Source organism: Rhinoraja longicauda, chromosome 17 (assembly GCF_053455715.1).
Source record: "Rhinoraja longicauda isolate Sanriku21f chromosome 17, sRhiLon1.1, whole genome shotgun sequence".
NCBI classification, from domain to species: domain Eukaryota; kingdom Metazoa; phylum Chordata; class Chondrichthyes; order Rajiformes; family Arhynchobatidae; genus Rhinoraja; species Rhinoraja longicauda.
The window spans coordinates 13,753,261-14,041,618 of NC_135969.1; the positions used below are offsets into that span (position 1 = coordinate 13,753,261).

General features: G+C 46.0%; 1 protein-coding gene across 4 annotated transcripts; it reads right to left on the bottom strand.

Moving 5' to 3' along the window:
- Window positions 1-18,363: 18,363 nt before the first annotated feature.
- sema3fb (sema domain, immunoglobulin domain (Ig), short basic domain, secreted, (semaphorin) 3Fb) lies at window positions 18,364-242,502 on the bottom strand. 4 transcript variants are annotated; one of them, XM_078414170.1, is made up of 18 exons: window positions 241,934-242,502; window positions 236,907-237,053; window positions 94,608-94,768; window positions 87,660-87,722; window positions 81,211-81,330; window positions 73,431-73,524; window positions 68,952-69,071; window positions 57,889-58,025; window positions 55,995-56,109; window positions 41,066-41,135; window positions 38,825-38,969; window positions 36,269-36,491; window positions 35,033-35,121; window positions 33,336-33,377; window positions 30,224-30,381; window positions 26,626-26,693; window positions 24,964-25,097; window positions 18,364-21,623 (listed from the first exon to the last, which is right to left on the bottom strand). In XM_078414170.1, the coding sequence occupies exons 2-18, from the start codon at window positions 237,007-237,009 to the stop codon at window positions 21,180-21,182; spliced, it is 2,286 nt and encodes a 761-aa protein (XP_078270296.1). In that variant the 5' UTR covers window positions 237,010-237,053; window positions 241,934-242,502; the 3' UTR covers window positions 18,364-21,179. The 4 variants fall into 4 exon arrangements, with proteins under 4 accessions (XP_078270296.1, XP_078270293.1, XP_078270294.1 ...); XM_078414167.1 differs by having other exon boundaries at window positions 38,825-38,972; XM_078414168.1 differs by lacking the exon at window positions 241,934-242,502 and adding an exon at window positions 241,175-241,193 and having other exon boundaries at window positions 38,825-38,972.
- Window positions 242,503-288,358: the final 45,856 nt, after the last annotated feature.

Here is a 288,358-nt window from a genome sequence, read left to right on the forward strand (position 1 = left end):
CCGCACCGGGCGATGTTAAGTCCAGCGGCCGAGCCGCACCAGCGATGTAGAGCCCCGCGGCCGAGCTGCACGGGCGATGTTAGCCCCCACGGCCGAGCCGCACCGGGCACTGTTAAGTCCAGCGGCCGAGCCGCACCAGCGATGTAAAGTCCCGCGGCCGAGCCGCACCGGGCGATGAAAAATCCCGCGGCCGAGCTGCACCGGGCACTGTTAAGTCCAGCGGCCAAGCCGCACCCGGCGATGTTAAGTCCAGCGGCCGAGCCGCACCGGGCGATGAAAAATCCCGCGGCCGAGCTGCACCGGGCACTGTTAAGTCCAGCGGCCAAGCCGCACCCGGCGATGTTAAGTCCAGCGGCCGAGCCGCACCGGGCGATGTTAGGCCCCGCGGCCGAGCCGCACCCCGCGCCGTGAGGAAGAGACCTAAAAGAGAAAGGTTTCCCCCACCCCCCCACCACCCCCCCACCCACACCACCCACACCACCACCCCCCACACATACACAACCAAAAAAAAAAAAAAAACATCCCAACACCGACACACAACAAAAAAAAAGGAAAAAAGACGAACAGACTGCTAGCGAGCCGCAGCCGTTAGGCGCTGCCACTTCCACTGTCAAGAGAGAGTTAGATAGAGCTCTTAATGATAGTGGAGTCAAGGGATATGGGGAGAAGGCAGGAACGGGGTACTGATTGTGAATGATCAGCCATGATCACGGTGAATGGCGGTGCTGGCTCGAAGGGCTGAATGGCCTACTCCTGCACCTATTGTCTATTGTCTAGGTCTGCATCTGTCATTGTGCTGTTCTCCCTCAGGGTTGCGCAAGAGAATGAACGTAGATTTTTGTGCTATTGTTAATAGAATGTAGCTCAAATCCACACTTGACTGATTCAGGAGCAAGAACTGAACCACAAATAAAGCACTCGGCAAGTGTTCTTTGTACTCTGCCCAAACCTACCCTGCATCATTTAATAGGAAGATCTAGGAGTACAGGTGCACTGCTTTCTGAAGCGGCAAGTCAAGTGAATAGTGTAGTGAAGAAGGCGTTTGGTTCCTGTGCCTTCATTGGGTAGGATATTGAGTACAACAGTTGGGACATCATGTACAGGTGTACAAGTCGTTGGTAAGACCACACTTGAAGTACTGTGTGCAGTTCTGGTCGCCTAGCTACAGGAACGATGTCATTAAGTTGGAAAGGGTGCAGAAGCCCTTCATGGGATGTTACCTGGGCTTGCGGGCATGAATTATAGGGAGAGGATGGATATTTTGAGATGTTTTTCTTTGGAGCATAGGAGGCTGTGGGGTGACCTAATTGAGGTTTACAAGATCATGAGGGGCATGGATAAAGTGAACGGGCATAATCATTTTCCAAGAGTCGATGATTCTAAAACTAGATGGCACTAGATGGCACCAGGGGAGACATTAATGGGGGATCTCAGGGCAACTTTTCCACTTGGAGACTAGTCCACATCTGGAATGAGCTGCTATAGAAGTTGTACAATTACGGCTTTTAAATGACATTTAAACAGATATATGGAGAGGAAGGTTCAGGGATATTGCCCAAATGCAGGCCACAGTAACTAGCCTGTTTCTGTGCTCTATCTCTAAATAAAACCAACGACACTCGTGGTTGCAAATTGCTTGAACATCCTTTGTCTAACCATCTGACTATCAAAAACTTCCCTTGCCTCTATCCTCCTATTGCTCATTAGGCTTTGTCATTCCCCTTCTCTCTTCCAGCCTTCTTTCTCACCTAAAACAAGGAAAAGACTTTTCCTTTTCATACCTTTCATGCATTAGTTCTTTGTACCTTTTCATATCTTTGGCTTCCCTTTCCCCTGACTCTTAGTCTGAAGAGGGGTCTTGACCCGAAACGTCACCTATTCCTTTTTTCCAGAGATGCTGCCTGACCTGCTGAGTTACTCCAGCATTTTGTGTCTGTCTTCCACCTAAACCATCACCTGTCCATGTTCCCCAGAGATGCTGCCTGACCTGTGGAGTTACTCCAGCACCTTGTGTCTTTTATTGTCGAACATCCTTCTGGTCCTGTTAAAGAGGCCCATTGTGGCTCAGTTTGGTACTGAGGGAGAATTCATTCTGATAGGTACCAACTGCATTGTTGGCTGCCAATAATATTGACAACTGATCATTTAGTGGAACCTAAAAATGATCTCTTCACGCATGCCACCACAGACACACAACTACGTCTTGTACCCTGAGGCAGCACTCAGGATGAAATCTCACCATAGATAGACACAAAATGCTGTGGTAATTCCATGGGTCAGGCAGCATCTCAGGAGAAAAAGTGATGGGTCGGGACCCCATTCTTCAGAGATGCTCCCTGACTGAGTTACTCCTGCACTTTGCGTCTATCTTTGGTATAAACCAGCATCTGCAGTGCTTTGTTTCTACATGAAATCACACCATGTTGTAAATATTTAAATCTGCTGCAAGCTGGTTTAGAAAGGTCCAGAAGTTTCAAAGGACACTTTATCTGGTTTACACTGAATGCATGATTCATCAGCATGGAATCATACAGCAGAGAGAAGATCCCTTTGGCCCATTACCCAATGCCAGCCATGGATTATCTTGTGGAGACACTTGGAACTCCAGATGCTGGAACAAAGTACTGGAGTAACTAAACAGGTCAGGCAGCATCTCCGGAGGACATGGATAGGCGATGTTTTCAGTCGGGACCCATCTACAGCCTGAAGAAAGATCCTGAGCCAAACCGTCCTCCAGAGATTCTGCCTGACCTGCTGAGTTACTCCAGCACTGTGTTTTAATGAAGCGCATAATACTATTTACCAGGATTGATGTGTAGCCTTCATAATGCCATTTATGAATCAAGTATTTGCCTGGATATAATGTTGTGAGAGTATCAGCTTTGACCATCCCCTGACAGATTCTTCTACCAATGCCCTCTAGTTTTAGACTCCCTTACCCTGGGACAAAGACTGTGAGTATTCATAGCTATTCCCATCATAATTTTATAAACCTCTGTAAGAGCACCCCTTAGCACTTCTTCACTTCAGGAAAATCAGTCCCAGCCTATCCAATCTCTCCAGTCCAGGTGACATCCTTGTCAACCCTCTCCAGTTTAATCACACAAATTCCATGGCAACCAGAATTGCATGTAATATTCCAAATGCAGTCTGACAATATTTTGTACAACTGTAATATGCAGTGCCAGATTAACATAGTAGCAAAAATAGCATTTGCTACGGGCCCGGCACTTTCAAGGGCCCCGCACAAAATGCTTGAAATTGTCATCCCACTGAGGGGCGCTGTGTTGCGAGCGCCGCTCCCCAACCGCTGCGGTTAGAATGTGTTGGCGGCGGGCTGCGCGGACCAATGGGCAGCCGGCGGGTCACCACCCAACCGACCAGTCTCCGGCCCTCTTACTCCACACACCTCCGGCCTCACCCAAACACCTCCCTCCTCCGAACCTCTCTGCTCGAACATTGGCCTTGCCTTGTCTCAACGCACATCCCGGCCCTCTCACTCCTCCAGGGCCAGATTAAGCTAGTGCGGGGCCCAAGGCATACGTTATAAAGGGGCCTTAAATACGGGACAAGGTGACGTCGCCCCACGTGACCTCACCCAGCAGCGGCCATGTGCTCCCGCTCCACCAATGACGGCTGCACCTCCATTCGGCGAACACACTCAGCCCCGCTCCCCGAAAACACTCAGCCCCACTCCCCGAACACACTCAGCCACGCTCCCCGAACATACTTGGCCCCGCCCCCCGAACACACTCAGCCCCGCTCCCCGAACACACTCAGCCCTGCTCCCCAAACACACTCAGCCCTGCTCCCCGAACACACTCGGCCCCACTCCCCAAACTCCATTAACATTAACGAGCTCCGTTAGCCTACACTGTCCGGGCCTACAGTGGCCCGCGGGCCTAATACAGGACTCACAGAGAGCGTGTGATGGAGGAGTTCAGTTTCGAGATACAGCGCAAAAACAGGCCCTTTGGCCCACCATCCGTATCAACCAGCGATCCCCGCACACACTAGGGACAATTTTACATAAACACCAAGCCAATTAACTTACAAACCTGTACATCTTTGGAGTGTGGGAGGAAACCGAAGATCTCAGAGAAAACCCACATGGTCACAGGGAGAACGTACAAACTCCGTACAGTCAGCAGCCATGGTTGGGATGGAACCCGAGTCTCCGGTGCTGCAAGCGCTGTAAGGCAGCAACTCTACCGCTGCGCCACCGTGGGGAGAATGATGGAGGATTGCGAGAAGAGGGCCGGGGGAGTGGGAGCCGAGGGTGCCAGAGAAGTAGAGACAGGGAGGGCCGGAGGAATGTGGAAAAGGTAGGGCCGGAGGAGTAAATAGAGGTGGGACTGGAGGTATCAGGGTGAGAGGGACGGAGTAGGGGTAGGGAGTGTTGGAGCAGTGGATGCTGAGAGGCATGCAAGGTGTGGGTAGAGGAGGTGGTAGAAGAGTGGAGGAGGAGACAGGGCCCGGGAAATGAGGAGAGAAGGCCGGGGGATTGATGAGAGAGGGCCCGAGCTTTTGGGATGGGTGAGAGGGAGTGGCAGGATTTTAGGAGAATGAGCCAGAAGAGTAGAGAGAGAGAGGGAGGTACGGACAGGGAGGGGCTGAGAAAAGGCCAAAAGTGTGAGGGAAAGTGCCTACAGAAATGGAAAGTAAAGGCCGGGGGTGGGGGGGGGGGCATGGAGGGAGGTGCTCCCCCGAATCCTCAGCTGCTCATTCTTCCGCATACCACCCGCCCTGTTCTTTCCCTACCCCTCCATACAGACAGCACCCGTAGTCAGGATCAAACCCGGGTCTCTGGCGTGATGAGGCAGCAACTCTACTGTTAAGCCACAATGCCACTCTTTAGACACATGTCACCATTTAGTGTCTCTGGTATTTTGACATGTTATTTTTAATTTCATGGATTGTGTTTTGTGTTATACACTATCCCACAAAGGTAATAATCATGTATTGTCTTTCCACTGACTGATTAGCACACAACAAAAGCTTTACTCTGTACCTCGTTTCATGAGGCATCAAACTAAGCTAAACTCATACTTTTTATCCACAAAATGCTGGAGTAACCCAGCCGGTCAGGCAGCATCTCAGGAGAGAAGGAATGGGTGACGTTTCAGGTCGAGACCCTTCTTCAGACTGATGTCAGTGGGGGCTGGACAAAGGAAAGGTATAGGTGGAGGAAATCCTTCCTTTGTTCTGCCCCCCTGACATCAGTCTGAAGAAGGGTCTCGACCCGAAACGTTACCCATTCCTTCTCTCCTGAGATGCTGCCTGACCTGCTGAGTTACTCCAGCATTTTGTGAATAAATACCTTCGATTTGTACCAGCATCTGCAGTTATTTTCTTACTTTATCATACTTTTTATCATTCTCAGTAGATGCTTGAATTGTTTTAAACATATCGTTTAGATAATTCCTTTGTCTTTTACATCCAAGGAAATAACATTTATATATTTATGCTCTCTTCACAACCGCAGCGATGTAAATAAATGTGAAAAAAAAGACACAATGTGCTGGAATAACTCAGCGGGTGATTAGTGACGTGTTGGGTCGGGACCTTTCTTCAGAAGAAGTCTGGATAGGTGACGTTTCGGGTCAGGGCCCTCCTTCTGAGTCTTGACCCGAAACATCACCTCTTCCTTTTCTCCAGAGATGCTGCCTGACCCGCCGAGTTACTCCGGCAATCCAGCACTCCAGTTTCTGTAAACCAGCATCTGCAGTTCCTTGTGAGTTGTGAAGTAGAATGAAAGTTGTTTCAGAGTTCAGTTTTTCCCATTCGTTGGAGTTGGGGGAAGGGAATTAATTTTGGTGGCTGTACAATTGTGTTGGATGAATGTTGAGAACGATTCTTGTGCACTGTCTTTGATGCAAGTGATAGCCACTCTTGGTGGTGATACTCTAAAGATTTGTATATACTTTTAAAGTTGTTTAAGGTGTCATTATATCATGAATCATAAGTTTGCAGTTTCAACAGTTAGTGATTTACCATATGTTACCCGTGGAGTGTTGGGAGTTATTTTAAATATGTTTTCAATTGTGTCCTCTTCTCCTTGTTGAGTTTGGCACAAGGTCCTTACTGCCTTCTCCGAGGTTGATTTGCATGGTGCAGCCTGCAATCGTTTCTGATCCATTATTTACACAGCTCCAAGCAGTTGCCTGACTGTATTGTAGTGATGGAGACACAAGGAACTGCAGATGCTGGTTAACACAGAAAAAGGCACAAACTGCTGGAGTAACTCAGTGAGTCAGGCATCATCTCTGGAGATGCTGAGTCTGAAGAAGGGTTCCAACCCAAAATGCCACCCATCTTTTTTTCTCCAGAGATGCTGCCAGACCCGCTGAGTTACTCCAGCACTTTGTGCCTATCTCTGGAAAACATGGATAGGGAACATTTTGGATCAGGATTATTCTTCAGTCTGAAACGTCACCTATCCATGTTCACCGGAGATGTTGCCTGATCTGTTGTGTTTTAATTTGTAAACCAGCAACTGCAGTTCCTTGTTTTTGGTTTGAAGGAGGGTCCCAACCCGAAACGGCACCTATCCATTTTGTTCAGAGATGTTGCCTGACCCGCTGAGTTACTCCAGCATTTTGTATATTAGGTATTACAGAAATGCACCATGAAACCACTTTAGTGTTCATCTGTGTGTCACACGTTGACCAGATTTGGATGGGTTTATTTAAGATATGACCAAGACATTTGCCTCCTGCCGTAATGTGTGAAGGTTGGCAGGCACTGCCAAGAATTTGGTTGACTTGAAATTATTTTCTGAGGTGAGATGGCTGAAAGATGTGGAGCAGAGGCAGGTAAAAAATATTGTAATTGGATCAAATATAATTTGATAAATTAAAAGATCAGGACATTGTGATTCCTCTTTCTCCTGCTCATCTACCAACATCACTGATCTTTTCACTGGGAGCATATTTGTATTGTTTTAGTTTAGTTTCGTTCAGAGGCATGGCGTGGAAACAGGCCCTTTGGCCCACTGAGTCCGCTCCTACTATTGATCACCCGTTCACACTAGTTCTGTGTTATTCAACTGTTACATCCACTCCCTGCACAGCAGGGACAATTTGCAGAGGCCAATTAACCCACGAACCCATGTGTCCTTGGGGATGTAGAAGGAAACCGGAGCACTTGGATAAAACCCATGGGGTGACAGGGAGAACGTGCAAGCTCCACACAGACAGCTCTGCCACCCACCCTACTAGAACAAAATATTATAAAACATATTTTATTAAAAGGTGATCTCTGTTCAGAGTTTGTACATTCTCCCTATGACCACGCGGCGCTCCGGTTTCCTCCCACACTCCAAAGATGTGCAGGTTTGTAGGTTATTAGGCTTCAATTAAATTGCCTCTAGCGTGCAGGATAGCACTAGTGTAATCATTGGTTGGTGGGGACTCGGTGGGCTGAATGGACTGTTTCCCTGCTGTAACTCTAAACTACACTGAACTAAAGTAAACTAAACTAAACTAAACTAAACTAAAGGGGTAGGTTTTTGGCCAAAGCAAATTTAAAAGAAGGTAATGATGGTACATAAGGTATCTAGGAAAGAAAAGCCAGGAAATATATGGACTGAGAAAGACACAACTGACAACAATAAATTTGTGGAATTCATAGCCGCAGAAGGCTGTGGAGGCCAAGTCGGTGGATATTTTTAAGGCAGAGATAGGTAGATTCTTGATTAGCACAGGTGTCAGGGGTTATGGGGAGAAGGCAGGAGAATGGGGTTAGGAGGGAGAGATAGATCAGCCATGATTGAATGGCGGAACAGATTTGATGGGCCGATAGATCAAATTCTACTCCTACTCCTTACGATCTTATGACCTTATAAGACGAGAAATGCAGAAGGAACCAGTGAAGTGGGAGTTTAGGAGAATTTGCAATGTCAGTGGAAGTTGCAGAGATAGCAAGTGAAAGGAGTTATAAGGAAGTATCGATGGGAATCAGAAGCAAGTATGGGCGGGGGGTGATAGTGGTCAGGGCCGTTTTTACAGCATTATGGGCCCCCGGGCAAAGCAGTGTACTGGGGCCCCTACCGTTACTCTCCCCCACCCCCCTTTCCCTACCAGCCCCCCCCTGTCGTGCCGGCGAAAAGCACTTACCGAAAAGCACTTAACGATGGACTTAGGGTGCTACATTGTTGCGAAAAGCACTTACAGATCGCTGTGAGAAGCACTTAGTGACCGAAAATGTTGCGAAAAAAGCACTTATTGAACCTACATTTTTAAAGTAGTATTTATTTATTGCAAGTCACTTAACATACACAGATCAGCATGGGGCCCCTATGCTCGTGGGCCCCCGGGCAAGTGCCCATCAGGCCCATGCGTTAAGACGGCCCTGATAGTGGTGCCTTGTGCTACCTTCTTCACAACCTCCACACATCTCTAAGCTTTTCCCACTCTCATCAAATATTAGTGTCCAGGAGAACTTTGCTGAATTTTACATGCTAATTTTTGATCCTGCCCTATTCTGAATTCAGGGTCTGACCTAAGAGTTGGCTAATATGTTTTTGTAAACAGGTATTGAATATTAATCCTTGAGACCAGGGACAAAGTTGCCCTTTGATATGTTTGATATGCTCTGTCATATTTTTGGCAATGAATGGTTGAGTCCCTTTGTAAACTAGTTTACTTTTTACCTCCTGCTGTCAAAACATGTCGTTGTTTTTCGTAAGTTCCTTATCCAATAATATTTCACAGGCAAGGCCATGGTCTCAAGTTGCTTTGAGCGCAGTGCTCTGAAAGCACATATTTAGAAGGATTAGCCTTGAAATGCGCAAGGTGTATGTAGCATAATCCAAATTGAGTAATTGAAGACGAGGATTCCACAAATATATTGAATTCTCCAGCTGTTAAATTGTAAATTGTTTCACCGACATGGCGCATATTTGTTTAGTGAAGGTAATAGACCCGTCAGAGAGTCATACAGTGTGGAAGGAGGCCGTTCAGCCCAATTTGCCCACAACGACCAACATGCCCCATCTACACTAGTCCCACCTACCTTCGTTTGGCCCATATCCCACTAAACCTATCCTATCCATGCACCTATTTAAATGTTTCTTAAATGCTGAGATAGCACCTGCCTCAATTACCTCCTCCAGCAGCTCGTTCCATACACCTACAACCCTTTGTGTAAAAGAGTTACCCCTCAAGTACCTATTAAATCTTTCCCCCCTCACCTTAAACCGATGGCCTCTCGTTTTCGATTCCTGGGTAAAGGTTTCTATACATTTACCCGATCTATTCCCCTCATGATCTTGTACACCTCTATAAGATCACCCCTTATCCACCTGTGCTCCAAAGAATAAAGTCCTAGCCTGCTCAACCTCTCCCTATAACTCAGGCCCTCAAGTCCTGACAACATCCTCGTAAATATTTTCTGCACACTTTCCAGCTTACAACATCTTTCCTTTAACAGGGTGACCAAAATGTATCTTCATCAGATTTCACTTCTTTTGCTCCCCGTGTTATTCCAAACAATGGACAATAAGGTGGAAAACGTATTAATATCTAACGCTTCACGAGGGGAATCTCAGAAATCCACCCCCCGATAGGCGGAGACTGCTCAGGATGGCTTTGTATCACTCCTTCAATGTGAGAAACCGCTTGGCCTCCACGACACGGCTGGTTGGGAGCCCCTGGCCTGGGGGAACCAGGAGCATGATATGGTCTCACAGTGCTCAGGCGACTGGGCTTTCAGTGAATGGGGTTGCACAGCGCCAGAGACCCAGGTTCAATCCTCACTACGGGTGCTGTTGGGGCCGGCACAGTGTCGCAAAGGTAGAGTTGCTGCCTTGCAGCGTCAGAGATCCGGGTTCAATCCAGACTGCGGGTGCTGTCTGTATGGAGTTTGCACGTTCTCCCCGTGACCTCGTGGGTTTTTTTTGCCGTTGCTCCGGTTTCCTCCCACATTCCAAAGATGAGCAAGTTTGTAGGTTAATTGGCTCTGTATAAAAATGGCCAGAACGTGTAGGATAGATCTAGTTTACTTTAGTTTAGTTGCTTTAGAGATACAGCGCAGAAACAGACCCTTCGGCCCACGGAGTCCACGCCAACCATCAATCATCCGTTCACCCTAGTTTTATGTTATCACACTTTCTCAGCACTCCCTACACACTAGGGGCCATTTATAGAGGCCAATTAACTTATAAACTCATCTTCCGGCCGTCGAAGGAAACCGGAGCATATGGAGGAAACCCATGGTCACAGGGCGAACATGCAAACTCCACCCAGACAGCACTCGCTGTCAGTATTGAAGTCTAGTCTCTGCTGTGACCTGTACCACTGTGTTCTACCAGCTGTACCACTGTACTCTACAGTAATCAGCAGAACTGATATGCTAGTTTTGAGTGTCCTGTAGATTTTGGCTTGTGGGCTGTGTGGCACCCTGATCAAATGACCTTCCCAAACGTGAAAGTCTCTGGGTTAATTGTCGGAGAGCACGCATTTCTATGAACCATAGACATATTTCGTGTTTTCTGAAATAAACTTGAATGACTCTGAGGGTGGTACGGTGGCACAGCGGTGGAGTTACTGCCTTACAGCGCCAGAGATCCGGGTTCGATCCTGACTACGGGTGCTGTCCGTACATTGTGCATTCTCCATGACTGAGCAGACAAATGTCACATATCTATGTAGACACGGTGGCACAGCGGTAGAGTTGCTGCCTTACAGCGAACGCAGCGCCTGAGACTCAGGTTCGATCCTGACTACGGGCGCCGTCTGTACGGAGTTTGTACGTTCTCCCCGTGGCCTGCGTAGGTTTTCTCCAAGATCTTCGGTTTCCTCCCACACTCCAAAGACGTACATGTATGTAGGTTAATTGACTAGATAAAATGTAAAAAATTGTCCCTAGTGTGTGTAGGATAGTGTTAATGTGCGGGGATCGCTGGGCGGCGCGGACTCGGTGGGCTGAAGGGCCTGTTTCCGCGCTGTATCTCTAAATCTAAAATCTAAAAATCTATGTCTTCTAGAGTTGCTGCCTGACCCGCTGAGTTACTCCAGCAAAAAAAAGACACAAATTGCTGGAGTAATTCAGTGGTCAGGCAGCATCTCTGGAGAACATGGATAGATGGCATTTCGAGTCAGGATCCTTCTTCAGTCTGAAACGTCCCTATCCATGTTCTCCAGAGATGCTGCCGGATCCGCTGACTTACTCCAGCACTTTGTGTCTTTTTTTGTAAACCAACATCTGTAGTTCCTTGTTTATCTGAGGTTCTCTAGCACTTTCATATCATATCATATCATATCATATATATACAGCCGGAAACAGGCCTTTTCGGCCCACCAAGTCCGTGCCGCCCAGCGATCCCCGCACATTAACACTATCCTACACCCACTAAGGACAATTTTTTTAACATTTACCCAGCCAATTAACCTACATACCTGCTGCAATTACTCAACCACCTACATTGGACTTAATTGTAGATAATTATGTCTTGAGTTTTGGGCAGAATGAAAAAACATTGAAAGCTGCCGTCTAGAAAGCAACCTGAACACCTGAACTGGGAAGACAGGACACATTTTTGCAAATCCTTGACAATGCCTTTAACAGTTCACTAGATCCATGATTGCTCTCTTGAGAAGGACGATCAAAACAAGGGAAACAAGTCAAATTCAGAAAGTTGAAAAGGTCCTATAGGTTGGACATTTGGCATTAGCCAAGTTTGGCAGGACCAAAAAATATTTTATCAATTGATCATAAAGATGAAGAGGCAGATGCACAGAAATGCCATGAAGCCTAATGAATTTGCCAGAATCTACCTACCTAATGAGCAACTAAACAACAGGTGTTTAGTTGCTCATTAGGTAGGTAGATTCTGGCAAATTCAGCCGAGCAATAATCCCAAAATGCTCTTGCAACACAATTTTAAGTGGAAACCTTTTAACGTCATCAAATGTTTTGCCAAGGAAGAAAACACAGAATTACACATCTTTTGACATTTTCTACGGTTTGCTTCATAAACTTCACATACTACTCAACCAGGAGTCTGACAGTTTTATATTGTAGTTAGAACTGCAACTTTTAGCTACATTCACTTTTCAACTCTTGATAATGGGACTTTTGATCCTGTCAGCAACAGGAAGCCACAACATTATGACCTGATGAGCCAAAACATTATGACCACCTGCCTAACATGCTGTTGGTCCTCAGTGTGCAGCCCCATACGCAGCAGGATGCGATGCACTGTGTATTGTGACACATTCCTCCCGTGACCACCATTAAATCACTTTGCTCAAGATTCTGCCATCTGCCGTTCCTTGTTTCTCCATTTTGCTTCTATAACTGACCTTAGTGAAATTAATTTCGGAGATGGAGTTCAATGCACTGACCTGCTTGAGATAATGTGTTTAGCGTCACCATCCAGGCATTTTTGCTTTTAAAATTTGCTTAGAGTTCCTCAAGTGGCTCAGCTGGTAACAGCAGGTAAAGGTTGTGATATGTAGCAGAGAGTGTGACTGACAGATGTACTGAACAATCTGATTTTGAAGTTTTTGGAGTGAGGCCTTACAAAGATACATAGATACATAGACACATAGACAATAGGTGCAGGAGTAGGCCATTCAGCCCTTCGAGCCAGCACCGCCATTCAATGTGATCATGGCTGATCATCCACAATCAGTACCCCGTTCCTGCCTTCTCCCATACCCCTTGATTCCGTTAGCCCTGTCTAACTCTCTTTTGAATGCATCCAGTGAATCGGTCTCCACTGTCTTCTGAAGCAGATAACTCCACAAATTCATAACTCTCTGTGTAAAAAATGTTTTCCTCGTCTCAGTTCTAAATGGCCTACCCCTTATTCTTAAACTGTGGCCCCTGGTTCTGGACTCCCCCAACATCGGGAACATATTTCCTGCATTTAGCGTGTCCAATCCCTTAATAATTTAAAAAGTTTCTTTAAGATCCCTTCTCATCTAAATCCCAGTGAATACAAGCCCAGTCGCTCCATTCTTTCATCATATGATAGTCCCGCCATCCCAGGAATTAACCTGGTAAACCTACGCTGCAATCCCTCTATAGCAAGAATGTCCTTCCACAAATTAGGAGACCAAAACTGCACACAATACTCCAGGTGTGGTCTCACCAGGGCCCTGCACAACAGCAGAAGGACCTCTTTGCTCCTATACTCAACTCCTCTTGTTATGGAGGCTAACATGCTATTAGCTTTTTTCACTTCAATTTGAGCCTTAATGGCTCCTGTAAATATATTGTCAGAACAAGTGTAGTGGGAACTGCTCAATTTTGTTCCACCTTGTTAACATCTGGAAGGTGCAATGAGCATTAGGTCCCTTCACTAAGGAAAGGAAGGAAGCACACATCAGTCTGCTTGGGGTGGCGCAGTGTTTAATAGCCGCTGGCTTGCACCTCCAGCCATCTGGGTTCGATCCTCACCCCAGGTGTTGATTGTGTGAAGTTTATCCTTGTGCACTTTCTCTCTGTGTCTGTGTGGGCTTTCACCGGGGTGCCCCAGCTTCTGCCCCAACATCTCAATGGTGCGCAGGTGGGTTAACAGGCTGCTGTCAATGGGCCCTGGTGTATGTGGGTGGCAGTGGAATCTGGAATTGTTGATGGTCATGTCAAAGCGAAAGGTTAAAGGGAAATAAGTGGAGGAACGGGACTGATTCGAGGGTCAGGATAGCCTTGATGGGCCAAAGAGTCTCTTTCTCTGAGCAGTAGATGGTGCAGTGGTAGAATTGCTGCCTTACAGCGCCAAAGACCCGAGTTTGATTGTCTGCACAGTTTTTGTATGTTTTCCCCATGACCGCGTGGGTTTTTCCAGGTGCTCTAGTTTCCTCCCACATTCCAAAGACGTGCAGGTTTGCAGGTTAATTGCCTTTGGTAAAGATTGTAAATTGTTCCTAGTGTGTAGGATTGTGCCTGTGTAGGGGGATTGTTGGACGGAGCGGACTTGGTGGGCTGAAGGGCCTGTTTCCGTGCTGTATCTCTCTAAAAAAACTAGGCGCGTCCCAATATTGCCCACTAAGGTCAAAGCACTTGGCTGTATTTCTCCCTCTCACAGCCCAGCGGCAGACCTGCATTCATGGAGACTCAAGAGAGTGCAGATATTATAATCTTCAACAAAAATAAATAAATGCCTGAGAAATTCAGCAGGCCCGGTGGCATCCATGGCAGAAAATGGCAGGGGACATTTTGGGACCACGACCCTTCTTCAAACTGCTCTCATGGTTGTGCAAGGCCTTTCAAAGTGGAGACCAGAAATTCAAGCAGCAATTATTGCTGGGTTAATCGCTGGAGGTGGATGCATTCTCCAGAAGATATTGTCTTTTCTGCCCATTTTCCCAGAGAATATGGGAGCTGGATCCCTCCAGTCCTGTCCCCATCTTCAGCACAATTAATGCAGATCCACAGCTGAAGCCCTGTCCCTCAATCCTTCAAAAGGACACAACAGGTGCTGGAGTAACTCGGCAGGTAAGGCATCTCTGGAGAACATGGTCAGGTGATGTTTCGGGTCGAGAACCTCCTTCAGAAAGATTGTTGCGTGGAGGTGAGGAGGGGGGGGGGGGGGGGGGGGGGGGGGGTGGGGGGGGAAAGAACTGGAAGAGGGGAGAGGCAGGACCAAGCAGGGCAGGTAATAAGTTGACACGGGCGAGGGTTTTTTTTGGTAGGTAGATGGTTGGAACAAAGGCCAGAGATAATAAAGGAAGGGTTTAGTTTAGTTTAGTTTAGTTTAGAGATAAAGTGTGGAAGTAGGTCCTTTGTCCCACCGAGTTCGCGCCGACCAGTGATCACAAGCACTATCCTACACACTAGGGATAATTTACAATCTTTGCCAAAGCCAATGAACCTACAAACCTGTACGTCTTTGGAATGTGGGAGGAAACCGGAGCATCCGAGGAAAACCCACGTGGTCACATGGAGAACGTACAAACTCCGTACAGACAGCACCCGTAGTTAAGACCGAGCCCGGGTCTCTGGTGCTGTCAGGCAGCAACTCTACCGCTACGCTCTCATGAGGAGGAGCCAGCGCTGCCGTCGCAGCTGCGGCTTGCCTGCAGTCCGTCTGTCTTTTGTGTTTTTTGTTGTTTTTGTCTGAATTGTAGTTTTAATATGGTGTAGGGTTTGTATGTTATGTTTTGGGGGGGGGGGGGGAACTGTAAAATTCTCTCTCCCGAACGGAGACGCGACCTTTGTTTCTGTGTCGTGTCTCTGTTCCCGTTGCGGCCTACCACCGGCCATGCACCTGGGACCACCTGGGGCTCTGGTTTGCAGAGCCCGCGGCCCGGACTCACCACCTGCGGCGCTGGCTGCCTGCGGATGCTGCGGGAGCGGCTGCGACTCGTCTCCGGAGGCTCCGGCGCGGGCCGCGTGGACGTCGGAAGCCCGCAGGCCCCTGGGTGGGGGCCGACATCGGGAGCACCGGCAGCGGCAGAGGCAGCGTGTTCGCCCGTCCCAAATCGCGGGGCTTGGGTCGGCACCCTTTCACCGTCCGGCACGGCCTGGAATAGGTCGCGGGTTTTTCACCGCCCAGCGGGGGCTTCAATGTCGGGAGCCCCGACCGCCCCGACGTGGCAACTCCAACAGCCTGACCGCGGGAGAAGACGGCAGGGGAAGAGAAAAGACATTCTGGCCTTCCATCACAGTGAGGAGGGGACTGGAGGAGACTCACTGTGATGGATGTTTCTTTTTGTTTGGTGTTAGTTTGTGATTGTATGTGTTATTGCATTTTTATTGATTATTCTTATTGGTCTTATTGTTCAACTGCGGGTAATGTTTCATTTCACTACACATTTATGTGTATGTGACAAATAAACGACTATTGACTATTGACTATTGACGCCACCATGCCACACTTTGTCCTTTGATTAATCCTTCGGTTAATGAAGATCTCAGATTTAAAATGTTACATCTTATTCAACACCAGAGAATTCCAAATGTCGACTGCCCTCTGAGTTCACTCATGAAAATGGTGGCTCTAATTTTAAACCATGCCCCCTTGCTGTAGATTCCTGAAGCACCTTCTGGAGTTATCCACCTGGGCAATAAATAAACTGTTGGAGGAACTCAGTGGATCAAGCAGCATCCTTGCAGGGAAATGGACAGACGTTTCAGTTCAGGACCCTTCTTTAGTCTGAAGCCTATTCTCGATCCTTAAATGAAGATTTACTCATCTCAGTTTCAAAATTTACATCTCATCCGGCATCAGCGAATTCTATTTTGGAATAGAAAACTGCCTGACCAGCTATGTTCCTCCAGCGGTTTGCTTTTTGCTCAAGTCAAGAGTGTTTTATTGTCGTACTTGACCAAGTGTACCCGTTGGGCCCAAACCTCTCCTGCATTGATGCAGCACCCTCTCGTCCCCCTGCCCCTTCCCCCCCTTTTCCCCTACACCCCCTCCCTCCTCCCCTCCCTCTACCCCCTCCCCCTCCCCCTCCTTATCCTCCCTCCCTTCACTCCCTCCCTCGACCCCCCCCTCCCCCCCACTCCCTCTTCAACCCCCTTATCCTCCATCCTCCCCCCCCCCCACCTCTACCTTCCTCCCTCCCTAGGAGATTAATTTAAACTTTAAAACGTGAATAACTTTAAAAATATTGCACCGATTTCAATAAAACTACTTGCATTACCATTAAAGAGATGACGGTGAGTAAAGTGGGCCTAAAATTGTCACGCTATCGTGTACCGTTTTGGCTGTAGTTTGATCAGAAACAATCGAGAATTTTAGTATATAGATGTCCCGAAAGAGAACAATGAAATTCTTACTTGCAGCAGCACAACAGATATGTGAACATAGTAGTCTGTAAACACCATTGTAAACAACAAAAAGATGTTCTGTATATTAAAAAAAAAACCACATCAATAATAGTGCAAAGAATAATTAAAATATCCCCCCAGTCTATGCAGTTCAGAGCTTAGTGGGAGGTTATAGTGTTTAGTAGCCTGATGATTCTTAGGAAGAAGTTGCTCCAGAACCTGGATGTTACAGTTTTCTTGTTCCTATACCTTCTTGCCGATAACAGGAGTGAAATGAGAGTGTGGCCAGGGTTCCTGATCATGCTGGCTGCCTTTTAAAAAAAATTAAATTTTAATTAAAATTTTAATTTTAATTTAGAGATACCGTGTGGAAGCAGGCCCTTTGGCCCACCGAGTTCACACAGAACATTTCACGCACACACTAGTTCAATCCTAGACGATTTACAGAAGACAATTAAGCTACAAACCTGCACGTCTTTGTAATGTGGGAGGGAACCAGACCACCCAGAGAAAACCCACACAGTCACAGGGAGAGCGTACAAACTCCATACAGACAGCACCCTTAGTCAGGATTGAACCCAGGTCTCTGGCCCTGTAAGGCCGTAACTCTATCGATGTGCCACTGATTCACCCAGGGTTTTGAGGCAGCAACTAATCAAGGTATTCCAGCATCAGTAGTGTAGGAAGGAACTGCAGATGCTGGGTTACACCAACGATTAACACCAAATGCTGGAGTAACTCAGCGGTTCAGGCAACATCTCGAGCGAAAAGGAAGAGGTGATGTCTCGGGTCGAGACCCTTCTTCAGACTGAAGACGGTCTCGACGCAGAAACATCACCTATTCCTTTTCTCCAGTGATGCTGCCTGACCCGCTGAGTTACTCCAGCATTTTGTGCCTGACCCGCTGAGTTACTCCAGCATTTGATTTTAGATTTAGAGATACAGTGAAGAAACAGGCCCTTCGGCCCACCGGGTCTGCGCCGCCCAGCGATCCCCGCACACACTAACACTATCCTACACCCACTAGGGACAATTTTAAAAAAAACATTTGCCCAGCCAATTAACCTACTTACCTGTACATCTTTGTGGTGTGGGAGGAAACCGAAGATCTCGGAGAAAACCCACGCAGGTCACGGGGGGAACGTACAAACTCCATACAGACGGCGCCCGTAGTCAGGATCAAACCTGAGTCTCCGGCGCTGCATTCGCTGTAAGGCAGCAACTCTACCGCTGCGCCACCGTGCCGCTGAGTTACTCCAGCATTTTGTGCCTGACCCGTTGAGTTACTCCAGCATTTGGTGTTTGACCCGCTGAGATACTCCAGCATTTGGTGTTTGACCCGCTGAGTTACTCCAGCATTTTGTGCCTGACCCGCTGAGTTACTCCAGCATTTGGTGTTTGACCCGCTGAGTTACTCCAGCATTTGGTGTTTGACCCGCTGAGTTACTCCAGCATTTTGTGCCTGACCCGCTGAGTTACTCCAGCATTTGGTGTCAATCTCCAGCATCTGTAGTCTCTTGTGTGTGTTTCCCTCAATATTTGTCCCTTAGTTTCTCTTGTTACCTTGAAAGCGCTTAAAATCTATATAGGTTGAAATCAGTCACAGCAATAAAAATAATAATGACTGGAATCTGCAAGTGCGATTTACATTAAAGAGATGAGCCAGTTTTTATTTGGTTTGCTGTTATCCACAGGAACTCTGTGTTATTTCACTCCACTGTCATTTGCACCAAACATGAATAACAAATACACTCAAGAATCTTTCTTTTCTTAGATTTACAAGTATTTACATGTAACAGAATATATGTTCACTGACATTTGAGCCAAGTTTAATAAAGTTATTAAAAATAAACTTGCTTCCTTTAAAAAACAAATATTAGAAGCTGGGTTAAGTGACATCACAGAATATATTATATACCATTACTGGAGAAATGCACCAAGGGCAGGAATTGTTGATGGGCATTTTGCCAGCACACAATTTAGGTTTTTCTAATATTCTTTTAATAAAAGTAACAGCACCAACAACAAAAAGTTTCATTAAAAAAAAACCATGACCAACTTTAACAAATTATACAACCTTTTCTTCCAAAGCTATTTAATTTATGACAGTAAAAGTAAAATCAATGAGAAGTCCGAGTGTAGACTATCGTTTACTATTAATGCATTCTAATATAAAATACAATGCAAGTTTAAAAAAATCTACAGATGAGACTGAATAATTGTTAAAGAAGCTTCCTATTCACCTGAATTGAGGCATGATAACTTAATGCAAGAGAGTCTGTACATTTGCCACTGATACCATACTTCTGCTTGAAAATTCTCAGTCCACTATCTTTCATGTGTTGCCTTCCATAATACTGCCGGGATGCGGGAGGAGGTTTAAATAGAGCATGAAATGCCTGCACGAACAGCGAGATACAAAGCCTTATTCTTGCGCTGTGCAATGTCTGTGATCCCCTGCAATTTAGCCGAGGAACAATGAACAGCGTTCACCTTCTCAATGTGATGTTTCCGAACAGGAACTGTGCCTGTTCTCCACTGCGTTAGCAGATAGAGGGAAATATTGTGTGATATCACAGGCACTCACCGACTTACCGAACCTGTGGTCCCTGCATCTGTGCTCCCCCGTGGTCTCCACGTCGGAGCTCCCCCGTGGTCCCTGTTTTGGCGCTCCCCCGTGGTCTCTGTGTCGGAGCCACCCTGTGGTCTCCACGTCGGAGCTACCCTATGGTCTCCACATCGGAGCTCCCATGTTGTCTCTAGGTCGAGCTCCCTTGTGGTCTTCCACTGGTACTACACCGTGAATAGTAAATGTACGTGTGCGCCTCAGCACCTCCATTTCCCACTTACCTAACATCTAACTTATGGAAGGGTCTGCTGGATATAACCCGGTGTGTATGTTGGGGAGCATCTGCGTATCCATTCTATTTTGGAGGATTTCCGTTCATGGCTCCTTGTCTCCCATTTCTTTTAAGCCTCTGAATCGAAACGTCATGTTATTGTCGAGATATTGGCCAAGGTCTAACCACTTTTGCCCCCTTCCCACACCCCACATCCCCCACCTTCCCCAGCACTGACCTCTGCTGGAACATTGGAGGGTCTCTGCAACTTCGGAGGTTGAGGGAAGACTTGACAGAACTATCTAAAATTATGCGAGGCGTAGATAGGGTAGACAGTCAGAACCTTTTCCCCCATGGTGGGAATGTCTAGCGCTAGAGGGTACAGCTACAAGGTGAGAGGGGGAAAGCTTAATGGCAATGTGAGGGGCAGGTTTGTTTTACACAGAGAGCAGTGGGTGCCTGGAACGCATTGCCAAGGGTGGAGGTGGAGGCAGATGATAGTGGTGTTTAAGAAGCTTTTCGATAGGCACATGGAAGTGCAGGGAATAGAGAGATATTGGTCATGTACAGGCAGATTAGATCATTTTAACAGCATCATGTTCGGCACAAACAATGTGGGCCGAAGGGCCCATTTCCTTGCTGGACTGTTCTATGTTCTGTGTAACTCTGATGGGATTGCTGATGGGATTGCTGCAAAGAAGTTTAAATTCTTGGAAACTCCGGAGTTCGGTCCCATGTGGCGCAGGGATGCAGGAATGATGGGTGGGCAATGGGGACAGTGGATGCTGAGGTCTTGGATTGGATTTCCCATGAATTGATGGAAAAGTCCCATCTAATGTACCAACACAGCCGTAACGGGTCAGTCTAGATGCTTGGCTGTTTAGGTCAGGAACTGTAATGACTGAATTTATTTTTGATGCCCCTTCTAGCAAAGGGAGCTGGTGAACTATTGAGAGTTTAGGCTTTTGGAAGAGAAAGTGGGTGAAATATCCATGACAATGGCCCAAGCTGAGACAAACAGATGCTCAGGAGTCAAGAGTGCATTCCTTACTAGTAGAGTATCTATCCATCCTCTCCATTTTATACAATGAACTTATTTGACCCTTAGAGCTCTGGGCCCCTGCTTTTTTTCCAGCCAATGCCGGATGAAGCAATAATCAACAGAAGAAGACACAAAGAGCTGGGGTAACTTAGTGGCTCAGGCAGCATCCTGGATCGTTGACATTTTGGGTCAGGGCCCTTCTTCAGGCTGGGTCCCACCTCGAAAAGCCACCTATCCATGTTCTCCAGAGATGCTGCCAGACCCCGCTGAGTTTCTCCAGCACCTTGTGTCTTCTTTTGTCAATCAGCATCTGTAGTCCCTTGTTCCTACAATAATCAACAGCCCTAGTTCATAGGGTACAACCAAAATACTTTACAATGCCTTAAAGTTATGGGACAATTCAGGAGAATACCGCTCCCATTGTGAGTACCTATATATCATACATAATGTCATGGGGACTGTGGTAAGTACAAGGAAGTTGAATTATCATACTATATACAGCCTACAATAAATACTGTCTGTTGTAAGAGTAGTTATACTTTATATTAAAGGAATTCTAATCTCTCAGAGCTTCATGTTTGCTGGAGAGGGGATGTGTGGTGATTTCTGCGGTTCCGGGGTTTTTTCTGTTCTCTGATGGGCTTCGCTTTGAGCTGCTTGTTGAGGTTTTCCTTCTGGATGTTGGTGGGCCGTTGCCAATAGTCCTCGCAGTACTGGTTGATGAGTCCCATTTCCGGCTGGCTCAGGAGCTGGAGCAAGTCCTTGTATCCGGGGTTGGGGCTCCTGGAGGCGGCGGGGCTGCCGACGTGTAGGTTGGCAACGCCCGGCGAGAGCCCGCCTTGCGAGAGCACGGCGTTGACCGTGTCGTTGTTCAGTACCCGGAGGTGCACGCGCGCCAGGACGTGCTTGAAGTTGTTCTCCGTGGACGTGCACTGATACGTTCCGCCATCCGCCATTTGCAGGGCTCGGAGGAGAAGACCTTGCTCCGTCCTTACGAGGCGCTCGTCTGCCTTGATCTAGACAACCGAGAGAGAGAGAGAGAGAAGGGGTGGCAGAGGAGAACAGTGTCAATGGGGCATTAATACAGCGTAGAAACAAAGAACTGCAGATGCTGGCTTACAAAATAAAAAGGCACAAAGTGCTGGAGTAACTCAGGCAGCATCTCTGGAGGATATTCTGAAGGCTCTTGACCCGAAACGTCACCTATTCCTTTTCACCAGAGATGCTGCCCGACCGGCTGAGTTACACCAGCGTTTTGTGTCTATCTCTGGAGGACATTGGGTAATGTAAATCAGTCTGACAAAGAGTCCCGACCCTTTACCTATCCATGTACTCCAGAGATGCTGCCTGACCTGTTTTGTTATTCCAGCACTTTGTGTCTTTCTCTGCTAATATCTCTTTGGGAATTTCCCAAGCTCGTGAAAGACATCATGTCGAGCAGTGATCCCAGTACACTAACACTGTCCTGCCACTAACACTAACAGTGATCCCAGTACACGAACACTGTCCTGTCACTAACACTAACAGTGATCCCAGTACACGAACACTGTCCTGTCACTAACACTAACAGTGATCCCAGTACACAAACATTGTCTACACACTAGAGCCATTTACAATTTTACCAAAGCCAATTATCCTACAAATCTGTCCGTCTTTGGAGTGTGGGAGGAAACCAGAGCACCCAGAGAAAACCCAGGGAGAACGTACAAACTCCGTGCAGACAGCACTCGTAGTCAGGACTGAACTCGGATCTCTGGCGCTGTTCTACCGTTGCGCCACCGTGCCGCACAGATGCTGCCTGATCCGCTGAGTTACTCCAGCACTTTGAGTATTAGTTATTGTTGAAATGAACCCTGGATTTACTTTAGTGTGTCATCTCTACTTTGATACGCCATGGCTCAACCCATCAAGCCTGTTCCAATTTCCCGCTTCTGGACGGATGCAGACCCACAGATCTGTTCCATGGTCCCATCCATGGGATGATGGCTATAGATCCAGCAACTACCTCACTATCATGCCCAGACAACAGCAGAAAGACAAGTGTGCTTCACTCTTCCTGAACACAGGAGGCTGATGTACAGGCTTCACAGTAACAAGCTCTGACTTCCACGTTTCAGGCCACATTTCTCACAGCAGCTGGTAACAGCCTGATCTAGTAACAGCCTGATCGCAAATCCCAGGTGTATAACGGCATGTTGGTCCTCTGAGGTGAGTCTGCGCTGAAATGGGGAGCTTACTTTTTTATTATGAGTCTAGGCAGGAGTGCAGTGCTACTTATCGAATAATAATGTACGGATTTGCTAACGTGTGAAATACTATTCATTGGGAACCCTTGGGGTCAAGAGCTGTTGGTCCATAAATTAGCCACTCCAAACCTAGTTCCCATGCAGAAAGCACCATGCTGTGCTCTCGGTCCCTTTTAGATAGCATCAGTATAATTAGAGTGCTCTTTCAAGCGGCTCACAAATGTTATTATGCTCCTTCAGAAGAGTTAACTGCCATTATCATGCCTCTTGAAACCCATCATTGTGCCTTTTGAGATAGTCTGACTTCCAATTATAGAATGTCTTTAGATAGGGCTTGCTGAAAGTGTCCGAACTTCATCTAAAGTGCTTTCTCAGCTTCAGATTGCAGGCTCGGGTTATTGCTTACTTGCATGTTTTTGCATTTTTCTGCTGCGTTCATCCTTGGATGGGAAATTGCACTTTTTAACTCATGCTTTTCCAATGGTTCCACCGACCACTATCACAGCTCACTAGCTTCCCGTGTAGATGTTACAGAGAGTGGCTGATATCCTGAATACTCTGTCAGGGGAGTTGACGGAATCATAAACAATGTCTATATTTAAGGGGCAGTTAGACAGATACTAAAATTGGTAAGGCATAGAAGGAGATGGTTCTAATGCAAGTCAATGGGATTAGTTGGCTGATTAAAACAAAATCAGCATGAACATAGTGGGCCAAAGGGCCCATTTCTGTGTGCACAACTTGATGACACCTATGCGAAAATATAGCAGAAATAAGGAACTGCAGTTGCTGGCTTACAAAAAAGAACACAAAGTCCTGGAGTAATTCAACAGGTCAGGCAGCATACCTGGAGAGCATGGATAGGTGACATTTAATCATATCATATCATATATATACAGCCGGAAACAGGCCTTTTCGGCCCTCCAAGTCCGTGCCGCCCAGTGATCCCCGTACATTAACACTATCCTACACCCACTAGGGACAATTTTTACATTTACCCAGCCAATTAACCTACATACCTGTACGTCTTTGTCGGGACCCTTCTTAGAGTCATAGAGACATAGAGTCATACAATGTGGAAACAGGACTTTCGGTCCGATATGCCCACACTGACCAACATGCCCCATCTACTGGTCCCATCTGTCTGTGTTTGGCCCATATCCCTCTAAACCTTTCCTATCCATGTACCTGTCTAAATGTTTCTTAAGTGTTGTGATTGTACCTGCCTCAACTACCTCCTCTGGTAGCTCGTTCCATATGCCTACCACACCTTTGGGTAAAAAAGTTACCCCTCAAGTTCCTATTAAATCTTTTCGGCCTCACTTTAAACCTATGTCCTCTGGTTCTCGATTCCCCAACTTCTTGAGCTATCAGGATCTGCACGCAACGGTGGAGGTTTGCTGTGAATGAGTTAAGTTTTGCACAATGAACACTGCGAATACCCTTCCCATTTAGAAAAAGATCCTTCCTGCTCGGGTCGTGCATGGCCCTGTTCCTGACTTCGGCTTTGGGTGAAAGAGAATGATAAGCACTGCCCTTTCCATGGGAAAGGAAGTGCCGCACCCCCAGTGCCGTGTGACTCACTTCCCACCAGCTGAGGATCAGCGGCTTATGGGGACACAAGTGGACCGCTGGTCTTGGGAAGTTCTCACGTCAGTGCAGGAGACCTACGTCAGCAGGGGAGGTTCCCCCCTGGTGGCATGGACAATGATTTGAGATGGTGGTTCCTGTTCTGTGGAGCGTGTCAGGCAGTATCTCTGGAGAACGTCGATAGGGTTGGGTTTCGATGTTGATAAGCATGTGGAGTGACGAATGCTTTGACAGGACAATGCAGGAAAAAAGTTGAAGCCAAGCATTGATCGGTTGGGCCGAATGGTCTATGTGAAATTGTATGCATTTTATCATCATGGTGCACACGTTAGTGATGACTTCCTTCCCCCCCCCCCCCCCCCCCCCACCTACTGAACAAACACAAGCTCAGAAGGCCTTGCAGGAATATAAATTATTTTTTATTGCCCATGAAATTGTTGAAAGGTCATAGCGTCGACCCTGGTGATTGAACTCTCCGAAAGGGTGGGTCAGATATTATCCACGCCGGCTGTAGATTTACCTCTTTCTTCCGGTCACTGCCATGTCGCTGGAGCACCCACTTGATGCTGGCCTGGGGTGATCTGGGCTGGCACTCCAGGAAGGTGCTGCTGCCTTCCACACCATACTGCTCTGTCTCCACCGTTTTCCTGTTAGCTGTCAACGTATCGACAGTGCGTTAGGACTCAACGTGATACCACCTTCCCATTAGAATACACAAGGATACTCTACATTTGTACAAACACAAACCATTTTGCAGAAAAGGACATAAAGTGCTGGAGTGACTCAGTGGGTCGGGCCGCATCTCTGGAGAAAAAGGAATGGGTGACGTTTCGTGTCAGGTCCCTTCGTCAGACCAAAAGTAGAGGGGAGGGAACTTGAGGCAAGGAAAGGGCGGAACAAAGCGGGGCCGGCAGCAGATGACCAAGGAAGGGTGGGGCCCACAATGGTCCATTGTTGGCTGGGAAAGAGGCGATAAAGAAGGGATACAAGGATGCGAACAGTGGAACTGGTAGGATGACTAGGGTGGGGGGTGGGGTTTTGTTGTAGCCTGACTCTACTTCTTACCAGAAGCTATCTCACCACAGACTCGATATCCAACATTTTGGTTTTGAATTCAGTTTTTCTTTATTTTTTACCACACTCTTTGCATGGGACTGGTGGAAGCCGTGTGGAACTTCATCTACAATGGGCTCTCAATTACAAAAGCACCCACCAATCGTTACTGTGGGATCATCTGCCGATTTAAATTCTCTCTTACCGATGGGAATTTGGGGGCAATTTGTAGATTCTTTGTAATTCCAACAATAATCAGCTAAATTTGCACAGATCAGAGCTAGGAGCTCAGAGATTAGAGAGGGCAAGCAGAATTTTTTTTTTCTCGGGATGGAAAAATGAAAAACGAGTGGGCGTAGATTTAAGATGCGAGGGGCTGAGTTTAAAGGGGCATGTTTTTTTACACAGAGGGTGGTGAGTTTCTGGAACGAGCTGCTGGGGTGGGGTGTTGAGGCAGTTACACTAGTGGCATTAAAAAAAAACCTTTGGATAGGCTCGGAGGTTGAAACATGTACGTTAGGGGCATTAAAAAAACAACTTTTGGATAGACATATGGATATGCAGTGAATGGAGGAATATGCGTCATGGTCAGGTGGATAAATGATGGTCTTGGTATCATGTTCAGCACAGATGTTGTGGGCTGAAGGGCCTGATCTTGTGCTGTGCTGTTCTATGTTTTATGTTCCAAATGCAAAATCACACATCTTAATGTAAGAAAATAACTGCAGATGCTGGTACAAATCGAAGGTATTTATTCACAAAATGTTGGAGTAACTCAGCAGGTCAGGCAGCATCTCAGGAGAGAAGGAATGGGCAATGTTTTGGGTCGAGACCCTTCTTCAGACCCGAAATGTCGCCCATTCCTTCTCTCCTGAGATGCTGCCTTACCTGCTGAGTTACTCCAGCATTTTGTGAATAAGTCACACATCTTAAAATATTTTAACGTGCTCAAATCCCACCGTACTTTACATTTAAGACATTTAAAGATATTGTGCGACCGGTAGTTGTTATTTTTATACCTCATGGTGTTCATCCCTCTAACACACCCTTGCCTATCACTATAATGCCCATCACACAGAGCTAAGGTGATGTCCACCTCCCAGGGACTAGGAAAGTTCTCATCACTCACCGTTGGAGTTGTAGCCTCGGCATTGCCGGATCGGGTTGCCGTGCCGCACGTCTTGCCTCCGGCTTCGCCTGTCAAAACAAACGAGAAGTGGAAATAGTCATCATTGTCCATGGTGTACTAAGAGTCAGCATCAAAACATCGCAGATTGGTCATCCATCCACCAGACAATAAATCAGCGTGCCCAATTTCCCTTTCCTCACATTTTATATTTCATTGATCGATTAGTTGAAAGGAACAGCATGGAAACAGGTCCTTCGGCCCACCGAGTCCACGCTGATCACCAATCACTCATTCGTACGAGTTCAGTTAACCCATTTTCCCATCCACTCCCTGTGCTCGAGGGGCAATTTACAGAGGCCAATTAAACTACAAACCCGAACGTCTTTGGGATGTGGGAGGAAACCTCAACACCTGGAGGAAACCCATGCGGTCAGAGGGAGAACGTGCAAACTCCACACAGACAGCACCCGAGGTCAGGTTTACAAACTGCACAGCCTGTCAACCAGCCTGGCTGCCGACACGCACAATGCCAGAGTTTCACATGGGGCTGTTTGTTTGAAGATTGTTATTTTCTGTTGGTAGAAATGCATTTATGTTGTTGTCCTATTGATGGGCTATCATTGATCATACAGTGCAGAAATCAGCCATTTGGCCCAACATGGCTGTTCTGGCTCTCCAATTCATTCTAGCCCTTGCACTCTTACATCAAAAGTCTATCCTCGTTATGCATTCATCCAACGTATTTTGAAGGTTACCACTCCAGTCTTCAAGGTGGCACAATAGTTCCCAAAAATCTTCAACATAAAATAATCAACTATAGCTTCCTTTGTTTCTTTTTCCGATCATCTTAAATTGTCCTCTGTTTACCTCTTACCCCAAACTCCCATCTCCACCAGTGGGAAATGTCTCCTTTTACATAATCCATCAAAAGCCCTTCATCAACGTGTTTCAGTTCGACTGACAAGTTAAATTATGCATTGCATCTCACAGCTGGCTGTGACATATCCAATTGGGAAAGAATTTTAATAAGTCACTTTGTAGTTGAATACAAAGCCTGCCAATGACGTTTGTCCCTGTAGTGTCAAACACATTTTAATCCAATTTACTTTTCCATCCAGTGCGATAAATATAAATTGATTTATTAGTTGGGATGATATTATAGAGGTGTATAAGACCATGAGGGGAATAGATAAGGTAAAACCACAGTCTTTTGCCCAGAGTAAAGGGAATCAAGAACCAGGGGACATAGGTTTAAGGTGAGAGGGGAAAGATTCAATTGGAACGCGAGGGGTAACTTTATCATGCAGAGGGTGATGGTATATAGGACAAGCTGCTAGAGGAGGTAGTTGTCACTGGCGGTGGAGGAGGCCAAGTCATTGGGGATGTTTAAAGCTGAGATTGATAGTTTTCTGATTAATAAGGGCATCAAAGGTGAATATAGGAGAATATGGTTGAGAGCAAAATATAGATCAGCCATAATCCAATGGCAGAGCAGACTCGATGGGCTGAATGGCCTAATTCTGCTCACACGTTTTATGGTCTTAGGGTTTTAGTTGAGGTAGGTAAAATAACAACATTTCATAATTAATTTGGACAGGTAGTTTAGGTTAGTTTAGAGATACAGTGCGGAAACAGGCCCATCGAGTCCACACCGACCAGTGATCCCCGCACATTAACACTATCCTACATGCACTTACACTTATACCAAGCCAATTAACCTACAAACCTGTACTTCTTTGGAGTCTGGGAGGAAACCGAAGATCATGGAGAAAACACACGTGGTCACGGGGAGAACATGCAAACTCCGTACAGACAGCACCCATAGTTGCGATCGAACCCGGGTCTCAGGCACTGCAAGCGCTGTAAGACAGCAACTCTACCACTGCGCCACCATGCCGCCCATACATGGTACATGGATAGGAAAGCTTAAAGGAATATGGGCTAAATGCAGGCAGGTGGGACTAGGGGCACTTTGGTCGGCAAGGGAAAGTTGGGACAAAGGGCCTGTTTCTGTGCTGTATGACTCTGACTAGTAGCTGTAACGTGGACTTGGGTTATTGTTGTCTTATCCATGATCTATTTGTCCGTAATAAGAAAGTGTGAGACAAAAGGGAACGGCGTGGCAGTTGGACATGGGGCCCAATGGTAGTGTTGTTGCCTCACAGCGCCAGAAACCCGGGTTCGATCCTGACTTTGGGTGCTGTCTGTGTGGAGTTTGCATTTTCTTCCTGTGACCGCGTGGATTTCCTCCCACAGTCCAAAGATGTATAGGTTTGTAGGTTAATTGGTTTTGGTAAAAATTATAAATTGTCCCTATGTTAGAAGGATCTGTTTCCACGCTGTATCTCCAAAGTCTAAAAGAGAACAACTTATTGCAGGTTTTGGGAGTCAAGATGTATTTTGCCCCATCTCTGCATTTGTCAGAATTTACTACTCTCCTGTGGGAAAACTCTGCACAAAACTGACCCTCTTTTGAGCATTGAGTTTCAAGATGAAACCACTCATGAAAAGTGACACCGATCAACTGCTTATCAATGATGTGCCTGGAGTGTGCCGAACACAAAATGCCTGCTCATTAAGAGCTGTGAAGTTCCCAAACCAAATTCACGTGAGACATTTCAATTTGACAGATGCTATTGGAAAACTTGCTCTGGACCTGACTCAAACTGAGGCAACATTTGGGGATGGACGCAGAATAAGATGAATCACATAATTATTTTCTAAAAAAAACCAAACAACTTAAAACACAAGACCACGGAAAGGGATTAAATGTGTTTAAATAACTTTGATTAATTAAAAAATCTTACAAATTACATGAAACATTCCTCTTTTTTGACAGGGCCATTCCTCACCATTACTGTCACTGAACTTGTGCCTGTCACAGGTTCAGTTGGAAGATTTTCTAGCTTAACTTGGCAGGAGTTGCAAGAGGTTGGGGGCAGCACAATGGCACAGTTCATGGAGCTGCTGCCTGACAGGGCCAGAGGCACGGGTTCGATCCCGACCTTGGGTGCTGTTTGAGTGGAATTTGCACATTCTCTCTCTCTGACCGTGTGAGTTTCCTCTGGCTGCTCTGAATTCCTCCTGCACCCCAAAGACTTGTAGGCTAATTGGTCTCTTTAAATTACTCCTAGTGTGTAGAGAGGGGATGTGAAAGTGGGATAACAGAACTAATGTGATCATCCCGGATGCCAAAATGGCGACTCTTGCATGTGGACTCACTGGCTGTTCTGTACATTCCACAAACCGGGCTTATGTATAGTTATAGTCTTCCTGATCTGTATGCAAACACTGTACGGTGCACGTGGTTGTTGATTAGTACGGTTGTCAGGGGTTATGGGGAGAAGGCAGCAGAATGGGGTTTAGAGGGGAAAATAGATCAGCCATGATCGAATGGCAGAGTAGACTTGATGGGCCGAATGGCCTTATTCTGCTCCAACAGCTTATGAACTTATGAACTAGATAATAAAGAAACCATTGACCATTTAGTGCAAAACATATAACATTGAAGTCCGATAAAGTCCGACCAAAGGTAGTTCAAAGGTCCCCAATGAGGTAGATGGGAGCACAACTGGTGACTAAGTCCATTGTCAGTTACCTCTTGGACGATGCCAAATATCTGGAACAAGCCTTGCCGTCCCAAGCACAGTACGGGTCTCTGGCAAGGCAGCAGTCAGCACAGGCCTCTCCATAAACATCACAGCGGTGAAGGGCAACCTGCGTAATGCCCAAGGCAGAGCCAACATACAACTGTTGCTGTAGAAGAATGAAAAACAAACAAATACTAAGACTATATCTGGGGCTGACCATTTCTGACCAAGAGTAGTCATGGAGTCATAGTCATAGAGTCATACAATGTGGAAACAGGCCCTTCAGCCCATCTTGGCCACATCTACCAACATGTCCCATCTGTACTAGTCCCACCTACTTGCCTGTTAGAGTGAATAAGAGCGTCACTTCATAAATCTCTTTTCCATGGTACATTAAATTATTCTCTTTAGACCATAAAGAACCCAGGCATAAATGCAACACATGGAAAACTAATCAGATGTGTAAAATGTGCTGCTTTTTCTTGCCGATGTTTGGCACCTATTTGATCGTACATCATGTTTGGACTGGGAGCTGGGATTCTGAGTCAGAAAATTGTGGGTTCAAGACCACTCTGGAGACTTAGAGTCATAGAGTCATACAACCTGGAAACAGGCCCTTCAGCCCAACTAGCCCACGCCATCTGACACATCCCATCCACACCAGTCCCACCTCTTTGTACCTGGCCCGTAGCCCTCAAAACCTGTCCTGTACATGTACCTGGCCTATTTGCTCCTAATCGTCAACTTAAATTGTCAAACTCTACACTGGTGTCCTCATGCATTCCAGGGATTAGATAAAAAAGTGGATTCTTAGTCAACCTGAGAATTCCTTAGCTTGGCACATTAGAAACACAGTCGTTCTGACAGTGCAGCTAGTCATATCTCAATATTACGTAGGAAACTAGGACTTTATATATTTTTTAACTTTACAAATTCAGCATGGCAACAGGCCCTTCAGCCCACTGAATCTGTGCCGACCAGCAATCACCCCGTAAATTAACCTATACACACTAGGGACAATTTTACAACTTACCAAAGCCAATTAACCTCAAACAATACAATACAATACAATATATCTTTATTGTCATTGTACAGGGGTACAACGAGATTGGGAATGCGACTTCCATACGATGCAATAAATTAATTAGCTAATCAGTATAGACAACCCAGTGAAGAAACAGTTTTAAAACAGAATAAAGTGCAAGTAGGTCTGTGCCAGTCCGCTGTGCGATGTGACCATCCGGCTCAGCAGGACCGGTTCATAGCAGCTATGGCCCTGGGGATGAAGCCGTTCCTGAGTCTGGAGGTGCGGGCGTAGAAGGCCTTCTGGCGTCTGCCCGATGGTAGAAGTTCGAACAAACTATTGCAGGGGTGTGAGGAGTCTTTGTGAATGCTGGTGGCTTTTCTGAGGCATCGTGTGTTGTAGATGTCCTCCAAGGCTGGTAGCTGTGTTCCGATAATCTGACTGCTATAGACTACCCGCTGAAGAGCTCTCCTCTCTGTCTCCGTGCAGCTGAGGTACCACACAGGGATGCCATGCGTTAGGATGCTCTCTATGATGCAGCGGTTGAAGGTCGTCAGCAGCTGTTGGGGCAGACCAGACTTTTTCAGTGTTCTCAGGTAGAAAAGTCTTTGCTGTGCCTTCTTGACCAGCGCAGCAGTGTTATTAGACCATGTGAGATCCTCCGAAATGTGAGTGCCCAGAAACTTGAAGCTGGACACTCTCTCCACACTGTCCCCATTGATAAAGATCGGAGCGTATTCCCCGTTGTGTGATCTACGGAAGTTGATGATCAGCTCCTTGGTCTTGGTGGTATTTAGGGACAGGTTGTTATCAGAGCACCAGTCCGCCAGGTTCTGCACCTCCGCTCTGTACTTTGTTTCATCACCGTTGGTGATCAGCCCGATCACCGTTGTGTCGTCTGCAAACTTGACAATGGTGTTGGTGTCGAATGCAGGAACACAGTCGCGTGTGAAGAGGGAGTAGAGCATGAAGCTCAAAACACAGCCCTGTGGTGTGCCGGTACTCAGGGTGTTAGTGGAGGACAGGTGCGGGCCCATTCTCACTGACTGCGGTCGCTCCATCAAGAAGTCCAGGATCCAGTCGCATAACGACGAGCTGAGGCCTAGCTGGTGGAGTTTGGTGATGAGCTTGGTGGGGATGACCGTGTTGAAGGCAGAGCTATAGTCAATGAATAGCATCCTCACGTATGTGCCCTGTCTCTCCAGGTGAGTCAGGACAGTGTGAAGAGCCAGAGAGATGGCATCCTCTGTGGATCTGTTTGCCCTGTATGCAAATTGATGCGAGTCCAGTGAGGCAAGGATGGAGAGGACCAGCCTTTCAAAGCACTTCATGGTTATAGGAGTTAGGGCAACCGGACAGTAGTCGTTCAGGTTTGTGATTTTTGTTTTTTTCGGCACCGGCACTATGGTAGCCGACTTCAGGCACTTGGGGACCGTCGCCAGAGATAACGACAGGTTAAAGATCCTGGTGAATACCTCAGCCAGCTGTTCAGCACAGTCCCTAAGTACCCTTCCTTGAACTCCATCCGGGCCTGCAGCCTTGCTTGGGTTGACCCTTCGCAGAGTGCACTGTACTTTTAGAGTGTACCTGTACATCTTTAGAGTGTGAGAGGAAACCAGGGCACCCGGAAAAAACCCACGCGGTTACAGAGAGAACGCACAAACATCATAGAGACAGCACCCATAGTCAGGATCGAACCCAGGTCTCTGGCGCTGTGAGGCAGCAACTCTATAGCTGCGCCATTGTGTTGCCCTACAGTAAGCCTGTAGTAACTTGGCATCACGTTCAGTATGCACACTGTGGGCCGAAGGGCCTGTTCCTATGCTGTACTGTTCCATGTTCCATGATTAAAGCCATTCAGATCCATCAGTTTCTAGCTGTTCAATAAAAACTGCTGCTTCAATACTTTTTCCGTTAACCCATTAATCCCTTGAATAAGATTTCAAATCGTCCAAGCTTTATTAAAGGAAGCTTTAAGCTTTTTCACCATTGAAAAAGTGGAACTAATTCTTTTAATTTGATTTTCTTCCATTAAACATAACCTGTACCACAAACTGTAGATTTAGGGATCAAACAAGTAACAGAGGGATCCTCACCCGTTTGGAAGAGATCTTCATTGTCTTCACTTGTGTCGGCATCTGTAAAATTCAATGCAGTAATTCATCAACACATATGGTAGATGCACGTCAAGTAAATTAAATCGTAACATCAATTGCAAGTTTTAACTCTTCCTGTGGCTGATACAGTTTGGAAGAGAAGCAACCTTGGTTGTTCTGGTTTTGGCTTTTTGCTCTCTCTTTCTATTAGGAGTTGTCTTAAGTGAGAATTGTTGTACGATGATTTAATTCAGTGTTACTTTATTGTCACATGCACTTAGGTACAGTGAAATGCTTTGTTTTGTAAACAACCCAGTAAAACCATACAGCACACCTCACCTAGGCAGTGAACAAGAGTCACCGACAAAGTTACAAAGAGTTCATTGACCAGTTTTATTTTCTACTCGCAAGGGCAAACCAGCGACAAAGTGTAGTTGGTGATCTTGTTCCTAAATCCCATCTCAATCGTCTCCTGCCATCTGACCATTGTAGAGATCTATGCTCCCCTAATTCTGATCTCTACACCATTACTGAATTTTATTGCTCCACCACTGATGACTATCTTTCACTTACAAAGGCCCCAAACTCCACGGCCCTTCAAACCTTCTCCAATTCTCCTTCCTCATTTAACCTGCATCTTTAATTTTACTTTTGCCCGTACCATATATGTTGCTCAGTTTCCGGCATATCATGAATAAAATGTAGAAGTATCTTTGAGAACAGAGTGCACCACATAGATTGATCTCAATACATTGCTGTAACAGGCACTACTGCCCAGTTGAAAGTTACTGCCTTCAATAAAGGATGTTCAGCCCTACCTCCAGAAACACAAACGTAACCATAGACACCAACAACAGTGAATCTTGTGAAATGCCTTGCAATATTTTGCTTCTTTAAAAATATTAATATTAGTGAAATTTGATTTGTTTTATAGTCATAGTCATACGGTGTGGAAACAGCCTAACAAGTCGACCAACATGTCCCATCTACACTAGTCCAACTTGCCTGCGTTTCGCCCATACCCCTCTAAATCTGTCCTATCCATGTACCTGTCTAATTGCTTCTTAAATGTTGCAAAAGTCCCAGCCTAAACTACCTCCTCCGGCAGCTCGTTCCATACACCATTTGTGTGAAAAATGTTTGATATTGCTGGCATTATCAACACTCTGAACATGAATACTATAGTGGCAAAGGGCTTGGGGTGAGAAGAGGACAGAGAATGTATGAGTACTTCATAACCAGAAAAAAAAATAATTAAAAAAAATTATATTAGCACTCGTGACATGAGAGTGATCCATATTGGAAAATTAATAGTTTTAAAACAAATCTTTAAAATTGGGGCGATTTGGTATTGTAAAATGACTGATGCTATTTGGAGAGGTGTGGTGTTGACGTATCTGGTTTAGAGTGAACAAGCTTTACACATTTTCATCAAATTCTTGCTAAATTCTCCCACTCACCTACACACTAAGGCAAATGACAGTGGCATTTAACCTGCCGACCTGCATGCTTTTGGGATATGGGAGGAAACCCATGCGGGAGAACATGCAAACTCCACACAGACAGCACCGGAGGTTGCGATTGAACCTGCGTTTCCACTGCCTGCACATCTGTGTCACCATAAATATACCTTGGTCGCTTGTAAAATGCAGCAACTTTACTGTTGTGTGTGTAATTCTGAAAAAATTGACAATGACCTTGAAAACCTCGACCTCTTCAAGAATAAGTTCTTCAGTTTCCATGTCATCCTTGGGCAACACGATGACTTTCTGCACCGTCCCCCGATCTGCATGGAAAAAGCAGGAAGAACATTGAGTGAATTGCAACGAAGGGTTTCACCTTCATCCTGCGAATGATTTGAGAGCATCATATCATATCATATCATATCATATCATATCATATCATATTATATCATATATATACAGCCGGAAACAGGCCTTTTCGGCCCTCCAAGTCCGTGTCGCCCAGCGATCCCCGTACACTAACACTATCCTACACCCACTAGGGACAATTTTTACATTTACTCAGCCAATTAACCTACATACCTGTACGTCTTTGGAGTGTGGGAGGAAACCGAAGATCTCGGAGAAAACCCACGCAGGTCACGGGGAGAACGTACAAACTCTTTACAGTGCAGCACCCGTAGTCAGGATCGAACCTGAGTCTCCGGCGCTGCATTCGCTATAAAGCAGCAACTCTACCGCTGCGCTACCGTACAGGTTGCAGTCAGACTACAGAACCCAGGGGCCATCATGGACATACAGTGAACTAGAAATCACAGGAGATTGTAAAATGCAGCAGAGAGTAGTTTTGATTTGATAAATCAGGTGGATCGCATTCAGCTGTCATTATGCAGAGCGTACGTGGGACTCCCAACTAAATGACACTATGGGAGCACCACTCCCCACGTAGATAGTGCTGGTTTATGAAGGAGGCTTCCCAACATCTCCGGGGAAATGAAGAGAAATTCTAATTGTTAGTCGGGTTCCTGCCCCAAGAATGAATGAAAGGAAATAGCAGTTTGTTTCTGAGTTCTGTGATTTACCTGTGTTGAAATCAGTCCACAGTCATTTGGAGGTAAATGTGGAATATATTTGTGATTGCTACTCAGGGTGATCTCCACTCGTTAAACTGATCTAATCTGTTAGCACATGATCCACATCCCTCTATTCCCTGCACTTCTATGTGCCTATTTAGAAGCCTCTTAAATGCCACAATCATATTTGCCTCCACCACCACCCCAGGCAATGCGTTCCAGCCCACCATTACTCTCTGTGTAAGAAACCTTCCCCTCTCACCTGATAGTTATGCCCTCTAAGTGCTGGACATTTCCACACAGGGAAAAATACGTTTTGAGAACTTCCTGCCACACCCACCACCCTCCCACTGTATTTGGGTAGGAAAGGGTTAATTGTCTACGCTGGATCCATTACCTGTGCCGAGGAAAAGCACCTCATATCGCCCATCTGCTGCATCCACCTGGTCCACTGTAATGGTGGTGAATTCATAGTCCACGTTGGTCCTGACCACCAGAGGTCGCTTGTGCACTGGATAGATGGCATTGTACATGATGGGGTGGTTCCTCATGAAGTTGATCACTTCGTCCGGATAATCTTTTGTAGATTTCATTGAAGGTGTAAAGGTGCCACCGGGACACTGCAAAACATTGTCAAGAAGAAAATCCCCTCAATTCAAATGTGCCAATGGTTCACGTTTGGACAGGTACATGGATAGGAAAGGTTTCGAGGGATTCGGGCCAGACACGAGCAAAAGGGACTAGCTTGGATGTTTCATGTTGTAATCAGTTTGAAGAAGGGTTCCAACCAGAAACGTCACCTATCCCTGTTCTCCAGAGATGCTAACTGAATCGTTGAGTTACTCCAGAACTTTGTGTCCTTTTGGATGGGACATCTTGGTCGGCATGGACAAGCTGGGCCGAAGGGCCTGTTTCCATGCTGTATGATTCTATGACATGTTGCCCATGCCAAGCTATGGGTATGGTGTGGCTATGGGTAAGCCGAAGAAGGGTCCTGACAAATAGAACACAGCCTATCCATGTTCTCCTGAGATGCTGCTGACCTGCTGAGTTACTCCAGCACTTTATTTCTTCCCCAGCTTTGGGTCACTGGGGAGAGCTCTCAGTGTCTGGTCAGAGAGGATTGTGAGATCAAGTCCTATTCCAGAAATCTTAGAACATGGTGTTCGTGGTGGCCATTTTGGGCCCAGGAAGATCCCAACATCAACAATAATGGCAGACGTGTAATCACCCTTGATCATGTCGGCCCTGGCATCAATGTTGGCAATGCCACTCTCTCCCACTGTCTGTTTACAAGTGGATGGGTATCATTAGTTATTGGAGAAGAATTAGGCCATTCATCCCATCAAGTCTACTCCGCCATTCAATCCATGGCTTCTCCATCTTTCCCCTCTCAACCCCATTCTCCTACCTTAACCCCTGACACCCATACTAATCACGAACCTATCAATCTCCACCTTAACAATATCCATTGACTTGGCCTTCACAACATTCTGTGGCAATGAATTCCACAGATTCATCACCCTCTGATTGAAGAAATTCCTCCTCATCTAATTTCTAAAGGTACATCCTTTTATTCTGCTGCTGTGCCCTCTGGTCTTAGACTCTCCCACTAGTGGAAACATACTCTTCACATCCACTCTATCCAGGCCGTTCACTGTTCGCTAAGTTTCAATGAGGTGTCCCGTCCCGTACCCCCCACCCCCCCATCCCCCCCTCCCCCGTCATCTGTCTTTCCCACGAATTTTCCGCGAGTATTCGGTCACATTTTTTTTTAGACGTTCTCTATTAACAAAAGAAGCAGCTCAGCTGTTCCCATGACTTCATTGGCAGGGAGGAGGCCCAGTTATTTTTGACCAGCTCCACTAACTGGCACCGACTGAAAGCCATTTGCTGCAGAGGATGACGCAAATAGCTGTCCCACCCCGTTGGTATCGGTGAAAAGTATTCTTAAAGGGGTCGCCTTTGAAGCTCGTGTTATCTGATTGCTGCTGTGATAATGGTGCAGCAGGTTATTGCAGGGTTTTCTCAGAAGGGTGTGGAGGATAAGCCCTTATCCTCTGAAAGAGGAAATGTAATGATTGCCAGTTGAAGCTGTGGTGCAGGGAGGCTGCTATTAACCTTCACAGGGTCTTCCTGTCAGAGGAATCTTTTTCCCTGTTACACCTACCAACTAATACTACCTAGAAGGAGATTAGACATCAATAAATGACCTCTGGTCACGTTCTCACAGATAAAGGAGTCAGTTTAATACAGATAAAGGACTCTTCCAAAGAACAAAGAGGGACCATTGCGAATTACATTGAACAATTGTAACTTTGTTGGTGCCCTAAGCATGGCCCACACTTTGTGTATGGTACGCAAAACAAAGAATGTCACTGTGGCATGTCACGTGATGAATCCAAGATGGCGCCCAACCCAGGCGACTATTTGCGCGCTAATCGCAGAAGCGGATCTACAATCACATATAACAATCGTTCCACACTCTTAAATACACTGTAAATGGCTCGACTGTAATCAATGTATTGTCTCTCCGCTGGCTGGATAGCACGTGACAAAAAACTTTTCAGCGTACCTCTGTACACGTGACAATAAACTAAACTGAACTGAATAAAGCATCAATCAATCGATCGATATTTCAGGGTCTGCAAACACTCTGACCATGAATCATCCAGTAGGGAGGAAGAGCAGGGCAACATGTTACGGAAACAAAAGTGGAGGAGTCTTTTCACTTCCTGAGGATCAGTGGACACGAATTGGCTGAATGAACCAAAGTCATAACTCTGTGTCTCCAGGGACTGTATTCTTCCTCCCCAGAACTAGCAGATGGAGCCACATCATGAACTCCAGTGGGTAGAAGGCCGTGAGTATTTTGCTTCAGATGCAGAAGATCAATCTACCACCCTCCCTCCCGCACCCAGCGATGAGGAGAAAGTTCAGCCACGTTACTTACGGTGCCAGGCCTTGGGTACGGTATCTTCCCCGTGTACGGCATCCACTGATAATTCGGCCCTTCCTTGTGGGCGAAGGGCCCGTTGAAGACTGTACGGATGTCGGTCATTGAGTACACACACACAGCCGACCCTTTAAATACCGATCTACTGACACAAGAATGAACAGACCACCAAAATGGCCGGTCAGACCGCACAATAATTCACGGTTTTTAATAAGAAGGATAAAGATCGTGAAATGACACTGGGAGTGTGCGGAGTTAATGCTGCTGCGAGGAATATCGCAGTGATATGGTGGTGCATTCATACCCTTGGGGGCCATTTTAGCCAAGAGTCAAGTATGGTTTAATTGTCATATGTACCGACAACGGAACAATGAAACTCTTACTTGCAGCAGCACAACAAGCCCAGAAACGCAGCACACATCAATAACATATAATGGAAAAAGCCAATAAAGTATTAACCACAATAGTACAAAACCTAAAGTCCTTTGTGCAACTAAAGACAGTCCATAGACGTTCACAGCTGAGGTTAGTATTGTGTGGTGTTCAAGAGCCTGATGGTTGTTGGGAAGAAGCTATTCCTGAACCTGATGCTCAGACTCCTGTATCTCCTTCCTGATGGTAGGAGTTAAATAAGAGTGTGGGCAGGGTGGTGTGGGTTTTTTTTAATGAAATTGGCTACCGTTTTGAGGCAACATCCCTCTGGATCCCTTTGATGGTGGGGAGGTCAGTGCATGTGATGGGCCGGGCAATGTCCACCACTCTCTGATTATGCAGAATTCTAATTCACCTAATTATCTTTCAGGGGGTGATTCACATCTCCTGGGATTTCACAGTAAGTATATCTCAGGGTTTTGCTCTCTCCTGTCTTCTGATCACTTTGGTCAATTTGTTTCACCAAATTGGTTTCCATTTCCTGTTCTGCTTTCTCGTTTGGATCATAAGGTCAGGAATTGAGGACCTGTGCCATTTTGGTATTCACTGGCGGGTATGATGCCCATTGGCATGTCTGCCCTCTGGCAACAAGATGGTAGGATTCTAAAGCAACCTGACGTTGGCACTGCGTGGGCTCGCTGAGGACCTACCTTCATGCAGAGGGTGGTGGATATATGGAACAAGCCGCCAGGGGAGGTAGTTGAGGCAGGTACCACAGCAACATTTAAAAGACGTTTGGACAGGTAAATGGATAGGAGATGTTTAGAGGGATATGGGCCAAACTTGTGGGACTAGTGTAGATGGGGCATCTTTGCGGGCATGGGCAAGTTGGACTGAAGGGCTTGTTTCTGTGCTCTATGACTCTATGACCCAACATGCAGGTGCTGTGTGGCGCTGAACTTCGATCCTTTGTTGCAAAGGGGCCGTTTGACCTCCTGCATTTGTAATGGCTTTGTGAATGGCTGCTAGTTTCCCCAGCCCTTGCACCACCCCTCAATGCTCTGCTACAAGTATTGATAGGTCATCCAGATAAACACATATAGGTATCTTCACCTTCCAGTGCAACTTTCCATATTCCAACAACCTTCTGCATGCACAGATTTCCTTAGACCTCCAGAGATACAGCGAGGAAGTAGGTCCTCCGGCCCACCGAGTCCACACTGACCATCGATCACCTTGCACACGAGCGACAATGCACAGGAGCCAATTTACCTGTCAACCTGCACGTCTTTGGAGCCTGGGAGGAAACCCGAGCACCTGGAGAAAGTCCAGGCAGTCACGGGGAGAACGTACAAACTCCATACAGACAGCACCCGTAGTCAGGATCGAACCCAGGTCTGTGGCGCTGTAAGGCAACAACTCTCCCACTACACCACCCACCCCATTTCCTCTAATTTCTTGCTTCAACCACCTAGTCTCCATTTACCATGGTCCCAGAAAAATGTATCTGAGGGTTTTACTCTCTCCACCGAGTCCACACCGACCAGTGATCCCCACACACAAGCACTATGCTACACACTAGGGACAAGTCACAATTCTTACCGAAGACAATTCACCTGCAAACTTGTACGTCTTTGGGACTGTTCTAACTCGCTGAATTCTGAAAAAGTTCCCGTCTAATCCATAAAACTAAAGTGGGGCGTTCTTCCAGTCTTACACTTTAATTCAACACATGGAAATGCAAAGTGTGACTAAATCATTTCTTCAGGGTGGCTGCAATGGTAAGGCCACGTTTGTAGAACAAATTTGTTAATTTTGTGCCTGATAAGATCAACCCATTCCTGAACAGATCCCCATTGTGCCTACCCTGAGGCTGAGAATGTAGCGTAGATGATCGGGTTCTTTGCATCTTGTGTCTGTTGAATGAAGATGTCCCCTGGAGAGAAAGGGAGAAAAAAAGGGTGTTACTTGCCTCTCGGCTTTGAGCACCGGATGTTATACTTTGGCCAAATTTCCGAGCCATCCTACTAAATAACAAAGACAATCTGTTGCTTGGCGCTGGGTGTTACCAGCCCGTCCCACCTACGGCAAGGTTAAGGCTTGTTTCTTAAGTGAAGGATGTTATGATGGATGGGAAGCAAAACTCACTGAGACTGGGAAAGTAATGCATCATCTGCAAAGGTGGTTTCCGCATTCCCGAGGTGAAACGGTAGGAAATTAACTTAGCTACAAGATCGTTGTTAATGATTGTGGTTTGTGCAGGAATTGTCCGAGACCCGCCATCTGTTTCTCCATCTTCATTTCTAATTGCCTGTCAAGCATGGAGTCCCAAGTCTGCGACCTATTACCCCAGTGTCTTTTCACTGGTGTAGTCCATCAGAGCCCTGCCAGCACCGAAAGTGCTTCAGGACAATTTACTACCTGAAAGACACGGTGTTGATGGCAGATCTCCCCCAGTGACCACGGTAATAATAGTGGGTTCCCTGAGCAGTGGCAAGCTGCTAAAGTGATGGTGCAGTGCTTTCCTGAATCCTACTGCCTTTGCACATATTCCTTTCCACGGACATGCAGCCAAGTGAACGTCTTTGACCTTCAGCTTGGCGCATTAACCACCATTATGTCAGAGAATGGAGAACAAAGTAAAAGCACTAAATAGCTCCCGTTAATAAATAATAAGGGTACATTGACCAAGTCCCTATCCTTCAGAGCCAATGTACTTTTGCGTATTTCAAACAAGCTGAACTGATAATGATTCAGAACTATGCAGCTTTCTCTTGACGTTAGACAGCATGGAGTGTTAAACTGTTAAAACCACATCTATTCAATTAAGATCACAGAGTGAGTTCACAATAAGTCCTGAAACACTCATCAACACCAGGTTCAATATATTTTGTCTTTAGCAATGGAAGCAGGGATCACGGGTTCATTTTAAAACAAATGCTCATGTTTAGTTTAGAGATACTACGTGGAAAGAGGCCCTTCGGCCCACTGAGTCCACACTGACCATCGATCACCCATGCACACAAGTTCAATGTTATCCCACTTTCTCAACCAATCCCTACACACTAGGGGCCATCTACGTCTTAGGGATGTGGGAGGAAACCGGAGCACCCGGAGGAAATCCGTGTGGTTACAGGGATAACATGTAAACCCCACACAGACAGTGCCCGAGGTCAGGTTCGAACCCGGGTCTTTGGCGCTGTGAGGCAGCTGCCCTACCAGCTGCACCACTGTGCCGCCTTAAGTTCAACGGGCACGACGAGGTTTTAAGGAGCATTTTGAAGATCGGTAAAGAAGCGGAGAAACTGAGGAAGGAAATTCCAGAGTTAAAGGTTTGTGATCACTGTTACCAATGTTGGATCGATTAATTTCAGACTGTGACCATCATCATCGCCCAGTTCGGCCTCGTCTTTAATGTCAGCCCCTCAGCCAGAGCTTGGTGAGACTTGAAGAGTTGCCAGACTGCTGCCGTTCGGTTCGAAGGTTCAACGTTATATATTGATTCAGGCTGTGGTGCTGGTGTCAGCCCATGTCCGAGACTGTTAGCAATGTGTGTGCTCAGTGACAAGGGAGTTCAAAGAAGATGTCAACACTCAAACCCGATTACTCTGACCTGAACACATTGAATTAATGGATTACTCTTCCACTATTTGTTTCCCAGGTCTGCACCCTATCATTTAGACTCCATATCTCTGGTTCTAATGAGTTTGCAATGCAGTGCAACTGTGTAATCCCCTGGAGTATACAAGGGGAAGGGAGACTTCTCCTTCAATGTTTTAACTATTCAAAGACAGCCCATTACATAAAAATAAATGTCTCCTTAATGGTTATCAGGTCTCCCGAGTCCTATAAACTAATCAAGAAATATGGGGAAAAGTTGCTGATAGGTTTATTGATTTTACATAACAATTCCTTGTTTGAACTACCCGTAACTCCCAGAACACAGAACTAATGAGTCGGGAACGTGGACTGAGCCAAAAATCTTAAAGGAGTTTAGTCACCGGACTGGTGAGACAGTGGAGCTAATGAGGAATACTTGCATTATTGATCCAGCCTGAAGCTCAATGTGTGTGTAATTGCACGGCAATTACACAGCGTTTGGAAGCAGTAACTGTCTCATGCTGGTGTTTAGCTTCCAGGCGAGTGTGAGCCCAATCCTCACCTGCCTGCCTTGCTCCGTTACAACACCAATCAGGTGACAATGATATGGCCTGCGCTTCAATCATTGGGGCAGCGTATAGCCTCACCTAGTCTACCCTGCCTTAAACCGATCACTTGCATGTATCCACAGACACCTGCGGTCCATTTGTCTTGTGTTTTTGTTGGTTTTGTTTGTCTTAATTGTAGTTGTGATGTGGTGTTTTTGTGTTTGTGTACTATGTGTGTATGTGGGGGGGAGGGGGAAACTGTAACATTGTAAATATGTGTCCCTTCCGAACGGAGACCCGACCTTTGTTTTCTGGGCCGTGTCTCCGTTCCTGCTGCGGCCTACCATCGGCCCAACTCCTGGAGCTGGCGGCCTCCAGGGCTCTGGTTCGCAGAGCCCGCGGATCGGACTGACCACCACCGGAGCCGGCCGTCTTCGGAGGCTGCGGGAGCGGCTGCGACTCGCCTTAGGCTCGGGCCGCGTGGATGCCGACATCGGGAGCTCCGGCAGCGGCAGCGGGTTCGCCCGCCCCGGATCGCGGGGCTTGGGTCGCGGACATTTCACCGTCCGGCGCGGCCTAAGATATGCCGCGGGATATTTCTCTGCTGGGCGGGGGCTTCAATGTCGGGAGCCACGACCGCCCCGACGTGCAGCAACAGCGGCAGCAGCGTGTTCGCCCGCCCCGGATCGGACTTATCATCGGCGGAGCCGGCCGTCTTCGGAGGCTGCGGGAGCGGCTGCGACGCGACGCGCCTTGGGCTTGGCCCGCTGCGGACCGTCCGGTGCGGCCTGCAACCACAACAACCTGACTGCGGGCGAGGACAGCAGGAGAAGGGAAAGACATTGTGGCCTTCCATCACAGTGAGGAGAGAGAGGACTGGAGGAGACTCACTGTGATGGATGTTTCTTTGATGGATGTTTCTTTTTTTGTGTGTTTTTGGGGTTGGGTAATTTTAATGCCTATTTAATGCTTTTATTGTTGGACTGTGTTTTGGGGGTTTTGGGGTTGTGTAATTTGAATGCATATTTAATGCTTTTATTGTTGGACTGTGGGTGACCGAATTTCGTCCAATATTGGATGACAAATAAAGCTATCTATCTATCTATCTATCTATCTATCTTCGAATCGATAAGTTCCAGACATAATGGTCATGTGTAGGAAGGAACTGCAGATGATGGTTTACATTGAAGAAAGACACAAAACTGCCGACCCGAAACGTCACCCGTTCCTTATCTCCAGAGATGCTGCCTGCCCCACTGAGTTACTCCAGCATTTTGTGTCTATCTCAACTCCTATATTCTGTCATTGAAAAACAAGCATCATGATTATTCATGGCCACATTTACTTGAGGGGATATATTTAATGTGATCACCAACTATCACACTCATTACTTTTCACCCTGCTCTGTTCCATTCAAGGAATAAGTATTAAGATTATATTTCTAACAAAATGTATCTCCTTGCACTTACTTTTAACCCCGTGATTTATTGTTTGTACTTTCTACCGGAAAAAAACATTAGCGACGTAGGAAAGGGGAATAGAAATTTCTATAATCTGTCCCAACATTCACGACTAATCCGCTGCTTTACACCCATCGAATTTTATCGATTGATAACAAAATCTAGGAAAAGCAGATTTTAAAGTAACACTTGACACAGAAGCAATTCTTATTTATTAATTTGAAACATCTTATCATTCTATTTAGTGTAGACACATTTCACAAATTGAACGAGCTGGCTCTGAACTTTGGCTTCTGGTCTGAAACTCCCCAGTTAACTGTACAGCTTCCATCACCCCTTAGAATGAGGTACAAAGCCTCTTGCTTTGGTACGTCTGCCTATTTGGACACCTGTCTCGCTGGCCCTACATCTAATGCATTGATGTTCACAGTGAACAGAAGCCCACCCTCACCAGAACCCCATGGGACACCTCTTCCCACATTCAACCAACTGGAAGTGATTTTCAAGCCTTCACAAAGGAAAATGCAAAGATTGTCCGCTGTGAATGTTTCCACTTTTCCAATTATGGCAATGAATGTATCATGTGCTGTTACGTGAAAAGCTGATTTTGGAAAGGTCTTGCTGTCTGCTTTGACTCCCATGAATGATCTTTGCAACAAGGCTCTTTTGGTCATGAACTTGTAGGACCTTGTGTCGGACATTGGATTGTACCTATGATTTCCCAACGGGTTGATATCAACCCGGCACCAGAATGGGAGGGAAATCAGTTTAGTTTTGTGTATTGTCACGTGTATCGAGGTACAGTGAAAAGCTTTTGTTGCGTGTTAACCAGTCAGCGGGAAGACTATACTTGGTTACAATCGAGCCGTCCACAGTATACCGATACAGGATAATGGGAATAATGTTTAATGCAAGATAAAGTGCAGCAAAGTCAGGATATAATATACCGTGATATACCGCAGGCTATCTTTATCAGTGGAAGCACCTTGGAGCTATTATATAATGAAAGCACAATGACATTGGGGAATATGGTAGCTAATTTGTACAGACGACAAACGTAGGGTCAGCACAGTCGCACAGCGGTAGAGCTGCTGCCTCACAGTACCAGAGACCCAGGTTCAATCCTGACCATGGGTGCTGCCTATATGGAGTTTGTACATTCTCCCTGTGACCACGTGGGTTTTCTCCGGGTGCTCTGGTTTCCTCCCACATTCCAAAGACGTGCGTGGTTGTAGATTATTTGGTGTGTGTAAATTGCCCCTCATGTGTAAGGATGAGAAAGTGAGATACCATAGAACTAGTGTACTGGTGATCTGTGGAAGGACATGGTCAGATAATGTTTCGGGTCTGGACCCTTTTGCAGACTGACTCCTAAACTAAGGACGTTTGGCATGTCTCCGAAGACTCTTACCACACTCTACAGATATGCCATATAAAGCATCCTATCAGCATGCATCACAACTTATTGGGCAACTGCTCTGCTCAATATCAAGTCCAATACTCAAATGTAAAATTCTGTAACAAAGTGTTTTCAAATGATCACACACTGGAGGGGTGGACTAGTAAATGCAATCAAACTCCTGCCTACTGTTCCTTTTCATTTGAACTCTAGTCACGGTGGTGTAAAATGGAGGGTTAGATTCATGTTTCTGTTTTTTTTTTGTTTTGACTGTAGTTGAACACGCCGTTAAATAAGCTCTCTGACTAAAATCTGCAAATTGGTTCATATTTTTTCTGCCTTTATGTACAAATCCTGATCATAGCAGAACCTTTCTTGGCGAAGCTGCATGGACTGACAAGGACCTAATAATATAAGACATACGGGCTTATTTTCCAGTAATAAATCAAGAATTCACCTTTGACACGATCAAGTAACATGTGCAGACTCAATGTCTAAAGTAAGAAATCAAATTTGTCAACTAGTCGCACTTCCGACAGGGATTAGTTCTTTATCTGACTATCTCTCTATTCCATTTTGAGCACAAACAGGGCTTATTCCAAGTGCCCAACCATGAACATAGGGGGGAACGGAAGGCAGTCGAGCTTACGGAGTGAGGTAACTTATATTTTCTCGGCGAGCTTATTTTTTTTAACGTGTCAGGATAAGGGGCCTGTTGAAAGTTGGGCGACAAGGCATCCGGGCAGTGCCAGTCATGGCAAGTTGCTGAGGTGTTGGGAATGAGCTGGCAGGATTCCCAACTCGCAGGCAGGAAGGATGAACGTTGTCCCTGAGGGAATGGTCCACTCTTTGTTCGTCTGTCTCCTCAACGAGTTGAGTTGAGTTTAGTTTAGAGATACAGAGTGGAAGTAGACCCTTTGGCCCACTGTGTCCACGCTGACCAACGATCAGCCGTACACTAGTTCCGTGTTATTCCAGTAGTATTCCATCCTACACGCCAGGGGCAATTTTCAGAAGCCAATTAACCTACAAACCTGCAAGTCTATGAAGTGTGGGAGGAAACTGGAGCACCCGGAGAAAACCCATGCCGTCACAAGATGAACGTACAAACTCCGTACAGACAGCACCCGTAGTCGGGATCGAACCTGGGTCTCCAGCGCTGCAAGCATCGTAAGGCAACAACTCTACCAGCTGTGCCACCCTATCTTTCTATCTTTAGTTTATTTGCTAGAGATATAGCACAGAAGCAGGCCCTTCGGCCCACCAAGTCTGCGTCGACCAGTGATCACCCCGCACGTTAGCACTATTCTACACACAGTGGGGATAATTTGCACATACACCAAGCCAATTAACTTGCATACCTGTACGTCTTTGGAGTGTGGGAGGAAACCGAAGATCTCGGAGAAAACCCACGCAGTCACGGGGAGAACGTACAAACTCTGTACAGACAGCACCCGTAGTTGGGATCGAACCCGGGTCTCCAACACTGCAAGCATCGTAAGGCAGCAACTCTACCGTCGCGCCACCGTGCTGCCCTGAAAAATCTCGCAAAGTCTTTCTGCTTGGTTTCGGCTTTCTCTTACTCTGACACAAAATGCTGCTGGAAGATTACACCGAGTAACTCAGCATCTCAGTGTGTATATTTTAATTGAGGTTTCACTCTGCACAAACCAGGAAGACTGAGGGGACTCGGGAGATTGCAGTGAGATTTATTCTAGACCATGAGGCCTCCTGCAGTGGACTATCTGTATGTGTTCTCCCAGAGTTGGTAATCTCCACAGTCATAGAGTCATAGTCAAAGAGTGATACAGTGTGGAAACAGGCCCTTCGGCCCAACTCGCCCACACCGGCCAACAATGTCCCAGCTACCCTAGTCCCACTTGCCTGCACTTGGTTCCTTAACCCTCCACACCTGTCCTATCCATGCACCTGTCAAACTGTTTCTTAAACAATGGGATAGTCCCAGCCTCAACTACCTCCTCTGACAGCTTGTTCCATACACCCACCAACCTCCTTGTGAAAAAGTTACCCCTCGGATTCCTATTAAATCTTTTCGCCTTCTCCTTGAACCTATGTCCTCTGGTCCTTGATTCCCCTACTCTGGGTAAAAGACTCTGTGCACCTACCCGATCTATTCCTCTCATGATTTTATATAGTCAAGACCAGAAGGTGGAATATGAGAGTGATGTGTGTTCTATGTTCCCATTAGCTGTCTGTTCTGCAGTACACTCAGAAACTAAATATTATCATTAGTTTAATGGATAATGACAGCAAACTAAAAACCGTTATCAGCTCAATTGCTGAATATTTTGCAGATACATTACTTATTCCAATCAGTGCATTGCTTCAACATAAATCTTGCAGTAGTATTATTTTCCTGCTTTTTAAAAAAAAAAGTAAATATGCCACTGGGAAATTAACTGCAGCTATTTAGAAGTGAAATGTTGTTTTACTGGCACAAAGTAACCTCCAGGCAATCACATTAAGCAGAGCGGTACCTGGTCCCTGTCAATTGCTGGAGATCCTTTAATTCCTCTGTATGTTTTCAGTGGATGATCCAGCTGGTGAGAGGGTCAAGGAAGGGGTGGAGGCAAGTCAGGGCTGGTTGGTGGGTAGGGGAGGAGGGCAGGGGAAGGGATGGAGGCAAGTCAGGGCTGGTTGGTGGGTAGGGGAGGAGGGCAGGGGAAGGGATGGAGGCAAGTCAGGGCTGGTTGGTGGGTAGGGGAGGAGGGCAGGGGAAGGGATGGAGGCAAGTCAGGGCAGGTTGGTGGGTAGGGGAGGAGGGCAGGGGAAGGGATGGAGGCAAGTCAGGGCAGGTTGGTGGGTAGGGGAGGAGGGCAGGGGAAGGGTGCTTGCAAATGAATCTGTCACAGTGGTGCAGCGGTAGAGTTGCTGCCGTACAGCGCCAGAGACCCAGGTTTGATCCTGACTACGGGTGCTGTCTGTACGGAGTTTGAACGTTCTCCCTATGACCGTGTGGGTTTTCTCTGGGAGATCCGGTTTCCCCCCCACATTCCACCACGTACCGGTTTGTAGGTTAATTGGTTTCGGTAAAATAATAGATTTTACCCTCGTGCGTAGGATAGTGCCAGTGTACGGGATGATCGCTGGTCGGCGCGGACTCAGTGGGCTGAAGGAACTGTTTCCGCGCTGTATCTGTGAAGTTACAGAAGGCTGTGGAGGCCAAATCAATGGATATTTTTAAGGGGGATTCTTGATTAGTATGGGTGTCAGGGGTTATGAGGAGAAAGTAGGAGAATGGGGTTGAGAGGGAAAGACAGATCAGCCATGATTGAATGGCAAAGGAGACTTGATGGGCTGAATGGCCTAATTCTGTTCCTATAACTTATGAACTTATTACCAACATAAACATTCAATGTAGTCACAAGGAAGTGCAGATGTTGGAATGCAGCGTGCAGCACAAAGTACTGGAGTATCTCAGTGGGTCAGGCAGCATCTCCGGATGACATGGTTAGGCAACGTACTGGAGTATCTCAGTGGGTCAGGCAGCATCTCCGGATGACATGGTTAGGCAACGTACTGGAGTATCTCAGTGGGTCAGGCAGCATCTCCGGATGACATGGTTAGGCAACGTACTGGAGTATCTCAGTGGGTCAGGCAGCATCTCCGGATAACATGGTTAGGCAACGTTTCATCTCCGGACTCTTCAGACACTTAATCTAAAGTCTAAACTACGGGACGGAGAGCAATGGAGAAACGAGGGCCAGTTGGCCCCCCTCACACCGCCGAAATAAAATCAAATACTTCCTGTCAACACGCCGGCTAATGAGATCCTTCATTAGGGACACTCTGGTTACAGAACGGAAGACGAACATGGGATGTGTGAGAGGCCTCCGAGAGCAGTCATCGCAAGCCCAGCAAAGGCATCACTCCTCGACACCCCCGAGGCTGGCAATGGGCCCAGACTCTCTAATGATTTAATCTTTAACAACCCATGGCATCCCGTCACTCAATAATCTTCACATCGTTTCTAAAGAGAAATTAAAAGAAGCATCTGATTTCATGGAGTTACGTTTTGTTGCCAATAAACGAACTGTTTTTAAATGGATTGCTATTGGATTTATTGAAATGCTTTGCTGTTTCTGGAGGGGAGGGGGGCGGGGGGGGGGGGGGGGGAGGGGAATCTTTTGATACTTTCCAGGAGGCCAAGGTGAGGCCTGATGCCCTGGTTGTAATGAGAAGTGAATTATTTCCTTCCCTCCCACTGACATTTTGATGTCGTTGATTCTGTTGCATTGCAGATGATTTAGAGCATAACCTGTACCATTCTGTGACACCTCCCGCCAGCATTTCCCAGTGGAAGGAAATCCGATGGACCTGTTCCATCTCATTGAGTCATATTTATCTCCCATTTCTAAATTGCGCGCGACTCGCAAAGAGGTGATAGAGTGGACCCCGAGTTTTAAACACATGACGGAGTATAAAGCATACAGAACCAGGAATGATTGAGGTAACACATGATGAGCGTTTGAAGGCACTGGGCCTGTAATCGCTGGAGTTTAGAAGGATGCAGGGGAGGGGGGCCTCATTGAAAGTTACCGAATAGTGAGAAGCGTGGATAGAGCGGATGTGGAGGGTATGTTTCCACTAGTGGGAGAGTCTAGGACCAGAGCCCACAGCCTCAGAATAAAATGAAATACCTTTAGGAAGGAGATGAGGAGGAATTTCTTTAGTCAGAGGGTGGTGAATCGGTGGAATTCATTGCCACAGATCGCTGTGCCATTGGATATTTTTAAGGTGCAGATTGACAGATTCTTGATTAGTACGGGTGTCAGGGGTTATGGGGAGAATGGGGTTGAGAGTGAAGGATAAATCAGCCATGATTGAATGCCGTAGTAGACCTGATGGGCCGAATGGCCTAATTCTGCTTCTATACCTTATGAACTTATAAACTGTTCACACTGCTCCTTCAATGATTTCCAGGGTTCCAAAGTACTTTGGCTTCATACAACATAGAACAGGCCCTTCGGCCTACAATGTCTGTGCTGAACTTAATGCCAAGCCCAATTCTTATCTGCCTGCACATAATCCATATCCCTCCCTTACGTCTGTATGCATATGCCTATCCAAAAGTCTCTTAAAGGCCACTATTGTATCTGGCTCAACCACCATCCCCAACTCTTGTCATTGTTGTTATGTAGGCAATAGATTAATGCCGTACGATGGTGATTAGATAAACTGTCAGCAGTAATGATGGTTTAGGGTTAAACATATAAAATGCTTAAGGGATTGGACAGACGAGATGCAGGAAAAATGTTCTTGATGATGGGGGAGTCCAGAACCAGGGGTCACGGTTTAAGAATAAGGGGTTGGCCACTTAGGACTGAGATGCGGAAAAACCTTTTCACCCAGAGTTGTGAATCTGTGGAATTCTCTGCCACAGACGGCAGTGGAGGCCAATTCACTGGATGTTTTCAAGAGGTATAGCTCTTAGGGCTAATGGAATCAAGGGATATGGGGAGAAAGAAGGAACAGGGTACTGATTTAGGATGATCTGCCATGATCATATTGAATGGTGTTACTGGTTCTAAGGGCCAAATGGCCTACTTCTGCACATATTTTCTAGGTTTCTAATATTGCGCTCCTTCCAAACAGTGCTGCGGGATCTTATTGGCCATTAGAAGGTAGATGAGGCCCATTTTTAAACAGCACAACAAGGGGAGAGTATGCTTGATGGTGTGGCATCAGTGTGATGTTTTTAAATCAGTTTCCTTGAAGGAGACTTAGTTTAGTTTAGTTTAGCGATACAGCATGGAAACAGGCCCTTCGGCCCACCGAGTCTGCGCAGACCAACAATCCCCCGTACACTAGTTCTCACTAGGGGGAAAATTTACAGAAGTCAACTAACGTACAAACCTGTACGTCTTTGGGATGTGGGAGGGAACTGGAGCAAGCCCACGTGGTCACAGGAACGGAATGTACAAACTCCCTAAAGACAGCACCCGTAGTGAGGATCGAACCTGGGTCTCTGGCGCTGTTAGGCAGCAACTCTACCACTGCGCCAAGGTGCCACTCTTGGAGCCACAATGCCAGCCCTGGGTGTTATGAATGAATGGTGGGAAGTTGACCTTCCACAACAGAGGACATTACCGGGTATTATGCAGTGGTCAGAGTGTTTTTTAGTGTCCTGGATTGAATAACATTATCTTGTTGGATCATTCTCCCCTTTACATCTAAGAGTTAAGAGTTTCCTCCAACCTCATCTATTGCATCTGCTGCTCTAGATGTCAACTTATTTACATCGGCGAAACCAAGCGCAGGCTCGGCGATCGCTTCGCTGCACACCTGCGCTCGGTCCGCTTTGACCAAACTGATCTCCCGGTGGCCGAGCACTTCAACTCCCCCTCCCATTCCCAGTCTGACCTTTCTGTCATGGGCCTCCTCCAGTGCCATAGTGAGGCCCACCGCAAATTGGAGGAACAGCACCTCATATTTCGCCTGGGCAGTTTGCAGCCCAGTGGTATGAACATCGATTTCTCCAACTTTAGATAATTCCTCTGTCCCTCCCTTCACCTCCTCCTTCCCAGATCTCCCTCTATCTTCCTGTCTCCACCTATATCCTTCCTTTGTCCCGCCCCCCTGACATCAGTCTGAAGAAGGGTCTTGACCCGAAACGTTACCCATTCCTTCTCTCCCGAGATGCTGCCTGACCTGCTGAGTTACTCCAACATTTTGTGAATAAATACCTTCGATTTGTACCAGCATCTGCAGTTATTTTCTTATACTAAGAGTTAAGAGTGTTTTATTGTCATGTGTCCCAGATAGAACAATGAAATTCGTTCTTGCAGACACCTGTGTGCACAACGTTCAGACACCACCAAGGGTCTGCAGACCCGCTGGTAATATAATTTAGCATAACAACGTAAAATCCTGACAAGTCTTATTTCTTTTAAACTATCAGTTAGCCACATTAAACGTCCTTGTCAAGGGCTCGGCATTCATTAACGCAGCCCAGCTGAGTTATTAATTTCTAGAGCAGACGAACAAATCCAAGTTTGAAATGCAAGCTCACAGGTGTGAAAAGTGTTGCAGGGCATTACTGTGGGCTTGCCTCAACGGAGCTGCAGGTCTAAAAGACACACGACAGAAGAAGAAGGCTGTGGGCTTCTTGAATACATTTACTCCCAGTTTAGTTACATATTAATAGATCCCCAAAACTGCAGAGTGGACAGCTCCATGTAACTCTCAATGCTTACCCTGCTCTATGTACTTCTATGTACTATGTACTCCAAAGACGTACAGGTATGTAGGTTAATTGACTGGGTAAATGTAAAAATTGTCCCTAGTGTGTGTAGGATAGTGTTAATGTACGGGGATCACTGGGCGGCACGGACTTGGAGGGCCGAAAAGGCCTGTTTCCGGCTGTATATATATGATATGATATGATATGAATGTATAGACGCTAATAATGCCTGAAGAGTTTTTGCACGGTTTTGGTTTTGTAAATATTTTTATTCTGAATACAGTGCAATCGGAAAGTATTCAGACCCCTTCGGTTTTTCCACATTTTGTTACGTTACAGCCTTATTTTAAAATGGATTCAATTCATTTTTTATCATCAACCTACACACAATACCCCATAATAAAAAAGCGAAAACAGGTGTTTAGGAATTTTTTGCAAAGTAATTGTTATAGGGCAGTAGAGTGGCGCAGCGGTAGAGTTGCTGCCTTAAAGCACCAGTCACCCGGGTTCAACCCTGACTATGAGTTCTGTCTGGACAGAGTTTGCATGTTCTCCATACGACTGCATGGGCTTTCTCCGGGTGCTCCGGTTTCTTCCCACACTCCAAAGACGTACAGGTTTGTAGGTTAATTAGCTTTGGTAAAAAATTGTAAATTGTCCCGATTGTGTCGGATAGAGTTAGTGTGCCGGTGTGGTCGCTGGTTGGCGTGGACTCAGTGGGCCGAAGGACCTATTTCCATGCTGTATCTCTAAATTTAAAGTCTAAAGTCTAGTCTTTGACTGGTTAGCACGCAACCAAAAGCTCTTCATTGTACCGCTGTACACCTGACAATAAACTAAACTAAACTAGACATGGCACGGACTGAACCACAGTGTTAACTGAGTCAAGGCACCTGACGGACTATGGAAATGCTAGTGGTTCTTCTGCCCGCTGACTCACTGTGTAATAGATCTGGACAGTCTGACTGAACGGACAATTCTCCTCTCAACCCACTGCAACCCCTCAGCTGAAACTCGGCACTACTACTCTACTCTCCACTTATGGATAATTACCCAATCTCTACTTAGGACTTCTCCTTGACTTTGATTGAAAGCCTAACATGTGGAAACTATCTCTGTTTAGAAGTAGCTGTGACCTTTAACAAAGAGGCTTACTGATTTTATTGTGCAGGCAATGGCCATTTGCAGTGGAGTACCCAGAATGGAGAGACAGAGAACAGGTAATGCCCAGTATATCCTCCCACTTACACCGTCAAGCAGAAATGAACTCCATAACCTTCTCCTAAAATCTTCTGTTTATCTTGAGCAGAGGGAACAAGAGCATTAGGATTTAGGGCATAAATTAAGGTTAAGAAAAAAGTTTAGAAGTGATTGGAGGAAAAATTTCTCTCGCAGAGGGCGGCACGGTGGCGCAGCGGGTAGAGTTGCTGCTTTACAGCGAATGCGGCGCCGGAGACCCGGGTTCGATCCCGACCACGGGTGCTGTCTGTACGGAGTTTGTACGTTCTCCCCATGACCTGCGTGGGTTTTCTCCGAGATCCTCGGTTTTCTCCCACACTCCAAAGACGTACAGGATTTTAGGTTAATGGGCTGGGTAAATGTAAAAAAATGTCCCTAGCGGGTATAGGATAGTGTTAATGTGCAGGGATCGCTGGTCGGCGCGGACCCGGTGGGCCAAAAGGGCCTGTTTCCGCGATGTATCACTAAACTAAAGAGGGTGATTGATATCTGGAACATGTTGCACGATTGAAGCAGTGTGAGAGCTCCAACAGACGGAGTTCTTCATTTAATTAGTAGCCAGTGGAGGCAGATAGTTTCACAGCATTTAAAAAATATCTGAACTGGTATTTGAATTGCCAAGAATCTTCAAACTGAATTCAAAAACACACAGAGTCTCTGGGCACTGAAGGAGGCCATTACAGCTGTCTCTCTTTATGATGGCACTTCAATAGAATTATCCAATCGGTTCCATCTCATTGAGTCATAGACTAATACAGCAAGGAAACAGGCTCTTTGGCCCAATTTACTCATGCCGACCAACATGCCCCAACTACACTAACCCCACCTGTCTGCATTTGGCCCATATCCCTCTGAACCTATCTTATCCATGTACCTGTCCAAATGTTTTTCGAATGTTGTGATAGTACCTGCCTCAACTGCCTCCTCCAGCAGTTCGTTCCATACACCCACCACCCTTTGTGTAAAAAAAGTTGCTCCTCGGGTTCCTATTAAATCTTTCCCCCCTTCACCATAACATCTCACCTCATGGCTATCTTTCCTTGTATCCTCCTCAGAGCCTCCATGGAGGGCTAAGGACCAAGTGGTGGTAAATGGAATTGGTATGGATAGGTACGTGATGGTCAGCAGAGGCATGGTGGGCCGAAGGGCCTGTTTCTATGCTGTGTGAGTCTATGGCGATGAATTGCCAGCCGGATCCTGCTTGCAAATCCTCATTATTGCCACTAGATGCTGCTAAAATGAGAGTGCTAACAGAAACACTCTTCCATCAGTTGCGGCAACCTTTAACACAATAAAACGAGCCATGGCCTCTGTTGACCGTTAGCTGGTAATTTGCAACACTTACGGAGTTCATCAAAGTGTGTTTCGATTCCATCAGGGCCTGGTACTGAGCAGATGAGCCGAGCTTTGAGGAATGTGCTCCATTTATTGACAAGGCAGCAGTGACCCCCGTCATCATTCTGTAAAAGAAAGGGATGTAAGTGGTAGGGACTGACAATCCCAACTGGTTCACCTTTCACTCTCCAGATGGAGAGTGGTAACAGGGTTATTGAATAATCAAGGCAATCATTCTCAGCCAATTTTCCATAATGAGACCTGGACGTTAGTTTAGTTTAGAGATACAGTGTGGAAACAGGCCCTTCAGCCCTCTGAGTCTGTGCCGACCATTGATCACCCATTCACTAGTTCTATCCTACACACGAGGGACAATTTTTCAGAAGTCAATTAGCCTACAAGACTGTATGTCTTTGGAGTGTGGGAGAAAACCGGAGCACCTGGAGAAAACCCACGCAGTCACAGGGGTAACGTACAAACTCCCCCTGTGGGGCGGCATGGTGGCGCAGCGGTAGAGTTGCTGCCTTAGAGCGAATGCAGCGCCGCAGACTCAGGTTCGATCCTGACTACGGGCGCCATCTGTACGAAGTTTGTACGTTCTCCTGCGTGGGTTTTCTCCGAGATCTTCGGTTTCCTCCCACACTCCAAAGACGTACAGGTATGTAGGTTAATTGGCTGGGCAAATGTTTAAAAAAAATTGACCCTAGTGTGTGTAGGATAGTGTTAATGTGCGGGGATCGCTGGGCGGCCCGGACCCAGTGGGCCGAAGGGCCTGTTTCCCCGCTGTATCTCTAAATCTAAAAAATCTAAATTCCGAAGAGAGAGTACCCTTAGTCAGGATCGAACCCGGGTCTCTGGCGCTGTGGTTTTATACATGTGCTGAGCCAGGTATCCTTATCCATGAAAGATCCTTTTAATTTCTTGGTCCCTTAGTCAACTTTAATCTATGAAAAAATACAAACCAAATAGAGCGTCCAATGAAGACACATGGAACTGCAGATGTTGGTTTACAAAAAAGGACACAAAGTGGTGGAGTTTTCAACAGTTCAGGGAGCATCGCTGGTGATGTTTCGGGTCGGGACACTTCACCAATCTGAAGAAGGGTCCTGACCCGAAACGTCACCTATCCATGTTTTCCAGAGATGCTGCCTGACCTCCTGAGGAGTTACTCCAGCCACTTGTGTCTCTTAGAGTGTCCAATTAATTATCTCATTGGTGTTTCTGGGACCTTGTTGGGTTCTGATTCACAGCCAATTTGCCTACAACTATGCCCACTCTTCCAAAAATGATGAATTGCTTCTGAGGTATGTTGGAATATCCAGGGACACACACACAATATACAGACATTCCCCAACTTACATAGGATTACGTTCCGTAAACACGTACGTAAAACAGATTATATGTACGTCAGAATCACCATCCCCATCCCCTGCCTGAAATAACTCATAGAGTATGAAGAAGGGTCTAAACCCTAAACGTCACCTATCCGTGTTCTCCAGAGATACTGCCTGACCTGCTGAGAGTATTAACTCTCTCAGTGGTGTCTGGCTGTGCCTAGGGCCCTTTCTGTGGCGCACACCCTTCTGGGTAAGTACGGCCGCCATTACCAGCCACTTGTACAGTGTTGTGCAAATTACAAACTGCCCTGACTGCACCAGGAACTGCGCACAGAATTGTTTACAGAAGTCGCCTATCTCGTAAGTTGAGGAAGTGTCTGTATAATTAAGTTACATATTTGCTTTCCAGTAGTTTAAATCAGTATATTTTTAAAACCTGTCCCCATAAAAGAACAAATAAAACAGGTTTATAGATGTGGCTTGTGTTTTATAAGGTGCCTGATAATCTGCCTGACAGTATTTTAGAAGGTAGAATGCTCAGAAGGTAGACCATCACATCGTACATACCAGGCATATCCTTCCTATTCTCGAGTGGATGGCTGAGCTGCCAGAGTCACTTGACTTCTCTCGGAAGAAAAAGTAGAGCTTATCGTCATTCTTTTCGCCGCTGTCTGGGATCAACTGGACCCGGACGAACGCTGGATCTGAAATGAGCAGAAGAGGGAGACACGCAATGAATGGTGCTTCACAAACACATTACACTTCATATAAACCTGCCTCCTAGTTCATAGCTGTGCCTCAGTTGGTGGCAACCTCACCGCTGAGTTAGAGTGTTGGCGCCCTTACGTTCCACTTCTGACGTAGGAACAGTGGACAAGATAAGGGTCAAAAGCTAAAATACCAAGGGAGTGCTGTACTGGGAATAATTGACATTATACAGAAGTAAAACTCAAAGTGCTGAAGGAATTCAAAGGGTCAGGCAGCATCTCTGGAGGAGGAGGATAGTTGATGTTTTGGTTTGGGATCCTTCTTTCGACTGACTGTAGTCAGGGCCAGGAAGTGGAAAAGGCAGGTGGGAGGGAGACAAGTGAAGACTTGTCTGAACATTCAAGTGGATGTTAAAGATACAGCAGCAAGTGAGCTTATCTTGGTTTCCTAGACAACATGTTTGTGGGATCTTGCTGAGCACAAGTTGGCTATCGTGTTACTGTACTTACATCACAAAGAGACCCTACTTCGATAATGCTCTGCTAATAACAGGATACAAGGAACTACAGATGCTGGTTTGCAAAAAAAGACACATAATGCTGGAGTAACTCAGCAGGTCAGGCAGCATCTCCGGAGAACATGGATAGGTGACGTAATTCAGCCTGAAGAAGGGACCTGATCTGAAACGTCACCTATCCGTGTTCTCCAGAGTTTAGTTTAGTTTTGAGATACAGTGCGGAAACAGGCCCTTCGACCAACTGAGTCCGTGCCGACCAGTGATCCTCGTACACTAGCACTGTCGTGCACACAATGGACAATTTTACCAAAGCCAATTAATTGACAAACTTCCAGGTCTTTGGATTGTGGGAGGAAACCAGTGCACCCAGAGAAAACCCACACAGTCATGGGAAGAACGTACAAAAAGCACCCTTAGTCAGGATCGAACCCAGGTCTCTGGTGCTGTAAGGCAGCAACTCTACTGCTGCTCCACCCTGCTGCACAGTTGCTGCCCTGACCCTGCTGCACAGTTGCTGCCCTGACCCTGCTGAATTACTCCAGCACTCGGTGTCTTTCCCTGCTAATATCTCTTTGGGAATTTCCCAAGCTCGTGAAAGACATTTGTGTAAGCACGTCTCCCATTCTTGTTATATTGCAATGTCACCCTCAAGCCATGCAACTCAAGTTAAAAGCACTAATCACTGGATTACATCCCACTAACAACATTTCGGAAACAGGTGGGATCCTGAGCAAAAATTAAACTGATAATGAGGTGCACGTTGGGACCTTCAAGGAACCTGGTCCATCACGGGTTTCACCCTCCCCACCATCGAAAGCATCTACATGAGGCGACGCCTCACGAAGGCGGCATCTATCAGCAAGGATTCCCACCATTCGGGTCAAGTCCTCTTCTCGCTGCCACCATCGGGCAGGAGCTACAGAAGCCTGAAGTTCCACACTACCCGCTACTTTCCTACAACAATCAAGTTCTTGAACCAACCTGCACAATCCTAATGTGTAAGAAGGAACTGCAGATGCTGGTTTAAATCGAAGATAGACACAAAAGGCTGGAGTAACTCAGCGGGACAGGCAGCATCTCTGGAGAGAAGGAACGGGTGACGTTTCGGGTCAAGACCCTTTTCAGACTGAGCATCAGTCTTCAAGTTTTAAAGAAATATGGACCAAACGCAGGCAGATTTGACTAGCTTAGATGGGCATTTAGGAGAGCGTGGACATGATGGGCAGAGGGCCTGTTTCTATGCTAAATGCCTCAACAACAGATTCAGAAGGATAAGGGAGAAAGTTGCAAAGAAAAATAAAGAATCAGAAGAATTTTCAGTTAGTTCTATGTCTCATGTTATTTGGTCTGTTTTGTTCAATCACAATACTAGTAGGAAGCAGGGAGCAACAAACAGAGGGAGGGGGAAGAGTTAGTGGAAGGTAAAAAATAAAGAAGAAAGGAAGGCCAAAAATGACATTAATTGTGTAATGCGATTTTAAAAAGGGAATACACAGAAAGAAAAGAAAATGGAAATAGACAGGGGAATGGCTAGAGAGAAAGATAGAACTGTAAGAAAGAGACAAAAGAAGATAGAGTGGGGGAGGTGACGGGGATGGGCAAAGATGGAAGAGCAAGCTAAATGATAGACCAAGGTAGATGGGTGGGTACGAACACAAAAGACAACGTTTCTTGCCTGATGCACCTGACAGCAGTACCTTCCTTTCCTCATTAATCTGTCTGCTTTGCATCATGAGGTATTATAGACAATAAGGTTGAGACGCAGTGGATAATTGGCCTCTGGTGCGTTAACAAAGGAGTGGGGTGGGGGAAGTCTACCACAGTAGACAAAGCCACAGTGATGTTTCCTTTGTGCACTTAGTGCATCAGCAAGTGGTTTAGTTTAGTTTAGAGATTAGAGTAAGGGTTAGGGAAACAGGTCCTTCGGCCCCATTGAGTTCACACCGCCCTGTTCAAAATAGTTCTATGTTTTCCTACTTAATATCCCTCCATTTCCTGCATATCAACGAGCGAATCTTAAATACCATTATAATATCTGCTTCCATCACCTCTGGAAATGTGTTCCAGGCATCGACCACTCTCTCGCTAAAAAACTTGCCCCAGGCATTTCCTTTAAATTTGACCCCTGTCCATGTTAAAACTATACTTTTTAGTCTTTGACAGTTCCATTCTGGGAAAGAAGTTTGGGCCGCCTAGCCCATCTGCGCCTCTCATAGTTTTATATACTTCTATCAGGCCTCCCCTCAGCCTCCGACGCTCCAGAAAAAAACACTCCAAGTTTGTCCAACCTCACCTTATAGTAGATACCCTCTAATCCAGGCAGCATTCTGCTAAAGCTCTTCTGCAACCTCGCCAAAGCTCCACATCCTTCCTGTAATGGGGCGACCAGAACTGCACTGCGAATACAGCCTAACCAAAGCCCCATGAAGCTGTAATGTGACCTTCCAACTCTTAGACACAAGAACTATGAAGGCAAGTATACCACATGCCTTTACCACTCTCTCGACTTGTGTTGCCACTCTCAGGGAGCCATGGACTTGGCTCCGCAAGATCCCGCTGTATATCAATATTCATAAATACTTCTGCAATTGTCACCACACACAGTCCCAAGAGCGATATTTTCAAATCACTCAGGAACTGAGGCCAGAAGAAGATTTATTAGCCATGCGCTGGAGATTTTGCTGGGTCATTTCAGAGGGCAGTTAAGAGTTATCCATGCAGATCCAGACTCACACACAGGGTCTGACCCAGGTAAGGCTGATATTTTCCATCCTTAAATTAAAGTGAACGAGACATTTTTATTTAAAAAAACCTAGACTCCATCGCCAATCCTTGCTTTCTAGCTGATGTTCTTTTAAGTCACTGCATTTAGTAGTTTAGTTTGGTTCCGTTTTAGAGATACGGCACGGAAACAGGCCCTTCGGCCCACAGAGTCCGTGCCGACCAGCGATCACACTAGGGACAATTTCCAATTTTTACCGAAGCCAATTAACCTACAAACCTGTACATCTTTGGAGTGTGGGAGGAAACTGGAGCACCCGGGGAAAACCCACACGGTCAAGGGGAGAACGTACAAACTCCATACAGACAGCACCCGTGGTCAGGATTGAACCCAAGTCTCTGGCGCTGCAAGGCAGCAACACTACTGCTGCGCCACCGTGTCGGCCTGACTGTGCGCCAAGGATTTAAACCTTACTCTCAGTAGTTTGGATGTTTGGATTACTACTCCAGTTACAACACCACTATGTTACCTCTCCTTTTAATCTCATTCAATGATGGAATGGACAGAATTTACTTTATTCAGGAAATATGCACAAGCTCTTCTATGTAACAGCAGGTTAAGATGGAAATGACTGAGATTGACTTCTTGATTGCAACAAGCAATCTTACTGGAGAAACTCAGTGGGTCAAGCAGCACCTGTGGGAGGGTGGGGGGGGGGGGGGGGGGGGGTGGGGTGGGGGGTGGTAAGGAATGGTCGATGTTTTGGTTGAGACCCTGCATGGGAACAATATGATGACCATTCCCTCCCCACAGAAGCTGCTCAACCTACTGAGTTCTTCCAGCAGTTAGTTTGTAGTTCCAGATTCCACCACCTGCAGTCTCTTAAGTCTCTCTCTTTGACCTGCTAGTTATGGCCTTCGGTGCAATGGTTTCTGATGATACCGGTCCTTCAAGGGTTAATTGGGGACTAGATGGACCTGTGAACAGCCACGGTTGATACGATGTATTTTTATTTCATTACAGGGACTGTTTAGATACTTGAAATTTTTTCACTTCTAACCACTAACAAAGCATAACTCAGTAATCTTGACATGACTTTAAACTGACACCAGCAACCCTAGAGCAGTGCCTATTTACACAGCTGCTCGAGGCTGGTATACCATGCCGTTTCGATCCAGCTGTTGGACTCCAGTCCGATCATTACAACATATCGGATGTAAAAGCTCTTGGAGGTGACGTTGGGAATAATTTTAAGCTCCCTCTTCGCCAGCCCCACTATGCCTCACCATCCTGCCTGCAAAACGAATGGGAAGAAAAGTTGGACTAGATGTTAACTACAGGCCAGTCAGCTTTCTCCTCTCGCTGTGTAAGGTTATAACTATACCTTGGGGTCCTGCAAAGGACAGGAAAATCACACAGCCAACGACGGATACATTTGACCATCTATCTCCTCTTTGTACACAAGCCTGTCCCACACACAGCATGCGATGAATGATTCCAGATTTTCTTTGGCTGCTTGACTCATTCCAGACGATTATTCCAGGAATTAATTGCTTTGAGCATGAATAAAGCGTTTCCTGACACGTTCTCATCTTGCCTTTTACGATTCGGTGCCAATGTCCCCAGCAAGCATTGTTCACGGTACAATATTATCTCAGATTAACCTTTGTCACTCTCCAATAATGGCTTGTGTGGTCCAATGTCCAGACCGACCATCGATCACCCATTCCCACTAGTTCGATGTCATCCCACTTTTGCATCCACTCCCTGCACACTCGGCTGCATTTATAGAGGGCAATTAAGCTACAACTCCGTCTTGGCCATCCTTGGGATGTGGGAAGAAACCACAATCACAAAGGAGAACGTGCAAACTCCACACAGACTTTGCTGGCCTGCACTCAAGGTCAGGATCGAACCCGGGTCTCTGGTGCTGTGAGGCAGCATCTCTACTAGCTGTGCCACTAGTTTATCATTTAAGTAACGCAAGGGAAACTCATCTCAATATGTCTCACAAAGTTCTCTCTCACGGTACAGTAGCACACTTCAAAGCTCAGTTCATTGTTCCAATAAAGGGTCCCGACCCGAAACGACACCCATCCATTTTCTTCAAAGACGCTGCCTGAGGTCAGCAATACAGCAAAGAGGTCCTTCTGCAGTTGTACAGGGCCCTAGTGAGACTGCACCTGGAGCAGTGTGTGCCGTTTTGGTCTCCAAATTTGAGGAAGGACATTCTTGCTATTGAGGGCGTGCAGCGTAGGTTCACTAGGTTAATTCCCGGAATGGCGGGACTGTCGTATGTTGAAAGACTGGAGCGACTAGGCTTGTATACGCTTGAATTTAGAAGGACGAGAGGGGATCTTATTGAAACATATAAGATTATTAAGGGATTGGACACATTAGAGGCAAGACACATGTTCCCAATGTTGGGGGAGTCCAGAACCAGGGGCCACAGTTTAAGAATAAGGGGTAGGCCATCTAGAACAGAGATGAGGAAAAACTTTTTCAGTCAGAGAGTTGTAAATCTGTGGAATTCTTTGCCTCAGAAGGCAGTGGAGGCCAATTCTCTGGATGCTTTCAAGAGAGAGCTAGATAGAGCTCTTAAAGATAGCGAAGTCAGGGGGTATGGGGAGAAGGCAGGAACAGGGTACTGATTGTGAATTATCAGCCATGATCACATTGAATGGCGGTGCTGGCTCAAAGGGCCGAATGGCCTACTCCTGCAACTATTGTCTATTGTCTATTATCTATTAACCCACTGAGTTACTCCAGCACTTTGTATCTATCTTTGGTATCAACCAGTATCTGCAGTTTTTTGTTTCTTCCTGAGTTTATTGTTCCACTGTTTCGTCAAGCAATTTAAATTGGGTATCAACTTTATTTCATGGCTCAGTGCTCTGATCTGGGATTGGTTATGATGCAAAATAAACAGTGACCAGACATAGAGACAGTAATGGTCTGGAAATGTTTGTGAAGTAGAATAGACAGAGATTTGGGAATATTTGTGATGTCGGAGAGACCAATTTGAATATTACCCACTTCTGAATTCATGGATGCAGATAAACAAAAAAGGAGTGATTAAGCAAACATTGAAATTAAACCCTGTTTTATGATAAGCTTAACAATATAGAACAATTTAAGGTGAAGGGAAAAGGATTTAACAGGAATCTGAGGGGTATCTTTTTCACACAAAGGGTGGTGGGTGTATGGAACAAGCTGCCAGAGGAGGTAGTTGAGGCAGGGACTATCCCAACATTTAAGAAACAGTTAGACAGGTACGTGGATAGGACAGGTTTGGAGGGATATGGACTAACTGCGGGCAGGTGGGACTAGTTTAGCTGGGACATGTTAGCCGCGTGTGGGCAAGTTGGGCCGAAGGGCCTGTTTACACACTGTATCTCTCTATGGCTCTATGACTCCATGAGTGTATCGCTGTCTATGTCAAACATCAAGCACAATCCCTTCTGTCTGTACGTAATATGTTTCAATGGCTCAATGGTGGTGCTTTTATTGTCACATGTGCAAATGCACAGTGAAATTCTTTGCCGACATCCAGTCCAGTGCAGTATTCCCACACCTAAGCACAATCCCCTAGTAACCATATAACCATATAACAACTACAGCACGGAAACAGGCCCGTTCGGCCCTTCCAGTCCACGCCGACCACTCTCCCTGACCTAGTCTCATCTACCTGCACTCAGACCATAACCCTCTAATCCCCTCTTATCCATATACCTATCCAATTTACTCTTAAATAATAAAATCGAGCCAGCCTCCACCACTTCCACCGGAAGCCCATTCCATACAGCCACCACCCTCTGAGTAAAGAAGTTACCCCTCATGTTACCTCTAAACTTTTGCCCCTCAATTCTGAAGCTATGTCCCCTTGTTGGAATCTTCCCCACTCTCAAAGGGAAAAGCCAACCCACGTCAACTCTGTCCGTCCCTCTCAAAATTTTAAAAACCTCTATCAAGTCCCCCCTCAACCTTCTACGCTCCAAAGAATAAAGACCCAACCTGTTCAACCTCTCTCTGTAGCTTAAGTGCTGAAACCCAGGCAACATTCTAGTAAATCTCGTCTGTACCCTCTCCATTTTGTCGACATCTTTCCTATAATTTGGCGACCAGAACTGCACACCATACTCCAGATTCGGCCTTACCAATGCCCTGTACAATTTTAACATTACATCCCAACTTCTATACTCGATGCTCTGATTTATAAAGGCAAGCATACCAAATGCAAAATGCATAGCAAAGTGTACAGTAATAGTCCACTGAGCCCGCATGCAAGAGGCGCCATGTTTTGGCGCCATTTTCAAAGTCTGGCCCGTGCTCCAGTTGTTTTGAGCAGTGCCCCATCCAGGCAACACATTGCAAGGTGTTCAGTAGAAACACATACAATATCAGTAGAACACATAATATCTATTGAAGAACATTATGCAAACAAAATCGGCATGTATTTATTGGTCACAGTTGTATAATAACTTTTAATGGTGTATTATTTCTTTAGATCTCCAAAACTGTGGATGCAGAGTATTCAAGTGCATTGTTTACTGCTGCCAACAAGAAATGGAGTAGCTACTTAAATTTCCCTTGTTATACGTGTTACAACTTAACAGGAACAACATTCCTTATGAGGTAATAAAACAGTAAAATGATTAAAATATCCCTGCAGAGCATTTGTGTTTGTGTTATGTGTTCATTATATAGGGCAGAAGAGGGTTTAGTGTTACTTTATATAAAACAATGTGCACTTCTTTCCTCTTCAACTGGGTGAGGGTTATCCTGAAATCTGAGCTGCCGTTTTTGTTTAAAATGTTGGCCAATCTCCTGTTGACTCCCAGCATTTTTCTTTCGTGCGATTGTCAAGCATTTCCCGATTTTTCTTTTGTCTCCTGTAACGGCGACCCTTCCCCTCCTCACACTACTTGCACGAAAACGAGGGTGAGGTGGGTTTCTGTTCACTGCGCGAGGCAGTGTAATCATACCCTGTACTGGGTGAGAGGCAGTGTTCACACCCTCTCTGTAGCCCACAGCCTGGAAACAGGCTTCCTCCCCAATTGTGCTAATAACACCTCTCAGCAAACTACTGTTAGGAAGCAATAATCAACCATTATTTCACAAAGAGAGAAGGACTAATCTGTCCAATCATCATTTTAAGCCTGGGGTAACAGCTATCTCAACAAGGGAGATGGGAAATTAATTACTTCATTTTGCCGCTTTTTAACGTGGCTTTTAGAATCAGCATGTCGTTTAGTTTTTAGATACAGCATGGAAACAGGCCTTTTGGCCCACCGAGTCTAGGCTGCCCGTTCACATCAGTTCTGGGTTATCTGACTTCCTCATCCACTCCCTACACACTGGGGACAACTTGCAGAGGACAATTAACCAACAAACCTAGATGGGATCACTCGGAGAACGTGCAAACTCCACACAGACAACATCTGAAGTCAGGTTCGAACCTGGGCCTCTGGCGCTGTGAGGCAGCTGCTCCACCAGTCGCACCACTGTGCCGCCTGGTTACAACCTACAAACCTGAACGCCTTTGGGGTGTTGGAGAAAACCGGAGACAATGAGGGCTGGGCACAGGGAGAATATGCAAACTGCTCACAGACTACTGAGGTCTGGTAGTTTATAAATGCTTATAATAAATAAAGCGTGACCAGTCAATGTAACCAAACATGAAGCAAAGAGGAGTTGCTCTGGGGCTACAGTGGTACTAAACTCATGGTAAGTAACCTTGCCTCTGGGGATATAAAAACAATAACCCACACAGCTAACAACTCTTCCTCGGGGAATACACTGGAGCGGCACACACAGGAAATAACCTCACCGCTGGGAATAGAACTTAATCATCCGCATAGTGAATAACACTTCCTTGAGTATATGCTGGAGTGGTAGACAGTAGGTAATCTTTCCTCGAGTTAGAAACAAGACACAGTAAATATGCATGATGCAGCTCTATAGGACTTTGGTTAGGTCAACGCGTGCAATTCTGGCCGCCCCATTACAGGAAGCTGTGGAGAGGGTGCGGAGGAGGTGTACCAGAATAATGCCTAGATTAGAGGGTTTCAGCTGCAGGGAGAGCTTGGATAGACACAAAGTGCTGGAGTAACTCAGCGGGTCAGGCATCATCCCTGGAGAAAAGGAATAGGTGACGTTTCAAGTCGTGACCCTTCTTCAGTTTAAAGTCACTTAGGATAGACGGAGTGTTTTCTCAGGAATGGCGAAGGTTGAAGGGAGATTTGATAGAAGTATATAAAATTATGTGAGGCATAGAAAGGTCCATTATCTTGGGAATATAGTGCTACAATACCCAGAGTAAATAACCCTTATCTCCCGAAATACAGTGCAATGTGTACACAGTAAATAACACTATGAAAATACAGTGGAAGTATGCACACAGTTAAATAAACCTCATAATCAGATGTGCAGCACTTTGGTCAACGTGGGTTGTTTTTAAATGTGCTATACAAATAAAATTGACTTGACTTGACTTGACTCTAGGTAACACAGTGCATCATTGCCAACCGTAACTAGCCATTCCACTCTACATACATTGGAAACATACATGTACTGTCTTATGTTTCCTCTGTGGATACAGCAGTTCTACATAAACTGTAAATAACTTTTACCCAGAGAACACAGCGGAAGTGTGCCCAGAGTAAATAACTATAGGCAGCTGGGTAACAAACTCAACATAGTTATACACTGTAGAGAAAATGCTGGAGTAACTCAACGAGTCAGGCAGCATCTCTGGAGAACATGGATAGGTGGCGGTTTAAAGTCAGGACTCTTAGGTAGGTACTCGCTGACCCGCTGAGATACTCCAGCGTTATGTGTTGTACACAAGATTCAAGCTTGAGTCCACTGAGTCTGTGCCGACCAGCGATTACCCTAACACTCTCCTACACTAACACTATCCTACACACGAGGGATGATTTATAATTTTTACCAAAGCCAATTGACCTACGTCTTTGGAGTGTGGGAGGAAACCGGAGCACCCGGAGAAAATGTATGTGGTTACAGGGAGAACATATAAACTCGGTACAGACAGCACTCATAGTCAGGATCAAACCCGGGTCTCTGGCATTGTAAGGCAGCATCTTTACCATTGTGCTGCCCCTTTACTGCATTGAGCAAACTGTGTGAGGTTTTGCTATAACACCACACACCACATAAGGAATACATTGAGAGCAGTTACGTGATAATACATAATGTCTTCATGAATTTATAAACTCTCAAAAGGGATAATATTTGCTGCCAAGCTGTCCTCAGGTTATGTGAAAACAAGGAACTGCAGATGCTGGTTTACAGAAAATGGCACAAAGTGCTGGAGTAACTCAGCAGGTCAGGCAGGATCTCAGGAGAACATGGATAGGCGACGTTTTGGGTCAGGAATGAAGAAGTCTGTCGAGACTTCTTCAAGGCTGAAGAAGGGTCCCGACCTGAAACGTAACTTATCCATGTCCACCAGAGATGCTGCCTGACCCGCTGAGTTACTCCAGCACTTTTAGTCCTCGGGCTAAATGTATTTCTTCTATGTAGTTCACCTGCCTCACTTTCTCGTTGTGGTGCCCAGGGGCTGTGGTGCCCACTCCTCGCCACTCCACTGAGGCTAGGCAGAGGTCCGGCTGCTGGATCCCAGCCTCTCTTGTTCCAAGGCCTGTTGCCAAGGGTACTCACCGTTCAACCAGCGGGAGTTGTACTGGTCTGTCCTCATGGCCGTTTGCTGGCCCATGGTGCGGAAGATGGCCGCGTCCGTTCCCATGAAGTCGATGTAGACGCCCGCGTAGAGCTCGCCGTCTGCCCAGAAGCACAAGAAGAACTGCATGAGAATGGGGAGCAGCGGGCGGACAAAGGGAGTAAGAAGGTATTGTACAGTACAGCAACCTCCACAACCCCCTACATGCATCAGTAATGGTTCGGGTCGGTACATCCATCACCATACATCCTGCAGCCATCAGGCTATTCAACACTATAAATTAGCTCTGATCTACATAGACGGGGACATTATCTACATAGGCTTTATCTTTTTGGTCTATTATTGTTTGTTTTTTTATTATGTGTATGTATGCATGCGTGTGTATGTCTCTATATATATATATATATATATACACACAAACACACACACACAGACATATATATATATATATATATAGACAATAGACAATAGGTGCAGGAGGAGGCCATTTGGCCCTTCGAGCCAGCACCGCCATTCAATGTGATCATGGCTGATCATTCTCAATCAGTACCCCGTTCCTGCCTTCTCCCCATACCCCCTGACTCCGCTATCCTTAAGAGCTCTATCTAGCTCTCTCTTGAATGCATTGAGAGAATTGGCCTCCACTGCCTTCTGAGGCAGAGAATTCCACAGATTTACAACTCTCTGACTGAAAAAGTTTTTCCTCATCTCAGTTCTAAATGGCCTACCCCTTATTCTTAAACTGTGGCCCCTTGTTCTGTACTCCCCCAACATTGGGAACATGTTTCCTGCCTCTAACGTGTCCAACCCCATAATAATCTTATACGTTTCGATAAGATCCCCACTCATCCTTCTGAATTCCAGTGTATACAAGCCTAGTCGCTCCAGTCTTTCAACATATGATAGTCCCGCCATTCCGGGAATTAACCTAGTAAACCTACACTGCACGCCCTCAATATTTATATATATACACTGAATTTTTTTTGGTTTATTATGTTGGTCACAGTGTACTATGTTTACATATTATGTTGTGCTGCTGCAAATAAGAATTTCATTGGGACATATGACAATAAAACACTCTTGACTCTTCAAACTGATTCAATCTCTTGTGCTCTGCTCAGCAGTCAGGCAGAGATAATCTCGCTCAGACAGATCTGAAGCAAGGTGAGCCTTAGATAGGGAGGACGTTCCCTCAAGTCCAGTGAAACGAACAGAAAGAATGCTCAAAACTCTCAGCAGGTCGGACAGCATCTATGGGGGAGGGAATTGCGTGGACAGCCAGTAAAGCTGCTGATTCACAACACTGGTGTACTACGCTCAATCCTGACCTCTTGGTGTTTACTCTGTGAAGTTTGCACATTCTCTGTGTGACCGCATGGGATTTCTCCGGGTGCTCCGGTTTCCTCCCACAGTCGTGCAGTGGCAGAGTTGTTGCCTTACAACACCAGGGACCCATGTTCGATCCTGACCATGGGTGCAGTCTGTACAGTCTATATGTTCTCCCTGTGACCACGTGGGTTTTCTCCAGGTGTTCTAGTTTCCTCCCACATGCCAAAGGCGTACAGGTTTGTCGGTTAATTGGCTTCTGTAAAATTGTTATATTGTCCCTAATGTATAGGATAGTGTTAGCATGTGGGATGATCGCTAGTTCGTGCAGCCCCAGTGTGTCAAAGGGCCTGTTTCCGAGCTGTATCTCTAAAGTCTAAAGTCTATCCCAAAGATATGTGTTGCTAGGGTAATTGGCCACTGTAAATTGTCCCTGTGTGTGTGTGTAGTTTTGTGGTGGAGCCTGGGAGAAGTTGATGGGAATGTGAGGAGAACAAAATTATAAGATTCGTGTAATTGGTTGCTTGATGGTCAATGGGGACTCTGTGGACTGAAGGGTCTGCTCCTTCGCTGTGTCTAGGGATGGAGTCCATGTTTCTGATAAAAAATGAGCCTTTATTAGAATTGGAAAGGTGAGAAAACAAGTGCGTTATATGCTGTGGGGTGGCGATGAGGGTAGGAGAGAACAGAGGGTTTGGTGATAGGGTGTTGATTAAAGTTGTCAAGGTAACTGTGACTGTACGTGCCAGCAGTTAGAGTTTGAGGAGAAAAGAAACAAAAGGAATACATCGAGGCTGAAAGATCCAGCAAAATGGTTGAATGCAGTATTGAGGCAACATACCCAGTCAGAAGACGAGGTGCTGTCTTTTACTCTGGGGTGATGGGAACAATATAGCAGGTGAAAGATAGAGAGGTGAGCATGGGAGTGGGATGAAGAATTAAAGTCAGGGGGTGGACTGGAACCTCAGGCTCTCCTGTACAGTCTGCAAGAAGCCTCTGATTTTCAGTCACCTGACTCTTTAATTCCTCGTCCCACTCCTATTAAGACCTCTCCGTCTCTGGGCTCCTGCACTGTTGCAATGAAGCCCAAGTTAAACTCAAGGAACATCTTTTGTCTCTGCATTCTGCAGACTTTATGAAACTAAATCCAACAGCTTCAAGTAACAAACCTATGTTTATGGGGATTTTTTTTGCTGGACATTTCAGTTTCTGTGCATTCATTTCTTTTCTTTTCTAACTTCAACTGCCAGAATTTTAAGTAATGTTCGCCTTGACAAATTTGGTCTGCATCCGATCACAAAAACCTCTGTTCTCCTGCAACCCCCCCCCCCCCCCCCCCGCCCCACCTTCCTGCAACTTAAACACACACACTTGTTTTCTCACTTTTCCAGTTCTTATGAAGGGTCAGTGACCTATAATGTTGAATCTCATTTCTCTTTCTCGACCTGCTGAGTGCTTTTGGCATTTGCTGTTTTTGTTTCAGGTTTTCCAGCGCCCACAGTTTTTTTTTGCTTCGTGTCCTTGAGGAATTGGTTGACTGGATACAAAAAAATATGGGAGTTTCATAGCACAGATACCTCAAACTTTAATTCATGAGATGCCCATTAGGCAATGCACCAGGCTCATGTATACCCAGACTGAATAAAATACAGGTACTGCAAAATGCTGCACATATGCAGGAAGCCGCCAAACATATTGACTTCATATCTTTGACATTTTTATCAAATGTCCTGGAAGGTGCCTAAACACTTTTGAAGCAAACTTGGTTTAGTTTTAGTTTAGAGCTACAGCATGGAAAGGAGCCCTTTAGCCCACCAAGTCCGCACTGACCAGCGATCCACATACGCTAATGCTATCCTACACACTGGGGACAATTTACAATCTTTACCGAAGCCAATTCACCTACAAACTTCCAGACAGCGCCAGAGACGCAGGTCCGATCCTGACTATGGGTGCTGTCTGTACGGAGGTTGTATGTTCTCCCTATGACTGCGTGAGCTTTCTCCGGGTGCTTCGGTTTCCTCCCACATCTCAAAGACTTTCTGGTTTGTAGTTAATTGGCTTGTGTGTAAAATTATAAATTGTCTCTAGTGTGTAGGATAGTGCTAGTGCACGCGGTGATGACTGGTCTGCGCGGACTCAGTGGGCCGAAGGGCCTGTTTCCGCGCTGTATCTCTGTACCTCTAAAGTCACCTATCCATGTTCTCCAGAGATGCCGCCTGACCCGCTGAGTTACTCCAGCACTTTGGGTTATTGCAATATGTGTGCATTTGTGCATGTGGGTATTTGCAAGAGTGTGTTTGTGGCCTCAATGCTGGGCGTCTGGAAGGCCTTAAGGACTGCAACAATTTAAAGTTTTTAGCTAAGGATGAAGTGAGAAAATTCTAACTTTGTTTTCTGCAAATATCTCCACTGAATCACCCTTTGACAAATTGGGTGAGGGTACTGGTGAGGAGAAAAGGGGGTCAGACGAGCTCCTGGGAAATGCCCCGCCTGAAGGGTGTGGGCACGGATGGTGCAAAGATGCACAGGTTTGTAGGTTAATTGCCTTCTGTAAAGATTGTCCCTCGTGTGTGTAGGGGAGTGTTATTGTGTGGGGATTGCTGGTTGGCACAGACTCGGTGGGCCGTGGGCCTGTTTCCACGCTGTATCTCTAAGCGGATGGTGCACGGGGTGGAAGGAGTCGTGGGCGTGGAGGACAATCAGACAAATTAATAGAATTTAAATACACAAGCCAGAGCAGACATCCGCAAAGGCAATCCTCCTCTCAATACAAATTCCCAGTCTGCATTCCAGGTGTTCATTGACAAGTGGGGCCTTAATCATGCACAATGACATTAACCAAGCAAAAGTGCTTCAGATCACTCAAGCAAACACAAACAGTCGCAAGAACTTTACTGTGGCTGACATACCAATGCAATTGCCTCCAATCTGTCCATTGACAGTGACTCTTGCTAAATGTTGATTCAACCATTGGGTTTAGTAATTTACAGGCAAGATAACATTCATGCTCACCCACTATAGACCCCCCTGCCCCCCCCCCTGCCCCCACTTTAACCTCTCCTTCCTTCCTTTCCTATTCCGGACCCGTCAATGTAGGCACCAGAGCCAAGGAAGAGTAGAGAAGGACTCACTAATTAACGATGACACGCTGTTGAGCTTGGGGTCATAGGAACACTTGCCCTTGCCTGATTCAACCTTTCCTGGCTCCAGATGGAAGATGTAATCCTGAGAAAGTGAAAGGGAAACAGAGACGGGGCAGTCATGGAAAGGGAGAGAGCGAGAGAGGAAGAAAGTAGAGGGGAAAAAAAATGTTTGTTAAACACTTCATTCAATCAATACTTCAGACACCGTCATGTCTGGCAAAAGGCTACTCATTTATAGTTTCTTGTTGCCACAGAATCAATTACAAAGGATATGTTTGAGCTGGAACATTGCGTTTAAATCAGGAGATTAAAAAAGCATGAATGCACCTTTTATAGCAAAAACATGGTCCACCAACACAATCCCGTAAAAGCGAGCCGCTATCAGATGTAGTTTCTTCGTAACACGTAAACATCTAAACGACTTTAAAACATGCCACTTCCTTACACAAACTTCCCTAAAACATGCCACAGCGAGCCAGACTGCTTTTGGGAGTTGTGCTGTATGACAAATTGAACCACCACTCTTTTAATAACACACTTTGTCCTCATAAAACGTTAGGAATTAGGTCTTCATGGAGACACTGTGGCAGTAACAGGAGCAGGTCGGAAATTCAAACACATGGGTCAATGCATCTGATTTGTTGCCCGGACGTAATTTTTCTCCCTTAATTGGATGTAAAATGGTGCGGGAAGGGAATGGAGTGGGCTGCCCCATTACCAATGCCTGCAAACCCTTGCTCTGGGAAAACTAGTTTGCCAAATTGACTGTGTCATTTCATAATAGTGTTGGACTCTCTCTCTGGCAGTATCCGTACAAACGCCAATAGGTTTGACGTATTAATAGAAAACTGATTAAATATGACCCGCAGAGGCAAGGACTTAATAAAATTTACAGCACTTGTTGTTTGCGGCTCTGGTAGTATGTATAACATGTAAACAAATATATTTGAAGCCTTCTACTGATTTCTAAAGTGCTTTCAATAAAGCCCAAAATTGTGTTATTGGTTAGGAAGCGATACACTTTTACCCAGAAACTGAATTTTATCCTTTCTTTGGTGCAGAAACTATTTGCAGCTAACAGTTACTTGCATCCCCTATCAAGATTGATGAAATTATTTTAAAATAAAATAGCGCCAGAGACCCGGTTCGATCCTGACCTCTGGTGCTGTCTGTGTGGAGTTTGCATGTTTTCTCTATGACCGGGTAGATTTCGTCTGGGTGCTCCGGTTTCCTCTCGCATCCCAAAGACGTGTGGGTTTGAGGGTTAATTGGCCTTTGTAAATTGCCCCCAGTGTGTAGGAAGTGGATGCAAAAGTGGGATAACATAGAGCTACTGTGATCAGGTGATCGATGGTCGGCGTGGATACAGTGGGCCAAAGGGCCTGTTTCCATGCTCTATCTTTCAGTCAATCAACATATTAAAGCAGCGCCCATGGGAGTTTGCAGATAAAATTATGGACCAAAATACAATCTGTGCAATTCCTCATAAAAACACTCTGCAATTACTGCATCCTTGCCATGCTAATGCACACATGCACAGAGTCACTTGCCCAGAGTAGGTGAATCGAGGACCAGAAGACATAGGTTTAAGGTGAAGGGGAAAGATTTACTAAGAACCTGAGGGGTAATTTTTTCACACAAAGGGTGGTGGGTGTATGGAACAAGCTGCCTGAGGAGGTGGTTGAGGCAGGGACCATCCCAACATTCAAGAAACAGTTAGACAGGTACATGGATAGGACAGGTTTGGAGGGATATGGGCCAAATGCTGGCCGGTGGGACTAGTGTAGCTGGAACATGTTGGCTGGTGTGGGCAAGTTGGGCTGAAGGGCTTGTTTCCACACTGTATCACTCTATGACTCGACGACAGTAATAACTGGGAAGGGAGTCATGCCTTACAGCACCTCAGCCGAAGGCAGCCACAGACTAGCTGCTGGGAGGTGAAGAAGAACATGGAAGAGAGGGAACGTGGGGACATGGTAATGACTTGCATGGGTGGCACTCCACTCCACTCGATGGTCTACCCAGATCGAGTCCTTGCCTTGAGTGGTCCCACACTGTCGTTCAGTGGAGAATAACTGCAAGGCTAGAGATTGCAATGTTCAATCCTACATGAATCTGGACAGGTACATGGATAGGATAGGTTCAGAGGGATACGCGTCAAACTCAGGCAGATGGGACTAGTGTAGATGGGATATGTTGGTCAGTGTGGGCACAATGGGCCAAAGGGCCTGTTTCCATACTGCATGACTCTATGTTTCAAAAGGCTGTGAACAATGAAAGGACTACCAGCAATGAGAGTTCCTTCATCATCTTTAAAGACTGAGGCTGATCTTGCATCCTTCAAGTTCAAAGTTCAAGTTCTTAAACATGTAAAGTCTTAACATGGCCTTAAAGGCCGGTTGTTTTATTTTTCTTTAAATAAAGGGGGCTAGTTAGGAGGAAGACTGTGGGTATGGTGGATGAGGATTTTGCTCCTTTTGTTTTCAGAGCCAGCGTTTCCCGAGGCCTTATCTTGTGAAAGACTAGTATTAAAAATAAAAAAGATCCAAATGTTGTTGGAAGCTGGCGGATGGTGAGTGCAACGCTGACTGAATTTTGCGCACCTGAATCACAGACACGTCCACATACAAACAAGGAAGGCATTCCATGTCCCCAGTCCCCAGGAGTTCTAAGGTTGAAGGGAGTATAAAACTGTTTCAAATGCAAAATGTAGATTCAATGTAAGAACTGGTGTAAGAAGGGTCTGAAGAAGGGTCTCGACCAGAAACGTCACCCATTCCTTCTCTCCTGAGATGCTGCCTGACCCGCTGAGTTGCTCCAGCATTTTGTGTCTACCTTTGGTGTAAGAAGAAGGTATATTCCCTGCTGGTTTAGTTCATGCTCATGAGTTCATAAGTGGTAGGAGCAGAATTAGGACATTCGGCCCATCAAGTCTACTCAGCCATTCAATCATCTATCTCTCCCGCCTAACCACTTCCTCTTGCCTTCTCCCCATAACCTCTGACATCTAATGAAGGTTCGAACTCTCTCTGCCTTATAAAAATATCCATTGACTTGGCCTCCAAAGCCTTCTGTGGCAATGAGTTCCACAGATTCACCACCCACTGACTAAATAAATTCCTCCTCATCACCTTATTCTGAGGCTATGACCTCTGGTCCTAGACTCTCCCACGAGTGGAAACATTCTCTCTACATCCACTTTATCGGGGCCTTTCCCCATTCGCAGGGGTATTTCGGGGATCTCCAGTGCTTTAAATGGAGACTGAGATTTGGACCCGGAATTCCCAGTTGATGAGTAGGGCAATGAAGTTTGGAGTCGTGGTGGGTGGATATTCTGTGGTCTCTGGTAATTTAAGGAGGGATTTGTATCTTTGATGTTTTAATGTAGGTTTAAGGAGGTGTTGCCTTCTCTGATAGCTTGGTGTAAGTTTAGGGGGGATATTTTGTTCTCTGTGAGTTTGGTACAGATTTAAAGAGGATGTTATAGTTTCTAGAATATTTGCTGTAAGTTTAAATAAGTTGTTCTCTAATCGTGTAGTGTGGGTATAAGGAGGACGTTATGTTCACTAATAGTTTGGTATATGTTTAAGGAGGTTATTGTGTTCCTTTTCCAGCCGTCTTCTACCCCCCCTCCCCCCTACAATTAGTCTGAAGAAGGGTCTCGACCCAAAATGTCACCGATCCATGTTCTCTGAGTCCACGCCAACCAGCAATCAGCCATTAACACTACCCGCACACTCGGGACAATTTACAATTTTTACCAAAGCTATAAATTGTTCCCTGCCTGGCCCGCTGAGTTACTCCAGCATTTGTGCCTATCTTCGTAATAAACCAGCATCAGTAGTTCCTTCCTACACGTTTCAACCTACAAACCTGTACTTCTTCGAATGTGGGAAGAAACCGGAGCACCCGGAGTAAACCCACGCGGTCACAGGGAGAACGTACAAACTCCGTACAGACAGCACCCGTAGTCAGGATGGAACCTGGGTCTCTGGTGCTGTAAGGCAGCAACTCTACCGCTGCGCCACTGTGCTGACCTGCTGAATTACTCCAGCGCTGTGTCCTTGATGTGTTCAGAGATGGGTTGGTGTGGGGGCAAAGTGGGTGTTGTGTTCTCTATAACCTTGGGTGTAAGTTTAAGGAGGATGTTGTATTCTGTGTTGGTTTGGTGTACGTGTCCGGAGGGAGTTATGCTTTCTGTTGGATTACTCCGATGGTTTAGTAGACGCAAATCTATGTTCTCCCAGCAATTTTACTTTCTGATTGTACGTTTGGAGTAGTGGTATTCTATCTGCTTTACAGGGAGATGGTGGTGAGAGGTATGGGGTGAGGTTACAGCAAATGGTTCACTTTCAACTTCAGATTTGATCTAAAGTGACAAAAACGTAACAGAGACCTGGTGATGGGGAGATAAATGACTTTGCTCGTGTTCCTGATGCTTTCTTCAACACTCATGTGTCATTCATCATTGGAAAATGATATTTCCCTAAACCTCATCGAGTGGATATTGACCGCTTCAGTCATGCGACAGCTTGTCAAATGTAACCAGTTGTGGCTCTGACCAGACCTCTTGGGTAAAGTGTGCAGCTTTTCTGACAGCTAATAGGGCTGTTCAGTTTTCAAAATTGGCATGCATGTGTCAAACGTTTTGACATTGTCAAAAATCTGATGGCAGAATGTTCCCATCCTTCCTTCTGCTGCTGGGAAAAAACAAGAGTGCAGAACAGCCCAGCACAGGAACAGGCCCTTCGGCCCACATTGTCCATGCTGTACACGATGCCTACTTAAATTAATACCTTCCACCTGCACGTGGTCTATATCCCTTCATTTCTTGCATTCTTTACATGTCTATCTAAAGCCTCTTTAGGAATGCTGACATTTATTTTGAGAGGAATAAGAATATAAAGATTTTATAAAGCTGCTCCATGAATATTAAAACAGAAGCCACCCTTCCTGTTTTCAAATACTGTACATCTTTTGTGGACGATAATTCCAAAGATCTACATACAGAAACCCCTCCTCTCCTTGTTCCTAACAGGTAGATGTTTACCCAGCTTCTGAACAAATTAGCACAAGTGGTGGTTGTCGGGGGGGGGGGGGGGGGGGGGGGGTTGAAAGAGTGAAAATCATTCGCTGGATAGATTGCCTCTGATGTTCTAGCAAACCTTGTTTACTCACCTGCTTCACTTTTCAGTGTGGCCGTTTGTACAGCAAACGTTCACAATGTGGCCTAGTTGATGTGGTACTGGCCGTTAATGCACAGATCCTCACATACTCTGGGTGCTACAATCACCATCGAGTACTTGGCAAGAAGGCAAAGCCCCAGCTGGTAGAGTGTGCCATGCTGGTGAATAAAGGGTGGCACAGCGATGCAGCTGGCAGAGCCGCTAGAGACCCAGGTTCGATCCTGACCTAGAATGCTGTCTGTGTGGAGTTTGCACCTTCTCACTGTGACCCCGAGGGTTTCCTCCGGGTGCTGCAGTTTTCTCCCAGGTCCCAAAGACGTGCGGGTTTGTCGTTTAAGTGGCCTCTGCATTTGCCCCGAATGTGTAGGGACTGGGTGCGAAAGTAGGATAACGTGGAACTAGAGCGAGCAGGTGATCAATGCTTGGCACAGACTCAGTGGGACAAAGGGCCTGTGTCTCTGCTGCAACTTTCAATCAATCTGTCCAAAACTGTGATGAGGAGAACGTGGATAAAAATCAAGTCATGAACGAGAGCCAAATGAGCAGTCGGTTTATTACGAGGTACTCAGATTCTAATTCACTATTTTCCTTTCACTGCGGGTGGCTTGGTGGGGGGAAGAGTGTGGATATAGTGATGGAGATATTTTGCTTCCTGATGCCTCACCTCGTGAAATACTAGTAATAAAAATAAAACAAGAAAAATTCAGTTGTAAGTGGAACAAAACTGGTTGACTGCAGAATGGACCTACACAGGCATTAGAGATCCAGGTGGGAATTCACTAAGAAATATAGGCCAGGAAGGGATGATTCATTGCAAAGAAAAAAATAATAACATGTGGGGAAATGAAAGCGGTCTAGCAAATCATAACTTGAATCTTGGCTTTATTAATGAAGGGATTTGCTACAAAATCAGGGTGGGTTTAGGTAAACAAGATGATACAGATTTGACATCAAATTAACATCAAACTTGAGGAAGGAACTGCAGATGCTGCTTTACACCAAATATAGGCGCAACATGCTGGAGTAACTCTGCGGGCCAGGCAGCATCTCTGGAGAAAAGGAATAGGTGACGTTTAGTGTCGAGACCCTTCTTCAGACTGATGTCAGTGGAAAGGGAAACTAGAGTTATGAAAAGGTTCAGAATAAATCAGAGATGGTTTAGAAAAGACAGTGAAGAAATATTTTTAACGTTCTGATTTATAGAGAGATGCAGAAGGGCAACAGGCCCTTCACCCCTTCAAATCCAGACCCTCCCCATCACCAGCTCTATGTTACGTTTTTGTCACTTTAGGTCAAATCTGAAGTTGAAAGTGAACCATTTGCTGTAACCTCATCCCAGACCTCTCATGTTCACCCATCAACCACCCATTTTATAGAAATCCTACGTTAATCCCACGTTTAATCCTCCTCACGTTCTCTCCTATGCCTCCCCCTGGGTACGTGACGTTTCGGGTCGGGACCCGTCTTCTGAAGAAGGATCCTGAGCTGAGACATCACTTATCCATGTTCTCCAGAGATTCTGCCTGACCCGCTGAGTTACTCCAGCATTTTGTATTCATCATATCTGGGTGTTGGGTATTCATTACATGTGAAAGGTTCCCTTGGGAAAAGATGGAAGGGAATTAATGTTGAGATAAAGTTATTCCAGAAATAACGGCTCAGTTCATGGCTTCCATCTGTTAAAGTGTGGGACACGATAAATGTGCCCAGTAAATCCCAAGCACTCCACTGGTGAGGTATACTCTCACCCCATGCTTGTGTCTGCTGTAAACTAGCAATCATTACAGTGAATACTGTGGCAGAGGTCACATTACTGGAGTAGCAACCACAGCCACCCTAGATGATTGATCTGCATGGACTTGAAACGCATCATCACACCTGGGGAATTTAACCACGTAGTAACCAAGTAACTAATTTAATCAGAGGCAGCTGCAGTAAGTAGAGTTGCTGCCTCACAGCACCAGAGATCTGGGTCCAATCCTGAGTACGTGTTCTGTCTGTACAGAGTTTCTATGTTCTCCCTGTTACCGTGTGGGTTTCCCCCGGGTGCTCTGGTATTCTCGCACATTCCAAAGATGTACAGGCTTGTGGGTTAATTGGCTTCGGTACAAAATTGAAAATGGGCCCTAGTGTGTAGGATAGTGCTAGAGCAATGGGGATCGTTGGGCAAACTCGGTGGCTGAAGAGCCTGCTTCTCCAAAATTAAAACGAAAAATACTAGTTAAATTAATCTGGAATAGAAAAGCTTACATCAATAATTGTGACCGTGAAGCTGCCAATTTAGCATAAAATCCTATCTTCTTCACTGTCCTTTGGGGTAGGAACTCTGCTTTCCTTATCTCCTCTGACCTACATGTGAATTCAGACTCATAGTAGAGTGGTTGTTTCTTAAGTATCCTCTATAATGGCCAGGGTAGGCAGCCACATTTGTGAATGAATAGTCGAATACAGTTGTTTCCATTAGTGACTAATTCCAATGAATCATTGACATGCTGGTAGATTGTCTCTCTCTCCACCAGTAGTTTCTACGTCAAGTAGCCATTCGAAGGTAGTGAGGTGGCAGGTATTGCTTAGGTACCTACCTCTGCCTTGCGTCCTCTGTTGATGTAGGTGCAGATAGGATGATAAGCTCCAGTCCCACACACATACAGGTGTGTACGATTCCACGGCTCAATGAGGCAGATGAAGTTTGCACACTCACCCTGACAAAATTAAAAGAAAAGAACACCATGAGCATATACTGTATCAATCATTTAGAGCTACAGCACGGAAACAGGCCCTTCGGTCCACTGAGTCCATGCCGACCAGCGATCACCCAGTACACCAGCACTATCCTTCACACAAGGGACAATTTACAATTTTACCGAAGACAATTAACCTACAAACCTCTACATCTTTGGAGTGTGGGAGGAAACAGGAGCACCCGGAGAAAACCCACGAGGTCACATGGAGAACGTACAAATTCTGTACAGACAGTGCCCATAGTCAGGATTGAACCCGGGTCTCTGGCACTGTAAGGGAGCAACTCTACCACTGCGCCACCGTGCCGCCCCACAATAAGATGTGCGCTGAACATTAAGTTGGCTGTTGGGGCAGCGTTATTGGGTTAAAATTCTGGGTAGCGTGAGGACATTTTGTTACAGTGCCAACTCCTACAGTTTTAAGTGCCACCTCATATCTACATTATGGTAGTCGGTTCTAAAACCTGAGTTGTAAACAGTCAATGAAACAGAGAACAGGTTGTGGAAGGGTTAGATAGAACAAAGGAGGCCATTCTGTCGGACGTGGATAAGTTCGTATATATTCACAGGACTACCCTCTGAGGAACTTTGACACAGGATGGGGAGAAGATGCTTCTTCTCGTGGAAGAATCTGCAATTTGGCATTATAGACAATAGACAATAGACAATAGGTGCAGGAGTAGGCCATTCAGCCCTTCGAGCCAGCACCGCCATTCAATGCGATCATGGCTGATCACTCTCAATCAGTACCCCGTTCCTGCCTTCTCCCCATACCCCCTCACTCCGCTATCCTTAAGAGCTCTATCCAGCTCTCTCTTGAAAGCATCCAACGAACTGGCCTCCACAGCCTTCTGAGGCAGAGAATTCCACACCTTCACCACAATCTGACTGAAAAGGGGTTGCCCATTTTAGAGGGTTGTGAGTCTTTGGAACTCTTCCTCGTAGGATGAGGGAAGTAGATTCATTGAATATTGTTAGGGCAGGGGTAGATATATACCTGATGAGCAAGGAGACGATGGGTCACCATAGATAGGAGGGAGGAATGTGGGGCAGTTAATGGTGATGCTGACTCACAGCTAAACAACTCAGGTTCAATCTTGACCTCCAGTGCTGTCTGCATGGAGATGGCATGGTCTCGCTGTGACAAGTTGCTTCCCTGTATTCTGGTTTTCTCCCAAATACCAAAAACATGTGGGTTGGTAGATTAATTGACTTCTGTAAGTGGTCGTTCGTATGCTGTGACTGTTCCTAATTAGTCCATTCTCTTCCAAATGTAAGTAAACCCTATTCTTAAGAATCCTCCCCAACAGTTTCCCCACCACTGATGTGAGGCTGATTGAACTATCATGTCCCAGAAGATTATCCATATTTCCCTTCTTAAACATTGTCTACTCCCCAATCCTCTGGGACTTTTGCCTGTGGCTAGATAGGATAAAATGATTTTCATTAAGACTCCAGCCATCTCCTCCCTTAACAAACATGGGTTAGATCCTTCTTGGCTTAAACACTTCAATGGTCTTCAAGAAACCCAGAACCATCTCCTTCTTGATCTCAAAATACCCCAGTTTTTTTGTATACTCCACACTGATCTCACGATACTCCATAGATAGACACAAAATGCTGGAGTAACTCAGTGGGACAGGCAGCATCTCCGGAGAGAAAGAATGGGTGATGTGTCGGGTCGAGACCCTTCTTCAGACTCACGTTTCGGGTCGAGACCCTTCTTCAGACTTCTCTCCAGAGATGCTGCCTGACCCGCTGAGTTACTCCAGCATTTTGTGTCTCTCTTCGGTGTAAACCAGCATCTGTAATTCCTTCCTTTCACTTTACTTCATGTAGTTCTCTCCAGTGAATACTGATACAAAGTACTAATTCAGTACCACACTTATATCCTTGATGTCAGCGTGGACTCAGTGGGCCAAAGCGTCTGTTTCCATAGTGTGTCTCCAAAAAAGAATCCCTTGTGACTGTGCCCCAGGAACGTGAGGTATTATCTCCATATCATAAATGAAAACAAATTAACTGGAGGTGTGGAACCTGAACCTGAAGCAACATCAGTAGCGCTGGAAGATGGTCAAGCTGCATCCATGGAGAGAGAGATCAGTTAATGGTTCAGGTCTGGGACCCGTCCTCTAGCCTATAGACAATAGACAATAGGTGCAGGAGGAGGCCATTCGGCCCTTCGAGCCAGCACCGCCATTCAATGTGATCATGGCTGATCATTCTCAATCAGTACCCCGTTCCTGCCTTCTCCCCATACCCCCTGACTCCGCTACCCTTAAGAGCTCTATCTAGCTCTCTCTTGAATACGTAAAGCATCGACTGGTTTCTTTCTCCACAGATGCTGCTTGACCAGCTGATTTCTTCCAGCAGTTGTTTGCTCACAACATACACGTTTCCTCACAACATACATGGCCCATGCAGCCCTTTACCATGAAAACTAAACGTTTAACATCTGTTTGGATGTCAAATACCACCCTTCACCTTGTCAGGAATAATCACACCGCAAAGTATGTATTACATGTTAACAAAGCATATTTAAAATGATTAACTGGGTAATAGATTGTATCTCTGTCATTTGCAACAAAGCCAGTTATTAATAATAAAAACTCGGCCAGGATGTAAAGGCCTGATTTTGAAACATTCTCAGAGGCTCGAGTTACTGGTTTGGTTATTTTTCCTGGGAACCACTTGTCAGATGTGTTACTCCTGAGGGATGGTGTATGAAGGGGCGGAGACAAGAGGGTGAAAGGACTGGCTCTGATGATTTAGGCTTGCTTTGTTTTTGCACCTCAGCCCTTCCTCGCTGCTGTGTCAGTCACAGGGAGCTGTGGTATTCGAGCAACACAGGCATGGTGTCTCAGCGGTAGAGTTGCTGCCTTACAGCACCAGAGACCCTGCTTTAATCCTGACTGCAGGTGCTGTTTGTACGCATTTTGTATGTTCTCTCTGTGGCTACGTGGGTTTTCTCCGGGTGCTCCGGTTTCCTCCCACATTCCAAATACGTGTAGGTTAATTGGCTTCGGTAAATTGCCCCTAGTGTATAGGATAGAACCAGTGTACGATGATCGCTGGTCGGCATGGACTCAGTGGGCCGAAGGGCCTGTTTCATCACTGTATCTCTAAACTAAACTAAACATAAACATAAAGTAAACATAAACTAAGCAGCATACCACGAAATAAGAACTCGGGTGACACAGTGGCACAGCTGGTAGAGCTGCTGCCTCACAGCTTCAGTGACCTAGGTTCAAACTGGACCTCGGGTTCTCTCCGTGTGGAGTTTGCATGTTTTGGGTTTCTTTCAAGTGCTCCGGTTTCCTCCCACATCTCAAAGATATGCAGGTTTGTAGATTAATTGGCCTCTGTAAAAATTGCCCATGTGCAGGGAGTGGATACGAAAGTAGGATAACATAGAACTAGTGTGAATGGGTGATTGATGGTTGGCATGGACTCGGTGGGCTGGAAGGCCCTGTTCCATGCTGCATCCCTAAACTCTAAACTAAATTAGTGTGAATAGGTGACCAATGGTTGGCATGGGCTCAGTGGGCCGAAGGGCCCGTTTTTATGCTGTATTTCTAAACTCCAAACTAAACTGGTGTGAACGGGTGATCGTTGTTTGGTGTGGACTCGGTGAGCTGAGGGGTGTGTTTCCATGCGGTATCTTTAAAACTAAAACGACTTGCTCGAGTTAAACTCCATTCGCCGTTTGTCCGTCCATTTCTACAGCCGATCTTTATCCCGGTGTATCGTCTGACAGCCTTCCTCACTGTCTGCGACTCCTCCAGTTTTTGCGTCTGGTTGGTGATGTTTCGTGCCTCAGCTCCTTATGAGATGCCTTGAAATGTTTAACCTCATAAACTGATCTACTTACAAGCATGCTATTGCTGAGGAGTGAGACCAGGTGACAGAAGGCAGCATTGGAAGGGGAGATGCCTTGTGTGCATCAGTGGCTGGGTGCAGTTGGGTTAGCAAACCTCCTGTACACACAACACCAACAAGCATGGATCCATTTTTCAACATCCCTGCCCCAATTCATGAAAGATGTTTACCAATGCAGGGGAAAAGAAACCTTTTGTCCAAGTGCAGCCAAGAGGAAAATTTGAGTAAGCCCAGAAACATTTGTAATTGTCATGAGCGAAACATGATAATGTGAGTCGTCACCTGTACATCCCGGCATGTCCATTCAAAAGCCTCTAAAAGATCGGTTAATCGATCCCACAAGCATACATGCTAAGTCAAATAGTAATGCTAGTAATATCCTGGCCATGCAGTCACTGCCACAAGGTCAGATACGCAATCATTACTCAGGCATTTACTGTTGCTTGTTACAGTTGATTGAAATAATATTGCCTGTTTAATACTTGTGAGTCACTGCTATGTGTTCTTGGCAGAGCAATAAACCATATTATTTAAAGGAATGACGAGGGCCTAGACTTGGAGTGATAGAGTCATACAGCGTAGAAACAGGCTCTTCGGCCCAACTTGTCCCATCTACACTAGTCCCACCGACCTGCATTTGGTCCATTTTCCTCTAAACCCGTCCTATCTATGTATCTGTTTAAATATTTCTTAAACATTGCGATAGTACCTGCCTCAACTACCTCCTCTGGCAGCTCGTTCCATACACCCACCATACCTTGTATGAAAAAGTTACCCCTCAGGTTCCTATTAAATCTACCCCCCCCCCCTCACCTATGGAACCTATGTCCTCCGGTTCTCGATTCCCCTACTCTGGGCAAGAGACTCTGTGCATCTACCCGATCTATTCCTATCATGATGTTGTACACCTCTATATGATCATTGCTATGGAATTCTTAAAGCTGCCAATTTGGCATGACTGTTGCTTCTGGATCAAAGGAGTTGTGAGCTCAAAGTCCCTGTCTCTGATGTGGAGCCATGAATGAGGCAGATGCTTCAGTGAAGCAATCAGTGATTCCACAGGGAACGTAGAACATATACAGGAACAGGCCCTTCAGCCAACAATGTCCATGCCAAACATGATGCTAAATCAAATGTTCTGGTGCAAGCACGTTGCCCTTCATCAGTCAGAGTAATGAGTATAGAAGTTGGGAGGTCATGTTACAGTTATATACTGTAGGACATTGGTGTGTTCAAAATTATGAGAGGGATAGATTGGGTAAATGCAGAGTCTCTTGCCCAGAGTAGGGGAATCAAGAACCTAAGGACATGGGTTTAAGGTGAGGAAGGAAAGATTTAATAGGAACCTGAGGGATAATTTTTTTTACACAAAGGGTTGTTGGGGTATGGAACGAGATGCTGGAGGAGGTAGTTGAGGCAGGTACTATAGCAACGTTTACAAAACATTTAGACAGGTACATGGATAGGGACAGGTTTAGAGGGATATGGGCCAAATGCAGACAGGTGTGACTAGTATAGATGGGGCATTTATTCACAAAATGCGGGAGTAACTCAGCAGGTCAAGCAGCATCTCGGGAGAGAAGGAATGGGTGACGTTTCGGGTCGAGACCCTTCTTCAGTCTGAAGAAGGGTCTCGACCCGAAACGTCACCCATTCCTTCTCTCCCGAGATGCTGCCTGACCTGCTGAGTTACTCCAGCATTTTGTGAATAAATACCTTCGATTTGTACCAGCATCTGCAGTTATTCTCTTATAGTATAGATGGGGCATGTTGTTTGGCATAGGCAAGTTGGGCCGAATGGTCTATTTCCATGCTGTATGACTCTATGACTCCATCTGCTCTGCCTGCACATGATCCATGTTCTTCCATTCCCTGTATATTCATGTGCCTATCTAAAAGCCTCTTAAATGGTAGAAGTACTTCCTTGGCTGTGTGCACGTAAACATTTGATCTAACTGCAAGCGTGCCTTCCAACCCACTTCTGAAAATATGCTTCACTGAAATGAACATAAACAAATTTTAAAAGCGCAGTTGAGCTTTAGAAGACAAATCCCAAAAGATTTTAGACGAAGATTGGTTTTTCAGATGCGTAAGGAAGTGTTTAAAAAACTACACAGTACATTTTCCTTTGAGTAGGGAATTCAGGTATTCTGGCCCACAATAGCCCATCAACCTCAGATTGAGATCTTCCCTAGTGGCAGCCTACCCGTTTGCAAATGGTTGTGCTCTTTACTTTGTACAACAATAGTCCCTATACTTGAAAGACAAATTAGAGGTTGGGAGCTCACGAGGATGTGATAAACATTGAATAAATGCTTCTTGTGCCTGCGTGAATGGCGAACATTCTTCCCATACTTGTACGACTTGTGACAATGGGGAGCTCAGGCAGGTCAGATAGGGCAAGCACTTACGTTCTGATCTTTACCAGAAAGAACGCACTCGTCACGTCTCTGCGGACTGATGGACCAGTGAATCTGAAAAGAGAGAAAATGGAACATTGGCCATTGAAAGAATTATGGTTATTACCGGATACAAAGCCCTGCATGCCGGAACTGGTCGCTGCTCATTCCACACCACTGCATTGGTTACGTTTCCACATGTAACCGTTCATACTTAGAACATAGGACAGTGCAGCACAGGAACGGGGCCCTCACCCCATAATGTCTGTGCCGAGCATGATGCCTGGCAGAACTGATACCTCTGCCTGCACATCTCCCTCTATTCCCCGCATTTCCATGTGCCTATCCAAAAGCCTCTTAAGCGTCACTATCGTATTTGCCTTCACCACCACCCCTGGCAGCACGTTCCCGGTCTCCACCACCCTCTTGCCCCGGCACATCTCCATTAAACATCCCCCCTCTTACCTTATCTCTATGCCCTCTAGTGTTGGACATTTCCACTCTGGGAAACAGCTTCTGACTATCTACCTTTTCTGTGCCTATTACAATTTTATTTAAATTCTATCAAGTCACCCCTCAACCTCTGACGTTCCAAAGAAAACAATCCAAGTCTACCCAACCTCTCCTTGTAGCTGAAACCATCTACTCCAGGTAGCATTCTGATATAAATCTTCAATTCATCTTCAATACTTACATTTAACTTGATTTTGAGTCTCAGCACGATGGAAACACAGTTTACTGACTCACTGGTGACTCAGTGTGAAGAGCTCCCTGTCCCAAATTCCTATATTAATGCTCACTGACCTACAATAATGCTCACCCTGTGATAATGCTCACGTTTTGTCAGTTGGTGAGATAATACTAACCGGATCCAACACTATCCACATTGCGTGCTAAGCCCCCTGACTTGCGAAAATACTTAAACTGTGTTATAATGCCCAAACTGTGCGCATTGCAATTGAATTCACACTTTGTGGGAGTGTTAGCACATTATGATCACACCCACACTGTGTAACAATGCTCAGAATCCGTGATAATACTCACAGTATGATAATTAACCCACTCTGTGATAATGCTCACACCTTGCCTTCGTGCTCACGCATTAATGCTCACAGTGTATAATGCTCATAGTGTAATACTTTGTGATAATGCTCCCACCTTGTGTTTTAGTGCTCAGATAGTGTGATAATGCTCACACTTCAGATAGTGTGATAATGCTCTCGCTATGTGTTAATACCATGCACTGTGTGATAGGCTCACACTGTGACTAAGCTAACATTCTCTGATAATTCATAAGTTTGTAAGTTCCAGGAACAGAATTATGCCATTTGGTCCATCAAGTCCACACCACCATTCAATCGTGGCTGAACTATCTTTCCCTCTCAACCCCATTCTCCTGCCTTCTCTGCATAACCCCGCACTGATCAAGAATATATCAATGTCTACCTTAAAAATATCCACTGACGGCCTCCGCAGCCGTCTGTGGCAATGAATTCCACAGATTCACCACCCTCTGACTAAAGAAATTCCTCCTCATCTCCTTTCTAAAAGTATGTCCTTTTATTCTGAGGCTGTGGCCTCTGGTCCTAGATTCTCCCACAAGTGGAAACATCCTCTCCACATCCACTCTATCCAGGCCTTTCACTATTCTGTAAGTTTCAATGAGGTCCCCCCTCATCCTTCTAAACTCCAGCGAGTACAGGCCCAGTGCTCAGGCCCAGACTTGTTTACACTGTAATATTGCTCCCACTTTAGTTCTGGAGTGCCATAATAATCACACTCTTTGATATTGCTCATTTCACCAGGTGGCGCCGTCAGCGATGGCAGCCTCACCAACGGTCTGTCTTTTCGTCTTTTTTGTTATTTTTAGTGTGTTTTAAAAGTTTGTGTTAATGTTCTCTGGTTTGTTTTTTGTGGGGGGGTGGGGGGAGGGGGAAACTTTTTTTCAATCTCTTACCTTGCCGGAGATGCGATTGTTTTCCAGATCGTATCTCCGGCCGCTCTGCGGCCTAACATCATGGAGCTGGCGGCCTTGCTCGAGACTGACTTTGAGCCCCACCGCGGGGCCATGGACTTATCATCGGAGCCTGCGATCCCTTGCCTGGGATCGACGCTCCAAAGTTGCAAGAGGTTTGACCAGCCCCAACCTGGGGTCCGATTGCCCGGCCCGTGGGAGCTGAGATCCCCCCCGATGCGGGAGCTTGATCACCCTGACGCGGAGGGCCCGACCGCTGGCTACGGGAGCCAAGATCGTCCCATCAACGGAAGGCTTGAGGCCCCCGACCGCGGGAGAACAAAGGAGGGAAGAGATTGAACTATTGTTTCGCCTTCCATCAGCGAGGAATGTGGAGGAGTCACTGTGGTGGATGTTTCGGTTAAAATGTATTTTGTGTGTTTTGTTGCTTTTGATTGGCATGACTGTATGGCAAATCAAATTCCCCGTATGTTGCAAAACATACTTCGCTAATAAAGTATGATTATTATTATGATTATGATTATGATTCTAACAATATTACCATCACCTTGGGCCCTCTTACTGTTATGTTGACAACTGATCCATACAATGATGACTTTGCACGAGCATTATAAGAGATGAGTGGGGGAACCTCTGTGGATGTTGTTTTATTTTGCATCCCTTCAAAATTATATTTTTCAAACCATTGAATCTTTGCAGTTCAAATGAAAAAAACAAACACAATTTTTGAGTCTTCATTCATTGACTTAGCCCCTCAGCTTTGTTATTGCTTAAGTGCCACATAAATTAATCTTTCCATGTGCTTATCTCTGGCAACAATATAGGTAACCCATTCCATCTCTCCAGAGATGCTGCCTGTCCCGCTGAGTTACTCCAGCATTTTGTGTCTATCTTAGGTAACAAAAGGCATTGATGAAGATAGATGTTATCTGTATAGACTTTAGTAAGGCATTTGGCAAGGCCCTGCATGGTAACATGGCAGATAAGATTAAGGCACATGGGAGCCAAGATGAGCTACCTAATTGGATCGCAAATCAGTTTGGTGATAGCAAGAAGAGGGTGGTGATGGAAGGATATTTTTCTGTTTGGAAGTCTGTGATGAGTAATGCACTCCAGGGAGTGGTGCTTTAGACTTTAGAGATACAGTGTGGAAACAGGCCCTTCGGCCCATTGAGTCCATGCTGACCAGTGATCACCCGGTACAAAGGCGCTATCCTACACACTAGGGACAATTTACAATTTTACCGAAGCCAATTAACCTACAAACCTGAACGTCTCTGGAGTGTGGGAGGAAACCGGAGTACCCGGAGAAAACCCACGTGGTCACAGGGAGAATATAAAAAATCCATACAAACAACACCCGTAGTTTGGATTGAACCTGGGTCTCTGGCACTCTAAGGCAGCAACTCTACCGCTGTGCCACTGTCTTTGATCTTTGCTACATTTGTTATGTAATAATGACTTGGATGTGAATATAGAGGGTATGATGGGTAATTTTGTGGGTGACATGAAAATTGGTGGTGCTATAGGTAGTAAGGAAGATTGTTTAAGGCTCAGATATGGATCAGTTTGAAAGTTGAGCAGTACATCAGCAGATGGAATAAATCCCTACTAGTGCAAGGTAATGTATTTCGGGAAGTCAAATAGAGGTGGGGGAAATACAGCAAATGGAATGGCACTAATGAATGTGAATGAATAGAGGAACCATAGGAGTCCAAGTCAATAGTTTCCTGATCGTGGCAACACGTGAATAGGGTGTTGATGAAGGCAAAAGGACATGGGCACCGAATATAAAAGTTAGGATATTGCGATTCCACTTTACAAAACTCTGATTGGACATTACTTGGAGTATTGTGTGCAGCTCTGGCCAGCAAACTACAGGAAAGATACTGGGGAGAGTGCAGAGATGATTCATTCACCAGGAACGTTGCCTGGATTGAACCACATTAATTATGGGGAGAGATTAAATAGTCTGGGATTGTTTTCCCTGAAGTTAAGGAGGCTGAGAGGTGAGTGATAGAAGTATATGAGATTATGAAAGGTACAAGATCGGGTAGATAGCTAAAAACTGTCCCCCTTGGTTGCGGTATGAAAGTTGACATGTCGTGGTTTTAAGATGCGAGGTGGGAGTTTTAAAGGTTTCTGGGGCTTAGGTTTTTTTTACACACAGAGAGTGATTGACATCTGCGAAGAGCTGCCAAATAAGGTGGTGGATTTAGATACAGTTATTATGCTTAAGAGGCATTTTAACAGGCACTTAGGCAGGCAAGGCATGGAAAGATAGGAGCCTAATGGAGGCAAATAGGGTAGGTGTTAATGAACCAAAGTGGATCTGATGGGCCAAAGACCCCATTTCTGAAATGTACAACTGTATGATTCCATAACTCTATGACTTTAACAAGGTGCTTAAAAATGCCTGCATTGGTACATTCACATACCCTCCATCACGCAGAAAGGGGATGTTCATATCGGAATAAATTGGATGCAAAGCGTTCCGACAATTCTGCCCCTTGCCTTGCAGAGAAATTCCCTTATTTTAGCTCCTGTGAATCACATGTTCATGAGGAACTGAAGCCCCATCACACATAGAACCAGCCTGTGCTTGCTAAGTAGGTCAAGGGTGCGGGATTAAGGAGGTTTACGGAGCTCTAAATGGTTGGTTCCTACAGCAAAACGATCGGTGTGATTTATCTTCTGTCCGGATACAAGGCTGCAATGATGATGTTAAAGGATCATTCCTTGGAAGTAAAAATAAGCTCTCATTCACACGCTCGCCTCCTCCCCATTGTGTCGTACCTAATGTGAGCCTGTACTTTCCAAACTCACTCCTGACTCATTCACAAGTGAGATTGCTTCTCAAAAATATGTGAAGTTCTTCGAGGATTTCTCCTAGGTATGTCTTACCTATTCACTTTTCAGGCTGTGGCCCTAGCTGGCAAGACCAATAAATATGGTCCATACCTAACCAACCTGAGGAAGGTGGTACTGAGTTGAATTCTCCTGCCGTAACTATCTCCTCCGACGGCTCGTTCCATACACCTACCACCCTTTGTGCAAAAAAGTTACCTCTCAGGTTAAAATAAATCCTATTAAATATTTCCCCCCTCACCTTAAACCCATGTCCTCTGGTACTCAATTCCCCTACTTTTTGCAAGAGATTCTGTACGTCTACCAAATCTATTCCTCTCATGATTTTGTACACCTCTATAAGATCACCTCTCATCCTCCTGCACTTCAAGGAATAGAGTCCTAGTGGGTTTTCTCTGGGCGCTCCAGTTTCCTCCCACACTTCAAAGACTTGTAGGTTTGTAGGTTAATTGGCTTGTGCAAATTGTTAATTGGCCCTAGTGTGTCAGGTAGTGCTAGTGTATGGGGTGATTGCTGATCGGCATGGACTCGGTGGGCTGAAGGGCCTGTTTCTGCACTGTGTCTCTAAAGACTAAACCTGTCCTTTCCTCTATGCTTTCTCTCCTCACTTCTCTGATGGGAGGGCACATTGACATCCTGGACTAAAGAAATCAGCAGGATGAAATCTGCTCCTTTTATTGCAGATCCCAGGGAAATCATGCTCCCATCTGCATTCACCTTTTCCAATCTGTGCACTGTCCAAGGAACATGGAACCTGTGTGGTTCTAACAAAGAGGACACGGGAGATGCAGAAGGGCCCTGCAGATAACATCTCCTGTACATTAATTTGTGAACTGTGTACAGGGTTATACTGGGTGGAGTACTTGGAGTACATTGTAACAGGTACTGTAAATGTTTTTTATATGTTATGTGCAGTATTTGTCCCTATTTGCACCAATTACATACATTGTATACAGATTATTATAGTCATTGGGAAAGGTGCTATGTAGTTATATACATTATATGCACACACAATATATAATTGTGTAGGGAAATAACTGCAGATGCTGGTACAAATCGAAGGTTTCAGAAAAAGCTGGAGTAACTCAGCGTGCCAGGCAGCATCTCAGGAGAGAAGGAATGGGTGAGGTTTCGGGTCGAGACCCTTCTTCAGTCTGAAGAAGGGTCTCGAACCGAAATGTTACCCATTCCTTTTCTCCTGAGATGCTGTCTGACACGCTGAGTTACTCCAGCTTTTTCTGGTACCCACAATATATAATTGGTTATTTCCACTGAATACTAGGCTGTATATACTTGTATACATCACGCAGCATCATAAGGGTTATCTATATACTAAAACTCTCGTTTGTTATCTTGTTTGTGACTGAACTTCAGCCGAAACGGTGCACGAAAGCGCGACAATTTTAGGCCCACCTTACTCACCATTGTCACTTTAGTGATAATGCAAGTAGTTTTATTGAAATCGGTGTTATATTTTTAAAGTTATTCACATTTTAAAGTTTAAAAGGAGGGGAGGGGAGGGGAGGAGGGAAGAGGGAGGTGGGGAGTGGGGGAGAAGGGAGAGGGGAGGGGAGTTAAGGAGAGAGGGGAGGGGGGGGGGGAGGGGGGGGGTGCTGCACCAATGCAGGTTTGGGTCCACTTTGTCTAGTATTCTATAAATGTTTCTAAAGGAAAATAGAGACAGCATATAAAATGATATGTATAGGCATTTGTGGTGCATAAATTGTGTATAATCCTCAGTCTAAACACATCACTTATAAAAGGCAAGAGGCAATGTATTTAGAATTCTACAGACTGTGGAGAGTAACATGCTCTGTATATGTTATTATGTATAGTTGCATTCACCACAGTTATATGGATCGTGTAGGGTAAATGGGAATATAGCACATAAACATATAAGAGATTATCTGCACTGTGCACACAGTTACATAAATGTGTACAACATAAATGTACTAAGTATTGATTTTATGACTGGTATAGAGAATTAAAAGCACTGAGTTAGGTCTTAGGTTAGTATTTGATGGATGTGCATGTGTCCCTTGACATTGTGGCATAACAACCTGCAGGTTTTGTTAAGAGTTTAATGAAAGCTGTGTGCACAAGAACATTTCTCTTACCAATAAAGGTTCTCGGTTGATGTTGTGCAGGTCCAGCGAGACAATGTAGTCCTTGGTGCCCACGTACATGCGGTCGTGATCCTCATCCATTAGCAGGATGCGGTAGTCGGTGGTGTTTTGCAGGAGATTGTAGTGCCGCGCTGTGTTTGAATGCTGGAGCTCTGCAAGGGGACAAAAAGACAGACAGATTCGGTAAGCTGGGTGCAGGAAGGAACTGCAGACGCTGGTTTAAACCAGAGACAGACACAAAATGCTGGAGTAACTCAGCGGGACAGGCGGCATCTCTGGAGAGAAGAAATGGGTGACATTTCGAGTCGAGACCCAGTCTGAAGAAGGGTCTCGATCCGAAACGTCGCCCATTCCTTCTCTCCAGAGATGCCGCCTGTCCCGCTGAGTTACTCCAGCATTTTGTGTCTATCGTCGGTAAACAGGGTGCAGGCAGATAAAGTCTTCCAACTGCAGAACAACATCACCTTGCAGGCAGACCTGAATCAGCAGCTATCTGAGCGATGACAGAGGTCTCATCTTTAGACATAGAACACAGAACAATACAGCACAAGAACAGGCCCTTTGGCCCACAATGTTTGTGCTGAACACGATACCGTTAAACTGATCTCATCTGCATGTACATGATCCATATCCCTCCATTCCCTGCACCTGGCCAGGGCACCTCACCTTACAGCTAAGCCCTCTAATCGGAAAGGGAGAGACTTTAGACGAGATACCGAAAGGAAACAGGCCCTTCGGCCATTTTAGGCCCCACTATTCTCTGTGTAAAAAACTTGTCCCCCACATATCAATTAAATCTTCCCCCTCTCACCTTTTAGCTATGCCCTTTAGTGTTAGACATTTCCACCATGGGGAAAATACCTCTGATAATTTTGTATACTTCTATCAAGTCTCCCGTCCAACCTCTGCCATGTAGCTGAAACGCTCTAATCCAGGCAGCATTCTGATAAACCACCTCATTATTAAATATATATTTTTGATTACTGTACCATACTCATCCAACAATCTATTTTTTACAATAACTGCGACAGCAGCCTTTAAAATGAAGCATCTTTGACCTTTCCTAAAGGAAAATTATGGAATAAAATCAAGCTGCTGCAATGAGCACCTGGTGCAGTCCTACAGGAAACGTTATGTTTGTAGATGTACACTATCTTTAACTCTTAAAACAGACCGGTACATCAGCAACTCAGTATTACAGTGGTGATAAGATGTGACCTGCCTTGAGGAGGTTAATGTCGACTGTTCTTCTCACAAAAACATGGGTTAGTGGGGCATTACTTAGATTAGATAAAGCATAGATGATTCAGCTCCATACCGGGTGGCGCGGTGGCGCAGCTGGTAGAGCCACTGCCTCACAGCGCCAGAGATCCGGGTTCGATCCTCACCTCGGGTGCCGTCTGAATGGAGTTTGCACGTTCTCCCTGTGACAGCGTGGGTTTTGTCCAGCTGCTCTGGTTTCCTCCCACACTCAAAAAACATACGGGGTTGTAGGCTAATTGGCTTCGGTAAAATTGTAAATTGTCAACACACTTGTCAATTCTTGCCTTACCCCTCCCATTACCTCTCTTTACCAGCTTTCTCCCCACTACTCCATCAACCAGAAGACGGATCTTGACTCAAAACATCATGTGGGGTGGCACAGTGGTGCAGCGATAGAGCTGCTGCCTCACAGCGCCAGAGACCCGGGTTCGATCCTCACCTCGGGTGCTGTCTGTGTAGAGTTTGCACATTCTCCCTGTGGCTGCATGGGTTTTCTCCGGGTGCTTCGGTTTCCTCCCACACTCCAAAGATGTACAGGATTGTAGGTTAATTGGATTTGGTTAAATTGTAAATTGTCCCTCGTGTGTAGGATAGTGCTAGTGGACGGGGAGATCGCTGCTTGGCACGGACTCGGTGGGCCGAAGGGCCTGTTTCCGCGCTGCATCTCTAAAGTCTAAAAGTCTAAAGAAACTACAGACATCCTTGTTGTGTTGGGGAACAACCTACAACTGATCAATAAATATAACTTTGTGGGTGTCATTCTGGCAGGAGTGCACGTGCTGCCAGATTTTACAAGCATTTGTCACTAAACACAATATTAAATTTTTAATAAAATGGCATTAGGAATCCTAATTACAGGACCTTGTTTTCAATATGTTCTTGCCTGCCTCCAATAAAAAAATCTGCCACCCACCCACTGTGCCTCTGTTGGTCAAGGGATAATAACATCCAATCTACCACATTTCTGTGAGGTTTGTTGATCTCAAAATAATAGGCTATGTTTATTCTCAGGGTCAGTCAGTCACCTAATATTGTGTGGTCAGTCAATCTCTTTGCAATGTGTCTTTGTGTTACTGTGGGGTCAGTTGCCTGCAATGCTGCAGTAATTCTAGAGGTCAGACAGTCCACATAGTTATGGGAGCTGTGTGTAACTCTGGGGGCCGTGACAGGACTGCCTGTGTTACTGTGGGGACTTGTAATAGTGATATGTTGACTGTGAGGGCCAATCAGTCGCAAACATTGAGACTGGTGCTCTCTCCCCCACTTCCCACATCCAATTCCCCTGATAAAATAACTCCTGCTGCCAAACCACTGTGTATAAGTAAGTTAGGGCGGGCACGGTAGCTTAGCGGTAGAGCTACTGCCTTACGGCGCCAGAGACATCGGTTCGATCCTGACTATGGGTGCTTTATAAGTCAGGTTCTGGAACCGACTACTATAATGTAGATTATGAGGTGACGCTTAAAACTTTAGAAGTTGGCACCGTACCAAATTCGCCTCACGCTACTCAAAATCTTAACCCAATAACACTGCTCTAACAGCCAACTTAATGTTCAGCGCATATCTTACTGTGGGACGGCATAGTGTCGCAGTGGTAGAGTTGCTGCCTGACAGCACCAGAGACCCGGGTTCGATCCTGACAGCGGGTGCTGTCTGCATGGAGTTTGTACATTCTCCCTGTGACCGAGTTTGTACATTCTCCGGGTTCTCCGGTTTCCTCCCACATTCCAACGGCGCGCAGGATTGTAGGTTAATTTTCTTCTGTAAATTGTCTCTTGTGTAGGATGTGAAACTGGGATAACATAGAACTAGTGTACAAATGGTCATTGGTCAGCGCAGTCTTGGTAGGCCGAAGGTCCTGTTTCCACGCTGTATCTCTAAATTTTACTAAACTAAACCAGGTTCTGATGGACAGTTTCCCTTTCAAGAGCCCCTGACGGCAGTTCTTCCTGCAGTGAAAGCCATTAGAAATATTTTTCACCTGCTTCGTGTCTACAAGCCATCAAAAATCGACTTTAAAGTGGACCCTTGGTTGGAAATAGCCTGCAGGCCAAGAGCCAGGAAGTTTCAGTTGCATAAACATACCTTGCTCAATAGTAAATTGTGATAATAATAATAATTATTCCTTGCATTACATCCATCATACTTTCACCAAAGAGCTCATTACCGAAGGACCAGAGAGCCATGAAATCTAAAAAGCAGCCTCCTCTGGCTGTGGGCATGAATGGGAGCTTTGTTGCCGAGCTTTCTTGTTGAACTAACCAGGATTTCGAACCCTGCAATTTAGGTCATGTTTTGAAACACAAGCAACATATTTCATTCAGATAAAACATGGCCTGGGTTGAACCATGTCATCTAATAGTTTGGTTGGTAAGTGGGACGTGTGATGTGGTTCTCAACCACATTGGTCAGGTGTGATCTGCCGTTGTGCAATGAATTAGTAGCTGGGCTGCTCCTGTTAGTCACAGTGCCAATGTACTAGAAACTAGAGGAGCAAGCCTAATGCCTCTTCAAACCCCCTCTGCAATTCAACATGATGAGGCGGCACAGTGGTGCAGCGGTAGAGACCCGGGTTTGATCCTGACTATGGGTGCTGTCTGTACAGAGTTTGTACATTTAGACTTTAGACTTCAAAGATTCAGTGGAAACAGGCCCACCGGCCCACTGAGTCCGCACCGACCAACGATCACCCCCTACACTAGCACTATCCCACACGGTAGGGACAATTTACAACTTTACCGAAGTCAATTAACCTACAAACCCACAGGTCTTTGGAGTGCGAGATGAACCCACGCATTCAAGGCAGAATGTGCAAACTCTGTACAGACCACACCTGTAGTCAGGATTGAACCTGGGTCTACGGCACTGTGAGGAGGCAGCTCTACCGCTGCACCACTGTCACAGCCCTTTAGGTTGAAGGGCCTGTATCCATTCTGCATGAATATGTGACTCTATTATCTTTATGTTATGTGACCGAGTTGTATATTGTACACAGGGGAAATAGCCCCTTGGTATCTTTAAATTTTCCTCGGATACATCAGTCCCGGATTGGTCTCTGAGTGTTACAGATTTTCCTGGTGTTGCTAGGAATCAGAGAAGAATCTCCAAGTAAACCAAGAGAAAAATAAAATCAGTGAGTCACTTCAAAAATATACTTTTACTGAATGGCAATGATGGGAGTATGTGGGCTGGAGATAGATTTTGAGATCAATCTTCCAGAAATATGGAGCAACAAACTCGCTGCTGAAGGAAGGTGTTGTAAACATAGGTGGGCAGGATTGGGAAGATGGTGTTTGGCATGCTTGCCTTTATTGGCCAGGATATTGAGTACAGGAGCTGGCACATGATGTTACAGCTGTACAAGGCATTGGTAAGGCCAAGTTTGGAGTGCTGCAAACAGTTCTGGTTGCCTTGCTGTAGAAAGGATGCCATTAAACTAAATGTATAAGAAAATAACTGCAGATGCTGGTACAAATCGAAGGTATTTATTCACAAAATGCTGGAGTAACTCAGCAGGTCAGGCAGCATCTCAGGAGAGAAGGAATGGGTGACGTTTCGGGTCGAGACCCTTCTTCAGTCTGAAGAAGGGTCTCGACCCGAAACGTCACCCATTCCTTCTCTCCTGAGATGCTGCCTGACCTGCTGAGTTACTTCAGCGTTTTGTGAATAAATACCTTCCATTAAACTAAATGGTGCAGATAGGATTTATTAGGATCCCAGCAGGTCATGGGGTGGGGGTTGAGATACAAAGGAAGGCTGGATAATAGTCATAGAGTCGTACAGCGTGGAAACAGGCCCAAACTCCGCTGCCCGTCTACTCACACACACCTCGATCCGTGACCATATCACCCCCGTCCTTTATAAACTCCACTGGCTCCCCATTCCCCAGAGAATCCAGTACAAAATCCTCCTCATAACCTACAAAGCCCTCCATAACCTGGCCCCATCCTACCTGACCGACCTCCTCCACAGGCACACTCCCACCTGCACCCTCCGCTCTGCCGCTGCCAATCTCCTATCCCCCCACATCCGGACCAAACTCAGATCCTGGGGGGACAGGGCTTTCTCCATCGCTGCTCCCACCCTATGGAACTCACTACCCCAAACCGTTAGAGACTCCTCCACACTCACCACATTCAAAACATCACTGAAGTCTCACCTGTTCAGTACTGCCTTCAACCACTGAAGGTCACCTCACCTTCTGTCTCCTTTCTCTGTTCATTTATTTATTTACTTATTTATCTATTTATTCATTTCCCTATGTTCTCAAAATCTCTGTAAAGCGTCTTTGAGTATATGAAAAGCGCTATATAAATAAAATGCATTATTATTATTATTATTATCGGCCCAACCTGCCCACACTGACCAACGTGTCCCATCTACACCAGTCCCACCTGCCTGCGTTAATCTTCACCTTGAGCAGAGGAAGCTGATGGGTGACCGTATAAAGGTTTATAAAATGGTGAGGGGCACAGATGGAATGAACAGCCGTAGTCTTTCCCCCGGGATAGGGGAGTCAAAAACTGGAGGGCATAGAGTTAAGGTGAGAGGGCAAAGATTTAAAAGGAACTGGACGGGCATCTTTTTCACATAATGGGTGCGTTCCCTCAACAGAGTTGCTGAGTTACTCCAGCACTTTGTGTTTTACTCAAGATTAGAGAGTCATAGAGTGTGGAAATAGGGCATTCAGCCCAATTTGCCCACACCGCCTCACATGCCCCATCTAAACTAGTCCCACCTGCCTGCTTTTGGCCCATATCCCTCTAAACTTACCCTATCCATGTGCCTGTCTCAACGTTTCTTGAACATTGCAGTAGTACCTGCCTCAACTACCTCCTTCGACAGCTTGTTCCATACACCCACAACCCTTTGTGTAAAAGAGTTACCCCTCAGGTTCCCATTAAATCTGCCCCCCCCCCCCTCACCTTAAACCTATGTCCTCTGGCTCTCGATTCCCTTAGTCTGAGCAAAACAATCTGTGTGTTTACCCAATCTATTCCTCTCATGATTTTGTACACTTCCATCACCTGCGGTTCCTTGTTGTCTCTGGAACAGTTAATCTGGAGTTTTTCACCTTGGTGTTGGTCCAGCTAGCTCTGCACAAACTAAATTTGGTCAGCATATTTCCTTCCTTAATGACTACAACTCAAAAAGTGCTTGCTTGGCTATAAAGCATCTTATATGAAATGCGTTACATCAGTGCAAATCTTTCTTTTGTCCCACATAGTCAGGCTAAATTTAGAACCCCTCCCGAAGGTATGGTTGTCATTCTGGCTTGAAGTTTGTGTAAAACATCTTGGCAGTTTTGTGTGGATTGTATTTCTGCTCTGAATATTTTAATAAAATGCCTTGTTAAATTTTATAACAAGAGTGGTGCCAATTGCATTATGCAATCCCCGAGATGCCTTCTGCTATTTACTTTGCATGATATTGAAAACGCAAATTGCTAATTTTCTTGGACTGGGTGTTGTGTCATCCAATTCTGCAGCAGAGTCAAAGGAGGTATGGCAGTTCACCCTTCAGTGAGGACTTCAGTCAGATTCTGGTCCCTAAGACTAATGGGTGTCCTTCTAATACAGTATACCGGTGCTGGCTCGAAGGGCCGAATGGCCTCCTCCTGCACCTATTGTCTATTGTCTATTGAAAGAGGGGTGCTTTCATGCGGTTTGTCTGGGTTAGATCCAAACCCAACTCTTAAAGGTGAAATGCGTAGGAAGGAACTGCAGATGCTGTTTTACACCAATAGATAGACACAAAATGCTGGAGTAACTCAGCGGGTCAGGCAGCATCGCTGGAGAAAAGGAATAGATGATGTTTCGGGTCACGACCCTTCTTCAGACTGAGAGTCATGGGAGAGAGAAACATAGAACAAATGAATGACAACATTGGACCATTATTGTCCCCACCTTTCCTTGATCATTCGTTGCTAGCTTTGATTCGTCCTTTTGCATACCTTTCATTCATTTGTTCTGTACCTTTTCATGTCTCCTGTTTCCCTCTCCCCCCTGCCTCTCAGCCTGAAGAAGGGTCTCGACCCGAAACGTCACCTATTCCTTTTCTCCAGAGATGCTGCCTGACCCGTTGAGTTACTCCAGCTTTTTGTGTCTATCTCAAGGGTGAAAGGTGAGTCTGGTGCTTGGTGTCGCCCAGTGCCTTTATTTTTACAGCTGAGAATTCTAGTGTTCTGATACAAAGCAAACTTATCCAAGGCAAACCTTGGCATCCAGTGTATTCATTGGTAGTCTGGATATTTATTTTCACAATTTAGCAACAGCAGAGAGGAGGGGAGGTTTCCATCCTCACTCTCGGGCTCCCTTTATGATCTGGCTTTCAGCCCTAATCAAGTATATTGAGTAAGAGAGAGGGGAATGTAAACTGAAATCTATTCAGGTGAAAACCAGCATAAAACATTACAGATCTCTCCAGCCTGAAGTTGCCTGGTGTAATTATTTGCAGAACACTTATCTGGTAACCTGTCCTTACATTTCACATGTTCATTTATACCATGCAATCACAATTTTATTTTAATCTCTCTGACAAAAGCAGAAATATGTTCCCTCTTAGCAGGGGTCATGGTGGCTACAATTACTGTCAAAACACAATGCCTCTCTCAGAATGGGAAAGATAGCATACACACCATAAATTCCAGGCTGCCTTCCAGCTCCATTTATTGCCCCTACACTTTTATATCAATTTGTTTGAACAAAGACTCCTAAAGTACACTCAGACTGAGTCAAAGCACCAAGGAGATGCCCCATTGACCTTTGAAACATCTGCGGAGCAATCTCTCTCTCTCTCTGGTTCTCCTGAGCTGCTGCCCAGCTTTGAAGCTTTGCAGAATTGGCAGAAGATCGCAGTTTTTTTGCTTGTAGAAGGTTTGTCACATTAACATGTCCACGATTACAAAATCCCAGATCGGATACCCGAAATATATTGCAAACACATGTTCCGATTCCTTTCCAGACTCAGACCCAGAGGGATACTCTACCTGTTGATAGAGCTCTTAAGGATAGCGGAGTCAGGGGGTATGGGGAGAAGGCAGGAACGGGGTACTGATTGAGAATGATCAGCCATGATCACATTGAATGGCGGTGCTGGCTCGAAGGGCCGAATGGCCTCCTCCTGCACCTATTGTCTATTGTCTATTGTCTATTGATGCAGCTCTATAGGATTTCGGTCAGGCCGCATTTGGACTACTGCGTGCCGTCTGACAGGAAGGATGTGTTCATAAGTTCATAGGTTCATAAGTTATAGGAGCAGAATTAGGCCCATCAAGTCTACTTCACCATTCAATCATGTCTGATCTATCTTTCCCTCACAACCCCATTCTCCTGCTCTCTCCCCAAAACACCCTGACACCCGTACTAATCAAGGATCAGTCAATCTCCGCCTTAAAAATATCCATTAACTTGGCCTCCACAGCCTTCTGTGAAAATGAATTCCACAGATTCACCACCCTCTGACTAAAGAAATTCCTCCTCATCTCCTTTCTAAATGGACGTCCTTTTTTAGGCAGCAAACGTGGATACAGTGGCAGCAATGTAAGCACATGTTTCATGGAAGATTTATCAATTGATTCAAATTTCTACCTCCCTGCTCCAGTCCAGCAGGCGGTACAGAAGCTTGAAAATGCACACCGCCAGACTTAGGAACATCTTCTGTCCTTCTGTTATCAGCTTCTGAACGGTCCTTACATCAGCTAGGATACTGTACGATTCACCTCGAACCTATTGAGAATATTGGACTTTGTCTCTGGACTGATGCACTACAATGCTGAGAACTATATTCTGCACTCTGTATCTTCCCCTTTGCTCTATCTAAAGTACTTGATTTGACTTGATTGTGTATATATATATATATTGTGTGATCTGATCTGATTCGATAGCATAAAAAACAACGCTTTTCGCTGTACCTCGGTACACATGACAATAATAAACTTAAACCCAGTCCGAATCCATTAATCTCCACGAGATGGCTGCTCATGAACCACTGAAATGGGCCGAAGGCTTGTTCTATTATCTGAGCGACTCCGTGTTATTATTGGTTGAGTTGGATTCCTGCCACATAGCAGCAAAAATCTACCTTTCCTATGAGGAACAGGATCAGCTTTAATTCTTCACATTGTTTGCTCAAGCAAAGCATGAACAGATTCTTTCACCGCTGACTTCATTTTTGAAGTAACTTCAGGTGAGTCAATACAAAGCAAAGACTGCTTTAACTTAACAAAGCTGGCCGCCACTTTCACAAGACTGGTGCAGTTCATTCCCGAATGCATTAATTAACCAGGCTGTTTGATGCTGATCACCCCAAAATTCCTCTTAACCAGACCTTAGTTTAGTTTAGAGATACAGCCTGGAAACAGGTCCTTCAGCTCACCAAGTCTACACTGACCCGTTTAATATTAATTCTATGTTATCCCACTTTTGCGTCCACTCCTTACACATTAGGGGCATTTTTTTACAGAGACCAATCAACCTACAAACCCTCACGTCTTTGTGATATGGGAGGAAACCGGAGCACCCAGAGGAAACCCAGGCAGTCAGAGGGAGAACGTGCAAACTCCACACAGGCAGCACCTGAGGTCAGGATCGAACCCGGGTCTCTGGCGCTGTGGGGCAGCAACTCTATGCCACTGTGCTCTCCTAACTCTGAGTCAAATCATCAAATTTATGATGTTATCAAACCAATCACTGTAAATGTCAACAAAAGTAAATAACATTCTTGTTCTAAGCAATCAAGTCTTTTTTAAAGAGGATACACTGAATAAATATTGTTTGATTACTGTAGCAGAAAGGTTATTTGGCAAATGTTTCTCTCGATCAGAAACATAGATGAGAATGTTACTCTATAAAAGGCATACTTGTGGAAAATGCTTCTCATTAAAAAAGATCACTAATCATGAGTGCACTGCCTTGTAAGGCACCATTGAGGATGAGTGCTTCTCCTTAAGACGTGCTTTAATGGTGTGTTCCTTCTTAAACAAATCCATTACTGAATCGTGTTCCTCTATACAAGTGGACCCTGTACTAGTGAGAGCTCCTCTTCAAAATTTGCCATTGAAGGCAAGAATCCCTCTTCAAGTAGCCTTGCGGTAGAGTTACTGCCTTACAACGCCAGAGACCAGGGTTCAATCCTGTTTGTACATTCTCCCTGTGGGTTTACTCCGGGTGCTCCCGGTTTTCTCCCACCCTCCAAAGACGTAGGTTCATTGACTCCGGTAAAAAAAACCAATTGTAAATTGTCCCTCGTGTGTAGGATAGTGCTAGTCGCTGGTCGGCGTGGACTCGGTGGGCCGAATGGCCTGTTTCCGCGCTGTGTGTCTAAAGTCTAAAGTTCTGGGTTTCGGTGAGTTTGGAGCACAATCACTGGAAGGGCAAGTGATTTGTGCTCCAAACTCGCCTTGACAGCTTCTTGACGGGTTAACGTGGTCAGTCACGGAGACATAAACTAGTGGACAAAGAGACTGCCGGAGCAAAGTGTCTGTTTCTCAGGACAACATCCTCCAGGAGAGGGTCTGCTGTTCCAATTTCCTGCTGCCTTAATCCAGACCTTGGGTGGTGCTGCACAGATGGTGTAACCGTAGCTCCGGGAACAGGTGCTCCGGCTAGCAGCATCTGTGAATCTATTCACCGGGACTTCAAACCTCCACACCACCACAATTCCCACTGGCGACGGAGGATGTCCTTCCTGCCCGGGAAGCACCACCTGGATCGGGGTGGGGAGAGTGGGGTGGGGAGAGTGGGCAGCGGGGTGGGGAGAGTGGGGTGGGGAGAGTGGGGTGGGGAGAGTGGGCAGTGGGGTGGGGAGAGTGGGCAGTGGGGTGGGGAGAGTGGGGTGGGGAGAGTGGGCAGTGGGGTGGGGAGAGTGGGGTGGGGAGAGTGGGCAGTGGGGTGGGGAGAGTGGGCAGTGGGGTGGGGAGAGTGGGGTGGGGAGAGTGGGCAGTGGGGTGGGGAGAGTGGGCAGTGGGGTGGGGAGAGTGGGCAGTGGGGTGGGGAGAGTGGGCAGTGGGGTGGGGAGAGTGGGCAGTGGGGTGGGGAGAGTGGGGTGGGGAGAGTGGGCAGTGGGGTGGGGAGAGTGGGGTGGGGAGAGTGGGCAGTGGGGTGGGGAGAGTGGGCAGTGGGGTGGGGAGAGTGGGGTGGGGAGAGTGGGCAGTGGGGTGGGGAGAGTGGGCAGTGGGGTGGGGAGAGTGGGCAGTGGGGTGGGGAGAGTGGGCAGTGGGGTGGGGAGAGTGGGCAGTGGGGTGGGGAGAGTGGGCAGTGGGGTGGGGAGAGTGGGCAGTGGGGTGGGGAGAGTGGGGTGGGGAGAGTGGGCAGTGGGGTGGGGAGAGTGGGGTGGGGAGAGTGGGCAGTGGGGTGGGGAGAGTGGGCAGTGGGGTGGGGAGAGTGGGGTGGGGAGAGTGGGCAGTGGGGTGGGGAGAGTGGGCAGTGGGGTGGGGAGAGTGGGCAGTGGGGTGGGGAGAGTGGGCAGTGGGGTGGGGAGAGTGGGCAGTGGGGTGGGGAGAGTGGGGTGGGGAGAGTGGGCAGTGGGGTGGGGAGAGTGGGCAGTGGGGTGGGGAGAGTGGGGTGGGGAGAGTGGGCAGTGGGGTGGGGAGAGTGGGGTGGGGAGAGTGGGCAGTGGGGTGGGGAGAGTGGGCAGTGGGGTGGGGAGAGTGGGCAGTGGGGTGGGGAGAGTGGGGTGGGGAGAGTGGGCAGTGGGGTGGGGAGAGTGGGCAGTGGGGTGGGGAGAGTGGGCAGTGGGGTGGGGAGAGTGGGCAGTGGGGTGGGGAGAGTGGGGTGGGGAGAGTGGGCAGTGGGGTGGGGAGAGTGGGGTGGGGAGAGTGGGGTGGGGAGAGTGGGCAGTGGGGTGGGGAGAGTGGGGTGGGGAGAGTGGGCAGTGGGGTGGGGAGAGTGGGCAGTGGGGTGGGGAGAGTGGGGTGGGGAGAGTGGGCAGTGGGGTGGGGAGAGTGGGGTGGGGAGAGTGGGGTGGGGAGAGTGGGGTGGGGAGAGTGGGGTGGGGAGAGTGGGGTGGGGAGAGTGGGGTGGGGAGAGTGGGCAGCGGGGTGGTTGTGATCACACGACCTGAGTTAAGCTGCTGGGATCGACGTCAGTGCAGCAGCGAACGCAAATGGCACATAATCGATCTCAAGTTATCACGGTTGGGGCAGGGGTGGGTCGGGGGTGGGGCGGGGGGGGTTGGGGCAGGGGTGGGGTTGGGGCAGGGGTGGGGCAGGGGGGGGTTGGGGCAGGGGTGGGGTTGGGGCAGGGGTGGGGCGGGGGGGGTTGGGGCAGGGGGGTGTTGGGGCAGGGGTGGGGCAGGGGGGGGTTGGGGCAGGGGTGGGGTTGGGGCAGGGGTGGGGCGGGGGTGGGGCAGGGGTGGGGTTGGGGCAGGGGGGGTTGGGGCAGGGGGGGGTTGGGGCAGGGGTGGGGCAGGGGGGGGGTTGGGGCAGGGGTGGGGTTGGGGCAGGGGTGGGGCGGGGGTGGGGCAGGGGTGGGGTTGGGGCAGGGGGGGGTTGGGGCAGGGGTGGGGCATGGGGAGGGGTTGGGGCAGGGGTGGGGTTGGGGCAGGGCTCGGGTTGGGTCTGGGGTGGGGTTGGGGCAGGGGGGGTTGGGGCAGGGGTGGGGTTGGGGTAGGGTGTGGGGTTGGGGCAGGGGGGGTTGGGGCAGGCGGTGGGGTTGGGGCAGGGGGTGGGGTTGGGGCAGGGGGGTTGGGGCAGGGGGTGGGGTTGGGGCAGGGGGGGTTGGGGCAGGGGGGGTTGGGGCAGGGGGTGGGGTTGGGGCAGGGGGTGGGGTTGGGGCAGGGGGGGTTGGGGCAGGGGGGGTTGGGGCAGGGCTCGGGTTGGGGCAGGGGTTGCGGCAGGGGAGGGGCAGGGGGGGTTGGGGCGGGGGTGGGGTTGGGGCAGGGGTTGGGGCAGGGGTGGGGCAGGGGGGTGGGGTTGGGGCAGGGATGGGGCAGGGGGGGTTGGGGCAGGGGTGAGGTTGGGGCAGGGGTGAGGCAGGGGGTGTTGGGGCAGGGGTGGGGTTGGGGCAGGGGTGGGGTTGGGGCAGGGATGGGGCAGGGGGTGTTGGGGCAGGGGTGGGGTTGGGGCAGGGGGGGTTGGGGCAGGGGTGGGGTTGGGGCAGGGGTGGGGTTGGGGCAGGGGTGGGGTTGGGGCAGGGATGGGGCAGGGGGGGTTGGGGCAGGGGTGAGGTTGGTGCAGGGGTGAGGTGAGCGATGGGGAACAAGGTTACTCTGTGCATGAAATCGACACAGGGAAACCGCTGGGTCACCGTCTTTAATTGTCGTTTATGTCCCACACTGTAACCGGATGTAAACGGATCCCTGTTACAGTCAGCAAGGGGGGGGGGGGGGGGGGGGAGGGGGGGGGGGGGAAGGGGGGGGGGGTTGGTTGTGCAGGCAGGGAGGGCAGGGCTGAGATTGCCATCTCACCGAGAAGGCAACGCCGGAGACAAGACCGCCCGAGTCAACGCCGAGCCTTCGAGGTGACAAGGTGACACAGTACAGGACATTTATTCACAAAATGCTGGAGTAACTCAGCAGGTCAGGCACAGTACAGGACAAGTACAGAGAGAAGAAAAGGACTTTCATTCCCACTCTGGCAGGTGGAATTTGATCCCACCTTGCAGAGGTGAAAGTAAATAATCGGTTCAAACCCTCCACCCCTTGCTGTTGAGTTCCCCCTTTCAGTGAGAGAAGCTTTGGCCTGAATTTGAACCCAGCCATCCGGGGGTGAAAGGGTGACGGATATCCTAACGCTTTCTTCCACCCAAAGTGGAGGAGCAACGTTTCTGCTGAACTCCTCCGTGACATCCGAGGCTCGGTTGGGTAGGGGGTTCAACGTGACAGAAATAAACACAGGCTCAGGGCTGCCTTCCCTGATCATTCACACATTCTGTGTGGATTCGCATTGTGATTTTAAAGAGGCACTAATGGTGTGACAAGGTGGCACAGGGAACTGCAGATGCTGTAACCTCGTGCAAAGCACAAAGTGCCCGGGTAATTCAGCGGGTTTGGGCAACATCTGGAGAGGGAATGGATGGCTGATATTTCAGGTCGGGACCCTTCTTCAGACAAGGTGCTTGATGTCTGGAGAAGGATCTCAGCGGGACTGGAATTTAGAAGGATGAGAGGAGATCTTATCGAAACGTATAAGATTATTAAGGGGTTGGACACGTTGGAGGCAGGAAACATGTTCCCAATGTTGGGGGAGTCCAGAACCAGGGGCCACAGTTTAAGAATAAGGGGTAGGCCATTTAGAACGGAGATGAGGAAAAACTTTTTCAGTCACAGAGTTGTGAATCTGTGGAATTCTCTGCCTCAGAAGGCAATGGAGGCCAATTCTCTGGATGCTTTCATGAGAGAGCTAGATAGAGCTCTTAAGGATAGCGGAGTCAGGGGGTATGGGGAGAAGGCAGGAACGGGGTACTGATTGAGAATGATCAGTCATGATCACATTGAATGGCGGTGCTGGTTCGAAGGGCCGAATGGCCTCCTCCTGCACCTATTGTCTATTGTCTGTTGACCCGAAACGTCACCTATTCCCGTTCTCCAGAGATGCTGCCTGTCCCGCTGAGTTCCTCCAGCACTTTGTGCTTATAGTCGGTGTAAACCAGCGCCTGCAGTTCCTTCCCTACACAAGGTGCTTAGGAGGTCCTTGCTTTAAAACCCAAAGACGATGGAACAAATTTGACTTCAAGCAACAATAACACTTTGCATTTAAATAGCATCTTTAATGTGGTAAATATCAACGATAGGTGCAAATCAGGAAATGTTTTTTTTCAGGAGTATGTCATACCAAGTCACATAAGGAGACATAAAGCAAAAGGACCAAATTCTTCGTTAATGAAGGAGGTTTAACGGATCAACATTAAGGAAGAAAAAGTGGCAGAGAGACAGGAAGATTTAGAGAGGAAATCCCAGCGAATAGAGGCCGAGACCGGGGGGGGGGGGGGGGGGGTGAAATTAGGAATTGGTGGTAAATAAAGCGAGATTAAAAGGAACACACGTTCTTATCTGATGATAGCTTTCAAACAGTGCTACTCTCAGTGGAATTCATGATCTTCAGAAGGCACCAGATGGTGTCATTATTCCTGCAGTCCACAGCTGTACAGGAAGAAAACGGCATTCACAGCGTGGTGCAAACAGAAGGAGAGCTGACGAACGTTATTTTAGCTAATGCACAGTTCTAACCAAGCAAGGTTCCCGTGACTTAATGCACAGGGAGCTACAGCATGGAAACAGGCCCTTAAGCCCACCAAGTCTGTGCTGAAGGGCCTGTACTCTTGTACTCGGCTTGTACTCGCTGGAATTTAGAAGATTGAGGGGGGATCATATCATATCATATATATACAGCCGGAAACAGGCCTTTTCGGCCCTCCAAGTCCGTGCCGCCCAGTGATCCCCGTACATTAACACTATCCTACACCCACTAGGGACAATTTTTACATTTGCCCAGCCAATTAACCTACATACCTGTACGTCTTTGGAGTGTGGGAGGAAACCGAAGATCTCGGAGAAAACCCACGCAGGTCACGGGGAGAACGTACAAACTCCTTACAGTGCAGCACCCGTAGTCAGGATCGAACCTGAGTCTCCGGCGCTGCATTCGCTGTAAAGCAGCAACTCTACCGCTGCGCTACCGTGCCGCCATCTTATAGAAACTTGGGGAAGTCCAGAACAAGGGGTCACATTTTAAGGATAAGGGGGAAGTCTTTTTGGACCGAGATGAGAACGTTTTTTTTCACACAGAGAGTGGTGAATCTGTGGAATTCTCTGCCACAGAAGGCAGTTGAGGCCAGTTCATTGGCTATATTTAAGAGGGAGTTAGATGTGGCCCTTGTGGCTAAAGGGATCAGGGGTTATGGAGAGAAGGCAGGTACGGGATACTGAGTTGGATGATCAGCCATGATCATATTGAATGGCGGTGCAGACTCGAAGGGCCGAATGGCCTACTCCTGCACCTATTTTCTATGTTTCTGACCATCAATCACCCATATACACATTAAACAGGCATTGGGGTCCACAATGCAGATTTCCTGCACTTTGCCGATTAGGATAGAGGTAAGAGCAAAGACAGGCAATAAACATCATCGAGTAATCAGCAAATGAGTTGAGTTTAGTTTAGTATAGTTTAGAGATACAGCGCAGAAACAGGCCTTTCGGCCCACCGAATCCGCGCCGACCAGCGATCCTTGCACATTAACACTATCCTACACACACTAGGGACAATTTATACCTATACCAAGCTCATTAACCTACATATCTGTACGTCTTTGGAGTGTGGGAGGAAACCGAAGATCTCGGAGAAAACCCACGCGGTCACGGGGAGAACGTACAAACTCCGTACAGACAGCGCCCGTGGTCGGGATCGAACCAGGCAGCAATTCCACCGCTGCCCAGTTGAGTTTAGTTTATTGTCGCTTGTACCAAGGCACAGTGAAAAGCGAGCACAATTGGCAGCTGGGTCTCCTACATAACAATGTTGACCACACTGCAAAAAGCACATCATTGGATGCAAAGCCCTTTGAGTCTCACTGGAAGGGAGATGAAAGATGCTAAGTAAGTGCAAGGCTTTCTTGGCTCCTTGGCCTTGCCTTAAAGCACTTATCACCTTGATTTCTTGGTACCGTGGCTACTAATAGCCTCTGGGGCACAGCGTTCCATGTTACAAAAGTCTTTGAAAAGATTTTGAACTGGTTTTCCAGATGCCAAGAGGAATACAAGAGAAAAAAGAAAATAGGGGCAGGAATAGGTCACCTGGTTCCCACAAGCCCATCTTGCCATTCAATGCAATCGACCCCCAACCTCCTCTGCTCTGTGCCAGATGTCAATGGATAACCTGACATGAGATCTGGACAATTCTGATACAACAGGAAACAGGAACTGGGTCTCTCAGCTAGTGATCTGGGCTTATTAAATTCAATATTGAGTACCAAAGACTTAGATAAAAAGATGAGGTATTGTTCTTCAAGATTACACTGGGGTTATCCAAAATATAAACTAACCAGTGTTTATACCTTGTTGTAGAGCAAGGATTTATTTCCGACAATGGGCCATTATGGACTCCACTCTTCCCGAGATAAAGGTTGCCAGCCCTGCTTGGTTCAGGTCTTTTCTATCTTTCAATCTGATCATTTTGATAGCACTGGACCTCTCCTCGTTGGAGTTTAGAAGGTGGGGGGGGGGGGGGGTGGGTGGTTATGAGGGATGGACCTCATTGAAACTTACAGAATAATGAAAGGCATAGATAGAGTGGATGTGGAGAGGATGTTTCCACTGGTGGGAGAGTCCAGGACCAGAGGTCACAGCCTCAGAATTAAAGGGTGTTCTTTTAGAAAAGAGTACCTTCTTCAGTCAGAGGGCAGTTAATCTGTGGAACTCATTGCCACAGAGGGTTGTGGAGGCCATGTCAGTTGATATTTTTAAGGCAGAGATAGAGAAATGCTTGATTAGAAGGGATGTCAAGGGTTATGGGGAGAAGGCAGGAAAATGGGATTAAGGGGGCAGAGATCAGCCATGATTGAATGGCGGAGTAGACTCGATGGGCCGAATGGCCTAATTCTACTATAACTTTTGAAGGGTTCTGACCCGGAACATCACCTATTCCTTTTCTCTGGAGATGCTGCCTGATCCGCTGAGTTACTCCGGCATTTTGTGTATGTCTTCTCAAGGAGCTCGCTCTGCATGTTGGCAGCAGCGCGTCCTACGTCATCTCAACTTCCTATCGTGGAGTTCAGAAGGTGGCTGAATAGCCATTGCCCAACGTGTTGGCAGACCAGCCACAAAGAGGACAGGAACCCAAATGGTTTAGGAATGTATAATAGAAAACTGGGACAGTAACACAAACATAAATTGGTGTATGTTTTGTACATGGGATTACTTAAGGACATCCCAAAACACTATTTAGCCAATGAAACATTCTTTGAAGTCCACTTACAACAAACACTCTGAGGTTCTTACAGAGTTAAATTTAATCTCTTGCTGGAAAAAAGCAAAGTTCATCCATAAATCATAGATGCCAGGTTAAAATGCCAGGAAGTCATCGTGCTGGGGGAGTGGGAGGAGAACATTAAGCTGAAATGTGAAGACACTTGATAAATGTGTTTATTTTTCACCAGTAGTTAAGCAAAGCTTTGGTGGTTGATAGTAAGGCACACCAATGTATTTGGAAAGTAGTTTAGATACGAATGGCTTTAATCAGCAAACAGATTAACAGTATCAGCAGCAAGACCAGTGAGAGATTGGAGGTGCCATTCAATAGTTCTGATAACGACGTGTGTGTGTGTGCATGAATGTTGTGCATTTTTATATGCGTCGGAGTCCTGTGCATATTTTGTTGATATTTAGTTTAGTTTAGAGGTACAGTGTGGAAACAGGCCCCTCGGCCCACCAAATCCGATGTGCACTAATTCAATCCTACACTCCATGGACAATTTACAGAAGCCAATTAACCTAGAAACCCGTATGTCTCTGAAATGTGGGAGGAAATCGGAGCACCGGAGTGAGAAAACTCACATGGTCACAAGGAAAATGTGCAAACTCTTTTCAGACAGCACCCGTGGTCAGGATTGAAGCAGAGTCTCTGACGTTGTAAGGCAGTGACTCTACTGCTGCGCCACTGTGCCGCCACAAAATACAATCACCATACTGCAGGATACCAGGGTTACCTACCTCTGTTCCCCAGACTTGCCCTGTCACTAGACACTGTGCAGTGACACTTGCTTGGCACTTATTGTCATGAGTGTTAATTTAATTTGACAGAGCTGTCAATAGATGCTTTTAGCCATGCTCGCCGGTGCTGGTCAATAACAGAGAAGGCTTTAGAGAGCCTCTGTGAGCCATTAAGGCCCAGTGATGCGAAATGTTGTTGACTAATTTAATCGGACGGATAAAAGGATGTTGCACAGATGGTGGTCGATGAGGTCAGTTAGATTGCAGTGTGAACGCGCAAATTGGTAGAAGTGAGCCGACGGATTTATTTAGCTTTCCAAGTTTAATGAAATTCATTTGCTCCAAACTAGAAACCCAGGATGTTTCAAATCCAATGTTATTGAACTTGTGACTCACTTTTTTGGCAACGTTTTCAACCCTCCCAATTTGGTATGGTCAAGTCATAGACCCCCCCCCCCTGCATCACCTTTCAATAACGCAGCAACATTTGGGCACTTTACAGTAGTTAGTCTGATGCAGTGAATCTCGACCCAAAATGTCACCTATTCCTTCTCTCCAGAGATGCCGCCTGTCCCGCTGAGTTAGTCCAGCATCCTGTGTCTATCTGCAGTCAATCTCCCACATGTCGACAGTAAGAGGCCTGACATGCTCTAGTAATTGTCTAATTATAGCCTCGATCTGCAGGTGTAAACTGGTGCTCTTTAGCTCCCAGAATGTCCCAAATGGTGGAGTTTATCTCCCAAATAAGCTGCTAGATTTGGCTCCGTGCATTGCTGGAGAGCTCTCAAGGCTGTGCTGAGATAAGACCACTTGGCGTGTTCTCCATCTGCTGCAAGACGGAGATTAATTTATCTTCAGGAAACCGTCAGACCTTAAACCAACTTTAATTTCCCAATACCAATCTCGTTACTCACCTGAAAGATGCAGCTTTTTAGATGTACAGTATGGCACTCCTTGTGCCCACTTAAATGCCTCCATTCTCTGCTCACTCGCAGTTGTCGTCAGTGCTAGGTTTAGTATTGTCAAAATGCAACAAATGGTTCAGTTCCCTGCGTGACCTTCAAGGAGGTTTTCAGTTGAAGCCAGCGGGTGCCTTTTTCTCCCAACGACGCGTGAAGAGAGAGAGCTCTCTTTTTAAATAACTCCGCTATTGCTCACAAAGCCTAGCAACTTTCAACGTCTCTATCCACTTAAGTCAACCAACAAAGTAATAACGAAAGCAAACAATTCCTTTGGAGTTCGGAATGTCAGTCTTGCCGCGTTGTACGGACAGCGGTACCTCTGAAGAGAATGGGTCTAAATATTCAAAGGCTTGTGCGTGTGGGTCTGGTGTGTTTCTGTGTGTAAATATTGGGCATTTTAATGGAACTGCAAATGGTGGTTTACACCCAGGGATAGGCACAAAATGCTCGACTAACTCAGCGGGTCAGACAGCGTCTCTGGAGAAAAGGAATAGGTGACCTTTCGGGTTGAGACCCTTCTTCAAACTAAGAGTCAGGGGAGAGGGAAACTAGAGGTATGAAAAGGTGCAGAACAAAACAGAGTCAGGGAACCCATGACCAGGGAAAGGTGGAGCCCACAAAAGTCCATTGTTGGCTGTGGAAGAGGTGATAACAAAGGGCGATATGGAGGCGAACAGTGAAACTAGCAGGGTGGCAAGGGTGGGGGAGGGACGGAGAGATGGGGAATGCAAGTGTTACTTGAAATTAGAGAAATCAAATTCATACCACTGGGTTGTAAGCTGCCCAAACGAAATATGAGGGGCTGTTCCTCCAATTTGCGTGTGTCTAATGATTGGAAATAGGCTAAAACTTCATATTGGACTGCACACAAATTAGAGCCCTACACAAATTTTCCTTCAAGCTGTCCTCAGTGGAAAAGAAAAATTGACGAATCTATCCATTACTGACCATTCGATTCATTCCTCTGTGTTTGTATCCTTGTAGATGTTGGTGCACCAATGTGCTAGTCACTGGCGTATTGTTTGGATATATTGTCTTGCCTTTACCAGTGATCCCGACATGTTCTTGTGCTTGTCATGTTCATGTTCATCTCCATGCATGCCTCTTTCCTTGATTATTCTATAACATCATTCATTCTCCTTGTGCATTCATGTTTGTGTGAGTCCAACTTCCAGCACCAGTGTCAGTTAGTGCACAAGAGGATAGACACAAAGTGCTGGAGTGACTCAGGCAGCATCTCCGGGGGAAAAAGGATGGGTGACATTTCGGGTTGGAACCCTTCTTCGGTATTAAAGTAGAGGGTAGGAAACTGGAGGTAGGGAAAGGCCAGAACAAATCAGGGTTGGCAACAGATGACCAAGGAAGGGTGGAGCCCACAATGGCCCATTGTTGGCTGGGGAAGAGGTGATAATGAAGGGACACAAGAATGCAAACAGTGGAACTGGGAGGACGACTAGGGTGGGGGAGGTGGGGAGAGAGAGAATGCAGGGGTAACTTAAAATTAGAGAACTTCTAAGTTAGTGCACATGCCAGCGCACAAATATCTATTACTGTATTAATGCATGACCATGTGTTGAAATATGCCAATGTATGTAAATGCATGTGTATCTTTGCGCCTGTCATTTTCCATATGTTTCTTTGTATCTATAGCCATAAGTGTGTCCCATGGTTACATGAGTACATGCTCATAGTCATAGAGTCAGAGGGATGCTGGGACAATGTGCAAACTCCTCCTGAGGTCAGGATCGAACTCAGGTCACTTGAGCTGTGAGGAATTGGATCTCAACTCTACTGTGCTGTCCTGTGTTTATGAATATATATATATATATGCTTGTTTATGTATGTATGTGTGTAATTCAATGATTCAATGATACTTTATTGTTACATGTACCCTAGGTACAGTGAAATGCTTTATTTTGCATACAACCCAGTAAAATTATAATGCAGACCTCACCTAAGAAGATTGAGGGGGGATCTTATAGAAACATACAAAATTCTTAAGGGGTTGGACAGGCTAGATGCAGGAAGATTGTTCCCGATGTTGGGGAAGTCCAGAACAAGGGGTCACAGTTTAAGGATAAGGGGGAAGTCTTTTTGGACCAAGATGAGAAAGTTTTTTTCACACAGAGAGTGGTGAATCTGTGGAATTCTCTGCCACAGAAGGTAGTTGAGGTCAGTTCATTGGCTATATTTAAGAGTGAGTTAGATGTGGCCCTTGTGGCTAAAGGGATCAGAGGGTATGGAGAGAAGGCAGGTTCGGGATACTGAGTTGGATGATCAGCCATGATCATATTGAATGGCGGTGCAGGCTCGAAGGGCCGAATGGCCTACTCCTGCACCTATTTTCTATGTTTCTATGTTTCTAGGCAGCGCACAAATGTCACCAGGTTTTGCACCGACAAAGTTACAGAAGTGTGTGTATGTGCTTGTGCGTGTCAATGGATGTACAAATGTACATATGTGCATCCCAGAGTGTCCACATGCAGTATTTAACATTATGCTTATGGTTGTAGATGCTGTTATAGAATGGCGAAGCCCCTTCACAGGGCCGAATGGCCTGCCTCTCTTTACTATGTCACTGTGTGTCTCGGATTGCCTGTCCCCAGCACAGCCTGCCCATTGAGATCTCAACGCTCGTTCCATAGATAATAACAAAGTCAGCTTGTGGGTGGGGGAGGGGAGAAAAGATGAAGAGGGCCAGATGGATAGATTTTTCCTGAAGAAGAAATGTAAAAGCTCTCGGCTGTAATCACAGTTTAAGAAGCAGTTTTGCGTCAAGCTGTTGTGCTTAACAGGAAATAATTGCCAGAAGTGTTTAGAACCATTACTTTATCCATTTGGCAGCGGTGGCAGATTTATAAAGTGCCGTCAACAGCAATATCACCGAAAATGCACCATCATAACGCAGAAACAAAAGACTGCAGATGACAGAATCCTGAGAAAAATAACAAACTGCTGGAGGAACTCAGCGGGTCAGGCAGCATCTGAGTAAGGGTCCCAACCTTAATTGTCCGCTTCCCCACACAGATGCTGTCTGACCTGCTGTATTCTTTGTTCAGTTTATTATCGTCACCTGTACTGAGGTACAGTGAAAAGCTTTCTTGTTGCGTGCTATCCAGTCAGCGAATAGATTATACATGATTACAATCAAGCCATCCACCGTGTACAGATACACGATAAAGTGTATAATGTTCAGTGCAAGATTCAGTGCACGATTAAAGATAGTTCTGAGGTCTCCAATGGGGTAGAGTGTTTTGAGGTCCAGTTTGTTGAGCCAAAATGAGTCCAGCAGTTTGTGTTTTTACATCATCATAACTCACCTTGAATAAACCACCAATACATCAAGACTATAAATTTGCTGAGATAATTCATCCAGCACATAAATGGAAACTCTGCGATAGTCCAATAATGTTGCTAAACCTACATAAATCACTGGGTTGCAATACATTACAGGAGGCTCACTGAAACATACCAGTGGACTCCATCTAAATGCAACAGTTAAACAGTTATGCATTGATATAATTGGGTAAAATCACCAAAGTTAATTAATCTCTGCTAGTTTCACTGTTCGTATCCCTTCACTGTCACCTCTTCTACTGCCAACAATGGACCATTGTGGGCTCTACCTTTCCTGGGTCATCGGTGCTGGCTCTGATTTGTTCTGTATCTTTTCATACCTCTAGTTTCCCTCTCCCCCACTTTCATTGTACTGTTCATGACAGACTCCATCAGGCAGACGGGGCGTTATTAATTGGCTTCATCTGTAGTCTAAAGGGATACTCAGTTATCTCACCTGTAACATAGTCAACTCAAGTTTAATCATGTAGACTTTAAAGTCATCCTAAAGTTTGAACATTGCAGTGAATTCATTAGGATTTCTAGCGTGCCGATCTTTATCTACCCTTTTGGCGTCTCTTTTCTCATTACCTGGTCATTGTTTGCTTTCGCACAGAACTATTTAGTCTTTACAATTTGCGAACACCGGCCTCTCATATGAATTCAGAAATCAGACAAAGGTTTTCATCACATCCCAACGTTCACAGACTCTATCTGCAAAAACAATCTTCACCTTTTCATTTGCATGAGCAGTTACAGGAAATATCTTGAAAGTCCAATGGCCCAACTGTGCATACCTTAGTGGTTGTGCTCAGGACAGTCAAGGTTGGTCTAACTCATAAAGTCATAGAGTCATACAGTGTGGAAACAGGCCCTTTGATCCGACTTGCCCACACTGACCAACATGTCCCTTCAACACTAGTTCCACCTGCCTGTGTTTGGCCCATATCACTCTAAACGTGTCCTATCCATGTACCTGTCTGAATGTTTCTTAAACATTGTAATAGTATCTGCCTCAACAACCTCCTCTTGCAGTTCGTTCCATACACCCACCACCCTTTGTGTGAAAAAGTTACACATTAAATTTTTTACATCTTTCCCCCTCACCTTAAAACTATGCCCTTTGGTTCCTGATTCTCCTACCCTGGGCAAGAGACTCTGTGTGTCTACCTGATCTATTCCTCTCATGTAGATCTCTATCAGATCACCCCTCATCCTCCTACGCTCCAAGGAATAGAGTCCTAGCTTGCGCAACCTTGCCCTGTAGCTCAGGCCTTTAAGTCCTGGCACCATCCTTGTAAATCTTCTCTGCACCCTTTCCAGCTTGACAACATGTAAAATATGTCACAAAATCATGTAGCAATCACAGCAAATACATCCTCGAAAAGCATCCATCCTAAGAGATCCTAATACCTTTCCCATTACAGCACCCAACTTACAGTCCTAAGTCTTGTGGGAAAAACCAAAGTGCTGGAGGTACTCAGCAGGTCAGGCAGCATCTGCACAGAAAGTATTTTGGATTTGGATCTTTCTACCCACTGACGTTGCTTTGGACTGGGACCATTCTGCAGTCTCCTTGGTTTGCCCACCTCTTTCCACTCAGCCTGTCCCCTCCCCAGCAATTTTCCCTCCAACTGCAGTTTCGCGGAATCTCTTTGTAAGTCTGGTGATATTGGCCTGCTCTGGCTACAGTATCTGAAGGTCTTCTGCATCTACTTGTGATTAAAACTGTGTGGCTCATATTAAACGTATAGTCCGATCAGGGCACCTTATGTTTCATTGATACTCCCTTCATCTATTGAAGATGGAGTTGACTATCTAACTGTGTTTATTAAATGGTGCACCGCATTCGTTCAAAACACAAAGTGTCGGAGGAACTTCAGTGGGTCACACACAATCTGGGGCGGAGATGGACAGCCGACATTTTGGGATGTCAGGACCCTTGTTAGCTCTGTGTTCGTTATCTAGTCAAAGATCACTTGTGTCTCAGGGTCATTCTCAGTTGTTTCATTACAATTCTGATGCACACAAAAACCTTTTCTGCACGTAGCACGACAAATCTGCCTCAGATTTTATCCCAAATTGTTTGGATTATTTACATATTTTGTCCCTACACGTTGAGCCAATGAAGCTTAGAGTAAAGTCAAAGGCAAGACAACACTCTTCCCATTATCCCGGCATAGAAATGTCAGTAAGTGGAGGGCATAGCTTTAAAGTGAGAAGGAGGAGACCCATGCAGTCGAAGAGGGAATGTGCAAACTCCGTACAGACAGCACTGGAAGGTCAGAACTGAAACCAGGTCTCTGGAGCTGTGAGGCAGCGACTCCACTAGCTGCACCACAACACCTCCCTTCCCTGGTTCCCTGGAGAATATGTGGAGACCGTGGTTACTGTCTTGAGTGGGTGAACACACGAGGGTAAGGAAGATATTTTCTTCTGCCTTGAATGTCCACCGTTCTCATCTGAATGTAGCCAAGTGTGCACCATTCTTATCTAAATGTACCCCCATATCCACCTTTCTCATCTAAATGTACTCTCTATACACCATTCTCATCTAAATGTACCTCCATATCCACTATTCTCATCTGAATGTACCTCCATATCCACCTTTCTCATCTAAATGTACCTCCATATCCACTATTCTCATCTGAATGTATCTCCATATCCACTATTCTCATCTGAATGCACCTCCATATCCACTATTCTCATCTAAATGTACCTCCATACCCACCATTTCTCATCTGAATGTACCTCCATATCCACTATTCTCATCTGAATGCACATCCATGTCCACTATTCTCATCTGAATGTACCTCCATTCTCACCATTTTTCATCTGAATGCACCTCCATGTCCACTATTCTCATCTAAATGTACCTCCATGTCCACTATTCTTATTTGAATGTACCTCCATATCCACCATTCTCATCTAAATGCACCATATCCACCATTCTCATCTGAACCTTGATACTTTTCTTTACGTGTCACTACTACCACATGCCTTTATGATTTTGCCGCACGCCTGCTGCTGATTCTGAAGAATCAGGATGACCATCCATCTGGTTGAGGAATGGTTGTGTGAGTCAGCAGGAGGGGAGAGGTAAGACAGCAACTAATGAATGGGGATAGGCAGAAATAATTGTGTTTAAGGCTGAATGCATTGCTGCCGGGCAAGCCAACAGCAGGATACCTTGGATATGGTGGGAACGCGGTAGATTAGTGGGGAAGGAACTGTGTTGCATGTAATTGCCTGTCTAGCTGGAGTGCAACCATTAATGAAATGTAGTAAAAATAGTTAATTATAAAAACTGACAGGCTCATTTCATCGAAATGTACTTGTAAACCCCTTTGCAGGTAAGCAGAGTGATGGATTTCTTGGCTAGACTGCCTGGTGGCAGATGGTGAATAAATGCTCTGTGCTGGTGGTGTAGGAGCAGGGACTTACCGGACAGCTTGTGCCGTGATTTATAATGCAATAATCGACACACTTAATGAGGCACTTACATGCTCACAACCCACCTGGATTCAATCACTCCTGAAATGTTACCTTACTGTCACTGTCGAGAGAAATTCAACAAGCATCCTGACAACAACCCAGAACGAACAAGTTAATGAAATAGGGCTTTGGAATTCCTCTTGTGAAAACGGGCAGAGAAAATGTGCTTCTGGAGAGTAACAGTCTCTCATTCATTCATTCATCGCCTTCCCGACCTGACTTCCGAACAATGTGTTTCTCTTAATTCAAGTTGCTTCATTTAGAAGATTTGAAATGTCCAAACCCTTTGACTTGTTGTTTTCTCACAGCAACCAACACTTGGCTATGTTTGCTACATAATGTACTTAGACCAAATCAACTATTGTTTAGGGTGAAACTTTTGAGTAGATAACTTAATTCTAGCAAATGTAGATGCAAAGAACTGCAAATGCTGGTTTACAAACAAAGATATTGAGTTTTGGAGATACTCAGTGGGTCAGGCAGCATCCCTGGAAGACACGGATAGGCAATGTTTGGGTCGGGATCCTTCATTAGACTGAAGAAGGGTCCCGACCCAAGAGGTCACCCATCCATAGTCTCCAGAGTTGTTGGCTGACCTGTGGAGTTAGTCCAGCACTTTGTGTTTTTTTGTTTTCTACCAAGTCTGCTTGCAAGACCCGGATGGCCATCATCTGTCATTCTTCAGGTACCAGGCAATAGATGTGATGCTTTACATCTGTAACTGATCCTTGGTCTAACTGTGATCAAGTTGTCCAGCCACAACTAGGTACTCACTTTCAGTTTTCCACATGGTTGTCCCATAAGAAAACAGTGGGAAATATATTGGAGACAACAAATTCCCCTGTCGTTTGGTATATGACCCAGATGGTTATTCAATGATGGGTGACCTTTTATCTGCTTGCACTCTATTTGCCAAGGATAGCCATATGCTGAAGGTAGGCACAAAGTGTGGGAATAACTCAATGCTCAGGCAGCATCTCTGGAGAAAAAGGCTGGTGATGTTTCCTTCCCGTACCCTTCTTTGATTTATTTGTTTCTATGAGGATGTTTATCAATGCTGATGCTATTATATAATTGTTTGCGGTTATAATAGCGCTTAACATGACATTTGAAATAGCTTCTCAGCTAGTGACTGCCTTTTGAAGTGTAGCCAATGTATGTTTTGTTCGCGGTGAGGCAGCCAATTTACGCACTTGGTTCCAGAAATAACTATGAGATAAAGGACCAGTTTAATCTGTTTTGTCAATGTTTGTTGAGGTTTAAATTTTGGCCAGACACTTGGCTCTCTTCATAGAGTACCATGTCACTTTTCACATCCATCAAAAGCTTTTCATTGTACCTCGGTACACGTGACAATTGTAAACTAAACTAAACTAAACTAAACTAAACTAAATAAAAGCAGCTTGATAAACATTTCATCCATAAATCAGAGCTATTGACGATAGAACAGCCTCTCATGATGTACCACAGAAAGTGAAAATGAAAACCAAAAGCCAACTCGTGCTGGAAATTATAACTAAAAGCAGAAAATGCAGGAAACACTCAGTAGGTTGGGCAGTATCTGTGGAAAGAGAAACCGAGTTAATGTTTCAGAAACAGAGTTAATTCTGATATTGGGTCTTCCATCTGAAATAATAACACTGTTCCTCTTCCCAGATGTGCTGCCTGAACTGCTAAGGGTTCCCAGCATGTGCTGTTTTTATTTAGTTTAGTTTAGAGATACAACGTGGAAATAGGCCCTTCGGCCCACCGAGTCCGCAACGACCCAGCGATCCCCATAAACTAGCACTATCCTACACACCAGGGGCATTTTACAATCTTTACCTACAGCCAATTAACCGATAAACCTATACGTCCTTGGCGTGTGGGAAGAAACCCGAGCACCCAGAGAAAACCCACACGGTCACAGGGAGAATGTACAAACTCTGTCCAGACAGCACCCGTAGCCAGAGATGCTGCCTGACTGCTGCGTTACTCCAGCATTTTGTTTCTACTCAAGTAAAGGTGTGGGCTTTGGATGGGGTCAGGTATTCAAACAAGTGTAAATCCTTTGGCTTGGGTTTTGGGTTCAGATTTCCTGTGGTTGTGTTGGGTTTGGTGCAGCTTTTAATTTGACACTCATGCAGATCTCCACATGTGGGACTGTGTGCAAACTCGACGGGGCCTGCTGAAGGCGGCGGGAGAGGGCTGACTGCACCTAATTTATTTTTAAATCGGGGACTTTTTTATTGAGCCCTCGGAGAGTTCACACTGAGTCACTGCAGGATTTGGTTCAGAGAACGCTTGGAGACGGGAATGGGTGAAAATTAATCTCCGATTTAGAATAAAACAGTCAAGGTTACATCAAAGCAGATTAAAAAATATTAAATTCAAAGGGGAAACCTTCTGGCTTCTTCAAAGTGTGATTAATTTCCGATTTCTGGACTCATTCCAAGATCCGTCCGGGAAGAACTTTATTTGAACACCATGACATTATCGGTAAATAAAGGTTAAGAATCCAGCTTTAATATACTGTGTTTCATAATCAAAACGAATCTCTTTTGTGTAGGGGTAGGTGAATGTCGCTTGGGTCTCTGCAATGTTTCACTGGTGTATAGTTAATTAAGAACAGGCCATTGATCATTGTCACTCAGTCGGTGCTGCATCTCTGCCTCTTTGTTAAAAGATAAATTGGTTCTACACAATGAAAAGCCTCTCCTAACTCTTTTCATATTCTTATGCTTTTCCTGCTCTTCAAGTGATTCAGCGGTTCAGAAAAGGACAAAAAAACCCGCGATGAGTGAGTGTGTGTGAGAAGTGTTGTCTCGGCTTAAAATAATGTACTTTTGGGAAAATAATTCTTCCAGGTGAAGGGAATGCTTTGGTCAAGTGAAGGAGCAGACAGCGAACAGCTGCTGACGTAGGAAATGCCGACCTGTCATTGGTATTCATTATTCACAAAAGGTGGAGTCAAACGTGATTTACCAGCTTCCTGGCTGTTGTAAAGGCTCTGGTGGAATTCGTAAGACAAGGCCACTTGTGTGTACTGGTGGGATCCAGTTGTGTTGCTGGACATTAATCCTTGTTGGCTTGCTTGTGGTTTGGGATGGCAACAAATACCAGTGGTGTTATGCAAGGGTTTCTGAGTCTTCCTGCATGGAAGACCTTGCATGAACTAAACAGAGTAACGCCCCTTTTAAAACAGCAGAGAAAGATTTAGTACAACGCGTGATTGTACATAGCATGGCATGGAATCTGCAGCCTGGAAAGAGAGCAATACGGGATCACGTTGCATATGAGTTTAAAAAGACACAAAGTGCTGGAGTAACACAGTGGGTCAGGCAGCATCCCTGGAGAACATGGACAAAGTTTGCTCCTCCACTTAGAGTCATAGAGTCTTACATCGTGGAAACAGGCGCTTTGGCCCAACTTGCCCACACCGGCCAACATGTCCCATCTACACTCGTCCCACCTGCCTGCATTTGGCTAATATCCTTCCAAGCCTGTCCTATCCGCTTGTATATTTGCTTCCTCTTTTAGGTCCATCATATTCATTGCTCCAGTATCTAGGTTTTCCTTCAATGCTTTTTGCTTCAATCCCACGTTTCACATTTTCATTGCCCTCTCGGTGAAGAAGTCCTTCCTGAATTCCCAAAAGGGGCCTCATTTTTAAGTCTTCCCCCCAAAAGGTGACCTGTGCCAATTTCCATTTTCTTCCCCACCTGAAATCCTTACATTTGCGATGTCATAAAATGTTATTTTAGGAAAGAGGGACATTTAGCTTATCCAGTTCACCCCCACACTGTGTCACATATATTAAACAATGTATACATTCAACTGCAAATCCAGTCCCATTCCGTTCTCTGCTGAAATGGAATCCGTCTGATTCTATTTAGAATCTTTTACCAACTTCACTTTCCACTGGGGACCAACGCTTCGAATGACTTATGTGTGGGAAAAAAACTGCAGATGTTGGTTTACACTGAAGATAGACACAGAATGCTTGACTAACTCAGCGGGCCAGGCAGCATCTCTGTAGAAAAGGAATAGGTGACGTTTCAGGTCAAGTCAAGTCAAGTCAAGTTTATTTGTCACATACACATACACGATGTGCAGTGAAATGAAAGTGGCAATGCCTGCGGATTGTGCAAAAAAAGAATTACAATTACAGCATATAAATTAAAATTAATACAGAGAAGACAAAATTTAGTCCCTGGAGTTATAAATGTTAACAGTCCTGATGGCCTGTGGGAAGAAATTCTGTCTCATCCTCTCCGTTTTCACAGCGTGACAGCGGAGGCATTTGCCTGACCGTAGCAGCTGGAACAGTCCGTTACTGGGGTGGCAGGGGTCCCTCATAATCTTGCTAGCTCTCGATCTACACCTCCTGATGTATAGGTCCTGCAGGGGGGCGAGTGTAGTTCCCATGGTGCGTTCTGCCGAACGCACTACTCTCTGCAGGGCCTTCCTGTCCTGGGCAGACCTTTCTTCTGACTGAGAGTCAGGGGAGAGGGAAACTAGAGGTATGAAAAGGTACAGAACAAATCAAGGCCGGCACTGATGACCCGGGAAAGGTGGAGCCCACAATGGTTAATTGTTGGCCGTGGAAGAGGTGATAACGAAGGGATATATGGTTGCGAACAGTGAAACTAGCAGGATGACTAGGGTGGGGGGGGGGGGGGGGGGCAGAGTGAGGGGGAATGCAAAGGTTACTTGAAATTGGAGAAATCCATATTCATACCACTGGGTTGTAAGCTGCTCAAATGAAATATGAGGCACTGCTCCTCCAATTTTTGTGTTTAACTGCTCAAAATGTGAATAGAATCGTCCTTAAATTAGTTTTAGCTCATGGATTCCTTCGCTTTTGCCATTCAAGAATCTTATGATCTCTTCCTTCATTTTATTGAATTCCATCTGCTCTCCCCTTCCTAACTGTTATAGACATACCATTGCGGTGGAAAAAGTCAGAATCACAATAGCATTTCAGAGCACCCTGTACGTTGCAAGCAAGCACGCACACTGACGACACAAGAAACTGCAGATGTTGGAATCTTGAGCAAAACACCAGGTGCTGGAGGAACTCAGTGGGTCAGGCATCATTTGGGGAGGGAGTGGACAGAGAATCTTTTGGGTGAATCTCAGTAGGGCGGACAAAGCTGGGAAGCTGGAAAAGAGAGCGCGGCAGGACAAAGCTTGGAAAGGTAGGTATAAGTGGAAGGGGGTTGTTTGGCACATGGATGGAGTAAGCGACAAAGGTTGGAGGTGTAAAGGAGATGAAAGGGTATCGGTTAAGACGAGGAGAGGAGGAGGGAAATCTAAAGCCACAGGGAGGGTTTGTGGTGGAAGGGGACAGGGAAAGGGGAAAGAGGGGGGATACGAGTGAAATGGGGGACTGGGGGATGGGAGATGTGTGGACAAAGGAGAGAAGTGACAAGGGTGACTGGGAGGGTGGGGGGTTGGGAGATGGTGGGAGATGCCTGATTCCAATAAAACTTGGTAAAGTGTGAAAAACATACTATGAATTTTGAATCCCTTGGTCATTCTTTTAATCAATGAGAAGAGTGGACTCCTTTTTCTACTTCCTGTCATTGCATGAAGATTTCAGAGTTGCCCTCATTATTTTTCTCTTACAAATACTGTAGATAGAGTCTATGGCTCAATTAGATTTTTTTTTTAGATTTAGAGATACAGCGCGGAAACAGGCCCTTCGGCCCACCGAGTCCGCGCCGCCCAGCGATCCCCGCACATTAACACTATCCTACACACACTAGGGACAATTTTTACATTTACCCAGTCAATTAACCTACATACCTGTACGTCTTTGGAGTGTGGGAGGAAACCGAAGATCTCGGAGAAAACCCACGCAGGTCACGGGGAGAACGTACAAACTCCGTACAGACGGCGCCCGTAGTCAGGATCGAACCTGAGTCTCCGGCGCTGCATTCGCTGTAAGGCAGCAACTCTACCGCTGCGCCACCGTGCCGCAATTAATAAATAGATAGCTATCCAAAACTGGCCCATGGTGATTTTCTAACCTAATGCTGTGTCACTGATTTCCATTTATGTGTCTTTCCAGACTGCTGTATGCCATAAAAAAAGATAAAAGATCAAAATTCTCACATTTCCAAACATCTGAATACATTTTTTTAAAAGTTTGAATTCTTCGAAGCATTTTTCACATCGCTTCCAAAATATCTCAGAGCCTTTACGCACTGTAGTTTTGAGGTATGATTAATCTGTGGAATTCTCTGCCACTGAAGGCAGTGGAGGCCAATTCACTGGATGTTTTCAAGAGAGAGTTAGATTGAGCTCTTCCGGCTAACGGAATCAAGGGATCTGGGGAAAAAGCAGGAATGGGATACTGATTTTGGATGATCAGCCATGATCATTTTGAATGGCGAAGGGCCGAATGGCCTACTCCTGCACCTATTTTCTATGTTTCTATGGTTTCTGTGTTATCATTGTAATGTGGAAGATGCAGCAGTCAATTTTAGCATATCAAGCCCTACAAACACAATGTGACGAGATAATTTGCTAGACTGATGTTGACTGAGGGATTGATGGGGTTTGACTCAAGGAATCCTCTCAGTTTAAAGACCAATGGAAACAAGTGGGAGAGTGAAGGCAAGACCAAAATCAGGTCGGCCATGTTTTGTAATGGCAGAGACAACTCAAGGAGTCTCCTGGTCCGATTTCTCATTGCACTTACACTGTAATGGCTCGATTGTAATCATGTATTGTCTTTCTGCTGACTGAATAGCACGCAACAAAAACTATGCCTCTGTACACGTGACAATAAACTAAACTGAAACTTATTCATCTGTTTTGGTTGGAGGTCTTCGTGATAGAATCTCAAAGACCTCAAAGGGAAGCATTAGCACAGATACAAACTATCTACAAATCTCCTTGAACATATCTAGGTGGACCAAAATTACTCTGCCTTACTTTACGCATTCCTTCTCTGTGTCGAACAACACATGGAGCAATTCACAGACCATTATAGACACTGCATCCTCTTAGAAGAGAGAGCCTTTATTTACAAAGAACAAATATGTAATGAAAATAACTGAGCTACCTTCGATGTCTCTGATAAATCGCAGCAGAAATCGAGACAAGGAATGCTGATATACTTTGTGATGTTAAGCTTTGATGGAATGTTTTAAATTTAAGCTTAAAAGAGCTTGAGAAAAGAAAAGCATCTCACAAACATCAATTCAGCTGGAATTCAACTTTACCAACTCAAGTGAATAACATGCTAGAGAATCAATGTAAAAGTCACAAAGTGCTGGAGTAAGTCATTGGATCAAGCAGCATCTCTGGAAGACATGGACAGAGAAGGTTTTGTGCCAGGGCCCTTCTTCAGACGGTTGACTCAACTATGTTTGTGTGTGAGAGAGAGACAAAGACAGAGGGAGAGTGACAGAGAGAGAGTGACAGAGAGAGAGCGACAGAGAGGCAGAGAGACACACAGAGCGAGTGACAGAGAGTAGAGGGGGGGAGATGGGGGGGAGAGGGAGAGGGAGAGGGAGAGGGAGGGGGAGGGGGAGAGGGAGAGGGAGAGGGAGTGGGAGAGGGAGAGGGAGAGGGAGAGGGAGAGGGAGAGGGAGAGGGAGAGGGAGAGGGAGAGGGAGAGGGAGAGGGAGAGGGAGAGGGAGAGGGAGAGGGAGAGGGAGAGGGAGAGGGAGAGGGAGAGGGGAGAGGGAGAGAGGGGGAGAGGGAAAGAGGGGGAGGGAGAGAGAGGGGGAGAGGGAGAGGGAGGAAGAGGGAGAGGAAGGGAGGGAGGGAAAGGGAGGGAGAGAGAGAGAGAAAGAGAGAGAGAGAGGGAGAGAGGGAGGGAGAGAGAGAGAGAGATAGATTCCAATCAGCTGAATACCCTGGTTAATAGGTTATTAATGATTTCACAAATAAATAAACCTTTAATTAATGACTCAATACTGTCAATGGATTACATGCATTAAATGACTCGTCTAGCTACTCAAATTGAGGGACTAGATTATAGTGTTTGCAACTAAATCTCATTCGGATTTATCTTTACAGACTTTATGGCGTCCATCTTGCCTCATCCAGTTGATAGGAAAGAGTTAATGAGTTACAAAGATGGAATGGAGTCAAGTACGATCATTGTGATTGATGAATAAAGCATAAAATTAGAAGTGTAATCCATCCTAAGATATTTATTCTTATCAGTTGATGGTGTGACATTGTACCTCCTTCTGGATTAGCGGGTGAGGTGCTGAGTGTGAGGAGAGGGGAATCATATTGTAAGGTCTTCAGATAAAGGTTGCTAATTTCATTACACAGATTGAAGAAAGTCTCCATCTCATTTCTATTCTGCCGACAGAACAAGGGGATGTCAGCTACATAAACACACCAGTTCAGCAGAGACTTTCAGATGAAAATTAAACTAAGCTTCTGTCTGCTCTCTGAACAATGCACAAAGGATCCTCAGGCACATTTCAATATAGTATCCAGACTTGGAGGAGTGGCAGGTGGATGGGGGCTGACTAGTGGTAGAGACATAGTTTCCCCTAGGGTCATTGAACACATTGGGACGGCACACTGCTGCAGCGGTAGAGTTGCTGCCTTACAGCGCCAGAGACCCGGGTTCGATCCTGACTACGGGTGTTGTCTGTATGGAGTTTGTATGTTTTGCCTGTGGCCATATGGGTTTCCTCCGGGTGCTCCAGCTTCCTCTCACATTCCAAAGATGTGCAGGTTTGTAGGTTAATTGGCTTTTGTAAATTGTCCCTAGCGTTTAAAATAGAACTGGTGTATGAGTAAATGTGGTCGGCACGGACTCGGTCGGCCGAAGAGACTGTTTCCACGCATTATCTCTAAAACTAAAACATGAACTAAAACATGAATACATCCATATGTGCATAGCATGCCTCTGTTTAACGTGAACCTGCAAAAACAAAAACATTTCAATCTCTGCATGTGCCTCTGAGCAGCAAATTTCTCCTCAGATTCCTGGCAAATAGAGTCATCGAGTCATACAGCATGGAACCTGGCCCTTCGGCCCAACTGGCCACAATGGCCACCATGCCCCATCTCCACCTGCCTGCGTTTAGCCCATATCCCTCCGTGGAAGAAAAAAAATAAATCATTTACTTAATTTTGATCGGAATTGAACAAGGTAACAAAAGGATGTGCGGAGGTGGCAATTGGCATCTCACGTGGACCAGGTGCAGAAGAAGATCATGGGAATTTGGCAAAATAAGTTACAGACACATTATCTCTTGTCTGGGAATGTGTAGTATGGGGAATAAAGCACAACAAATTTAAAAAAAAGTTGTTTATTGCACCATATAACTGTCGGGCTAATTCTGCTGTGAAGCCAGAGAACTGGTGAGCAGTTAACTGCCATCATCTCTCCACGATATCATGCAATAAAGCCTCTTGAAGCAAACCTTGAAGTCTCAATTTTTCCCTTTGATTTCCCTCTAAGAATTTCCTCAACACCCTCTAAACCTATCCTATCCATGTACCTGTCCAAGTATCTTTTAAAGGTTGTGATAGTACCTACCTCAACTACCTCCCCTGGCAGCTCGTTGCATATACCCACCACTCCTTGTGTTAAAGAGTTGCCCCTAAGGTTTCTATTAAATCTTTCCACCCTCACCTTCAACCTATATCCCTTGGTTCTTAATTTACCTACTCTGGGCAAAAAACACTGGCCATTAAGTGTTAGAGGTGGGTACAGTTACAACATTTAGAAGACACTTAGACAGGTAGACAGGTGCATGGGTAAGGAAGATATGCAGTTGGCCAGGCAGATGGGATTAGCTCATTTGGACTATTTGGTCGGCGTATAAAGGTGTGTTATACAAGTGCTCAGTGCAAAATATGCTCACACTCAAGAATATTTGCACAAATACGGAGAGGGTCAACTGCCCACACAAAGATGTGCAGTAAAGTTATTCTCTTTTAGCTTTACCGCGTTGGTTTGATTGATGTGATCGGAGTAATGTTCCTTGACTTGGTGGCACTAGATTTTTCAGATCATTTTAATCAAATTTCCCAAACACAAAGGAAATTGCCTTTATTTGCCCAAAGTTACGGTGCCTTCTTTTATCTCAGCAACAGCAATGGAGCTTAACATTGCAACCTTAATTTAAAAACACGACTTGTTGCTTGATAGGCAGGCTACCAAGCAAACCCCAGATCCAGACACTTTGGTTTGAAACATTACACAGGGCTGGATCAGCGTTAAGGAGAACTTAGAAGGGAGGCGGTAAAGGTTGAAGGTGGATATCCGAGTTCAAACAGTTAGTCAGGAAGGCTCAGGGCTGACCCATTTAAGAAAGACAACAAGGCTATATTTCTTTGGAACTCTCTTCCCTCTAACGTTATAGGGAGGAAGCTTTTAAGGCAGAAGGACATAGATTCTTGGAGGATAGATGAGAGTGAGGGTGGTCTGGAATGCAAGGTTGAGGTTACAATCAGATTAGCCCTGACCTTATTAAATGGTAAAGCAAGTTCAATGGATTGAATGGCTTACATTTGCTCCCAGTTTATTTGTCTATATGTTTCCAATGTGTTTATTTGTTTATATGTTTCTAATGTGTTTCTATATGTTTCTAATTGTTTAAACTTGGAGACGTTGAGCTGGTCAGAACTCGCCCCATAATATAACGAGGCTGAGTCACATAGTCTTCTCTACCATTGGGTTAAAGGCGTGCTTACCTTCTAATGGACAGTAGGTCATGCTTATGCCATGCACTGAGACATTAGGTGGAGTGCAATAAAGAATTGGGGGAGTGAATTTGGATTTGCAAAACTCCAGAAGAACAATCCATTGAACTTGCTTTACCATTTAATAAGGTCAGGGCTAATCTGATTGTAACCTCAACCCTGCATTCAAGCACTTCTTTGGTTGGTGGGTGAAATAGACACTCAAGTGGTATAAGCAAATAAAAGTGCTCCAAGAAGAAATAAGATTGTTAGTTAGTTTAGTTTAATTTATTGTCACGTGTACCAAGGTACAATGAAAAGCCTTTTTATTGCGTGCAATCCCATCATTGAAAAGATTAGACATGATTACAATCAAGCCGTCCGCCGTCTACACATACAGGATAACAGGAATAATATTTAGTGCAAGATAAAGCCCAGTAAAGTTCAATTAAAGATGGTCTGAGGGTCTCCAATGAGTTAGTTGGTGATATCAGGACCGCTCTCTAGTTGGTGATAGGATGGTTCAATTGTCTGATAACAGCTGGGAAGAAACTGTCCCTGAATCTGGAGGTGTGCGTTTTCACACTTCCGTACCTCTTGCCTGATGGGAGAGGGGAGAAGTGGGAGTGTTTGGGGTGAGACTGGTCCGTGAATATGCTGGTGGCCTTGTCGAGGCAGCTTGGGCATTATGCTGGGGGGGGGGGGGGGGAGGGGGGGGGGGAGTGAGGTGGTTCAAGGTACTAACAGCGGTAAGTTGTAATCTACTCTCATAGCTTTATAAGTGCAATAACTCACGGAGACACATGTGGTGTGAGTGGAAGGGATCTGAGTGGGATCGTGACAGGGGTTGGTGATCTAAACCAGATTCAGTTCTGGCAATCACGCTGCTCCAGAGAAACAAGATCGGGCACTGTTCATAGCAAACAGCCAATTATGAATTTCTTTTTCTTCAAAAAAATAGGTACATATCTAGCTAGTTACAACAATGGAGCAAGATCAATAAATTGGGGTGAAAACATGAGAAGCCTTTATTGAATGTGACGTTCTCCTGCAGAATGTAGGGATCATTATAGTCAATAGTCAATTGTCAATAGTGCTTTATTTGACACATATGCAACTGCACAGTGAAATTCATTGTGTATATATTACACATGCGGGCACTGCCATTTACGGCACCATTGTTCAAAGTCCGGTTGGCCCACACTCTCGATGTACTGGTGTAGAAGGAAATAGAAGGATATGGATCATGTAGAGGGAGACAAGATCATTTTAACTTGGCATCATGTTCGGCACAGGCATTGTGGGCCAAAGGGCTCATTCCTGTGCTGGACTGTTCTATGCTTTATGTTCTATGTATAGGTAGATGGGATTAGTTTATTTTGGCATCAGGTTCAGCACTGACATTGTGGCCTTAATTAGGGCTTCCTTCAGCCAGAGGGATAGCAGCATTTCCAAGCAGAATAGGGGTATATGTAACAGCCCTTACAACGAACCAAGGAATGTCATGGATTATCTGGAAAGAAGTCATTCTCCCCTCTCCCGTGGAGAACAATATTAATCACTGGAAATGAATGATATGTGAGAGAGTCTGTTTGCCTCTGTGCTTTAATCTTTGAGATGCAGCATATGAGCCATTAGTCTTGCGATTTCCTGCATCCTGAACTTCCTGCATGAATGTGGAACAGGAATGAAAAAGAAGTCAAGAATAAGAAAAAAAAATCATGCTACTCATTGGAGTTATTACCCTGATTCATCCATGACACCAGCTAACTTCTTTTCAAAATCCCAACTTTGCTCCAAATCCCACTTTTCACTCATTAAAAAAAGTTCTTTCTAGCATCTTGCCTGAAAGTATTTAAAAATTAATATGGTAATAACTTCTGATCTGAATTTTCTCGCTAACTTTAATGTGATACTGTATCTTTAGTACTTAGTATATGATGTACATCAATGAGGCTGCCTCCCTTCACTCCCTCCATTCTTGCCTGCATGGTTTAATTTATTAATGCAAAGGTCTTCCTTTCATCAGAGATTATCGCTTTTAACATCAGAATAGGTCTCCTCTTGCTCTCTCTGCAATACCTTCTGCGATATATTGACCAGAGCCAGACTTAATTTCCTAAATGAAGTTTGCTTTCTGCACGGTTAAAAATACAGAAAGCTTCCACTTGTCACAGAGGAGATGGGATACAGAAACTACTGGCTGTCCTGCCTTATCAAATCATTAAACATGGAATCTGGAGCATTGATGGAAGAGAAAAGGAACTCAGGATCTTGTGAAAATCCTGCTTAATTTAATCTCACCATAGTATTTAGTTCAACAATCTGTTAAGTGTTTCTGGGTTGGTTTGAGTAGGAGCACAACACGAACAAAATTTAATTTAACAGCAGAAACTTCCAATGGTACAGACGAGCCAACTAAGAAATTGAAAAATAATAAAACCAATGATTATGGGCATATGTAAGGACAGAATTAATTTATTCATTTTATTGTGAGTTTGCTGAAGAGGTAATAAAATACTCTTCCAAAAGAACGTCTTGTAAATAAACAGTAAAATTGGGACAACATGTTCGCTGGTCAAACAAGAACACAAATAAAGTCAATGCAAGTGGAGATAATAGTTCAATCATAACGGAGACACAAGAGACTGCAGATGCTGGACATAATGTTCAGAAATCAAACTTAATCTTTCTTGGTAATTTTTTGAAAAAGGGTTTTTGATGGTGGTGTCCGATGGAAGAAGTGCAAAAGCAACTAACTGCTGGGAACGACGCCAGACTTGACCAACATAACAGGGCAACTAGTAATTATTGTATCATGAGAAAAGTTCGCAAAAAAAGCAGCTCAAGCGTTTGGGTCACTTGGTATTATTCTAAAATGATTGATACTAAAATGTTTTAATTCGGAGATATAGCAAGCCCTTCAGCCCACTGAGTCCATGCCGACCATTGATCACCCATTCTATGTTGTCCCACTTTCCCATCCAGCCCTGACACACGATGGTCAACTTGCAGAGGCCAATCAATCTACAAACTTCGTACGTCTTTGGGATGTCGGAGGAAACCGAAGCACCCCGGAGGAAACCCACACAGTCACAGGGTGAACATATAAACCCCACGCAAACAGTTCCCGAGGTCAGGATCGAACCTGGATCTCTGGCACCCTGAGGCAGCAGCTCCACCAGCACCACTGTCTGCCCTTAACTCTTCCTCTCCTATTCTTCAAACGACACCATTTGATCTAATCTTCCACCTCCTTGACTTCACTTTGTACAGAAATCAAAACTCATCCAATATTATAACATTCTTTTCCAGGAACACAAACAAGTCATTCTTACCTTACCCTGAATAAACTTCTATATCCATTGACTTTTCTTATCAAATTTGTTGCCACCTAATCTTTATTTATTTGGTCTTCTGTCCTTTTCCACTTATCAACTTTTGATGGAATTAAAGTTCATAAGTCATAGGAGCAGAATGAGGCCATTTGGCCCATCGAGTGTACTCTGCCATTCCATCATGGCTGATCTATCTTTTCCTCTCAACTCCATTGTCCTGCCTTTGCCCCATTACCCCTGACACCCTTATTAATCAAAATATCCATTGACGGTCTCCACAGTCGTCTATGTCAATGAATTCCACATATTCACCATCCTCTGGACGAAAGATGTTCCTCCACATCTCCTTTCTGAAGGTGCATCCTTTCATTCCGAGCCTGGGCCTTCTGGTCCTAAACTCTCCTACTGGTGGAAGCATCCTTTCTGCATCCACTCTATCCAGGCCTTTCTCTATAGTTATACACTGTAGTGCTTCATGTCAATCTGCTGTTCTGAGCTGGATATCCAGGCCCTTCACTGAAGTTTGTCAATAATTAAACACAAACTGGGGCGAGTCATTATTTTGGCATTGAGTCGAGCAAGGATTCAAAACAGACACAGGTGGGACGAAATTCATATTACACACACATTGGAGCTCATTAGTGCTTGCATTGAACAAAGGCTGGGTGTTTGTTTAACGTATATTAATAACGTAATATGGAACAGCTGTCAAAGAGTGTTTTCAATTACAATGATGGCCAGCAGCACTTTGCAAATGTTGCACAGGGCACAATTTCCTCACAAGAACAAGGTTGTGTGTAACTGCGGCAGGAATTTCACAACTCAGTAAGTGCCGCAAGAAATTGCTGAAAGTTGTGGATGTAGCCCAGTCCATCACACAGCCCAGACTCCCCACCATTGACTCCATCTACACCTCACGCTGTCTCAGAAAAGTAGCCAACATAATCAAAGACTCGTCCCACCCCGATCATTCCTTTTTCTCTCCACTTCCATTGGGCAGAAGATACAGAAGCTTGAAAGTGTGCAGCTCCAGACTCAGGAATAACTTCTTCCCCTCTGTTTAGTTTAGTTTAGTTTAGTTCAGCTCATTATTGTCACATGTACTGAGGCACAGTGAAAGTCTGAAGAAAGTTTAGCAGTCTGGAGAAGGATCTCGACCCGAAACGTCATCCATCCATGTTCTCCAGAGATGCTGCCTGACGCTCTGAGTTACTCCAGCACTTTGTGTGTTACAGTGAAGATTTTTTGTTTGCATGCTATCCGGTCAAAAAGACTATATATAAGCAAGCTTCCGAATGGTCTTCCATGAGCAAGGGAACTGTCCGTTTCATCTCTATCCCATTGTGGACATTGGACTTTGTCTCTGGAACTGGTGCTCTACAATGCTGAGAACTATATTCTGCACTGTATCTTTCCCATTGCTCTACCTATGGTACTTGAGGTTGACTTGATTGTATTTATGTATCTGATTTGATTGGGGAGCGTTCGATACAATGCTTTTCACTGCATCTCAGAACACGTGACAATACTACACCTAAATCTGTCACTGGCAACTCTCACATTATTACTGGGTTTCAATCAAATAGCTCTTTCAGCTTTAGATTATTCAGCTGGATATTAATGAGGGAATCAAAGGGACTCAAGTTAGAGAGATGGCCACAATAAAACAATAAGGAATTCTCCCCCCCCCCCCCCCCCCCCCCCACCATCCCCCATCCCACCTCCATATTTCAGTCTGAAGAAGGGTTCCGATCTGAAACGTCACCCCATCCTTTTCTCCAGAGATGCTGCCTGACCTGCTGAGTGACTCCAGCATTTTGTGTCTATCTTTGTTTTCAGGCAGAATACAATTTTTGCTTGGTGGCTATCAGCAGCAGATTTACTAATTTTGTGCAAAAAGAATGTGGAAATCCGACCACAATATCAAGATGTTGTCCACTCTGTTTTTTGATATTCAGGACAGAAATCTCAATGTCATCATTCTGAACCTTACATTATTCCACCATCCGCTCCACAAAAGGGGATGACCTGAGTCTTTTCCTGCGATGAGATGCTACCAGAGTGAATAAGGAAGCCCTGAGCAACAGGCCAAAAATGCCCCCTTATGCATTCTTAAGACAGAGATGGCTTCTCACCTTTGGGGTGGCACGGTAGTGCAGCAGTAGAGCTGCTGCCTTCTAGCACCAGAGACCGGGTTCGATCCTGACTGCGCGGTACTGTCTGTATGGAGTTTATACGTTCTCCCCATGACCACGTGGTTTCTCCGGGTGCTCCGGTTTCTTCCCACACTCCAAAGACGTACAGGTTTGTAGGTTAATTTTGGTAAAAATTGTAAATTGTCCCTAGTGTGTAGGTTAGTGCTAGTGTACGGGGATCGTTGGTCGGCGCAGACTCGGTGGGCCGAAGGGCCTGTTTCCATACTGTATCTCTAAACTAAACTGAACCAAAATAAAATCACACAGTTTGCAAGGCTCATTTGCCAATCCACATTGCAGGTAGGTAGTATTTCACAAACTGCTGGTCTAATTCACGTGCAGAGATTGTGAAAAATGTACTTGCAAAACAATGGTTACGAGAAACTGGTTTCCTGCAGATAACCACCGTTTTTTAGGAGAAACAAACAATTGCACATCAAGCTAACTATTGAGTTGCCCTTGTACCCATGGCAACTCTCCTGAAACCTGGCCAGCCATTTGGTTGTCACTGCAACTGTAAAGTACAGTGCTCCTCAGAATAAAGGAACATAATCCACATTTTGTTTTATGTTCTTTCTGTGACTACATGGGTTTTCTCCGGGCTGCTCCGGTTTCCTCCCACACTCCAGAGATGTGCAGGTTTGTAGGTTAATTGGCCTAAGTAAAAATTGTAAATCGCCTCTCGTATATAGGATCATGTTAGTGTGCGGGGTGATCGCTGGTCGGCACAGACTCGGTGGGCCGAAGGGCCTGTTTCCGCATTGTATCTCTAACGTCTAGAGTAAATCTAAGAATTCATTTGAAGTATTGAGTTAAACTGTTAAGTCTGGTTGCATTAAAGGCTTGCACTGAAATGGCTAAGTATGATATTTATTGCACTTAACAAGGACACCTTTAGTACTTTGTAATAAAATGCGCAGTTGCTATCCGCTATAGAGGATGCAACATTTAGAGTTGTAGAGTTATAAGTTAGAGAGTTATACACCACTGAAACAGGCCCTATGGTCCAACAAGTCCATGCCGATCATAATGGCACACCCAAGATAGTCCCACTTGTCTGCACTTGGCCCATATTCCTCCAAACCGTTACACTTCATGAACTATCCAAATGTCTTTTGATTGTTGTTATTGTACCTGCCTCAATGAGTTCTCCTGGCAGCTCTTTCCAAGTACCATTCTCCCCCCACTGCTCAGGACCCTGAGGTCCTGGCAACATTTAATACCAACAGCTCCGTATTTCAAGCATTTTATATTATAATCAATCTGAAGAAGGATCTCGACCCGAAATGACACCCGTTCCTTCTCTCCTGAGATGCTGCCTGACCTGCTGAGTTACTCCAGCATTTAGTGAATAAATACCTTCGATTTGTACCAGCATCTGCAGTTATTTTCTTATAATCAGGTTCAGTCTTTTGCTGTTGTTGTCTTTCGAACCGAGACAACCTCGCACAGCAAGCAAACTCCTTAATGGCGGGTCCAAAGACTGTCTCGGCTTCTGTTTTCCTGGCAGTTCATTTATATTTCATGACAATTTATTTTTAATTCCTTGGCTGGGAAATCTTTCAACAAGTCAACTTTTTAGAAGTTTCTGGTAACAAGTTCCTGGAAGTCTGGACGTCTGCTGACATTTGGAGGGCCAATGATGTAAATTGAACGCAATGTGCATCAGCAGTAACAGTGCTGCAGACTCTTTCCGTTGTTACTTAATGTTCTCGGTGAGGGCAGACACGGCTGTCCTTACACCATGCTCTCATTTCTTGTCGGAGACTGATCCACCAGGACTATAATGGGAATATCAGAGCCTGACATATCATATCATATCATATATATACAGCCGGAAACAGGCCTTTTCGGCCCACCAAGTCCGCATCGCCCAGTGATCCCCGTACATTAACACTATCCTACACCCACTAGGGACAATTTTTACATTTACCCAGCCAATTAACCTACATACCTGTACGTCTTTGGAGTGTGGGAGGAAACCGAAGATCTCGGAGAAAACCCACGCAGGTCACGGGGAGAACGTACAAACTCCTTACAGTGCAGCACCCGTAGTCAGGATCGAACCTGAGTCTCCGGCGCTGCATTCGCTGTAAAGCAGCTGTAAAGCAGCAACTCTACCGTTGCGCTACATCAGAGGTCACCCTGTGAGTTGGGCCATTTCCAATCTCTGGGCGATTCCCTCTTCCTTTGCCCTGCCGTCGGTGGCTGTGGCTTCAGTGCTCTGCTCTCTCCCTTAATCTCCATCCCATTTCTCTCCTTTAAAGGATCTGCATAAAATCTTCCTCCTTGACCAGACCTCTTGTCATCTACCCTTCTTTAACCCTTTATCAATTATTGTCTTCTTATACTTCAGTGATTCAGTAAAAGCACTCCAGTACCTCCAGCATGTGGACTGGTGAAGTCGAGGTGTGAGGATTGACTATCTGTGGCAGTCTGGTCCAGAGAGCAGCACAGTGGTGCAGCGGGAGACTTTTGGACTTTTCGTTTTTTTTGTTGTAAATGGCGACAAAATATGGTGACTGTGCATTAGTGGGTTGTGCTAAACAATTGCACCGTGCTGTGCATACGTGACAATATAGAACCATTGAACTATATTTTTCTTTCCTTCTCTCTGACTTTCTCTCACTCTCGTGGTCTCAGAAGGGCTAATCATTCAGCCCATCGTGTCCATATGAGGCACTTATTTAGGCTATTCCCACGTCCCAGCTCACAGGTCTGCAGGCTTGTGTGTCGGAGGTCTTCATGTGGTCACACGGATGTCCTTGTGATGAGAATACCTCTTTCTGCCTGCCTTTCAGATAGTGGGTTCTACAGTAGATCCCAATATTCTGAAGGTCAAGTATTTTTCCTCAACCCCTACCTAATCCTCGACAAAATGCTATCAGGTCTACCCAAAGTTACACCCCTGAGGTTAGGATCGAACCTGTGTCTCTGGTACTGTAGGGCAGCAACTCTACCACTGTGCCACTGTGCTGCCCTCTGGACAGGACTGCCACACACAGTCAATCCTCACATCTCTGCTTCACCAATTCTTCTGGAATTGGCATCCATGGAAAAAGCCATGCAAGTTGAGTTTGCAGCAGAGCCTTGATACACCTCATTGTTTGTAGCCACTGTGGAGGCTAGTTTGGCGATGATTCTTTGTGGAAAAATCCACTTACAACAGTGAGCGCACATCATAAAGGACTTCAATGCCTCAGCGATGATTTTGTAACCGCCTGAGGGGAAAATGAAGGGTGCTATGGAAATAAAAGCCCTTCTTTCACTCAGAGGGTGGAGGGTGTATGGAACGGCCTGTCAGAGGAGGTAGTTGATGCAGATACTGTAACAGCGTTTGAATGAAACTTGGACAAGTACATGGACAGGAAGGGTTTAGAGGGATATGAGCCAAATGGGAACAAATGGGACTAGCTTAGATGGGGCATCTAGATCAAAGATAATTGAGCAGGGCAAGATAGACCACTCGACCATAAAAACCGTAGTACGTCATGGCGCCATTTTAGTAGGCAGAAACTTGCAGAAACATTTAAAAAGAGAAATAACAAAAATCTGTGAATTGATAGATATATTCTGCATTTTTATGGTATCATCACACATACTGTTCCCCCAAAACACTGATTACACTGCGAGAGGCATAGCGAACGGAGGGTTATGCTTACTAAAATGGCGGACGTTCCACTCCTTTGCGTACTAAACTTCAGTATAGGCGATTTCAACGGAGTGGTTCATCTTGCTCCTCTAGTATCTGATCTAGATCAGCATGAACGAGTTGGGCCGAAGAGCTTGTTGCCATGCTGTATGGCTGTGTGACTCTATGACTCTATGATAAGGGAACAAATTAGCCCTTCAAGGGTTAAATCTGAACGATTGTTTATTGAATTCATTACAGACTCAGTGTCTGGAATTACTGAAATAAAATAAATATTCAAACTCTTGACAGAATATTGAGAGAGTGAGTTGATTATTTGACTGGATAATGTTCACTGTAAGATATTTGTTAAACAAAACAAATCTATAAATTGAGATAGTGCGTCAAGATTTGAAAATCTAATAAAAGCACCATTTTTTCTAAGCACTGATAGAATTTCCATTAAACTTTTTACCATGTTGTTACAAAGCTTTGCTTGGTTTTGTAATTATAGCTCCAGCTAAATGTTCCACCTTACAGGGTAAATCATTACAACGTAATGAACCTATGAACATAGAACACAGAGGAGTATAGCACAGGAATAGGCCATTCAGCCCACAATGTCCATGTCTGAACATGATGCTAAATTAAACTAATCTCCTCTGCCTGCATGTGACCCACATCCCTCCATTCCCTGCATATCTGCATGCCTATCCAAAAGCCTCTTATATACCACTATCGTATCTGCCTCCACCACTACCCCTGGCAACATGTCCCAGGTACCCACTACTCTCTGTGGAAAAAAACGTACAAAAAAACTTACAAAAAGCTCTTCTCACTATTACCACCGGGAAGAACTGTTCATGGACATCTTCTTCCCATCAACCATCAGGCTCTTTTTTAGTTTAGTTTAGGAATACAGTGCGGAAACAGGCCCTTCGGCCCACCGAGTCCACACCGGCTAGTGAGTACCCTGTTTCTATCCGACACGTTCGGGGCAATTTACAGAAGTCAATTAACCTACAAACCTGCACGTCTTTGAGAAGAAGCCGGAGCACCCGGAGAAAATCCACAGGGTCAACGGGAGAATGTCCAAACTCCATACAGATAGCATCCGAGGTCAGGAACGAACCCAGGTCTCTGACGCTGTAAGGCAGAAACTCTATCGTTGTGCCCTTGTGCCACTGTGCCGACCTTGAATCACCCTGCATCATTCTAACTACAAATCTACCCCAACACGAGCCTCAATGGACCTTCATTAGTAAGGGTTGCACTGCATATTTTAGCTGGCACCATCATGGTCTGATTTACCTAGAATAATCAGTCTGAGGAAGGGTCTCGACCTGAAACATCACCCATTCCTTCTCTTCAGAGATGCTGCCTGACCCACTGAGTTACTCCCATTTTCTGATACCTAGAATAACTGATAGTTCTTTGTATACTTACTGGCTGCGGCCTTGCGTTTCATGTGTCTACAAAGCTGCCACAAGTAAGAATGTAATTGCTCCAGTCCAGGTGCATTGGACAATTAAATATCATTGACGCTGAGTTGGAGGATCATTCTAAAGCAGGAGAGGGGGCTGGAGAGATGAAGAGGTTGGGGGAGGAAGTTTAGTGCTCATAGCCTTCACCATCAGTGGGGGAGTGAAGCAGCGCGAGGAACAAGAGGCCTGAATTAGGGAAACTGGGAATTCTTGGAAGGCCGTAGAGCTGGATGGAAAGAGGTCCATACTCGGGGATAAGATTTTTAAATTGAACACAGATGAGGAAAGTGAACAGAAACTGCCCTAATATCTCCCAGCTCCAAAAGAGGTAGGATCCCACTTTAATCAGGCAAGCTGTTCTCCGAATGTCTTCAGTAAATCATTTCTATTCCTTTTGCAAATTGGCCGTTTGCTCATTCCACTTTATTGATTGTAAATCTCGTGGTGCTGGAAACCGCGATTTTATTAGGTACCTCTACCCATTTCTTACCGCAGTTTAAGGTAACATGTCAGTTATGGAACCAACTTAGCTCCAACTAACACAACAGTGGACTTTTTTGTGATAGAAACACAATGCTTCATTCAGAGATTACATGCACTGGAGGCACATGTAGCAGGAAATTTAATATTGGCGGATTGTTCGTAAGGATGAGGTCAGAAGGCCATTGGCTACAATCCTGCTAAATTGTGCTAGTGGGATTATTCTCGTTACTTTGCAATCAGAATTGTGGCTGGTATTTGGCTCACTCTTTGCTTTTCTTTCTCTGAATGGGAAAGTCACAGAGGGCCGGACAGATGCACTGCCATCGAGCCGCCCGAGTGCATCTTCAATGGACTCTGGTCAATGAAGTTGCAATGCAGGGCGGAGCAGTGGTGCAGTAGAAAGTGCAGCTACATCAAACAACTGCAGCACACCAGCTTTCATCTCAGGTGCTGTTGTCTGTGTGGAGTTTGCAGTTTCCATGTTGAGTTCTCCCTGTAATCATATTTGTTGCTCCCTTTATCCTGTATCTGCACTGTGGAAGGCTTGATTGTAATCTTGTATTGTCTTTCCACTGACGAAAAAAGCAGAAACCGGGGCACCCGGAGAAAACCCATGTGGTCACGGGGAGAACAAACAATCTCTGGACAGGCAGGCACCCGAGGTCAGGACTAAGCCCGAGTCTGGCACTGTGAGGCAGCAGGTTTACCGTTCGCTGAAATGCAAGCAGATAAAAGCTTCCCATCGCTGCTGGTTGGTAGGTAAAGTGGCCACAGTACTGCAAAATGCCCCTTGCAAAGGGGTGGCAAGCGAATCAGGCCACATTGATGGACATGTGACAGAGGGTAGTGAAAAGACAGGGGAATGGGACTGTTGGAAAAGTGATGAAAGCGAGCACAGACACAATGGGTCAAATGGCCTGCTTCTATGATATGAGACAATGGAGCAAAAGTGAACCATACTGGTGGCACAGATTGGATCGGCAGAATGGGTGGCAGGGTGGCACAGCGATAGAATTGCTGCCTTAAAGCACCAGAGACCCGGGTTCGATCCTGACTATGTATTAATGGCTGTATGGAATTTGTACGTTCTCCCCATGACCTGCGTGGGTTTTCTCTGAGATCTTTGGTTTCCTCTCGCACTCACTCCAAAGACGTTCAGGTTTGTAGGTTAATTGGCTTCGGTAGTAATGAATATTATCCCTAGTGTGTAGGATAAGTGTTACTGTGCGGGGATCGCTGATCGGCACGGACTCGGTGGGCCGAAGGGCTTGTTTTTGTGCTGTATCTCTAAACTAAACTAAATGGCCTGTTTCTCTGTTGCACTTTCTATGGAGCCTTCAGCTGGCAGAGCTGCTCAAGAGCATCTTCCATTGTCCTAATGAACTATCACAATGGACAACGACATGTAGATCACTCTGAACAAATCATTACTCCGCACACCACAGCTCTATTACTAGGCCCCAATTAGGGTTGCCAACTGTCCCATATAATGAGCCAAATTGGTTTGTCCCGTCCGGGACTGCCCTTGTCCCATATTAGGCCCAGGGGGGAGGCGGCTGTAGGCCTGGACACTGTAGACCCGGACACTGTAGGCCCGGACACTGTAGGCCCGGACACTGTCGGTCCGGACAGTGTAGGTCCGGACTGTTTAGGCCTGGAGGCCTGGGTGCCGCCTAACGGTTGCGTAGCAATCTGCCTCCCGGCCCGGGCAGCCGCCATTGGAGGAGCGGGAGCATGTGGCCGCTGGCTGGGTGTGGTCACGTAGGGCGCAGGGCGGTGACGTCACCTTGTCCCTTATTTGGGAGTGAGATAGTTGGCACCCCTAGGCCCAATCCCAAAGGCGCAGGCCTTGGTTTGTCGGTGAAAATGGAACTGTTTTATTTATATTACTGGATGAGTGCTGGTGCCCAGAAATGATTTACCATTCAGCACTGGCTCCCTCATCACTTCATGGGTGGCATAACTGTAACTTTCCTTGTAACTTGGCACCTAACATTGAATTTTGTTGGACTCAAGGGGCTGAATGTTTGAAAGAATAGTCTGCACAGCACGGTCAAAAGTACAAACAGACAGAACCAAGTAATCTTGCAAAACCTTGCCAAATCCATTTGTTTAATTCTCAGTGTCACGACAAAATTTATCTTAAGTCTTGACATTTGCCTCAATCCAAACCGTGACTATAAAAATGGCCAATAATCAGGCTCACTATCAAATTATTCTCCAGTTTGTTGGTTTCCAGATTGTGCTAGAAACTGAATTAAGATGGGAAAGTTCAGAAGAGATACAAGTAACTGCAGGTGCTACGATTTTGAGTAAAATGCAAAGGGCTGCAAAAAAAGACACAAAGCGCCGGAGTATCTCAACATGGATGGGTGATGTTTGGGGTCAAGACCCTTCTTCAGACTGAAGAAACGTCCCAACCTGAAATGTCACTCATCCCTGTTCTCTAGGGATGCTACCTGTCTCACCGAGTAGAAAAAAAGACACAAAGTGCTGGAGTGAGCAGTTCAGGCAGCATCTCTGGAAGACATGGATAGGCGACGTTTGCAATCAGGACCCTTCTTCAGGCTGTTTGTAGTAGGGGGAATAGCTGTACGAGGTGGGGGTGCAACAAAACCTGGCAAGTGATAGGGGGACACAAAATGCTGGAGTAACTCAGCGGGTCAGGCAGCATCCTTGGAGAGCATGTATAGGCAACATCCTTGGAGAGCATGTATAGACACAAAACGCTGCCTATCCTTGTTCTCCATGGATGCTGCCTGACCCACTGAGTAACTCCAGCAAATGGTCTATTTTTGATTTAAACCATCATCTGGAGTTCATTTGTTCTCACAAGTGATAGGTGGATACATATTAGAGTGGGGGGGGGGGGGGGTTGATAAGCAGATGGGTGGACAAAGGCCAGAGACATAAACGAGGCAAAAGGGTGTCAGATAAGGAGAGACGAGAATGAACCAAAGCCAGAGGGAGGGAAGAAGAAGGAAGGGGACAGGGCATGGGGGGAAGTGAGCAGGATAGCGGGAGAAATGGGTTTGCATTGGGGAAGGGGGATTACTTAAAATTGGAGAGTTCAATATTAATACCATAGAGTTGAAATCTACCCAAGCTGAATATGAGGTTCTGTCCTCTGCAGAAGAGACTCCTGGAGTGAGAGTTTTGGAGATGGACTTCAAGTCTCTGCAATGAAGTGCCTAATGAACGAATGTTATCACAGTGGTAATGTTCTTTTTCATGGTTTTTCAATAAAGGAGTACTTACCACTATGAAGTGCAATGATATTAGACAGAGCCGGGGATGCTTAAATATTGGAATGATGTAAGCATTTACAGGTTCCATGGTGCCTCAGAAACATCCTCACACAAGGGATCTTTGTCAGGAACTTTAGACTTTAGAGACACAGGCCCTTCAGCTCACCGAGACCGCACCGACTAGCGATCACTAGCACTATCCTGCACACGAGGGACAATTACAATTTTACCGAAGGCAATCAACCAACAAACCTGTACGTTTTTGGAATATGGGAGGAAACCGGTGCAACTGTAGAAAACGCAGGGAGAACATACAATCTCATATGGTCATAGGGTCATAGGTGATAGGAGTTGAATTAGGCCATTTGGCCCATCAAGTCTACTCTGCCATTCAATCATGGCGGTTCTACCTCTCCCTCCTAACCCCATTCTCCTGCCTTCTCCCCATAACCCCTGCCACTTGTACTAATCAAGAGTCTATCTATCTCTGCCTTAAAAATAACCACTGATCCACTGACGCTGATCTCTGTTCAGACAGCACCCGTGGTCAGGATCGAACCTGGGTCTCTGGCGCTGTAAGGCAGCAACTCTACTGCTGCGCTACCATGTCACCCCCTAACATTGAGTATTGATTTGCAAGGGACGGGCTGGTGTACAGTCGTCTTCTCCTACAACATCCTATTGATATTTGGCTCGTCTAGTTATATTTCTGATTGATGGTGACTCTTAATCCTACTACGATACTGCTGGGGTATTAAGCTATTGAATGGGAAGGCTAAGTGACCAGTCTTTCTTGGGTGGTAAATACTCGGCAGATGCAATACTTGCCACTTCTTATTGCCACGTATCAGCTCAAGATCTTGTTGCACGTGAGAATAAAAATCTCTTCTCAAAACAAAATCCCCAAACTAATGTTAAGTGTTGCTTTCCACATTTATTAAGATAGACGTAGAGAAATGTATGTTTTGGCACAATGCGGAGAGAAGTATGATCTGGCCGTTTGGTTTGCCATTCCCAAATGTTGGCAAGGCAGCAAAATGTAACAGAGATTGAAGAAATTGAGAAACATTTGCTGTTCTTATTAGAAAATGAAGAGGTATTGGCTTCAGATCACTTGGCACGCAAGATCACAAGGCCTAGAGCGCGGTACTTGCTTTCAGGGCTTGTACCTCCAGCATTACGTCCCAACATCTCTTCATTGACGTAGTGCACAGCGCTGTTGGAACTAAAGAGGTAGGAGCAGGAAGTCCTTCACACAACGTCCAAATTCTAGAAGCCCAGAAAGAGAACATTCTTTTTTTTTTGGGTGGGGGGGGGGGGGGGGGGGGGATTCTGGCAGAAGTATTTGGGAATTCCTATATTCTTATGCTTCAATTGGTGGTAAAATATGGCACGTGTCTGCTTGCAGTTCCGAGATGTGTCGCTGCTGGAGGATTGGGCTATTTGCCAGGGGGAAATGGAGTCGCCCCAGATATTGGAACATGGAACATAGAACAGTACAGCACGGGAAAAGGCCCTTCGGCCCACAATGTCTGTGCTGAATCAAACATGATGCCAAGACTAACTCTTATCTGCCTGCACATGATCCATATCTCTCCATTTCCTGCATATCCATATGCCTATCAAGCATTTGAACGGCACAGTGTCGCAGCGGTAGAGTTGCTGCCTTGCAGCACCAGAGATCAAGGTTCAATCCTGACTACTGGTGCTGTCTATATGAAGTTTCCAGTCATTCTCCCTGTGATCGTGTGGGTTTTCTCTGGGTGCTCTGGTTTTCTCCCACACTCCAAAGACGTGCAGGTTTGTAGGTTAATAGGCTTCTGTAAATTGCCCCCAGTGGGTAGGATAGAACTAGTGTGAACGGGTGATCTCAGGTTGGCCCAGTCCATGCTCAATCTCTAAACTATATCCAAAGTCTCTTAAATGCCACGATCGTGTCTGTCTCCACCACCACCACCCCTGGCAGCGCGTTCCAGACACTCATCCTGCTCTGTGCAAAAAATTACCCACACATCTCTTTTACACTTTCACCTTTAGTTTAGAGATACAGCGCGGAAACAGGCCCTATCGGCCCACCGGGTCCGCGCCGACCAACGATCCCCGCACATTAACACTATCCTATACCAACTAGGGACAATTTTTACATTTACCAAGCTAATTAACCTACAAAGCTGTACATATTTGGAGTGTGGGAGGAAACCGAAGATCTCGGAGAAATCCTACGCAGGTCACGGGGAGAACGTACAAACTCCGTACAGACAGTACCCGTAGTCGGGATCGAACCCGGGTCTCCGGCGCTGCATTCGCTGTAAGGCAGCAACTCTACCGCTGCGCCACCGTGCCGCCCTTCATGCTATGCCCTCTGGTATTTAATATTTGCAATCAGATTTGCAAGTCAGATACTGACTATCGACCTTATCTATGCCTCTCATAATTTAATGCTTTTTCTATCAGGTCTCCTCCGCTCAACCTTCAGTATTCCAGAGGAAACTATCCAAGTTTGTCCAACCACTCCCTCTAGCTCATACCCACTAATAAAGGAACCATTCTGGTAATCCTCCTCTTCATGCTTTCCAAAGCCTGCACATCGTTCTTGTAATGGGGCAACTGGGACCAAATTCTAAGACCAATATCTCGCGGAGCAATCATAGACGTTTGGTTTAGTTTAGTTTAGAGATACAACGTGGAAACAGGTCTTCCGGCCCACCGAGTCAATGAAGACGATTGAGCCCCGAATGCCAGCAATAACCTTTACAATTTCCAATTTTTACTGAGGCCAATTAGCCTACAAACCCGTATGTCTTTGGAGTGTGGGAGGAAAGTGGAGCACCCGGGGAAAACCCACGCGCTTACAGGGAGAACGTACAAACTCCATACAGACATCACCCATAGTCAAGATCGAACCCGGGACTCTGGCGCTGTAAGGCAGCAACTCTACCACTGCGCCACTGTGCCACCACTGTAGTTTCCGATGAAGGATGAGTAGATTAAAACATTTCCTAGCATACTATTTTAAAGACAGAAGGAATCTCCTCAATGATTAACCTATCATCTTCAGAGATAGTCTGGACATCGGGACACTACTGATCATGAAATCTTGATGCTGGCAAATTGGCTGGGGTGTTTGCAACATTACAACAGTGCTTGAAAAGAAGGCTCTTCAAGACAAGGCCAGGGTGTGAAAGGTTCTATGTGGTATGTAGGTCTTTCTACTTTCTTAATAGGCATGCAAAGAAAATTGTCACATGCGAGCAGCCAAGAAACGTGCGCATGTCGACATCTGTTTTAGGTCTCTGTACTGACATGCATGGAACAACACAATAAAGAAAAATGAACTTGTAAGCTGCTGTGACCTGCAGCGATTATTAAATAAAGGAGTTTAAAGTTTGCTGAAGACGATATTTTGCTTGCACAAGCACTACCAGCAAGAGCAGCTAGTATGCATCAAAGATAAGCTTACAAATGATGAGGAAATGAAATGTCTGTATCCCCCCCCACCAAAACTCTGTAAACCACATTGTGCCAAAACCTATCGTGAAGCACGGAGGTGTTTGTTGAAAGCTACCTCAGGAGAGCGGAATACATTGGTGCAGCTGGCAGAGCTGCTGCCTCACAGACCTGGGTTCAATCCTGACCTCGGGTGCTGCCTGTGTGGAGTTTGCATGTGCACCCTGTGAGCACGTGGGTTTGTACGTTAATTGGCTTCTGTAAAGGCTGCCCTAGATGCTAAGATGCACTACTATTGTTTCTTTGTTTGTTTTTATGCGTATGTATGCCCGTGTATATATATATGAATATACATACTCTATACTTACATATATATGTGTGTGTGTGCGTGTGCGTGTATAGAGTATGTATATTCATATATATATATATATATATATATATATATATATATATATATATATATATATATAAATAAGTTCAGAGTGTGTGTGTGTATATATATATATACTGAACACTTTTCTCATTTATTCTATTGTTTACAGAGTACTATGTTTACATATTCTGTTGTGCTGCTGCAAGTAAGAATGTCATTGATCTGGGACACATGGCAATAAAACACCCTTGACTCTTGATCTGCCTGCACATGGTCCATGTCGCTCCATTCCCTGCACGTCGATTCTCCACATGTGCCGGACTTGTTAGGGTGGTTCGAGGCACCAATGCAAATAGGTGCATGGACCTATGGCTTAATATGCTTTATAACTGTTATCGGGGTAGTGTAACAAGGTCTACTGCCCCCTCCACACCCCTCCCTGTGCAGGGATTAATGAGTGACACTTTCAGTGAGCTAGCACGGGTGATGATGGGCCAAATAGCCTCCTTTGGTATGTGATTCTGCCATTTCATGATGCTGCCTGAGCATATTGCTGCCTTGTCTGTACTTGCATAGACCACTGGCGGCCAACCGCTCCCTGCCTCTGTAGCAGGCAAATCCTTTTGTTAGAAAATGCTTTGGCAGGATGGAGATGGAATCCTTAACATTCACTGCCCTGCCCCCTACCTTTTCACCAGCACCTGACGCATGATTCCCTCCCCAGAATGTAATCCTTCAACCAGTTTGATGACATCCAGTGATTAATATCTGTCTTTGCGCATTGAGTTTTCACTTTGTTTTTGATAAAGTGATAACATTTCACGTTTTGGGTGAGGTGCATGAGTGAGAGGAATGTGATTTCAGGCGAGTGTTAAAACGTAGGTGTGTGTTAGTGGGGTTGGGAAGTGAAAGGGGGTTGTTGGGAGGGGGAAGGCACAGGGCTGGGAACATTAACAGGGAGGAGTTCAACTGAATCACATGGAAGGGAGAGGAGGTGCGTGGGCAGAGTGGAAGGGGAAAACGCACAGGGGCCGGCTGGTGATCGCAACCACCACAAGGCCCATGGAACCCACTCTATCAACGAAGGAGAGACAGGGAACTGCAGATGCTGCTTTACAAAAAAAGAGACACAAAGTGCTGGAGTAATTCAGCGGGTCAGGCAGCATCTCTAGAGAACATGGACAGGTGATGTTTTTGGTCGGGACCCTTCTTCAGACAGTTTTTACATTGTTGGGATTGGTGCAGTGTGAGCATGGGCTGTGAAGAAGGGTCTCAACCCCTATCCATGTTCTCCAGAGATGCTGACCTGCTGAGTTACGCCAGCACTGTGTCATAGAGACATGATGATAAATGGAGTTAGAGTGATACAGCGTGGAAAGAGGCTCTTCAGCCCAACCTGCCCACACTGACCAACATGTCCCATCTACACTAGTCCCACCTGCCTGTGTTTGGCCCATATCCCTCTAAACCAATCCATGTACCTGTCCAAATGTCTCTTAAACATTGCGATAGTACCTGCCTCAACAATCTCCTCGGGCAGCTCATTCCAAACACTCACTACCCTTTGTGTAAAAACGTTACCCCTCAGGTTCCTATTAAATCTCTCCTCCCTCACCTTAAAGGGCCTGTCCCATTTAGGCGATTTTAAGGCGACTGCCGGCGACTAGGTTCGGGTGTCGCGGGCACGATCGTGAGGAGTCTTCCAAAAATCATAGTGGATCTCAGCGCGTCGCTGAGAAATCATCTGGAGTGAAATTTCTCGGCGACAGCTGGCTTGTCGCCAGGTATCGTTGCTTATTGCGGTCGCTGTCGCATGCTGTCCCCAGGTTTGCTAGGTTCTCTTAGATGCATTTAGAAGCACATAATATTAAAGTCATTTCAAATTACCATAAAATGCTTGTGTTTAACCAATTTATTTACCGTCAGGACATTTGACAGGTAGATTGGAGGCGACAGTTTGACAGTCAGGTAAGCGTGGGAATTTTCACGATGTTTATGGCCATCAGCCATTACATTTAAAGTGGACTCCAAACCCAGATATGCAACCCAGAAACCAGATATGCATCTCCCGTACATTTCCAAAGAATGCCCACACACTTATCACAAACATTAATTTAACCGCTTTTAAAATAAATTTTTTTAATACAGTTATTAGTAAACTGGAAGTAAATCCAGTTTATTCCTTGTTACAGTGATGCTTGGTTTTTAAGTAACCCATACAAGGTGTTATAGTTCACAACTCTCAAGTACTTACCGACTTGTCAGTGATTTCAGCGAAAATTAGGACGCCGGAGAAGCATTGACAGCGTGGGAATTTCGCAATGTTTCAGAAGACGGTGTAATCTCAACCTGACTCGGCATTGTCGTGGTCATTGTCATCGGGTAAAAGAAAATTTTGGCGATCTGCTACGACTTTGACAGTCACCGGCAGTCGCCAAAAAAATCGCCTAAGTGGGACAGGCCCTTCAACCTATGTCCTCTGGTTCTCAATTCCCCTACTCTGGGCAAGAGACTGTGTGTTCACCCGATCAATTATATATCTTACCTCTCCCTCCCATACTGTGTCTCTGTAAACAAATGTTGTTCTGTCCGATACAACCGTGCTGCGGCAGGATGAGAAGGGGTTAATTTCAAGGCCCCGTTTTATTTGAGAAGAGCTATTTTAGTTCAATCATTTTTCACCTTAGATTATTGAGAAAGGGAGAGGGGAGAGGCAGAGGGGAGAAAGCAGAGTGGTGGCAGGTATTCCCTGCACAGCTGTTCCAAGGCAGGCAGAAATGTGCCGAGGCAGGTCAGGATTTATCATCTCTTGCCTTTGGAGACTTTCCACAACATTACACCAAATGCTACACAGATCAGTCTCGGAAATGGTTGAGTGATTTCTTTTGTGACTTTTGCTGCGTGTGACATTTTTTAACTTTCAGTGCAACTGATCTCTGGCTTTTGTCCAACCATCTGACTATTAAACTCCCAACCACCCCCTAACCCCCCCCCTCCTCGCCTGTATTCACCTATTACCTGCCACGCTTTGTCCTGCCCCTGCACTCGTCTACCTTCCTTTCCCCTCCTTACAATCAGTCTGAAGGTTCCCAGCCCAACATGCCACCTATCCATGTTCTCCAGGGATGCTGCCTGACCTGTTCAGTTACTCCAGCACTTTGTGTCTTTTTTCAACTGATGTCTTTTATGTTCTCCAATTTCTCCCCATCCCCGATTAACTGTGAAGACCATGGCTTCTCTTCTGCAATTCCCCCAGCCCTTACATCCATCTACCCCACCAGGCCTGAGGAGGTTTGTGCGAGATGTACCTTTTTTAGCTACAGTATGGAAACTGGCCCTTCAGCCCACTGAGTCCACGCCAACCATTCATCACCCTTTCACACTCATTCTATGTTTTCCCACTTTCGCATCCACTCCCCATAAACGAGAGACAATTTACAGATGCCAATTAACTTAGAAACCTGCACGTATTTGGGATGTGGGAGGAAACCAGAGCACCCGGAGGAAACCCACCCAAATTCCACACGGACAGCATTCGAGATCAGGATCGAACCGGGCCTTAGGCGCCGTGAGGCCTTCAGGCTACGGAATTGCATAGGTTTATTTACAATTGAATACCTGACCCACTTAATTCTGTTCCGCTGCAAATTTCCATTGTGGCTTGCTCTCCCAGTTGCACATCGCTCCAAATATCTGGGCCCCACTTCACTGTGATTTTTTGTCAGACTCTTTTGACGTTGATCGTGACTGGAGTCTTACTGTGTAGAATGCAAAAAGTGGTGCACAGAGTGTTTTGACAGGTGCCGTCATGTTCTGCCGAGCACATGCAAAACGCTGGCAGCATCCAGCCGCGTACTAATCAACCACAAAGAAAGACAAACCTTTTCCCTCGACGCCACCTCAGTTGTTCCACCGTGGGGAGCTGATTGTGCAACAGCTCACTGCATCCGTTCCACCTTCAATCAACAGCCCTGTCAACAGAGTGAAGGATAGGGACCCGCTGAAGGCTCTGAACCTTGGACTATTTGCACCCGCAGATTCTTCTCCTCCCACCGTCCCTCTCTTTCTGCCATTTAAGGAAGAGTAATAAATACTGCTCATTGCTAAAGATGAGACCATAAGACCACATGACTAAGACATAGGAGCAGAATTAGGCCATTCAGCCCATCGAGTCTACTCCACCATTCAAATGAAAGGCTGGAGCAATTAGGCTTGTATACACTGGAATTTAGAAGGATGAGGGGGGATCTTATTGAAACATATAAGATAATTAGGGGATTGGACACATTAGAGGCAGGAAACATGTTCCCGATGTTGGGGGAGTCCAGAACAAGGGGCCACAGTTTAAGAATAAGGGGTAGGCCATTTAGAACGGAGATGAGGAAGAACTTTTTCAGTCAGAGAGTGGTGAAGGTGTGGAATTCTCTGCCTCAGAAGGCAGTGGAGGCCAGTTCGTTGGATGCTTTCAAGAGAGAGCTGGATAGAGCTCTTAAGGATAGCGGAGTGAGGGGGTATGGGGAGAAGGCAGGAACGGGGTACTGATTGAGAGTGATCAGCCATGATCGCATTGAATGACGGTGCTGGCTCGAAGGGCTGAATGCCCTACTCCTGCACCTATTGTCTATTGTCTATTGTCTATTGTCAATCGTGTCGGATCTATTTTTCTCTCTCAACCCCATTCTCCTGCCTTCTCCCCACGCTCTTCCTCATAAAGAACCCATCAATCTCGGATTTAAAAATAACCAAAGTCTTGTCCTCCACAGTTCAGTTTAGGGATGCAGCGTGGAAACAAGCCATTCAGCCTACCAAGTCCGCACCGACCGGCGTTCACCCATGCACTAGTTCTATCCGACACATGAGGGACAATTTACACAAGCCAATTAACCTACAAACCTGCACATCTTTGGAATGTGGGAGGAAACTGGAGAAAGCCCAAGTGGTCACAAGGAGAATGTTCAAACTTCAGACAGATAGCACCCGAGGCCAGGATCGAACCCGGATCTCTGGTACTGTGAAGCAGCAACTCTGCCACTGCATAACAATGCCACCCATAAAGCCATCTGTGGTAATGAATTCCAGAATTTGTGGTAATGAATTTACCATCCTCTGGCTAAAGCAATTCCTCCTCATCTCCATTCTAAAGGTATATCCTTTTCTTCAGAGGCTGTTCCCTCTGGTCCCAGACTCTCCCACTAGTGGAAACATCCTTTCCATTTCTACTCTATCTAGGCCTTACATTATCCAGTAGTCATAGAGTCGTAGAATCATGCAGCATGGAAACAAGCCCTTCGGCTCAACTTGCCCACATTGAACCACATGTCCCACCTGTCTGCATTTGGCCCATATATCCCTCTAAAACTGTCCTACCCATGTACCTGTTCAAATGTTTCTTAAACGTTGCGATAGTACTTGTCTCACTACCTCCACCGTCAGCTCGTTCCATACACCCACCACCCTTTGTGTAAAAAAGTTACCCTTCAGATTCCTATTAAATCATTCCCCCCCTCACCTTAAACCTTTGTCCTCTGGCCCTAGATTCCCCTACATTAGGCAAGAGACTCTGTGCGTTTACCCGGTAGGTTTCAATGTGATTCCCCCTTTCAAGTCTACATCCCATGTAGACAAGTGAAACATAAACCCGAACAAAACCCTGGATTGATACAGAATAGAGTCTGAAGAATGGCCTCGACCCGAAACGTCACCCATTCCTTCTCTCCTGAGATGCTGCCTGACCCGCTGAGTTACTCCAGCATTTTGTGAATAAGTACCTTCGATTTGTACCAGCATCTGCAGTTATTTTCTTATAGAATAGAAGCTGTATCATTCTGGCACAGAAAGAAGAGTTTGTTTCTCGGAGGTGAATAAGAATGGGGACGAGGTTGTCAGGAGCAGGGAGTCAGTAAAACAACAATGAATATTGTAAATGATCAGGAACGATTCTTTGTTTCAGTTGCAAAGATGTGCTCCCAATGTCCTGATTTCCTAACATGGGGCAGGACAAATTATAAACGTGCAGGTGGTGCAGTACCACAGCTGGTAGGGCTGCTACCTCACAGCACCAGAGACCCAACTCCGATCCTGACCTCGGCTGCAGCCTGTGTGCAGTTTACACGCTCTCACTGGGACTGCATGGGTGGATTCTGGGTGTTTTGGTTTCCTCCTTCATCCCAAAGACCTGTGGTTTCCCAGACTGGCCTCTGTAAATTGCCCCTAATGTGTAGGGAGTGGATGCGAAAGTAGGATCACATAGAGCCAGTGTGAATGGGTCTGTGTGGACTCGGTGGGCCATTCCGGGCAAGGTTCATTCCGGAGCCAATACCTAAATTGTGTGGTAATAGCTACTAGGCCAATTGTGCAGACATTTATTATGTGGCCTATTTTTAACCTGTTGTTGATTTACTTTAGTTCCTCAAATAGCTTGACCCTCTTCCTCTTCAAGCACAGTGCGGGCTCCCAAAGGACTCAACTACATCCCCTTTACTGTCATTGTATGGAATCATCAATGAGTGTAAACAATCACAGATTATCCTGCTTTAAGCCATGGGTTCTCTGTCAGTGTTGGCACTAGACTATTTCAAGGGGTTCTGGTTTTTCTGACACCCCCTTGGGTAAAAGTTCTCTGTGAAACTTTATCCAAATACATTGAGCAATGCAGGACTCAGAGGAAATGAAACTTCCCCAACATCGCTGTCTTGGTCTTCAAGGTTTAATTTTTACTTCATCTTTAGACTGCTGTGTGAGTGCAAACCCCAAACTCTGGAGTTTTTCATGTATCGAATGGTAGCATCATTAGCAAGGGCAGCATTTAGCACAGGTGGCACAGCGGTAGAGTTGCTGCCTTACAGCATCAGAGACCAAAGTTCCTTCCTGACCAATGGCGCAGTCTGCGTGGAATTTGTACGTTCTCCCCGTGACCCGCGTGGGTTTTCCCCGGGTGCTCCGGTTTTCTCCCACCAGTCCAAAGACGTACAGGGTTGTAGGTTAATTGGCTCTGGTAAAAATTGTAAATTGTCCCTCGTGTGTAGGATAGCGCTAGTGTACGGGGTGATCGCTGGTCGGCGCGGACTTGGTGGGTCGAAGGACCTGTTTCCATGCTGCATCTCTAAAGTAAACTAAAAACTAAAATTTGAGATTCCAGAGAAGGTAGTTGTGAATCTCCATCATGAATTGCTACAGTCTCCAAAATGCTGGACTGTTGATTAGATTGCTCAGGGATTTAGCAGTGACAGTCAAAGAACAGTGACATATTTCCAAATCAAGATCGTATGTGCTAGAGAGGGATGCTGTCTCCTTCCTGCCATCTCCTCGAGGATGAAGATTATGGGTCTGGGAGGTGCTGAATATGTTGTGAATAGTTATTGCCACAGACTCATTTCTCGTTATATTGAATCACAATTGATTCATTATTAGACAAATCCTATTATATTACTATGTTTAATGTAACTTTGGGTGCTGTATGGCACGGTCTAATATTTAAAAAACGACACAAAGCGCTGGAGTAACTCTAACGGGACAGGCAGCATCACTGGAGAACCGGATAGGCGATGTTTCGAGTCGGGAGCCTTCTTCAGACCCTACCCAAGACATCGCCTATCCATGTTCTCCAGAGATGCTGCCAGACCCGCTGAGTTACTCCAGCACTTTGTGTCCATTTCCGAACTAAAATGTCAACTTCCCTACATCGGCGAGGCCAAGCGCAGGCTCGGCGATCGTTTCGCTGAACATCTCCGCTCAGTCCGTTTTAACCAACCTGATTTTCCAGTGGCTCAGCACTTTAACTCCCTCTCCCATTCCCAATCTGACCTTTCTGTCCTGGGCCTCCTCCTCCATTGCCAGAGTAAGGCCCATCGCAAATTGGAGGAACAGCACCTCATATTTTGCTTGGGTAATTTACACCCCAGCGGTATCAACATTGACTTCTCTAACTTCAGATAGCCCCTGCTTTCCCTCTCTATCCCCTCCCCCTTCCCAGTTCTCCCACCAGTTTTCCTGTCTCCTACTACATCCTTTGTTCCGCCCCCATCCCCTGACATCAGTCTGAAGAAGGATCTCGACCCAAAACGTCACCTATTCTTTCTCTCCAGAGATGCTGCCTGACCCTCTGAGTTACTCCAGCATTTTGTGCCTACCTTCGATTTAAACCAGCATCTGCAGTTTCTATCCTTGTTATTTGCGGATGCTGCCTGACTTGTTAGACAATAGACAATAGACAATAGGTGCAGGAGGAGGCCATTCAGCCCTTCGAGCCAGCACCGCCATTCAATGTGATCATGGCTGATCATTCTCAATCAGTACCCCGTTCCTGTCTTCTCCCCATACCCCCTGACTCCACTATCCTTAAGAGCTCTATCTAGCTCTCTCTTGAATACATTCAGAGAATTGGCCCCACTGCCTTCTGAGGCAGAGAATTCCACAGATTCACAACTCTCTGACTGAAAAAGTTTTTCCTGATTTCAGTTCCAAATGGCCTACCCCTTATTCTTAAACTGTGGTCCCTTGTTCTGGTCTCCCCCAACATTGGGAACATGTTTCCTGCCTCTAACGTGTCCAACCCCTTAATAATCTTATACGTTTCGATAAGATCTCCTCTCATCCTTCTAAATTCCAATGTATACAAGCCTAGTCGCTCCAGTCTTTCAACATACGAGCTACTCCAGCACTTTGTGTCTTTTTTTGGAAATCAGCAACTGCAGTTCCTTGCGTCTCTGTGTTTTAATATATACCTGCTACCCCTTAATCTTCTCTGTTACTCTGAAGTACCTGGTGTCATGATCTCTCACCCTATCTGTTCCTTCTTCATTTCTCTGCGGTACCCAATGTATCAGTCTCTACCCTAACGATCCCCTCTCTGTTATGCTGCAAACAGAATTCTGCAACATTAAGACTTTAGACTTTAGACATGCATTGCGGAAACAAGTAATTTGGCCCACTGAGTCCGCGTCGTTCAGCGATCACCCCGAACACTAATCTACACACACTACGGACAATTTTACAGCAACTTACCGAAGCTAATAAACCTTCAAAACTGTACGTTTTTGGAGTGCGGGAGGAAACCGGAGCGCCCACAGAAAACCCACGCGGTCACGGGGAGAACGAACAAACTCCATACAGACGGTATCCGTAGTCAGGATCGAAGTCAGGATAGAAAGGCAGCAACTCTACTGTTGCGCCACTGTGCCAAATTAAATTAATAATAAATTGGAATTTGGCTTCCACAGAATATTCCCATCGTGCGGCACTGTTACGGATATATCCTGGTGCCTTCAGGAAAAGGTTGACAATTTAAAAGGGCAATATAGTGAAATAGCTCAACTGATTCAGCTGGAATAATGTCGAGGATCGAGATGCCCAATAAAAGATGGACCCACTGTGTATTTCTGACGTCCTTGGTTTTCATCTGAAGATACCAGGGTTTCTTTGATCTTAGGTTTTGGAATCAATATTCCCATGCGTGATCAGATAGGTTGAATGATGGATTCATTTTTGTGTCAACGGATGTTTTAGTTAGTTTATTGCTGTCACGAGTACCAAGGTTGCGTGCTATCCAGTCAACGAAAAGACTATACGTGATGACAATCAAGCCGTCCACGGTGATATAGGATACAGGGTACAGGATAAAGGGAATAACATTTAGCATAGTTAACGTAAGAAATGCTGCTGTTGAAATAGAGATTTTAAAGAGTGGAGCGAGTGATGGCAGACCCATTTCTGGGACCAGCACGCTGAGTGGCCTGGCTTTGGTGCCATCTTAGTGCCATCTCATGGGCACATGGGGCATCCGTGAAAATTGAGCCAGGGACAGCCTGTGCACATTATACAACGAAAAATTATTTTCTGGAAAGCTTTTACATCCCGTCCTCCTTCACCTCTCCTTCACAAGTCTAATAATAACTCCACAATCTGCAAACAGGGTCAAGACTTGGCGTGCTGACGCTGGTCCACTGAGTGCTGTGGCTCCAGCCAGTCAACCGACATCAAAGCTTTAACGTCAAAGCCCTAATTCTACCTTCAAACACCCTTGGGAGAGGAAGAGGAAAGGTAGGTACACAGGGAGGGAGAGGGTGTGGCGTGTTCCGTCACGTACCACGCCAAGCAGCTATCTGTGACCTGTGCTCGGGCGTGCAGCAGAAGCCAAGAAACCGTGTCACGGAAGTTCTCATATCCCTTCACCAAAACTGATCCGAACACAATTCTCTGCATGGATGGTTTTGTGGGAGCCTCGCCTCTATTTTACTGTGAGGATTCCAGTAATTGCTTCAAGAAATTTAGTCTATTGCGGCAATGAGAAATGAGGTGATTCCCCGAAATCATTCAGTGGGGTTCCAGCCTGCCAGCGGTTGAGAAGTGTTCAGCAAGGAACTGCAGATGCTGATTTAAACCGAACATCGACACAAAAAGCTGGAGTAACTCAACGGGTCAGACAACATCTCTGGAGAAAAGGACTAGGCGATGTTTCGGGTCGAGACACTTTGATCATCGGTCCATGGTGGGTTCGCCTCAAAATTCCACTCAAATTAGGTCCCCGAATATTTAATTGTGTTAAAGATATTATATAAATAACCTCCCTCCCCCTCTTCTGTGCCAACCTGTCACTCACCAGGCTTTGTCCCATCCCACATCACTTCCAGCATTCTCCCCCCTACTACAATCAGTCTGAAAAAGGGTCCCGACCTGAAACGTCACCTATCCATGTCCTCCGGAGATGTTGCCTGACCTGCTGAGTTACTCCACGACTCTGTGTATTTTTTGTTGTTGTATCTAACTATCTGGTCTTTCAATGCTCCTGAAACTATTTTACAAAAGACAAGTCAAACCTATTCGCCCGATCGTCCTGTACCTGTCCTCTCAGTGACCCAGTGTGGTCCACGAATTGAGGACAAAGCGATCTTTCAAGACGTTGGATTTGGATCAGTCTGAAGAAGGATCGTGACCCGAAACATCACCCATCCATGTTCTGCCTGACCCACTGAGCTACTCTGTGTCTTCTAGGCTTGTCGTTGGGGACAGGTTTTAAATGTTATCACCCAGCAGGTTGTTGGTACAGTATGCCATGCAACAAACTCAATTTCACATAATTAATTATGTGAGGAAAACCTTATGCACTGAGGAAACCTATAAAAGCACTGAAATATTTATGACTTCCACCGCCCTATTGTTTAGCCTTGACCTTTCCTCCTGATATCCTCCATTCAGTAGAACTCTGAATATGGTAGTAACAATTTTGTCGGAGTATTTCCATTTTAATTTCTCCTGGGGCACATCGGCAGCATCCCTGCCCCTTCTGTGAAATGGCGTAAGGTCCATCCCCCCACACGCACACACTGCACAATGGGATTCAGGCTTGGCTTCTTGTTCCAAACCCAGAAAAATATCCTGCGTCATCTCAACAATGCGTCAAATCCACCCCAACACACGTTGAAACAAAGAGCTGCAGATGCTGGTTTATACCAAAGGTAGATACAAAGCGCTGGAGTAACTCAGTGGGTCAGGCAGCATCTCTGGCGAAAAAGGGCGTCATGGTTGGGCAGCGGTAGAGTTGCTGCCTTACAGCGCCAGAGACCCGAGTTCGAACCTAACTACGGATGTCGTCTTTACGGAGCTTATACGTTCTCGCTGTGACCTGCATGGGTTTACTTCGGGAGTTCCGGTTTCCTCCCACACGCCAAAGACATACAGGTTTGTAGGCTAATTGGCTTTGGTAAAATTGTAAATTGGCCCTAGTGTGTGCAGGATAGTGTTAGTGTACTGGGATCGCTGATTGGCAAGACTCAGTGGGCCAAAGGGCCTGTTTCTGTGCTGTATCTCTCAACTACACTAAACTAAAAAAAGATGGGCTACGTGTCCACCAGAGATGTCCTCCAGAGATGCTACCCGACCCGCTGAGTTACTCCTGCATTTTGCGTCTATCTTTAACTAGTCACATGCTTTGTTATAAACAGGATTTAAATTTATTCTTTCGTCGGTGTTGATTCAGTTTGGTGGTGCTTTTATATACATGCTTGACAAAATTGGGTGCCATGCAGTAATTAAAACAAAACCCTCACTCAAGAGATTCATTAACATTTAATGCAACTACTGTAAATCTGCTTCAGTGATAATAACAGTTATTCCCCAGTTCAGACTTTAGTTTAATAAATTATTTGCTAATATCACCGTTTTGTGCTGTTTCCCATCTCTGTTTTAACTCTTCCGGTATTACACGCCATTATTCCCTATGAATCCTAAGGATCATGAGATTGATTGGTGTTTACATAGTTACTAACTTTATCAACAATATTTTTCTCTTGCAGGTCATGTCTGGTATTTTTAACATAGAGCGAATGAAAACATAAATCCTGTATGGTTTCTATTTTATGTTGGCACGGACTTTTATTGGTGAAAAAGAATAAAATAATGGACTTTTATTGGTGAAAAATGAATTTTCTGGATAGGTTTTGGGGTTATTTTGTCAGATATTATTAATAGTTTAAACCCTAATATGGTTCTCGCTAGATAAATTGTAAATTAGGTCTGCAAACTAATCCCTTGCCTTATCGTTTTACTGCTGCTGGTTTAGACCCTGGAGCTAATGTGTTTCAAAGTTTACATGTGATCTTTTTCACTATCTCTCCATGTCTTAAATCATCTGATTTTAAATGGCCTGAAAATAACTCAAACTCCTTGCATTGTAATGTTTTAGTTTAGAGTTTAGAGATACAGCGCAGAAACAGGCCCTTCGGCCCACCGACTCCATGTCGACCAGCGACCACCCTGTACAGCAGCACTAGCCTACACACTCGGGACATTTTACAATCTTTACCGAAGCCAATTAACCTACAAGCCTGCACGTCTTTGGAGTGTGGGAGGAAACCGGAGCACCCGGAGAAAACCCACATGGTTACGGGAGAACATACAAACTCCGTACCACAAAATGCTGGAGTACCACAAAAGACTGAAGAAGGGTCTCGACCCGAAATGTCACCCATTCCCTCTCCCCTAGATGCTGCCTGACCTGCTGAGTTACTCCAGCATTTTGTGATACCTTCGATTTGTACCAGCATCTGCAGTTATTTTCCTACAAACTCGTACAGACAGCACCCATAGTCAGGATCAAACGTGGGTCTCTGGTGCTGTAACACAGCAACTCTACCGCTGCGTCACTGTGCTGTCCAATCTAATCTGCCCTATTGCTAACCAGATGCCTTTTATCCACATTATGCCATTGATTCATAGAGTCATACAGCTTGAATACAGGCCCTTCGGCCAACGGTTCTAGGCAGACCATCAGGTACCCTTTTAGACTGATTCCACACAAATCCTTGTCCTCTCCATGTCCCTGTCTAAATGTTTCTTAAACATTGCGATAGTAACTGCCTCAACTATTTCCTCTGGCAGCTAATTCCATTCACAAACCATTCTTTGTGTGAAAAAGTTACCCCTCAGGTTCCTATTAAATCTCCCCCCCCCCCACTCACCTACTCTGGGCAAGAGACTGCACGTCTAATCGATCTATTCCTCTCATGATTTTGTACACCTCTATAAGACCACCCCCATCCTCCTGCGCTCCAGGGTATAGAGTCCTAGCTTGCTCAACCTCTCCCTGCAGCTCAGTTCTGAGGCTATGTTATGTAGATCCCACCTCCTCATCTTTTACATGTTGATGTCATTAAGACCCAGAAGTTCAGTCTTCCTATGAAAGGTCAATAATGCTGATGGAGACGGCAAGGGAACTGGGGTGGAAAAATGCACTGCAGGTAAGTTGATATCAATAGGAAATTATTAGTGGTTTAGTCAACCAGCCAACTCAAATATCGAGGCAAGTTTGTCTCTATCATGGCAACGGCTCAGTGAAGATTTCAGAGCGATTCCTCCATCTAAGTTATTGACACTCGGCACTTAAACACAAACGGCTGCAAGTATGAGTATGGACAGATGCAAAATTGAAAATTGCATGAAGAAATTGTATGGCTTTTTCTGAGCAAGTTAGCCAATTTTCATTTTTGGGTAAGGTTTTTCTGTATGTGCAAGCTGATATCCTGGTGTGAGACTTGCTGGAGTGGCTTCAACCATAGCCTAACCCCTAAAAATCATCATCAGCGAGATATTCAACTACATCAGTCTGAAAGACAATAGTCGATGTTCACTCACACATGGACTGGTGTTTACTAGTGCTGATTGCTCTGAAACACATCAGTCTGAAGAAGGGTCTCGACCCGAAACGTCACCCATTCCTTCTCTCCAGAGATGCTGCCTGTCCTGCTGAGTTACTCCAGCATCTTCTTATTTAGAGCTAGCATGTTAAACCTGATTTTGAGCTGGGTTATTGTCAACTGCTCTTTACACTCACAGCACACAGCCTATACTGAAGACCAAAGACTTTCTTGCCTCCACGAAACACTGGGCCAACAAAAGTTATCATAATGGCCCTTTATCCGGATCTAACTTGCTTCCATGGGCGACAAAGCATCTCCCAAGAGGACACACGCCCAGAAGGGGAGACAGTCAGAATCTTTTTCCCAGGATAGACAAATCAAATACAAGAGGGCAAGGCTTTAAGGTGCGTGAGCAAAGATTAAATGAGATGTGCAGGGCAAGCTCTTTGCACTGAGGGTGGTGAGTGCCTGCAACATGCAGCCAGGGGTGGTGGTTGAAGCAGATGCAATGGGTGGCACATTAGCGCAGCGGTAGAGTTTCCGCCCTACAATGCTAGAAATCCGGGTTCAATCCTGACTACGGGTGCTGTCTGTACAGGGTTCTTACATTCTCCTTGTGACTGTGTGGGCTTTCTCCAGTTTCCTCCCACATTCCAAAGACGTATGGGTTTGTAGGTTAATTGGCTTCAGTAAAATTGCAAAATTGTCCCCTAGTGTGCAGGATAATGCTAGTGTGCGCTGGTTGGCAAGGACTCAGTGGGCCAAAGGCTGCATCTCTAAACTAAACTAAATTAAACTAAATGACTGTGCATGATGAATTGGGGGTTAAAGCGAATATGGTTCGGAACACAAGAAGCAAGTAAATTCCAAAGTGTACAGCAGGTGATTATTTCACAAAGATTACTGGACTTAAAATTATTTCCTAATGACATCAGTACTTACAACGATAAAAAACATTTTCCATACTTTGAGTGCGCTTGAATATCAACAGCTGAGGAATTAGCTCTGGCAGTGGAATTCATGCTCAGAGTCCCTAAAGGGTTAAATTCTTCTTGACCACATATTCCCTCATAAGAGTGCATGCAAATTATGTCAATAAATGCCTCCACACCCAGGCCAACACCTTCTCCTCAACACATTCCCCACTTCTACGCCCTCGTATTATTGCTCCTCATCTTTATCCGTGAGTGTTAGCGAGTGAAGACAGGTCTCCATGGATTTCAGGTCACTTCTCACAAGAGATTCATGACCACTTAGTGAGGCAGCTTTATCTTTCCCGCTGCTCACTGATGGTGTGCAGACAAAGGTGGGGCACAGATAAAGGGGACAAAGAAGGAATAAAGATGTGGGGCTGAGATGACTTTGACACCCAGACAATTCTAGCTATTCTGACATTGACCTTGCTGTAAGGTGAATGGAAGGGAGGTCACAGTGGGGGTGAGCTAAGGCGCATCTTGGCTTAATCTCCCTTTGACATGTCTTCATCGGCAGCTGTCTGATACAAGCAGAGGTAGAGGAGGAGATGATACAGATTAACCCTGATGGACGTGGGAGCGGCCAAGAAGATCGATTGTAACTGTGAAGGTAGGATTTCAGGTAGAATGGAAAACAGCCGCCACACAGAATCAGGTCGGAAACTGCGGACCGGTGGCACAGCAGTAGAATTGCTGCCTTACAGCGCCAGAGACCCGGATTCAATCCTGACTATGGGTGCTGTCTGTGCGGAGTTTGTATGTTCTCCATGTGACCGCGTAGATTTTCTCCGGGTGCTTTGGTTTCCTCCCACATTCCAAATACGTGCAGATTTGTCGGCTAATTGGCTTCTGTAAATTGCGCCTAGTGTGTAGGATAGAATTAGTGTGTGGGTGATAGTTGTCAACGCAGACTCGGTGGGCAAAGAGCCTGTTTCCATGCTGTATTTTAAACTAAACTAAACTGAAGATATTTGGGTATATTCCCCCAATGGGTCAAAACCAACTCTTGCTATCAGGACCCCTTTTCATACTCAATGCATTTCTCGTCATTTCGGGTTAACCTCTACAATCTATTCATTTTATTATTGCTATCATGCTCAGAAAGATGGTCATGGTACTATATTAGAGAAGGGCTTGTGCACAAACGCATGCACATGCACACCTGCGCAAGGCCGCATGCACACGTGCATGCAAGCTGGCATTGCTACAAAGCCCATACCAATGGGAGCCTCAATAATATTACCCAGTCTATCCCAGTTCGGTGTCCAAAAATAAGTACAGGAACCTGCCCCAGAAATCTCAGCAGCCTTTGGTTTAGTTTAGAAATACCTGAAGCCCACTGAAACATTTGTACCTGTCATCGAGTGATAGAGTCAAAGAGCTATAGAGCATGGAAATTGCCCCTTCAGCCCAAATCGTCCATGCCACCAAGTTGGCATTCTAGGCTATTCCCATCCACTGCTTCATTCCTCTCCTCTAATTTATTTCCTTGTCTTCATCATTAAGGCCACCAGAAAATTCTTCCCGTATTGTAAATCCTGCTGCACTTCACTTCCACTTTACTCCAAGGTCTGGGCTGATGCTATTTCCTGATCCTAATTAAGAAGGAAACGAGAGAGCAAGGCTCGTACTTATGTAATGCATATCATGGCTCTTCAGGGCCTTATGGGGTGGAGTGTCACTGTTTTGAGATGCAGGAGGGATGAGGGAAAGTGATTGACCTTTGATCGACACCCAATGCCTCTGGCACAATGCTGAAGGAAACAGACACCACAAAATGGGATCCTATCAACTAGCAACGACAACATTTGACCAAGAATGGGGTCATTACAGGGAGGGTTGCGCCCACGCAATTGCAAGATGAGGGGTCTTTAGCGTGAAACGGCGGTCCAGTCAAGAGCAGCATTCCTGGGCATCAAACCTTGAAACATTCATTACTCCGTAAGCGAGCTCCAGTTTCAAGCACATTCATTTAACAACAAACCGAAGCGCAAAACAATTTCAAGGGCAAATAAAGCTCCCAATGAATCAATGTTTTAACGCTCGGCTCAACATACAACTCAAGTGCTATAAGCCCCAGAGGCAAGCAACGCAGTTTAGAAACATAATCACTCTAGCGTTAAGTTTATGTTTTTATTCAGCGTTTGCCTCGAGTCACTGAATGATTAAATGGTACAAAGATTTATAAGCTGAAGACTCTGCTCCGAGTGTGTAGATTACCTGAGGCTGGGAGAATTTATCCCGGCCGCTCTCTGGGTTAAGGCAAGGGCCTTCCATCACTGACAAGTCCCGCTACATTAAACAGTTAACAAGGACACAAATAATAAGGGGTAAAACTGACCTAAAATTCATACCGTTCCCTAAACCTATACATCAAGGCAGTTATCGCAGGAGAGGGGCCTTACAAAGGCAGAGTGGGGGAAGTAGATCAATAATAGTGGAGGGAATGTTCTTGTAGTGGTTTAGTGCTTGAAAGCATTTTTTTGTTGTAGTTTCTCCCCAACTATTGCTTTTCTCTAGAGATCGTGTTTTACAGCTTTCAGTCAGCCGACTTGCATAGTAATCAGATCTGGAGAGTTACAAATAATGGTTGAATGAAAATCGTGTTGAAACTCTTCAGCAGATGCCCCAGCGAGCCATTGGGGCTTGTGTGATTTAATTAGGTCTGTTCTGGCAGCTCATCCTTCACAATCCCTCCCCAAAAACCTTTCACCCCGGTCTGCAGTATCGTCCATGGGCTCTTGGCTATCATCACCTTTTTCATGTGTGAGTGCTTCCCACCCCGATCTTGGACTGCAGAAGACACTCTATTTGGGAACCTCGAGAAGTCAATGCTCTTTCACGCTGCCTAACGTAGCCACAATCACAAAGGAAGCCGATGTGCGTCTGTTGTGTCATCAACTACCATGTGGGAGTTTGCAAAGCCACATAATGCGATATATATATGGGCAGGAGCCCAAAGGTCAAAGAGGTAGATCACAAGGCGTATCTCGATGGAGGAAGAAGCTGGGAGCATGGTGGGAAGGTTTAGACAATTCCACAGCTCATATCCTTCCCTATTGAAGGCAAAGCCATGATTTAAGGTCGATAAGAAGAATGATGTGGCTCTCTGTTATACGAGGAGACATAATGTAGATTTTGAGCTGTACTCTCAAGCTTCGAAGATGAGTGGTGATCTCGTTGAAACATTAAAAATTCTGATGAAGCTTGGCGTTTGCCTTGTTATAATGTCGAGAGGGGGGTGGCACAGTGGCGCAGCGGTAGAGTCGGTGCCTTTCAGCGCCAGAGACCCCGATTCGATCCTGACTACGGGCGCTGTCTGTACAGAGTTTGTACGTTCTCCTGGACACAGGAGACACGATCTCAAGGGAATCAGTGCAAACTCCACACAGACAGCACCCGCAGTTAGGATCAAACTCGGATCTCTGGCACCGTGAGGCAGCAACTCAAACTCTTTGCCACAAACTAGGCTGGGGATTCTGAACGCTTTCCAACATCTGAGAAGGAATTCCTCCATTAAAAATCGCCTAACGTGTAAGATTGGGAATAAAGCAAAAATGTTCAAGCCACATTGTGGATGCATGCAACGACTCCCCAGTGAACATGTCGATTGAAAAGAGGAGATATATGGCTGAATGCACTGCTTGCATCTTTCTGGAGAAAGAGAAGAGAAATAACTTAGCGTTCCTCACATTAAATGACCCACAACTGGCAACAATCAGAAATGAACTCCAGATGCCAGGGGCTTGATCAGTCAAGAGGTTCACAAGCTGTAATTTGTTTCAGAGTTTCTCAGGATACTTCCCCCATTCCATTTATTTCACCAAAAGGTAGCAGAGATCAAATCCAAGGAAGACCTCACTTAGCTATTGCCGAAAAATTAGGTTGAAGACAATCCATTGATGCCCATTTTTTAAATTTGATGGAGACTTGGGCATTTGAAACATGACTTGGCACACGCTTTGCTCAGTTTGCAGATTGATTCTGGTGAGATCAGCTGGTAGAGCTACTGCCTCACAGGGTCAGAGACCCAGGTTCAATTCTGATCTCGGGTGCTGCCTGTGTATGGACTTTGCACGTTCTCCCTGTGACCTACGTCGGTTTTCTTCGGGTGACAATAGACAATAGACAGTAGTGCTGCAGTTTCCTCCCACATCCTAAAGGTGTGTGGGTTTACAGGTTAACTGGCAAACCGTAAATTGCCCCGAATGTGTTGGGAGTGGATGAGAAAGTGGGATAACGTAGAACTGTAGTGAGCGGGTGATCGATGGTCAGTGTGGACTCATTCCACCCACCCTCCCCCCATCACAACCTCCTCAACACGCCGCTCCATCCTCTCCCCAACCTCCAACATTCCTTGTAGTTTAACAAGACTAACAAGCAAGGTGGGCAGCAAACATTAAACCTGAAGATAGACAGACACAAAATGCTGGAGTAACTCAGTGGGGCAGGCAGATACTGCCTGATCCCACTGCTATTCCGGCATTTTGTGTCTATCTTCCATTTAAACCAACATCTGCAGTTTCTTCCTAAATATTAAACCTGAGCGGCACAGTGGTGCAGCGGTAGAGTTACTGCTTTACAGCGCCAAAGACCCGGGTTCCGTTGTCTGTACGGAGTTTGTACGTTCTCCCTGTGACCACATAGGTTTTCTCCAGGGGCTCCGGTTTCCACCCACACTGCAAAGAGGTTTGTAGGCCTGTTGTCCCTGGTGCGTAGAATAATGTAAGTGTATATTGCTGATCAACGCAGACTCGGTGGGCCGATGGGCTTCTTTTTCTGCTGTATCTCTAAAGTCTATCAGTTTAAAGTCCAAAGTCTTTCATTGAACACTGGAGTACAGCCCTGACCCAACAGACAGAGAGGACAGACACAAAATGCTGGAGTAACTCAGCGGGTCAGGCGGCATCTCCGGCGAAAATGAATTGATGACATTTCGGTTCAAAACCCTTCTTCAGACTGAGTCAGGGAAGAGGGAAACTAGAGGATGAAAAGGTCCAGAACAAATCAGAGCCGGCACCGATGACCAAGGAAAGGTGGAGCCCACAATGGTCCATTGTTGGCTGTGGAAGAGGTGATAACGAAGGGATTTGCGGAGACAAACAGTGGAGCTAGCAGGATGACTAGGGTGGGGGAGGGGCCGAGAGAGAGGTTACTTGAAATTAGAGAAATCTATAGTCACACCGCTGGGTTGTAAGCTGCCCAAGCGAAATATGAGGAGCTGTTTCTCCAATTTGCGTGTGGCCTCTCTCTGAGATTGGAGGACGCCACACACCTCATAAGGTTATGTCTGTTGTCGTTATATTTTCCAATAGTTTACTGACTGGTTCAACCAGCGTTCTGAAGTTTCGATTGAACAACAATAATCCCTTTGTTAGCACATGACACAGTCATTAGTTCTCGGTTAGTGATTTGGTAATTATGCAGCTAAAGTCGCAACAATCACCTCAACCACTGTAAAACCCAAGAGTGACAACTTAATCTTGGAGCTTTGGAGAAATAACGCTGACAAACTGTCAGGATCGACTCTGAGACATGAAGAAAGAATTTGCATTTATTTTGCAGCTCGCTACCTCAGCATGTCCCATAAACACTTTATAGCGGTCAAATGTTTCTCATAGAAAGTCGCTGTTTTAATATAAAGTCAGTTGGTCAAAGCAACTCACTTTTATGTGCAAATCACCATGATAGATAGACATAGTGATAGAGTGATACAGTGTGGAAACAGGCCCTTCAGCCCAACTTGCCCACACCGGCCAACATGTCCCGGCTACACTAGTTCCACCTGCCCGCATTTGCTCCATATCCCTCAAAACCAGCCCTATCCATGTACCTGTCTAACCGTTTCTTAAATGTTGGGATAGTCCCTGCATCAACTACCTCCTCTGGCAGCTTGTTCCATACACCAATCACCCTTTGTGTGAAACGTTACCCCCCAGATTCCTATTAAATCATTTCACCTTAAACCAAAGTCCTCTGGTCCTCGATTCACCTACTCTGGGCAAGAGACTCTGTGCATCTACCCGATCTATTCCTCTCATGATTTTGTACACCTCAATAAGATCACTCCACATCCTCCTGTGCTCCAAGGAATAGAGTCCTAGCCTACTCTACCTCACCCTGTTGCTCAGACCCTCTAGCGCTGGCAAAGTCCTTGTAAATCTTCTCTGTACCCTTTCCAGATAATAAGCAAACCACCAGAGCAACACATTCAGACATTCCAACATTCCTCAGTTTTATATTGAGGCATATACCAATACAGAATAACCCCCAAAATAACACACACACACACATGCACCAGGATTCCTCAATGTTTTGACATGTATACAATGTAATGTTAATATGATTCATTTTTTGCTCAATTCCATCAAATATGGCCTTTAGCAATCAAGAGAACACCAACGTTCCTTTACAACGTGGGTGGCATAATGATGCAGCTGGTAGAGCTGCTGCCTCACAGTGTCAGGGACGCTGGTTCAATCCTAACCTCTAGTGGTATCTGTGTAGAGTTTGTACATTCTCTCTGTGACCACGTGGGTTTACTCCAGGTGACCCAGTTTTCCCCCACATCCCAAAGACATATGGGTTTGGAGGTTAATTGACCTCTGTAAATTGCCCCCAGTCTGCAGCGAATGGATGTGAAAATGAGCTAACATAGCACTAATATGAATGGGAAATCAATGGTCGGCGTGGACTTGGTGGGTTGAAGGGGCTGTTTCCTTGCTCTATCATTCAATCTTTAGTCTTTAGATTGTAGAATTTAGAGATACTGTACAGCATAGAAACAGGCCCTTCGGCCCTCCAAGTCCACGCAGACCAGCGATTACCCCGTACACTAGCACTACCCAGCATTCTCGGGACAATTTCCAATTTACAGAAGCCCATTAACCTACAAACCTGAGAGAGACAAAGTATTGTAGTTACTCAGCAGGTCAGGCAGCATCTCTGGAGGAAAAAGATGGATGACGTTTTGGGATGGGACTCTTCTTCAGATTCTAGAAAGGAATTGCAGATGCTGGACGTGTAGGAAGGAATTGCAGATGCTGGTTTGTAGAAAGGAACTGAAGAAGGTTCCCAACCTGAAACATCACCCATCCTTTTCCTCAAGAGATGCTGCCTGACCCGCTGAGTTACTCCAGCAATTTGTGTCGATCATCAGTATAAACCAGCATCTGCAGTTCCTTTCTGCAAAATCTACAATCATGTACGTCTTTGGGGTGTCTTGGGAATCAACCAAAAATATTTCAATCATTTCTGCTACTGTCCTTTGCATGAGAAAAAATAGGAAGTTAGTTCTGCTCAAAGACGTATTATTCAATCGCACCTTTCCAAACTCAGGTAGCTGTGTGGCTTACTGAATGATTTTCTTTTCACACAAAATATGTCGTAATGTCTCCTCCACACCCTCCAAGGACCTCCACACAACCATTGCTGAATGTTCATGACCTGTTGGTAATGCACAGCAATAGGTTTGGCATTCCTTCACTCAGGCAGCGAAAAAGTTGTTAATTGTGCAAAGCTTAAGCAAACACATTAGAGCGACTGAGCCCCAGTGGTGAAGTCATTCCATTGATGACATCACTCCATCTAATTACAATGTACATTTCTTTGCTGGTCCCCATTCTTCATGTTCAGGCACTTTGTTCTCTCATACCTTTTTTCTTCCCAAGCCAATTTTTTTCCCCGACAATGCATAAATTAGGGCACGTTCCAATTCTTTAGATCTGTGGCTTAATGACGGCATTGCCTCCAATCTTGCCACAGAAGACCGACCTTGACCTTTTCTGAGGCATGGTTGCAGTGACATAGACAGGACCTTACCCACGAGGTCAACTTTCATTGATGCTATTTTGCTATGAAGCAACAAATTCACAACCAGACTAATCCTGCCCCTTTCTAATGCCCTGGGTGTGGGGATTTGTCAATGAACATTGGGACCCTTTAGACTTTAGAGATACAGCACGGAAACAGGCCCTTCGGCTCACCGAGTCCGCACCGACCGACACTGACACTGGAATTTAGAAGGATGAGGGGGGATCTTATTGAAACATATAAGATAATTAGGGGATTGGACACATTAGAGGCAGGAAACATGTTCCCAATGTTGGGGGAGTCCAGAACAAGGGGCCACAGTTTAAGAATAAGGGGTAGGCCATTTAGAACGGAGATGAGGAAGAACTTTTTCAGTCAGAGAGTGGTGAAGGTGTGGAATTCTCTGCCTCAGAAGGCAGTGGAGGCCAGTTCGTTGGATGCTTTCAAGAGAGAGCTGGATAGAGCTCTTAAGGATAGCGGAGTGAGGGGGTATGGGGAGAAGGCAGGAACGGGGTACTGATTGAGAGTGATCAGCCATGATCGCATTGAATGGCGGTGCTGGCTCGAAGGGCTGAATGGCCTACTCCTGCACCTATTGTCTATTGTCTATTGTCTATTGACCACTGATACACAGACACTATCCTCCACACAAAGGACATTTGCAATTTTACCGAAACCAATTAACCTACAAACCTGTACGTCTTTGGAGTGTGGGAGAAATCCCACGCAGGTCACGGGGAGAATGTACAGACACACCCATAGTCATGATCGAACCCAGGTCTCTGGCGCTGTAAGGCAGCAACTCTACCGCTGCGCCACTGCGCCACTGTGCCAGCCCCTTGGGTGACAGATTTTCTTGGAGCTGCAAGAAATTGAATGTGACTAAAAACATTTAGAGCTGAGATGGAAATGGAGCTGTGAAAGGCTTTAGCAATACAGACCCAGCATTTATATCCCTCCATTCCAGACAAAATGCTCATAAGAAATTGTTGGTAAAGCAGGGAAATTTTGCAGCTATTTTGCATCAGTAGCAATCACAGCAGGGCGACCAACCATTCAAGATTGTTTAGCAATACTTAAAGATTAATCTCCCAAGCAATGCCTCGGTAACTCACGAGAGAAAAATCATACAATCATAAATCATAATTTCATAATCACAAAGAAGATTATTTTTTTGTAATTTCTTGGTTTATTGGTTGCACGGATGGATTTGAGTGGAGAAAACACAAAAAAAGATGCATTCAAATAGAACACTTTATATATCTTTCTCAATGCTTTAAACCCAGTTCACAGCTAAAGGTGCATCTTTTGAAGTGTGGGAAGCACTTCGGCCAAACTGTGCAAGCAGTCTTCCACAATCACCAATGTAATGAACAGATAGACACAAAGTGCTGGAGTAACTCAGCGGGTCAGGCAGCATCTCTGTAGAAAAAGAATTGGTGAAGTATCTGGCCAGAACCCTACTTCAGATTGAGAGTAGAAGGGGGGGGGGGGGGGAGGGAACTGGAAGTAGGAAATGGCCGAAACACATTTATGGGCTCCACCCTTCCTGAGGTCATCTGGTGCCGGCCCTGCTTAGTTCGGCCACTTCCTCGCCTCCTGCTCCTCGCCCCACCCTGCTCCCCTGCCCCCCCCCCCTCCCCTCCCCCACCTCTACTTTCAATCTGAAAAAAGGGTTCTGACCTGAAAGGTCACCTATTCTTTTTCGTCAGAGATGTGGCCTGACCCACTGAATTACTCCAGCATTTTGTGTTTACCTTTGAATGATCTGAACCCTTTGCAAGAGGATACTCAGGTTTCCTTGAGTTCAACAGGAGTTATGGCCCAATGAAGATTGAGAAGATGTCACCAAATACTCTATCAAACCTTGACAGGTGCATGGTAGAGAGCATATTTCTATGTTGCATCATGGCCTAATTCAATAACTCGAATGCCGAAGGACAAAGGAGGCTGCACAAAATGGTGGGCATTGCCCAATCCATCACGGGTATTGACCTCTTCACCGTCAAAGCGATCTACAGGAAGCCCTGACGCAAAAACTGAGCTAAAAAACATCACCCTGGTCACGCTCCCATCTTGCTGCTACCATCGTGAAGAAAGTACAGGAGCCTAAGAACCGTGGCCTCCAGGTTCAAGAACGACTTCTTCCCAGCAACCATCAGGCTCTTGAACCACCGTGCACAACCCTAACCACAACCCTATCTCAGCAATATAAGAAAATAACTGCAGATGCTGGTACAAATCGATTCAGCAATGATCTACAATGGAGTTTGTTTCTCTTGCACTAAGTACTTTACACTATTCTCGTCTGGTTACCTAGTATTACTGATAATTTATTGCATTATTAATTATTGAATATTTATCTTTTTGTGTTGTAGCATAAGCATGCCTGTAAAGCTGCAGCAAGTCTGAATTTCATGGTTACTGTCTCTCAAGAGATGACAATGAAACATTCTTGACTTTTGATTCTCTCTTGACTTAAGTTTTCTTGTCAGGGATCCATCATTTTAACAGTTATGCAAGTTACGAAAGCGTGCGTTTGTGAGCGTGAGTGTGAATGTGAATGTGCGCGTGCGCGTATGCATGCGTGTGTTTGTGCATGTGTGTGTGTGTCTTCGAGCGTGCCTGTGAGTGTATGTGTGTGCAAGTTTCTGTTTATGTATGTGCGTATTTGTGTGTTTGCGTGCGCATGTGCGTGGATCTTCGAGTGTGTGTGTGTGTGTGTATTTGTGTGTGTGCATGCTTCTTCATGTGCTTGTGTGCATGTTTGTGCTTATGTATAAGAAAATAACTGCAGATGCTGGTACAAATCGAAGGTATTTATTCACAAAAAGCTGGAGTAACTCAGCAGGTCAGGCAGCATCTCAGGAGAGAAGGAATGGGTGACGTTTCGGGTCGAGACCCTTCTTCAGACTGAGTTTATGTATGTGCATATCTGCTTGCGTGTTTGTGTGCGTGGGTCTTTGAGTGTGTGCCTGTGTGTATTTGTGTGTGTGCGTGCATCTTCATGTGCATGTGTGTGTATGTTTGTGTTTATGTGTGTGTGTATCATATGTGTGCGTGCGCGTGTGTGCCGCATGGGTGTTTGTATCTGCTTGCATATTTGTGCGTGCACGTGTGTGTGCCCATGCGTGTGTGTGTCTGCTTGCGTATTTGTGCGTGCACGTGTGTGTGTGCGCATGCGTGTGTCTGCTTGTGTACGTGTGGGTGTATGCGCGCCTGCGTGCGGTTGTCTGTGTGGGAGTTTTGTTGCTCTCTGTATTTGCTGAATCATTTACTTCCAGTCATTGAACAGCTCTCACCTTCTCAAGTACTCTTCCCGCTTCAACTGTGTGCACAGCAGTTTTTGAATAACTTCCCAGGAAGGTTTTCATTAGTTTAAATGTAGGAACAAAGGTGCAAAAAGAAAGACAATGAAAGCTCACCACCCCCCAATGAAAGCTCGCCACCCCCCCATTGCTACACCGCCTCCACACCTCCTCCTTCACCTCATGAGGCTGTTGTTGATCAGGTTATCAGCTACATTTCCACCCATAACCTTCCACGGTTCGCTATTGTCTAGTCTGCAATATCATGAGAAAAATCAGAAGAGCAGTCACACAACCAAGGAATCTCAGTAAGAATTTGAGAATTACACTTATTGGCACACAGCCTTCAAACTATTTTTTGTAAAGTTAATTAACATGAGGTCAGCTTTTAACAACCATTTCAACGTGAACTGAAAATTCATTAGAAATGTTGTTGTTGGCAGGCATATGCTGAGAGGGAGGGAGGGGCCACGTGCTTTAATTTCTCAGCTTTCACTTTATACTGAACCCTGTTATTGTAGGGATCTAAGTGATTTGGTCCTTGTTCCACCCAAGGTTCCTAATGCTTTTGTTAATTGAATTTCCTATTAAGTGCATCAATACGATTTGCTACTCCTTGAGAAAGCAAGCCCAATAAGGGTGGCATGGTGCGCAGTGGTAGAGTTACTGTCTTACAGCGCCAGAGACCCGGGTTCGATCCTGACCGTGGGTGCTGTCTGTAAGGTGTTTGTACATTCTCCCTGTGTGTTTCTCCGGGTGCTCCGGTTTCCTCCCACACTCCAAAGATGTACAGGTTTGTTGGTTCATTGGCTTTGGTGAAAATTGTAAATTGTCCCTAGTGTGTAGGATAGCACCAGTGTACGGGGATAACTGGTCGGCGTGGACTTGGTGGGCCGAAGGGCCTGTTGCCGTGCCGTGACTCTAAGCCAAACTAAAGTAAAAAACAGTAAATGCATCAACAGCTGGGGTCAAGAATAGGAGCATGGAATGTGCTCCCGCGTATGTGATTAACTTCATCATTACAGTCCTGTTGCACAAATCCAGCAACCACCCAAATTCATCTGTCCAGCAACTGCACACATGACGATGTGGTGAGCACATAGTAGTGATTTCAGACTGGGCTACTGCCTGGAAAAGCCACATCAGCTCTCTGGTCATGCTAGCATGTTGAAACAACGCCGAGCACAATAAAACTGGCTCTGTTAGGAAACAGAGTAATGAAACAACATTGATTCATCTGTACAGTGCGGCACAGTGGCGTAACAGTAGAGTTGCTGCCTTACAGCGCCAGAGACCCGGATTTGATCCAGACTACGAGGGCTGTCTGTACGGAGTTTGTACGTTCTTCCTGTGACCACTTGGGCTTTCTCCTGTGTGCTCCGGTTTCCTTCCACACACCAAAGACATACAGGTTTGTAGGTTAATTGGCTTCAGTAAAAATTGTGGCCCCATAGCAGAAGCGTCCACGTTGTGGGTCTGGAAACTGGAAGTGTCCTGAGCGAATTCTGCTACCACCATCATCTACTGTACAAGTGAGGCTCCCACTGATTGTCGGCGGAAGCTTGCGCCCTTTTTAGGAGGACGATGACGGTGATGTAACATTTGAATGATGGACACGAAAGAAGTAAAAATTGTAAATTGTCCCTCGTGTGAAGGATAGTGCTAGTGTATGGTGATCGCTGGCCAGCACAGACCCAGTGGGCTGAAGGGCCTGCTTCTGCGCTGTATTTTTAAACTAAACTAAACTAAATTAAATGAATACCAGACAGCACAGTTCACCAGAGAATTACCAAACAAAAATTGACAGAAGAGGTTCCCCTGAATGCTGCCTGGATTAGAGTGTATTTGGTATAAGGAGAGGTGTGCTGTGCTGGAGTACTGTGTGCAGTTTTGGTCTCCAAAATTGAGGAAGGATATTCTTGTTATTGAGAGCGTGCAGCATAGGTTTACTAGGTTAATTCCCAGAATTGCGGGACTTTCATATGTTGAAAGACTGGAGCGGCTAGGCTTGTATACACTGGAATTGAAAAGGATGAGAGGGGATCTTATCAAAACATATAAGATTATTAAGGGGTTGGACATGTTAGAAGCAGGAAACATGTTCCCAATGTTGGGGGAGTTCAGAACCAGGGGCCACAGTTTAAGAATAACGGGTAGGCCATTTAGAACGGAGATGAGGAAAAACTTTTTCAGTCAGAGAGTTGTAAATCTGTGGAATTCACTGCCTCAGAAGGCAATGGGGGCCAATTCTCTGAATGCATTCAAGAGAGAGCAAGATAGAGCTCTTAAGGATAGCGGAGTCAGGGGATATGGGGAGAAGGCAGGAACGGGGTACTGATTGAGAATGATCAGCCATGATCGCATTGAATGGCAGTGCTGGCTCGAAGGGCTGAATGGCCTACTCCTGCACCTATTGTCTATTGTCTATCGTCTATTGTTGGACAAACTTGTACTGTTTTAGTTTAGTTTAGTTTAGTTTACTGTCATATGTATCGAGGTACAGTGAAAAGCTGCGTGTTATCCAGTCAGCGGAGAGCTGAAACATCATTACAGTCAAGTCGTCCACAGTATACAGATATATAATAAAGGGAATAACAATGAATGCATAGTTAGAGTACAAAATGTTGTTGTTTAGGCAAAGGTTTAAAAGAGTGGAACGATTGTAATGTTCTTGGACCAGCGCACAAAGAGTCGCCTGGCTTGGGCGCCATCCATGTCGGAGGTTGTGCGGCGGAGACCAGAGAGAAGTATATAAAATGACCAGAGGCATAGTAGATAGGGTAGACAGTCATACAATCAGTCATTACAATCAGTCGCGACCCAAAACATCATCCATTCCTTTTCTCCAGAGATGCTGCCTGACCCGCTGAATTACTCCAGTTACTACTTTATGTCTACCCACAGACACCCCCAGGGTGGACATGGTTTCTCCCACACTCCAGAGATGTATAGTTTTGCAGGTTAATTGGCTTTGGTAAAATTGCAAATTGTCCCTAGTGTGTATAGGAAAGTGTTAGTGTGCGGGGATCGCTGTTCGGCCTGGACTCAGTGCGTCAAAGGGCCTGTTTCCACGCTGTATCTCTAACCTAAACTAAATGAATGCAAGGAAATACCAGCAGAAGTATGCGGACTAATTTAGTTCCAGACTGATGGTTCTACGGCCAGATGGAGTGAACACCATGGGTTTCCTTGGGGATGCAGTGGAGGAAATGGCGGAAATCCCATCTTCGTGCTCGGTGTTTGGCACCCATGTGTTGAGGGTTTATCGGGATTAACCTGGGTGTTAAAGCAGATCTGACCTTTTAACACCGTTCTGACAGTCCATTATCACGCAAAGCTCAGCTGAATATGAAGCCCAGACCATTCTCTCCCTGTGTAAGGGAGCTGACACATCCAGGCCTTTCACTTCCATCAGTGGGACAACAGGGGCGTTACTCCACGGAAGACAAAGACTCGAGCTGCTCGCCTCTCCTGATGCAATTCAATATTATTTAGCTGAGCTGGCCTCTCTCTTTTTCCCCCCGTAGAAACGTGGGACACACAAGATGCTTAATCCAATCTTTCTTACCCTGTCCGCAGCTTCAGAGGGGAGCTCAGAAGGATTGCAGATGAATACGATTTTGTCCCCTCATCCCTTCTCTTCTTTTGTAACTCCCCCCCCCCCCCTCCCCCCTCCTCACCACAAACCTCCCGCCCACCCCCATCAGGCTTCGCAATGAGTGCACTTGATCAAAGATCAAAGAGAAGAAAGAAGTGTATTCACGTCGGAATGCATGCGGGATTTCATAGAGGTGTACAAAATCATGAGAGGAATAGATCGGGTGGATGCACAGAGTCTCTTACCCAGAGTAGGGGAATCGGGAACCAGAGGACATAGGTTTAAGGTGAGGGGGGAAAGATTTAATAGGAACCTGAGGGGTAACTTTTTCACACAAAGGGTGGTGGGTGTGTGGAACGAGCTGCTGGAAGAGGTAGTTGAGGCAGGGACTATCGCAATGTTTAAGAAGCATTTAGACAGGTACGTGGATAGTTTGAGCGGAATATGGGTCAAATGCAGGCAGGTGGGATGGATGGGACGTTGGTGGGCGTGGGCAAATTGGGCCGAAGGGCCAGTTTCCACGATATATGACTCTATGACTCTAATATCCCTCAGTATCTCCGATATCGAAATAGCCACTCATATCACTGCGGGACCCATTAAATTAAAAAAAAATAAAAAAAATAAACATGTTTGAAGAAATACAGACTTGTTGTAAGTGGCTCGACTGGAGGCAGCACAGATCCAGTGTGTGCCATGTCTAAACAAACAAAAGAAGGACGACCAAAGTGAAAGCAGATCGCACTAAAATAAGTATTTTCTACTGTTGGAGAATTGCAGCTTATTTCATCTGCTGGTCCACGTTACCATTAGAATTTCAGAGCTGTGAATTGGCAGGAATCTCAGGCTCTGGTGTGGACATGTGGGCGCAGGGGTGACACAGCAGTTAAATTACTCGGTCGTCAATTCAGAGGCCTGACCTAACATTCTGAAGATCTGACTTCTAATCCCACCATGACAGCTGTGGACTTTAAATGCGATCAATGATCAGGAATGTGTGACAAAGACCAATCTTGGTATATCGGTCCGGGTCCACCACCGATTTTCCGGCACCCTTAGTTTTCAGAGCCTTTCATCCAGGCCTTTTACTCTACGGTAGGTCCCTCATCCTTCCAAACCTAATCTGAGGAAAGACATTCTTGCCATAGAGGGAGTACAGAGAAGGTTCACCAGATTGACTCCTGGGATGGCAGGACTTTCATATGAAGAAAGACTGGATAGACTCGGCTTGTACTCGCTGGAATTTAGAAGATTGAGGGGGGATCTTATAGAAACTTACAAAATTCTTAAGGGGTTGGACAGGCTAGATGCAGGAAGATTGTTCCCGATGTTGGGGAAGTCCAGAACAAGGGGTCACAGTTTAAGGATAAGGGGGAAGTCTTTTAGGACCGAGATGAGGTTTTATTTCACACAGAGTGGTGAATCTGTGGAATTCTCTGCCACAGAAGGTAGTTGAGGCCAGTTCATTGGCTATATTTAAGAGGGAGTTAGATGTGGCCCTTGTGGCTAAAGGGATCAGGGGGTATGGAGAGAAGGCAGGAACGGGATACTGAGTTGGATGATCAGCCATGATCATATTGAATGGCGGTGCAGGCTCGAAGGGCAGAATGGCCTACTCCTGCACCTATTTTCTATGTTTCTATGTTTGTAAACTGCAAACATAGCCCAGTAGATCAGCATTAAACCATCACATTGTCACCACCATCTTCTGAAGGACTGATTAGGGATGGACAGTAAATGCTGGTATCGCCCACATCGTAGAAGTAGAACAGTTAATAGCACAGGAACAGGCCCGAGGGCCCACAATGGCAAGCAGACAGAGTAAATGACATTACGGTGAACTTAATCAGGAGGGAACCAACAGTTTCTCAGGAGGGGCAGCTACCATCACCAGCCACTGGTGTAAGGTGTTGGAATTTCAAACATTTACTGGTTTTGTTTTTGATTTCCAATAATATTATTGGGTTTGGTACAATATTCCCCAAGATTTCCCATGGATAATTAGCACTTGTCTGACAGGCCTGGATAGTTGTTTTTGCTGACTGCCAGAAATCACATTAAAGTACATTAGGGGCAGCACAGTGGCGCAGCAGTAGAGTTGCTGCCTCACAGCACCAGAGACCCGGGTTTGAACCTGACCACTGGTGCTGTCTGGACGGAGTTTGTACATTCTCCCTGCGATCACGTGGGTTTTCTCCGGGTGCTCTGGTTTCCTCCCACATTGCAAAGGCGTACAGATTTGTAGGTAACTTGTCCCTGGTGTGTAGGATAGTGCTAATGTATGGGGTGATCGTTGGCCAGGCACAGACTCAGTGGGCTGAAGGGCCTGTTTCCGCGCTATATCTCTAAAGTAGTCTACTGTGCCAAATAGATGGTTGGCCAAATGGATACGACCTACTCCTTCATTAACATAGTGTGATCTGGACTCAAACACTGTCTCCTCTATTATCTTGAGATCCTGAGTGATTCCAATTTTCTGAAGGAGGGTCTCAATCCGAAATGTCACCCATTCCTTCTCTCCAGAGATGCTGCCTGTCCTGCTGAGTTACTCCAGCATTTTGTGCCCATCTTCGATTACAATTTTTATCTTGATTTTAAAATTCTCATCCTTTGTTTTCAAATCCCTATATGTTCTAGGTCAATGTTCTCTGTAATCTGTATGAGGCTCCATTCCTCTGGGTCAAGGTGTTTTCAAGGGAGAGGGGGAGAGAAAGTGGGAGAGAGGGGGAGAAGGGAGTGAGGGAAAGAGAGAGTGAGAGAGGAGAGAGAGTAGGGGAGGAGAGAGAGAGAAAATAGTTATGGAATAGAGAGATAGGGGAGAGAAAGTCAGTTGGGGAAAGTGAGAGAGAGGAGAGATAGAGACAATGTGGGAAAGAGAGAAGAGAGTGAGGGAAAGAGAGAGAGAGGAGATAGGGAGAGGGGGGGAGATGGAGAGAGAGAGGGAGAGAGAGAGGGAGGGAGAGAGGGAGGGAGAGAGGGAGGGAGAGAGGGAGGGAGAGAGGGAGGGAGAGAGGGAGGGAGAGAGGGAGAGAGGGAGGGAGAGAGGGAGGGAGAGGGGGGGGAGGGAGGGGGAGGGAGGGAGGGGGAGAGGGGGGAGAGGGGGGAGGGGGGAGGGGGGGGAGAGAGGGGGAGAGAGGTGAGAGAGGGGGAGAGAGAGGGGAGAGAGGGGAGAGAGGGGGAGAGGGGGAGAGGGGGAGAGGGGGAGAGGGGGAGAGGGGGAGAGGGGGAGAGGGGGAGAGGGGGAGAGGGGGAGAGGGGGAGAGAGGGAGAGAGGGAAAGAGAAACAGAAACGGTCCCAGGATACTTTATCCAATGGATTTGAAGTGAATTCAGATATTGAACACAGACAAACACATCAGTCATTTTTGCATAAGAGGATTCCACGGACATTAAATGATAATCTGGCGAAGTAATTACAAGTAATTTATTCAAATTGTACACTATGTGGAGCCAAACAATTTCACAGGAGCTTAAGGATCATCGTTAATTATTGGATTTGGAACAAGTTAGTGTGATCTGATTTGGAAAATGAGAATCTCTGACAAATTACTGAGGAAAAGACTTCCATGACTGTTGTGAGGCGGAATAAACCCTTGTGCTCATTAAAATAAGAGAGAGAGAGCTAGAAAGAGAGAGAAAAAGAGGGTCTGGGAGCTAAGGACAAACTTGGTTCTGTTAAGGCAAATCTGACTCAAAATCTTTGACACAGCATAAAACCACAATGACAATTTTTCTTCTCAGCTTGAAAAAAATGGGCTTAAAATGCAATGGTTTCAATGTTTCCTTTATGATCATGTGCACCCAGGTACAGTGAAATTCTTTTTTTGGGGGATAAAAACTAATGCTTTAAGAGCAATGAATTTTCCTGTTACATAAATCAAAATATTTCTTCCCCAAAATGCGACCCTAGATTTGTCACGGACCCTTTCCCTTGCTCTCTTCCCCCGTTGTAATGAGCTCAAAGAATTTATTCCTCCCATAACCGTTCACGAAAGCCTTTCCTCACGGTTTTTGTGAGAGATTCTCACTTTGCAAAACGGACCGCACAAAACAATGGATCAACCTGTTCCTCTTTAAGTCTCCTCCCTTCCAAACCCGATAATTAACGGGGGTCTTTCTTCACCTCCCGTGGAAATGTTTGGGTCTTTACAGCGTGCAATTTGAATAAATTACAGGGAATTGCATTGGCATAAATAAATATTTATTATCATCCAGCGGTGTCTACTATCGCTGCCCATTGTGTGGGAATCTTTCTTCTGTCAGCCTCTCAGCAGCCATTTTATCAGTGCTTTCCCTAGAGGGGGCCTTGGGCTTGGAGTCTACACCGCTGGGCTTGCCCTGTCTGGGATGGTCACCTTTGACTATCCATTGACTACGGCGACTGGATGGAACTCAAACGGTTTTGTCTGTGTTGAGATCCCAAAAGGGGCCTGATTCTCAAGGAGACAGTCGAGGGCAAAGGATGAACAGTGGGAGTCCCTCTCTGCTGCAATTACTGTTCTGCAGAGGACATGCTGAATCCGTGTGGAGGAAGGAATGTAAACTTTCCTAAGTACAAGGCCCCGACTCGAAACATCGCCTATCCATGTTCTCCAGAGGTGATGCCTGACCCGCTCAGTTACTCCAGCACTTTGTGTCTTTCTTTGGCATAAACCAGCCAGCAGAGTTACTGCCTCACAGCTCAAGCGACCTAGTTTAACCCTGGTCATTACGTGGAGTTTGCACGTTCTCATTGTAACTGCAAGGGGTTCTCCTGGTTGTTCCAATATCCCCCCCCCCCAAAGATATGCGGGTTGGTAGGTTAATTAGCCACTGTAAATTGCTTCTAGTGTGTGTGAATGGGGGGAATCTTAGAACATAAAATATAGAACAGTACAACACAGGAGAAGGCCCTAGGGCCCACAATGTCTGTGCCGAACATGGTGCCAATTTAAACGAAGCTCCTCTGCCTGCACATGATCCACATCCCTCCATATCCTGCAGATCCATGTGCCTATCCAAAAACCTCTTAAAGACCACTATCGTATCTGGCACCACCACTGCCCCTGGGAGAAGGTTCTCAGCACCCACTACTCATTGTCCAATATCCAGTAGCATTAGCATGTCCATGGGCGGTCACGGTGGTGCAGCGGTCGAGTTGCTGCCTTACCGCGCATGCAGCGCGGAGACCCGGGTTTGATCCCGACTACGGATGCTGTCTGTACGGAGTTTGTACGTTCTCCCCGTGACCGGGTGGGTTTTCTCCGAGATCTTCGGTTTCCTTCCGCACTCCAAAGACGCACAGGTTTGTAGGTTAATTGGCTTGCTATAAGTGTAAATTGTCCCTAGCGTGTGTAGGATGGTGTTAATGTGCGGGGATCGCTGGTCGGTGCGGACTCGGTGGGCCGAAGGGCCTGTTTCCGCGCTGTATCTCTAAACTAAAAACTAAACTACTCTCTTTTTGAAGAAACCTTCCTGAGACATTTCCTTTCGGAAAAAAAATGGGGAATCAGTGTCAATAGCCTACAGTGTACAGTGTAAAATGGGATTCATGTAAACAGTTGCATGACGGTCAGTACGGACTTGGTGGGCCGAAGGGCCTGTTTCTGTGCTCTGTGAGTCTAATTGAAACATATAAGATAATTAGAGGATTGGACACATTAGAGGCAGGAAACATGTTCCAAATGTTGGGGGAGTCCAGAACAAGGGGCCACAGTTTAAGAATAAGGGGTAGGCCATTTAGAACGGAGATGAGGAAGAACTTTTTCAGTCAGAGGGTGGTGAAGGTGTGGAATTCTCTGCCTCAGAAGGCAGTGGAGGCCAGTTCGTTGGATGCTTTCAAGAGAGAGCTGGATAGAGCTCTTAAGGATAGCGGAGTGAGGGGGTATGGGGAGAAGGCAGGAACGGGGTACTGATTGAGAGTGATCAGCCATGATCGCATTGAATGGCGGTGCTGGCTCGAAGGGCTGAATGGGCTACTCCTGCACCTATTGTCTATTGTCTATTGTCTATTGTCTATTGTCTATTGTCTATTGCCTATTGCCTCTGCCTCTTTAATACACAATGTCTACACTATCTAAAAGCACTTCATTGGCAATAAAGGGCTTGGAAATGTCCTGAGGGTGTAATGGGTACTATATAAAAACAATCTTCCATTATTTTTCTATTCCCTGGCAATAAATATTAGCTGACTCCATGAGAATCAAATATAGCCCATACAATCTCGAAAGAGACAGATTACTTTCATTTACATTGTTGTCTTTCTTCTAGAGATCATAGATTTCCTTTTGTGGTTCAGTATGAATTGCATTTGAGTGCTTCCACCAGTCTATCAGTGTTTCTCCTTTATCTGCCCAACAGGTCAGTGGCGAAGAGGGGGTAGGAGAGGGAGAGAGATGGTCTCCTTTTAATTTGGGATCAGAAAGTGTCTAGTCCGTTTATTGAATCAATGATTAGCCCTTTCATAAAAAGACAAACATGCCCGTCGAGTGCATAGCTACTCAATGGCCATTGTTCCCAATGAAGTGGTTCAAGTGGGTCAGAAGGGGTCAAAATACCAACACAGCCTGACGCTGCTCCTTGGAGCTGGGAACAGCCTCAGCTCCCGATCCATCCCTGCTCCATTTCCACACCCTGCATTTGATAAACCCAACCAGCATTTAGATTAAAATGGATGCACCCAGCATTCTGAGCACCTGCTTTCCTCTAGTGTTCAGCATTTTGGGTGCCATTTAGCCTCTACACTCAGGGGACTTGCTTTGTTGGATTTTTCATATTTAGTTTTTAGTTTAGAGATACAGCACGGAAACAGGCCCTTCGGCCCACCGAGTCCGCACCGACCAGCGATCCTTGCTCACCAACACTATCCTACACGCACTAGGGACAATTTACATTTATACCAGGCTAATTAACCGACAAACCTGTACGTCTTTGGAGTAAACCGGAGCTTCCCGGAGAAAACCCACGCAGGTCACGGGGAAAACGTGCAAACTCCATACAGACAACACCCGTAGTCAGGATCGAACTTGGGTCTCTGGCACTGTGAGGGAGCAATCTACTGCTGCACCACTGTGCGTGATGGAGGATGAAAGTGATGAGAAGTCTGTGGGTTGCTTCTGGAGAGGTCTTAGACCATAGAACATGGCACAGTACAGCACAGGATCAGGCCCTTCAGCCCACAATCTCTCTGCCGAACATTATATCCATCTCTTATCTGCCTGCACGTAAGACCATAGGACATAGGAGCAGAATTAGGCCATTTGGCTTATCAAGTCTGCTCCGTCACTCGATCATGGCTAATCTATTTTTCCGGAAAACACCCAGAGAAAACCCATGCGGTCCCATATCCCTCTAAACATTTCCATTCCACGTACTGGTCCAAATGTCTTTTAAATGCTGTAATAGTACCTGCCTCAACTACCTCCTCTGCCTGCTCGTTCCATATACCCACCACCCTCTTTTGTGAAAAAAGTTGCCCTTCAGTTTCCTATTAAATATTTCCCCTCTCACCTTAAATCTATGTCCTCTGCTTCTTGACTGCCCTTCTCTGGGTTAAAGGACTGTACATTCACCCTATCTATTCCCATCGTGATTATATACATAAAATCACCCCTCAGCCTCCTGCACTCCAAGGAAAGTGCTATCCTGTCCAAATGGGGTATGGGAAGAAGGCAGGAACGGGGTACTGATTGAGAATGATCAGCCATGATCACATTGAATGGCGGTGCTGGCTCGAAGGGCCGAATGGCCTCCTCCTGCACCTATTGTCTATTGTCTATTGTCTAAATCTACCTACAGCTCAGGCTTTCAAGTCTTGGCAACAGCTTTGAGAATCTTCTCTGCACTTTTTGCAGCTTAACAGCATCAATGAGGAGGAGGAGAAGAAGGCTCTCGACCTGAAACGTCACCCATTCCTTCTCTCCAGAGATGCTGCCTGTCCCGCTGAGTTACTCCGGCATTTTGTGTCTGCCTTCAGAGGAGGAGGTACATTCAGGACTCAAGTACATTGCACATTACAAGTGCAGAGAAGTCCAGTGTCCAGTGTAAATGATAGAAAGCACCTATCCCTTCCACCTGCCCGCCCCATCCATCTTCCACATCCATCAGAATCTGAGGGATCCACATCGACATCATCAATCACCTCAGATCCAATGGAACAGGGATTGAAACATAGAAAACAGGTGCAGGAGGACGCTATTCGGCCCTTCGAGCCAGCACCACCATTCAATATGATCATGGCTGATCATCCAAAATCAGTTCCCCCGTTCCTGCTTTCTCCCCATATCCCTTGATTCTGTTAGCACTAAGTGCCATGTCTAACTCTCTCTTGAAACCATCCAGTGAATTGGCCTCCACTGCTCCACTTCTTTGGCAGAGAGTTCCACAGAGAAACAAGTCATCCTTGATCCCGAGGCTACCCGGCCAAGAAGATGGGAGGTAAAAGGAGAGTTGTTGTCTGTGCGGGTGTGTGTGCAAGAGGAGGTGACTGTGGTCCTGAGTATGCTCTTCAGTTCCTCCCTCAGTCACGCCAAAGAAGCATGTAGTCATGTTATTTTGGGCAAGGCAGATTAACAATATATAGGAAAGCACGTTGTCATAAATGATAGGAGCAGAAATAGGCCAATCGGCCCATCAAGTCTACTCCGCCATTCAATCATGCCTGGTCTGTCTCTCCCTCCTAACCCCATCTTTCCTGCCTTCTCCCCATAACCCCTGACACCCGTCCTAATCAAGAATCTATCTATCTCTGCCTTAAAGGCTGGAGATGGAGCTGGAGTTGTAGCCGGGATATTTTGGAAACAAGGCAGCTGGCTTGGGGAGTTGACAGCAGCACAGTCGCCACGTTTGCCGACACAATCAGTGGGGAGTGGGCAGTTTGAATTCTCTGTGTTAACCCAACCATCCAAGCTGGGCTGCACACTTCAGTGATCATACAGGGGGTAAACGTACCCATTTTGACAACCGGCATTCAGAAACCAGCTGACGACGGCAGACTGGCAAAGGTCCCTGTTAGCAGGAGTGACACCTACTCCTCCCCTCCTCTTTCAACCACCACCCATTATCTCTCCATCCATTATTGTTAATTGTACTTAAACCCTTGAAGATGACAGACATGTGGAGCATCCTACTAGCTGACATCTGACCTCTGTCAAGAATGCAAAGGGCCCTCTGGCAATGAGAACCCACTGTCAAGATCCTTCACAAACGTTGCCTTTTTTATTTGCTTGATTTGTTTCACTTTGGGTGACTTCTCCACCCCAAACATTGTCAGATGGATTACATCAACTATTATCCTGTGTGTGTGTGTACGTGTGTGTGTGTGTGTGTGTGTGCGCACGTGTGTGTGTTTGACTGTGTGTGTGTGCGCACGTGTGTGTATTTGACTGTGTGTGTGTGCGCACGTGTGTGTGTTTGACTGTGTGTGTGTGTGTGCATGTACGTGTGTGTTCGACTGTGTGTGTGTGTGTCTGCGTGCATGTATGTCTATGTCTGTGTGTGTGCGTGTGTGCGCGTGTGTGTGTCTGTGTGCATGTATGTGTGTGTGTGTCTGTGTGTGCGTGTATGTCTGTGTGTGTCTGTGTGCGCGTGTCTGTCTGTGTGCGCGCGTGTATGTCTGTGTATGTGTGTGTGTTTGACTTTGTTTGTGTGTGTGTGCGTGAATATCTATGCCTGTGTGTGTGTGTGTGTGTGTGTGTGTGTGTGTGTGTGTGTGTGTGTGTGTGTGTGTGTGTGTGTGTGTGTGTGTGTGTGTGTGTGTGTGTGTGTGTGTGTGTGTGTGTGTGTGTGAGTGTGTGTGTGTGTGAGAGAGCGGAATGGGGAGATATAATTCCACCCATTGCTTTACATAGCCATTTGTTTAATGAAATTCAACCCATGTTGTTTTATTTTTATTTTTATTTTTAGAGATACAGTATGAAAACTGTCCCTTCAGCCCACCGAGTTCTCGATTCCCCTACTCTGGATAAAAGACTGAATTTACCCTATCTATTCCTCTCATGATCTTGTACACCTCTATCACATCACCCCTCATCCTCCCGCGCTCAAATATAGAATAAAGTCCTAGCCTGGTCAACCTCTACTCATAGCTCAGGCCCTCGAGTCTTGGCAACAACCTCGTAAATGTTTCCTGCACCCTTTCCAGCTTGACAACATCTTTCCTATAACAGGGGTGTTCAAAACTGACCACAATACTCGAAAATGCAGCCTCACTAACATCCCGTATAACTGTAACATGGCCACACAACTTCTTTACAACATAGGAAAGACACAAAAAAGCTGGAGTAACTCAGCGCGACAGGCAGCATCTCTGGAGAGAAGGAATGGGTGTCGTTTCGGGTCGAGAACATATATTGATTTAGATGAGAGTTAAACAGAATATCTCTGAGTTTGTGGACGATATGAAGCTGATGAGGTGAGGACGATGCACAGAAGCTCCAGCATGAGCAAAAAATAAAGTGATGGAGGGACTTATTAAGAGTGTCAAAGGTTACAGGGAGAAGGCAGGAGAATGGGGTTGAGAGAGAAAGATAGACCAGCCATGATTGAATGGCGGAGTAGACTTGATGGGCCAAATCCCAATCTGAAACATCGCTTGTCAGTCTGAAGAAAGATCTTGACCCAAAACATTGTCTGTCTATTCCCTCAGATTCTGCCTGACCTGCTAAGTTCATAAGTTCATTAGCCATAGGAGCAGAGTTAGGCCATTCGAACCTTCGAGTCTACTCCGCCATTCAATCACGGCTGATCTATCCTTCCCTCTCAACGATGTTCTCCTGCCTCCTCCCTGTAACCTTTGACACGCTTAGTGAACCGTGCGGCAGAAGGGTTCTGGCGAGTCACGGCCATAGCCCCACATCAGGCCTGGCGCAGCCACCATGGAACCGGGAGCCTGCCCAGAGCTGTCGAGCCTGGCCCTTGCTCACCCCCAAGGACCGGAGAGGAGGGAGTCACAGTCGGAACTGAGGGCCAGTAAGCAGACTGGCTGTGGGAGGAAGTGGAGTGCCTCAATGGTGGAGCGGGCCATTGGAGGCCCTGCAACAGCCTGGGTCTCGGCTTGATTAGGGGCCGCTCCAAGAAGCTGAGCACGCGGACTGGATGTGACCAGTAGCTGCACGGAGTGGTGGAGCAGCAGTGGAGGTCGGTTTCGCTGGGCCAAGCTGTCCCTGCAACGTCACCAGGACAACGGGACTTCAGCAACTGGCCCCAATCGTGGCGACTCTGTATACTGTCTCAGTGTCCCACTACTACAAACTTGTACCGGACCTAAGATGTGCTTATATATAGTGATACTTGTACTGAACTGCATGCAGAAATGAATTTCACATGTGGCAATAAAGTACCATGAATAACTTCCTCCAGCACTAGTGCATCCCTATATCCTTCTCACAGCTCACACTCCCCTCAGCTTTGTGTCATCCACAAACTCAGAGATATTAATAAAGGTTTAATTTCCTCATCTAAGTCAATATATATATATAGTAAATAGCTTCAGTCCAAACACTGAATTTTACAATCCCCCACTGCCAGATAGAAAAAGACCTGCTTATATCTACTCTTTCTTCCCAACTTGCCAACCAGTACTCTATCCATGTCAGTACATTGCCGCCAACCCCATCTGCACTAATTCTCCACACTAATCTCTTACGCGGGACCTTGTCATAATACTCTCCAAGCCATAGGAACGGATCCAAAGTGTAAAGAATGTTGGAAAATGACACCAATGCGGCCACTGTTTCTGGAGCCACATCCTGAAGTACTGTGGGATGAAGTCTATCAGGCCGGGGGGGATTAATCAACCTTCCAGCTTATCAATTTACCTCATAACATTTCCCCACAAATGATTATCTTTTTTTTTGGTTCTCACTCACTAGATCCGAGGTTCCCTAATATTTCGATGAGGTAATTTTTGAAGACAGACCCAAACTATTTGTTGAATTGATTTGCCATTTCTTTGTTCCCCATTCTAAATTCTGGCTGTAAGGAGCCTACAAATATCTTCACCATTCTTTTTTTAAATTTCACATCTACATGAAAGCCACAGAAATGGGGAGGATGAGGCCGCGGAAAGATTTGAACGCATATAAGCTCAAGTTCATAAGCTCTAGGAGCAGAATAGGTGGTGCCTGCTTTCAGTGGGGAAATCCCACCCCCACCTCCCCAAGGCCCCATCTAGACTTACTCCTATTTCTCCTCTCCTCCTCCATCTCCATTCCTTCCTCCAGCTTCACAATTTGCAATTATTCAATCCTTTTGTCTCACACATTCTGTCTTTTCATCTCTGGTCTTTGTCCAACCATCTGCCTATCAAAATCCCCTCTTTCACTGTTTCAACCTATTATCTGGCCCTCCTCTCTCCCCCCCCCCCACCGCCCCCCCCACCCCACAGTCAGTCTGAAGAAAGGTCCCAACCCAAAACATCACCTATCCATGTTCTCCAGAGATGCTGCCTGACCGCTGAGTTACTCCAGCACTTTGTGTCCTCTTCAGATGAAATATTCCGAGGATCTCCCAAGTGGACAGTTGTTCATCTTTATCTTTCATTGAGGGACTGGATTCTGATTATTTTGTACATCGCCACATTACTGCCCTTCTGCATTCTTCTGAATGCTTCTATTTTACACGAAGGGTGGTGGGTGTGTGAATGAGCTGCCAGAGGAGGTAGTTGAGGCAGGTGGTATTGCAATGTTTAAGAAACATTTAGACAGATACATGATAGGACAGGTTTGGAGGGATATGGGCCAAGTGTAGGCTGGTGGGACCAGTGTAGATAGGACATGTTGGCTGGTGTGGGCAGGATGGGCCAAAGGGCCTGTTTCCACGCTGAATGACTCTATGACTCTCTGACATTCCTTTGCACCAGTTACTCTTTCAGGTGAGTACACATTATTTCAGGAGCAAAAAGCTGGAGTATCTCAGTGGGGCAGGCAGAATCGCTGGAGAGAAGGAATGGGTGATGTTTCTTCAGACTAGTCTGAAGAAGGGTCTCGACCCGAAACATCACCCATTCCTTCTCTCCAGAAATGCTGCCTGATCCGCTGAGTTACTCCAGCTTTTTGTGTCTATCTTTGGTTTAAACCACCATCTGCAGTTCCTTCCTACACATGTTTCACCAAGTGTGCTGGTCATTATTTAGCCCTTGTTCAACATCACACTGTAATCACTGCCTATGACTGTACTGTGATCACAATGCAGGCAGTGAGAGTTTGCTATACTCAAGTTGGCTGTTGTGTGTCCTCTGTTACAACAAATGACTCAATTTCAAAAGAATGCACTGACTGTGAAATGCTTCGGCATGTCTTGAAAAGTCCTTAGGTGAAAATTTCTGCAGAGGTTCAAACTTTAAAAAAAAATGTTTTGATCTCCCTAAAGCCCAGCCTCCATGAATTACCGCCTTGCAGCCCATCAGTGGCTCTTAGCGCATTGCAAACTCTGCAAAATACAGCGCTAAAATTAACAACTGCACAACATCCATCACGAGTGGAAATGTCGCTTGTACAAATTGACGGGAAATCTGCTCTGTGTCTTGAGTTCGGTGACAATTAATTATATTTGGAGATAGAGCAGGAACTGAGTGCACATCAATTACAACCTCGTCTATGGAGCGAAGGCACTCATTTTCCCATTGCCTGCAATATTGAAGGCAGGAGCGCCCTTCAGTTGGCGCACACCCCATTAGTGCACTCGTTCAGTGCCTGGTGCTGGTTGCTTGACCTGTCACAGCATTCAGTGTTGAAGGCTCCCCTGGGATTTGCACGATCCTCACCAGCAAACATGATCTTCGTGCTGAGTGATGAGCTGACAGGCCCGACAATGCTACCTTCGTCATTAGTCGAGAGTTCAGGGAGAACAGGCCCTTCAGCCCACTGAGTCCGTGCCCACCAGCAATCCCATGCACTACCATATACACCAAGGGCAATCTACAATTTACCGGAGCCAATTAACCTACAAAGCTGTACGTCTTTGGGATGTGGGAGGAAACTGGCGCACCCGGAGAAAACCCACGTGGTCACGGGGAGAACGTACAAACTCTGCACGGACAACACCTGTAGTCAGGATCAAACCTGGGTCTCTGGCGCTGTGAGGCAGCAACTCTACCGCTGCGCCACTGTGCTGTATATATTTTATGCTGCTTGCCTGTCCTCAACCCACATCCACTTCTTCAACCAGCACGGGCATTGCAATGAAATGCACTTACGTAACGTGTTTATGGATCAGAACTGGGAGTATTAAACGGGTGAAGTATTCAGTAGTAGAATGAGCAGAACTGTTTGTGAAGAGTGATAATAAAAGATTTCACCTCTATTTTGTATTGCCACAATAAGAGGTGCATTTTTATTGCACCTTAGTGACAATTAAAGGTTCAGGAGAGTCTTGCATTCTCCTTATCTACGTTTTGTTGCCCGGTGATTTTATTTAAATATATTGCTGGATGGCTGTCCTTCAGTCTTTCGAACTGTTTGGGTTAAGAACAGTTCTCAGGAACAGAGCCCGATTGTAACTGGGGAGGGCCTGTAAATACTGAATAAGCCTGAGACTGGCATTGACAGCGATGCAGCTGGTAGAGCTGCTGCATCAGGTGCTGTCTGTGCGGAGTTTGCACGTTCTCTCCGTGACCCGCGTGGGTTTTCCCCGGGTGCTCCGATTTCATCCCACATCCCAAAGACCTGCAGGTTTGTGGGTTCATTGGCCTCTGTAAGTTGCGTGGGCAGTGATGAGTTGGAGGTGGGAAGGGGATGAGAAAGCGGGATAACATAGAATTAGTGTGAACGGATTGATCGATGGTCGACGTGGACTCGGTGGGCCTGTTTCTACGCTGCGTCTCTAAAGTAAATTATCTCTCAACACAAAAAAAACGCAGAAGTATAGAAGCCAGAGAAGACTACCAGGTCCCTTGATCCTACCCAACCATTCATCTATGGTGACCTCAACTCCTCTTTCTGTGCTTGTTTGCCACAGCCTTCAATTCAAACATTTACCTACCCTTGCCTTGAATACAGTGCCTCTATCAATCCACAAACCTCTGACAGTTCGCCATCGCTTTTCGAGGACAAATACGTGGAGACGACACAACAATGGGCTTTGCCAGTGATCTCAACAGGTGAGTAAAGGGCCTGTTCCACTTAGGCGATTTTTTAGGCGATTGCCGGCGACTGTCAAAGTCGTAGCAGATCGCCAACATTTTCTTTTACCCTGCGACAATGACCACGACAATGCCGAGTCAGGTCGATACAAGTTACTTTTTTTGTGAAACTAGCACCCGGCCAAGAGATTACACCGTCTTCGGAAACATCGCGAAATTCCCACGCTTACCTGACCGTCAAACTGTCGCCTCCAATCTACCCGTCAAATGTCCCGACGGTAAATAAATTGGTTAAACAAAACTATCTTCTGGTATCTTCAAATACCTTTTCTTAATTTAATATTACGTGCTTCTAAATGCATCTGCGACAACCTAGCAAACCTGGGGACAGCATGCGACAGCGCCCGCAATAGGCTACGATACCTGGCGACAAGCCAGCTGTCGTCGAGAAATTTCTATCTGGAAAAATTTTCCGCCGCGTGCCGAGATCCGCTACGATTCTTGGAAGACTCTTCACGATCATGCCCGTGACACCCCGGCGAATATTCGGCGACAGCCTAGTCACCGGCAGTCGCCTTAAAATCGCCTGTGGGATAGGCCCTTAAATAAATAGAAATTGTGCACAAGTAGATTCCCTCAGGCACCAACAAAATACTAACCAGATTTTTTAAATCAATATTTGTGTCAGTTGGGGAAATACCCCAGCCATTCTTTTGAAATAGTATATTTTACGTTTCATTGAGAGGGCAGGGTTTAATTTGATGATTCAACTGAAGCGTGGCACGGTTTCTGGCGGGTTGAAACCTGAAAGGTTGCTGCCTTAAAGTGCCAGAGACCCGGGTTCAATCCTGACTATGCGCGCTGTCTGTACGGAGTTTGTACGTTCTCTCCGTGAACACGTGGGCTTTCTCCAGGTGCTCCACTTTCCTCACACATTCAAAAGACGTGCAGGTTTGCAGGCTAATTGGCTTCTGTAAATTGTCTCTAGTGTGCAGGATAAAATCAGTAGTAGGACGGGGATCGCTGGTCGTGGCGGTCTTGGTGGGCCTAAGGGCCTGTTTCCACGCTGTATCTCTAAACTAAACTAAACTTGGTACTGCACATGCCAGCCTTAACTTGACATACTAGCCACTGGAAGAGATCTTGAAGCCTATGGAAGTAATCTTCAGCAAGAAGTCACTTGAATGGTGTTTTTGCTATTTTCAGAGCTGGGGGTTTCTGAAACACAGATTGGCATCTTTCCATATCAAACCGAACTGTCATTCCTTCTTAATGCGATTCATTTTTAAAAGTCTTTGCATCCTTGACAGTTTATCAGATTTAGAGTTACAAGTTAACAACCTTGGTGTTCAGACATGCCAGGAATCCACTCTGTTGGAGTGACAAAGTCAATTCGTAGCATTTTTGTTCATGCTCTGCTTAGTGTGTCACTGATCATTGAATAATGTGTCGAGGGGAATGTGGGGGAGGGGGAGTGGGGGGAGGGGGAGTGGGGGGAGGGGGAGTGGGGGGAGGGGGGGAGGTTGCAGGATGAAGGTCGGACTCAACACGCCGGGAGCAAAGAACATGGAATTTGAGGGACTATCACAATGGCCGCTTGTAGTTAGGTGAAGTAAAAGCAAGTTGTTTCAAAGGGGCATTAACAAACAAATCAAGGCATCACAGTGGCGCAGCAATAGAGTTACTGCCTTACAGCACCAGAGACACAGGTTGGATCCTGACTATGGGTGTTGCCTTTACGGAGTTTGCATGTTCTCCCTGTGACCGTGTGGGTTTTCTCCAGGTGCTCCGGTTTCCCCCTACTCCAAAGACGTGCCCGTTCATAGGTTAATTGTCTTCTGTGAATTGTAAGTTGTCCCTAGTGTGCTGGATAGTGCTAGTGCACGGGATGATTGCAGGTTGGCATGGACTCGATGGGCCGAAGGGCCTGTTTCCGCGATGCATCTCTAAAATCTAAACAAAACAAGGAGATGCCAGGTGACCAAAGTGTATTGAAGTGGGTTCATGAGGACTTGAATAGCGGATACGCCTTCAGTTTGGCAGCTGATGGGTGCGATAGACAAAGAGGAAAGTGCAATTTAGATGAAAGGAATTGAAAGAAATGACTCAATGCCCAATACTCAATTTGGAGAGAGTCATCTGTGCAGTGAAAATGCACTTGGTTGATAAAGTAGCATGGGAGATCCTGCAAAGTTCTATTGTACATTAGAGGAGTGTAGAAGTTGGGTGGTCATGTTACAGTTATACAAGTCATAGGTGTGTACATATGTAGAGGATTGTGTTCAGTTTCGGTCACCATGTTATAGGAAAGATATTGTCAAGCTGGAAAGGTTGCAGAGATGATTTATGAGGATGTTGCCAGGACTCGAGGGCCTGAGCTACAGGGAGAGATTGGTTAAGAGCGCATGAGGATGAAGGATGATCTTACAGAGGTCTACAAAATCACAAGAAGATTAGATTGGGTAAATGCGCAGAGTCTTTTGCCCAGAGTAGGGTGATCAAGAACCCGAGGACATAAGTTTAAGGTGGGGATGGAAAGATTTAATAGGAACCTGAGGGGTAACTTTTTTACACAGTGGGTGGTGGGGGTATGGAACGAGCTGCCAGAGGAGGTAGTTGAGGCAGGTACTATCGCAAAGTTTAAGAAACATGTGTCTATCTTAAGAAACATTTAGGTTTAAAGGAATTTGGCCCAAATGCAGGCAGGTGGGAGTAGCATAAATGGGTCATGTTGGTCGGCGTAGGCAAGTTGGGCCGAAGGGCCTGTTTCCACGCGGTATGACTCCATGACTCTCTTTGACTCTATCTTGAGTCAGTAGTTGTAATCCAGGGAACATGGGACAAGGTCCATAGTCTGCACAGGGGGGATATAAGGATCAGGGAGCAGGAGCGGATTGGAATTGTTGCCAGAGTGTAGCAGCAACACCAGCAAGACTTGACGACCTGGATAGGTCGCTCCAACTTGTTTCTAAATCAAATGTAATGCTCCCCACGTTGTCAGGCGGAGCCTTCGTCAGTGTGATGCACAAAGGAGGGGGTCTCACTCCCGGATGTGGACATGCTCTACCTGAAGTGGGTGTGCTTGGAAGCATTCTCCATTGCTGTTGGACTCGCCCCAATAAGTGCACAATTATCCCGCTTTCAAAAGTATTTCAAGTGCCAATAAACGTGGAAGTAACCCATAAATCTTTTGGAGACACGACAGAATTGCAGGACCAGATGTGACGCTCCAACGGAAGGGTAGGCCGGTGGATGGTGGACTCGGATTACAATGGCTACCTTCAATACTCATGCCTTTAGTTTTAACTGCGATGTGTACATACAGGTTTCTTGCAGAATTGTGGTGTGATGTACCTACATTATTACAGGTCAAAGAGTTCCTTCCATCAAGTACATGTGGAGAGAGTCTCGCTGGTGGACGTTAAGCAGCTAAAATAAATGCCTCTGAGCTTGTTTGTACTTTTCATACGTGTGTTTATTTGCACTGACATGACCATGACTGCTTGGCTGGTTTAGAAGCACAGACTAAATGTGTGGAGCCCAATCTACAGACAGTCCACCTTTTGGAATCATTTAAAAGTAGTTTCGAAAGAATGTAGTTTTTTTTTTGAGATACAGCGTGGAAACAGGCACTTCGGTCCACCAAGTCCGCGCCGACCAGTGGTCTCCGCACACTAACACTATCCTACACACACTAGGGACAAATTACAATTTTAGGAAGCCAATTAACCAACAAACCTGTACGTCTTTGGGTCACACACAAACTCTGTACAGACAACACCCGTAGTCAGGATCGAACCCGGGTCTCTGGCGCTGTAAGGCAGCAACACTACCACTGCACCACCGTGCGCTATAATGTTGCAGAGACACTAGGAGTGCAGATGCTCGAATCTTGCATAAACACAAAAAGCTGGAGTCACTCAATGGGTCAGGCAGCATCTAAGGCGGTTCGGGTTGAGACCCTTCTTCAGGCTGAAGACCCCAAAATCGCCTGTCCATGTCCTCCAGAGATGCTGCCTGACCCACTGAGTTACTCCAGCACTTTGTGTTCTATATAATGTAGCAGAGTTTGATCTGATTTTTTTATTGTGGAGGAGCGATTGACAAGATGCATTATACCAAAGATTATACCAAAGTGCGTAAAGAGATTCATGGAAGTGATGGAGAGAGGGAAGTGGAATGTATTTGAAAGCACTTCACTAACAGGTGCATCCCTGACTGAACTAAATATTCAAACATATTACTGCGAGAGTATCTAACATATTCTTTCAACAGCGAATACAAAAGAGAGTTGGGATGAGGGAAAAATCAACGACTATAACACTGACGTACAGGACCAGGAAATGTAGCGAGAGATGTGAAATGTAAAGAAAAAGGTGAGAATGAGGCTTCTGACAAGGTGTGTACCACTGAGGGTGTTACACTTGGTGACACATCGGCGAGTGACAGTGAGGCCATTTTAAAGAAGAATGCATCACATATTTGTGACCAAAGTAGATTCTACTTAGGAATTAGAGTTAGTAGAGGCATAGAGTCATACAGCATGGAAATTGCCCCTTTGGTCCAACTTGCCCACACTGACCAACATGTCCCATCTACACTAGTCCCTCCTGCCTGCGTTTGGCCCATATCCCTCTAAACCCCTGTCCTATCACCTGCACCTCCTCCAACCTCATCTATTGCATCCATTGCTCCATTGTTCCAGATGTCAACTTATTTACATCGGCGAAACCAAGCGCAGGCTCGGCGATCGCTTCGCTCAACACCTGCGCTTGGTCCGCGTTGGCCAAACTGGTCTCCCGGTGGCCGAGCACTTCAACTCCCCCTTTTCTTATCCTATCCATGTACCTGTCCAAATGTTTCTTAAACATTGAGATAATACCTGCCTCAATTACTCCCATATCCTTCATTCCATACACCCACCACCCTCTGTGAAAAAGTGACCCCTCAGGTTCCTATTAAACCTTTCCCACCTCACCTTAAACCTCTGTCCTCTGGTTCTGGATTCCCCTACTCGGGCCAAGAGAACTCTGCGTTTACCCGATCTATTCCATTTACCCGATCTATTCCTCTCATGATTTCGTACACCTCTATAAGCTGAATTGAGACGGGGAGTCTTAATTTTATTCCCTGGATGCGATGATCAGAGTATTTGAATGGGCATTTCAGAGGAGACTAAATAAATATATCGCTAATCATTAGAAATTTACTCTTAGAAGCAGCAACCAGGTAACTAGCAGGTTGTGTTGAAACAAACATCAAGTTCACTCCAATGGAGAGAAGCTGCGATACTGCTTAGTCTGAATTGTACCTAACTCCAGACCCACCAATGTGGATGACTATTGACTACCTCCTGAGTTTAGCAGCAATCAAGAATGTCCATGGTGGCAATAAATGTGGAAACTGCCAACATGCCCACTGCATGTCCACAGAGGGACTGTCACAGTGTTGCAGGTCTAGAGTCACCTTAAGGGACTGACTGGATAAGGCGTCAGAGGGTGGTGGGTAAATGGAAGAGCTTAGAGATACAACGCAGAAACAGGCCCTTCGGCCCACCGAGTCCACGCCAACCAGCGATCCCCGCACAATAGCACTATCCTAAACACTAGGGACAATTTACCACAGCCAATTAACCTACATGGCTTTCTAGTGTGGGAGGAAACCAGAGCACCCGGAGAAAACCCATGCGGTCACAGGGAGAACCTTCTAAGCTCCATACAGATAGAAGCCGTAGTCAGGATCGATCCCAGGTTCTTGGTGTTTTAAGGCAGCAACTCTACCGCAGCGCCACCGTGCCGCCCAGAGCTGCCAGAGGAGAAGTTGTGGCGGGTACAATAACAAATCTAAGGGTGGCACACTCCCTCACCTCAAACAGAACCAAAATAAGTCTTCATACTTATTCAATTTTCCATGTACTTTGTTGAAGACTTACTTAATTAAGCAGCAGAGTTGGAAAGGTATTGGAATTTGCAAAACGGATTCAAGAGATTGTATCAAGATCAAGCAAAACAGATGAGGTTTTAATATTGGAATTCTTTGAATTCTTCATCAGGTAGGGGACCCGACTGGGTTTTCTCAGCAAAATCCTTTCAAAGCAAAAAATATTTCTATACCATTCACAGATACCAAACCACATTTTTATTAAATGTTATGAAATACCTGAAATACATCAAAGTGGCTGATGTCAAGCATCAGACAGTGAGATGACCTAAAAGATATGACTACATTCTTTGATGAACATAAGACCATTAGATTTATGAGCATGGCTGATCTATCTTTCCCTCTCAACCCCATTCTCCTGCCTTCTCCCCGTAACATTGAACGTAATCAAGAACCTTTCAAACTCTCCTTTACCATCGGAAAATCCCAAAGCAAAATGGAAAATGCTAGAAGTGCGTGGCAGGTCAGGCAGCACCTGTAGAGAGAGAAACAGGGTTGTGTAGGAAGGAACTGCCGATGTTGGTTTCAACTGAAGATAGACACAAAAAGCTGGAGTAACTCAGCGGGTCAGAAACCATCTCTGAAGAAAAAGAATCGGTGATGTTTCGGGTCAAGACCCTTCTTCAGACAAAGGGTCTCGACCCGAAATGCCACCTATTCCTTTTCTCCCGAGATGCCGTCTGACCCGTTGTGTTACTCCAGCTTTTTGTGTCTATCTTCAGAGAAACAGAGTTGATGTTTTGAGTCAAAGACCCTGGGCCAGAATTGGAGAAGTCAGACGGCGAATAGATTTTAAATTGTAGAAAGAGATGGGATGGAGAAACAGTCGACAATGTTAAGGTGCCGACCAAAGTTGTCAAAGTAACGACCACTTCAGAAAATGGATTTGGAAAGAAAAGCAAAACAACTTGAACCGGAAAGGTGCAGCCTCATCAGTGAAACTTTACCTTGGAGGGGAGGGATAAGGTGAGGCAAATTGATTGATGACAAGATACAGCATGGAAGCGGCCCTTCGGCCCACCACATCAATGTCGACCATTGTTCACACTAGTTCTATGTTATCCCACTTTCCCATCCACACCCTAAACTCTAGGGGCAATTTACCAGAAGACTTTTAACCGTCAAATACGTAAGCCTTGGAGTGTTGGATGAAACCAGAGCATCCGGGGGAAAGCCACAGTCACAGGGAGAACGTGCAAACTCCGCACAGACCGCACCCGAGGTCAGGATCGAACCCGTGTCTTTGGCGTTGTGAGGCCGCAGTTCCACCAGCTGTGCTACTTTGCCAGCCTGAATAAGATCGTAGTTGGACAAATCAGACAGCACGGTTTTTCATTCGATTAAGTTCACAAAGTTTCAGGATTTCAACATTCTTAAAGCTGCGGGGCTTCCATCATGCACTGGATTGCTGGAAGAATTTTCCGTATAACAGCGTCTCTTGCCCAGTGTCTATGGATCCCGATGACTGAGAAGACTTATTAATGAGTTTTTCTAGGGGATCGCTGTCTGTTTTTCTGTTGACTACACATGCAGCACATAAAACATTGGAAGTGCAACAACATAGAACATAGAACAGATACAGGCTCTTCGGCCCACAATGTCTGTGCTGAACATGGTGTCACGAACCAACTCTATCCTGCCTGCAGGTGGTCCATATCCCACCCTTCCCTGGGTTTCCTTGTGCCTCCCCAAAAGTCTCTTTAATGCCACTATCATATCAGCCTCCCTCCGGCAGTGTGTTCCAGGCACTCACCGCCCCCTGTGTCAAAAAAAACCCTGCTCCACACATCTCCTTTAAATTTTGCCCCTCAACTATAAAGCTGTGTCCTCTAGTATTTGATATTTCCAACCTGGGGAAAAGGGTTGTGAGTGAAGAGCTTTTCTGAGTTATGCTGTCAATTTGGCTCTCTGCCCCTCCCGCCTTGTTAAGGAATCAGTCAGTCTCCAGTACAATCACGGTCAGAGTGAATTGATTTTTTGTCAGTGAATGACTCCGACTATATTCCTTTTTAATTGCTTATTCCGGGAGGCAAATCCCTCCCTGTCCGTTCTCTCCTGCCTGGCAGATTTATTGAGCCCATGTTGCAGTATCTGCTCCCACGTTTCTTTCAGTGGGCTGGTGGAGTCAATGATCTGACTCTGAGGAACCTGCTCGAGGCATTCCACAGCTTCCGATTGAGCAGCTGCTGAGTGGAAGCAAGTTCCCAGTGCCAGCCATCCCTTTCAGCTCCATGCTCCACTTCACTAGTTCGATCCTGCTCACTTTAGCCAAATGATCAACACAAAAGAGACCTCCAGTGAGAGAAATTAACACACAGTTAAATCTAAAATAAGTGGCCCACCCTGACATTCCCTTCCAGACCAGTTGACTTATCTTGGAAGTGCGTGAAAACTGTGACAAATCCCACTAGATTTTCCCCTCGTTAAAGGTAATTAGACTGCATGTTAAAAATAAGACACAAAGTGCTGGAGTAATCCCGCGGGTCCAGGCAGCATCTCTGGAGAACATGGACAGGTGATGTTTGGGTTCAGGACTTTTCTTTGGGTCTGAAGAAGGACCCGAAACGTCACCTATCCTGAGTCTGAAGATGGGTCATATCATATCATATCATATCATATATATACAGCCGGAAACAGGCCTTTTTTCGGCCCACCAAGTCCGTGCCGCCCAGCGATCCCCGTACACTAACACTATCCTACACCCACTAGGGACAATTTTTACATTTACCCAGCCAATTAACCTACATACCTGTACGTCTTTGGACCCAAAACGTCACCTATCCATGTTCTCCAGGGATGCTGCCTGACTCCCTGGGTTACTCCACCATATTATTTCTTCTTAACTGTAATGATAGTTTTTTTCTACTCTGCTTGGCTGAGACATCGCTGTGCTCTTGGGATCCAGAGTTGAATCAGTATTCATGTGTATGTGTTGGAGGCCATCATATCTGCAAGGTGCCTTCTGCACGGACACACATAGTAAAGGATTCTAGGGCCTGAGCTACAGGGGAAGGTTGGGCAGGTTAGGACTTTATTCCTTTGAGGCTGTGAGGTGACCTAATAGAGGTGTATAAAATGATGATGGGAACAGATAGGGTGAATACACAGATTCTTTTATCCAGGGTGGTGGAATCAAGAACCAGAGGACACAGGTCTAAGGTCGGATGGGGCTAGACTTAATAGGATTTCTGAAAGGCATTTTTTTCACTCAGAGGGTGGTGCGTATATGGAACGAGCTGACAGAGGAGGTAGTTGCGGCAGGTACTATAGCGCTGTTTAAAAGACATTTGGACAGGCATATGGATAGGGAAGCTTTAGAGAGATACAGTCCAAAGGCAGGCAAATGGGATCAGCTTGGATGGGGCATCTTGGTCAGCAAGGATGTGTTAGGCCGAAGAATCTGTTTGTGTGCGGTACAACTGTATGACTGTACAAGTTTGAGAACCACTACCTTCCTAATTGTGTCAATTGCTCGTAGGGCTTAAATCACTCTTGGATATCCATTCAGGATGACTATGGAGGGAGCCGCTGAGGGATATGGAACAGAAAGGGAACACATCTCAAGCAAGTTGTGGATCCAAGGTTTCCTGATATTGGGTCATAGAGCATGGAAACATGCCCTTCAGCCCAAACTGCCGATCAACATGCCCCATCTACACTAGTCCCACCTGCCTGCGTTTGGCCCATATCCCTCTAAACCTGTCCTATCTATGTACCTGTCTAAATGTTTCTTCAACGTTGTGATAGTACCTCCCTCAACTACCTTCTTCTGCAACTCGTTCCATTCACCCACCACCCTTTGTGTTAAAACGTTGCCCCTCAGGTTCCTATTAAATCTTTCCACCTCACCTTAAACTGATGTCCTCTGGTTCTCGATTCCCCTGCTCTGGGTAAAAGACTCTGTGCGTTTACCCTAGCTAATCCCCTAATGATCTTATACACCTCTATAAGTTCACCCCTCATCCTCCTGCGCTCCAAGAATTAAAGTGCCAGCCAGTTCGACTTCTCCCTACAGCTCAAGCCCTCGAGTCCTGGCAGCATCCTCATAAATATTCTCTGCACCCTTCCCAACTGAACAACATATTTCCGACAACAGGGTGATCAAAACTGAACACAATATTCTAAATGTGGCCTCACCACTGTCTTGTACAACTGTAACACAACCTCCCAACTTCAATACACAATACTCTGACTGATGAAGACCAAGGTGCCGAACGCCTTCTAGAACCACCCTACCTACTTGTGATGCCATTTGCAAAGAAGTATCTACCTGCACTCCCAGATCCCTCTGCTCTACAAGACTCCCCAGAGCCCTACCATTCACGATGTAGGTCCTGCCCTGGATTGACTTTCCAAAATACAACACCTCGCACTTCTCTGTACGAAACTCGAGTAACCATTCCTTAGCCCACCTGACCAACCGATCAAGATCCTGCTGCAATTTTTGACAACCATCTGCACTATCTGCAATACCACCACGTTTAGTGTCATGTGCTTCCCTTTAGCTATGTTCCACACTGGGAATATTGGATTGCGGGATTACCCTGTTTTTAATACACAGAAATCTGTGCTTATTAGGGGAAATATTCTTTGCTCTGGTTTGTATTACCTTGCTGTCAGTCACTTGATCAATAGCATGTACTTACATTACAAACCAAAACATTTACTGCTTTCCATTACATTTTCAACAGAAATTGGTTGCTCGTAACATCATGATACAAGTTAATGGCAGCTCAGAGCATCTGGATAAGTGGAATCTGCCAAGTTATATGTGCGGGAAGTTAGATATTCAGCAAATATTGATTTTGTGTCTGTGGACAGATACAATTACCAGGTGATTTTTGAGCAAGTTACTGGAATATTAACCCTCATGAGATGTTTGGTTCAATATTCTTAAAAGGCCCATCACTCTTGTTCTCCGAGAGCAGGTCTTCGCAAGGGAAAGGCCAAGGCATCACAAGGAGAACTCATTCAGACATATCTATTTAGGCTCCTTTCACAGGGCTGTTGCTTTGTACCACCTCATCCGGACTCTCATTCTGCGGCTATGAGTTGTTCAATAGACAATAGACAATAGACAATAGGTGCAGGAGGAGGCCATTCGGCCATTCTCAATCAGTATCCCGTTCCTGCCTTCTCCCCATACCCCCTGACTCCGCTATCCTTAAGAGCTCTATCTAGCTCTCTCTTGAATGCATTCAGAGAATTGGCCTCCACTGCCTTCTGAGGCAGAGAATTCCACAGATTCACAACTCTCTGACTGAAAAAGTTTTTCCTCATCTCAGTTCTAAATGGCCTACCCCTTATTCTTAAACTGTGGCCCCTTGTTCTGGACTCCCCCAACATTGGGAACATGTTTCCTGCCTCTAACGTGTCCAACCCCTTAATAATCTTAATCATAATAATCTTCAACTCTGAATAACCTGACAACCCCCGTAATGTATCGTGTATAGGAAGGGACTGCAGAGACTGGTTTAAACCGAAGGTAGAGGCAAAAAGCTGGAGTAACTCAGCGGGCCAGGCAGCATCTCTGGAGAAAAGAAATAGGTGACGCTTCGTGTCGAGTCTAAAGAAGGGTCTCGAACCAAAATGTCACCTATTCCTTTTCTGCAGAGATGCTGCCTGACCCGCTGAGTTACTCCAACTTTCTGTGTCTATCGTCGACTGTAATGCATCCATAGACTTTGCAGCCAGTGTGGAGACATGTGTGTGGCAGGGGCTGGTGTGGGAAGATTGGTGATCGAGGAATTGGTAGAGGGAAACGTTTGTTTCATATTGATGAGGAGAAAGAACTCTCAACTGAGTCTTCCCAGCCCCAGGCAAGCACACTCTTGAAGGCACCACTCACTTTCCATATGCAGGTCTGGACAGGTGGATAGAGAAGACATAAAAATGTAAAAAGTTCAAAAAAACAATTTCAAAACAGGGATTAATGTAGGATTAATGTAGATGGGTGTTTAAAGATACAGCATGGAAGCTGACCTTTCGGCCCACCGAGCACATGCCGACCATTGATTCCTACTCACACTAATTCTATGTTATCCCACTTTGCATCCACTCTCTACGCACTGCGGGTCAATTTACAGAGGCCAATTAACATACAGACCCGCACGTCTTTGGGAACGTGGGAGGAAACCGTAGCACAGGACCAAATCCGCGCGGTCACAGGGAAAACATGTAAACTCCACACAGACAACACCTGAGGTCAGGATGGGACCTGGGCCTCCGCCGGTACGAGGAAGTAGCTGCACCAATGTGCGGTCCGTTGTTAGACTTTTGGTGCGGCATAGGTGGGCTGGAGGGCCTGTTTCTTCACTGTATGCCTCTGTGGCTCAACGGTTCTATGGTGCTTTATTTTCACATGAGCGAAGTGCAAATGCATAGTGAAATTATTTTCGTACAAACAATCCAGTAGAGTATTGCCATACCATACCCGAATAGCAATTGTTTAGAGATAGTCCACTGAGCCCGCATGCAAGAGCCGCCATGTTTTGGCGCCATTTTCCGACTCCAGTGTATGTAAACAAACAAGACACTTGTTATGGAGTTTTCCATCTAAAAACATCTTAGGTTGCATTTTTATCAAACCAAGGATACATGATTTGCAAAAGCAACTTTTCCCCATTTGGCCTGAATCAGTGAGGGGCTACGTTTGCTCTCCCTCTTGTGTGAGAACTATTTACATGGGAGGGTGCCGAACAGCTGGCAGATTCACTCAGCAACTTTTGCCCTCTGTTCTCTGCATAAACTGAACATAAGAAAATTAGTTTGCTGGCTTCACAGCCAAGAAAAATACCAGCATCTCAGGAATGACTAATGGAGGATATTTCCCAGATAGGATGATGTTCTTCTAACAACACCCATGAGAATCCATTCTGTCGTGGTACGCTTCTAAAGTTCGACTGCTCATGCCATATACTTTCAGACTTTCCCCTTACTCTTCCCTCTTTTCCCTCAAGTTTGACATCCACACTTCATTTCTGTGACTCTGTTTATGCTCTCATATATTCTCTCCCTTATAAGTGATGGAATTGCAAGCCACTATTCAGAGCAGGATTTCCTGTGTGGAAGTAATGACTTGCTCTTGAACGAGCCCCTGCAATCATTGGCCCCATCCCAAGAACCTCCGACAAATTCTGGTGAAGTCCTCAGGGAACCCTTGCAAACATTTGCCTGCTCTCAGAGGACCCTCTGAAAATGCCAACACACTCCCAGTTCTCTGACACTCTTTCATTAGACCCTGTTCAAAAAGGCCAGAACTGGCTTCTCAATGGAAAGCACAGCTAGAGCCACAGGAAGCAAGGAAAGACTTCTCACATATCAAATTCCACAGGGGTCTTCAAATGGTTTACGGACGATAGAGGACTTTAAGAATTGCAGTCACAATTCATGTTGGAAACGCAAGGGGCATGAGATCCCATGAAGCTGTGGAACGGTTACGCCTGGCACCTTGGCCAATGCTCATCACTTAGTCAATGGCCATGGTCATTACCGCATTGCTGCTTGCTGTGTGCAAACTGGTTACCATACGTGCTACACACAAAGTGCTGGGGGAACTCAAAGGGTCAGGCAGCATCTCTGGAGGGAATGGACAGGCAACGTCTGAAGAAGGGTCCCGACCCAAAGGCCACAGGTGCTGCCTGACCCTTTTGCGGAGTTACTCCAGCACTTTGTGTGTTTTGCTCAGGACTCCAACATCTGCAGTTCTTTTTGCCTCCATCGCATGTGCAGTGGTGATTGGACTTTCAAAGAGTAAAGCACATTGGAGCAAACTGAGGTGTAAGCAAGTTGTTGTTTTCTAGTGGGACAAGTTTCAAAGAATAAATGAGGGCTATAAAAGGAGGATCAATGGTTAGTACTCTCTCAGTGAGTGATCGTGTGGCACCTCAGGTCCATAGACAAAGTCCAATGTTCTCCAGAGATGCTGCCTGAACCATCAGTTACTCCAGCACTTTGTGTCTTTAGCTTGTGGCTAATGTCATCAGCATATATCGTTTAAATTTTGGGTTTATTTAATTACTTGAATTTAAGCTTCTATGATGGAATTTGAATTCATGTGTCCTGGAACTATGACTGAAACTCATGCTTCTATCTTTTCTATAACTTCAGTTCGACAACGTCAGTTGCTAGTCCATTGACTTAATTGTTCTGCTACTGTACCCTGTTAAACTAGTTCAAGGCACACAGCTCTAGCCATTTAGGCCCTGACCCATTTCACTCTCAGCATACAGTACTGGTGTATTCAACTGTGTCACCGCATTAATTGTCCCCCCCGGCCCAATTCACTCTCAGTACAAACTGCCAGTGCTTTCCGCTGCTTCACAACAGTAACCATCTCCCCAGGGCGATTTTTAACAAGGAAACCCTTGTTTATTTTACTGCATCTTGAGCATGCAAAGTCATCGTTTTGAACAGTCAGGGAATTGTTCAGCTAACAAAAAAACGTGCAGAATTAACAAAATGGACTTGTCCACAAACAGGTCCAATATATCATGATATCAAACTGATAAAATAAAAAAAAGCTTCATGGAGGCTTGTCAAATATTATGAAGTTCATTACTCAGAATGGAGCCATAAATGTCTGCTAATCCCTGCTCTTTGATTAATCACCTGACATGTGATAACATGGCAGTATGGGAGAGAGCCTGTTACTGCTGGCTTTAGTCATGGCACAGTGTGTGCAGTCTTGCCTCTCACTGAAACTTACCAGTGAAAGGCTTGGATGGAGTGGATGGGGAGAGGATGTTTGCACTGGTGGGAGAATCTAGGACCAGAGGTCAAAGCCTCAGAATTAAAGGACTTTCTTTTAGGAAGGAGATGAGGAGGAATTTCTTTATTCAGAGGGTGGTGAAACTGTGGAATTCATTGCCACAGACGGCTGTGGAGGCCAAGTCAATGGATATTTTAAAGGCAGAGATAGATAGATTCTTGATTAGTACAGGTGTCAAGGGTTATGGGGAGAAGGTAGGAGAATGGGGTTAGAAGGGAGAGATAGATCAGCCATGATTGAATGGCGGAGTAGACTTAATTTGCTGAATGGCCCAATTCTGCTCCTAGAACTTATAACCTCATGACCTCTTCCAGGACTTGGTCGCCAGGTCTTCCGAGTGTGGGCCGGATCGGGGGCTACCAGGTTCACGTGACCATGACTCATATTTATAAGGCAAACCTAATGAAGCAACACGGGGCGGTGAGGCGGCACGTGGCGCAGCGGTAGAGTTGCTGCCTTACAGCGCCAGGGACCTGGGTTCCATCCTGCCCTTGGGTGCTGTCTGTACGGAGTTTGTACGTTCTCCCTGTGACCTGCATGGGTTTTCTCCGGGTGCTCCGATTTCCTCCCACCCTCCAAAAATGCACAGGTTTGTAGATTAATTGGCTTGGTAAAATGTGAATTGTCACTGGTGCGTGTAGGATAGTGTTAGCGTACGGGGATTTCCGGTCGGTGGACCGAAGGACCTGTTTCCACGCTGCATCTCTAAGCTAAACTAAACTAAATTAAGCTACAATAGCAAGAGAAGAGATGGCCGATACAGGTGTTCTCTGGGATAGGGGCACCTCATTTACGGACATCCCAAACAAGCATTGGGAGACCAGCTGGATGGATGTGGATGGATTCATTGACTGTTGGGGTTACAGGCATCTTCTGCCAGCTGGGAACAGGGCATTTCCGCCTGCTTTCTCTCCCCCAAAGCCGCAACAACCACGGGCTGGGTCAAGCCAAGCAGAGCCGGGAGTGCTGAGCAGACTCACCGAGTCAGGTACATCGTTCCTTGAAAGTTGTGTCACAGGTAGATAAGGTGGTTAAGAAGGCATTCGCCACATTGACCGTCATCAGTCAGGGTATTGAGTATAGAAGTTGGGAGGTCATGTTACAGTTGTACAAGACATTGGTAAGGCCACATTTGGAGTATTGTGTTCACTTTTGGTCACCCGGTTTACAGGGAAGATGGTGTTAAGTTGGAAAGAGTGCAGAGAAGAATTTGAGCTCGAGGGCCTGAGCTATAGAGAGAGGTTGAGCAGGCTAGGACTTTATCCCTTGGAGGTGTAATCTTATAAAGGTATAAGATCATGAGGGGAATAGATAGGGTGAATGCACTGGATCTTTTACATAGCATATGGGAATCGAGAATCAGATGACACAGGTTTAAGGTGACGGGGGAAAGATTTAAAAGGAATCTGAGGGCACCTTTTTCACCCAGGGGGTGGTGAGTATATGGCATGAGCCACCACAGGTGGTAATTGAGGCAGGTATTATCGCAACGTTTAAGAAACATTTAGACTGGTACATGGATTGGAGAGGTTTAGGATATGGGCCAAATGCAGGCTGGTGGGATTAGTGCAGATGAGGCATGTTGGTTGATGTGGGCAGGTTTTGCTGAAGGGCCTGTTTCCATGCTCTATATCTTTATAACTATGAGTCAGTCAGGCTGGCTGGCACTGCATCTTTCAAGCCCATCCGCTGTCCCATCATTGATGTTTCTGAGATCCTCTCCAACCTAATGATTTTGGCCATTTCCAACTCGTGGTCGGTTTGGTTTGCAAACGGTTTGGCTTGCAGACAATCCGCAAGAACTGAGCCCTGTCCCAACCTGCGGACTTTAGTTTAGAGACACAGCGTGGAGACAGGCCCTTCGGCCCACCGAGTCTGTGCCAACCAACGATCACCCGTACACTAGCTCTATCTTACACACTAGGGTCAAATTATGAGAGGAAATCACAGAATCTAAGATTATATCTAAGATTATATTCCCAAGAGTTTAAATGACCAGGAGTTAGCTTGATTGAAAATTTTAAGATTTGGTTTGATTTACTTTATTTAGTTTAGAGATACAGCGTGGAAACAGGACCTTTGGCGCACCAAGTCCACGCTGACCAGTGATTAGTTCTATCCTACACGCAAGGGACAATTTACAGAAGCCAATTAACCTACAAACCTGTACACCTTTGGAGTTTGGGAGGAAACCGGAGCATCCGGGGAAAACCCACGTGGTCACAGGGAGAACGTACAAACTCCGTACAGACAGCACTCGTAGTCAGGGTCAAATCAAGGTTTCTGGCACTGTAAGGCGGCAACTCTACCGCTGTGCCACCATGCCACCCCTGGGTATGTAACAGATTGTAGTAGCAAGGTACAGACTATGTCTAATCGAGGGGCTCAGGTGTTTATAGCATTCATACACAAACATAAAACTCAGATAACATTATCTGGCACAGGAACAAGACTGCTCGCTTTATTGGAATCGTAAGATTAGATTAAAACCTTGTAATTGTTTGTTGCAACCGGAGTGCTTGAGTCATAAGGATGCACGCAAGAGTATTACAACAGTATATCAAACTCAGAACAGCACCCCAGACTGTACCAAAGTGGGCTTTCCACTTCCTCACCTGACCTCTGTTGGATACATTACTGAAAGTCTGCTCATTTAAACCCGTGGCTCGAAATTACTTCAAACGCATTTACGATCCTGAATGCCATGCATGAGAGGAAGCCTGCAGACATGGTCTGGAATGGATTCCAAGCTTCAGAGGTGGGAGTATAGAGAACAGTGGGGGGGGGGGGGGGGGGGGTCACAGTAGCACAGCTGGTAGAGCCACTGCCTCACTGTGCCACAGACTTGGATGCGATCCTGACCTCGGGTGCTGTCTGTGAGGAGTTTGCACGTTCTCCCTGTGACCACGTGGGCCTTCCCTGGGTGCTCCAGTTTCCTCCCACATCCCAAAGACGTGCAGGTTTGCTGGTTAATTGGCTTCAGTAAATTGTTCCCTAGTGTGCAGGGAGTGGATGAGAAAGTGGGATAGCATAGAACTAGTGTGAACGGGTGGGCTCAGTGGGCCGAAGGGCCTGTATCCATGCTGTATCTCTAAACTAATCTAAACTACCTGGGACTATAAAAACAAAGCTGTTCAAGCAAAGGAAAGTCTTCTCTCTAATAAAAGACATAGAAGTTATTGTAACTGAGGGAGTAGGGCAGCATCCCTGGAAAACATGAATAGGTGATGTTTCGGGGTCCCAACCAGAAACATCACCTATCCATGTTCTCCAGAGATGCTGCCTGCCCCCGCTAAGTTACTCCAGTACTTTGTACTTTTTTTCCCTGTAAACCAGCATCTGCAGTTCTTTGTGTCTCCATTTTGCTGCCTAAAGTTCAGATAACATCAGCACTAAACAGGGTGCCTGTATTTAACCTACAAGTGGGATTTTAACCCAGATTAAGTAACAAAGGATATTTTCAGCATTACTGAGGAAGTACATTCCCTGTGGCACTAAATAGAAAGATGACTAAGATCAAACATGCATTCACTCATCTCACACTATGGTCGATCATAGTATTGCTGGCTAAACTAAAATAAAAATCATTCTTTGTGAAATCGACTGCAAGCAAGAGACAAGTTATCCTCTCTGCTACTTCTGCAATTTAGATTTTATTTTAGATTTTTTAGATTTTAGATTTTATTTTTAGATTTTGAGATACAGCGCCGAAACATGCCCTTCGGCCCACCGGGTCCACGCCGCCCAGCGATCCCCGCACATTAACACTATCCTACACCCACTAGGGACAATTTAAAAAAAAACATTTGCCCAGCCAATTAACCTACAAACCTGTACGTCTTTGGAGTGTGGGAGGAAACCGAAGATCTCGGAGAAAACCCACGCAGGTCACGGGGAGAACGTACAAACTCCGTACAGACAGCACCCGTAGTCAGGATCGAACCTGAGTCGATGGTGCTGCATTCGCTGTAAGGCAGCAACTCTACCGCTGCGCCACCATGAATTCGGAATTCATATTGACTTTGACAAAGGGGTTACAAAAGGAGATACACAGAGATGCAGCAAAGACACTGGCCCACTAAACACTAAAAAACCCACGCAATCACAGGGAGAACGTGCAAACCCCGCACAGACAGCACCCCAAGTCAGGATCGAACCCGGGTCTCTGGCGCTGTGAGACAATGGCTCCACAAACTGCCCCACTGTGCCGCCATACGTGAGAGAGATCGTCAGCATAAATGAGGTAACAGACAACCTTTAAGTTTAAAGGAAGAAATTGGACGTGGTTTCTGGAATAACAAGGCAACTCTGGAGAGGTGGACTAGATGGGCCAACATTCTTCCCTTTGTGCTACTCTTTGCAGCAGTGTCGAATTTCATCCCCATGAAGTGTATGTTCTATTTTCATTTGTGATGGTGATCATACTCACATTTCACTTGGAGGTGTGAACATTCTACATTTGTACTTAGAGCCTGGCACAGGGAACAAAGTTCTTCTGTATACTCACCTTAATTCATTTGTGTTTGCCTAAAGCACTGCCTTCACATTCTAAAAATATCTTTGGCACAATGGAACATTGACACAGCGTGACAACGCCGCGATATTTGCCAATCTTTGATGTTCGTTGTATTCTATGTTCCGTCAATGACCAAAGTGGTGGTGGGGAGGTGGACGTTCACAGTTCTCTCTCTCTTTCTCCCTCTCTCTCTCCTCCACTCTCCCTCAATCTCTCTCTCTATCTATCCTTTTCTCTTTTCCCCACTTTCTATCTCTCTCCCCTCTCTCTCTTCCCCACTCTCTCTCCGTCTTTCTCTCTCTATCCATCTCTCTTTCCCCCACATTCTCTATCTCTCCTCTCTCTTTCCCCTCCCTCACTCCCTCTCCGCCCCACCCTCTTTTTCTCCCCCCTCGTTCTCTCTCTCTCTCTCTCTCTCACTTCTCCTTTTCATTGAGTTATGTGGAATTATTTGTAATCGGCAATGCAGGCGATGGGATTTCAGCATCGAGTCAATCTCAGAACTACACCCCATACTGTATTTCTCTCACATCCCCTTTTCAGAACAACAGGTTCTGACAATTTGATGACGATAAACATAGAAACATAGAAAATAGGTGCAGGAGTAGGCCATTCGGCCCTTCGAGCCTGCACCGCCATTCAATATGATCATGGCTGATCATCCAACTCAGTAGCCTGTACCTGCCTTCTCTCCATACCCCCTGATCCCTTTAGCAAAAAGGGCCACATCTAACTCCCTCTTAAATATAGCCAATGAACTGGCCTCAACTACCTTCTGTGGCAGAGAATTCCACAGACTCACCACTCTCTGTGTGAAGAAATGTTTTCTCATCTCGGTCCTAAAAGACTTCCCCCTTATCCTTAAGCTGTGACCCCTGGTTCTGGACTCCCCCAACATCGGGAACAATCTTCCCGCATCTAGCCTCTCCAACCCCTTAAGAAACTTAAATAAATGATCGATCTAATGTCTTCCCCATCTGTTCTGATAAGAGGTTGATCCTTGATGATTGTCTTTGGGACCAAGTTCAGCTTTGCATTTTTCCCGTACGTGGGTGCTAACAAAGTAACTCGCTTGTAATTCCCTGTTGTAACTCCCTGCTAGCTTCTGCCATGGATGCAGATCATTACGGTAACGTAAGGTGCTACATTGCAATCAGCGCTTCACATTGAATTCACAGTCTTCACATGCGAGTATCCTCTCTTTGACCCTGAATGAGTGAGCACGCAAACTCGTACACCATGTGATTAGCATTCATGGCTGTAAATGGGCAGGTTATTGAAGTCAAAGCAATCTTCTTCTGCAGAGTAGTGACCTGAATGCAATCTGGGAATAAAGTCATAGAGTCATACAGCGTGGAAACAAGCCATTCAGCCCCACTCGCTCACACCGACCAACATGCCCCATCTACACAAGTCCCACCTGGGCAGAGGGGCGGCACGGTGGCACAGTGGTAGAGTTGCTGCCTCACAGCGCCAGATTCCCGGGTTCCATCCTGTCTATGGTGCTGTCTTGTACGGAGTTTGTCCGTCCCGTGACCATGTGGGTTTTCCCCTCGCATGCATTGCCAATCACATGAGTGGCTTCCTCCGACACTCCAAAGACGTTATGGTTTGTAGGTTAGTTGGCCTCGGAAAAGATTATAAATTGTCCTCAGTGTGCAGGAAAGTGTTAATGTGTGGGGATCGCTGGTCAGCGAGGGCTCGGTGGGCTGAAGGGCCTGTCTCTGCGCTGTATCTCTAAACTAAGAATGGGCAGGGAGTGTGGAGTTTAGTCTGGGGTCATGGACTGTGCCCAGTTTTATCTCCTGGATTGACACAACATGCTGGAGTAACTCAGCGGGACAGGCAGCATCTCTGGAGAGAAGGAATGGGCGACATTTCGGGTCGAGACCCTTCTTCACACATGGATTACCATGCATGGGAGCATAACGTCTGAAAGGTAACTCCACTACCAGTGGCTGAATTGCCTGTTGGTCTTTCCTTAAGGAACATGATGACTTTACTTGACCTTTTAGTTTTAATTTTTTAGTTTTAGAGACACAGCGCGGAGATAAGGCCTTCGGCCCACCACGTCCGCACCGACCAGCGATCTCCGCACACTAACACAATAATACACACACTCGGGATCATTTACAATCGTACCAAGCCAATTAGCCTACAAACCTGAACGTCTTTGGAGCGTGGGAGGAAACCGGAGATCTCGGAGAAAACCCACCCAGGTCACGCAGGATAGTACAAACTCCGTACAGACAGCACCCGCAGTCAGGATCGACCCTGGGTCTCTGGCGCTGTAAGGCAGCAACTCTACCGCTGCGCCACCGTGCCTACTTCTTGTTCGAGGATCAATGGCCATTCATTGGCAATCATCGAGGTTGAGAGCTATGTTTAAGGTGGACACAAAATGCTGGAGTAACTCAGCGGGACAGGCAGCATCTCTGGAGAGAAAGAATGGGTGGCGTTTTGGGTCGAGACCCTTCTTCAGACTGATGTTGATTGAGAGCTTATATTGTTTGGAATAGTTCTGACCTTTTCCCTCATTGAAGTCAGAGCGCCAGGGAGATATGCATCACAGAAGCATACCCTTTGGCCGACTCAGACAGCTGACTTTCAACCACCCATTTGCTCTCATTCTACATTAAATCACTTTTTCCTTCATTTCATTATCAGTTCCAGATTCCCGACTGAGAATTTTGCTGAGGTACAGATCCCTGAGTAATCCTACTCTAATTAGAGTCACAGTCAGCATAGAAACAGGCCGTTCAGCCAAACTCAACCATGACAACTAAGATGCTTCATCAAAACTAACCCTATTTTCCCACATTTGGCTAATATCACTCTCAACCTTTCCCATCCATGTACCTGTCCAAGAGTATTTGAAATGCTGTTAGAGTATCTGCCTCAACTACCTCCTCTGGCAGATCGTTCCATACACCCGCCACTCTCAGAGTGATAAAGATACCCCTCAAGTTCCAATTAAATCTTTCCCTTCTCAACATAAACCTATGTCCTCTGGATCTTGATTCCCCCAACCCTGGTAAAAGACTGTGCATTTACCCTATCTATTCCCCTCATGATCGTATGCACCTCTAGAAGATCAGTCTCAGCCTCCCGTGCTCCAAGGAATACATTCCTAACCTGCCCAAGCTTTCCCTGCAGCTCAGGCCCTTGTGTCCTGACAGCATCCTTGTATAATCTTCTCTGCACACATTCGACCTTAATGACATCCTTCCCAGAGCAGGGTGACCAAAACTGAGCAGAGTACTCAAAATCATAGGATGTTGGTGGGGCCTCATTTAGAGCATTGTGTTCAGTTTTGGGCACCACATGAAAGGAAAGATGTTGTCAAGCTGGAAAGGGTGCAGGGAAGATTCATGAGGATGTTGTCGGGACTCGAGGGCCTGAGCTATAGGGAGAGGTTGAGCAAGCTAGGACACTATTCCTTGGAGCGCAGGAGGATGAGAGGTGATCATTTAGATGTATACAAAATCATGAGAGGGATAGATCGGGAAAATGCACAGTGTGGGACTAGTGTAGACGGGACATGTTGGTCATTGTGGGCAAGTTGGCTGATGGGCCTGTTTCCACATTGTATAGCTCAATGACTCTATGACCCCAATGTCTTGTAGTATAATGTCCGAAATTCTGTACTCCATACCCTAAATAAAGAAGGCCAAAGTATCAAAAGCCTTCTTTACCCCCAATCTATTTGTGACGCCACTTTCAAGGAACTATGTATTTTTGTACTCCTACATTTCTCTTCTCTACAACGTTCCCCAGAGCCTTGCCATTCACTGTGATGGTCTGACCTTGGATAGACTTCCCAAAATGGGTCATCTTGCACTTAACTGTATTAAACTGTATCAGCCATTCCAGGGCTTCCTTGCCCAGCTGATCAAGGACCTGCTGCATTTTGCGATAACCACTCTACGAAACCACCCACTTTAGTTGCATCTGCGAACTTACTAATCATGCCTTGCACATTCACATCCAAATCATTGATATAAATCACAAACAACAATGGGCCCAGCACCGATCCCTGGGGCACGCCATTAGTCATGGGCCTCTGGTCTGAAAAGCAATTGCCAAAGTAGAGATTCTTGTGCGCTTGAGTCTTGGGCAATTTATTCAACCGCAGGAGGAATATCAAGCAAGTCCAACCATGCTTGCAATAAGCATCTGTACAAGTGTGGTTCCAGCTGTTTAGGGAGTAAGGATGTGGAGGCAAGCTGGGACATCTCTGGGAGGGCGGCATGGTGGCGCAGCGGTAGAGTTGCTGCTTCACAGTGCTTCCAGCGCCGGAGACCCGGGTTCGATCCCGACTACGGGTGCTGTCTGTACAGAGTTTGTACGTTCTCCCCGTGACCTACGTGGGTTTTCACCGAGATCTTAGCTTTCCTCCCATACCCCTATGTAGGTAAATTGGCTTGGTAAATGTAAAAATTGTCCCTAGTGTGTAGGATAGTGTTAATATGCGGGAAGCGCTGGTCGGCGTAGATCGGATAGGCCGAAGGGCCTGTTTCTGCGCTACATCTCTAAGACTAAAAAATAAAAATAAGATTTTGATTTCATGCCGTTGAACGGAAAGGTTGATAGCAAGTAATGGGAGTAAGAAGTAGAAGGGATACAAGGTGAAATGCCATCTCATTACTACTTGTCAAGTACTACTTGTTATAGTCCAGGTATGTTGCTGGATCCACATTGCAGAAGCCAGGGCAACTAATCCAGTAATATGAATTCAAAACCCAGGTCAGATGGTCAATTTAAACCCACCTACTTATACCAAAACTGGATTTTTTGAGATGGTGAGATTGCTATGAAGACCCAAGTGACAGTTAAACTGGTGAGGCATTGCAGGATCTGCATGCCACACATTGCACTGGTAATGTGCCAGACATGATGCCACAAGTGGGGCATTAATCTTATTAAAACGCAGAAATGGCTTGATTTGTAATGATCACCTTTGTATGTCGGAGAGCGGGGAGGGCCGTCAGAGAGCTGCCCGCTGGGGCTGCCAAGAAGGAAGGTTGACCTGAAGGGGAAGGGTATGGTGGACCTGCTGCCAGGCAAGAGATAGGGCTGTTCGGTGAACTTTTGCAACGTTGCTTGGGCCACTTGCGTACTGCCTAGGTGAGATCTGCTGCATGATTTTACCGGGTTGTATGCAAAAACAAAGCATTTCACTGTACCTAAGTACATGTGACAGTAAATTACCATCGAATCATTGAATCTATTAGAGCTAACGAAATCCTAGCCTTAAACAGATACAATCATCTTTTCTCAGGTTTAGTGGATTGGGAGGTAAACAGCTGCTTCTCACCACTGGCGGGCTCTGAACCATCTGCTGGATGGATAAGAGAAGGTTTGTGGAGAGAGTCTCATCCCCACTGAAGAACAGCCTCTGCTCCACCCATCTCAATTGCACAAAGCTGCCAATTCAGGTTAAGAAGGGTTCATGGTGTTAAAGTGCATCGTCATTCCGACTGGCACGTGACAAATGCATTACGCAAGATGCAGGGAGTGTGGGTGAGTGGTCGTGTGAGTGGTTACGCGAATGCATGGGTTTGTGGGAACATTTGTCCATAAAGGAGGGTATACGAAAATAAGGGTGTATCTTTGTTGTTGAGAAGGTGTGAACATATGTAAATGTGTGTCTGTAAGTGTATCTGTAGAAGTCTAAGAGTGTGCATGGTGTGTCTGTGTGTGTGTTTGTGTGCATTTTTCTGTATGTATTAGTGTCTGTCTGTGTGTGTGTACGTGTTTATTTGTGTGTATCCAAATGAGTGTGTCTCTTGGTGTGTTTAAGGTGTGTGTGTGTGTGTGTGTGTGTGCACGTGTACGTACGTGTGTTCGTGTATGTGATTTTGTGTGTGTGTGTGTTTTAATGACTAAGTAAACGGATGTGAGAATGCATGCGTGTGTGGATGGGTGTATGTGTGTGTGCGTGTGTGTGTGTGTGTGTGTGTGTGTGTGTGTGTGTGTGCGCGCGAGAATGTGTGCACATGTATGTTATTAGCAAGTTATGATCTGCAACTCACACCTCTGAAAGAATGGTGGAGTACGATTCAATTGTTACTTTCAAAAGGGAAGTGAGTGTGTGCTTACAAAGGAAATAAAAAATCAAGGAAGAGGGTGGGACTGGCTCGATCTTTCAATGAGGCAGCGCCAGTTGGACATGTCAGATGGCTTCCTTCTAAGCCGTGCAATTCCCTGGTCCTGGATAAACCCTTTCAGAGTTGGCTGGGAAGACACTCTGAAAGTCACCACCCAGTCCCCCGAGCTCCATACTCCTGGCTTTACTCAGTTCCAGATTTTCACATGCTGAGCAGCTTCCTGCAGAGAGAACCCCTATCGTTGGCAAACGCCCGATCACTGCACGGAGGTTTGACTCACTTGGTGGAAGGAGGGGGGTGGGGGCTGGGTGTTGGTGAGGAACACATGACGAAGTTTTCAGAAGCCTCTGCCTCTCCCCTTTTCCCACTGTCCTCCCCCCCCCCCCCCCCCACAGCGAACACAGCCCGGTCCATCGCGGGTACTGACCTCCCCCCCCCCCCCCCCCCACAGTAAACACAGCCCGGTCCACCGCGGGTACTGACCTCCCCCCCCACAGCGAACACAGCCCGGTCCACCGTGGGTACTGACCTCCCCCCCCCCCCCCCCCCCCCCCCCCCCCCCCCACAGTGAACACAGCCCGGTCCACCACGGGTACTGACCTCCCCACCATCGAAGGCATTTACAGAAGTCGCTGCCACAAAGAGGCAGCCAGCATCATCAGAGACCCACACCACTCTGGCCACACTCTCATTTCACTTCTGCCATCGAGAGGAAAACATAAGAGCCTAGAAACTGTACCGTCCAGGTTCAGAAGCCACTTCTTTCCTACAGCCATCAGCCTATTAAACACTACAACCTCCAAATAAGCACTGAACCGTGGAGGCATTATTTCTATCTTTGCACTGTTATTGCAGTAGCAACTGGTAGCAACTCTACCACTGTGCCATTGCGCCACTGTGCCACCGTGCCACTGTGCCATTGTGCCACGGTGCCATTGCGCCACTGTGCCATTGTGCCATTGCGCCACTGTGCCATTGCGCCACTGTGCCACTGTGCCATTGTGCCATTGTGCCATTGCGCCACTGCGCCATTGTGCCATTGTGCCATTGTGCCATTGTGCCATTGTGCCACTGTGCCACTGTGCCATTGCACCACTGTGCCACTGTGCCATTGTGCCACTGTGCCATTGCACCACTGTGCCACTGTGCCATTGTGCCACTGTGCCATTGCGCCACTGTGCCACTGTGCCATTGCGCCATTGTGCCACTGTGCCACTGTGCCATTGTGCCATTGCGCCATTGTGCCATTGCGCCACTGTGCCATTGTGCCACTGTGCCATTGCACCACTGTGCCATTGCACCACTGTGCCAATGCGCCACTGTGCCATTGTGCCATTGTGCCACTGCGCCATTGTGCCATTGCACCACTGTGCCAATGCGCCACTGTGACACTGCGTCACTGTGCCACTGTGCCACTGTGACACTGCGCCACTGTGCCTTTGCGCCACTGTGCCTTTGCGCCACTGTGCCATTGCGCCACTGTGCCATTGTGCCATTGTGCCACTTTGACACTGCGCCAGTGTGACACTGTACCACTGTGACACTGTGCCACTGTACCACTGTGCCACTGTGCCGCCCAGTAGATACTGTCAATTAGTGAAATAAATCGCTCTGATCTTCTAGAAGATGGTTGTCTTTTTTAAAGGTCAGAAGAAGGATTTTGCAGGTCTTTTTTTTCTCACCAAAAGGAATCAGCCTCTCTGAACCCTCTCTGCAATTCTCCTCTCAGAATTTTGCCTGCTCATTTATTTCTCCAAAATATTGTATTACGGCTCTGCGGATTTTACATTTGATCTCTTTCTTCATTCCTCCTCTGCGGCCCACAAGGTGTGCGTCAGAATATTTCACCGAGGAGTGCAGCGGTAGAGTTACGGCCTGACAGCGCTTACAGCACCAGAGACCCGGGTTCCATCCCTACTGTGGGTGCCGTCTGTACGGAGTTTGTCCGTTCTCCCCACGACCGCGCGGGTTTTCTCCGAGATCGGTTTCCTCCCACATTCTAAAGATGTTCAGGTCTGTAGGTTAATTGGCTTGGTATGAATGTAAAATTGTCCCTAGTGTGCGCAGGATAGTGTTAATGTGCGAGGATCGCTGGTCGGTGTGGCCTCGGTGGGCCGAAGGGCCTCTTTCTGCGCTGTATCTCTAAACTAAACTATAAAACTAGTGGGGTTTTATCGTTATATGAAACCCACATCTCAGGAATGCTTCTTATCAGCAAAAGATTGGCTGTTTCTGGTGAGTGTGCAGCGATGATTTCATGCATAATCACATATTGGTTCAGCGAGTCTTCTAGCAGGAGATTTTTATTTTGGCAAAAAAATGTGCTCTAAGGGTAGCATAATGAGGTAAGCAGTCTTATCATCCTGGGGAAATGAGGCACTGTTAACGAGATTGCAGGATTTATACCATACATCTTAATCCCTAACAAGCTGAAAGTGTGAGACAAAACTAAATTAACAGCTGAGGTGTAAAGGTTTTATCTGTATACCAAGCAGTTCCCAAACCAAGCTTCTCCAAGGCCTCAGCAATTTCTTTGGCCCAGCAAACACATAAATCTTATCTTCCTGGAGTTGTGTGATTTACCCGAGCCCTGCCAGGCATATCCGGTAACTCCTGAATCAAAACAGATAACTTTAATGGCCAGGGATGTGAAGAATTATACCCAGGTTCTCCTGAGGCCCAGCAGATGAGTGGCACGTTGGCGCAGCTGGCAGGCCTGCTGCCTCACAGCGCCGGAGACCCGGGTTCCATCCTGACATCGGGTGCTGTCTGTGCGGAGTTTGCATGTTCTCCCACGTGACCCCGTGGGTTTCCTCTGGGTGCTCGGGTTTCCACCCACATCCCAAAGGCGTGCGGGTTTGTCGATTAATTGGCCTCTGTGAATTGCCCCCCAGTGTGTAGGGAGTGGGTGGAAAAGTGGGGTCACATAGAAGTAGAGTGAACGGGTGATCTGTGGTTGGCGTGGACTCGATGGGCCGAAGGACCTTTTACCATCCCTAAAACTAAAGGTAAAAAAAGTAAAAACAAAAACACCAGCTCCTTAAACCCAGAACATAGAACACAGGACAGTACAACCCTTTCCTTCGGCCCACAATGAAACCTGTACATCCAAATATCTCTTAAATGCTAGGAACCCCAGTATCACACTGAATATAAACTCATTGCCAGAAGACTACCTCAGTAATGGGTGAATGCCAACTGATAGGCCAAGCAATGATCAAATTCCAGCAGGTAAACTGGGCAGATACTGAACATCAAGAAAGGAAATCATTACTGGACGCCAGGAGATACTAAATTCTATGATAAACCCAGCAGAAATTGAACTCTCAGCTAAACACAGCAGAGGTTGGGGTCTGTCAAAATGTAGAAACAAGGAGCTGCAGATGCTGGTTTACACAAAAGGACACAAAGTGCTGGAGTAACTCGGCAGGTCAGGCAGCATCTCCGGAGAACATGGATAGGTGACGTTTTGATTCCCTCAATGTCCAGAAGCAATTAATCTATTCTTTCGAATATCAGCAGCAACTGAACCTCCGTAGCCCCTTTGCGGAGAGTATTTAAAAGATTCACTGGCCTCAGGGTGACGAAATATCTTCTCATCCCTGCCTAGAATGGCTGAACCCCTTTTCTTTGAGAATGTGACCGCTGGTTCTATGTAATTCAATTGGGGGAAACATCTTTCTTTCCATCTCCCCTTTCAAGTTTCGTCATACTTATATGCGTTTCAATGAGACCACCTCTTGTGTACCGGAGGGAGCACAGACCGAATATAATCTCTCCTCAACAAACGTTGCAATCATCCTGATGAACCTCTGTGTGCAATCCTGCCATCAACAAATATAACTTTCTTGAGGAAGGGAGACCAGAGCAGTACGTCATATTCCAGGTGCAGTCTCACCAGGGCCTGATTATAATCGCAAGAAGATGTCCTTATTCTTGTACACAGGCATGTCTGCACAATAACATCCAGCGATTCCAAAACAGACCATCTGCTATTAATCCAGAACCTTAACTGGAGACTTTCAGATACCCAAGTTGTTAAGCGGGACCGACACAGTGAATGGTAGTGACGTGGAGCACAGGGATCTAGGAGTGCAGGCAGGGCCGTTTTTACAGCATTATGGGCCCCCGGGCAAAGCAGTGTACTGGGGCCCCTACCGTTACTCTCCCCCACCCCCCTTTCCCTACCAGCCCCCCCCCTGTCGTGCCGGCGAAAAGCACTTACCGAAAAGCACTTAGCGATGGACTTAGGGTGCTACATTGTTGCGAAAAGCACTTACAGATCACTGTGAGAAGCACTTAGGGATGGAAAAGCAAAGCACTTAGGGAGCTAATTGTTGCGAAACAGATCGCTGTGAGAAGCACTTAGGGACTGAAAATGTTGCAAAAAAAGCACTTATTGAACCTACATTTTTAAAGTAGTATTTATTTATTGCAAGTCACTTAACATACACAGATCAGCATGGGGCCCCTATGCTCGTGGGGCCCCGGGCAAGTGCCCACAGGCCCATGCGTTAAGACGGCCCTGAGTGCAGGTACGTAGTTCCTTGAAGGTGGCATCATAGGTAGATCGGGTGGTCAAAAAGGTTTTTGGCACAATGGTTTTCATTATTCAGAGTATCGAGTGTAGAGGTTGGGATGTCATGTTGCAGTTATACAAGATGTTGGTGAAGCCGCATTTAGAGTATTGTGCTCCGTTCTGGGCACCATGTTATAGGAAAGTTATTGTCAAGTTGGAAAGGGTGCAGAGAAGGTTTACCGACCGCAGAACCAGACAATTTCCGTCTACTAACACTCCCCTCCGCCTAGCAGAGCGGGTCCTTACCCGTACAACTTCTCCCTCGACTACTCCCACTTCCTCCAAATCCAAGGCGTAGCTATGGGCACTCGCATGGGCCCTAGCTACGCCTGCCTCTTTGTCGGGTACGTCGAACAATCCCTGTTCCGGGCGTACACTGGCCCCATCCCCGAACTACCTCCACTACATCGACGACTGCATTGGTGCTACCTCCTGCACCCATGCAGAACTCACTGACTTCATCAACTTCATGAGTAAGTTCAACCCTGCACTCAAATTCACTTGGACCATCCCTGACATCTTCCTACCATTTCTAGATCTAACCGTCTCCATCACAGGAGACAGACTATTGACTGACATCTATTACCATCCCACTGACTCCCATAGCTATCTAGCCAACACTTCTTCCCACCCTGCTTCCTGTAACAACTCTATCCCCATCTCCCAATTCCTCCGTCTATGCCGCATCTGCGCCCAGGTTGAAGTTTTCCATACCAGGTCATCGGAGATGTCCTTATTCTTTAGGAAACGGGGGTTCCCCTCTTCCATTATGGATGAGGCTCTCAGTGGAGGCCAGTTCGTTGGATGCTTTCAAGAGAGAGCTGGATAGAGCTCTTAAGGATAGCGGAGTGAGGGGGTATGGGGAGGAGGCAGGAACGGGGTACTGATTGAGAGTGATCAGCCATGATCGCATTGAATGGCGGTGCTGGCTCGAAGGGCTGAATGGCCTACTCCTGCACCTATTGTCTATTGTCTATTGATAGCCTGCAGCTCCGCTCTTGCCCCCCCTCCCTCCATTCGTAACAAGGACAGAGCCCCCCTTGTCCTCACCTTCCACCCGATCAGCCGTCGCATACGGCATATAATCCTCCGACATTTTCGCCACCGCCAACGGGATCCCACTACTGGCCATATCGTCTCATCTCCACTCCTTGCTGGTTTCTGCAGAAACCGTTCCCTCCGCAACTCCCTGGTCAACTCGTTCCTTCCCACCTAAACCACCCTCTCCCCAGGTATTTTCCCACAGGAGATGCAACACCTCCCCCTTTACCTCCCCCCTCGACTCCATCCAAGGACCCCAACAGTCTTTCCAGGTGAGGCAGAGGTTCACTTGCACCTCTTCCATCCTCATCTACTTTATCCGCTGTTCCAGGTGTCAACTCCTGTATGTCGGCGAGACCAAGCGCAGGCTCAACGTTCGTTTCGCTGAACACCTCCGCTCAGTCCGCCTTAACCTACCTAATCTCCTGCTCAGGACTTTAACTCCCCCTCCCATTCCCAATCTGACCGTCCTCCATTGTCAGGTAGATGGATAGGACAGGTTTAGAGGGATTTAGAGGGGTTTAGACCAACACAGGCAGGTGGGGCTCGTGTAGATGGGACATTGTGGCCGATGTGGGCAAGTTGGGCCGAATGGCCTGTTTCCACACTTCTATTGCTGTCCTCCTGTCTGGTTTCTGAGATAAAGAGAGTAGATTATTTTGGCTAAAAATATCACTGAGACGCAGCTTTTAAAAGTATTTTGGAATCACACACTGCTCAACAAGTCTTGTGCTTAGCACCAGGGCCGTGCATGTGGGATTATGTTTCAACAACATCACTGTCGGGTTTGGTTTCGTGGTTCCAGAGACGGTTTTGGCAGGCACGCACAAACGGGTCCAATGTCATCCTGAACATGCTTTGTAAGTGTATCCAATAAAAAGCTTGTTTACACAGTAGGCCCTTTCTGCAAGGAAATCCCCTGGTCATATGTCATACCATCCCTATCCCGTCCCCTCCCCCCACCATCCCACCATCCCACCATCCCACCCCACATACCACCCGAGGTGTATTTTTAATTGCCTGGGTCAGGTTGTTGCCATTTCCTCTTTCGTGAGGGAAAATCTGAGGCTGAGCTTGTGCCGAATGGCGGTGCTGTGGAAGGAAGGGACTGTGTCCTGTAGTTTAGTACTTTAGTTTAGAGATGGATACAGGCCCTTCGGCCCACCAAGTCCACGCTGACCCACGATCACCCTGCACACGAGGACGATCCTACGCACACTAGGGACAATTTACAATTTTACTGAAGCCGATTAACCTTCAAACCTGTACCTCTTTGGAGTGTGGGTGGAAACCGGAGCTCCCGGAGAAAACCCACGCAGGTCACGGGGAGAGCGTACAAGCTCCGTACAGACAGCACCCGTAGTCAGGATGGAACCCGGGTCACTGGCACTGAGGCAACAACTCTACCACTGCACCACAATGCCACCCATTCATTGAATGGTGTCCTATCACGAAATGAATGATATGTTCAGATAATATTGATCACTCAACTGGAGGGAAAACTTTTTCCCCGCAATCTTTTTCTTGCTCAGAGTTTCGCCCGGTTTCCAGGGTCCAGTTATAGGGTGGAGGTGAAGTCACCAGTTGCTGCTCAGCAGCACAGTTCATTTAGTTTAATATTGCCACTTGTACAGAGGGACAGTGAAAAGCTTTTGTTTGTGTGCTACCCATGTGGATTCCTTGAATCTAGAGATACAATGAATATTCCCTTCACAGTACAACAACTCCAAGAAAAATGCAGAGAACGTTAACTACTGTACATGGCACAAGGCTAGGTAGGCAGCGCGGACAGACGCCACACGACCCAGCGGGCCGCGGCCTGTAGGGGGAGCCACCGAGCCAGGCCCCTGCTCGTCCTCCAAAGAACAGAGGGATCGGGCAACAAGAGATGTGAGGAACAAGGCCGGTCGGAGAGGGAACCTGGGTCTGGCCTTCCACGCCCTCAAGATCGGCTGCGGGAGGCGGCTCCCCGGGACACAATAGACAATAGGTGCAGGAGGAGGCCATTCGGCCCTTCGAGCCAGCACCACAAAGGCGGACGGGTGAGACGTCTCCTGCCTTCTAACCGTAACCCCTGACACCCGTACTTATCAAGAATCTATCAATCTCCGCCTCAAAGATACCCAATGGCTTGGCCTCCTCAACCATCTGTGGCAATGAATTCCACAGAATCACCCGCTGACTGAAGAAATTCCTCCTCGTCTCCTTTCTGAGGGTCCGTCCCTTTATTCTGAGGCTATGGCCTCCGATCCTAGACTCTCCCACTTGTGGAAAAATAATGGTCACTGGGAGAACTTGCAAACTCCACGCAGACAGCACCGAGGGTCGGGATCGAACCCGAGCCACTGGAGCTGTGAGGCAGCCGCTCCATTAGCCCCACTGCCCTGTCACCCAGGGCAATGGAATGCTGCCCGGAGACTGGGGTGTACAAGCCTGCTCATCCATAACAGCTGGATAAACATTCCTCAGCGCTACATGATTCCCTTCCACAGAGACGCTGAAGACAAGAGTCTGAAGGAAGCTTTCTAAGCTGCAACACAGTGCCGCAAGATGGAGGGAGAGAGTGTTTAAAGAGAGAGATTTCCAGTTTGCAGACCTATGCTGCCACAGATTCATCCAAGGAAGGAGGCTGGGATATTCCCTCACATTCTTCCCTGTGCCAACTGAAAGAGATAGGATAGACTTAAAATGCTGGAGTAACTCAACGGGTCGGGCTGCATCTCTGGAGAACATGGATAGGTGATGCTTCGGGCCGGGACCTTTCTTCAGCCCTGATCTGAAGAAGGGACCCACTCCAAAACGCCACCTATTCATTTTCTCCAGAGATGCCGCCCGACCTGCCGAGATACTCCAGCATTTTGTGTCTATCTTTGGTATAAACCAGCACCTGCAGTTCCTTGATTTTACATACAAGTGCGTAAGTTCATTAGTTATACGAGCAGCATTAGGCCATTCGGCCCATCAAGTCTACATTCATGACTGATCTATCTTTTCCTCTCAACGCCATTCTCCTGCCTTAGATTTAGATTTTTTTTTAGATTTAGAGATACAGCGCGGTAACAGGCCCTTCAGCCCACCGAGTCTGCGCTGCCCAGCGATCCCCGCACATTAACACTATCCTACACACACTAGGGACAATTTTTACATTTACCCAGTCAATTAACCTACATACCTGTACGTCTTTGGAGTGTGGGAGGAAACCGAAGATCTCGGAGAAAACCCACCCAGGTCACAGGGAGAACGTACAAACTCCGTATAGACGGCGCCCGTAGTCAGGATCGAACCTGAGTCTCCGGCGCTGCATTCGCTGTAAGGCAGCAACTCTACCGCTGCGCCACCGTGCCGCCCTCTCCACATGACCCCTGACACCTGTACTAATCAAGAACCTATCAATCTCCGCCTTAAAAAAAAATATTGACTTGGCCTCCACAGCCGTCTGCAAAATACACAGGACGGGGCATGAATAGTTATTTAGTGGACAGCATGGCAATGTGTCTTTTCTTGTCGAACACATGGTGGGGAAGGGGTCATAATTATATTTGTCCCGCCACGCTCAGTAACAGAGGCAGGTTTCCCATTGAGGAGATGTGAAAATTTGACTGGATTAAAAATAGACCCATATGGAGCCTGGGAACAGCAGCAGCAAATCCAGGGGCTCATATCACCAAAGAGTCACCCATGGCGCACCCGACTATTCTTGGAGTGTGCACTGCTCAGGTATTTGACTCATTTTTACAAGCTGGCTCTCAAGCACTAATGACCAAGGGCTGACGTTTAACCCCATTTTTGCCACAGCCCTTGTTCATGTATTTCCGTCGTCAGGACAAATAAAAGCAGGCTTAATGTTCGGAAATTGCTGGCACATGGATTCAGTGATACAGCGAGTCAGTGCACAACGTGGTGAACATGCCCGGTCCACCACGGGTACTGACCTCCCCACTGTCGACGGGATCCACAGGAGTCGCTGCCTCACAAAAAGGCAGCCAGCATCATCAGTGAGAACCACACCACCCTGTCTACGCTGCCATTTCACTCCTGCCATTGGGAAGAAGGGACAGGAGCCTAAAAACTGGAACGTCCAGGTTCAGGAGCAGCTTCTTCCCTTCAACCATCAGGCTATTAAACACTACAACCTCTAAATAGGCTCCAAACTATATATATATATGTGTGTGTGTGTGTGTGTGTGTGTGTGTGTGTGTGTGTGTGTGTGTGTGTGTGTGTAAGTGTGTATATGTGTGTGTGTGTGTGTGTAAGTGTGTATATGTGTGTGTGTGTGTGTGTGTGTGTGTGTGTGTGTGTGTGCGCGTGTGTGTGTATGTGTGTGTATGTATGTGTGTGTGTGTGTGTGTAAGTGTGTATATGTGTGTGTGTGTGTGTATGTGTGTGTGTGTGTGTGTGTGTGTGTGTGTGTGTATGTATGTGTGTGTGTATGTGTGAGTGTGTGTGTGTGTGTGTGAGTGTGTGTGTGTGTGTGTGTGTGTGTGTGTGTGTGTGAGTGTGTGAGTGTGTATATGTGTGTGTGTGGTGTGTGTGTGTGTGTATTTATGAGGATATATATGAAATAAAGTAACATTCATATATATATATATATATTTCTAACCTTTTTGCTGTTTATTGTGGGTTTCACAATGTACTATATCTGTTGTGCTGCCGCAAGTATGAATTTCATTGTTCAATTTTGGGACATATGACAACGAAACACTCTTGACTCCTGACTCAGCGTTGTGCAGGACTGCGCTATATCGCTGAGGCAATCCAATTGTGTGAGTGGAGATGATATGGGTGCCAAAGGCTCGATATAGATCAGTGGATCACTCATCTGAAATCTCCAGTCTCCCTAATGAGCCAACATTTCACTTAAATGCATCAAGATGTACTTTATATGAATGCCTCCCCTCCACGCCCCCTTCGAGTCCCCAAGCTCCAGCCTCCTGCAGGTGCTCAGCATCAGAGGAGGACTGCTGAACACATGTCGGTGTCCCACCAGCGCCTTATCTACTTTCGCACCTTTGAGAGGAAGACTACTCCACCAGGAAGGGACAGACACATCCCAGTCGAATGCCTCTCATATCCAGCCACACTTCCCAGTGGAGACCACCTGAGAGGAAAGAGTGAGGGGGGCCTGACTCTGTTCTCCCTTTAGCCCTAATAACCGGAACTTGCCTGCAAATCAAACCTTCAACACTGCAATACCTTTCAAGAAATTGTACTGGTTTCAAGTACCGGAGTAACTCAGCGGGTCAGGCAGCCTCTCTCTGGAGAACATGGATAGGTGACATTTCAGGTCAGGACTCTTCTTCAGATCTTTCAACTACTGTTCAAGATTCTGGAGTGCTACCGAAACCAAGAGAATTTACAGCAGACCGACACATGCTATATCATCCAAGACGCTAAACTGCATACCATCTTTCCTCATCTAGTTATCAGCATAACCTTTTGTTCAGTCCTGACCCAAAGCGACACCTATCCATGTTCTGCAGAGATGCTGCCTGACCCGCTGAGTTACTCCAGTATTTTGTACCCCTTTTTTGTAAATGTGAGCTTCAATGGTCGGCATGCATAAATTGGGCCACAGAGTCTGTTTCTGTGCTGTCTGACTCTATGACTCTATGTTTTGTCTCTGTACAGTACCAGCAAGTGTCTGGGACTCATTACTGGTGTCATTAGTAATTTATGCTCCCCATGTCATGACCTAGCTTGCACATCTGCACATTGGCAGACCTGGAGCACTTATCGAGGGACTGTGGAAAGGGTCCATTCAATCCGTTGTTACAAGGCTGCCTCCTTTGAAACAGTTTTCATTCCTGCACTCTTTCTTCGTGGTCCTGTGGTACACTTCCTTTTCAGTTAGACAGCTAGCTCCCTTTGGAATGGTGCCATTGAATCTGGTCGTCTCCTTATCGGGCAGTGCAATGTGGAATTGATACCGTTATTCTTTACTTGGGTAACTTATTTGGCATGGTAATTGTAAACAGCATTCAAGACATTAGGGCCCGGATGTAATAGGATGGCTGCCACATGTGATATTCATTGTCTGGGCCTAGACTAGAGAAAGAAGTTGATGGTGAAGAGGTGATGGCCCTTCGGCCCAACTCCTCCATGCCAACCAAGATGCTCCATCTAAGCTGTTCACGCTTGCCCAACGTTTGCAACACTGCTGGAGCTGCCATCTTGTGGACGAGATGATGGCAAGCTACATCTTCCATCTCAGATGGATGCAAAAGACCCAATCGCATTATTTGATGAGGTTTCAAGGGAATTTTCCTGGAGTGCAGCTAATGCCTATCCCTCAACCATTCTGAGATAGAAATCCACTCTTGGTTGAATCCACTTCATGCAAATACATTGAAAAGGGGCTAAGTGTAGAGGTGAAATTCTGCTTATTGTTTTATGCTTTAGAATTCCAACTTATTTCGATCCCATCACTTACTCATTAACATGTTGCTGTTTCTGCGATCTTGCTGTACATATCTTCAAAGAGGTAGAGTTGCTGCCTCACAGCGCCAGAGACCCGGGTGCGATCCTGACTACTGGCGCTATCTGTATAGAATTTGTACATTCTGGACCATGTGCGTTTTCTTTGGTTGTTCCGGTTCTCTCCCACACTCATGCAGGTTTGTGGATTCATTTGCTTCTGTAAATTGCCCTGACTGTGTAGGATGCGAAAGTGGGATAACATAGAACTAGTGCACAGGGTGATCGATGGTCGGCGTGGAATTGGTGGGCCGAAAGGCCTGTTTCCATGCTGTATCTCTAAACAAAACCAAACTGACATTGTGGGCTGAAGGGCCTGTTCCTGCGCTATACAAAGTTACATGTTGTCCTCCTACGTTCTATGTTTAATGCAAAGTCAGAGTTTACCTGCAGCTGTGGTTTAATTTTCAGTGTGAGCAGCATCTCCAGCAGGTGACCAGTAGTTGAGTCAGCTTTCACTTCACCACCTGAGAGTAGGAGCTTGGCTTTGTACCTGACCACAGACTTCCGACCGCAGTCAAGCTGTTGAGATGTTCAGTAATCCAATGACTCATGGCAATAAGGCAGAAGCCAAACCTCAGTCCGACCCAACACTTCGAGTTCTCTCTGCTCGCCCAAGAAATGCACAGTTCCTGGTAATTGCCCTCTAATTATTCCCAAACAATTCCTACCCATTTCCTCAGGTAATGCGGGGAGGAATAGTCAGAACAGAGAGTGCTGAACACGACCCAAGTACTGGGTTTTCAGAGGCCAGTAGCACCATCCATAGGGCAATGGAAGTCCCAGCAACTTCAGACTTTAGAGATACAACGTGGAAACAGGCCCCCACCGAGTCCGCGCCGACCAGCGATCACCTATCACCTCCGTACACTAGCAATATCCTAAGCACCAGGGACAATTTGCAATTTTTACCAAAGCCAATTAACCTACAAACCTGTACATCTTTTGGAGTGTTGGAGGAAACCGGAGCAGCTGGAGAAAACCCACGCGGTCACAGGGAGTGCGTACAAACTCCATACAGACAGCACCCATAATCGGGGTCGAACCCAGTTCCCTGGCTCTGTAAGGCAGCAGCTCTACATCTGCGTCACCCAACTCTATTCCCTGAAGATAGACACAAAGTGCTGGAGTAACTTAACGGGTGAGGCAGCATTGGAGAAAAAGGATGGGTGACGTTTGGGGTCAGAACCCTTCTTCAGACTGAAAGAAGAGGGGCGGGTGGGGGGGGGGGGGGGTGGGGGGAAGCCAGACATCAAAGGGATACAGGGCCATTCTCCCCTTTGCTCCTCAGACAACATGGTGAAAGTATCGACACATTTTACTTACTACTACTACTACTGAGAAACAAATACGGAAGTATTCATAGAAAGTGAGATTGAAAATATGGTGCCCAAGTCTGGAATTGGATGCTGTGTCTCGGTAGATTTCAAAAGGATGGTGAGAGAAACAAAGTAATTCTACACTGCTGGCCTGACATGTGTAGTGGGAAGTCCAGACCCAGGGGTCACAGGGACAGGATAAGGGTCAGCCACTAAAGGACTGAGATGATGAGAAGTTTCTTCACCCAAAGAGAGGTGAATCTGGCTCGAGCCGGCTGCTGCCCCTTTTCCGGGGTTACATCCGTGCCCGGGTGGTACTAGAAAGGAACTGCGCTCATCCACGGGGGTTCTGGGACCGCTAGGCACCGCGGGTGGTGGAATGTATCCTCAATAAGGATGGGGAAAAAGTTAATTAATATTTAAGAATATTTGTTTATTTTCTATCATGGTGGTGGGTTTGTTTGTATTTTAGTGTGTATTTTTGTAACTAGTTGATTAAAATTATTTTTGGTTAAAAAAAAAAGAGTGGCAAGTCTACGAGTTTTCTACCATCGAAGGGAGTTGAGACAAATCATTGAATATTTTCAAGAAAGGACTAACTAATTGTGCCACCTACATTCATATCCAATTCTTTAATATACATCTCAAACAGCAACACACCCAGTATGATCGCTAAATGCACCAGTAACACAAACTTCCAGTCAGAAAATCATCCTTACACCACTTGCCAAGGATATTTCATGGCCCTTTTTTGGCCTCCTAATTTCTTTCTTAAGTTCTGTCCTGCACGCTCTCAATGTCTCATCAGACTCCCTTGGTCTCAGTTGCATTTTCCTGACATTTACTTCCTTTTACTCCCTGATAAAATCTTTAATGTCCTTTGTCAGCCAAGATTCCCTGAACTTGCCATCTTTGCCTTTCAACCTTCGTGAGACCTGTTGGCCCTAAACTCTTATGGACTCCCTTTTAAAAAAACTCTCCCTTGTTTGTTGATGATTTATCTTCTCCCAATCTATTTTGCCAGGACCTCTCCTTCGCTGTTATAATCAGCCTTCCCCCTAATTCGAGACTTCATTTGCAGACCTACCTTATCCCTTTCCCTAACTAGAGTTGAAAATAATGAAATAATTCATATTTTTAATGTTAGTTCATTGAAAAATTAATAGGCTAATTAATTCACCTTAAGACACGTTTAACATAGCAAATACTATTTAAAACACCATTATTAATTAAAATAAAGTTGAATAAAAAACAAACCACTTACCTTCACTTACTACTTTAATTAAAGTTGGTGACCCCTCACAAGTGAATGTGTCTACAATAGTTAAATGTCAGCCACAGTTGGGTTGAGTTTTAATTTTGTACTTGGGCAAGTCACTCATTCTATGCATTCCGGATGCCAAAGTTTCATTGGGGTCATGAGGGGGACTCACAACAAGAAGTGCCTGGTAAAATTATCCAAGTGTCGCAAAATGACCTGAAAGTTGGCGTTAACGAGCTTTGCCCGAGGTCAAAATCATTGAATTTAACAGTGCAATGTCGATGAATTTTCCAGGCAAAGGTATTGAACCTTCACCAGCAGTTCCCCAGCTGGGAACATCCAATACATTTGTTTGGACTTCATTCCGTCAGCTTGGAGACCCCACAAAACCTCGAGTACGTTGCAACTCGGTCCCTCCAACCGCACCCACCAAATAACATTGAAAGCCAACAAAACTGAGGCGATAAAATAATCACAAATAAGGTCAACTTGCGAAGGTTTATTCTGGAAACCAAGAAAAGGCTTGATTCTTGCAGTGAAACGCGAGATTCCAAGTCACAACTTCACCAGTTTTCACATCAACCAGCACTGCAGTGAAAATGTACACGCTAACATCCTGCACAGTGGAGACATAACATTGAGATAGACACAAAGTGCTGGAGGAACTCAGCGGGTCAGGCAACATCTGGAGTCTGAAGAAGGGTTCTGACCCGAAAGGTCCCCCATCACTTTTTTCTCCAGAGATGCTGCCTGACCCGCTAAGTTACTCCAACACTTTGTGTCTATCTTTGATATATACTGCAGGTTCGTTCCACACACAAAGACATGACATTTTCTATCCAGCTCTTGAGCAATTTGGTATATTAACATCACTAGATTGAAGACTCATAATTCTAAGGGCACAAACCCTAACTTCTGCAACCCCCAATCACCCCCCCCCCTCCCCCCAATCCACGTGCATCAATGCAACCAAGGATTCAACCCTATGTGATACCTGACCAGCAACATGGTGTTTTTCACTTGCTTAACGCTAGCTTGGTGAAACCTTGTATCTGCTGGCACCAGACTGAACAAGGTCAGCTAATCATCAATAATGATGGAATCCCTGCTACAGAGGCGGTGACTTGCACAGAGGACAAATTCATTACTGTTCATCGGTTAAAAGCGAACTGACGAGGTCTTTTTGAAACCTTTAATTGTGCCAGTTTGCTTCTCCCTGTATTGACAACATGAGGACCTTGTATTGGACTGGTGATGGATAGAATGGCACAGCACACATTTGTACCCATTTGCTCAGAAATACACACACACACATACTGTCCCAAGACAAGGTTTCTAACCTTGGTGCAAATACTCCCCTGGGCAATTCTGTGACAGATTCCACGAAAAACGTGTTTGCAATTATAACCCCTGCGAATAAACTCTGGAAACAATTGTGGTCTTTGCCCTCTAATTCTCAGGGCATGGAGCAGGGAAATTAATTGCAGTTAATAAAACACTGTAGGTTTTAATTGGAAATAAAGAGAGCCCTTGGAATGATCGTTGACAATGGATACATCTCTAACATTTAGTTAAGGAGAAAGACTGTGCACTGCCAGCTACAGATGTGGCGTGAAATATTATCAATTTTGTAAATGATCTTGCTCCATTATAAAACAATGACTAACCCCCGCCTTCAGCCCTCAAAGTCACTGATAGTTCTACAGGATACCACTCGCTGCCTTTGTGAAGATAGCTCGATTAAGCATTGCTTGCCCAATACCAACGAATTTGTCAAGCAATAATAAATTGGCTGGCCTTAAATCATCACCAAGTTGCCTCACAATGGCACACACATTGCTTACCTTTAAAGCTGACGTAAACCCGGGGGGCATTCTGCTGGTGACCTCTTGTAGTGAAGCTCCACAGGGCAAGGACCAGGAGCCAGATAGCCAGAAGGTGACCCATGGCAACTGGAGCCAGCGATTACAAAGAACCAGGAGTCTTTAGACCTGCATCAGGATTGAGGTACAAAGGACAAGAAAAACATAATCCCTCATCAGTTGAGTGGTTAGGCAAACAGCTCAGTGGTGATTAAATCCAGCTTTTTGTGGGGTTTGTTGATACGAGACAGGGAAGGAGAGAAGTCTGAATACCATAGTAGCTTTAATACCAGCGCAGGGAAAAATGAGGGACTGGAGGAGGTGTTTAGGGTGGGATGGAAGAAGGGTGATGTCGGAGGGTGGGTTGGGAGGGGTGGACATATTACAAAAGAACAAAACTCCCCCTCCCGTGCAGAAAGTCAAGCACAATGGCATTGCAGCAGAGTCAGGGAACAGCGTGAAAACAGTTATCAACGCAATAATTAATCATTGTTTGAAGCATTAGCTTTGGCACATGCAAATAATCCCTTTGAGTACATTAAGCAGATCTCAACTCCCCTACAAAAATAAACACTTATTATTACTGCAAACCCGGTCCCCTTTCCATTCTAATTCCAACCCAGCTCCTCTGCACTAACAAAGCTGTTTTGTGAGTCTATAAATTCCTACTTAAAATAATATTATTTATAGCAGATGTGAACCTCCTTTAAAGGTGCCATTCTTTGAGGGGCGAATGAGACTAGCTGCAACAAGGGCAGATACACGAGCAGGCTCCCTTGATGGTTAAGTGCCAGATCACCCTCTCCACCTTCTATCCTGCAATTTTTCTTGCCGAATTCTAAATTCCCCAGACCGATAGATATGCCAACTGCAAAATAATGCATTTCATTGGGGATTTGAATCTCAGCCGAAGACTTGGGATGATTGGGGTTGAGAAGTAGGGCTGTTAAAACTGGTTGCAGGAATATTCCCATTAAGCAACAGCGAAGGGGAAACAATTACATGCAAAGAGCTCAATATGAAGGCAAATAGGTGAAAATAAAAGTCAGGTTAATTTCTGCCCAGAGAGAGTCAGTAACACTGGGTGACCGAGGAGCGTTTCATTAATGGAACTCAGTAGAAATTCATGAAGCTGCAGTGTGGACTGAAAATTCGATTCACCACCGTGACCGCTGAGAAAATGGAATAATACTCCTGACCAAGGTAATTTAAAAACGGCAGGCAACAGAGCAAATTGTTCAGTACTTCAAGGAAATTTAAAAAAAGATCTTCAATCACTGCACCAACTCAGACACAGAAACACCCCCCCCCCTCTCTCTCTCTCGCTCTCTCTCTCACACACACACACTCACAAACAGACACGTACAAAATAACATACCAACACAGAGCAACGCGCACACACACACACACATACACAGAGCCACACGCACACAAATACAAAGTAACATGCACACAGACACAAATACATGTACAGAGGGCATATGTACACACTCACTCACAGACTCTACCACACACATGCAGTAGCATACCAAACTAGACATGCACACCCCCAGTAACACACCCTCACAGTAATACATACATTCATGGGTACACTAATAGATACAGACAATAACAGACACATAGCCATTGTAGTTATACACAGGTTCCCACACATACACACGTACATATTGCACACTTCTGGTAATACATACACTCACAGAAATACATTTGCATACACACAATAACATAATTGTAGATACTCGCACACACACGTATACACTAATGTACACAAATGCACACGCTTAGTAACAATACACTCAAAGGTACAGATTCACACACATTACCACACAAACTTACATACTCATGGTAATACACACATTTGTAACAACAAAGCCAGAGACATAGGGACAGATATACCTACTCTCTCTCTCTCTCTCTCTCCCTCTCTCTCTCACACACTCAGATTCACACACACCTTTCACACATGGACTCACACAGTGCACGGATACACGCTCATAGTACCACTCACACACGCCCATACTCACACTCAGATTCACACCTTTTATACACACACATGCACTGACACACACACACATAGTTACTCACACACATACACAAGGCTCACACACTCGGGCAGATACACTCACTCAATGCACTGCCACTAAGAGTGAGCAGTTGTGCACGTCACCTCATAGTAACACGCTGACACACACACACACATTCACTAACCGCACAGCCGGCACAGCAATACGCCGGCTGTACAAGTCTACAAGACGCAAGTAAACACGACAGCCAAGCCTGCATCCGCTTCCAAATGTAACAGTCAGCCCCAATTTGACAACGGGGACTCAGTGTTCTGGCAGTGGCACAAATTTACTCTAAAATCGGGATGTCAGGGTGGAAATCCCAAATGGATCTTTGGCGGTCTAATTCTGGACTGCGTGCAAATTCCAGCGCCCTGGTTTCTTTTGCAGATTAATGAAGGAAAAGCGACCGCGAAGGTGTGACCGAGCGAGGCACTTGTGCGCGCACCCTTGGACTTCCAGAGGGGTTTGTTTAATCATGAACCAAAGTCAGCCTGGGGCCAGGGTGCCTTAGTTGCTCCAAATTCCAGGCTCAAGTCCTCTATCCGAATGAACAAGCACAGTATTGGGCACTCTGTAGTATTGCATACCCACTCTAATGAGTAAAGACACACAATTGAGTTTATGTGCTTAGGGGGGAACTAAGCAAAGATGCTAGTTTACAGCGACGATGGAACACAACACGCTGGAGTAACTCAGCGGCTCGGGCAGCATCTCTCTGGAGAGAAAGGAACAGGAGACCCTCCTTCAGAAACGTCACCCACTCCACATTTGAACTAAGTCTTGTCTAGAGGCACAGCAAAGAAACAGGCCCTTCGGCCCACCAAGCCCGTGCCGACCAGCAATCACCGCAGACACGAGTCCTGCCCTGCACGGTAAGGGACAATTTACAGAAGCAAATTAACCCACAAACCCGCACACCTTTGGGATGAGGAGGGGGGGGGGGGAGGGAAACCGGAGCGCCCGGAGAAAACCCACGCGGTCACAGGGAGAACACGCAAACTCCACACAGACAGCACCCGATGTCAGGATCAAACCCGGGTCCCCAGCAGCTCTACCACTATGCCACCCTAGGATGGGTTTATTTAATTAAATAATTATCAATGATTGGATCATCCTGATGGAAACAAAAAGGTCGGGTTTGGTAAGTTTTGATAAACATCAATTTCAAACAAATAGGCAATAAAATATAACCTACAGTCGAAAGGCAAATCTGACCGTGGTAGAGTCATAGAGTCACACCGCGTGGAAACAGGCCGCTCGGCCCAACTTGCACATGCCAGCCAACATGTTCCATCTGCACTGGTCACACCTGCCTGCCTTTGGCCCAGATCCCTCCAAACCTGTCCTATCCATGATGTACAGCATTGTACCTTTAATGTAGTGCTAATCCCTGAATGCTTTTAAACACCAAATTTTCTTTTGATAAGATTTGTTCATTGAGATCTTAGTTTTCCAATTTTGTTTTTTTTCAAGATTTTACAAAACGATGATGTGGTAGCGGGAGTCAGGAGCGAGTGGGAGATTGCAAGCGTCACCCGGAGACACCTTGGGCACTCGGGGGTCTTTGCCCCCCGTCGTTACCCCTGACACCAGCAGGTAGTGTCATGACATGCAAAAAGGCATCGCACCCTGACCGTGCGCTCTCCACCCCCTTTAGGAGAAAGCAAACGGGCAGGAGGAATTCTGCAAAGCAAACAAAAACCCCTCTTCCACCCCACCCAGCTGAAGCGCACACGCCACTGGAGAAAGATGGAATAAAGAAAATGAAACTCTGCAATGGTATGAAGAGCGGACACCATCGCCTCCCACTCACCCCCCTGGCTGGCAAATATTCCAGTTGTGTTCAAAGCAAAACTGTCAGGGACAAATGGTTGATATTCACACCAAAAACCTTTGCACAGAACGGTTACTGGGTGCTTAAATCGTCCGGGTCTCAATTTCTGTGTTCACCCCCATGTGTTCAACTCTCCACAGCCGGTCTCTGCAGCCCCAGTAACGCAAAGCCGGGCTCCCCGCTAACAGTGGGCTTGGAGGGCAACAATGTGCATGAACAGGACACACAGTCGGCCAGAAATAGAAAATAAAACCGACCTCTGGAAATACATCAGTCACAGAATTTACAGCTACATGTACACTTTGAAGAACAAATAACCATCCCCTCTCGGTTTGGTTTCTCTCACCCACCACCACCACCACACCGAGAACCTCCACTTTGTTTCAGCTGCAACATTGTATTTCAACACACTCTTTCACACACACACACTCTCTCTCACACTCGCTCATTCAGATGCACACATACACTCATACAGGGACGTTCACACTCACATGCATACACACACTCATGTACACACGCACACATATGCACATAAACACATGTAGATTTACAGGCAGACGCACACTCACACACACATACACACATATTCACACTCATCCAGATACACACATACACTCATACAGAGATATTCACACGCACATGCACACACACACACACACTCATGTACACACACCCACAGAAACACATGTAGATTCACCGGCATTTGCACACTCATTCACATACAGGCGCGCACTCATACACATACAAAACACATGTAGAGGTACATGCATATGCACACTGACACACACACACAAAACACGTAGATTTACTTGCATAAGCACACTGACACATACATACACACTCGCATACACAACCAAATATGTAGATTTACATGCATGTGCACACTAACACACTCACATATACACACACACACACACACACATTTGCATAGATTTACATGCATATACACACTAACGCACGCACACACGAGAGAACTATGTGTAGATTGACATGTATATACACATTCACACTCTCACGTACACATGAAACATATGTAGATTTATATGCATTTGTACACTCACACTCTCTCTACACACACACACACACATAGAAAGCTTGGAGTGAGTTACCTTTCAGTGACCACAGTCGCTTGTCAAGGAGAGCCCTGCGAGACTAACTTTGCAGTGGCGCACCGCTGGAGAATGCCTTCTACCGGCAAAATACACAGCAAAAGATAAAATGGGATAGAATTTCTCAGTGGCCGCAGCCACAGAAAGGAAGCATCACAAGTATATCTCCGTGGCACGCAAGGCTCAGCTTCAGTTCATCCAAAGTGATAAGCCTGTGCATGAAGGAACAACAGACTGCCACCACCTCTTGCAGGTAGATGTTCAGAATCAGCCGCAGCACAAGCCTTCTGCCTTCTGCTTGTCGAAAAGGTTTCTCTGGTTTGCAAGTGATAAGTGGCTAAAACCTTGACTTTGAGAAAGGGGAAGTTCTTCTCTCTCTCTCTCTCTCTCTCTCTTTATCTCTCTCTCTCTCTCTCTCTCTCTCTCTCTCTCTCTCTCCCTTCTCTCTCGCTCAATCATTCACTCACTGCTTCTGAGTCAATTCTCTGAGCAGCACTGAAGAACATATCAGGTGGCTGGGAAACCACAGACGTTTGCATAATCCAACCTACACAACAAAGTTGTGTGAGTGTGTGTGTGAGTGTGTGTGAGTGTGGGGAAAGAAAATGCTCACTGGTGCCGCCTCCGGGTGGCTTGTGGTATCTGCGGTCTCCTTTCTTTCGCTGCGGATGGGTGAACTCAAGGGAATTTTAACTCAAGGCAGAGACAGAGAGGAACAGAGAGAGTTCCAGCAAGCAATGCCATTAACCCTTCCTCTGCCGCAGGACGAGACACCCACTACCGCCTTCCCTAACCGTGCCAGTCTACCATCTAAAGCAGGCTCAGGCTGGTCAGGATCAATGATCATCGGCTGAATGGTGCTTTTCTTGTCATAAGTGTGACGTGCAATTGCACAGTGGACTTATGTTCTTACAAACAGTCCGGTAGAGTGTTGCCATTCCCAAGCACATCCCCGATTTGCAAGTGTACAGAAACATCCACCGAGCCCGCATGCAAGAGGAGCCATATTCAAAGTCCAGTCCTCGCTCTAGTTGTGTAGGAACTGCAGATGCTGGTTTACAACAAAGATAGATAAAAAATTGCTGGAGTAATTCAGAAGGGTCAGGCAGCATCTCTGGATGCCACAGGGATCACATTGTTTTATTTTTCAGGAACAGCACTGAAGCGGCTTTGTCTCTCAACCATCAATGAAACAACATTTCTACGGGAGAGTTGCTACCTTACAGCGCCAGAGTCCCGGGTTCAATCCTGACCACGGGTGCTGCCTGTACGTTCTCCCTGTGACTGCATAGGGTGCTTTAGATTCCTCCCACACTCCAAAGACGTGCACGTTTGTAGGTTAATTGGCTTTGGTAGAAATTGTAAATTGTCTCTAGTGCGTGTAGGATAGCGCAAGTGTCCGGGGATCGCTCTGGTCGGCGCGGACTCGATGGGCCAAAGGGCCTGTTTCCGCGCTGTGTCTCTGAACTAAACTGAACTAAAGAAAGACAGGCACCACCCCAGTGACCCTTTACCAATCACAATTCAAGGTCACGCAAAAATGCAAACCTTTGGAGATCAGAGTTAACCTTCTCAAAAAGGGTGCCGACCAGAAACGTCACCTATCCTTTTCCTCCAGAGATGCTACCGGACTCTTTGCCTTACTCCAGCACTTTGTGTCTATCTTTAACATTGCCCACGGTGGCTTTTTCAGTCAAATTGTCTTTTCCTGTGTCTGGGCTCCTCCTTCAAACAGGACATCTCACCACAACAGTAGAGGGAAGATGGATCCATAAAACACCATGTTTTAATCCTTACTCCCAGAAAACCATAAATGAGGTGCGTTGAAGATCAAGTCTTTTTTTCTCATGACTAAATCTAAACTCTAAAGCCAAGGGCAATCTCTCTTTTTGTTTTTTGACTAAACAGTTTTAATGAATGGTTAGAGGTAACTGGCTGGGAGCAATTGGTTGCCCTGACCTTGTGAAGGGGTTCGATTAAACAACACACGGTTGTTTAATCTAACTCCCAATGCACAGGAAGGCAGCAGCAACTGTGTTATGTGGCATGACCAAAATTGTCAATTTTACGTCTCCGAAATGCGATTTTAGTAAAGGTCACAGAAGGCAAACAGCAGGCACTCACTATGCAGTCAAACCTTTATACCGCAGCTCAAACAGTGAAGGAATCACTGAACAATATAAAACACAGCTGTAGAAGCAAGGAAAATAGTTCAAAAGTAACTGAGAAATGTACTTTTTAACTAGCCTGGTTAATGAAGGCAGCATTCACAATTGATGTTGAGCCATTTAGAGGGATAGAGTTATACAGTCATACAATGTGGAAACAGGTCCTTTGGCCCAACTCGCCCACACCGGCCAACAATGTTCCAGCTACCCTAGTCCCACTTGCCTGCGCTTGGTCCATAACCCTCCAAACCTGTCCTATCCATGTGCCTGTCCAACTGTTTCTTAAACAATGGGATAGTCCCAGCCTCAATTACCTCCTCTGGCAGCTTGTTCCATACACCCACCACCCTCTGTGTGAAAATGTTACCCTTCGGATTCCTATTAAATCTTTTCCCCTTCACCTTGAACCTATGTCCTCTGGTCCTCGATTCCCCATCTCTGGGTAAAATACTCTGTGCATCTACCCGATCTATTCCTTATGATGTTGTATACCTCTATAAGATCTCCCCTCATCCTCCTGCACGCCATGGAATAGAGACCCATCCTACTCAACCTCTCCCTATAGCTCACACCCTCTAGTCCTGGCAACATCCTCGTAAATCTTTTCTGAACCCTTTCAAGCTTGACAATATATTTCCTATAACATGGTGCCCAAAACCGAACACAATATTCTAAATGCGGTCTCACCAACGTCTTATACAACTGCAACATGACCTCCCAACTACTATACTCAATACTCTGACTGATGAAGGCCAAAGTGCCAAAAGCCTTTTTGACCTCCTTATCTACCTGCGACTCAACCTTCATGGAACCATGCACTTGTACTCCTAGATCCCTCTGCTCTACAACACTACCCAGAGGCCTACCATTTACTGTGAAGGCCCTTGTTTGATGTCCCAAAATGCAACACCTCACACTGTATTAAATTCCATCAACCATTCCTCCACCCACCTGGCCAATCGATCCAGATCCTGCTGCAATCGTTCACAACCATCTTCACTATCTGTAAAACCACTAACCTTTGGATCATCAGCAAACTTGCTAATCTTGCCCTGTATATTCTCATCCAAATCATTGATGTAGATGAAAAACAGTAACGGGCCCAGCACCGAACCCTGAGACACACCACTAGTTACAGGCATCCATTCTGAGAAGCAACCTTCCACCATCACCCTCTGCTTCCTTCCATGAAGTCAATTTGTTATCCATTCAGCTATCTCCCCTTGCATCCCATGAGATCTAACCTTCCAGAGCAGCCTACCATGCAGCACCTTGTCGAACGCCTTACCATGAAGTCAATGTACACAACATCTACAGCTCTGCACTCATCAATCTTTTTGCTCACGTCTTCAAAAAAATCAATCAGATTTGTGTGACACGACCTCCCACGTACAAAACCATGCTGAATGTCCCTAATCAGCCCTCACCCATTCAAATGCCTGTATATCCTATCAGAATACTCTCCAGTAACTTACCAACTACAGATGTCAAGCTCACCGGCCTTTAGTTCCCAGCATTTTCCCTGCAGCCCTTCTTGAAAAGAGGCACAATATTTGTCACCCCCAATCCTCCGGCACCTCTCCTGTATTTAAGGACGACTCATAAATCTCAACCAGGGCTCCCGCAATTTCCTCCACTTTCCCGCCATGTCCTCGGATATATCAGATCAGGCCCTGGAGATTTGTCTACCTTCAAACACGCCAGTACCTTCAGTACTTCCTCGACGGTACCCTGACTGCTGATCCCACCCCTCTGCCAATCTAGTTTAAACCCTCCCGTGTAGCATTAGCAAACCTTCCCGCTAGGATGTTGGTCCCCCTCCAGTTTAGGAGCAACTCGTCCCTTTTATACAGGTCACCCCTGTCCCGGAAGGGATCCCAATGGTCCAGAAATCTGTGGACTACTTCAGGGAGCGAAATAGTTGCCCAGGAGGTCCCTCTTAAATAGCTCCCATATCACATTCAATCAATCCTTTTAACCCTGTATTAATAATTGCATCTCATTTAACATTGATCCAGTTCTGTTGTTGTACCCGTTTCATCATCTATTCCCACTCACCCACCAAGACAGACAGAGGTCACAATCTTTGAATACAAATGCAATTAAAATGAAAGGAAAAATACAAAATGCCGGAGTAACTCAATGGGTCAGGCTGCATGCTGGAGAACAGGCTGTCTGTGTGAAGTTTGTCCGTTCTCCCTGTGACCGCGCCGGTTTTCTCCGGGTGCTCCGGTTTCCTCCCACACTCCAAAGGCGTGCAGGTTTGAGGGTTAAATGTGCAAGAAAGCATCTCTGGGGAAAAGGAATAGGTGACGGTTCTGGTCTGAAGAAGGGACTTGACCTGAAACATCACCTATTTTCTCCAGATATGCTGTCTGACCCGCTGAGTTACTCCAGCTTTTCGTGTCTATTTTCAGGTTTGTAGATTAATGGGCTTCTGTAAATTGTCCCTGGTGTGTAGGATAGTGCTCGTACGGGTGGTCGCTGGTTGGCATGGACTCATTGGGCCGAAGGGCCTGTTTCCATGCTGTACCTCTAAATGAAACTAAACTAAACTAAATTAAATGAAACTTAATGATCATGGCTCTTACAGACAAGCTGAGACAAAACCATGGGGGTGGAGATTACTGAGGCAATGGGGAGAACAATGATATCTTCAATGGGTAAGTCTTCCAGCACATCCCATTGCCCCAGTGTAAACCACTTCTGAACAGACCCACACAACTGTAGTTGCAGGATGATCAGTGGGACTGAGATTGCAGCTCTTTCACTGATGTGTCTGAAATAAAAAGGCTGCAAAAAATGATGGAGCAAGGAAGAGTGACTGTAATAATATTTTGACCATTGGAATATGTCCATCAGATGCTGTAATCAAAACATTGAAGTCAGAAGATAGTCCCTTTATTTTGTGTCTCACGGGGATTTCAGTGCGTTGTGCTCCTTGTTTTTTTTCAGGAATGTCGTACCAACTTCATTCATTCATGGTAGAATTCCCCTTTCAGTCAAAGAGGGTGTGGGTCAAAGATGGGGTGTTGCCAATGTGTCACCATTTCATGGGCTTTTGGTAAGGCATAGGGGTTCGATGTAGTACCGTGGATAACAAACGGAAGTCATTTCACCCAGAAACGCACCCTGGAAAGCACACTGTCAGATTACACTCAGAAGGCAGTGGAGGCCAAGTCTCTGAATGCATTCAAGAGAGAGCTAGATAGAGCTCTTAAGGATAGCGGAGTCAGGGGGTATGGGGAGAAGGCAGGAACGGGGTACTGATTGAGAATGATCAGCCATGATCACATTGAATGGTGGTGCTGGCTCGAAGGGCCGAATGGCCGACTCCTGCACCTATTGTCTATTGTCTATTGTCTACATCACAGTTTGGTATGGGGAACATCTCTTCGCTGAGACCACAAGATGTTGCAGAGAGTTGTAGATGCAGCCCAGTCCATCATATAGACCAGATTTCCCATCATTGACTCCATCTACACATCACATTGCCTCAAAACAACAGCCAACATAATCAAAGATGCCCCACCCCAATCAATTGTCCATCACCCAGCTTCCATCCAGAAGGTACAAAGCTTGAAAGCATGGACCACCAGATTCATGAACAATTTCTTCCCCTCTGTAATAACGCTTCTGAATGGTCATTCCAAAAGCTAGGTGCTGTCTAATTCACCTCTACATTATAGTGGACTTTGTCTTTGGACCTGATGCGCTACAATGTGGAGAACTATATTCTGTATTCTGTATCTTTCCCTTTGCTCTATCTATTGATCTAATCTTGTAGAGGTGTGCATGATCTTATAGAAGTGGGCAAAATCATGAGGGGAATAGATGCATCACATCAAATCTTGCCCGATTCAGCATGGCACGTGTCACTGACTGCGTTCATACTTCCTGTGGAGAGATTCCAAGTTCAGTCCTCGGCATGAATACAATGAGGTCAAACTCAAGTACAACAACTAGAGCAAAGGGGAAGATGCAGAATGCAGAATATAGTTCTCCATCTGCATCAGCAAGTTTTTGTTTCTTTTTAGTTCAGATTAGAGATACAGCATGGAAACAGGCCCTTCCACCCACCAAGTCCATGCCGACCAGCGATCCCCGTACACTAGCACTAGCCTACACTAGGGACAATTTTACAATTTTTACCAAGCCAATTTGCCTGTAAAGCCTACATGTCTATGGAGTGTGGGAGGAAACCAGAGCACCCAGAGCAAACCCACGCGGTCACGGGGAGAACGTACAAGCTCCATACAGATAGCAACCGAGGTCAGGATCTCTGGCACCAAGAGTGCATCCTGGCAAGGAGTGTGGCGCGCATCTGCAGCTTGGAAGATAAGTGGGCAAGTCCATTGCTCAAATGGACAAGATGTTGTTAAACTAGTTAGGCTGCAGTAAAGATTTACGAGGACGTTGCCAGGACCCGTGGGCTGGGACTCTTCTTTGGAGCACAGAGAGGATGAGGGGTGATTATAGAGGCGTACAAGATCATGAGAGGAATAGATAGGGTAAATGCACAGAGTCTTTTACTCAAAGTAGGGGAATCGATAATGAGAGTACAAAGGTTTAAGGTGAGGAGGGAAAGATTTAATAGGAACCTGAGGGGCAACTTTTATTACACAAAGGGTGGTGAGCGTATGGAATGAGCTGCCGGAGGCAGGTAGTTGAGGCAACGTTTAAGAATTATTTAGAGAGGTACATGGATAGGATAGGTTTAGAGGGAATAGACACAAAATGCTGGAGTAACTCAGTGGGACAGGCAGCATCTCTGGAGAGAAATGGGTGACGTTTTGGGTTGAGAACCTTCTTCAGTCTGAAGAAGGGTCTCGACCCAAAACGTCACCCATTCCTCTCCAGAGATGCTGCCTGTCCCGCTGAGCTACTCCAGCATTTTGTGTCTATCTTCGATTTAAACCAGCATCTTCCTACATATTAGGTTTAGAGGGAAATGGGCTAAATGCAGGCAGGTGGGACCGGTGTAGATGGGACATGTTGGCTGGTGTGGGCATGCTGGGCTGAATGGCCTGCTTCCATGCTGTATCACTCTATGACGATGACTCTATGAAGAGAATCCAGGATTACAGATAGTAGAGGAGCAAAAACGCTGTGTTGAAAGATCTGCCACGATTCTAATGATTGGCAGAGAAGGTTCAGAGGGTTGAATTGCCTGTTCCTGCTCCTATTTCATCTCCTGTTCAGCCATCAGTGAAGGACCTTGAAGCATAAGAATACAATACTTGCCTCAACATGAGTTATATGCTCAAACAAAGCTCCCCCCACCTCATCATGGAAGCGGAGTGCTCCTGGAGCATGCCAACTTTTGCAGACAGCTGCTCAGCTTGGTACACAGCCAAGGGATGTCTCCAGTGTCTGGACAAGCAACTCTCTCCTCATTAAATAAAGGCACAGTGGGCCTGTGTACCGGCACTGTCAACCGTACCTTAAACCAGGAGAAATAAATACACAATCTCACCCCCATCCTATGAATAAAACAAGATTAAAAAAAACATCCATCGCTCTTTCCAATTAAAATATCACTTGGTACTTCTGTTCACAGCTGAGGGAGCACAGTGGAATAGCGGTAGAGTTGCTGTCTTACAGCGCCAGAGTTCTCGGTTCGATCCAGACTACAGGTCCTGTCTGCATGGAGTTTGCATGTCTACTCCATGGAGGTCCATGGAGCATCCAGTTTACATTCTCCTTATGACCGCGTGGGTTTTCATATTCATATTTATTTATTTATTTTAATTTTTTTCATATTTCAGATACAGCGCGGAAACAGGCCTTTTCGGCCCACCAAGTCCGCACCGCCCAGTGATCCCCGCACACTAACACTATCCTACACACACTAGGGACAATTTTTACATTTACCCAGTCAATTAACCTACATACCTGTATGTCTTTGGAGTGTGGGAGGAAACCGAAGATCTCGGAGAAAACCCACGCAGGTCACGGGGAGAACATACAAACTCCTTACAGTACAGCACCCGTAGTCAGGATCGAACCCGAGTCTCCGACGCTGCATTCGCCGTAAAGCAGCAACTCTACCGCTGCGCCACCGTGCTGCCCTGGGTTTCTCTGGGTTCCGGTTCCCTCCCACACTCCAAAGGCGTGCAGGTTTGTAGGTTAATCTGTAAAGTGTAAATTGTTCCTAGTGTGTCGGATAGTGCTAGTGTAAGGGGTGATCATTGATCGTCGTGGACTCGTTGGGCCGAAGGGCCCGTTTCCGCGCTGCATCTCTAAAGTCTGAAGTCAGAGAGAGCTTGTTGCCACCTAAGCCACTCGGGAAGGGGCTGTGGTGGGGGGGGGGGGGGGGGGAGGGGGGGAGGGGGGGAGGGGGGGGGGAAGTGCAAGCTGAAAAGACAGGTGCAGAAAGTAATTGGAGATAAATCTGTCTTGTGTCCAAAGTCATTTGTCTCCAAAGTCTAAAGTTTATTTATATATTATCTGTGCATCATCACACAGATAATATGTATGCATTGTCAAATAGATAATATATAATAAACACAAAGAAAAAAAATTAAGAATTTAATTCTTAAATTGTGAAAGTAAGGCTGTAGACATAAAATGAACAGCAAACTGGTGACCCTTCTCCTGCACAAACTGCTTTACAATTAAACGCCAGGCTCACTTCATTTTATAGACAATAGACAATAGGTGCAGGAGGAGGCCATTCGGCCCTTCGAGCCAGCACCGCCATTCAATGTGATCATGGCTGATCATTCTCAATCAGTACCCCGTTCCTGCCTTCTCCCCACACCCCCTGACTCCGCTATCCTTAAGCGCTCTATCTAGTTCTTTGCAACCAGATACCCCACGGGCCACTCTATTACTTACCGAATCTTCTTCAGTTCCACTCAGTTGCAGGCCTTCAAATCCACAGAATGGGCAACACAGTGAGCCATTCCTCCCAGCCACATTGGAAGGGAAAGAGGCTGTGAGAGTGAATCCTTTTTAGTTTAGTTGAGAGATAGATACAAAGTGGAAACAGCCACTTCTGCCCATCGAGTCCACGCCGACCAGCGATCACCCATGCACCCGTGCTGAAAACAGATGCTGGTTGATACACAAAAGGACAATGAGTTTTTCAACCCAAAACGTCACCTATCCATGTTCGACAGAGATGCTGCCTGACCTGCTGAGTTGCTCCAGCACTTTGTGTCCTTCTATAGACTGCACTAACAACTTTGGGATTTTGTACCAGTATTGTAGTTATTAATTTATTGTCTTTTTGTTTAGGGTGGCACAGTGGTAGAGTTGCGGCTTCACAGCGCCAGGGTCCTGGGTTTGATCCTCACAACAGGTGCTGTCGGTACAGAGTTTGTACGTTCTCCCCGTGACCATTTGGGTTTTCCCCGAGTGCTCCGGTTTCCTCCCACACTCCAAAGATGTCCAAGTTTTTAGGTTAATTGGCTTCTGTAAATTGTAAATTGTTCCAAGTGTGTAGGATAGTGGTTGTGTACAGGTGATCGCTAGTCGGCAAGGACTTGATGGGCCGAAGGGACTGTACCCACGCTGTATCTCCAAAGCCTAAAGTTTATTATATATCATCTGTTTATCATCACACAGATAATATGTGTGCATTATCATATAGATAATATATAATAAACAAAAAGAAGACAAAATTAAGAATTTAATTCTTAAATTCTGAAAGTAAGTCTTTAATTGCTCTGTTGGTATGAATGACAATTAAACGCTCTTAACTTGACTCTTGACTCTTGAAAGAGACTGATGTGGAGACTGTTGTCTTCCTCTCATGATTCTGTACACCTCTATGAGATCACCGCTCATCCTCCTGCACTCCAAGGAATAGAGTCCTAGCCTGGTCAATCTCTCCCTATAGCTCAGGCCCTCGAGTCCTGGCAACATCCTTGTAGATCTTCTCTGCACCCTTTCCTGCTTGACAACGTCTTTTCTATAACATGGCTTTATACCTCCCCTCGCCCCCTACCACCACCCCCCACTAATTCCTGCCAGATATTTGTCCTGTGTCCGGCGAGATTGCATGGTTTCATTATTCAGAATATTTATTTGTCAAGAGATGCTTCATCTTCATAAGTTCATAAGTTGCAGGAGCAGAATTAGTTCATTCGGCCCATCAAGTCTACTGCACCATTCAATCATGGCTGATCTATCTTTCCCTCTCAACACCAGTCTCCAGAATTCTTCCAGTAACCCCTGACACCTGTACTAATCAAGAATCTATCAATCTCCACCTTAAAAATATAGATTGACTTGGCCTCCACAGCCTTTTGTGCCAATGAATTCCACAGATTCAACACTCTAATTAAAGAAATTCCTCCACATCTCCTTTCTAAAGGTACAAACTTTATTCTAAGGCTGTGTCCTCTTGTCCTAGACTCTCCCACTAGCGGAAACATCCTCCCCACATCCACTCTATCCAGGCCTCTCACTATTCTGTAAGTTTCAATGAGGTCCCCCCTCATCCTTCTAAACTCCAGCGAGTCTAAGCCCAGTGCCATCAAGTGCTCATCATATGTTAACCCAATCATCCCTGGGATCATTCTCGTAAACCTCTTCTGCATCTTCTCCAGCGCCAGCACATCCTTAATCAGATATGGGGCCTAAAACTGCTCACGATAGTCCAAATGCGAGTCTGGCCAGTGCCTTATGGAGCCTCAGCATTTTGGGAAGGTGCATAGTGAGCAAGGGAGAGCATGCAGCATAGGTTTACTAGGTTAATTCCCGGAATGGCGGGACTGTCATATGTTGAAAGACTGGAGCGTCTAGGCTTGTATACACTGGAATTTAGAAGGATGAGAGGGGATCTTATCAAAACATATAAGATTATTAAGGGGTTGGACACGTTAGAGGCAGGAAACATGTTCCCAATGTTGGGGGAGTCCAGGACAAGGGGCCACAGTTTAAGAATAAGGGGTAGGCCATTTAGAACTGAGATGAGGAAAAACTTTTTCAGTCAGAGAGTTGTGAATCTATGGAATTCTCTGCCTCAGAAGGCAGTGGAGGCCAATTCTCTGAATGCATTCAAGAGAGAGCTGGATAGAGCTCTTAAGGATAGCGGAGTCAGGGGGTATGGGGAGAAGGCAGGAACGGGGTACTGATTGAGAATGATCAGCCATGATCACATTGAATGGCGGTGCTGGCTCGAAGGGCCGAATGGCCTCCTCCTGCACCTATTGTCTATTGTCTAAGAGAATTGGCATCTGCCATACAAAGAGCAAGTAAGTGTGTTTTGAAAGGGGTGAATGAAGATTAGATCATTGGTGAATATACCATCATAGTAATCTACTGGAGAGAAGCAGAAATGTGCTAATGAAGTGACATTTAATCATCACAGCGCAGGGTGGGAAAGGAAAGGGGAAAAGATAACTGGCATATCACTGCAGCAATTCTCCTCCGCAAGATTAAACAGGTCAAGGTTCAGGGTGGAAATGAACAATAATGTTGGGAGAGTGGTTCCTGGGAGCACTGAACTAAGCCCTGTGTCTTCAGAGCGCACACAATGAAAGGCATTATGTGAAAGTTCCACACCGTACAAGGTATCGACTTTAGTTCTCTTCTTTTCCGAGATATAATTAGGAAGGACAGTGTGATATTCCTGAGAACTGGTAGCTTTGTAAAGTGAGGCATAAACTATCCAATGTGCTCAAACTGATCTCAAAATCCTGCTGACTTTGACACAGGTAACCCGATGCCCATGAGGCTCAGGCTGGCTGGATATTGGGACCTCCTGAAGTTAAACGTCTACCAAAATTGCAATTTTTTTCTCCATGTCGTGTAGCAACAAGCCTTCTTGGATTACATTTGCAATGGCTCAGTTTTCCAGAAATCAGCACTGCAACAATAAGTCAAAGCTACTAACCATTTACAAGCTATTTCAAACACAACCGGGTTAATCTGTCCTTTTATTTTTAACTGGTAGAAAAAAAAGAACAGAACGATAAAAACAGAACAATTAAAAGAATTGTGCCGAAGAATAAATAGGAGGTATATTTTTTTCATTTGCTTCAATTATTTATCTTTTAACCAGGGTTAAAAGAACATATATCATGATATCCTGGGGTGGTTGAAGGCATTTTATTGCAGTAGAGTTTCAGCACCAGAGACCCGGGTTCGATCCTGACTACGGGTTCTGTCTGTGTGGAGTTTGTACGTTCTCCCCGTGACCTGTGTGGGTTTTCTCCAGGTGCTCTTGTTTCCTCCCACATTCCAAAGACTTACAGGTTTGTAGGTTAATTGGCTTTGGTAAATTGTAAATTGCCCCTAGTGCGTGCAGGATAGTGCTAGTGTGCGGGGATCGCTGGTCGGTCCACTCGGTTTCTGGGCTGCATCTCTAAACTAAACTACATTTTGAATCTCCCAGGTTAAAATAGACAGCTGAAACAGCTGCCGATACTCATCAAATCTCCCAAATATTGCAATGCATAGATTCAATCAAGAATCAGTCCAGACAAAAGTTTGCATTTAAAAAGCTCTTCAAATGGCTTCAAGGTGTCACAAGGATCTTTTTCACAACTAAAAGACCGTCTGCATTGTGAAGGAAATGAGTCAGCCCATGTGCGCATAATGTACACTCTCACAAGTAGCAACGTGGTAACGACCAGATCAACACTGTTGATTGAAGGTTAAATATCACCCAAGACGGCAAACTCTCCTTCCAAACGACATGATGGGATCATTGGCACCCAGCCGTGTATCGAACCTCATGTGACAGACTCTTGACAATGCAACCCCATCCCAGAGTGTAATTATTGAATTTGTGACCAAGATTAGCGTGGGACTTAAACCCACAGGGCAGTGAGCTGCTCCATGAGTCACAGAAACAAATTGTAAGCAAATTGTAACATTGTTCATTTGGAAGCGTACGTCTCAAACTTGGATTGTTTTCTCCAGAATGCCGGAGGTTGAGGAGAGACCAGATTGTAAAGTACATAAAACTATGAGAGACATAGATAGTGTACACAGTCAAAACTTTTTTTCCAAAGGTGAACATATCGAAGACTTGTGGGCATAGCTTTAAGGTGAGAGGGCCGAAGTTTAAAAGAAAATGTGCGGGCAAGTTTTTTTTACATACTGAGTGGTAGGTGCCTGGGAGGGGCTGCCAGGGGTAGTGGCAGAAGCAAATGCGATAGCGGCCCTTAGCAGGCTTTTAGATGGGCATATCGATATGTTGGAAATGTAGGAGCTGCCAGGGGTAGTGGCAGAAGCAAATACGATAGTGGCCCTTAGCAGGCTTTTAGATGGGCATATTGATATGTTGGGAATGTAGGAGCATGGTCCATAAGCAGGCAGAGGAGATTAGTTTAACTCAGCTTTATGTTTGGTACATACATTGTGTGCCGAAGTGTTCCTGTTCCTGTGCTGTACTGTTCTATATTTTGTGTTCTATTTCCATGGCTCTCTATTTAACTATATTAATGATTTATAGATGCATCCACCATTTCCTCTCCAACACATCTTCCCCATCACGGATTAATATGTTAAGAGAAACATACTATTTTAAACTATGATAACTCAAAATCATCTACCAAAATCATTACCAATTTGCCACAATCTATCCAGATAAGCTGTTATAGCAAGGAACTACAGATGCTAGTTTATACTAAAGGTAGACACAAAGTGATGGAGTAACTCAGCGGGTCAGGCCGCATCCCTGGAGAACATGGATAGGTAAGGTTTATTCACAAAAAGCTGGAGTAACTCAGCAGGTCAGGCAGCATCTCGGGAGAGAAGGAATGGGTGACGTTTCGGGTCGAGACCCTTCTTCAGACTGATGTCGGGGGTGGGACAAAGGAAGGATATAGGTGGAGACAGGAAGATAGAGGGAGATCTGGGAAGGAGGATTCACAAAAAGCTGGAGTAACTCAGCAGGTCAGGCAGCATCTCTTTCACAAAAAGCTGGAGTAACTCAGCAGGTAAGGTTCTGGGTTGGGTCTCTGATCCAAAGCTTTGCCTATCCATGTTCTCCAGGGGTGCTGCCTGACCCACTGAGTTAGGCATTTTGTGTGTGCATCTGTCAAGATACACATTTATTTTCACCTACTCTGGGCAAGAGACTCTGTGCTTCTACTTGACCTATTCCTCTCATGATCTTATACACCTGGATATATTGTGCATCGCGTGGGTGAGATCCAGCAAGTGCTGGCATCTGCCAGAGTCAACGATCATCCCTCGTGCCAGAAAGCAGGAGGAGTGGTGCTTCTACCGAAGGGTTAAAAAAGTAATGAGTATAGAGCAGGTGCAGCCAAGCTAAGGAAGTTACGCCATACGGCTGGAGTGCCACATGCTCAGGGAATTTGGCACAGTTACAGGTTGCCAATGCTACAGTCTCCTTAAATGTTAACAGTTAATGATCCCATTAATCAAAGTGATATGTTAAGCATTGCACTGCCTTATTGCCCGGTGTGACCCCTTGAACATCTGCCAAAGTCATATATTTTCTCAATGCTTGCACTAAGAATACGTCAATTTGCATGCAAGTCTGAGAAATGTAGCAACACGAGGCTAAATGTTAAGACAATGTCCTTAGACAATGAAGTAACAATCAAAGCTATTCACTGGTCTGAAGAAAGGTCTTGACCTGAATCGTCACCTATTCCTTTTCTCCAGAAATGCTGCCTGTGCCGTTGAGTTACTCCAGCATTTTGTGTCTATCTTTGGTGTAAACCAGCATCTGCAGTTCCTTCCTGCACAAAACTCTTCACAAATTGAGTTTCTTGCGTTTCAGCATGATCATTGAGTTGATATTCCTGGTACAAGGTTTCATTTAGTTGAGAGGCTTAAAGAGTAGAAAAAACCTATGATCGAAAATTGGTAAGACAAGCTTCAACGGGTAAACAATTGTACATGGCCCATGTGAGACAGAGTATTGTGCAAGGTTTGGCGTTCCTTGTCTCTTCAAAAGGAATACTTTCTGTGAAGGGAGAATAGCAAAGGTCTGTCAGAGGGTTATGGGGAGAAGGCAGGAGAATGAGGTTGAGAGGGTATAGATGGATCCACCTTGATTGAATGGTGGAGTAGACTCGATTGGCCTAATGGCCTAATTCTACTCCTGGAATGGTGGGCCTGCCTTACGTTGAGCAATGGAGTACATTTTCCCCCAGTGCTCTAGAGTTTAGAAGAAAGATCACCTCATTAAATTCTTTGAGGGATTGAGTGGGGAGATACAGGGAGGATGTTTCCTTTCACCGAGAAGTCTAGGATCAAGGTCACATTCTCAAAATAACGAAAAAGCCTGCAAATGCACTGCAAATGTGAATTCTCAGTCATTTGATCTAGGCTCCTGTACATAATTGATGATACTTTATTGTCACTTGTACCAAGCTAGGTCCAGTGAAATTCTTTGTTTTCACAAAGGCGCTGACAAAGTTACAAAAATACTCATCCCTTCTTCAATTCCCCCCACCCCCCCACCCCAACACTGGGTCCCCCTTAGTTCTCGGAAACTCCCCTCCCCCCCCACGCCGAGTCTGCCTTAGTTCTCACCGGCCATCCACATATTGGACAGCTGACCAACAAAAACCGACTGACTGACTGGCATAATTCCCATTCCTTTGAAAACCGCACAGTAATCCCATATTCTTCTATCTTTATGTTTTAATAAGCACTGTATCTTTTATTCTCTCAATGCAGCCAAAACAAAACACTGCTTTAGTTCCCCGTTTCTTTAACAGTGCAATCGCGTGCCATATCATTCACCTCGTTCACGTTTTTAATCCCTGCCCTCCAGTCTCATTCCTGTCACTTTGTCAAACGAAAGCAGTTAATGTACAGAAAGCAAACATGCTTAATGCCTCTCCGTAAGAATACGCACTGGAAGATTCACTGATACCAAAGCAACAGGCGAGTTGCCACAAAATGTATCTCTCATTTCTTCTTTTATCTATCACCATGTTTAGCCATCCGTTATGCTTGCATTAGCCTTAAATCCTCTTTCCTTACTTTAAAACAACAGCAACTTGACGGAGGAGATTTTGCTATTGCTAGCAATTTATTGGATGGAACTATTTAGTAATAACCACCTGGAGATAAAAGTGGTGAACGTTGTCCAGTCCACCACGGGTACTAACCTCCCCATCATTGAAGGCATCTACAGGAGTTGCTGCCTCAAAAAGGCAGCCAGCATCATCAGAGACACACACCACCCTGGCCACACTCTCATTTCACTCCTGCCATCGGGAAGAAGATACAGCAGCCTGCAAACTGCAACATCCAGGTTCAGGAACAGCTTATTCCCTACAGCCATCAGGCTATTAAACACTACAACCTCCAAAAAAACTCTGATCTACATAGACTTGGAGGCTTGGTTTTGTCTTTTTACACTATTATTATTTGTTTGTTTTATGTATGTATCTGTATATATGTAGAGAACTATGTTTACATCTTCTGTTGTGCTGCTGCAAGTAAGAATTTCATAGCTCTGTTTGGGACATATGACAATAGAACAGTCTTGACTCTTGAGATGATCCATCTGCAATGGGATTCCAATAAGGCTACTCAAAACCAGTAACACATCATTTAATTGGCATGAATTATTGGCAACGCAGGCAAAAGATAGTGGTTTATGTTAGGCATGGTGATGTGAATTGACAGACTAATGTGAAGCCCAATTTACAGAAGACAAAATGTTTTACAGATTCACACCATGACCTGGAGTGAGCCTGGATCCCAGCTCTCCGGGGTTCAAGTAATGGTGGGGTTTCATCCCTGTCTTTGGATCACTGGGTTTAGTTTAGTTTAGTTTAGTTTAGAGTGTGGAAACAGGCCCTTCGGCCCACAGAGTCCACACTGACCAGCGATCCCCGCACATTAACACAAGCCTACACACACTAGGGACAATTTACACTTATACCAAGTACACAAACCCAAGCCAATTAACCTACAAACCTGTACGTCTTTGGAGTGTGGGAGGAAACCGATGATCTCGGAGAAAACCCACGCGTTCACGGGGAGAACATCCAAACTCCGTACAGACAGCACCCGTAGTCGGGATGGAACCCGGGTTTCCGGCGCTGTAAGCGCTGAAAGGCAGCAACTCACCTCCTGCGCCACTGTGCAGCCATATTCCTGAAACATCTTACACTCCGACCACTGAGAATGCATGCAGATTGTTGTTCTCAGGTCTCCAGAGACTTCCTTTTCGGCCATACTAATAGCATTAGGAACAGCTTCAAAGCACAGGTCATTCCCTGCCAGTTTGCTTGCACCCTGACTATCAATCCACTACAATGTTCTGGTGAAGAGCTGACAAGCTGGATGTTTATTTCCATTTATTATATCTTAACATGACACCTATTAGAATCCAAAACTGATTATATTTGTGTGTACGTACGGTTTGTGTACCTGTTATCATATCATCATATCATATATATACAGCCGGAAACAGGCCCTTTCGGCCCACCAAGTCCGTGCCGCCCAGCGATCCCTGTACATTAACACTATCCTACACCCACTAGGGACAATTTTTACATTTACCCAGCCAATTAACCTACATACCTGTACGTCTTTGGAGTGTGGGAGGAAACTGAAGATCTCGGAGAAAACCCACGCAGGTCACGTGTCAAGTGTGTGTGTGCACTTATATGTGTGTGTTATAGTTTGTGTACACGTATGCAATGCCTATGACGTTTGCGTGAGATGTGCATATATCTCTAATTTGTGTATAGATGTTCACAATTTTGTGGGAAGATAGACACAAAAAAGCTGGAGTAGCTAAGCGGGCCAGGCAGCATTTCTGAAGAAAAGGAATAGGTGACATTTCGGGTTGAGACCCTTCTTTAGACTGGTCAGACATGTCTGAAGAAGAGTCTCAACCTGAAACATCACATTTTCCTTTTCTCCAGAGATGCTGCCTGACCAGCTGAGTTACTCCAGCATTTTGTGTCTATCTTTGGTGTAAACCAGCATCTGCAGTTCCTTCCTACACATTTTGTCTGCACCTTTGGGGTTTGTACGAGTTTTTGTAAATGTTATGCATATGTCCGTATTATTAGTCTGTGCCTTTGTGGTGTTTATGATGCGTGTGCACGTGTGTCCATGTATCTGTTGTAAAGGAAGAGTGTGCATGTGTGTGTGGGATTCCATACATTCCAGTGTGTATATGTGTGTAAATGTCCACTTGTGTATTTGTATCTGTATTGTTTTGGGTGTATGTGTGTGTGTGTGTGTGTGTGTGTGTTGTTCATCGTGTGTGTGGATGAGTTAGGTAGAATATGTATGCACCTGTGCTTATGTGTGTTTGCATATATATGTGCATGTGTGTTTGTGTGTGCATGCGTGTGGGACGAAACAGGAGCACCCGGAGAAAACTCACGTGGTCACGGGGAGAACGTACAAACTCCATACAGTCAGCAAGGGTAGTCAGGATCAAAGTTGAATCTCTGGCGCTGTAAGGCAGCAACTCTACCACTGCGCCACCAAGTTACTCCAGCATTTTGTGTCTATCTTCCAAACAACCACCTTTCTATCTGTCAAGTGTCTCCTGACCATGCCAGAGTCTGAGGATTTCCCGTTGGTCTTAACAGCCATTTCAGTACACACTGAGCTGGTGTGGAAGCAAGTCATTCTCGATCCCAAGGAACTGCCCAAAAGAAGCAATGCGCTGGTACATATGTGTGTAGTGCGCAAATGTACAAATAATCTGTGGGTGGAACGTGTGTCTACAGCAGGGAATTGTCTCTATGTTGTACTTAGAGTGTGTCTGAGTACCTCACTTGCAGCCACTTAATGGGTTATGTTTGTTTTGAAATGAGGAAATGACAAAGGTAGGCGAAAGAGAATTAGGCAGTGCAATCTACACTGGGAGACCAGTGAATGGGTCGCAGTATGGAAGTGGTACTTTGGGTTAATGACATGCTCCAGACTCAAACAAGTAGAAAATGCTTCATTTTGGGGAAAAAATCAATAAAAAGGAATAATAGCATAATTACTTTGATTGTAAGTTCACAGCAAGAACACGATTAAAATGGGGATGGAGAAGGATATCATTGCACACCGAGTGGAAGATTGCTTCATTAGAGATGTGCTTACCAGTGCCGTCTGTGTTACATGCAAGGCAACCGTTTGCTGGCAGTGGCAAGGAAGGGTATAAAGAGTACGTATTTATTTTCCTTTTCAGTTGTCAAAGATACTCCGAAGCAAATTGGAAGACATGAAAATGGGGCAAAAATATCCTAGGAATTACTTTTGTTGTCTTCAGACTTTAGACTTTAGAGATACTGCGAGGAAAAAGGCCCTTCAGTCCACGCCAACCAGCGATTATCCCATACACTGGAACTATCCAACACACTAGGGACAATTTACAATTTACAGAAGCCAATTAACCTGTAAACCTGCACATCTTTGGAGTATGGGAGGAAACGGGAGCACCTGGAGAAAACCCACAGGGAGAATGTACAAACTCCATTTAGACAGCACTCGTAGTCAGGGTTGAGCCCGGGTATCTGGCTCTGTGAGGCAGTGCTATCTTGGGTGTAACTTCATTGGGAGTGCATTATGAGGTGGTGGCCAATGTTAGGAGAACCTCTCTTTCATATTTCTGGATGAAGATTTGCATCATCAGGATAATAATAATAATAATAATAATAATAATAATAATAATAATAATAATAATAATAATAATAATAATAATAATAATAATAATAATAATAATAATAATAATAATAATAATAATTATAGTAATAATAATAATAATTAATAATAATAATAATAATAATAATAATAATAATAATAATAATAATAATAATAATAATAATAATAATAATAATAATAATAATAAGAATAATAATAATAATAATAATAATAATAATAATAATTATTATTATTATTATTATTATAATTATAATAATAATAATAATAATATTACTAATAATAATAATAATAATACTACTACTACTACTAATAATAATAATAATACTAATAATACTACTAATAATAATAATACTAATACTAATACTACTACTACTACTACTACTAATAATAATAATAATAATAATAATAATAATAATAATTTTTATTTGTCATATGTAGGTTGACACAGGGTCAACGATACAATGAAATGTATTTGACAAGACAACGGGTCACCTCAGCAGTAATATTCCAACGATAAATAAGATAAAAATGACATTAGTAAGGTAAAAAGACAATATTAAAATAATCAACATATATGATGTGAAATGTGTTTATGAGTTCAGAAGCCTGATGGCCTGATGGTAGAAACTGTTCTTAAGTCTGGTGGTACGCGCAGCCATACTCCTGTATCGTCTGCCTGACGGTAACTAGGAGAACAGCCTGCGTGCTGGGTGGCTGTGGTCCTTGATGATACTGCGTGCCTTCTGCAGGCACCGCCGGTAGAAAATGTCCTGAATGGCCGGGAGACAGTTGCCAGTGATGTGCTGTGCCGTCTTCACCACTCTCTGTAGTGATTTGTGGCTGTGGGCAGAACAGTTCCCGTACCAGACTGTAATGCAGCCCGTCAGCAGGCTCTCGATGGTGCATCTGTAGAAGTTTGTGAGGATGCTGGCGTTCATGCCAAACTTCCTCAGTCTTCTCAGGAAAAAGAGCCGCTGGTGGGCCTTCTTTGTTATTGTGTCCGTGTGCAGTGTCCAGGAAAGTTCCTCAGTGATGTGCACACCGAGGAACTTAAAGCTGCTGACCCTTTCAACCTCAGCATCACCGATGTGGATGGGGAGGTGTCCACTCCCTGCTGTCTCCTGTAGTCCACCATCATCTCTTTAGTTTTGCTGACATTGAGAGAGAGGTTATTTTCCTGGCACCAGCTGTTTAGTGCCTTTACCTCCTCTCTGTAGGCCGTCTCATTGTTGTCTGTGATGAGGCCCAAGATGGTCGTGTCGTCAGCAAACGTTAGGATGATATTTGAGCTGTGCTTAGCAGTACAGTCGTGTGTGAACAGGGAGTACAGGAGAGGACTGAGCACACAGCCCTGTGGTGTGCCTGTGTTGAGGATCAGTGAGGAAGAGGTGTGGCTGCCAATTCTCACCACCTGGGGCCTGCCGTCAGGAAATCGAATATCCATCCGCAGATGGAGGTCTCCAGTCCAAGATCAAGGAGCTTGAGGACGAGTTTTGAGGGAATAATAGTGTTGAATGCCGAGCTGTAGTCAATAAAGAGCATTCTCACATATATATTTCCTTTGTCCAGGTGGGTGAGCTCAGTATGTATTGCCATGGCGATGGCATCGTCCATGGCCCTGTTTGGTCTATATGCAAACTGAAGAGGGTCCAAGGTGTCAGGGAGAGAGGACCAGATGTGAGTTTTGACTAGTCGAAGACTGCAGCGGACTATAGTGATTAGATGTCATCCTTGACACAGAAGATCTGGGGGATTAGGGGTAGGATGTGTACAGGGCACTCAGAACAATGATGAACAGAGAGGACTAGGCCGGATCCACATCCATAGTTTGCTGAAAGTCACCACATAGCTAGAAAGCACGGTGAAGAAGGCATATGCAATGTTTGCTTTCATAGGTGGAGTCATAGAATATAAAAATTGGGACATTATGTTGACATATATTCATTATGTGCTATATGACACGATAGACCATCGAACAGTATAGCACAGCACAGGAATGGGCTTTTCAGCGCACAATGCCTGTGCCAAACATGATGGCAAACTGAATTAATCCCATCTGCCTTCCTGTAATCCATATCCCTCCATTCCCTGCACATCCATGTGCCTGTATAAAAGCCTCTTCAATGCCACTATCGTATCTGCCTCCACCTCCAATATGGTCCAGGCCCCGCCACTCTCTATGTAAAAACTTGCCCCACACATCCCCACTAAATTTCCCCCACTCACCTTATAGCAATGCCCTCTATGATTCTATGACTAATCCCACAAAACTCCTGCTGGAAATGTAAAAATTCAAAATTACACAAAAATATACATCACAGAACTGCATTTTAGTCTCTTCTCCTCCATCCTCTTTATTTTTATTTTTTAAGAAAATGTGGGTGAGTTTTAAATTTATAATCCCCCTTATGATGCACGTCTTTGGGTGTAAATATGTGAACTCCCTCCCCAACAATGCTCTGATGGTACTTCTACAAGATAAACTGCATCTCCATTTTGGGAATGATTGTCTTGTGGACCAAGAAGTGTTATTTCTCTTCAATTATTCCATGTGCTAATAAGTTCCATGTGACCATGATTCGCTGATTAAAGATGTTTTCCCAAATTGACTGAGAATTTCTGCAGAAATAAGAAAGGTGCAATCGCTCTGATGAGATTATACTACAGGACTACCAATGGCCAGTGGGATCTAGAGGGAGATATGCAGACAGATTACAGAAAGATGTATAAACAGCAGGATGGTTGCAATGGGTGATTTTAACCACCCCAATATTGGGTGACTGCCTTCGATCAGGTGTATCAAGGAGGGTTTCTTGAACCAACATATAGATATCTCAACGGCGGCACGGTGGTGCAGCGGTAGAGTTTCTGCCGCACAGCGCCATAGACCCGGGTTCGATCCTGACTACAGGTGCTGTCTGTATGGAGTTTGTACCTTCTCCCTGTGTGACAGTGTGGGTTTTCTCCGGGTGTCCAGGATTCCTCCCACATTCCAAAGACGTGCTAGTTTGTAAGTTAATTGGCTTTGGTAAAATTGTACATAATGTGTAGGATAGTGAAAGTGTGCAGGGATCGCTGGCCGGCGCAGACTCGGCTGGCCGAAGGGCCTGTTTCCGTGCTGCATCTCTAAAGTCTAAACTAGGAAATGAGCCATAACGGACCTCGTAATGGGAAATGTGCCTGGCGAAGTGATTGAAGTTTCCGTGGGGGAGCATTTTGGGAATGGCGATCATAATTAAGCCAGTCATAGATAAGGTTAAGACAGGTCCTCGGATGAGAAATTGGTGGACGGGTAACTAGAATAGTATTAAACAGTGACTGGGAATAATAGATTGGGAGAAGCTGTTTAGGGTGTAAATCCAGATCTGACATGTGGACGTTAATGGGCAGTTGGTTAAATTTCTGGGCAGTGTGCTTATGTGATGTTCAAAGAAAAGAATGGCAAGAGTCGGGAACCTTGGATGACAAGAGATATTATAACTGAAGAAGGGTCTCGACACAAAATGTCACCAATACCTTCTATCCAGAGATGCTGCCTGTCCGGCTGAGTTACTCCAGTATTTTGTGTCTATCGAAGAGATATAACTGGTCAATATGAAACAGAAACCATATTGTAACGTACAGGAAGCTGGAACCAGACAAGGCCCTTGAGGAATATGAAGGAAGCAGGAAAGGACTTAAAGAAGGAATTAGGAGGGCTAAAAGGGACAATGAAATGTTTTTGGCAAGTAGGACTGAAGAGATTCCCAAGGCATTTGATATGTTTATTAAAAGCAAGTGGTAGCTAGGGAAAGGCAGGCCAAGTCAAGAACAAAGGAAGGAATCTATGCCTGGAGCCTGAGGAAGGGGAGGCATTAGATGAGCACACCCCCACCCCCACCCCCACCCCCCACCCCAACCCCAACCCCAACCCCCGGTCTCCTCAAAAAAGTGCACCAGTGTACTTAATTTCTAAGGAGTCTAAGATGATTCCGTACGGTGGAAGGCAACAAAGGCTTGTTGTGTCATAGAGTCATACAGCGTGGAAACAGGCCCTTCGGCCCAGCATGCCCACAAGACCAACATGTTCCCATCTACAATAGAACCACCTGCCTGCGTTTGGCCCATTTCCCTGTAAACCTATCCTATCCATGTACCTGTCTGATTGTTTCTTAAACGTTGCAATAGTTCCTGCCTCAACTACCTCTTCTGGCAGCTCGTTCCATTAACCCACCACCCTTTATGTAAAAAAGTTACCCCTGAGGTTACGATGAAATCTTTTGCCCCTCACCTTAAACCTGTGCCTCTCGTTCTCCATTCCCCAAACTGTGGGAAAGAGACTCTGCACGTTTACTCCATCTTTTCCTCTCATGATTTTGTGCACCTCTGTAAGATCACCACCTCATCCTCTTGCATTCCAAGGAATAGAGTCCTGGCAGTGCTCAATCTCCCCCTGTAGCTCAGGCCCTCGAGTGCTGGCCACATCCTCGTAAATCTCCTCTGCATCCTTTCCAGCTTGACAAAATCTTTCCTATAACATGGTTTCCAAAACTGAATACAATACTCTAAAAGTGGCCTCACCAACAGCTTATGCAACTGCAACATGACCTCCCAACCTCTCTACTCAATACTCTGACTGATGAAGGCCAATGTGCTGAAAGCGGTTTTGACACCCAATCTACCTGTGACGCCACCTTCAAGGAACTATGCAAGACAAGGAACAAATGTCAATATTTCCAAACAGTGCTCATCACGGCCAGGCTTCATGCAAATGAATGAAGTCATGTGAATAGTCTTATAGTTACAGCCCACCAATAACGTTTGTAGCCTCCTCTTAGCTGATCTGCTTGGGGTGGTGGGAACACCAGAACTTTTCAAAGAAATTGGACTATCATGGCTGATCATCTAAAATCAGTACCCCGTTCCTGCTTTTTCCCCATATACGCATTACCCTTGATTCCTTTAGCCCTAAGAGCTAAATCTAACTCTCTATTGAAAACATCTCATATTGTATTGTAATTGTATAGTATTGTAATTAATTTATTAGCCAGGTATGTAAAAACATACAAAGAATTTGATTTGCCACACAGTCATACCAAAGCAGCAAGACACATAAAAATTAAAATAAACACCCACCACAGCGCACTGTGATGGGAGGCAAAAACTGTATTATCTTCTTCCCTCCTTTTCTCCCGTGGTCGGGGCAGTCGAACCACCCGTAGTCGGGGTGATCGAAACTCCCGTAGCTGGCGATCGAAACTCCCGCGATCGGGGTGGTCGAAGCTCCCGCGTTCGGTGCGGTCGAAGCTCCTGTGGTTGGAGCTCCCGAAGGCGATCCCTAACCAAGGGACCACCAGCTCCACGGTGTTAGGTCCGCAGGCTCCCGCGGTTGGAGCTTCCGAAGTCGATCCCTAACCAAGGGACCGCCAGCTCCACGATGTTAGGTCCGCAGGCTCCAGCGGTTGGAGCTCCCGAAGTGGATCCCTGATAAAGGGACCACGAGCTCCACGATGTTAGGTCCGCAGGCTCCAGCGGTTGGAGCTCCCGAAGTGGATCCCTGATAAAGGGACCGCCAGCTCCACAATGTTAGGCCGCAGTGCGGACAGAGACACGATACGGAAAAAGTCGCATCTCCGTCGAGGAAAGAGATTTCAAAAGGTTTCCCCCACCCCCCATATAATACAAAACTAATGATACACTAAAACATACATTTAACAATAGACTAAAAACAACAAAAGAAGGAAAGGACGAGACAAACCGTTGGCGAGGCTGCCATCGTACGGCACCACCAGGTATATGGTAGCGACTGTATACCCAAGGGCATGGCTTGAAGCAAGATGGATATGAAAGGATGCTTTGCCATTTTGCTCTTTCTATTTTTCTCGCGAGTAGTAGCTCTACTCAATAACCAAAATTCTGTAGTCTCTTTTTGCTCTGGTTTATTTCACTCACATGTTTAAACTGTAATGATGCATTCTTAATGTTTTAATGTTTTATGCTTATTCTTAATTGTTTACTGTATGTTCGTGTGGTTACTTGCGAGCGGAGCAGCAAGGCACATTCCTTGTATGTGTACATACTTGGCCAATAAACTTATTCATTCATTCATTCATTCATTCATTCATTCATTGTTGCACACACGAGAGCTGCCTTGGTCCCAGTTCAGTTGCATGTGAATAAATTAGCTCTGACTCAAACATTTGATTACCATACTGCAAAGAAACAACCAACAAATCTTTTTCCTCATGGCAGATACATCACCAAGGACGACAACAGGGGCCAAAGTGTATTGTTTTGGATGGCGAGGTGCACCATGGCAGGTGCCTTGTTGGCATAGTTCCTCCTTTTCCTTTTCAATGTGGGAAGCATCTTGCAACCATCTCTCAATGTGGGTTGCTTCCTGGAATCCTTGGAGCATCATCCCACGTGAATTCCCAAAGCGTTTCAATTGCAGGATGGGGAAGGTGAGGAGGAAGCTCATTTAATAGTCCATTCAAAATAATTTCCTCAGATTTTCCTCCACTTCCTCAGATTTCCCTTCTCTTTGGCTAGATCCCTCCCCTCTCATATCCCCTCCATTAAACACCAGGCTGTCGCCAAGCTGACGAATAAGTCATCTCCTCACAAGGATGAATTCCACTTTGCACTGACTGCTTGAGGGATCTGAGTAGCCTCCTGATTCTTCCTTCATAATTCCTTCACTTCATGGACATGGAGTTTCCACGAGTGGGAGAGTCTAGGACTAGAGGGCGCAGCCTCAGAATAAAAGGAAATGAGGAAGAATTTCTTTCATCAGAAGTTGGTGAATCTGTGGAATACAGACATTTGCAGAGGCCATTAGGTACCATTAGGTATTTTTTATGGTGGAGATGGACAGATTCTTGATTAGTAAGGGTTAAGGGGAGAAGGCAGGGGACTGCAGGTGAGAGGGAAAGATTGATCAATAGACAATAGACAATAGACAATAGGTGCAGGAGGAGGCCATTCGGCCCTTCGAGCCAGCACCGTCATTCAATGTGATCATGGCTGATCATTCTCAATCAGTACCCCGTTCCTGCCTTCTCCCCATACCCCCTGACTCCGCTATCCTTAAGAGCTCTATCTAGCTCTCTCTTGAATGCATTCAGAGAATTGGCCTCCACTGCCTTCTGAGGCAGAGAATTCCACAGATTCACAACTCTCTGACTGAAAAAGTTTTCCCTCATCTCAGTTCTAAATGGCCTACCCCCTTATTCTTAAACTGTGGCCCCTTGTTCTGGACTCCCCCAACATTGGGAACATGTTTCCTGCCTCGAACGTGATAAGCATGATAGAATGGTGGAGAAGACTTGATGGGCCAAAGGGCCTAATTCTGCTCCAAACTCTCATGAACTTATGACATTGGGCCCTGCTTCTGGTCTTGATGCACCCCAAGGGAACTTGGAAAGATTTGTTCTACTGAAGCTGTGCAGGAGGACAAGGGAGAGTGTGAGGGAATGCCAACAACCTCCGTGCAGTCTCTGGCAGTGAGTGAACAGCGTTGCTTCTTATTATTAAGTTACTTTAATTCCTTTCTGAACCTCAGAGAATGAGCCAGCAGTGCAGCAAAAAGAAATCCCCTTGGGTGAACAACACCAGGCAATTAAGCCAAGTCATTTTAGCCTAATGTTACATTAAAACGTTGTTCTAATTATCCTAATCAGACTTGCCTAAGAATCTGTAACACATAAACATGCACTGATAAAATTTAATAAAATAATCCTTGCCATTTCAGTAATATTGATGTGAACACTTCAATAAACCAGATTGTACATGCAATATTGGTCATTTTCAGAAAGTGACTGGATTTGTGCTTTATTACAATTACTTAACTGGACTACTTACACATTCTGCTCCTCAACGGAAATGTCTTGTAAATTTTTCAGTCAAGGATATCTATATACTAAAACTCTCGTTTGTTTGTTTGTTTGTTCCTGAACTACAGCCAAAACGGTACACGATAGCCTTACTCACCGTCGTCCCTTCGGTGCTAATGGAAGAAGTTTCATTGAAATCGGTGTTATATTTTTTAAATTATTCACATTTGACAGTTTAAATCTATCTCCTAGGGAGGGAGGGGGGAAGGAGTGGGGGAGGGAGGGGGGGATGGAGTGATGGGGGAGGAGGGTGGATAAGAGGGGTTGAGGGGAATGGAGTGGGGGGGGGAGGGAGGGGTGTGGAGGGAGGGGGGAGGGGGAGGGGATGGGGTGAGGAGGGAGGGGGAGGAAGGAGGGAGGGGAGGGAGGAGGGGAGGAGGGGGAGGGGGAAGGGGGGGAAGGAGAGGGTGCTGCACCAATACAGTAGAGGTTTGGGCCCAATGGGTCCACGGTCTAGTTCATTCTAAAGCTGGATGGTAATGTGTATATAAGCCATTTGGACAAACATTAAAAAATGTAGTGATTATGTGCAAATTCATCCATTTTGTCGCATGCTGTAATCATGATTACAAAGATTAGAATTACTTCTCTGCCAAGGTAAGTCTAAGCTATTTTGGTCGGTGTAAAGAAAGCAATACCATATAAGAGTGAACAGCAGCATAGAGGATGGCACGGTGGCGCGTTGGTAGAGTTACTGCTTTACAGCGCCCGAGACCTGGGATCGATCCTGACCATGGGTGCTGTCCCTACGGAGTTTGTACGTTCCCCCTGTGACCGCGTGGGTTTTCCCCGGATGCTCCGGTTTCCTCCCGCACTCCCAAAGACGTGCAGGTTTGTAGATTAATTGGCTTCTGCAAATTGTCCCTTGCGTGTAGGATAGAACTAATCACTGGTCAGCGTGGACTTGGTGCGCCAAAGGTCCTGTTTTCACGCTGTATCTCTAAACTAAATAAAGTAAATCAAACCTAATCTTAAAATTTTCAATCAAGCTAACTCCTGGTCATTTAAATTCTTGAGAATATAATCCTAGATTCTGTAATTTCCCATAATTTGACCCTGGAGCTCAGCTAATTTTACTGTTCAATCCATAAAGCACCCTTTTTGAGCCAGTATATCCTTCCTGAGGCTTTGTGTACACCACCCTCCATGTGTGGCAGAACCAGGGATTCTCACTCTGGTTTCCTCCCACGGTCCAGAGACATACAGGTTTGTAGGTTATTTGGCATTGGTAAACATTGTAAATTGTCCCTAGTGTGTAAGATAGTGCTAGAGTATGGGGATCGCTGGTCAGTGCGGACTCGGTGGGCCGAAGGGCATGTTTCCACGCTGTATCTCTACGCTGAACTAAACTAAACTAAGATCTGTAGATGTTGGGGTTAAAAGAGCGGTCATACTTGAATCACACAACATGGAATCAGGCTCTTCGGCCCATTGAGTCAATGCTGACAATCGATCACCCGTTCACACTACTTCTATGTTATCCCATTTTTGCCTCCACTCTCTACATATGAGGGGGCAATTATTCTTATATATTATCTTATGTTTTTGCGTGTACAAGCCTTTTATGTTGCTGCAAGTAGGATTTTCATTGCTCGGACGTCGATGCTTGTGACAAATAACCAGGCTTGACACTTAACTCTTGACAGGTGTTGCCTGACCTGCTCAGATTTTCCATGATTTTCTGTTTTTATTTCTGAAGAAAAGTTGGAAAGGGTGGAGAGAAGATTTTGGAGGATGTCACCAGGACTTGAGGGCCTCAGCCAGAGGGAGAGGTTGAGCAGCCTAGGATTCTATTCCTTGGAGTGCGTAGGATGAGTGGTGACCTTATAGAGGTGTACAGAATCATGAGAGGAGTAGATCGGGAAGACGCACAGAGTCTCTTACCCAGAGTTGGGGAATCGAGAAACAGAAGACATAGGTTTGAGGTGAGATGGGAAAGATTTAGACAATAGACAATAGACAATAGGTGCAGGAGTCGGCCATTTGGCCCTTCGAGCCAGCACCGCCATTCAATGTGATCATGGCTGATCATTCGCAATCACTACCCCGTTCCTGCCTTTTCCCCATACCCCCTGATCCTTAAGAGCTCTATCTAGCTCTCTCTTGAATGCATTCAGAGAACTGGCCTCCACTGCCTTCTGAGGCAGTGAATTCCACAGATTTACAACTCTCTGACTGAAAAAGTTTTTCCTCATCTCCATTCAAACCCCATCAAACCTGAGGGGTAACATTTTCACACAAAGGGTGATGGATGTATGAGGTGAACTACCGGAGAAGGTAGATGAGGCAGGTACTATAACAATATTTAAGAAGCATTTAGACAGGTATATGGATAGGACAGGCTTAGAGGAATATGGGCTAAACGCATGCACGTGGAACTAACATAGATGGGACATGTAGGTTGGTGTTGGCAAATTGGACTGAAGGAGCAAACTCCACACAGAGGCCAGCCGAGGTCAGGATCAACCTTGTTTCTCTAGTGCTGTGAGGCAGCCACTACCGCTGTGCCACCGTAACACCCAAAGACCTATTAAGTATTCCCTGTATTTTCTAGTTCTGCAGCTTTTTGCTTGTATGTTCCCTTTGATGGTGTGATGCTCTTGCCACAAGCAGACTAACTCAATTTAGCAACGGCAGATAAAAAGCACCTTCACTGTTGATCTATTGAGATGAAATGGGGTCTTATCTGTCAGTGGAACCCTCATCCACTTCAGATGTCATTTGCTGTTGCTTTTGTGTGGAGAGAGCTCAATCCTGATAATTGAAAGCTGCTCGGAATTACCTCAAATCTCACCTTCCTTATCTTCACTCACTTTGAATGCAAAAGAATAACATGGGGAACAGGTCGTGCAAGTTCTGGGGTCAATAAATGGATGCTCCACAACGCAGGTTTAGGCCTTCCAGAGTAAATGCTGCAATTGGACATATTTTGAGTGGAAAAATGGTAGTTACATGATCAAAAATCCTCAAAAAATGAATTGCTGAATAAAAACAGCCAAGTTAAATGCATTCATAGAGTCATAGAGTGATACAGTTTGGAAACAAGCCCTACGACCCAACTTGCCCACGCTGGCCAACATGTCCCAGCTACACTAGTCCCACTTAGAGTCATAGAGCAATAGAGGCTGGGTTTGGTCCATATCCCTCCAAACCTGTCCAACCCACTACCTGTCTAACTATTTCTTAAATGTTGGGATAGTCCCTGCCTCAACTACCTCCTCTGGCAGCTTGTTCCATACACTCACTACCCTTTGTGTGGAAAATGTTACCCCTCGGATTCTATTTAATCTTTTCTTCTTCACCTTCAACCTATCTCTTCTTGTCCTCGATTTACCTACACTGGGCAAGAGACTCTGTGCATCTACCCAATCTGTTCCTCTCATTATTTTATACACCACTAAGATAATTAAATATGAGCGATGCACAACAAAAGGTTTCCAACCCATTACTGTAACAGAAAGGCGGCACAGTGACGCAGCGGTAGAGTGCAGCCTTACAGCGCCAGAGGCCCAGGTTTGATCTTGACTACCCGGTACTGTCTGTACGGACTTTGTAGGTTCTCCCTGTGACTGCGTGGATTTTTCCAGGAGCTCTGGTTTCCTCCCACATTCCAAAGACGTGCAGGTTTGTAGGTTAATTGGCGATTGTAAATTGAAAATTGTAAATTGTCCCTAGTGTGTAGGGTAGTACTAGTGTACTGGGATCGTTGGTCGACGTGGACTCAGTGGGCCAAAGGGCCTGTTTCCGCACTGTATCTGTAAACTAAAAGATCGTGCGTGGAAGAATACATGCCAAAAACATCACTTCAAGGCATTAAAATTGGTCCCCATTCACATTATTCATTGAGCAGGTTAAAGTTTCACTAATTATCTGATGTAAGGATGTGAGAATAATGTACTAACCTTGAAATAAATCACTAAAGGAACAGTTTCTCAATCTTGACATTGGCCTTAACTTCCTTCTTGTGCTGAGCCCTTTGTACAGAAGGCCATTATACTCCCTGTTTCATGCAAATGTTTGTTTATCCTTGGCGTCTACTTTAAGTAACCTACCTTTCCGTCCTTGGGTGTCTGAATGCTTTAGACTACATTATATCATAGACTATTGAAACCACGAGTCCCTCTAACAATCCTTATATATCATTTTGCAAACACGCACTTTCAAGCAGCCCATTGTTTTGAGTGGGACAAATTCATGATACACATGATACAGTATAATGGCACAGTTGTACACCCTTTCCCAAAAGGAGAAGGGCCGCCACAGTGGAGTAGCGGTAGAGCTGTTGCCTTACAGTGCCAGGGACACAGGTTCAATCCTGACTACGGGGCGTTGTCTGTTCGGAGTGCATATCTTCTCCCTGCGACTGCATGGGTTTTCCCAGCTGCTCCGGTTTCCTCCCGCATCCCAAAGACCTGTGGGTTTGTAGGTTAATTGGCTTCTGTAGATTGTCCCTGGTGTGTAGGATAGAACTAGTGTGTGGTGTGATCGCTGGGCGACAGGGAGTCGGTGGGCCGAAGTGGCCTGTTTCCCCACTGTAACTCTATTGCAAAATAAAGTAAAGGAGAAAGGACAACGATAGCCCGCATTTGGAGTATTGTGTGCAGTTCTGATCGCCCCATTACAGAAAAGATGTGGTGACTTTGGAGAGGATGCAGAGGTTTGTAAAAACGCTGTCTGGATTTGAAGATTTCAGCCACTCAAGAGGTTGGATAGATGTATTCTTTTCTCTGGAATGTCAGCAGTTAAAGGGGAGACTTGGTCGAAGTATGTACAGAAGTATATGAGAGGCACAGATAGGGTAGACAGAACCTTTCTCCCAGGGTGGGAATGTCCAACACTAGAGGGCATAGCTAGAAGGTGAGAGGGGAAAGTTTCACAGAGATACGGAGGGGAGGGTTTTTTTTTTGCGTAGAGAGTGGTGGGGGCCTGGATTGCATTGCCAGGGGTGGTGGTGGAGGCAGATTATGATAGTGGCATTTAAGAGGCACATGGAAGTTAATTCCCGGAATGGCGGGACTGTCGTATGTTGAAAGGCTGGAGCGATTGGGCTTGTACACACTGGAATTTAGAAGGATAAGGGGGGATCTTATTGAAACATATAAGATAATTAGGGGATTGGACACATTAGAGGCAGATAACATGTTCCCAATGTTGGGGGAGTCCAGAACAAGGGGCCACAGTTTAAGAATAAGGGGTAGGCCATTTAGAACGGAGATGAGGAAGAACTTTTTCAGTCAGAGGGTGGTGAAGGTGTGGAATTCTCTGCCTCAGAAGGCAGTGGAGGCCAGTTCGTTGGATGCTTTCAAGAGAGAGCTGGATAGAGCTCTTAAGGATAGCGGAGTGAGGGGGTATGGGGAGAAGGCAGGAACGGGGTACTGATTGAGAGTGATCAGCCATGATCGCATTGAATGACGGTGCTGGCTCGAAGGGCTGAATGGCCTACTCCTGCACCTATTGTCTATTGTCTATTGTCTATTGAATAGAGGGATACGGCTCATGTACAGGCAGATGAGATCAGTTGAACTTGGCATCATGTGCTGCCCTGTACTGTCCAATGTCTATGAGAAGAGGGGTTGACCTATGCTACCATTATCACTGCCTCTCCCATCCGTCAGTGCGCTTTGTAACTTTGGAGAACACATATTATTCAAACCCCTACTGTAATGTAAGCAAAACTATGGGATAACCTGTCTTGTCTTGTGCTTTACTTTCAGCGCTAGCCATCAAAATTAACTAGGGTAATAAAAATAAAATCACATCAAAAAAAATTTCCAAAGTGGTTCACAGAAGGTTTATTGTAATGGTTGGCATCCGTCCATCCACGAGAGATGAGGGTGCAGGTTTGTCCTGTTTGGAGAGAGGAGAGCATCGTCTGTGGTTGCATTGCCTGCCGTGGCTGACTAGGGGCCGATCCTTGGCAGGCAGATCATCAACCACAGCTTCCAGGGGTGAAACTGAAATAGGTGGAATATTGGAAATGGTCCCGCATGTGTAAATATGCAAAAGGAATTTCACTGTGCAGTTGCATACGTGTCAAATAAAGCACCATTGAACCATTGAGCATTGGTTGAAATAATACTAGTTCAAGTCTCTCGCTGTCTCTCTGCTAATGGTTGTGGCAAGTGATGAATTGTTTTCTGGGTTGCAAAAAAAGTTGCAGAGACAGCCAAAGTTTTAGTTTAATTTAGTTTAGAGATATAGCACGGCAACAGGCCCTTCGGCCCACTGACCAGCGATCCTCGCACGTTAACGCTACCCTACACACACACTAGGGACAATTTTACAGTTATACCAAGCCAATTAACCTACAAATCTGTAAGTCTTTGGAGTGTGGGATGAAACCGAAGATCTCGGAGACAACCTACGCAGGTCACGGGGAGAACGTACAAACTCTGTACAGAAGGCACCCGTAGTCAGGATCGAACCTGGGTCTCTGGAGCTGTTGGGCAGTAGCTCTACCGCTGCATCACCTTGCCACCCCTGCCACCGTGCCACTCCTTTGCCACCTTGCCGCCCACCGAGCCCATGAAGGAGCATTGAATAAATGACACGCTGTTTGAGTTCTTCATGTTTGGGAGTAGAAATCTGGAAAATGCACCGGGCTTTGTTAGACCGTGAAGACCCAATGAGCATGCGCACGTGCACACACACGCGCGCGCGCACACACACACACACACACACACACACACACACACACACACACACACACACACACACACACACACACACACACACACACACAAAATCAAATAAAAAACAGATGCTCAGCCACGTACAGTGGGCCAGGAGACCACAGGGCAGGTTAAAAATGTAGATTTACACAGTAGGACATAGACTATAGGACAATACAGCGCAGGAACAGGCCCTTCGGCCCACATAGTCCATGCTGAAAATGATGCCAAGGTCTAAAATCTCCTCTGCCTGCTCATGATCCATGTTCCTCTGTTCCCTGCATATCCATGCACCTATCCAAAAGCCCCACAACTGCCACACTTTCACACTATCATACCTGCCTCCACAACCACCCCGGCAGCAGCAAAACGCATCCACCTCTGTCTGTGTAAAAAACAATTGTCCCGCATTTCCCTTTAAACTGCCTCTTACCTTAAAGCTGTGCCCTCTAGTCTTTGTCAATTCCACCCGGGGAAAAACGATTATGACTGCATACCTTATCTATCTATGACTCTCATAATTTCATATACTTCGATTAGGTTTCCTCACAGCCTCTGATGCTTCAGAGAAAACAATCCAAGTTTGTCCAACCTCTCCGTCAGCTCACATCCTCTAATCCTGGCAGCATTCCAGTAAAGGCAGACACTAAATGCTGGAGTAACTCAGCGGGTCAGGCAGTATCTGGGGAGAGAAGGAATGGGTGTCGTTTCAGGCCGAGACCCTTCTTCAGACTGATGTCATCAGTCTGGGGAAGGGTCTCGACCCGAAACGTCACCCATTCCTTCCCTCCTGAGGTGCTGCCTAACCCGCTGAGTTACTCCAGCATTTTGTGCCTACCTTCGATTTAAACCAGCATCTGCATTTTTTTTCCTAAGCATTCTAGTAAACCTCCTGCACCCGAACCAAAGCCTGCACATCCTTCCTATAGCAGGACCTTGCAGGAGTATCATGCAAGAAGACAGAGACAGGTTGATGGATAGGTTTAGGGAGAGCTTAGGACTTTGACAGTTGTCTCAGGGTGTTTTAAAAAAAAAACCCTTTGAGGAGGAGCAGAGGGAATGGGATTGTGAAGTGGAAATGAAGAATAGTAGCATTTGGTAAGAATACGAGAAACAGAATCAGGAGGAGGTCATACAGCCCCTTGAGACCACTCTACCATTCGCTAACACTGCTGGCTCCTGGAGGTTACCTCAATTATCATGAGAGTCAAGAGTGTTTAATTGTCCTATATACTGGCAATGGGACAATGAAATTCGTCTACTTTCCCAGCTGTTCCCCATAATCCTTTGATTCCCACACTGTCTATCAATCCCATCCTTAAAAAACGCACAACATGTGAAAACTTCCTGCTCTCTGGAAAGAGGAAATTCCAAATATTCATAACCCACTTTCCAGACAGCTCAGAGATCAATTTGGCCAATTCAAAATTTGACACCAGCATTTTTTTTTTGCATTTCCATGACATTCATATGTTGAAATGTCCACGATGGGAATAGAAAGGTGCTCAAAAGCACAGGTTTTGTATGTTATAGCTTCGTGGGCTGAATCTACTTCTTCTCATCCCCGCCCAAAGTGGCTGCCTCATTATCCTGTGACTGAAAGGTGCTGAACTCGTTGACCTCAGCGGCCAATGTGTAGCCTTCCACAAAAATCACTGCAATACTGTTTGAAGAAGGGTCCCCGCCTAAAACGTCACCTGTCCATGTTCTCCAGAGTTCATGCCTGACCCGCTGAGTTACTCCGGCACTTTTTGTCTTTTGTATCCACTGCAATAATCTGCTTTTAGTGATGTTCTGAGGGATATCTATTGGCCAGGACAGTGGAGGAAACTCCCACTGCTCTACAAATGTCTGTTGTAGACCACTATCCCGCGGTCTAGGCTTAAGCTCAGGGGTGACCGCGCTTTTGCGGTTGCAGCTCCTAGACTGTGGAACAGCATCCCTCTCCCCATCAGAACTGCCCCCTCCATCGACTCCTTTAAGTCCAGGCTCAAAACCTATTTCTACTCCCTAGCGTTTGAGGCTCATTGAGGAGGCGCTGTGAACTGTTTTGTATGTGCTGTTATGTTTGCGTGCTACTGTATGTTTCATTTTTTCCTTAGTACCTAATCAGATGTACAGCATTTTGGTCAACGTGGGTTGTTTTTAAATGTGCTATACAAATAAAATTGACTTGACTTGACTTGTTGTTATCTCTTGTGGATCCATTGAACAGGAGGAAGGGCAATAAGTTGGACATGTCTTCCAAAAGATGCCTCTTACTGGACACTGGGGTATCATCTACGTTTTACGTAACGTCTTTGGACTGAAAGGCCTGGACAGAGTGAATGTGGAGAGGATGTTTCCACTAGTGGGAGAGTCTTGGACCAGAGGCCATAGCCTCAGAATAAAAGGACCTACCTTTAGAAAGGAGACGTGGAGGAATTATTTTTTTTCGTCAGAGGGTGGTGAATCTGTAGAATTCTTCGCCACAGATGGGTGCGGAGACCAAGTCAATGGATATTTTTTCAGGCGGAGATTGACATATTCTTGATTAGTCAGGGGTTATGGTACGAAAGCAAGAGAATGGGGTTGAGTGAGAAAGATAGACCAGCCATGATCGAATGGCGGAGTAGACTTGGCATAATTCTGTTCCTAGAACTGAGTATAACTGAACTTAGAACCTTGGAACTCAGAGGCAAAAACGCCATTAGACCACCACACCCAACACTAGTCACTTTACCCCTGATCTCACCAGTGAAATATTGTCTCCGCCCAGATAAGCATTGACTGCGGCTTTTTAAACCATTTGTCCTCACTGCCATCAAACAGCAGGAAGAGAAAGGAGAACAAAAATTGGAAGTATTATAAAGCTGCAGTTAACAATTGATGCAATTCATTGAATCATAGAGATTTAATGCACAGAAGGCTTTCAGCATTATTGAGTGTTTGGTAGCAGTCGTAAGCTTCACCCTGGTTTATCGTGCCCTATATGTTTCTCAGCATGCACGGGGGTCTAGACCCTAGGCCATCAGAGCCTTCAGCACTCAACGGTGTTCTGACTGTAATGGACCTTCAAGGAGCTACTTGCAGTCCTCATTTTCTAAACCATAGCAGGGCAAGTGAAGTTGGTTCTGGTTTCATTGGTCCGAGTTATTGTTGGTTTCCCAAGATTTGCACAAATTGCTGGAGTAACTCAGCGGGTCAGGCAGCATTGCTGGAGTAACTCAGCGGGTCAGGCAGCATTGCTGGAGAAAAGGAACAGGTGAGGTTTCGGGTCGAGACACTTCTGCAGAGCGGTATCTGCGGTTCCGGATAGCGGAGTGAGGGGGTATGGGGAGAAGGCAGGAACGGGGTACTGATTGAGAGTGATCAGCCATGATCGCATTGAATGGCGGTGCTGGCTCGAAGGGCTGAATGGCCTACTCCTGCACCTATTGTCTATTGTCTATTGTCTATTGTCTATTGTTCCTACCTCCACGTTCCTTCCCAACATCATGAAAGTGGAACCGAATTATGACCCCCCCCCCCCCTCCAATGTGCTCCTCCACTGCCATCCCCTCCACTTCCCAAGGGTCATTCCCTAAAGGCGGTACAGAAAGGCAGCAGGTAGTGTTGATGCTCTACAGCATCAGCAACCCAGGCTGGATCCTGCCCTCGGGTGTTGTCTGTGTGGTGTGTGCATGTCCTCTCTGTGGCCACATGGGCTTCCTTATGAGTGCTCCAGCTCCCTCTCAGATCCCAAGGATGGACATTGGTTGGCAGGGACTGCAAATGCTGGAATCTGGAGGGAAGGGAGGTAAATTGGCTACTGTGACTTGTCTTTGCTCCAGGTGGGTGGTAATAATTGCTAAGTACGCATTGGACGACGGAGAAATAAGCGGGGGCGAATGGGCTGACTGAATTTCGTCATCAGCAGGCAGGGGTTCAATGGGCCGAATGGCCCCCTGTGATGTAAGAAGATTGCTTGTGGATGTGAAATCTTCCTTCACATGGCTGATGTGAGCAACAACCTCAACATTACATTTAGATGGTTGAGTTGAATATTTAACATAGAACATAAAACAGTACAGCACAGGAACAGGCCCTTCAGCCCACCAAACCAGTGCTGAGCATGATGATAATCTAATCTAATCCCACTTGCCAGCACACATTCTGCATCTCTCTATTCCCTGCTTGTTCACGTGCGTGTCTAAATGCCTCTTCAATGTTTCTATCTGCATTTGTGCAAGGAGGCACCAGGTTTTGTTGAACTACCCGTTCATATTTGGGCTCGACCATTGAATTGTTGAAGGTTCCACACACCATTCTAGGTGACCACTGTATACACTTTGGAGAGTTAAATTCTCTATTCGAGAACCAGAGGACATAGGGTTTAAGGTGAGGCAGGAAAGGGAGCCTGAGGGGCAATTTTTTTAAACACAAAAGGGTGGTACATGTATGGAATAAGCTTCCAGAGGATGCAGTTGAGGCAGGTACTATCACAATATTTAAAAACATTTAGAAAGGTGCATGGATAGGACAGGTTTAGAGGGAAATGGGCCAAACACAGACAAGTGGGACTAGTGTAGATGGTGTAGATAGTGTATTCACAAAATGCTGGAGTAACTCAGCAGGTCAGGCAGCATCTCAGGAGAGAAGGAATGGACGACGTTTTGGGTCGAGATCCTTCTTCAGACTGATGTCAATAGACTGATGTGTAGATAGTGTACATTGGTCGATGTGGGCAAGTTGGGCGGAAGGGCCTGTTTCTGTGCAGTGACTCTTTGACTCTATTGGTGGCCTCTATACCTGGTTCTCCCTCGTTCTGTGCAGAAATGGTTTGAATTAGTCCTCCAGTACACAGGAAGATCAAATCCACGGCGCGTCATGAGAGATTTATTTGGGACTTCTTGAGAACAGTTTTCCAAGGGGTCAGGCGGAGCATTTTGACCAGCACCCAGTTTCGCTTGCTCCCATTCTTCACAGGTTGTAGGTGACTGAGATGGATTTGGCCTGTTACCTGAACTTGCTGTCTCCAGTCCTTCCCCACCTGCATTTATCCGAGTTGCATGCAAAGAGTTAATTGGGATGACCCTCGGTGATTGGTGATGAAGTGAGGCTTCAATGGTGAGCAGGCTGCAGTCTATGCAGTCATGCAGGGGGCTCAGGCAGCGTGAGGTGAGCAAAAGATGGAAGATAAAATTCACAAAAAATCAGAAAATAAATAAACGGAAAATGTTTAATAAATTTCTAAAATATATAAAAATAAAGTAAGGTATCACAAAATGCTGGAGTAACTCAGCAGGTCAGGCAGCATCTCAGGAGAGAAGGAATGGGTGACGTTTCGGGTCGAGACCCTTCTTCAGACTGATGTCAGGGGGGTGGGACAAAGGAAGGATATAGGTGGAGACAGGAAGACAGTGGGAGAACAGGGAAGGGGAGGGGAAGAGAGGGACAGAGGAACTATCTAAAATTAGAGAAGTCAGTGTTCATACCGCTGGGCTGCAAGCTGCCCAAGCGAAATATGAGGTGCTGTTCCTCCAATTTCCGGTGGGCCTCACTTTGGCACTGGAGGAGGCCCATGACAGAAAGGTCAGACTGGGAGTGGGCGGGGGAGTTAAAGTGCTCAGCCACCGGGAGATCAGGTTGGTTAAGGCGGACTGAGCGAATGTGTTGAGCGAAACAATCGCCGAGCCTGCGTTTGGTCTCGCCGATGTAGAGAAGTTGACATCGAGAGCAGCGGATACAATAGATGAGGTTGGAGGAGGTGCAGGTGAACCTCTGTCTCACCTGGAAAGACTGTTTGGGTCCTTGGATGGAGTTGAGGGGGAGGTAAAGGGACAGGTGTTGCATCTCCTGCGGTTGCAGGGGAAAGTGCCCGGGGATGGGGTGGTTTGGGTAGGAAGGGACGAGTGGACCAGGGAGGGAACGGTGTCTGCGGAACGCAGAGAGGGGAGGGGATGGGAAGATGTGGCCAGTAGTGGGGTCCCGTTGAAGGTGACGGAAATGTTGGAGGATGATTTGTTGGATACGCTGGCTGGTGGGGTGGAAGGTGAGAACGAGGGGGATTCTGTCCTTGTTGCGAGTGGGGGGAGGGGGAGGAGCAAGAGGGATAAAGAGGAGGCCCTAGTGAGAGCTAAAATAAAGTAAAATCACCAAAAGGTCAACAATGAAATTTTTGCAGATGCGACTAGTGTAGATGAGGCACCTTGGACAGCATAGGGAGGCTGGACCGAAGGGCCTGTTTTTGTGCTGTATGACTCCATAACTGTTTACTTTCCCCTTCTCCAGGCCAAGAATCTTATGGAAAAGAATATTGTCTCTCCAATCCAGTGCCATGTCTGGTTTACTTTAGTTTCCAGGTAGCAGGCCCTTCGGCCCACCGGGTCCGTGCCGACCGTCGATCACCTGTAATTACTATGCAATCCCACTTTCTCATCCATTCCCTACACATTTGGAGCAATTTTACAGAGGCCAATTAATGTACAAACAAGCATGTCTTTGGGATGTGGGAGGAAACAGGAGCTACCCAGAGGAAACCCATATGGTCACAGAGAGAACTTACAAACACTACACAGACAGCACCTGACGTCAGGATCGAACCAGGGTCCCTGGGTTATTACCAGCTGCGCCGTTGTGCAGACTGGTGTAGGCTTGAAGAGGTGGATTCCTCTGCATAATTGCCTCGTATGAGTAGAGCAACACATGCCAAGCGACAAAGAGTTTTGCGTCAGCTTTAAGTGCAAATTTAAGAATTTTACATGCAGTTGTCAATTCCGTACGTTCAAAGGAATCTTAATCTAATCGTAGAAAATCTGGAAATGTTCCAACGTGCGGAGTACAGATGATGCAAAAGCCTTGAAATTTCATTGTATATGATATTAGCATTTGAATGCTAACCATTCTGCCTACTGTTCTTTTGTCAGATCTTCCTACAGGGCTTTTAAGCTATTTTGGATAGCCTCTGTTAAAATGGGCAACACACTTCTCTTTCTTTCCCCAGCCAGACCCTTGGATAGAAGATGACTTTCTTCCATGCCAGTCCTGTGGGCAGTGAGGTGACTGATGAGGGCAAGTGGGGACCACAGGTGGGGACAGGATGGATGAGAGGGTGGCCAGGTTTAGGTTTATTATTGGCACGTGTACCAAGATACAGTGAAAAGCTTTTGTTTGCATGCTAGCCAGTCATATTCGTTAGGGAGGTAAGGTTGCGCAGCAGTAGAGCTGCTGCCCTACAGCGCCAGAGACCTAGGTCACCTCCAGCCCTATGTGGGTGTTATCTCCAGTTGCATTCACACTGTATCTCCGAACTAAAACTAAGCTAAGCTGAATAGAGTCAATTTCAACATACATCCAACAGGTCGGGCAAAAAGGAAAATAATAGTTATATATTTTGTCAGCATTGTAACATAATAGTTCCAGGGAAACAGTCCAATGACTACGATGAGGTAGATTGGCAAATTGGGACTGTACCATTGCTTATGAAGTCAGAGGGGAAGAAGCTGTTCCAAGACTGGTGGTATGAGGTGAGTTTGGTTAGTTTGATGTGTTTCTTCTGCTATTTATGCTGAGCCTCCCATGGGCGCAAGGTAAATATATCACCCTGGCCTCTATTTCGAGTAGTATTTGTCCAATGATTCTCAAAAGAGTTGTTGCAGTATTTCAAAGTTCTGAAAACAGCCTTGACTCTTCCCCTATGTCCTATCTCCTGGTTCCCCTCCACCCACCAACTGGCACGGTGGCGCAGCAGTAGAGTTGCTGCCTTACAGCACCAGAGACCTGGGTTCGTTCCTGACTATGGGTGCCTGTCTGTACGTTCTCCCCGTGACCTGCGTGGGTTTCCTCTGGGTGTTCCAGTTTCCTCCCACACTCCAAAGACATGCAGTTTTGCAGGTTAATTGGCTTTGGTAAAATTGTAAATTGTCCCTAGTGTGCAGGGTAGTGTTAGTGTGCGGGGATTGCTGGTTGGCGCGGGCTCAGTTGGCCAAAGGGCCTGTTTCCAGGCTGTATCTCTAAACTAAACTAAACTAAACTAAACCATTCCTCCCCTGGTTCTATATTTAATTCCCCGGTTCTATATTTCATTCCCTATCTTCCTTCCTTGACAGATTCCACATCTGCATCTTTTTGTCTTCTCCACTTCACCTCCAGCCTTCGTTACTATCTCTACCCATCTCGCTCCCAGCTGATTCATCTCTCAGTCACCCCTCCTCACCCGAATTAACTATCACTTGCCAGTTCTTGCCCCACCCCTTCCCTTCAACCCACTACACCGGCTTTCCTCCCTCTACCTTTACTCCGCCCGTCTGAAGAAGGGTTCCAACCCAAAACATCGTTGGTCCATTTCCCTCCACAGATGCTGGCTGACCATCTGGGTTTCTCCAAGTCAGGATCGTACCCGGATCTCTGTCGCTGTAAGGCAGCAACCCTACCTTGTTGCCACTGTGTTGCCCTTGTTTAACTTTGTTTATAGCTTATCTCCCAGGTCAACCTGGTTTTACCTTATCCGAGACGTACTCCTGCCCTCTAGTTTAGACTTCCGTACCCTGGGGAAAGGACTGTCAGAAGCCTCGAATCCATCCCTCAACTATTCATATGGTCCAGCTTTGCCAAGCCCCATTTGACAAGAAGTCAAGAGGCCATTTGCTAAGTAGAAAACAAGAAGGTCTCAGGAGCTGATGGTTCCCCTATTGAAGTTTGAAAACTTGGCATTCAGACACAATATCCACAGTCTCCTTTCTCACATCTGGGAAGAGAAGCAAATGTGAGGAGACCTCCGAGACGCAGTAATCAAGACCATCTCCAAGAAAGGAAACACATCCAACTGCAGTAACTGCAGACAGAAACCCATTGCCAAGGCCTTTGTCAAATGCTGATTGAAGAGCTACTCCCTCAGGCTCAGTGTGGATTAGATCCACAGTGGACCTGATCTTCACTGTACATTAATGCTAAAAGAACTATAAGGTGCAGCACTAATGGTCTCTCCTCATCGCAATGGTCTCTCCTCCTCATCAAGCTTTTGCTTCTGACAGTCTGACTGACTGTGGAGCACTCCCCTCAAAAGATAAAAGATTAACCCTTATTCACTAGAAATAATTCATTACCCGAACAAGCAAAGGGTGGCACAGCCTGTAGAGCATCAGCGACCCTGGTTCGATCCTGACCTCGGTTGCTGTCTGTGTGGAGTTTGCACATACTCCTTATGACTACATGGGCTTCCTCTGGGTACTCTGGCTCCTCCCAAAGACACTTGGGTTTGTAGGTTAATTGTCCTCTGAAAATTGCTCCAAGAGTGTAAGGAATGGATGAGAAAGTGGGACCACACAGAACTATTATGAACGGGAAATTAATGTCGACGTGGACTCGGTGGGCAGAAGGTCCTGTTTCCGTGCTATGTCTAAAACTAAAAAGTTCAACTGAGATTTATTGCAGATAATGAATGTCAAGAAGCTTGCAGAGAACCAAAATGTTCAAAATAAAATCCATCCAATTCCTCTCCCTATGTCCAACTGGAACAATACTCATGAAATAAGCTATCTAATGTTTCAGGTGCAAATTCAATGGCGAGTATTCAGTTGGTTTAGTTTAGTTCAGTTCAGTTATTTTAGAGATACAGCAAGGAAACAGGCCCTTTGTCCCACTGAGTCCGTACCGACCAGTGGTCCCCGCACACTAACATTATCCTACACGAGGGACAATTAACCTCCAAACCTGCACGTCTTTGGATTGTGGGAGGAAACTCAGGGAACTGGGTCTCCGCTTGTTCCTATGCAACTGGATCCTCGGCTTCCTCATTAGCAGATCTCAATGGGAATTTTCAATAGCAATCCATCCTCTTTAGCCTTTAGACTTTAGAGATACAGTGTGGAAACAGGCCCTTCGGCCCACCGAGTCCGCGCCGACCAGCAATCACCCTGTGCACTAACGCTATCCTACACTCCAGGGACAATTTACAATTTTACCAAAGCCAATTAACCTACAAAGCTGTTTATCCACAAAATGCTGGACAAGGGACTCTACCCGAAACGTTGCCCATTCCTTCTCTCCTGAGATGCTACCTGACCTGCTGAGTTACTCCAGCATTTTGAATAAATACCTTCGATTTGTACCAGCATCTGCAGTTATTTTCTTACACAACCTACAAAGTTGCATGCCTTTGAAATGTGGGAGGAAACAGGAGCACCCGGACAAAGCCCATGCGGTCACGGGGAGAATGTGCAAACTTTGTACTTGTAGTCAGGATCGAACTTGGAGTTCTGGCCCTGTAAGGCAGCAATTCTACCGCTGCACCACTGTGCCGATCTCGATGACTATTAGTACAGGAGCACCTCGAACTGTGTGTTTTGTCCCCTGCTCTACTTTCTATATGTAGCCAAAACACACTCCTAAATATAATGATTGTACATAGTCATGCTGTACTTAAGACCATATGTACTGCGTTTTTATGAGGAAGACAAAACTACGTTCTCCCCATGACCTGCGTGGGTTTTCTCCGAGATCTTCGGTTTCCTCCCACACTCCAAAGACGTACAGGTATGTAGGTTAATTGGCTGGGTAAAGGTAAAAATTGTCCCTAGTGGGTGTAGGATAGTGTTAATGTGCGGGGATCGCTGGGCGGCACGGACTTGGAGGGCCGAAAAGGCCTGTTTCCGGCTGTATATATATATGATATATTATATGATATACAAAATGAAAATACCTCAGAGCAGACATATGGGGATCTTGCAACCCGTGCTCCTGTATTTAATGCTGCTAACTAAAGGGAATTCCTCCAGGAATTTCCCATGAATAGCACTTACTACAAGGTCAGGCATATGGGGAGGGACGATATCATGGCCTCAAATGTTCAACAATCAGTGGTTCCTTTATTGGTGTGGTCTGTTGTGTCCAACTCACATATCACTCATCAAGAGATGGCTGGATTTGGGCATGTTGCTTGAATACCCATCACATTGGGAGATGAAGCAAGAGACCTCGGGGTCAGCTTAATGCATACGTTCCCAGTGATGGTGATTACTATCTCACGGCACAATCACACCATCCCTGCTCCACACCCCAAAATGAGGAGGTCCGCTGAAGGAAGGGAACAGTGGAGCTCTTCCTTCCCATGGAAACCTGTGTGATTTATTCTGTAACCTTTATTGTTTGGATAAAGTAACTTCCTTTTGGCTTCCATCAAGGTTGCATTGGCTGACCTTCTCTCCCTTATCTTCTGTCGACCAGCTTCATCAAAGCTTCATTGATCTGAAGCCAATTTCCTCTATTATTCACACCTCTACCCTTTGGGACTGAACAAAAGCACCAGGGAATAGATTTAGGGATGATGTCATTGAGTCATACAGCATGGAAACAGGCCCATCTGCCCAACCTGCCCACACCGGCCAACGTGTCCCATCTACACGAGAGACCCGGGTTCGATCCTGACTATGGGCACTGTCTATATGGAGTTTGTGCGTTCTCCCTGTGACCTTGTGGGTTTTCTCCAGGTGCTCCGGTTTCCGACCACACTCCAAAGATGTACAGGTTTGTAGGTTGATTGGCTTTGGTTAAAAAAAATTGTAAATTGTCCCTCCTGTGTAGGAAAATGCATGTGTACGTGGTGTCATAGAGTCATAGAATCATAAAGCGTGGAAACAAGCCCATCGGCCCAACTTGCCCACACCGGCCAACATGTCCCATCTACACTAGTCCCATCTGCCTGCGTTTGGCCCATATCCCTTTAAACCTGTCCTATCCATGTAACTCCAGAGATGCCGCCTGACCCACTGAGTTAATCCAGCACTTTGTGTCCTTTCGTTCCTTTCTATATTATTTTCTCTGACCAGTGTTCTATTCCATTTCTACCTATTGTTCTGACTCTCGCTGAATAGGAGTACCACAAATGGCTGTGACATCTTCAAGCACTTGGACAAGGGAGCATTCTTTGTATGCATGTCCAAACATCCAGCCTCATCACGTCACCACCATCTGTGTCAGAGTCCATATTTGGACCTTGCAGATGAATAACAACACAGGAGCAAAATGCGACGGCCACTGCTATCTATTTAGTGTAGTTGAAGCAGTGAAATCTGCAAAACCACATTTCAGCAGTTCTGTCAAGAACATTTTACACAGTAACTGTTTAACTTTAGTTTAGTTTAGAGATACAGCACAGAATCAGGCCCTTTGGCCCATCGA

Excerpts from the sequence above, each read along its gene's own strand:
- sema3fb (XM_078414167.1), bottom strand. The coding sequence starts at position 237,009 with ATGGGTCACCTTCTGGCTATCTGGCTCCTGGTCCTTGCCCTGTGGAGC. Across the intron at positions 41,136-55,994 it reads AACACACTTTGATGAACTCC|GGGACATCTTCATTCAACAG; the intron begins GTAAGTGTTGCA and ends CTTTCTCTCCAG. Across the intron at positions 33,378-35,032 it reads AAGAGGTCGAGGTTTTCAAG|ATGCCGACACAAGTGAAGAC; the intron begins GTCATTGTCAAT and ends TGAATTTTACAG.